We start from the raw sequence: 264,217 nt of genomic DNA on the forward strand, positions 1-264,217 counted from the left end.
CTGGCAGATTTAAAGTCTGGCTCAAGTCATTGGCCATCCACATGATCTCTACCTGGAAGCTGACAAAAAAATAAAAGAATTTCCCTTTTCTTTAAGTCCCTGATTTTTATGGTAAATTGCTCTAATCATGTCAAGTGATCAATAATAAAGAACAGGAATAGAAATTGTAAGTCATTTGACCAATAGTTATCTAAATTCTAATAGCCAGGTAGGCTACTCTAAAGCTTTGATATCTGTTGTCAGTTATATGTTCCTATGAGAACTAAGATCCTTTTTAATGCTAAGTGGACATTTAAGTGAAACAATGAGGAATTTTTGAGACATCAAGATATGATTCTCTATTATAAGTCTTAAATTCTGTTTTAAAGAAAGGAATGTGAGTCAACTAAATATATCAGAAGAAGGATGACCTATGGTCTATTTAGAAATATTTTATAGAGAAAAATTCATTTTTAGCTAAGGTTGGTTGAATCATTATTTTTATAATAGCAAAAGCTTAGAACTTTTTTATTTGTCAATTGCTTACTGTATACTCTCTTCTAAATTGATTATCAAATGTATATGCTACAAACCCAAGATAATTTGGCAATCTTTAGTGAATTTATTTTTAAATACAAAAGTTTTTTGTTAAGTGGTGTAATATCCTCCTAAGGGGGAATAATTACAGAGTTTTATTTTCTGCTGATGAAAATATGAGCTTGGATTTGATTAAAATGTTGTATTAGAAAGTTCTTTTCTCAGAAAGGAAGACCTCTACAAGCGGACTTCAAGCAGCCTCTAGAGATACAGAAGAATATCAGATGTCTCCAAAAGAAAGAAAAATTGAACCAGAAGTTTTTTATTGTTTACCTTCTCCATCTTACATATATTTGTTTGGGTTATTTAATCAAAGGTGACTGCTCCCTTTTGACCAGATTGGGAAATGAATCAGACCTATGGTTTGGAGTAGAAATGATAGGGTGAGACACGGTAACAAGATTTAACTATAATACCCCCAAATGGAAGAATGAAGACCCACAAATGATTTTTATAAAAGCAAAAAAAAGTATAGAAACACATTTCATATTAGAAAGAAAAAGGAGGGATGGAAAGAAATGAAATATTTTGTGTTTCCATAAAAGGAAGAAGGACCGAGTTAATCAGTAAAATACAGTGGAGATAAACTAATCCATATCACTTAACTGCATCCTGATTGAACAATACCAAGTAGACAAGTAGATGGGTGTGTAAGTCAAGACGATTAAGGCAGAAGTAGGGTGACTTGGGTTACTCGAGTTCATCACTCTGAGCATGCTTAATAAGCTTATGCATATTAACTTCTCCAGTCCAGGAGAAGCTTAAGAATCATTATAACAATATGTGACATATGTGGAGGCATGATTAGGGTGGAGGAACGTTTCAAGGAGTAACATTCAAGAGGTACACAGGGAAATTGGGAATGACTTGATCCCCAATGAGGGAGGGAAGTAGAGTTTGAGGGATGGGGGTAAAAGTTGCTAGTTTTCTACTTCTGTATATTTAAGTTCTAAGAAATAAAATTTCAGCATGGAGACATTATGTCTTATTTGGGATGAATTTTATGTTGGAATGTTTGAAATTTAAGAACTCCTACGGAACTATATGCAAATTATTTGCAAGTCATCTAAAGATGTTCTCATTGTTTTAAAGGATCCTGGAAGCAATGGTCTGTCTTTGATGACATAAGCCTTTCTTGCAGAAATTTATTAAATTTTTAAATTACTACATTCACCCTTGAGTCTTTGTTTTTCCTTTAAGATTTATTTAACAGTCTCATTGGAGTTTGTCATGGTAGGAGTATAGCACTGCTGATGGTGGTATGGCATTTTCCTGCAAGTGGCAATTGCATTGTCAGGCTCCTGTCATTCACTCCTTTTGCTCATTCAGGAAATCAATCTGCCTGCTCTGGGAAGGATGACTGTTGATTAGTTTCGATGACAAAACCTACCCCAGCTTTATGATGCTCCCTTTCACTGTGGCCACTCCAGAAAGATGCCTTCGGCTGCTTTCATGGATATTGACATGAAATGTTCTCATCTGCCCATTCTACTGCATACTTGGGGGAAACAAGTTTTAAGGGGTAGCCCTTAAATTCACTAATAGGTTTGAGAGCCCCTTGGTTACTTTCTATCTGGTTTAGCCTGTTTACCAAATAGTTTATTAGAGTGTGGCTACTGTGCATGCCTCTGTTTCTTGGAATCACAGGTGAAAGATAGGTGGCTCAGGTGGACATCAAAGTTGGAAAGCAGCCCTGAAAGGGCTCAGTAGCCTTTACATCAAAGGGACTGTTCTGCCTGGAACACACCTAACTCCATTTTTTTCCCCCAGGGTATATCACTTTAATTTGCATCTTGAGCTCCTTTTGCTCTTCAAAAAACATAATACTATTCCCCTCTTTGGGTTTTGGTAGATAAAATAGTTTTGTTATTCAATTTTTCTTTATGTTTGAAAGTGTTCCTCCTAGTCATTTATAAATTTGTTATTTGTTGGAATTTCTAAATATAACCAGTATGTGTTTTGGAGTATGAACCATAAGAATTTTTTTTCCAGGAGACAATCTGTATTCTTTTGATTGACACTCTGTTTTCTATGTTCTGAGCAGTTTTCTTGTATTATTTCATATTATAATATTCAGGTATTTTGTCGTCTTTATGCATTCTGTCTTTGAGATCAATGTTTTGTCTGCATGGAGATAATGCTTTTTTAAAAAATATTATTGCTTTTTTGCTTTTTTCCCCAGATTGTCTTATTTGTGTATTTGTACTCCCATTTGTCTCTGGATTCAAGTGTTTCTTGTCTTCCAATTATTTCTAGTGTGGGCCATAAATTCTGTTTTCACACTTATTTTTTAAACCATTTAGAGACATTCTGCTATGATTTCATAGTCTTTTGTGAATTTACAGAATTCTCTCTCATTAAATGTTGATTTATTTTCCTTATCTTGCAGTATTTATTCATAATTATTTATATGCTTTTAACTTGTATATGTATTTGTGTGTGTGTGTGTGTGTGTTTGTAGTTGACTTCTAATAACAAATATGAAGCTCTCAATTATATCAATGGTTACTGGTGCCAGCATTCTGAAGAGGAAGGATTCTCATACTTGAATTTCCATAACTTAGACAACACCAAGTCTTTAGGCATGAGTAATTTCCTTACTTGTTAGAGTTCTCTGTTGGATGGGGAAAAGAATGTGGAGAACAAATAATTTATATTTGCTTCAGGCTTCTCCTAGTATTTACTTTGCCCCTAGACTACTAAACACTATTACACATTTAGTCTACAGGGACATTCAATTAGAATAGTTATGTTAATAGGCTTGAGAAATTTTTAAAATTACCCTACAAACACAAGGCATGTCACATAAATCTTGGGAAAATGGGAAAATGGGTTTTGTAAATTAAAAATGCTTTAATCCTTATTCTATTTCCCCACAAACACATCTTCTGAAATTTGCTATTTCTATCAAAGGCACCTGCAGCATCCTTCTAGTCACTCAAAGTTCTTAAGTTTAAAGACTGCTATCCTGTCCAAGAGAAGTTTCACTCTTATACCACATGAGCTAAACCACTGTCAAATCTTGTCATTTTAACTTCCACCACTCTTACATCTTTCTCCTCTCTTACACACCACTTGAATTTAGGACCTTATCACCACTGGCTTAGACTATGTTGATAGTTCTTTGCCTGGCAAAATCTATCTCCTCCCCAAGTCATCCTTCCCAGAACTGCCAGATTGATTTCCTGAATGAGCAAATCTGAGTTTTTCCATTCTCCTATTTAGTGAACTTCAGTAATTTCCCAATAGTTTCAACATCAAAAGATTACACTCTGGTCCCACCCTGTCTCTTCAAACATTGAAAAAAGGAGAAAGAATGAAAAGCATTTATTAGGTACTTCTCCTGTGGCAATCATTATGTTAAGGACTAAGAGAAAAGTGAGTTTCTCCCCTCAAGGGAGACGATATATGAAAAAAGAAAATAGTTGCAGAATGGAGTAGTTGTTCATCAGCGGAGCGAAGTGTTCTTAGAGTGCATCCACAGGCCTTATAGCAGTACCTGAGGATCTGGATGGCATATTTACAGGGCAAAGTGACTCTCTCCCCCATCTCTTTCTTCCTTCTTTCCACCCCCATCCCTCTCTCCCTTCCACCTACCCTCCCTCTTCCTCTCCTTTCTCCATCTCTCCTTCTCCCTCTCTTCCTCCTTCCTTACCTTCCCTCTTCCTTCCCCACCTTTCTCTCTCCCCACTCCCCTCTCATTAAAAGTGAATTTCTGGCATAATTGACTCCAATTTGTTCTATATCAGTCATCTTACTGTATATTTCCCCTGCAGGTACTACAAGACCAGAGGTAATTGGTTTCCTCCTTTAATGAGTACAAAAGACTTAATTGGTAAAGGATTTCAGGGACCCTTTTGTCTCCTTCCCTCATCTAGCCAGACAAGATCAATTCCTATTGATTTAGTGAAACTATACCTAATAAGAACACATATCTTATTTGTCTCTTGTAGCTAATGATATACATTTTCCTTAAAAAACATACTATTTTTTCTTTAAATATGGCCATCTGGATTGTAGTGAGCCGCCATTTTATATACTTTATATACTTTAAAAATATTGCTTGCTTAATTTTGAATGACATTCATCATCAATGGTTGGTGACCTGAATGTAATAAAGCCTTGCTTTCTAATTCATTCTTTTATTGATATTAGCTAGTTGAATTAAGAAAAGTTCATGTAACTCACTCTCTCCATCCCTCCCAACTTCTCTCTCTCTCCAAAGCACAGTTCAAATACCATCTTTTGCATGAAACCTTTTCTAATCTCTCTGTCTCTTCCTTCCTCCAAATTCCTAGCAACTTTTTCCCCCTTGGCTATTTTTTATGTACTTCTATTTACATTCTCTCCTTCAGCTAGACTTACCTTTTTGAAGGGCTGGACCAATTTTTTTCATCTTTGTATTCCCAATATCCTGCATAGTGACTGGTACATAGTAGATGACTAATGTTTTTGAATGATTTAACATTTTTAGTCTTTTGATATACACACATATATACATATGTATAAAACTAACAATCATTTAAACAATATTATGATCCAGTGAATCTGAGTCACAGAATTATAATCTTAAGGGTTGAAAAATATCTCAGAAGTCACTGAGTCCAATTCATGCCTGAAATCCCTTCTATAACATATCCAAGAAGTGGTTAACATTTTTGTAAAAGATTATCTCTGATGCAGTGTTTATTACTTACTACAAAAGACTTTTCTACTTTTGGACAACTCTAAATTTTTTATGATTAAGCCAAATCATCCCTCCATTCCTACAGGTTGGGACAAAATTTAAGACCAAATTGAACAAGTCTATCCTATGACAGCTCTCAATTGCTACCCTGTCCTTTTAAGTCTTCTTCCAACTCAACATCCCCCATTTTCACCCAGTCCTCTTAAGTAGAATGGTCTCCAATCTCCTCCTCTTAATATACCACTCCTTGAGATAAAGTTTTTCTTTTCTTTTTTTCTAAAATATTTTATATTTCCCTAATTACATGTAAAGTTTTCAACATTCATTTTTTGTAAGACTGAGTAAAAAGTTTTCAACATTCATTTTTTGTAAGATTGAGTTCCACATTTTTTCTGCCTCCCTCTCCCCTCCCCCCTTCTCATGACAGCGACTAGCTATGTTTTTCTTTAAAAATTCTAGAGTTGGGGCAGTTAGGTGATGCAGTGGATAGAGCACTGGCTCTGGAGTCAGGAGTACCTGAGTTCAAATCTGACCTCAGCCACTTAATAATTACCTAGCCATGTGGCCTTGGGCAAGCCACTTAACCCCATTTGCTTTGCAAGAAAAACCCCCAACCCCCCCAAAAAACCCTAAAAAAATTCAAGAGTCATAGATAATTCTCCAGATCCAGTCTGAACAATAGAAAGCACAGCTTCATGCTTGCCTCCCTTCTCCTGGACACTATGTCTATGTTTTTTGGAATATCACTATGTTGATTCATATCAAGCTTGCAGTCCTCTCTACTGCTCATATACTCATCTCTTCCTTCCTATACTTACTGGTAAAACCAAGTATAGAATTTTGTAATTGACCCTTTGGATCATTGAGTGTGTGCCATCATAGAACTGACTTCAGTCAGGAAAACCCAGACTCAAGTACTGCCTTTACAATAGCTACTGGTCTGTGACCCTGGGCAAGTCACTTGACTAAATTTTTGTTAAAACTAAAACTACAAGTTGTAGAGGGAATTTCCTTATCTAGAGTTTTAGAATGAAATTATAGATACAGTTCCTGACAGAAGAGTTGGTGGAACAGCTATATTTGCCCTTCCTAGTTCTCACTACAAGCTGATATTTAAGTCTCCAAAGGAATCTTTGATAGTCGTTCCATTTTCCTAATTTGGCAGGATACAATTGTGAATTAGAGAAGATCACAAAAGCTTGCTATAACTTATAGAACTCCAATATGACCTCCCATTAGCTAGTGTTCTGGACAGGAAAGTGGATTGTGTACATTGTGTGCATTCTTCTCTGAGGGCAAGATGAGGGAAGTTGGCATTCATCAGCCAAGGTAAGTCCAACAAAATGGGACTAAACAAAAGAATGCAAAGCCACATGAACTGTGACATGTAAGTTTTTTATTTTGTGATAAAAATGTTTTCATATAAATCTCATAACTACTTTTGGAGTAAAACTTAAAAAAGTACAAACAAGGCATACATTTTCATGATAGTAATCAGGAAAATGCGGTCATTTTAACGGTTATGGGTTCTTCATACAACAGAGAGGTGATACCACCTTTAACAGAAGGAAACAAAGGAGACAGGGACAGAGGGACAACATTGTACCAAAAACTATCCATGGGGGATACAGATAATAGGGTATGCAAATGTGCCCCTCCCCACTGCTGGTTGCCATACATTCAATGTACTTCGGTTCTTAAGGCAAGAAAACATTATACCTTTGGTTCATTACTACAGAAAAAACAGAAATAAAGATCATGGATTGTACCTAAGCAGAGCAATTACTGATTATTTAATGCAGCAGCATGTGAAACCCACAGTCTCTTTCTATTCAAGTCCCTCAAAAATGTAGATCAGAATTGGCTGCTGCAAAATTTTTGCTCTTTGGGGCAGGAGGAAAGGAAGTTTGACTAGCAGAATTTAAAAATCACATGGTACTGATAATTGTACTCTGTAAAAAAAAATCAGTCTTCATAAAAAACAAAGCATAGAATAGTGGAGAAATAGTTTCCTCAATCTTCTCACATTGGTTATATATAGAAGGAATCCTTAAAAACTAAAAAGGTGTTAAAATTGATGGGAGGCAGTGTTCTCTTCACCAATGAGGGCTCCTTTTGCTTTCAAGTGCCAGCTAACCTTTACATTCTCCTTTCCAAAACTTTGAGCTCCAAATGTAGGGGCTCTCAAGGAAGGAGAAAAAAATAGGTTTATCTATTATCTATATTCTTTCAATGGGATTATAAAAATGCTGGTATTTTTGATGGCCGAAAGACAGTAGTGGACAGGAAAAATAGGTTCTTTATAACTCAAATGTAGGAGACTGCTATAAGTTTTCATTTAGACAATCATTTGGGAATGCTGTTAAAACATCTGAATCATTGCAAATAAAGTATAAATGTATACTGTTAAAGTAGGTAAATAATGATGTAATTATCAAGTTACCTCTGACATTGATTAAGCAGAATAAATCAAACAAACCAATCAAAAAGATATTCACTCTCTGAGAACTTTTCACTGGTGACTGAAAAAAAGAAAATTAGCTGGATATCTTCTTATTCTCACAAGGGTTTGTTTAGTCTCTCATGATTTCAAACAGAGTTAATGGAGTTCAGCATTTCTAAATATTTCTGAACACTTTAGGACTCTTCTGGCTGTCTGTTGCTAGGCATAGCCAGTCACCAAGGGACAGGTTTCCACAAAAAAAGCCCTATTAGATACTTCAGACTCCTGTGTAGTCCCAAAAATGTCTCCGGGCAAGAATAAGGACTGCAGTTATTGCCAAATGGATAATTAATTCACTCATGAACACTTACAAAGTAACCAGGAAGAATGAATTCTCCAGTCCCATTCTGGAAATGTCAAGATGACGGTTTAGCTTTACATACAGTATCAATCAATAATCAGCTAACTCTTCTAACCAGATGGAAGAACGACTCTCCAAATATCAGTCTTACATCTATGACTGAAAATCATGTTAATGACCTGGTGAAAAGCATGAATAGGGTATAAATATCTAGTTAATGCTTGAGGTTGGGTGGCTTGACCATTTATGACAAGAGTAAAGTTGGGATGAACCTAGAGAATTAAAAAAAAACCCATTGGGGGTGAAAAATCACAATTTGAAAGTCATGACAACAAATACCTTTGCTGCTTTTAGCACCCATGAAGGGAAGGTCCTTAAGACTAGATATTAGTTTTCTAAAAAAAAAGAATGTTCTATTTGTTCTAAACAGATATTAATTAATTTTGGATTCCCAAAAGGTAAAGAATAGCCATGACTCCAATGGGTTGTCTCTCAAAAGGTCAGCTGCAATGGTTCAATATGCTGCCATTAGGTTCATGTTAGAAATTTTTGAACTGGGTTGAGGACAAACCATTTTTTTCCAAAGAGGTGTAGAGAACTTACTAGGTGTATATAGATTAGAGCAACTATGTGTATGAAAAAAGGCTAGCATAAGGATCTGGACCTAGAGAGAAGACTATGAAGGGAGCACTACTAAGCTAAGGAGTATTGTCACTCCTCAAGGTGTTTCAACCTGGGATTTCTTCTTGGAGAGGTAAGCAGTAGAAAGAACCCAAAAGCCGTGAGTATCACAGAGTAATTTAATTTGAGGATGAAGGATATGATAGGTAGAAGAAGAGTCCTCCAACTTTAGCCACTGGCAGTGGATGAAGACCTTAGGAAATAATAATAGGGCCAAACACCTACTGAATACAGACATCCCAGAATGACAAGAGGTCATTTCTCCTCTTGCCTGTGTAATTCAATGTACCTATGTTGCCTTGGCCACTCTCTCCACTGAAGGTGGCTGACACTGGAAAGCAGATGGAAGAACAAGAGCAATTTTCATCACCCTTGCAGTAAAAACTGATCACCCCTCCATCTTCTCTCTGGTTAGGATACAATGAGTACAATGGAAATGAACATTTCTTGAAGAAACATACTTCAAAAAGTTGTGGTGAGAATCATGACCAAAATAAACCCTATGAGGTTCCTGGGGGCATTTGGAAATGGTTATGGGAAGAGAAGACTAAAATCACCTTTCTGGGCAGGAATGATTAAAAGCATTAAATACATACATAGAGTTCTATAACATATACAGATGTGGCTAGACCACAGATAAGACATGTGGGATGAGAACTACTGATAAGAAGGTGCAAAAACACAAGCACCAAATGAAGGGAAAGTAATTTCAAGGATAAGGAGAGGAAGACCTCAGTCCCCAAGAGAGGACTTTTTGATCTAATCAACAGAAGGGACAGGAACCCAGGGCTTCACACATATTTCAAGATTCCAGGCTGTGAAAAAGAAGAGATTGTAATCAGTAAACCTGGTGGGTTCCCAAAAAGGAAAGAACATCCATGACTCCAATGGACAATTCTGAGTTCCCGAATGGCTTGGGGGGCAAGGTGTGAGGAAGAAGCCACAACCTCAAAGAAAACTACACACCCCCCAACAGATAGGCAATGATGATTAATATCTTCCATTTAACATCTGAGAAGGGCAGAGAAAAACCCCTCTTGGTCCTGCTCTAGGAGTTCAATTTCAAAGTTTCTTCATTTCCATTCTGGATGACCTTCATTTTGTTCATCAGCAGCAATAACCACATGCCTGTCAGTCAGTTCAGTACTAGTGGTCACCCTCTTTCATGCATAGACCTGCATATTGGTGCGTGGTGGGGGCTCAGCCATGTGTGCCCCAGGCCCTCGCTGGCCTCCACCAGAACCCCCAGGAGTAGGGCTGGTGGTCACATCTGACCAGTCGGAGGCAGAGTGAGGGGAAGAACTAGACCACTGGTCAGGAGATTCTGGGGATGGTGTCAGATATGGGTGTTCACCCTGGAGGTGGCCACTGTGGCTGGGGGTTCGCTCAGCAGCAGTTGAGGAGGCATAGCTGTGCTGTGATGGGGGTGTGGGATACTTCCCCACAGAGCTTGGGAATGGGTGGTAGGATGGGAGGACAGTCTGAGCTGCCTGCCCATCCTGCTGGGGCATCATGCCGGTGGGAAATGCCACACTTGGTAATCGGGCCATATCAGGGATCTGGTACATGGTAGGTAAGGGGCCAGCAACAGCTGGAGGGCAATTGGGTTGTGGCTGGGTAGCCCCAGCTGTTTGGGCAATACTGCCTTTGGGGATCAGCTGGAAAGTCATAATGGGGGGCAGGGGCTCTCGGGAGGTGGCTATGTGCTTCCCATCAGGTTGCCCTGGTCGATTCTGTGGTGCCAGGACTGAGTGGGCACCCTCAGCAGGGGCCAGAACCATTCCAAACATCTCATTGTACTGGCTCTCATTAATCTCCATCCGACTCATCCAGTCAGCCGGGACGGCAACTGGGTGCAGCCTGCCGGAGTTCCCACCACTGCTACTGCCCGGTGGCACAAGGTGATGATGGGTCAGCAGCTGACTAACAGAGGGGAGTACTGTGCTAGCTCCATGGGTTAGAGGCTGCATCTCATGTAAGTTAGAGAAAGACACTGCATGCTGGGTGTGAACTGGTGCAGGTGGAGCAGCAGTGGCCAGCATCGGGTTGGGTGATGCTTGTAAGAGCCCAGGTGATGTGATCATGGGAGAAGATGTGGTATCAGAAACATAGGTGTGAGGGGATTCCAGAGAATCAACCGGAGAGAGGGTCACTGAGCTCTCAGACAGCTGGCCCTTGTCACTCAGAGACTTCTTCCTACGCCCACCCTTGGAATCTTTGGCCTCTTTGGCAAGGTTGGGTAGACTGGTGGGCACGGCACTTTTGGCATTGGGACGCCTGGGCTTCTTGCCCACAGGGGTGTGTTTCAGGTTGAGGAAAGATCTGTTGGGTCCACAGATGACGGGTGAGAGGGCTGAGGTCAGCATGGTGCCAGGGGGGCTGTGGGCCACATTGTACTCATTCAGGAGACGCACGATGTCATGATGCATGCGGTCACGGGCCACATCCCTGGGTAGTCGATCCATGTGGTCCGTGATGTCCCGGTTGGCAAAGTGATCCAATAGAATCTTGGCTGCTTCATAGCTCCCTTCTCGAGCAGCAAGGAAAAGAGGTGTCTCCTCCTGTCAAAAAAAAAAAAAGACACCCCCCCACAGGGAATGTAAGGATCCAAGAAGGAACATCTTGGTGATTCAGAACAAGAACAAAATTACTGCACCAATTAAGAACTAGAGAAGAACAAGCATGCAGATGACAGTCAAAGTCAGCAAGAATAAGGAAAGCATAAAGAAGGGAGGGGTATGAGGGACAAAGGGGAAAGAAGGAAAAAGGCCAAAGGAGAAAGTGAATGTGCAAAGAGCTGCCATACAGTCAGAGACTGGGAAAGGTCCCTGCCAAGAGGGATCAAGCTAGGAGAAAGAGGAGAAGAGTGAGACAAGGGAGGGTGACCAGCGGAAACACCCACGGAGCAGCTGCCTGGGCAACATGGCACCTTGGGCATGGGGGGGGGGGGGCCTTGGACAAGTTGGACACATCTGCTCCATTTTCCTACAGTTACAGACATTTGAAGGGGAGACAGAAGAGCCAAGTTTCACAACACTGAATGAAGCACAAGGAATGGGGTCTTGATGTCCTGAGCATCCCTAGAAGCCTCTCCATGGTCAGGGCCCAATCTGTACCTTGTTGTCCTGCATGTCCCTGTTGGCCCCATTTTTCAACAACACCAAAGTAGCCTCCACGTTGTTGACAGCAGCTGCCCAGTGGAGAGCAGATTTCCCTGCACATGGAAAAACAACCACTTCAGATGTAGGCAGAACCTGGGAAGCTTATGCCTCTGATCTGTCTAATGACCAGAGACCACCCTCCCAGTCCGAAAGGATACTGCTTTGCTTGGGAAGCATCAGTGACCTCTGGAAGATAGTGGGTCCCGCAGTGGGCTGAAGAATGTTCTGAGCTTGGGTAGAACTGACCCCACCACTACTGCCAACTGTTTCAGCCCAGTTCTGTTCGCAGTGATGGATGGGGGCTAGGCCAGGGCCACACAAGGGGCTGGTCAGTCCTTAGCCAACCATCAAGGTGCTGTTCTACAAGTAGCCTCATTCAGCCAGAGAGGCCATTAGAAGAATGATTTCTCCACCACAGCAGCGCCATCACCACCATCTACTAAGTTGGAGAGGGTTTGTGATCTGAATCAGTGGTGGAAAGACCCTCAGAAATAAAGTATGGCTCTAAGAAAAAGCACTAGACCTGCGAGGCAAGGGAGCTGGGTCTGAACCTCAGCTCTGATATTTCAAGTTTATGAGAGATGTCTAACTTCTCTATACAGAGTCCAATGTTCGAGCTTTCTGGAGAAAGAACAATTGTCATTGTTATTGTTATTACCTGTCTCCTCAGCAAATACTACTGAACTGCCTAAATGAGCTCTAGAACTACTCAAAAAATTTCAGCCTAACAATCTATACATAAAAAAATCAAGTGGATAAAGAATGCCTAATGTTCAGTCCATTAGGAAATGCAGTTGGCTCATAAATAAATAAATAAATACCATATGGACAATGAGTTGGATCCAGAATAAGAAAAGAGCAGGTGTAACTCCATTTGGGAAGTGTGAAGCATTTTTAGTGACCACCCCCTACCCCCAAATGAAAAAGAACCTCTCTTTGGAACATCAATATTCTTTCTAGATGCTAGATAGCTGTGAATCACAAAATCAAAATTGTGGATGGCGCAGATGGCAATGGAGCAATATGTGGCAGACATAAAAAGACTAGGGTGAGCACATTCCCAGTGAGACCTGTATGTGAGAAATGGCCCAAGTCATTCAGAAGCTGTATAATTGGAATAGGTGATGGGGTGGTCATGTTCTGAGAGAGAAGGACAAGTCAATTCCAGCATTTGCACTGGTAGTTATGGAACATAAAAAAGGCCTTGCAAGTTTTCCCCTGCCCTGGGTAATCCCCCTATGGAAGATTTATGGGAAGTCCCAGACACCAGAATCAGCCCCTGGGTGAGAGGCTGTGTCTGTGTCAGCTGCTTCCAGGAGAAGGAATTCCCCCATTGATAACTCCCTCAGAATATACTATGTCTTCTGAAGACATGTCATGAATCTATGAAAGCTCTCTTTACCAGACAGTTTCAATAGATTCAATCTATGACCACCTTAGCCTAACTGAGCCTTGGCATTCTCATTAAGGATAAGGCAGCAGCTTCCCCTCTCTCCCCATTGCATGTTACCATGGTCATCCACTGCATTAACATCTGCTTGGCAGTTGATCAGCTCAGCCACCATTCCTTCTACAGCCAGGCGGGCAGCTAAGATCAGGGGTGTTGTCCCATCATGCATCCGGGCATCCAGATCTGTCACCCGGTTACGGATTAAAATCTGGAAGGGATGAGGTCAAAGTCATCAGACAGAGGCAGAGTAATGAATGCAGACAGTGAATTGGCAGGATGGTATAGTGAGGAGTGACAGAGAGTATCTGTGGTCTTCCAAAAGACAAAGGCACAACTTCTCTGGGCTTGAAAGAGTTGGTCTATAACAGGGTCCCTAAGGTACCTCTGAGCTCTAATGATAACATGTAAGGTGCGATGGATAGAATATCAGGCTTGGAGTTTGGAAGATTCACCTTCCTGAGTTCAAATCTGGTCTCAGACACTTATTATGTGATCCTGGGCAAGTCACCTAACCTTGTTTGACTCGGTTTCCTTATCTGTCAAATGAGTGGGAGAAGAAAATGGCAAACCACATCAGTACCTCTGCCAAGAAAACCCCAAATGGGGTCATGAAGAGTCAGAAATGATAAAAAATGATTAACAAGCCTCTTTTTGGTCCAAGTATTCTTCTATAGAAAATGGAGAAAAATATCTGCTTCTTCCTCTCTCACAGAGACACTATATACACAGAATCTATTATACAGCTATTATACTGCATTTTACATACATTAAAGTATGAAGTATTATATTACTACATTAGTAATATATCTTATATATAGCGTTATACTATGACTGTAAGTACTATATATTATGAAGTATTCTTAGAATTACTCTGATTTTTTTTTCTCCCAGACTCTTTACCTGGAAGACACCTTGGGCATCTGCAGCCACTGCAGCATGAAGAGGACACCGCCCCATGTTGTCCTGGGCATTGGCATCTGCACCTGCATCAAGGAGACGCTTTGCAGCGTCTGCCCTGGAATATCGAGCTGCCAGGTGCAGAGCCATCTCCCCAGTCCGGTCGGTCTGCGCCTGAAGACTAGCACCCTGATAAACCAGGTCTGTAATGATGTTGGCTGAAGAGTCATCTGCTTCTTCGTCATCCTCACTCAAGTCAGAACTGCCTCCTCGGAGGGATGCTAACATCAGCGGCGTACAACCATCTGGGGGGGGGGGGGGGGAAGGTCAGAGATGCATTCTGAAGGAGAAGGAAGACTGTCCTCAAGCAGACTATGCTGCAGTGAGATGCTATTGGGACTGGATTCTACTTTGGGGGAAAAAAAGGTCCCTGGACCACTTCATGCTAAATCATTGGCATTGTTATAACATTTGCCTATTACATTTAAACTAGGGTGCTTTCTGGGGGAAATGGTGACAGAAATGTAAGTATTCACCCTTATTCAATCTGCAAGCTATTCTATGGGAAGTTCTAAAGTTGAAATTACTAATCAAAAGGATCCAGTCCAAGGGTATCAACATCCCTATCCAACTTCTAAATAATAATGGTAAGACAACCCATACACAGAATTAAAAAAAAGAAAATCAAACTCTGACAAATTATTTTCATAATTATCTAAACTCAACTAGACACTAGCTTCCTATTTCTTTGGGCTTAATTTACTTATCCTACTAAATTCTAAGATTATTAACTTCAGATCTTGGAATCTTATTCCTCCTCCTTTCCCTACCAGATTCACACTATTCTTCAGGAATGTCTTTTAAGATTCGGATTTTTTTTCTATCTAAATATGCTCTATTTGAAGTCATGGACCTCTGTCTCCTCTTCCCTTGATCACTGGGTATCAGCCCATTCTTTCACAGGCATTTTCCAGATACTGGAAACATCAGAAAAAGGGAGAGGATTGCTAAGAGGAACATGTCCTGGAGTCTATAGAACAAGAGACCTCATGACACCAACCTGGTCCCCTGACGTTCACATCCAGCGCATTCACCTCTTGCTCGGCTTGAGGTGGGGTGGGGGCTAGGGATGGCGTTCTCCGAATATCTGCAGCTTCAAGGTGCTGTTGGGTCCACTGGCGTCTATCTATTGGGTCATCTTCTTCCGAAAGTAGAGCTTGATCTTCAGCCTGGAGAGGAAGACATGATACACATTTCCAGTGAACGTAGGGTTTGGAATCCCCTAGGATTCCATTCAGCCTTGCTCCATATGTGCTTACAAGTTCCTCTTCTCCCCAAGTAATCACAACCCACCCGGCCTTCTCCTTCTTTGTGTCCTCAACTCAGGACACATAATATCCAAACTTCCTTAACATTTTAATGGAAGACTTGGAAAGTGAAGCTAGGATGGGACTAGTTATTTACCCAGCAGATTTTAACTTGTGGACAAAAGAGACGTGGGAACCAGGGATCCTGGCAGACTTTCTTTCTGAACAATGAGAACTGAGCTCTCCCACACTGCCTAGCCATGTGCTAGAAGACCCTTTTCTTCCCCCATCACCCACATCATATAACACCTGTAGGAGTGGGGCAGCCCAACAAGTCCAGGTAGGGAAGCTACGACTCCATGTCGAGGTTACCTTGCTTCTCTTTGCCTGGGGCGCGCCATCATCTGCCCAGTGATCACTGGTACTGGAGTCAATCAAGTTACTCTCTGAAACTTGGACTGACAGGCTCCTAATAGGACAAGATTTGGTGTTATTTTTAAAGAATGGGAAAAAAATAGAAGTGACATCACAGATTCATCTTTGGTGATTAAACGTACCCAGAGAGTGATTGTGGCTTCAGGACAACTCAGTCTGAATAGCCAAGTAAATGTGGTCTAGTGGGCAGAGCTTAAGACTTTATGTCTGAGTTAACAACATCTAGTTTGGGCACTGTGAAGAGTGAGGAGGTGAAATCTCTTACTTCAGTCCCACAGCATCTTGTCCAACTGGCTCCCGGCGCTTATGGTTGTTGGAATCCCGACGTAAGATGAATCCTTCTGGTAGCCAGAGAGAGCCATGCTTACGCTTGCGTTTTGCCATGATCACTCCCAGGAGGATGACCAAGAGGAGGAAGACAAAGGCCACAGCCAGCAGGTAGAGAAGTTGGGTTGGCTTGGTATCCAGAGACTCACCTGAAAGGCCAGCCGACCCAACAGATTAATTAGGATGCATTTCAATTGATCAACCATTCTGTCCTTGTCTTGAAAAGAATCAGAGGACTTCCTCCCCCTTTCCGTCTTCCCAAAGTATGCATATCCCCTTCTCCTCTGCAGTGATGAGCCTCCCCTCCCAACCCCATCCTGTTCCACCCCCCAAGTGCTCATGCCACTCACTCAAGACAGACACAAGGGGATAGGAGAGGGTGCCCTGGATGGCATGAGAGGCCAGAAAGGCTGCAGCAGCATCGGTGTTTTTGAAGCATTGGTCAGAAGCTTGGACACACTGGCGGTTATCGATTTCTAGGAATACTCGGGAGCTGCGAGATACAACCGACAAGATGAGAGGAGGGGTTAACCGAAGCTAAGTAATAGAGACCAGAGTCTGCCAGTTAAGACATCAGAAAGGGATGAAGAAGCCCTGTTTCTATGAGCCCATCACTATTCTATTCACTTCTGAGTATTGCTTTTGCAAAGAGCTCAGGCATCCCGACCCTCAGCTCCTAAGTCACCAGGCCCTGTGTGATGGAAGGCAGGAACCAGGACCAAAACTGGGAAAGCTTATCCTTAGCATCTCAGCCCTTCATCTCTTTGTCCTCAACAACTGCATCTTAATGTTACTAGAGTGCCCTTGTCCGAACTGTCCCATGATTAGATTCCCTTCTCCTTCCTCATTCCTTTACTATCCTGATTTCAGTTAATACTCATGAGAGACAAGCACTAGATAAACTAATTTTGATTAAGATGTGTGACTGAGCTACTCTTGGGCCATTTTCATGTTACTTAGAGAGGGTAATACTTAATAAATGATCTGTTTTGGATCTAACATTTACATGTTGTCAGCCTATTGACCAAATTAAATGAGTTTTGTTTAAAATTTGTACTTTGAGTGGATCTCTGGGTATATAGGTTATAATGGTGATAATGATGATGACAAATGATCTTAGATTCAGCAGTCAGCCTACCCTGCCACTTCTCTCTCTGGCTCATCAGGAAGGGATCTCCGGTGCAATGTTGACTTTCTATTCACTGGCATCTTCTCGCCATAATAGGGGAACACCATGAAGGCCCCCTGAGAGTCTCGTTTGATGCGCAGGTTGGTGTGAAGCAGGGTGCCCAGGGACCGCAGGAAGCTATGGACATCCTGGAGCAGCTGCTCAGGGGGCATCAGCACCACAATGACCAGGGTGCCCTCAGCAAGGTTCTCAGGCTGGTCAGTGGCACAGTCCAGTCCATCCCAGTCACACTCCTCATTGTTGCAACCTTGGTCACAGTGGTTGTCACTGAAGTGGTCAGCACAGTATTGGTCATACCTGGGGAGGAAGAGGGCAGGGAGGAGAGAGAAGATCAAGACTTAGTAGTAGACACAACCGTCTGTCTTTCCACCAAAATTACCATCAGTTCACTTACCCTTCTTGCAGGGCTAGCTTAAGTCCCATTTCTTCCTTTATAGGCTTTCCTATAAACTACTCTGCTTCCAGGTAACACTTCTTGTCCTCTACCAAGCTTCATGACTGAGCTGAGACCCTCATTTCAGCACTTAATGATAAACTTTTTTATATTACTATCAATATATTACTATATTAACTTTCTATATTACTACTACTATTTCTCCATGGGACCATAAGCCTAAAGTATTGACACTTTTTCATTGCCCTATCTTTAAGGTCCCTAAATCTGAGTTACCCACAGAGCAGATTCTCAATAAATACATGCTGAATGAAAGGAAGAATCAGTGAATGAATGGTGAGAACTCAACTCCCAGTTCCTAGTTCAGGGCTATGGATGAATTCTCAGTATTAAACTAAATCTTTTGTGAGTAAATAGTTTGTGTTACATGCCTTTAGCTACTTCCCCCTTAAAGGCAAACCAACTCTTGCTCATCCTTTGCATAATTTAAATCTTGAGAGACTACAGCTTCATTTCTAAATCTTATTCTCTTTCTCCAAAAGGTTTTGGGGCACATTAAAACAAAACAAACAAAATTGGGTGGGGGTCCCTAAAAAAACAGCTAGCTTGACTTTCCCCAGTTTTATTTCCATTGCTCTCTGATGGGATTAAAGTTATCTAAAAGTTAGAAGGGAGAATGAAAAAAAAATGAAGTTTGCAGAATTCCTCTGAACAATCAAGAGTCAGGTATCATTTCTTTCCCTAATAGCAGGACTAATATAGGCAACAAATTCTGGCCCCTGAACCAAGAAGATTTTGGAGATGCCAGGCCTAAGGTTGCCATCACTTGCCAGATGCAGTGGGGACAACCCTGTTTCTGGTATCGGGGGCCAAGTTATGTTCCTTAGAGCAAGGCATCCTGCCCCTCTGCAGAGCATGTCTCTCCCCTTGACAAGCTACCAGCTGCTCTAACTCTAAGCTAATGCTATTGCAAAAAATCAAATAAGATGTGGTTATCTGAGAAGCATTTTGAGAAGTATAATGTGATAGTTTCCCCCCTATGGCATTAAAGGGCTTCATTCTTTGCTGCCTAGTCACTAAGAGGACTAGAAGGAGATAAATATGATTAGATATTTAGAGTATTATTTAGTTAGTGATTAATATTTAATGTTAAGGAGCTAGCAGGACTTGGGTCTTTGTGCTTTCTACACCACAGATCCCTTGTGTGTCATCAGGGTGAGTTTTTTCCTAGTCCTGACTAGAACCTCCTGATAAATCTCAATAGGGGAAGCAGAAGTAGGTGAATGGGAAAGAGAGGAAGGGCAGGAGAGGGGATTACAGACCTTTCCATCCATTCTGTAGGCAGGTTAGCGTAGGAGGCCGCCTAGGAGCAGGGTTACATCACTTCCAAAATTATCTCTCCCAGGGTCAGGAGAGCAGCAAGTGAGAAGGCAGAGACAGGCAGAGGCAGAGAGAGAGAGGGGGTGGGTGTGCGGATGGATGAGCATCCCTGGGCCTCTGGCAGCGAGGGAGGGCGGCGTGATGGGGCATGGCCTACAAAGCAGAGGCAGCTTGGGCTGAAGCACCGGAGCGGTTAGGAGCAGAAGGGAGAGAGACCGGCATGTGTTAGTGACAGAGCGCCACGTGGCTTCCCGGGACCCCCACGGGCCCCTTACTTGCACGTCTTGCTGTTTCCCTGGCACTCGAAGTTGTCGAACAGACACTCGGCCGTGTTACACAACTCATCACACCGATGGTTGATGTAATCCCAGCAAGGGAGCGGGGAGCTGCAGTTGGCCCAGGGGTTCTCCACGGTCAGCGAACAGTCGCCCCCGTCCCACTGGCAGGCATGACTGTTGCAGTCTTTGTCACAGATGCCATCCCGCGCCTTGTCGATGCAGTGCCGGCTCAGGCAGGTGGGTGGGGGGCCATCGGTGGGGCCCGCTGAGAACTCACAGTGACTGCCCCAGAAAGATGGGGGGCACTGGCAGCTGTAAAAAGGTGGCTTCCTCTGAGCAGAACAGCTGCCACCATGCTGGCAAGGGCTGCTGGCACAGCCCATCTCACAATCCTCGGGCCGGGGGCAGAAGCAACGTGGCCCCAAGGTCGTAGGCACACACTGCTCCCCTTTCTTACACTTCATGTGGCCGCAGGTACTCTGGCATCTTGCCCCAGAGAATCCCTTTGGAGAGAAATGGAAGATAATAAGAGGGAAAGTCCAGCAGAGTCTACAGTTCTATCTCTGCAAGCCATCAGAAACCATGCTGACCTAGAAGAAGGTGAGCCTGTAGTTCTCAAGGGACATGAGGACAAAAACACTGAGCAACAGAAACTTTATAAGGAAAAATATCCTCCCAACTAGAATTTTGCCAAAGTAGAGATGGCCTAGGGAGGTAATGGGTTCCCTTTCTCTGGAGATTAAGAAGAGGTGCAAGGACTGACGACTTGTTAGAAATATTGACTAAAGAATATTTGTTCCAGGCATGGACAAGATCAGTTGGTCCTTCCAACCATGAAAGTCTAATCTGGCTTGAACCATCTGTGTGAGCTTGGATTCTGGGCCCTAGTTGATTCATCTATAGAATAAAGGGATTGGGCTAAATACTCATCTAAATAAAATAAAATGAAATATTTTTCTACAAAATAAACATTCAACTATAAATAAAGGCGTAGCCCAATGCCTTTATTTTATAGATGAATAAACTGGGGCCTAGAGCCCAAGCTCTCAAAATTGAGGGTCCCCTATAGGGACCCTCAAATTCCACTCCCCCTTAGATTGAGTTCAGACTCCCATTTCTAATTACCATGTGAATATGAAGGTATTATTAAGAAGAGAAAAAAATCACTCCAAGGAGTTCTGGGGCACTCAGCTTTCTCTTAAGAACTTCCCAATAGTCTTAACCATGTAAGTGTTACTCATGTTCCCAGTTTTTCGATGACTCAAGCTAAGATTCATTTGGGAGGTTTGACTTTGGTCTTTGAGTCCTCTGCCTTTAGCAGAGACAAAAAAAAAAATTCACTACAGCACAACACAAGTGCTAGAGGGAACTCATTTTATAGGGTCAGAAACTTGTCTAAATAAGGTTTAGATGATGTCATATGAGGAGAGTGGGTAGAAGAGCCAGGAGAACTGTAAGAAATACAGTACTTACCGGAGGACAGTGGCAGATGAAACCATTGGGGGTGTTGCTGGCAACAGCACAGACGCCTCCATTCTGACAAGGCATCTGGGGACAAACATCCAGGAAGGTCTCACAGTGTCGACCTGGAAGACAAAGAGTGTCTCACAGTGTTGGCCTGGAAGGCAAAAAGTGGGCTTTCGATGGGTACCTCCCAACTGCCCCAACATCTATTGGGAGAGGGTTGCAGACCCTAGTTACAGAATTGGGGAGGGGAGAGGAAGGGAAGAGAAGGAAGCTTTTATCCTCATGAAACTGTATAAAGAAGGAAAGAACACTCAGTCAGATACCAAAGAGTAATGGTTCAGGGGTTGGGGGATATGGTCAGGCAAGAGAGGAAGGAATGGTTCTCTCTGCCCAACAAAGAAAACAAATCATTAACTCTTGGGAGTAATTTAGTAAAACAGGGACTCTTTAGTAAATCACCTCTTCCTATATTGATTAATACCCCTACAGATCTAAAAGAGATCCTAAAAGAGGATGGGTTTAGATTAGAGGTCCCCAACTGGGCCATCATTTTTCTAAGAGAAATACAATTCCAGAATCTCAATTCAAATAACAGAGCTAAGATCACTTATTTTAGCCTATAACTGAATAAGAGGTCCCTATATAAGTGAACATTCTACTTCCACATGAAGACCCCTAGGGAAGTTCTTAATCTCTCCTTTGAACATCACTTCCATATCATCAATAACTTTTTGGACAGCTACACCTGGATATGTTACTGACACCTCAAAATAAAATGATCCCAAACTGAAATCATCAGCTTCTTAAAGGTTTCCCTATTTCTTTTAAAGATATTCCCTTCCTCCCAGTTACTCTGCCTCTCAATCTTAGTTGACTATTTTTAGTTCTTGTCTTCTCCACATTAAATCAGATGCTAAGTCTTATCAATTCTACCGACTCTAAGACAATTCTTATTATCTGCTCTCTTCTCTCCCCTAACACTGGGGCTACCTTAAGTCAGAACCTTAGCAACTGATGTTCATCTATGCTACTGCAAGTTGACTTTTTTGATTTATTTATTTAAAGCAATGGGGCTAAATGACTTGCCCAAGGTCACACAGCTAGGTAATTATCATGTGTCTGAGGCCAGATTTGAACTCAGGTCCTCCTGACTCCAGGACCAGTGCTCTATCCACTGCACCACCAAGTTGTCTGCAAGTTGACTTTTAGTTGGTCTCCTACCTACACCACTCACCTTAGCACACCTGTCAAGATAAACTTAGAATTTAAAAGCCTCAATAATCTAGTTCCAATTTACCTTTAGACACCATTCCTCACATATTGTCTTTAGCAAAATTGGGCCAGGAGCCATTTTTGATAGGGCTTTTATGAGTGACATTCCCACATGCTTGGAATGCACTCCAATCTCATCTCTGCTTGTCAAAAATCTTTCCCTTACTACAACAATTCTTAATCCACAAAGCTTTCCTTGACCCTGGTTTATCCTTGAAGCATTAGCTTCCTCTTCAATTACTCCTAAAGAGTTCTGTCTACATCCCTCCTACATCTTATCACACTGTACCTCTTACCACTCTTATCTGACTATGTGTTGTCTTTCCCTTAGCATATTATGGGCTTCTGAAAGGGAGAAACTTTCATTTTTCATCTTTGTACACATAGGGAAGACTCCATAAATGTTTCGTGGACTCGAGCAGATGATTCAATTCCATGAGACAAGATTGCCCTCTGCTGGCCTTCTTGACTGGTAGACCTCTGGCCATCAGTTAACACCTCTTGAATGGAGGTGGAAATTTTGGGGAAGGACATTCCAGGCATAGCAAAGGACAAAAAATTCCACAGAGGCAGGTGAAAATAGAGTAGGATTCCAGAATACCCATGACCTCTATTTGCCTGGAGCCCAGGTACATGGAGGGCAACAGTAGAAGATCAAACTGGAGACATAAGTGGAGATCCTTAAAAGTCACAAGAAACTAACCAGACTTCATTCAGTAGGCAATGGGAAGGCAGCGATGACTTCTATGTAGGAGAGGCTCTTTTATTAGATCTGTGCTTTTGAAGACATTCTAGCCAAATTGGAATGGAACAGAGGGAACAAGAAAAACATGGAGGAGGAAGAAACCAGCTAAAGAGCTTTTTGTTACAAATCCAGTGATCAATGAGAGAGAGAACTAGTGTAGGGGCAGTGAGAACAGAAAGGACAAGATAGATTGTACAAAAAGAATCTACAGAATTTAGCAGCAGTGGTCCAAAGGAGGCAAAAATTACTTCTGCGTTTCATAAAAGGACTATTAACAAGAAAAAAGAAAACAAGAGAAAAACAAACAGGTTTAAGGGACCAGATGGTGAATTCAATTTTAAAACATGTAGAATCTAGTAGTATAGAGATAACTAATGGGCAGTGGAAAATACAGTGTGGAACTGGGGAAGGTGATCTGGGCTTAGAGATGCTAATTACACTAACAATAATGTTAATATAATGGTTGACATTTATGTACTGCTATGGGATTTGCAAAGGGTTTTAGATCTATTATAACATTTGAGTCCTACAGGCATCATCTATATGTTACAGATGAGGAAACTCAAGTTCTGAGTAATTTAGGTGAAAGCTAAATAGCACATAGGTAGGAAGTATCAGAGCCTGGATTGGAAGCCAGGTCTCCCTGACTACATACCCCTGCCTCCTCCTTTAGCTTTAGAGGGTTATCTCTAAACAAAAGATCATTGAAAGTCACAAGAATGGATGAGATCAATTTAAATTTTAAAAAGAGAGAGAGAAAGAGAGAGAGAGAGAGAGAGAGAGAGAGAGAAAGAGAGAGAGAGAGAGACTGAGAGACTAGCATAAGGATCAGATACAGAACCTTGAGGAACATTTAAGGAATGAGAGTATCCAGGGAAGGAAGAGCTCCATGTCATGTAAGAAAAACCTTCCAAAACTCAGAAGTACCCCTAAATAAAAAGACACATCCATCCCTGAAAATCTTCTAGGCTAGATTTCTACTTGTCAGAGACACTATGAAGCTATTTCTATTCAGGTGTGGACTGGACTATATAATCTCTCAGTTTTCAAGAATCATTTCAAATGTTTTGCATGACATGTATAACCTATAATAAGCACATGTGTAATCTATATTAAACGGTTTACCTTCTCAATGGGAGGGGAAGGTGGGGGAGCAAAGGTGAGAACTCAGAAACCCCAAATTTAAAAAATGTTAAAGGCAAATGCTAAAAATTGTTTTTATGTGGAATTGGGGAAAAAATAAAAATATCAAATGATGGGAAAAAAAGAGAATCATTCAGTGTAATAGTGACAATGGAAGCCAGATTATGGGAGCTCAAAAGGGAGTGGCTAGGAAAGCAGTAAGTATACACTATCCTTACAAAAGGAACACTGGTAATGAAAGATGTGTGATGGCTGTTACAAAGTCTGTTGACCAAGTCACCTAAAGGGAAAAGGCCTACAAAGTCCACTTGGGTTCTGGGTTTGTCCCTCCCATAAAGTCTAGGCAGGAGGCCAGTTGTCTCTCTGGGAGGTAATTCCAAGTTGCCATTACTGCAGGCCCCCATTGAGCTCCATGGAATCAGGATATGTGAAGGGGAGAACCTCAGGGCCCCACTCACCAGTGAAGGTACTCCGGCAGATGCACGAGTAGTTATTGATGAGTTGGATGCAGTCCAGGCTGCCTTCAGGATTACATGGGTTGGAGAGGCACTCATTGATATCCCCTTCACAACGCTCACCAGCAAAGCCGGGGAGGCAACGGCAGGTGTAGCCCCCAATCTTATCCACACACTGCCCACCATTGAGGCAGTGGGGGCCTCCTGCATCTGGAACACAGTCATCAATGTTCTTTTCACATCGCGGACCTGGAAGAGAAAAAGAGGGAGGGTAAAACATAATCCGGAGTGACTAAACTGAGAGTTAAAGCTCTTTGGCCTTTTTCAGAGCTTACTGGATATCATAACTCAACCCCAGCTAGATCTTTTTAACTTCCTTAGTTGTGGCTAGCCATCACCACCTCATGGAAGAACTATTCTCATGGATCTATGAGCAAGCCCAAGCAGAGACAGGAGGAAAGGGAGAGGGAGAAGGGAAAAATGGAAAAAAGAATTTGAAAATTTCAAGAGTCCTTCAAGATCATCTAGGGTTAATGCCCCCCTCATTTACAAAGGAGGAAGATAAGGAGGTTCAGTGACTCACCTAATCAAGGGACCAGTGAATGGCAGGTCAGGGACAACACATTGTTCTTTCTTTTTTAAACCACAAGCAGGTCGAAGAACAGAGGGAGAAAAGACTGGAAAGAAAGAAGAAATAGGAAAGGGAAAAGAAAAGGAAAGACAAGAGAAGAGAATGGTAGTAGGGTATCCAACCTTACCTGAGGGGCTACCTAGAGGTGCCATATGTCTTCTTCCTCTAGGTTTAAACCCTCTGGAGTATGTCAGGAGCAATTAAAATCATTTCCACCATATGCCCAGCAGGCATTTTTTTGCGTTCTTAACTTTAAGTGGTTAAGTATAAGTAGCAAGCACACTTTTAGAAATTTAAATGGTGCAGAGAGGTGAATCACTTGGCCAAAATAAGTTGGAGGGAACAAGGGTTCAATTTCCCCGGATGCCAGTAGTTAAAGGCAGAACGAACATTCAGGCCTTAGTGAGAAAGGAAATCTAAAGGCCTGGTTTCTTCTAGTTTTGCTGTCATCATCATTCTCACTGCTAATCACTGTTGTCATACGTAAAAAGGTTAAAATAATGACACAGTCCATAGGACAGCCAAGGTTAAGAACATTTCACAAGGCAATAGCTCAGATAAGAGAATCCCTTCTTACAATGAACTAAAACCCATGGCCAAAGAAATACTGTCCCTTGGATTCTAGACCTACCTAGATCAAGCTGTCTCCCCCTTTTCAAATGTCATGATCCCAAGAAAAGCAAGAATGTGTTGATATAGTTAGAAGACAAATCTTTAGTAGTGTACATGAGACATGTACTTAGTTCCAGGCTATTCAACATTTTTATCATTGTTTTGGATTGAATACCCAAATATGTATATATATATATATATATATATATATATATATATATATATATATATACACACAAATACAGAAGATGCTTGTCAAATTTGCAGATGATGCAAAACTGAAAAGGAGAGTTTATATGCTGAGTGCCAGAGTCAGGATCCAGAAAAATGAAGACAGGACAATTCTCAAAGTATGGTTATGAGACCACCCAGAGGTCTCTTTCTTTCTCTGAGGTAAAAATTATTTTCATAACATTGATAAGATGCTTTTTATTTCTAGTATGGTGAATATGAATAGATATGCCAAGTAAAACAAAAGTTCTCTGGGGTCTTCAGTAAGAGTGTAAAGGAGTCCAGAGGTCAAAAAGTTTAAGAACCACTTGACTTGGAAAATCTGTCAATTCTAATAGAATGGTACTTGATAAAGATAAACAAAGCTCTACACTTGGGTTCAAAAATCAACTTCATAAGTGCAAAATGGCAGCGACATCATTAGCTAACAGCTAATTTTGATGAATTATAAACTCAGCCTAAGTTCACAGTGGGTTATGGCAGTCAGAAAAAGCAAATTCAACTCTAGTTTGCATGAAGGAAGGGGAAAGTCAACCCACTTCCCTCTGGTCTGGTCTGGTCAGAACACCTTCGGGGCATTTGTGGTTTGGTGAGGGAGAAGGACCCTAACACAGTGAACAGCATCCAGAAGATGAAGACTAGAACATCCAGAGGCTATACACACACACACACACACACACACACACACACACACACACACACACACACATATATTTGCCCTTTACTAAAGAGGTAAAATTAGGAGTAGTGAGTGTATGTTGAAAAGAAGTCATTTTAGGCTTAATATAAGGGGAAAAATTTCTTATCAACATCCTCACAATTAGAGGAACATAAAAGCGAGGTGACACGCCCCCTGAAGTTCCTCCTTCCAGTTTTCAAATAAAGGCCAGATGATCACTCATTGGGCACATTTCAGAGGGCTGTCTGTACAGACACAGGTCAGCCTGGATGGTCTCCAAAGTTTCTTCCAACCCAGAATCTTTGATTTACGGAAATATTTCAGGAGGCATCATGCCACCTCCCTTAAATTTCTCCTTTTCCCTCATTCTTCATTAGACACATAAATTGAGGCAGATCAGCACATGGATACACTTTAATCTGCTCCCTAAATCAAAAAGACATTTCTAAGAGGACAGTGAAAAATGTACCACTTCAGAGAGTTGAGAGGGGAGTACATAAAATTCTTCTTGATCAGTTTTTCCCTTGTCACCTAAGTTAAAAAAACTGCCTGCTTTCTTCTATTTCTTGTAATAATCTGATCAGAGCAAATATACTTAGGCTTTGTAAAAACATGCAGATTTCAAAATAACTCTCAAAATGAGTAATATTTGACCCAAGACAAAATGAATATATAGATAGGAAAGAAAACCATGAGCAGAGCATCCATAGAATCAACATCATTCCATTAATATTCATGCTTAGGTTCAAGCTAGCTATGTTATGGAATTTACAGAATTTTTTAAAATTTTCCATGTGATATTAAGTGAATTTAGGACAAGTACTTTTTCTCCTAATTCTTAACATCAGCTAAGAGCTCCCTAAGAGCTGAGAGAATAGGAAAGACCCTAATAGTGGGGTTTACTTTCCCTCTGGAAAGGTCCATTCTATGTCATACTTACCTTGAGTCCCTGGTGGGCAGGAACACTTGAAATGGTTCACCAGGTCAATGCAAGTACCTCCATTTTGGCATGGCTGGTATTGACATTCATCTACTTCATATTCACAGTTGACCCCTTGGTATCCTGGTAGACACTGCAAGCAGAGAGGGAAAAAAAATCACTCATGGGCTTTAGAAAGCAGATTAAGAGGACAGCTGAGAAATACTGTATACTTTCATCACTTCAGGAGTGTCAGACTTTCGTAATTTGTTTCCTAATTTGTTTAGGAATAGTCCAAGTCTCTGCTGGCATTTGATTACATCCTTGGAAAATGGATACATTAATGAAGGGATCAAGTACCTTAGTTGTAATCTGAATCAACTTAATCATTCAACAAGAATTTATGAAGGAGGACACAATAAATGTAGATAGGATTTTTCACAGAATTTGATTGAACAAGGGAGAAGAGACATTAAATTAAACCTAGTGGGGATGGTAGGACTTAGTTTTTTTGTTGTTGCTTTTTGGATCTTTTTGGTTGGCAGCAACCTGAGTATGTCTGTATGTAGCAGGAAAAAACCCAGAAGATAGAAGAATGTTTCTCTATTATGAAATATAAACTAAAAATAGGGTGTGAGGTGAGGAATAGACATTCTTTAGTGGAAATGGCTAGTAAAAGATGTCCCCAGATAAAGACCCAAGAAGACCCTATAGGTCTATGGAAATCCCCCAAAGATAGAGATTGAATTTAGAGTGAAATTGGGATCTAGGACCTTTTTGTCATTGGAAGTAACTTGGTAGAAAAAAGGATGCTTCTAGATACCAAAAAAGGAGCCTCCAGAAGTTAATCCAATTCAATAAGAAAGAAATATTTTATCTACTGTAGATCATCTTGATAAGGAATGGGAAAAAATACAGTTTAGATAAGACAGAATTCCTACCCTATTAAACCTTACAATTTGGTAATGAGTACTAATTCATGGGAAGTTGGAATAAATAAAACAAATTATCAATGTATTTGTCAAAAACAAAAATGCTAATTTCTAGCTTGAGTTTACACTTAAAAAAATCAACTCTTAAAGTTAAAAAAATCTTTGACTCTGATCAGAAGGCAATCCTTAAGAAAGCATGGTTAATGTCTTGCCCACCTCACATCTATATCCTCCAATATAATCTCTGCAAGTGGCTCCATGCTGGCAGGGATTGGAGGCACATTCATCCAACTGTTCCTCACAGTAGCTGCCCGTGTAGCCAAAGGGGCACTGGCAATGGTGAGTATTGCCAGCATCAATACAAGTTCCAGTGTGTTCACACAGGCGATCAACAGTCACATCTACGGACAGAGAAACAGAATTGCATCACAGAGTTGTGTATGACACAAGGCAAGGGAAGGCTCAGAAAACAGCAAATAATCAAAAGTAGCCTAGAAATTCCATTTTATTAACATTTTCAATTTCCACCTCATAGACCCATCTAATTTAATGCTGAAACCAGACCAAACAGGAAAACAGAAAAATTCATTCTCATTTCAAGTAAAGGAAATCCTAGGGTTCCTCCTCTAGAACCTGTTGTCAAAGATGATGTTTAAGGGATTCTTCTACAGGCACACATGGTTCTGGAAGCTTCAAATTATATGAGTAACATTTCCCTTCATCCTTGTGATTTGTTCATTCTCTGATGCCATTCCTTCTCCATCTCTACCACCATTATCTAGTTTCTCATTCTCCCATTCTCTTACTACTTCATATGTCATGTTTCCTGTACTGAGGACCCTTGTGAGGGTCAGCACCACCCACATGAGAAGCCAGGACTCACTTCTTCGGGATGCAGCCACCTCACAGGAGACATTGGGTACATCACAATAAGCCCCAGTCCAGCCGGATGGGCACAGACATTGAGACTCTGCTTTTCTCTGAATGCAGGTGCCTTTATTTTTACATGGTGACCGGCTACAAAGGTTCACAAGGGTCTGAAAGACATACCCACAAATATATATACACACATAAATAATCAAAAATCAAAAATAAGGGAAAGGAAGAAAGGTTAGATACCAGAATTCCACTAGAAATAAAATAGCAGCCAAATCTGGCCAAGAATTCTTTCATCTCAGACTCAATTTTGTCAGAAATTCCCACCCATTCTGTTCTGTCAGAAATGCTTCTCCCTTTCCTGGCTTCTGGGAGCTATTGGTCCATTGCAAAGGAAAAGAAAATGCTCAATAAAACCAGGCTGGTGCAAATATATTTTATGTGATAAATGTTGACTGCGGTGAGTTCTAGAAAAACAGGTTGGATGAGGACACTGATTTTTATCTATGGAATTTTGGCATTCTTATCTCTACTTGGAGGAAGAAAAGAAACAAAGTTGTACATGACCTGTATAATTTTTTAAAAATTCATTAAAAAATGAATTGGGCTTAAATTTTTTGCAATATCAATAACAGTAGCTATAACTTGGCACATCACAAAACCAGAGCTTGAAACCTTTGGTTTGGAATGCTTACGTTGCTTTGAACGTTCAGTATCATCGACTCTACCTCTATTCCTATGGAACTTTTTGACTTAATTCAAATTTATTTATAGAGATGGCTGCCTCTATGCTTAATATCTTTTCCAGTACTTCTGGTAAAGGAATACATCTTCTTACTACCTATTGTTCTTTAAGATTTTCAAGGAAAGATGGTGATACAGTCTCTTTTGATAACCTCTTCCAGCATATCATAAGCCAAATTCTTACTACAGAATATTAAAACCCATCAAAATGAAGAACCAGTTGTCTACCATCACTCTAATATCCTTCAGCTTTCTCTAAAGGTAAATAACCTTAATTCTCTCTTCAGTTTATCCTCACAGTTCCCTTTTCTGGTTAAATGGATGCATGTCAGTTCCCAGATTCCTTTCTGAGTCTTGATCTTTATTAAATCTTTATGGTTCCTTTTCCCCTGTTTCCACTGTACAACAAACCCTGTCATATTTTCTGGAGTATATATTAAGCTTATAGGAACTGGCAACCCTTGCAGTCAAACAGTTGCTCTCTGTGGAACTGATTTCAGAATCACCATCCGGGAGGAGGGTCCACATGCTCATAGGACCTTAGAGGTGCCAGACATAAGAGGGGGGACCTTAAAAGGGGCTGATTCAAGTATAGGCATTGAATAAGAATGGGGGGTGAGGATAGGGAGAAGAGGTTAGTTACCTGACAGTTTTTGCCTGTGTAACCCAATGGGCAGTTGCAGCGGTAGGTCCCCAGACCATCAATGCATGTCCCCTCATTCAGGCATGGGTGGGAGTTACACTCATTGATTTCATGAAGACAGAATGGACCAGTGAAACCCAGAGGGCACAGACATGAAAAAGAGTTTATTCCATCCACACATGTGCCTCCATTGAAGCAAGAACTAAGAGGGAACAGAAGAAAACCACCATCAAAATGGTAACCAAGGACACTGGATTCTGCTAAATTCACTGACTGAGAATCTGAAATCCAGAGTCCAAGTTGGATAAAACCCTGTGATTTGATGTCCTAAATACACCCAAACCTGTACTCCTTTTCATATATTTCAGGATCATTTCCTGTGCTCTCCAAACTCAATGGTAAATTAAAATGCATGGTGCCATTCATTTTGACCATTGAACAAAGACTTAGAAGATGGTGGGCTGACTTGAAAATCCCTAGTTCTCCAGGATTCAGTTCAGGCCTTCAGTAGCTTTTTACAGTTGTAGTTTTTTTTTTTATTTTAGCAAAATGAATACTTTTGAAAAGGGCTGGAATGAGAGCCCTGGATCTGACATTACTTTATTCATTTATCTCAAGAACTGAAGAGTTTGCAAAATTTGTGATAAATAGGGACACTTACAAGCCTACTGACACATGAGGGTTTTAAATGACTTTCCATCCAACTGTAGAACAAATGGAAAAGGAGCCAAGAGATGAGTAAAAAGCTAAGTACAAAGGTCAAAGACTCTTCTTGATTCCCAATGAATAATTATTATTACTTTTAAGATCCAGAAGGCTATATTTTCTAATTACACAAATGTCAGCAACTTTGGTGAAAGAATGAGAAATAGTAGCGAGACCAAGCAAATATCCAATTCTCTACCCCAGGAAACAGGGTTTGCACCAGCTTTCCCCCTTTCCCTTCTTTCTGTAGGGATGACCATTCCTAGGTGACTGTCCTTTACCTCTCAGTGCACTCATCAATGTTGTTCTCACAATGAGGGCCATCAAACCCAGCCTGGCACTTGCAGGTGTAACTGTTGACATAGTCAGAGCAGGTGCCTTCATTCTTGCACGGTTCACTCAAACATTCATTCATGTCTGTCTGACATCTATCTCCATTGAACCCCGGCAAACAAAGGCAGGAGAAGGTATTCACTCCATCTACACAGGAAGCACCATTCTGGCAGGGATCTAAAACAATGAACACAAGTATGTGAAAATTCTAAAGAACAGCATCCATGGGTCACTGGTATTAGTGAAGGATCCTCCTGCACACCTGAGTTACTTAAGAACCCAAGGGGAGCAGGGTCAAGGACTCCCATAAAAACAATATTAGGCACTGGAACTAGGATCAAAGACCCAGAGAGTAGCTCAGCTCTCTAAGCCCATGAGCCCTTCTCTCTCTGGATCTTGGCTTCACTGTATTTACTGGCAGGACTATCTTCAACCTTCCTCTTTTGATATACTGATGCTTGGACATCAGGGAAGATGCTAATTTTCTTAGCAAGGAAAAAAAAGCACTATTGGTTCCAGCCTGAACAGAAAGATATTCTTTGTTCCCTTTTGTTCCAAGGACATGGAGGACCTTGCTACTTTCTTCTCTAGGAGAAAGGCAAAGTAGACTGGCCAAAGTATGAGGGGAATGAAAAACAGAATAAAGGAAAGACTTTATACATACTGATTCATCAATAATCTTTACTAGGTACCTACAAGATACTGAAGATACAAAGAGGTAGAATAAAGTCATTATTCCAAAGGAACCTTTATCCAGGTGGAGACTGGATATATGAGCACATATTCAGATGGAACTACTATGTCACTAGGCTGCTGTGTGTGTATACAGATATGTATGTATTTATGTGTACAGATACATAGAGAATTATTATATGAATTAATATATATTGCCTCTATTTTACATATGGGAAAGAGAATGCATTCATCAAATCATTCTTTAACTCAACTTTGTCCTAGAGTTCTTTTGTCATTGTTATTAGAGAAACTACAAGCAAGTTGCCATCAGAGAACCAGCTCTGGCAGCTACAGCTGTTTTCCATGATATCCCTGGTACAGGACAGTAGGCAGTCCCTCCCCACTTTGGTCTACACGTTTTTCCTCCCCACTGTGGAACTGGTCAGCTGGTCCGCACTCACTAGCAAGGCAGTCATCAATGTCTTCTTCACAGTCCACACCAGTGAAGCCGGGGGGACACTTGCACAGGTAGCTGCCCTCAGTGTTATGGCAGACACCACGGTTCAAACACGGCTTGGAGACGCACTCATCAATGTCCACATTACACCGAGGTCCTGGAAGTACAGAAGGAGCAAGGCTTACAAACTTTGGGATTGATGGATACCCAGGTAAGAGCATCAAAGAGGGTCAGGCCAGGATTCCCTACAGGTGTATGCATCAATATATCACTTCAACCGCTAGGAGGCATCAGATGCATGGGTCACAGCAGACAAGATGCTGCCAATATCCACTTTAGCCTTGTGTTCAAAGGAGGGGAAAGGATGCTCCAAAACTGGAGGACCTCAGCAGATTACAAATTTAAATCAGCTTTTGTTTCCACTCTGTCTGACCAAGTGCTTACATAAATTAAATCCCATTAAGTGGGCTGTCCATCTCACCTTGCCAGCCAGGAGCACACAGACAGGTGTAACTCTCAAAATTTGCAGATTCCTGACAAATGGCAGCATTCTCACATGGGTTGGGACTGCATGGGGCCAGCACCATCTGACAGTTCTTGCCTGTGGGACCAGAGCACAGTGACCATGTGGAAATAAGCAGGACAGAAGAGTAGACATCTGCAACCACCAACTCTACCTAAACTTGAGGGGCACTATGGTGATGGCATCCCCGTAAAGATCTTTGTTAAACAAGGAGAACATCAATGATATTTCAACTGTGTGTGTGTGTGTGTGTGTGTGTGTGTGTGTGTGTGTGTTGGTTCCAGGAATCCTCCATTTAGTGACAGAAGTCAAACACTGAGGAAAAGGGTGAAGGAAGTGAGTAGGAGGTAATGATTTGGGGAAAAATAACTGCTGTACTTTTATAATACGCTATTATTTCAGAGTTCATTGGTTCTCACATAAATCCAAAGAAAGTGGAGCTCCCAATTTACTTAGTGAAAGCTTTATGGAATGTTGAGCATAAACATTCAATAAAAGCTTAGGAACAAAAAGTTTCCCTCTCTTGAGCAAGTTATTTGCTAAAATCAAGTCATAACCAACAGGCTAAATCTTGGCCAAATCTTGTGTTCTGATTGGGGAAAAAAAATGCCTTCCATGGATTTTAATTTTGACTGGGAAAAATAATAGCTTCCATAGATTTTGACAGAAATTTCCAGTGTGATGTCTCATTAGACTGGTGATGACTCAAGTGATCTAAGGGAAAAGCAGACTGCTCCATTACTAATCACAGTGAACCAGAGTCAATTAGAGCTGAATGTGACCATATGCTAGCACTGGGACTTTAATATGCTTGTGGTTTTGGTCAGATGTAATCCTTCTAGGTTCACATGCAGGATATAATTTTAATGTGGATCTTATCTACAGCCACAACATAAATATCTCTCTAGTATCTGAGCAATTCAGCAGCAAATTAAATGTTCTCAAAATCAGCTTCAGGCTTCAATTCAACTGAGTTTTATACATAGGCACATACACAATCATGTATATTTACTTTCCCTTCACTGCCAATACAGGCAGGTGAAAAGCACAATAGGGAAGCTGAATATAGACTTCTTCAACATAAAACCGAAGGAAATGGCAACTGACTGGAATACGGGGAGAAAGGGAAAGAGAAAGGTTTCAACAACCAAAAGATACAAGAAAGGAAGATGATGGTTCGGTTTGGACATGAGAGCACTTGAGAACAATCATGAAGAGTCAAATAACAAAAAGCATAAATTTGATTTTGAAAACATCTGGATACTGGATACAAACTATGCCATTATTTTAAGCTGTTGCCTTTGCAATTCCCTGGACTACAGTTTCTCTGCCTCTACGGTTTGGGAACAATGATATAAAATTTAACAGAGGGTGGTCCACATGTGCTCCTCCTTGCTGTAGGTCTTCAAGGGAAGGCAGGAAAACCATCTTGCTTGGGAATATTTGAGAAAAAAATGTCTCATTTAATGTGGATTATATTCTGTGAAACCCCTTCTAACTCCTTAGAGTTTGGAATTCTAAAATTACAAGGGCATGCAGGAGCCTCCCACATCACCAGAGCATAATGTTTTCTATAAATCTCCAGATTCAGCCACTGAACCCTAAAGGACACTTTGAGTTGCAATTCTCCACTATTTTGCCACAACTGAGAACATCCTTGATACTCAAATGTTGTAAATGACACGACAGACCCAAGTGACTTTTCTGTTTTAACAGAGACCTGCAGGTCACCTAAGGAACCTACCTGTATATGGAAGCAGACATTGACAAGTATAGCCACTTATGCCATCAGTGCAGGTGCCCTGATTAAGGCAAGGATTTGAAGCACATTCGTCAATGTTAACTTGGCAATTGTAACCTAGAGATGGGAGGAAATGAGGGAAAAAAAGCATGAATTTAGCATCTGCTTCATCACTGCCTCCAATGAATGACTCAAGGAAAATTCACCCAATAAATTAGCAATTACACTGGAAAGCCACTCTGGCTGCTAGAAAAGGTTCCCATTACATGTGATGAGAAACCACTATGGCTTAGAGGCAAGAAAGACTAACAAATAAGCCCTCAGAAATGGTCTAAAGATACCATTACCTATAGTAAACTTGAATCACTATGGAAAATCACAACTTCTGAATCACACAGAATCCAAGAGTTAGAGGAAACCTCATCAGATACCTAGTCCAATCCCCACCCTAAATGCTTGACTCTCAAAGCATCATGAAAATGAGTGATCAAACAGCACATGATTGAGACTCAGACAAAAGATCTTGGCTGTCTTCCTTGCTTGGTCACTGCCACTCAAACTCCCTATGCCTCAGTTTTCCCATCTGGAACAGAGATAAAAATATTGATACACTGTCTTCTGGATGGGGTTGTTGTGAGGTTGTTGTGAAAACAACAAAAACTTTGTAAACTGTAAAGTGCTATTTAAAAATGTGAGGTATTCCTGCCAACATAGTGTCACAGAAGTGAAGGTTATAAAAAGTATGTTATTAAATATATACCCATGCAAATATTAATATGTCTGATTTATGCCTCTTATCTCAGATTCAGCACTCTTCTGACACCCTCCTATATTCAAAAGTCATAATATTCATTGCTTTTCCAAAATGATGGTTCAAAATCCACCTCCAGAAAGGAAATAAGAAAAGAAGAAATTCTTTCTGAATTTTGAAGACTCTTGATTAAGGGGTCTGGGTGAGAAAGATTAACAGAAGATGAAGCAGCCTTATAGGATGGTAAGAAGAATGAGGTAAAAGATGAAGTCACAAAGACATCTGGATTTGGGGAGCATCTGAGCATCTAAGAGAGAGGGTCTTATTCAGCTGTGCAGAAGGCTTCAGCAAAGATCTCTCTCTCTGTCTCTCTCTCTCTCTCTCTGTCTCTCTCTCTCTCTCTCTCTCTCTCTCTCACACACACACACACACACACACACACACACACACACACAAGAACTCTTCACTTTTCAGATACAGTAGGGTCTTATAAAGTGAAAAAATGATGGAATTATCACACTTAAGGGGAACACCCCCAAACAGATGGACTCTGTTGCAGTTATCCGTGTCTTATTTTTTCTACTATACTATATATTTCCAGTAAATTTTGTCTTCCATATCTCTCTATCTTCCATATACAGATCGCACAGATAAGGATAAATAACTACTGATTAAATAAGTCAAGGAAAGAGGTACTTCTTAAAACCTGATTTTCAAATAATTGAGGATACTAGGTCAGTAAAATACTAGAAAGTCTTTCTCCTGGGTTTTTTCAAAAGAAAACTGGTGGCAGAAAACAGAACAATGGGGACCCAAGGGATAGTTATAAAGAACTCCAGAGTGGTTCCTTTCCTAGAAAGCAAATAGGTGATTAACTGAGAACATCAGAAAGTGAACAATGGTTCCATTGTAAGGGGATGGAGAGCACGAATCCCCTGCCCTCCATCGGCCAATGTGACTTTAAACACATTTGACCTCCACCTTGCTCTCACTGAATTGTCCCTGCAATCCACCGATAAACAAGCTATGTCTCAGGAGAACTAGTGAGTGAAATTGAAACTCTGTTCCAGGGGTCCTTCCACAAAACTGACTCCATACAACATTCCATCCCAAACTGGGCAGAAACGAGCCCTTTTGTTTCACCTTTAAAGCCCTGCTTGCAGTTACACCTGTATCCATTCACCAGGTTGTCACAGGTTCCTCCATTCTGGCAGGGGTTGGAGAGACATTCGTTTTTGTCCACTTCACAATTGGTGCCAACCCAGCCTGCTTCACAGAGGCACTTGTACCTGAAAGAAAACAGCACAATGCACTCGAGAAATTCCTGCTTTTGACTGTAAATTACTAATGGAACATAACCCTGAAAAGAAGGAAAAAATAGGCTCATTCAATCCCATTGGCTACAACCATAAAAACCCAAGTAAAATCCAATCACAGGGAACAGAGCTCTATGATTGTAGTGAGATTCTGTAGGGGACAAGAAACAAATGCATTATTCTGTTTTTTTCCCATTCAGAAGACATGCCCTGATGTGGGTATCCCTGACAATGATGTAATTCTTGGCATTCCCCATCCCCCAATTTGTTCAAGATGAAAATGGTTCAAATTGTGGAGTTTGGGTTGAAGAATCACCTCCATGGTTGGTGGATTTGCTGTGAATAATGAATTTACAGTAATAATAATGGGAAAATTTATTTTGATATTTAAAAAGAGCTAACTTCATTCCTGGTTTTTGCAAACCTGTCACTCTGCAGATACAACTAGGAAATACCTTTGACATTATTTCTTCCCTAGAGAAATGGACAGGTTCTATAATTGACATCAAACTTCACACCAAACTAACTTACCCATTGGCAACACCTGTACAGTTCCCATGGATGCAGGGGTTGCTGAGACATTCATTCACTTGGGAATAACAACTGGGGTGGTGAGGTCCTTCTGGGCAGATGCAACGGAAACCATTCACATCATTCATGCACGTTGCACCTTTGCGACATGGATTTGAGGCACACTCATCAATGTCAACATTGCATCTTTGTCCTAGGAAAAAGGGAATCAGTTCTTTATGTAGCTTTCCATATGCATGCATTTCATATGAAAATATTTAAGGAACTGGTGGTGGTCCCACCAATTTATGTTCAAAACTCCAGAATCCTCTTTGCCTTCACATTCTTCCTCATCTTTCACAACAAAGACATTGTCAAGTCCTGCTGATTCTGATATCACACATCTTAAATATGTCCTACTTACAAGGTTATCACCCCATTCCTTAATTTTATGACATTATAACTGGTATCTGTTTCTTAGTCTCTCTTCTTCACTCTTCACAGATATAAAATTAATCTTTCAAATGCACATCTGTGTTGCTCCAACCCAAAAATGTTCAGTAGTTCTCTATCATTCATATAATTAAATACCAACTCACTTAAGGCTCCACAAATGGGCACTAAGCCTCCTTTCTAACCACATCCTGTATTACTCCCCTTCATATACTCTGTGTTCTACTCAAACTAGAATACTAGTTATTCTTCAAACCCAACATGTTTTCTCCCACCTCCAACAATTGTTCCTCATGTGTACCCACATATATGAAATGCAATCCTTCCTCACCTGTCTCTCAGGATCATTCTCTGGCTCATTAAGTGCCACCTCCTTTGTACAGCATTCTTTGACCCAAATCTACTTCCACATCTGAAAGTATTCTCTTCAAATATTCTTAGAATGTTTTGCATCTTTTCTTTCCTTCACCATACTCTATCTTATGTTACACACATCCAAATATATGTGTTGAATCCTCCCCAACAGAAGGTAAACTCTCTGAAGACTATAATTATAATTTAGAGGGAAAGGAATAAAAAAAGTAACTAGGATGATGACTGGATTTGGAAATTAGGGAATTGATGACCTAAAGAAATTTCTGTAAAATTGTAGGAACAAAAATCAAAGTATGAGTGGTAAAGGGGAACTAATAAAGAATCAAAGGCATTGAATATGGGCTACTGCTTAAGTTTCATGGTTCCATCATAGACTTTTCAGAGCTGGGGTGGATTTCAGAAATCATAAGAGAAGAGAGTAAATTGAGGAAATCAAGTGAAGGAAGATTGGACAATTGTGTAAACAAAGAAGAAAAAAATGGAATAGGAGACTACTCAAGTCATGAGAAAGCAAAGAAAACTGATAATGTAAGATTCCCAAAGGAATGAGGAAGAGAAGATACCAAGAATATAAGCAGATGGATTAATCATGATGAATAAGAGGGGAGTCCGTTCCTCTAAGATGGGAGTGAAGAAAGAGACTACTTGGAGATACAGGAAGATTCTGAAATAAAGAGAAGTAAAGTTGAGGAAGTTAATATCAAATAGACTTTTTCTTGAGCAGTAAAAAGGAGATGAAGGCAGGGTGGAGGATATGTTCATTTGATGAGAATGAAAAATACTTACAATAGTGGCAGAATTGAAAGGAAGTCAACATCCAATTAAAACAATTCTCAATCTAACCCAGAAGAGATCAGTTGGAATGAATTTACAATATACTTCATTAACATGGTTTTATTACTTTTTCCAGCACTACAGAAAGTAGAAAGTTTATCTAGAGTTAATGCAAAAAAAAGCTAAAGAGATTCTGATTCTGAGTATGCAGACAAGTGAAGTCAGCATTGGGGTGATAGACTAGAAGAACTGGATAGAATCAATCAAGGGACTATAAAATGGCAATGTCATACTACACTAGAATAGTCAATTAAGTAATGGCAGGTAGATGAGACAGTAGGATAGGTAAGAATACAATTGTGGAGTTTTTAAGATCTGAAAGAGGTCAAAGAATTTTGAGTGATAACAAAGCCTATGGTGAAGAAATCTCAGGAGGCAGTTGAAAGGAACTTGATTTGAGATGGAGGTCACTGGAGATGGCATCAAAGAATGATGAGGCGAAGGCAATATAAGGATCATCAATTTGCTGTTCAAATCACTGAGATTTAATTTACTGCAATCATCCAGATGCTAAATCACTCAACCAACTAACATTTATCAAGCACCCTATGAACTTGATAATGGGAGAAAGACAAAAATGAAACAGTGCCTGTTCTTAAGGTGCTTATTGTAATCAAAGAAATGACCATCATGAGAGATGGACAACCATCTTGAAGGACAAAAAGAGGACTGTGAAATGGGTGGAAAAATTGTGGTTGTTATGGAATTATAGTGATGGGAACAAAAGTCAGAACCCTCTATAACTGTGGCCTAGTGAGAAAAAAGAAAGAATAGGAAGGAAGAAAAGAGGAATGAAAAGAAAAAGAGGTTGCTGTTGGAATACATTGATAAGAAGTATGAGCTGGAGCAAAGGTTTTATAAAAGGTATATTTTTGTTTCAAACCATGTTTGTATAATCCTTATTTCAGTTCATTTTTTCCCTTAGTGTGAATGTAAATTAATCCTTTTCTAATGATTTGGAAGGATCTTTAAAATCTCTCTCTCTCTCTCTCTCTCTCTCCCTCTCTCCCTCCCTCCCTCCCTCTCTCTGTCTTTACCCTCAATAAGCTCACATTCTCTTGGGAAACACAACCCTTGGATATAATACACACACACACACACACAAACAGACTCAATGGAAGATGCTCTCAGAAGGAAGGCACTAGGAGTGTAGGGAAGAAGGACCCAAGAGAAGTTGAGTCTTCAAGGAAGTCAGGAGTTAGAAGTGAGGAGGCATGAGGACAGTCTGTGAAGAGACAGAGAAAAGAAAAGTTGGGTGATAGAGAATAGTGAGAGGAGGAATTATTTTAAAATACTAGAAAGGTACAAAGGGGTTGGTTTATAAAGTTCTTTAAAAGTCAAACAACGGATTCATATGTGATACTACAAGTATTAGGGAACCACTAGAGTTTAATGAGTAGAACCGAGTGGGGTACCATGATCAGTCCCATGTTTCAGGACAATTACTTGGGTGATGGAGTGATGAATAGATTGGAGTGGGGAGAAGTTTGAGGCAGGGAGACTAACTATAATACAAGGCTGTTGCCTTAGTGATGAGACCCTGAACCAGGGAAGTGTCCATGAGGGAAGAGAATGGAACCTGTACAAGAGGAAGTGAAGATATGACAAAACCTAGCAAGAGGTTGGGTATGTGGAATTTGAAACGAGGAGAGGGTGACACCAAGATTGAGTCTGGGTGACTGGGAAGATGACACAGATAGGCCAAGTGAGAAAAATGGAGTGTTTTGGGGGGAAAGAAAATGAACTATGTTTTAGACATGCTGAGTTTGAAGTGCCTGGAAGACATGGGCAAGTAAATGGTAGCAAGTCCAGATATGAAAGAGTTTATAGATCTTAAGGAATACCACATTCCACAGAAACAAATATAAAACATTCTCTTTCCTTGTCTCTTTCAATATCAATCATGTAATGAGAACAAGAAATTATAATAAACAGAGACATACATTTAATATGGGGATATTAAAACATTTTTATCTCATCTAATTTTCTAAATCATTCACTACAAGTGAATCAGGATTATGTGAATAAAATAATACTATATTTAGTAATGCATAATATTGTAGTGGTAGCTATTTTACTTTTTTACAAATAGCATTTTCTAAGTAATTCTTTTTAAGTCTGTTTCCTTGGCCCATCCCTTATACATAATTCTTAAAGTTAGGAGACCCAGGTTTAAGTCCAGCTCCTGACCCCTGGCAAGATACTCCACATCTGGTCTGGTCTCCATTCCTTCATGTAAAATGAGAATGTCAGCTTAGGTGATATCTGATAACCCTCCTGGCTCTAGATTACATTAGATGATTCTAATCCTGGCTAGAGGATGCTCAGGAGATAATGGTCACTGGCCCAAAGCTATGAATTGCTGCTCTGGACTTGAGAACATCCCCAGGCAACAATTCAATCCTGGGTCAAAGGAAAGATTCTCTTATTCCTCCATTCTTTCGGGAGTTCTTTTGAATTGGTAGCTGGCTTCTCCTGTCTTCAGGCTTGAGTCATAAGGACTTCTGATGCTACTACAGTCTGCACTGAATCTTCTTTCATGCAGTTTATAGAACCTCACTTTATTTGTGAGGAATGACAAGAATGTGAAGAAATTAAGAAGGAAATGGACAGGTAGCACACTGGAGAAGGGACAAAGTGCCAGGGGCAAGGGACTAGAACAAGACGGTCAGAAAGGTCAAGACCACATTTTGCCAAATGTGGAAGCAAAATCAGAAATCAGATTGACTCTCAGTAAGCAATTCAACCCAATCTCTCCTTCCTAGTCCTCACTTTGGAGCCCCAGTGTCTAAGATGCTTGAATTACATTTAGAAAGGAGTTTAATAAATATTTACTGCTAACTTGCTGGAATCTGACTCCAGGTTAACCTTTTCAAAGGGTATTTAGCAAGGAGCTCTATGACCCAGGCAGAGTTCCTTCCCATTAGGAACTCATATTCTTGGAAAATGGGACCAGAACTACTTGGTTCATTACCATACACCTTGCAGGTAACTCCATAATTACTGATTAATGTATCAATTTTCAAAGGACCCAGAAAGCTTATCAAAGCAAAGAATCAAAGATGAAGCTGCCTACTTCCTGAGATTCAAAATGCAAAAGACATCAAGTTTTGGGCCTGGCTAATTATGTGACTAGGAATATTTGTCACAAGAGTTTTCTCTTCCTTTTGTTGCTGATGTTTAATTGGAAGACAATGGGAGGAAGCAGAAGGAAAAAAATTCCAAATAGGCAAAAACTAAAATTTAAAAATTTATTTCCCCTCTAAACAACTTTACTAACACATTGGCTCTCTTCAGAGAAGCTGTTTAATATTTCCTAATCACTTACACAATTAGAATGTATAATAGGTAGGTACAGAATATAGAATTTAATCTTTAAAAAAAAGTCTCTCTTAAACTGCTATTAAAATGGCAAAAAATAGAATAAGGGAAAAAACATCACACACTGCCAAGGTGGTGGGAATGCACCACAAGAGTCACTGTTATTTTAAACTTCCCAGACTAAGAGACAGAGAACGAATCCTAGACCCATACCCAAATCATAACATTCCACTTCCTGCTTGGTGTAAATTTTATACCACATCTTAAGTTTAGTTTAGAATATTCTCAACCTGCTTATTTCTCTTTTGCTTTTCTTGTCTGGTATAAGGTCAAAAAGAATCTTTGTTTTCTGCAAGAATTTTCTGAGAAAATTAGCCAGCCCTAGGCAAAGGCACTTCTTACATGAAACTTGTTACCTAGAAGAGTTTTCTGGCTTCTTAAACGGCTACTGGGAAGAGTTAGTTACCTCTTCAGCAACAAGGAGCTTTTGTCCAGTAGGAATTTTTTGTGTTTCATTGGTTATCAGTACGTCTGAAGTAGCACATTTCAGAGCAAGAATATTGTCTGGCTGACAAGCCACATATAGCCTTGGGGTTTGGCATGAAAGTTTCCATCGTACCTCTCATGTGAGGAAATGAAGAAAAGTTACTGTGACTCAATATGGGCAACAAATATCCTTCTCTAGTTCCCTGCAATCAAGGGGGGGAAAATAAGTCCCTGGCAGGAGGATTAGAAGCATTCCTTTGAAGCTGGCTCTGATCTGCCTTATGACATCATGGTTTAAAAGTCTAGGAAGGAAGTTTCTTTCAAAGGCTATATGGTACACCTATTACATAGCATCATCATGAAAAAACAGTTGTTGAATTCTTAAAAGTTGACATTTGGTACTTACTCATGCCCTATTCTAGAAAATTAAAACAGTGCACTATTTTCCTAATCAGGATGTGAAGGTTATTCTGTAGGCAGCTTAGGTTAATAACTTTGGGCCAGAAGGAAAAGAGAGAAAATGGATATCTTTTTATCCTCATAGGTTCACCAACCATGTCTTCTCTACAGTGTTCCAACAAGTTCACTAGTATGTTGGGAGAGGAACATAGTCTACTCATCTATCAACATCTAATAGGAGTTTATAGTCTGAAGAACTTGGGATAATCTCTGAGGTGGGAAGCTTTCTGCCATGTTTGCCAAACTGAGCTGTCTTTTCCCAAATCCTGACCTCATCCAACAACTCTTCAAAAAGAAGTACCAGGGCAGCTAGGTGATGCAGTGGATATAGCACTGGCCCTGGAGTCAGGAGGACCTGAGTTCAAATCCAGCCTCAGGCTGTGACCTTGGGCAAGTCACTTAACTCCATTGTCTTAAATTTAAAAAATAATTAAAAAGAAGTACCCAGGATAGGAGAAAAGAGTTGTGGCAGAGTATTTTGGGACACTGTTTTACCTCTGGTGTGTGTGTGTGTGTGTGTGTGTGTGTGTGTGTGTGTATACACACACACAGATATATGAATGAAAATACATATGTATGTGTATATAAATGCATGCATATATATGTATGTGCTTTATATTGCATGGTTATACAACATACATGTATGTATACATACTTGTGTGTATATACACACATATATCTACAATTCTCCTCTGTCTCTCTCCCTCCTTCACATGCTATTTGGCCTTGAGAATTATACTGACCATTTCCAAGTGACATCTCAAAACCTCATGTCATCTATTACAGGGAAGCGCTTTTTCTGGCCCAAGCCCAGGGCCCAACAGAAGGAGAAGTTAAGTTTTTTCCATCACTCTTCTTTTTTTTTTTTTAAGTTTTTTGCAAGGCAATGGGGTCAAGGCCACATGGCTAGGTAATTATTAAGTGTCTGAGACCGGATTTGAACTCAGGTACTCCCAACTCCAGGGCTGGTGCTCTATTCACTGCGCCACCTAGCCGTCCCTTCTCCATCACTCTTCTGAAGGTATTGAGCTGGGAAAAAAAAAGACCTTTAGAAGGAAATAGAATATTACCTGTGAATCCTGATAAACAGACACAACTGTAGCGATTAATCCCATCCATACAGATCCCATGGACACAGGGGTTACTTGCGCAGTCATCAAAATTAATTTCACAATTCACCCCTGCAAAGATAAGAGCAAAATACCTAAGTGGAGGCATTTCCTATCAGAGCCACAACAAGTTGAGGTCTCTGTGTGATAGTGATGCTGTTATGCCAAAGTAGACTAAAATCATCCAAGTCTGTTTTGGGTAGAATAAGAAGCCACAAACAGTTACAGGTCTCAGGTGGTATCTATGTAATTAATTTTTGATTGTTAATACATAAAAGTATGGCAACCAGGTTTCACCTAATGTCTCACTTATAAGCTGAGAAGAGAAGTTTCAGGGGCAAGACATCAATTGGTGAATTGTAATATAGTCCCACTAAAGCCAAGCTTACAATGCCCTTCTGCCATCCCTATCAGAGTCCTAGAAAGGCCTTCATTTCTTTTTTTCATTTAAGGCAATGGGGTTAAGTGGCTTACCCAAGGCCACCCAGCTAGGCTATTATTAAGTGTCTGAGGTCAGATTTGAACTCAGGTCCTCCTGACTCCAGGACCAGTGAGTGCTCCATTAACTATGTCACCCAGATGCCCCTTCATTTCTTTTTTTGAAAGACTTTCCCTCATTTTAATTCACTATGTTTAAAAAAAATTTAGTTAAAAACTATCTGCTACAGAATGAATGGTGCCAAGGGAAGGGAACAGAACCAAGAGAATATTGTCTGCATTAACAACAACACTATGAGTTGATCAACCCTGATGATGTAGTTCTTCTCAGGAGTTCAGAGAGTGCTCAGACAACCCTAGAAGACCAGCCATAGAGAAAACAAGAGAAAACAAAACAAAAAACCTAAAGCATCTGAATGAACACTACATTCACTTTAAAAATTTTTTCTCTTATGCTTTTCTTTCCTATTTCATGGATTTTTTCTTTTCCCTTAATCCTAATTCCTCATACAGAAAATGACTAATGTGTAAATATATCAGACATAAATATGTATGTACAATGTTCACCATACTGTTTGCTAATGAGGGGAAGGTGGAAAGAAATTATGAAACTTAAAAATATACATCTCCATATGTAGATGAATGTGGAAAAATTTTCACAACATGTAACTGGAAAAAATAAAATAAAATAAAATAACAACTGAAAAAACCTATCTGCTGTATGCAAAGTGCTATGTAGGCATTGAGGGAAAAACAAAACTAAATGAAAGCTCTCAAGAAACTTCCAATCTAGGCAGTTGATTACTCCTAGAATGTCAAAGTTAATGGGTTAACATCAAATAGGACTACAAATAGTCAGTCTTCTACAGGCATGGATGGCAAAGAAGCAAGGACAGATGAAGTGCTACATTTTACTTTTGAGTAAAGTTTTTTTTTTCATTTTAAAGTTATATAAAGCAATATATATATATATATATATATATGTATGTAAAGTTATGCATGTATAGATTTAAAATTATATATAGATACATGATTTTTTGAATTTCTGCATTGAAATATCCAGTAAGGTTAAAAATAAAAGAGAAACCAATTACACAAAATTATATAATTTGACATTAAACTGGTTTGCAGATTTTTAGCTAACTCATAACTTGTCCCAGAACTTATACTCAGCTATGGTCTAATTGCACAATGCCCATCCTATTCTTAATTGCCTATTAATCAAGATATAAGCTAAAAATAAAAAATTAAAGAAAAATAATTAACAGTATTGATCTCACTAATGTTGATCTTACTAATGTGACCCTTGGTATTTCAGGTAAAGGTCTTGGCTTCCCCATTCACTGTTAACTTTACTCTGTTACCTGCTGCCCTATTCTGTGTGTGTTCCAAAAGGCAGAAGAACAAAAAACAGGTAAAAGCTATACAGAGACAACCTTTATCTTGCTATAATGCAGTAATGCAAGCCATAAGCTCCAGCAGGATGAGGGAAGGGGCTATTTCATTTTTGTCTATCTCAAGAGCTGAAGTCTCTAATGAATTCTTTTAAACTTGAAAATCCCTTAGTATCCTCCCTTACCTGTTACACTCTGACGTTTCTTAAATTAAATTTTACTTATCTTCCCTTAAAATGTGCCACATATCCTCAGAGTAACTGGCCCCTCCTTTTTACTGTATTGCCCGAAAATGCAATCCTTATTTCTTGCCCTGTTCAGGGACAGGTTCTTACACCATCCCCTCAGGGCACCCACCTGATACCTCCTGGCATGATGGGATAATCCCAGGGAAAACAAAGTGCCTGCCAGCTAACTCTTCACCCAGTTTTAGAACATGCTGGATAAAGTGGGAGAGATAGCAAAGGCTGAGACAGCCCTTCCATTCTAAGGGCCTCCATTCAGTTGCTTGTAAATCTCTCAAATTTCTTTTGGGGCTGCAATTTCTCATGTCTGGGGACCAGCCCGGAAGCAAATTGCTTTTGGAAGGTTTCACAAAGATCCATTCAGCCCTTTTAGGGAGTTATCTAAACGTGGAGGGAGGGAGAAGCATTTTCAGCTGTGAAGGCATGGGGATGTTTTTTTGTATGCTTGAGTAATTCAAAAAGGACTTTGTTTCCAAACTTGGCATGTAAGAGGTCCTGGATGAAGACCAGGGCCTTTGACATGTTTGAAGAAATTGGTTTGGAAATAAAAAAAAAGTTGAAGGCATCTAACCAACCCTCCCCCTTCACCCCCTACATAGATCATTTTCTTCAAGTCCCGAATGTGTTTTCAATAAATCACCCGCTGTATTGGCAGGTACCCTTCTCACAGAGGCATACACTGGTTAATCTTTGTCTAATATATTTTTCTTTGATCTGAGAAATAGTACCTCTCTGTCCATGCACAGTCGGCATGGCAATAAATATCCATCAAGTAAGTAAAAGTGGAATTCAGAGAAGTCTGTGAAATGTTGCCAACCCAGAAAATAATCTCACAATTACCTACCATGAAGTAGCATGTTCTCATCACTAACAAACACAAATAGCCATTCACCTGGACTCAGTGAGTTTAACTAGAAAATGTGCAACTGGGATGGGGGTGGGAGTATGCATTGAAATCCCCAGATTTATGGTAGGACCCCTATAATCTGCCTTCACCTTCTGGAGTCCTAGACTTTTTCTCCCTAGGGATCTTCCCGATGACCAAGAATGGTCTAGAGGCAAAGTAGAGAGAGACACAAGGCTGAGTATGGAGAAAGAAATTATAAAAGAATTGTCAATCAGAAAACCAAAATGTCTATTCTTTTGAGAAGAGAAAGGAAAAGAAAAAGTATAGAGACTACCCAAACCCAACTGAGCTGCTGGATTTGAGGAAAAGAATTTCCTGTTTTTCTTGTATACACTCTTAACAAACCAAAAACCTTCATATCTAAACATAGAAAAATGATCAATTTCTAACCTCAGCTGGACAGGAGAAGTGTCTGCTTCCAAAAATATTTATAGATGTGGCTTTGGTTGGGTATTTCCCAGAATCACATCCTTAAAAAAAGTTGTTGCACCTATGCCAGGAAAATCTGAGCCTGTGGGTGAAATGTGGAGAAAGTCCCCAAAGCAAACAGAAACCAAGACTGTCTCACCTGATGTGCCAGGCTGGCAGTTGCATTGGTAGCCATTCACCAGGTCAATGCAACGTCCTTCATTCAAGCAAGGGCTGCTCAGACATTCATCGATCTGCTCACTGCAGATGGCCCCCATGTATCCGGCATTGCAGATGCAGGTGTAGGAATCAATGCCATCCTGGCACTGCCCATGATGACAAGGATCAGGGTCACAGTTGTCAATGTTCTCCTCACACAAGAGCCCAGTGAAACCTAAAGAGGCAAGATCACCAAGGGTCAAAGTCATCAGGAACTGCTCCTGAACAAAAATACAGCAGTACCTATTTCATATTCCTATTCTGTGAGTTTTCTAATGAAGAGACTCAGCAGAGAACAACCAAATCATACTGCTGTCCACCTCACTTAGGATATGCTTAAACACTGTGTTTAAATTAAATTTTTATAGCAAGTTTCAATAATTTCCATGGCACTTTTTATTACTGACTAATCTAATTTCAGAGTTATTCTATTTTTATTTTTGATGACATGACACTGGGCAATCGTTACTAATTAATATATAGTATGCTAATATAGGAACTCCTTATTGCCAACTCTAACCTACTTCCTATGTAGGGAAAAAGTCGGGTTGGCTCATTTGGGGTCAGAGGATAGTTAGTAACTATCCTTTCTCCATCACCTCATTCAATTAGTCACAAAAGTTCTGTCAGATCTATTTGTTTGTATGACTTTTATTTGCATTCTTCCTTTTCCAGGCCAGCTGACATTACCTCACCAAGTACCTGTGACCTCATATATAGAATATTTCGGTCTTCTAATGAGTCTCCCTATCATTAGTCTATTCCATCTCAAACCATCCTACCTTCCTCTCCCAGATAAATCTCCTAAAAATACCAGTTTTACCATGCCACTTTCCATACAAAAATCCTCAATTACACCATTATTTATAAGATGAAGTCCAAGTTCTTTACCTACTGTTCAAGGCCTCTCACCTATAAAATCTTGGCTCTAACTACTCCCCAAATAGAGTGAAACCTGTGCACTGTTCAGGTATTCTCAATGTTCTAATAAATCATATTCAGTCTCAATTCCCATTTTGTTTATGCAATTCCCCTTAGTGAGAATACTTTTCCATCTCCTCCAAATCCTTTCCCACCTAATTCTAATCCTTCAGCTTGAGTCTCCCCACCACAAAGCCTTTCCTAATTGACTTCATTTACCTCCCTGTTCTTGGAGCTACTACCTTCTGTAACAATTCCTTATCACTTCCTCAGGTGCTATGGCAAATTATTACTAAATTATTTCATGTATGTGTGTCCTAGCTTCCCAAACAAGACTGAACTCTTGGAACCAGGAACCACACTAATATCACATTTCTTCTACTTCTCCTGTAACACCTCACAGTGCTATGCATATAACCAGTGATGACCTGTTAAATTAACAAATGAATGAAATGGCTACCAGAATTAATAGGGTAGGGTCAATTGTTATATACCCTTGATATACACTCTTCTTCTCCTCCCTTTTAACATAAATTCACATTTTTATATTCTCCTCCAGTGAGTCTTGTCTATGGTTCCAAATATGAGGGTATCAGCTCCATATCTCCCTAACTGGAGTCTATAGAAGAAAGGGCTTATCTACGGTCACTGCATAATAAATAGTTAGTTGGATTGGAAATCCTAGATACAGTGCTCTCTGTTCTGACCTTTTTTTGTACTAATAGCAGTTCACTAGAATGTAAGGATCAGGATGCTCACAATGACTAGATTCTTTTGGAAGGGAATAATTTTTTTAATTAAAGAAGTGAGCCTACATGAATATAAAGAAAATACAACTTCCACTTTCTCGGGCAATCAGAAATCAAAGTGGAAATTTGTTTTCCCAAGTGATCTGGAAATGTTATCTTACAAACTTTAGGAGTTTGTAAGAAGAAGCAGGAATGATGGGTAGCTTGGATCAAAATTTATCCTTATTTGTACCAAAATTTATCCTTATTTGAGTACAGAGATTAAAGAGGAATTGTAACCATGGCCCCCAAAAAAGGCATATGCAAATAAATCTACTATGACTATTAACTAACAGTGCTTTAAAATTTGGAAAGCACTTCTCTCACATCATTACTGTGTGTTATCTAAATATTATCTCCATAGTCCAGGAACTCAGGTGAAATGATTTGCCTATAGTCCATAGGGTGTAATGATTCAGTTAGTAAGATCTTGTGAATTTAAAACTACATTCCTTTAAGCCAACTGTTTTAGTAGATCCCTGGACGCTAATAATACCTATTCACTTTTCTATAGAATGAAGCTGTTCTTCACACAACAGTTCATTCAGGGACTTGCGGTTCTTTATTCAACTACTTGCCTTGGGAAGACTAGGGAAAAAAATCTCCCAATCCAAAAGTTCCAATGGATTAAAAAACAACTCCTAAACTAAAACCCAGTCTTTTATACTGAGGAATAAATGAAATCAAACAGTAAGGTTGATTGAAAACTACTACTGCCAAAATCTAAAACTGAAGGATGTTGGCCAAGGGACTGCCACTCAGGAAAGTTGTTATCATAAAAGAGAAGGTAAATGGAAGCAAAAGAAGTGAAAAATTCCTTGAAGGGAAAGCAGTGGAAGAACATTCCTTCCCAAACTTGCTTTTTTTTGACCACTGGGTAACCCACCAGAAATACTTTGAAGTTTTGCTCAGGGATGTTTGCAAAGGGTACAAGAGAGAGACACAGAAGCAACAGAAGTTTCTCTACCTGTAGCACACTGGCATTCATATCCATTGGGATGGTCAATGCATTTTGCACCATTTAGACATGGAGTACTGGAGCAGTCATCGATGTCAATCTGGCAGACAGATCCGGTAAAACCTAAAAAAAACACAGGTGGTGACTGAAGGAAGCTCAAATGTAATTCAGAAGGTGACATACTTCTGATATCACCCTGGTTCTTTCTCTCATGCATGAACGCTAGAGAAGGTTGGGTTAATGTTTTGATCAGGAGAAGAACAAAACCAATTTGCACTGTCTAGAACTCTTCTGACCAAGGGATCACAGAAATGATTGGCTTAATAAACTAATTGGGGGGGGGGAGCAGAACACTTGTAGTTATTCTTGGATACTGTCACTGCGTATTATATGGCAGCCAACTCTGGGTAAACCAGATAGAGATTCAAGGGAGGAAAAACTCCACAAGGAACAATGATTGTTTCAGGTTCAATAAGCAACCATCCCTTGAAGAAACAATGGAATAAACCAAATCATTAGGTAAATGATGTGGCAAGAATTCATATCAGAGTTGGGGAAATAAGGAGGAAATGGACTTCTTAAGAATGATTGCTACATTTCCTGTCTTGGATCCACAGGTAAGAAAAGACTAAAGAATTGGTCTTCCATGAAACCACAAGAATATGAAGTAAGGGAAAATCAAATTATGAACAAGATTCAGTGAGAAGCATCTGTGAAAAGTGAGCTTCCTAAGACACATGGAAGATCAGTCTTTCTAGTCCAGGATCTTATGAATGAACTTAAAATTTCCATTTACAATGGATTTAGGAGATGAATGAGTTCCTGCACTGACTTTTCACCAACCTTCATATACAAACTTCTACCTTAAATTACTCATTTTAATGAGCTCCTGAGGTCCATCCCACATATACCTTCTTCTTCCTCTTAACTCTTTCCCTCCCTCTGATCAGCTGGCAATGAGCCTTAAGAGAAAATGAGGACAGGTGGTAAAGATACTCACCAGGAGGGCAGACACAATGGAAGCGGTTGACTTTATCTATACACTGTCCATTGTTCACACAAGGATTGCTCTGACACTCATTTATCTCCAATTCACAGTGCACACCTTTGAAACCTGATGACAAAAATGGACCAAGAAAAAGGCTCAAAAGGCAGTGGATTCCAGGTATCCAAGAACTCATGAGAAAGCACACCAACTTCAGCAGGTAGCTTCTATGGACAGGCAATGGTTATACAATGAGAAAAGGGATTCAGTCATCAAAATCTAGGGGAAAGGCATTCTAAACATTTGGGTAAATGAGATAAGAAGAAATAACCATAGCACTATGTGTGGCAATAACTGATCCTACCATCTCAGACTGAAGAACAGGTTGACCCTTGAAAAACCTAATCCAGATCCTTATAAGACTATTTCTTTCAACTATTTCTCACAATATCCTTAAGTAGATTGAAGGGAAAAGTTTATTAAAGTTCTTTTTGCATGTGTGCATGTGTGCGTGTGTGTGTGTGTGTGTGTGAGAGAGAGAGAGAGAGAGAGAGAGGGAACAAGCGTGCATGCATACACATGGAGTGTCTTCTGATTCTCTGGTAACTTCATTCATTGTCCTGCTGACTTAGATGATCTATACCCAGTATTTGAAATATGAAATTTTTCTGTAGAAGCCTAGGCTTTCTTTTCTTTTTCTTCTTCTTTTTTAAAAGTAAGGCAGTGACCAGCACCAAATCCCTTTGACAGTTTGCTAGCCTTCAACAGGATGTTAAAACTGAATGTTACGATGGATGATGATGAGGTCATTTGGGTGTGTCCTGTGCCCTCTCTGGACATTCATCAAATATCAGACCATGAAGCATCATCACCTAACATTCTGAGAACTGGTTCTGAGGCTGATGATCCCACACAAAAAGCAGGTCCAAACCAATGTTCTCTGACCAGAAGAGGTCAGAACAAGGCACTTCTCTGAATACATCTTTCTCTCTAGGGTGGTCCTGAATGTCTAATTAGGGCTTCCATGGAAGGGTGGGAGGGAGGGTGCCTCAGGGACTGATATACTCTGACTTACAATCCTTTCACAATCCATAAATTCAACAGCATAAGCCATCATCACAAGGTTTTTACTTTCCTCTGTGGGGACACAGGAAATAATTCTGGAAGAATTAGAATAAGATCAGAAAAAGACAATTGTACTTTGTGTTATGCAAAGCAGGAGTTCTTAACCCATTCTGTGTCACAGAATGAAACTAAGTCCTCATTTTCAGAATGATGCATTTAAATGCATAAACTTAGTGGGTAGGAGGAAAGCTGGGAGAGGGAGAGAATGTGAAAGTGAAAAGAAAAAATTGAATAAAAAATATAAATGCATATAATAAAATATATATCCATAGGATCACAAAAAATAGGTTATAGTGAAAAGTATTATTTTATATACATATGCAAATATAAAATAAAGATGAATAAATTTTAAAAAGCATATATATTATATGAAATTAAATTAAAATGCACAAATGTATATAAATAAAAGCATGCAAAATGTGTATCTGTACATATTTTATTTCATACATGTATACCCACATGAAATAAAAGTATGTAAATTTATATATATATGTATTATCTTGTTTTGCACATGTATAAACTGAAGAATATGTAATGCATATGTACTTCTTATATTTCCTGCATGAATGTGCATCTAATTACACACATGAACAAAATCATATAGAAATGTGTGCAGATATTTTGTTGTGTATGTACACATGTATTCATGCACAGGTGACAAATACATGTATAGATATATTTGTGTGTACATATACACACAGACCATTCATGAACCCTGATTGAAAGGGAATCAGATCAATATGACTTGGACAAATTATTCTTCTGCATCTACCATTCACCAATATAGGGGCCTCTTAATGCAGTAGAGACACTGACTTGGGTGTCCCCTGAGGCAGCAATGGACAGGATTTACCATCAAGGATAACAGGTACCCTGGTCCCCGAGTCACCAGGCACCCTCCTGGATGTGGCAGCTCATGTTTTTCCTGCTCCCTAGGGTTCCTGTCCAGACTCTTCCTTTACCTGGCATGCAAAGGCAAGTGAAGCCTCCAATCTTGTCCAAGCAGGTGGCATCATTCTGGCAAGGGTCTGAATGGCACTCATTGATGTCCATCTCACAGCGGGGGCCTGTGTAGCCCTTCAAGCACTCACAGTGGAAGGCACCTTCGGTGTTCACGCATTTTCCCGCATGTTCACATGGATTACTATTGGCTAAAATAGGAAGCCACATATCATAATGGGGCATGCTCTTCTCTGCTAGTGGGGAAGGAAAGGGATGGGACTAATGACTACAAGGCTAGTAGAGAAACCCTGAGCTCTTATGCAGTCCCTGCCAAAGATTTGTTGTTAGGAGCAAGGTCAGGGTCTTGAAGGTATGGTGACTCAGTTTCCCATTTGGCCTCTATAAAACCAGACAGGCCATCTTTGCACTGCTCAGTCATCCCCCATCCACATTGTCAGAGGGCTTACTCTTCCTCATCAGCAATGGGACCATATTTGCTCTGCTCACTATGAGCCTACGCCAAGCTCCCCACGAGATGTGGGCATAGTGTTCTTGAAGGAAAAAGATTTAATGCAAGTTTATAAGTCTGTGCTCATTTAACGTATGGCTATGCTTTATTTGGGTAATAATAATAAAAATAATAATAATAAAATAAATAATAAAGATAATGATAGCTAACATTCATATAGCAGACCAGTCACTGGGCTAAGCACCAGACTGATTTTCTCATGACATCAACCTTGTGCTGTGATTAACCCTGCTTTACAGGTAATGAAACCAACATGAGCAGGGGTTAATGACTTGCCCAAGGTCACACAGTCAGTAAATGTCTGAGGTGGGTTTGAACTCAGCTCTCTTTCACACTAACTCAGCAGAATGGTGCACTATGGCGCTTCCTAGCGGCTCCAAGTTGCATGTACTCACCCATGGCACATTCATCCACATCATCGGTGCAGGCCGCCCCCTTGTAGCCTTGTGGACAGGTACAGATATATTGTCCATTGAGGGGGTTGGTGTCACACAGCGCCCCCTTGTGGCATGGGTTGCTGATGCACGCATCATCCAGGTGACACAGAAGACCTGTCTCAGCAAGAGGAGGAATGGGAGATCATTGAGATGAAATATCAACAGGATCTAAGAGTTACAGGGGGTTTAGTCCAATTCATACCGGTCGAGGATGCTCGCTACAATGTTCTATAGAAGTGGCCATCCAACCTCTTCTAGAATACTTCCAAGGAGGGGAGACTCTGTTATGTTGTCCTAAAAACAACTCTAAATCTGTTTCTGCAACTTTTCGCTTTTCAGTTCTGATCCAAAGAACGACAAAGGCTAAAGCTAATTTTTTTGAACTACATTACAATCCTTCAAATCCTGGAAGATCACCATCATGACCCATAAGTCCTCTTTTCAGCAGGTTAAACATCCCTCGTTTTTTCAAACCAATAATCATAATATGGTATAATCTCGTATACCTTTAGCAACTCAGGTGCCCAGAGTTTTAGGCCCCTACCTCCCTCACCCCAAATCTTGGGCATTTAGCCATCTTTAAGGTAGTCCAAAGTCCATTACTGAAGAAAATCATTCCCTCCCTTACTAAAGAGAAGGTTCATTCAAACCTGGAGATCAGTAACACAACAGTCACGATGGCTGGTGTTGATAGGAAGGGGCACCTATATAAAATAAGCCTGGTTCTTCTTGGAGACTACTCTGAGGCCACCAGGAAAGAAACCAGAGCTTCTACAACATGGTCCTCATCTTCTGAACTCTTTAGCCTCAGAGGAACATGGACCTATGAACATGGAAGGAGAGCTTTCTCAAGGTCACTTCTCTGAAAAGGAAGACCTCAACCCTTTAACCCTTCTCTAAGGACTAGCACAAGAGAGCCTTAATTGAATCCTGGTCTCAAGCACAAGGGTCTTCCCTGTCCAAGGAGAGTAAAGCTATATAAATGGCATCTGGTTAAGTTTAAGCAGTTGCTTCAGAGCATCAGCATCTCTGGTCTGGGAGCCTGAGAGGTTCTGAAGAAGACATAACCAGATACCCAAGAGAGAACAGTCATCGGGGAACCGGATTTTCTGGTCTGCAGTTCTCTTATGGACCCATGAGTAAGACTCCTGTTGAAAAGTAGGAGGTGGGGCCTTGGGAAAAGCATTCATAATGAAATGTTTCACAACTGTTCTACCTTCCCAACTTTTTTCATTTGCTTCCTCCACATCTAAAAGCTATTCAATTAGCAGTGGTTTTAGTTACTTTAAATACTCCCGAATTCAACCTTTGCTGATTAGACTCTTCATATTTTCACTTGTTTTTGTTGGCAGAAGTTTAGTTTAATGAGAGCACTGATAAATAGATTTTATGTTGAGATCAAGTCCCTAAGTCCCTTTATCACTAATAATTATTGCTTTTATGCATAAAGAGTTTTTTAATCTTATAATTTCAGAGATGAAAAGATACTCAGTTGTCATCAGTTATTAGGCTTATTTCTCAGCAAGAGAAAATGAGGTACAAAAAGTCAAAACGAGTAGTGCTCAATCAATTCCAATTCAACCTAGACAAAACTTCCAAAGCTCTGACTCTCAGTACTTTGAATACAAAACCACCTTTTAAGAAGGAAAGTTTAGAATTAATCTACTCCTGAAAATGATATTACAAGCACTTTGGTATCATATAAGGTAGGCTAGGAAGACCTACCCACCCTCCTCCTAGACTCCCTATTCTTCTCACCTGCTTTTCCTTCTGGACACGTGCAGGAGAAGGAGGCCACACGGTCAATGCAGGTAGAGCCCGGGGTGCAGGCAGCAAAGGCACAGTCATCAATATTCTCACTGCAGTCATCGCCACTCCAGCCATTGACACAGACACACCCATAGCCGCCATTGTGATTGGTGCAGGTACCACCATTCTGACAAGCATTAGGTTGTAGCTGACATTCATCTACATCTTCTGTGCAAAACTGACCTAGTGGGGAAAGAGAACATCCAAATCAGGATGGTCAGTACCATGTTTAGTTAGAGGCTCTAGTCTTGTCCTCAACTTCATTCACAAGTCAAGTTAATCAATCAATAAACATTTATTAAACATAAAAAATTAAACTAATTGCAAAGAATACAAAGAGAGGCAAAAGATAGTCCCTGACCTCAAAGAACTCATAATCTAACAGAGACAGGGAGTTAATATGCAAATAACTATGCATGAACATGATTTACTCATTTAACAATATATGCACATATGTATTCACACCAGTATAAATGTTGTGTATGCACATACACAATATACTAATGTGTGTATCAGATATAAATTATTACGGTTTATACCAAAGAAGTCACAGAAAAACAGAAGCAGCTTCTATCCCTAGAAATTATGGACTCATGGGAATCTGACTGGATAAAAAAATAACGACAGTTGACAATGCAATATTTACATTAGCTCATCCAATCCTCACAACAAACCAAGTCATATGTTCTATGGGCATTATTATCCCCATTTTACAGATGAGGAAACTAATACTTGGCAACATTAAATGGCTAATGGGCAGGAATAGTCAGAGAATTCAGGACTAGAAAATGCCTGGGATCACAAATGTATGAATAACAAGAACATATTAAAGGATAATGAGAAGATGGAAAAAAAAGAAAACAAGGAAAGGAAATTTCTATATCAGAAAAAGTAGCAGTGAAAATTAAGGACAGCATGAAAAAGTCCTGGTCATTTTGAGTGTAGAAGAAGGAAAGGCAGAGTTTAGAGAGAAGTTTGACCTAAGTACATCCACTCCAAGGACAAAAAGGACAAAGGAAATCCATACAGTGGATGGTTGGCTTGAACCACAGTATGGTGGCAATCTAAAAATGTGTCAAGAATTACTATTGAGTGGGCTAAGAAACTGGAATAATATCTATTTTCCCCATGACCAGGACAAAGAAGATATGGTTTCATGAGGAAGTTAAGGAATTTTAAACAATAGAAAGAATACATCTGATAGCCAAAACACAAACTCTAAAGCTGATGGACGGTCTTCTTCATGTCAGATCTTTAAAAGACCAAGTCAGATCAATACCAGAGAGGAAGTTTTTTACTTCTAGGGTTCAGTTCAATAATTTGAATACAAGTAACAAAGAACAAATGTTTGTTGAATTAAATTAAAATTAAATCTTAAGTCATGACATTAAGTTGAACCTGAAGACATTAAAAGTCTATTTTTCCAAAGACTTGGAACCAAATCAAACAAATAAATATTGATATTAGAAAAGTATGAGGAAAAGCTCACTTAAAGTGAATCTACTTAAATTGGGGAACCAACATTTCAAATTGGTTTTTTAAAAGGACATTGTGGGGATTTTTAAAAAGAAAAGAAAATTATGAGTCTTATTTTATATTTACTAAAACTAAGGCTTATAATTCCAACCCTGTGCTAAAGAACAAAGAAAAAGTTTTTTGAGGGTATAATTTTCCCAATAATTCTGTGACAGAAAAACCATAATAAAGATGGTGACTGCTACAAAAATATTCAAATATTTAATAAATTTCTCCCAAAACTCCTGCCTCTGTTAACCTGATATTCAAAATCTTCTCTTTTGAGAAGAGACCAGAAAAGACTAACTGGCAATGGGTAAAGACAGTCTGTTACAAGCTAACTTTAAATGACAAGAACGTTTGAGTGGGTGCTAATTTTTAAGTGATCAGTTCATGAGTAAATATTTTTATATCATGAAGACTTTTGCTCCCTTACACAAAAATGCAGGGGTGCAATGTAGCATCCTGGATAGTCAGTCAGGAAGACCTAGGTTCAAGTCTCAGTTGTGACACGTACTGAGGTAACATTCCCTTGGAGAAGTCACCTAGGTTCTCATGTCCCCAAAGAACTCATTAAGTTATATTCTGCTTGACTGATCTGCATTGATATAGAGTTTCCTTAACTTGGAATTCCCTACCTTGATGAAAATACAATAGGAGTTGCTTAGAATTAACATCATTACTCCAGAGATGGATAATGAATATTCCAATAAAGAGGACTCCTTGAATTCCATTCCACTCCTAGTTTAGTCTGCTTAAACTCCACCATCCTCTCAAATCTTCCTCTTATTCTACTTTACAAACAGTGTCTGATGGGCAAAGACCACATTAGGAAAGCATGTGACCATTTCAACCCGGAAAGTATCATTCTGCAGCACAGACAGCACAAAATTTCAGTCAATAAAGACATTTTTGGAACACCCATGTTACCAATTATAGGTCAGACATGAATGACACAGGCTGAGAGAAGAGAGGGCTTTCTACAATAAATGTAGAAAGGGAGAGTAAGGCTAATCAGCAAACACAAGGGACCAGGACAAGCTCTTCAGGGCAAACAACCTTAAGTAACATATATCAACAAAGCTCTCCTAGCAGAAATGCTTGCTCAGACTGCCAACAGCTGTGTTTACTAGGATTCGTGGGAGATTTAGAAATGAAAATATGGCAGTGTATCTTGAGTGTAGAGTGGAAAGTTTCAACAGAAATAAGACTTTCATATTGTTGCTGACTCATTATTTTCAAGTTGCCTCATTAATTTAATTCAGTAAAGGTACTGAAGCAATTAGTATGCCATCTCCTTTTTGCTTAGATAAAGGATGATTGGAGGCATGGCTCAGGACATCATGAATATTTTTAAAAATATCTAAGCATTTTCCACTTGTTATGTTATCACTCTGATATCTCAGAGATATAATGAGGGTAAACAAGACAAATTTAAGAACAAGAATTTGAAGAAAAAAGAAGTCTAAATCTTAAGCTTTATCTTTCTGTTAGTTGAGTTTTCCATTAGTGCAATGGGGGAAAAAAAGAAGGAATTTAAATATTTATCCAGCACCCAAGGTTATTGATGGTGATGTGTGAATTATCTCAACTAATGTTATTTTTTATTCAAAAGTTTTTGATAATTTTCCTATATCATTTGCTGCACTATGGAATTCAGGCAGTTTTGAGGGAGATCCACTGTCCTTAAATTTTCCTCTGCACATTTTTCAAGATGTTACTCTAAATTCATGTCTGTTTTAATAGAATTGTTGTCTTTTTCTTCTCTGACTGAGACTTTTTCTCCATGTCGGTAATACATCTCAAATCTGTTCTTCTCTCTCCAATGGATTTTACTTTTTTGGGATGGTTATTTTTAATCACACATCCAATTCTTCTACTCTGTCAAGTGGATTTTCAAATTCTACACAGAATTAATTTTTGGTGCTTGGAACAACAAATTCTGATCTAATTTCATTCCCAATTTCTTTTATAAACTTTTTTTTTATCTTTTGAACAATTCTGGCCTCAAGAAACTTAAACACACATTAAAGAACAAAAATGGAAAATACAAGCAAATATCAAGAGTGATATGGTCGATAAGAAGAGGACACAATCAGTGTGGGGTGGTATAATTGGGTCTGGCTGGGTGAAGCTTAAGCTGAACTCTGCAGATGGGGAGCAAAGGGAAAGGAAGAGGACATTGCTACCTCATTAAGGATCTTGATGAAAGGCAAGGAGACAAGTATGTGAGAAAATTAATGATCATCCTGAATAGAATGGAGATCTTAGATGTATAAGAAGTAAGAGACAAGCCTGGGAACCCTTGAGTACCAAGATAGAAAGTATGGAAATGACTTGGTTTAATAGTAAGCATGAGACCTCAAATTAATTGAAAAAATACTCCATGTTTAAAAAGAATTACTAGGAAACTAGAAAGTAGTTTGGAAGAAATTAGGTGTGGATTAACACCCAGGCAGCTGGGTGGTGCAATATATTGAGCAATGGACCTGGAATCAGAAGACTAAGCTCAAAATCAGCCAGATACTTACTAGATATGTGGCCCTGGGCAGGTCACTTAGCCTCTATTTATCTTAGTTCCCTCAACCGTAAAATGAGGATAATAATAGTACCTACCTTTCAAGGTTATTGTGAGAAAATCAAAAGACAATGCTAATTCTCTTCCCTTTTTTACCTATATTATAGTCCCTCCAAGACTAAAAATAGATAGGCAACCTCAATATAGAAGTCACACCAGAAAAAAAATTGAAACAGAATGCTTTCATGTACCTTCCATAGACACAGCTAAGGGGGGAAGTTCTTAACTAAGTTAACGAGGGCTAAAGGTGATGACCAAAGAGAAAATGGATAATTTCAATTAAGTGAAACTGAAGAGCTGTTATACGAACAAAATCAATAGGACTCAGAATAAGACGAGAATATGGCAAGTAGGAGAAAAATCTTTGGAGTAAATATCTCTCTGATAAGGGTGATCAACCAAAATAAAAAGAGAACTAATACAAATATATAAGCCCAAAAATGAGGAGCACAGACTTTCTAGGTGTACTTGGGATTAAACTGTGTAAATCATAGATATGATTCTTCTGTGACCTGATGCTATTCAATATTTTAATCAAGGACGATAGAGATGACAAGCTTACGATAGTTATCAATGACAAAATGGTAGAAGGGGTAGACAAATACATTTTATGTGAGATGATGGGGTTAAGTCTTCGGAATGAGCATTTATACCTTATTAACTTGACAAACACTAAAAATCAGGGCTTGATTTGCTGTTTTATTGGTTATCTAGACTTAAAGTGAGAGAAAAATGTTAACAATAAAGGTTAAAATTAAAAGTAGGTCATGCTTTTTTGAAGAGTTGATGTTTAAACATTTACCAGCACATCTCTGTGTGAGACTGAATCAAAAAAAGGCCTCTATCTAGCAAGAACAAAATAACTATAGATAAATGTAAATATCTAAACGTAGGTTTTAAAAACATGGGGGGATGTGGTTGGATAGCAGTACACATTGTTGTTTCATCCTTCATTTTCAAAGAAGACCAATGACATCATGGATTAAAATCTCAAAGAGTTAAAGTGATGTGACTGTCAAAAAAAATCTAACTTGATCATGACTGCCAATTGAAAGAGATCTCAGCTGCTATTGAGACCAGGGAAACAATGAAATTTGTCCAAGGTCAAGGATGTCATCCCACAACACACAGCAGTAAGAGAAGCATGGTGACCACAGCAAAAGAAGTAATGTGTATGGGCAGACATATCATAAAACAACAGTCCATGACAATAGCTTCCAATATTCTTGGCCCACATATAAAATTCTTCTGAGAACCATGAACTATCCAATGTCAACTCATGAATTGCTTCCCAAGGTCGTTGGGCATTATGACTTGGAGTGGGGAAAGAGGGTAGGTAGATGGAGCTGCACACACATTTCCCCTGTGATACTCCCACTCAAACTAAATTGAGGCCCTCTTTGCCTTTCCTCTTAGGTTATCATTAGGATCTAGTTTTACCTAGAAATACGAAAGACTACCTTTTTAAAAAAAAAATTTATCAACTATTTGTCATCATTCATCAGAAGGGATAACAGAATCTTCCTGATTATTTCCCCCAGCTTCTGGATACTGAGCACAGACCACCTGAAAGAAGTGAGTGTGTTTTCAAAAGAGCTGGTATGTTACACATTCTCTCATTTTACATCCAACTTTTAACAGGATGAGGAAAAACAAAGGTTGTCCCAGGATGCCTGTCATTTAAAGCCTTCTGGTAAAAAAGGAGATTCCAGGTCTTGTGCTAAGACTCAGGTATAACAAGCCTCAGCCTGTACCACCTTAGTCGACACTTAGGTCTTGTTGGTGAACTCCCAAAATGTGTTGCATAAAGTCCAGTTTGTCAAGTTCTTGTGGGCATAAACTAGTAACTTGTTCTACTAGTAATTGTTTCACCTGCTGAAGGACCTCAGGCTCTTGCCAATCAACAGCTGGGCTATGGAATAGTTCTGTCTATTCAGCACTCTTTCCACTTACTATTCTGAAAAAGAAAAGGAAAATCCTACTTGCTTATAAATAAAAACTACATTTTCTGTGACCAACAAGTCTCAGTGAGCAATGGGGGAGAGCTTCATATCATCAAATCCTTGGATAAAAGTTTAAAAGGTTTAAAATCTTCCAAGATAATATATTACCTAGACTAGAGCATGGGACAATGCTAATTACACATTTTTGAATAACTAGAAAGTGAACAGCACTGTGGAAAGTTGATATCCTCATGGAGCTTACATTAGCAGTCAGAGACTGGACAACATACATGAAGAAAACAGATTTGAAGCAGAAGACTGGTACCGACTTCAGAGTGGTGGAGTTCAGAAAGAGTAGTCCCTGTAGCTGAAGTGGTCAGAGAATCAGAGGCTATTTGAGAAAGAACTCCAGTAACTGGGAGCTACTCACTGAGTAGCTTACTATCCCCCCCCCCAAGGCAAGCCATTTCACTTTGGGAAAGTTTCAATTTTGGAAATTGCTTTCTTTATATTATAAATCAAAATTAGCTTCTTTATAATTTGCAATTATTGGTTCTAGTATTTCTTCCAGGACCAATTCAACAAGCATTTCTTAAGCACCTTCCTCTAAGAAGCCTGTTTTACTGAAGGGAAAACAAAATATATACATATAAATACATGTATGTATATGTAGAAATATATAGACACATATGTATGTGCATATCTAAAAATGCCTGCCTGTGTATATATAGATGTGAATATGTACACCCATACACAAAGTTGAGCTAAAGTGGTATCAGGAGGGGTCTTGTGTAGAAAGAGATGGCCCTCAAGCTGAGGTCTGAAAAGAGTTAGGAATTTCTAAAGAAGGAAGTGAAGAGAAGCTGTATTCTAGGCACAGGAGACAGCTAGTATTGGGGGTAGAGAGGTAGGAAGAAATCCAAATTTTAAAAAAAGTATAGAAACAACAGCAACAAAGGAAAAGTAATCACTGGAAGATTTAATTTCAAAAGAATGGGAAAATACAGAACATTTTCAGGGAACACTGTCAGAAATTTAATATGGCTTGAATATAGAATATAAAATTCAATATTTAGAATATAGAATAGTGGGGGGGGGAACTCAGTGTAGCATCAGAAAACCTAAGTTCAAACCTGAGGTAAATCACTGAATTTCTCTAGTCCTCAGGTTCCATATTTATAAAAGGAGAGAGGGTTAGATTAGATTGCCTCTGGGATCTCCTACAATCTCTTGATCTCAACTCCTATGAATAGTATGAGAATGAAGGAACTGATGAATCATTGCTCTGCTCTCGATCTCTTCAAAAGCAGTGGATGTAAGCCAATGACAAATATCTTAAAGCTACCCGAAAGTACAAAGTCCAGCCAAATTAGGAAGGAGGTATTATCACCATCTGGAGAAAATAAACCCTGGAAAAGTGAAAGTGGGACTGCCCACCCATAATTCAAAAGTCAAAAGCCTTTCCTACATCAAGATTTCAAGGACCATTTCCAGAACACCACAACAAGATGCTAATTATTAAAGAGAATGCTTTCTTAATTAAAGAAAAAAAGTTAAGCAAGAACAACTGATGAAGAGGCTGTATCTGATGGATTATGGAACCTTCTGCATCTAAGTTTCTACTTCTTTAGCAAGAAGACTGGCTATTACAATTACTCAAGTTTAGTTTCCTTTTAGTGTTCATTTAGTTTAAATTGGGGTTGCCCTCTACAGACAATGGAATCTGAATACATATTAGGTTCATTTTTTAAAATTTCTTTTATATTTTTTTTCTTTTTCCATGGTTTTTTCCCCTTAGTTCTAATTCCTCTTTTACAACATGACTAATATGTTAATATAATAAACAAGATTAAACATGCACAATTTATAACAGATTGCTTACTTCCATGGGGTGGGGGGAGAAGAGGGTGTCTAAAAAACGTGGAATCATAAGCTTAGCAAATGAATGTTAAAAACTACCTGTGCATTTAATTGGAAATAAAGGAAGAGGGGGATGTCAAGAGAGAAAGAATTATAATTTCTTCTTCTTTCAGTATAGGATAGGGCCATGGAGATTTAATCAGATATAAGAAACAAACCATTGTCTTTTTTTTTAATTAAATATTTTCTCAGATCATTCATATCAAGATTTTGAAGACAAGATCCTAAGCTTATGTGTTGCAACTGTTTTGGGGATACTTTATAAGATTTTTGTTTTATTTTATATGATATTTTAGTGATCCTTTTTATTCTTCAAGAATTCTATCCTCTGAGATATTTTGTAAATTGATCACTGCATGTCTGTAAAATTGTATGATACACATCCTGAGGTAGCATCCACTGCAGGGGTTGTACTAAATTTGTTGAAGAGAAAAAATATCATTAGATTATTTCTGTCTTTTTATTTTCTTTCCAACTTCAAGCATAAAATGCTCTTGGGATTATCTAGCTTTCTTGGATCTCAAGTATTTGGTTTCCCCCTAGTTGCTTTTTGTGATGAAACACTTGGAAAGTTCCATTTAAAAAAAAAAAGGATCATCCTTGAATGCAACCACCACTCTGTGTGGCAATCAATCAACCGATTCATGGATAAAAGTTTATGAGCTCATATGGCCTTCTCATTATGGTGACTGTTTTGCATCACAAGGTGTTCTAAGTAATAATGAGAGAATTAATGACTTACATCATTTTCACATTTTTCAGAGTTCAAAGGATTTCAAATATTTATAATTAAAAGGGAATTTAAAATACTATTAATTCCACCACTCTCATTTTACAGTTGTAGAAACTGAGGTGAGAGGTGATGTGACTTGCAGTTAAAAGTATGGCAAATGGGAGCTGCTTTAATAATTTTAAGTATATTATTCCTGCCTTTATCTACCTTGCTAATTTAGTATATATTTTGACCTTTATAATTATCAGTCAATGATCTGGCTGCACACAGCTAATTCTGTGTGACTCCCACATCAGTAACTAGTCATTTCCTGCCTATTAACATACAAACAATTTCTCTTGTTGTGATGTTTGATGCTCACCACAATTAGGACTTTTATCCTGAACGATGTACAGGTATGAGGCTGAATATACTACTGACCTTTAGTCTCTTTCATTTCTTGATCCCTAAACCATATTTTGCAATGTATTAACCTCTTTTCTTTTTATTTTATATTATTACAATAATCGTGTTGTGAGTAAACATAACCCCCCCAAGAAGATGAGAAACCTCAAGAAAGCCTATTTTCTAATGAAGTTTTCATGACCCTCCCCCTTCTATAACCACAATTGCAGTGAAATAATTGTATATCAAGTTATACATTGACTTGCTTTGAAGCAAGATCTTTATTTAATTTCTCAACTTTTCACCCTATATTGTGAGTGCCTAAGTAACAATTATCAAAATACTCTTGGGGTGGCTAGGTGGAGCAGTTGATAAAGCACCAGCCCTGGAGTCAGGAGTACCTGGGTTCAAATCCAGTCTCAGATACTTAATAATTACCTAGCTGCATGGCCTTGGGCAAGCCACTTAACCCCATTTGCCTTGTAAAAACCTAAAAAAAACAAACAAACAAACAAAATACTCTGGACCTTGGTTTCCTTAACTATAAAATGAGGGGGTAGAATTAGATGAGCCCCTAAGGTTCCTTCCAGTTCTAAGACTAGGATACTATGATTATCATAAACTAAGTTCTTAGCTTGTGTTTACAATGAGCATAGTCTGATCAGTCACAAGGTACATGTTGACTAAAAGATCATATTTTTTTGGTCCTCTTTGAGAAAGAAGGACAACTAACCATGAGTACTATAAGTTGGGATAATCAAGAGTCCTATGAAATGCTTCTTATGGTCTTTGGCCATGCAACAGAACTCTTGAACTAGTCTTCCCTGACTCTTCTATTTCATTTATTCGATCCTCCAAAGGAAACATGATTATGCTATTCTTCAATTAAGTCTTTTTTCTTTATTTTTTCTTTACTCTTATTTGGTTTCCTAGTATCAATATGGAGGTGACTCAGTTCCTTTAGTACTCTATACCCTTGGTCACTGGACAAAGATTGCACAAGAAGAGAAGAATAAGAGTTAAATTCAATTAAAATTTATCAGAGTAAGTAATTCTTAATAGCTCCTACCCCTACCTCCTTTAACATTCTATTAATATCTCTACAGAAACAGGTTGGACAGGACTGGCAGCTATTTTGTATATTCACTAATTTCCAAGGCCAAAAAAGTTTACCTATTATTTCAATGATCTTGCTGGTGATGAGTCTTTAACTCAGCCAGGATGGTCTTCGAATAATAAACATTGTCTGTCATGGGGCCCATACTCCAAGCATTTCTATTTGTAGAACCTGCCAGGGGTTATGTTCTCCTAGCACAGTTTTTTTGAAAACTGAGGGTTCACCTGTATGCCACGATAATGAATCAGAGAAGGCTGATAAGAAACTAAAAAATTGGGATCCAGGAGGGCAATACATAAATCCATAGAACAGGCTTACAATCATGCTCTCATAATCAGCATGACAGAGTAGAAACTGAAATTTGAGACATTTCCTGTTCTCTCCATCCAGAATACAAATGAGGGTATTTTTGAGCTCCCAGAAAATAAAGACTTTCCACTCTGAACCAGAGGGAACAATCTCTATACAGTTTTCTTTTAAAAAAAAATAAATAAAAATTGAAAGCTGCGGTGGGAAAAGCCTCACATTACAGATCACCAGCTAAAAACTGGACAGAATCAGGGACACCTGGTTCAAAAAACCAAAATGTGCAAAAGTCCATGGCTCCAGACACAAAGAGCTCATGCACCAACCTTGGCAGTCACTGCCTTGATTTTTATGCCAAAAAAGAGTTCCTGAAATTAAAGCAACTGACAGCCATGGGGATTTTAACAAACTCCCTGGGCTCATCATTCTATAAATGAGAGCTGGGAGGAAAGTTCAATCAGTTCGATTTGACTCATATCCACCAAAGGTTGTCCACTGTTCACGTCTGCCCAGGGCCCCAAAGCACAATTTCAGAACCAAAGTGAAATTGTATTCATAGGTACAGAACAAAATAATAAATCACGCCTGCCCGACCAATGAACTCAGAAGCAGTTGAGGAGAGGGATTTGTGAGCAGAGTCTTAGGCTAACCTAAGTTTAAAAAACTAGAAGCCAAGCTCATCAAATAATACAACTTTCCTCTAAGGATTCCTGCTTTGAATTAAAGAAATTATTTTCTTAACTTTTCTTTAAATATGAATAGAAATTTTTTCATGCTTAACTTAAACAACCTGAAAGATGTTAAACATTGTAAATGGCCTGATCTCCATAGAATACTCCTAAAGAACCCCTTCAAAAATATTTTTCCAAGTGGTTCTCAAAGATGGTCTAAGGATTTCTCTGGCTAGAAAACATGTGGCATCCCTCTTCTACTCTCACTTTGGTCAGTATCCCTAAGTGAGTTTTCATTGTTTAAAAGAATGTCCACCCAGCTGACATATTTAAATATGATCTACTGGAGGGAAAGGGCAGCTAAGTGGCACAGTGAATACAGTTGGGTCTGAAATGTGGAAAACATCTTCCTGAGTTCAAAACTAGACTCAGATACTTACTAACTGTATGACCCTAGGCAAGTCCCTTAAGCCCTTTGACTCAGTTTCCTGATCTGTAAAATCAGTTGGAGAGAGAAATAGCAAATCATTCCAGTATCTTCCAAGAAAACCCTAAAAGAGGTCAATGAAGAGTCAGATACAATTGAAACAACACAACAATACTGTGGGCAGAATACTGTATTAGGCACTAGGAGAAAATATCAATTTAAAATGAGAGAATGCCCCTTTAATAGAGCTTGTAATCTAATACAGTGATACACCTATTCAAGTTCATATAATGAACAACTGACAAAATAATGGATAAGTAAATAAAGAATGAGCAAATAAGGAGGCATTTAGATTCTGAGAAAGGGAAGATCATCAGGCTTCATGGAGATGACAATATCTGGACAGGGCTTTAAGGCAACTGGCAACGAGAAGGGGAAGAAGCTATTCAAAGTATAGGGAATACTACTAGGAAATTTATCACAGTGGACAAGGAGGGGAAAGGAAGGAGGAAGGGGGGAAAAGAGATGAGGAAGGGGGAGGGAGGGAGGGAGGGAGGGAGGGAGAGAGAGAGAGAGAGAGAGAGAGAGAGAGAGAGAGAGAGAGAGAGAAAGCACGAGAGAGAACTAAAACTCAAACTATGTTCGGTTTATCACATCAAGGGACCTAAACTAAAGGCTCCAGATTCTTGACCAAAGTAATAAGAATACTTTCTGAAAATCAGAAAATGCTCTGCTACTTTCCCAGGTGGAAGTAGCAGCGCAACTCAGACCATTCCTTCATATATCCCTTTCCCTCCAGAGAGGAAAACTCATCATCTTAGCTGCCTGTAACCCCCAGAAAAAAAATGACTGGAAAATAGCAGTTACTGGAAATGAAATAGCTGGTGTGAAAAACAAAAATAACCTGTGAGCCTCCAGCCCAAGATGAAAGCACACAAAAGGCATTTTTTTAAATAAGTGATGTTTAACTAACTGAAGAGAGAAGAATGGTGGTTTGATGGGCTAGTAAGTTGGACACTGGAGGTACCATTGGCAGAATCAGGTGACAGACAAATGTTGGATAAAATCATCTTCATACCCCATCTCTCGCCCTAAAAGATATTCCCATATTTGAGAGAGGAAGGATTGTAAACACATAATAAATTCCCCACAATGTTCTGCACAGCCATTTTGGTAAAGTATGAGCTTGGGATAGACTGTTGTGGTCTAGGCCTTCCTAACAAATATAAGAGCAGGAAACTGGAATTAAAAAAAAGAGAGAAATTACAAAACTATTTAATCTCTACGGGCATCAGAGGCTTTAGTACCACACAGAACCATTCTCCTGTAGGGCATGGAGGAGATTAGGATATAATCAAATTCTTAACAAGTATCTTATGCTGCTCAATACCACAGAGAGATTATAAAACAACTATCAAACAAATTCCCTAATGATCACCAGTCACGTTGTTTCTCTTTTTCTTTTTTTTTTAAGCACAGGAGGAAACCATGACCCTATCAAATTGTTTTACGTGACATACATCACATTTAACATGGCACTAGCAACTCTTCTATCCTGGTTTGTATCCCTTCAGAACTTTCTTCCATACTTTTATGCATATTTTAAATATGTTTAAATTTTATATCTATATTTTAAATAAATTATTATTTTATTTTAAATTAAAAAATATTATTTTAAAAAATGTTTCACTGATTTTTTTTCTTTGCTTTCTCTCACCATCACTATTACTACCCTCCATTCAATACCATTCTTTCCACTCGCTATTCCCTGAAATAAAAGTCCTCCCCCTGTACCAAGCAAGTAGGGTCAAAACAATGTATCATATTGGCTGTGTCTGATGTATACTGCCTAACACCTTTCCACTAATTGGGGTGCATATGGTGGGGAAGGGGATGCAACAGGCTTCTGGAGTCCTGACTTATCAATACTGAAGTCCTTTGCAATATTGTTGATGTAGTTAAACTGCTTTCCTGCTTCCATTCACCATCATGAGCTATTTATTTTTAATTTAAAAAAATTTTGGCTTCTGAAAACCTACTGTGGCAAAGGCAACAGACTAGAATGGAGATAGTAGAACAATTTAGAAGCTGGTTCACAGACTGAGGACACCAGGAAGAATTCTAGGGGAAGTCCATCCCCAGGGAAGCCTGGTGAGAAAGTTTTTAAAAGGGTCAGATTTGGAAACTAAAAGCAGAAATGGATGTCTTTCCAGGAAAGCTACTAGGCAGTTTTTTAAAATAAGTTTTTTATTGATGTCTTCTTACTCTTACATCATAGTTATCCCCAGTATCCTCTCTACTAGGGAGTTTAAAATAATTAGATGGGGACAAGGACTTGGGGATTCTTCAGAGGAAAATAAAATTGTTACAGCTTGGATTTGACATTAGTCCTCTTTAGGGCAGAGGTGGAGGAGGAAGAAGAAAAGAAAGACATCACTATCATTGTTAATGTAGTTCTCTCTTTTTTCCTTCCTTGCCCTCCTCCTTCTTCTTCTTTCCTCTTTCAGTCTCTCATTCTATGCTTTTACTCTCTCCTCCCCTATCAGAAACATTTTTCTTCAATTTTTCATTTCTAACACATACATAATACTTTAATTATCATCTTTAAGAAGGCCTGGATCTTGATTGCCTAAGCTGAAATCAAAAGTTGAGGTTAAAAACATTCAACCTCCAAAAACGAATGAGCAGCTGGACAACCCTGACCCCCAACCCCCAAGACAACAGAAACAGAACAAGGTTCCCAATTAAGTCAATTCAGTTCATTCAAAAAAATACTCCCTGTGATGTCACTACGTAAAAGCCACAGTGGTGGTTGGTGCTACACAGGTCAGAAGCAAAAAGACTAATTCCTTACTTTGGGTGCTAATGATCCTCCAAAGGCTAGTATCACATGAGTGATATATCACCTCATCAAACACCTGTGAACTTCCCTTTACACAATTCAAGCATATAGATGACTAGGTGGTAGAATAACACAGAGAGAGCCAGACCAAAGTCAGGAAGACGAGTTCAAATGTGGCCTCAGACATTTACTAGTCCTGTGATCCTGGGCAAATCATTTAATTCTGTTTACCTTAGTTTCCTCATCTGTAAAGTGGGCCTAATAATAGTACCAAACCTCCAGGATTGTGGTAAGGATCAAAGAAGATATCATATTTCTAAAGTACTTTGCAAACTAGATAAATGCTAGCTTCTAGCAATTATTATCATGGAAAGATGTAAAATGGTACCTTCTCCACATTAAAAGAATTCATTCTATTTACCCCCAAACCCAACTCTCTTCTGAGCTTCTCTCTTTCTTTGGAGGGCACCATAATACTTCTAGCTTCTCAGGTCTGCAAACTCACCAGGATCCTCAAAACTCCTTACTCTGCTTCACTCTATATATCCAATCAAAGTGGCCAAAAATCTCTTTTCCAAAACGGATTACCTCCATCTCCCTTCCCCTTGCTTAAATATTAACTCAGGTCCTCACCCCTTCTTTTCCTGGTTTAATGCAATGAACTGCTATTTGGTCTCCCTATCTAAGTCTCTCCTATAATAGAATGTAAGCTACTTGAGGGCAAGAACTATTCCATATTTGATTTTAATCTTAGTATCCAGACCAGGGTCTAGAATACAGTCTAATAATGTTTGTTGATTGACAGACTGACTCTGAAATCCTACAAAAACTAACTCTTCATACAATGCATCCAGACAATTCAGATGTTATCTCATATCATTATCTAATTCATAAATGTTAAATGAGTATATATTTTATTTCCTGATTGAGACATGCTGTTAGAAGCTAGGAAACATGTCCCTAATATAATATTCTCTCTTGTCAACACCACCCATAGTGTTAAGTAAGTACTTGATTTAGCATCTGCTAAAAAATAATATTCAAAATATTTCACTGTAGCAGAGAACAAATCACCATCTTGAGTCTGGGGCATGGAAATGTATCTTATAGTAATGAATTGAGTAAGTAAGAATTGAGAGGGTTTCAGACAGACCACAAAGTAGCTTTTCAGTCACTCAAGGTAAATTGTTGAAGGTTATACATCAATCAGTAGCCTCATCATATTCTTAGTTCAATGGTCAATCCCCTTCTGGTCTCAGCATATATATGATACATTACTCTTACCTGTCCATTGTGGAGGACAGCGACAGTTGTAAGTATTCACCCCATCCACACAAACCCCTCCATTCTGACAGTTGTGGTTTGGACAGTCATCAATATTCCGCTCACAAGTGTTTCCTTCAAAACCTGAGGCAGTAACAAAAAAAAGAAAAAGGTCAATAAGTCACCTAGGGCAAAGGTGATCTGCCAAGGATTCTGATCCAGACTCCATCAGTCGGAAGGTTCTGCTCAGTTTCCACAACTGTAAAATAAGGGGACCCCTAAGATCTCTTTCAGCTCTAAGTCTGTACACAGCCCAAGAACCAGAAATTCCCCTTTCATGCACGCTTTCTTCTAAATAGCAAACATTACATCCTGTACCTAATATGATTCCCTCATTGTGACCCTTCCCCTCTAAAGGCTTCAAAGATTCATTGGAACATCCAGATTCCCATTTTACTTGCATAGGATAAAATCCTGATGAAGGTGAACTTTTCCTCTTGCCAGTGTTTTAAAAACATCTACCCACAAGTAAACAAGAAAGGGACTTGATTTTGAACTGCTAATATTCCTGCATGGGAAGATGATACTGATAACTTATATGAATTTTCTCATTTGTCAGGGCAGTTGGAAGGAGAAGATATAGACAGACAGACAGACAGACAGACAGATAGATAGATAGATAGATAGATAGAAACAAATAAACAAAGGGCACAGGGGCATTGAATTTGAAGGGATAATTCTATTTAAAAAATAAAGTTAAAGGATGAGAGAAGAATGCAATTGGAGAAAGGGAAAGGTACAACAGAATAGGTTATTTCACATAAGAGACAAGAAAAAGCTTTTGTAATGGAGTGGAAGAGGGGAAGCGAGGGGAAGAGAGGGAGTGAGTGAGACTTAGTCTAATTATAACTGCTACAGAGAGGGAATAACAATACACACTCAATTGGGAATAGAAATAGATATTACCGTAGAAGAAAAGGATTGGAGAAAGGGTGTGGGGGGGTAGGTGACAGAAGGGATGAAGAATTGTGGGAGGGGGTAGTTCAGATGCAAAACACTTTTGAACAGTTAGGGTGAAAAGTGATACAGAACAGAATAAATGGGGGTGGGAAGAATAGGATAGAGGGAAATATAGTTAGCAATACAATGAGGAAAATATTGAAACAAGTTTCTCAGATAAAGGCCTCATCTCTCAAACATAAAGAACTATCAAATCTATAAAAAAAAATAAGAGCCATTCCCCAATTGACAAATGATCAAAAGATATAAACAGTTTTCAAATGAGGTTATCAATGCTATTTAAATCATTTTTTAAAATGTCCTAACTCATTACTGATAGGAGAAATGTGGGTTGAAACAATTCTGAGGTACTACCTTTTATACCTTTTGGGTGGCTAATAGATCAGAAAGAGAAAATGACAAATGTTGGAGGGGATTTAGGAAAAGTGAGACATTAATGCCTTGTCAGAGGAATTGTGAAAGGATTCAGCAATTCTGTAGCACAATTTGGAACTATGAGCAAAAGGATATAAAATCATGCCCACCCTTTTGACCTAGAACTTCCACTACCTTGTCTATATTCCAGAAGAGATGAAAAATAGAGAAGGAAAAAGGTCTTTATGTATAAGGATAGTTATAGGAGCTCTTTTCTAGTGGCAGAGAGCTGGAGATTGAGGGGATGCCCACTATTTGGGGAATGACTGAAGAAACTGTGGCATGTGATTAAGATGAAATGCTATTCTGTTATAAGAAAGGATGAACAGGAAACTCTCAATAAAAAAAACTTATAAGAGCAAAAGCAATGAGAAATGTACTATATACAAAGTATATGGTATAGATAAGATGCTGCATGATCAGAATGATGTAGTTTTTCTCTGCTATGCCATGCTTTGACTCAAGAGAACTCTGAAGGATTTAAGATAACATTATCCATTTTAAAGACAAGAGTTGATGGTGTCTGAATACTGATTAGAAGCATACTTTTATTTTAACTTTATTTTTCCATGAGTTTTTTCTTTTTTGTGAGGGGTTATATTTACTTTTATAACATATTAGTGTGGCAATGTTTTTCATTAAATACACATTTTTAACCTATATCAAATAACTTGCTTTCTCAATGAAGGGGAGATGAGGCGGGACAAAGGGAGAGAATTTGGAACACTAAAAGTAAATGTTGAAACTTGTTTTTGCATGTAATGGTGGAAAATAAAATAAAATACAAAAAAGAAAGAAAACTACCTACCCACTAAATTCTTCTATCCCTCACATCAATCACATTGAGGTTGGGGAAAGGGAAGGAAGAAAAGGAGCTAAGAAAATAGAGCTATCATAATTATATTCTTTTTGATACTCAAGAAGGACATCATAGGGGCACCTAGGTGGCACAGTGGATAGAGTACTGGCCCTGGAGTCAGGAGTACCTGAGTTCAAATCCGGCCTCAGACACTTAATAATTACCTAGCTGTGTGGCCTTGGGCAAGCCATTTAACCCCACTGCCTTGCAAAAAAAAAAAAAAAAAAAAAGAATCATTATGTCCATTAAATATTCCAGCAATCAAATTTGCTCTTTTCTTTAGCACATCATATCCACCCTCCCTAAATAACTCATCTATTGATTCCTTCTAGTGTGGTTCCCTTTGGGAATTTGCTCCTTTCCTCATTATTTCTGGCAATCAAGATCATGATTCACCAACTTCCAAGGTAAAATTTACTATGGGTCAGTCATTATATTTGGCCTCTCAAGTCACTCCTTGCCCTTTTCTTCCTTCTCTATCTCCATCACAAGCTCTTCTTATGAGTTCTCTATCTATGCTACTCCACCCTAGGCCCAGCAAGTTTTTGGTGGGGGTTTTTTCCAACAGCAATCACCCAAAATAATGCTGGCCAGATAATTTGGGTGGAGATGAAAAGAAATCACTTTCTATGAAACTAAGTATTTAAATGAAACTGGATATTATGACTCAACAGAATTATTTTTCTTTAGGAACACTATAATGATGATATTAGTTATGACCAAGGTTACTGGATTGTTTTGGGGGGCTCCCATTTTTAATGATCTCATACATAACTGTATGTAATACTTGGTCACATTTATTCTATTCAAAGATATGAATGCCATAAAGGGGATCATAATCCTTTAGACAGATGAAAAGTCTCTTGTATTATTCCACATTTAATGGAAATCATTAGAATCATGGGTCTATTGACCTACCAGGAGTGGGACATTGAGTTTTATGGCATTTTTCCAGAAGGGACAATGGGTTTACCCAGCTCTGGTGTTTACACTAAGCTGGTCAATGATACATAGAACTGACTAACTACTACAGGGCTATTATCTGACTAACAGTGAGATGGGAACTCAAACTTGTGACTTTCATCAAACAATAAAAATAATACCAATAACAAGTGACCTATAGAGAGAGAGCTTTAGAGTTTGTAAAACATTTTCTCACAAGTATTCTAAACCATCAGTGGACTTAAGAGTCAGACAGAATCTGGGGTCAAATTCTACCTTTGTTATTTACTGCCTCTATGGACAATGGGCAATTCAAGTGACCACCTTGGGTCTTAATTTTCTCATCTGTAAAATAAAAGAATTGAACTAGATGTCTTCTGGGGCCCCTTTCAGCTCGATTAGAAAACTGCCTTTCTCCACTATATGATGGTTGCCTTAAGAAACTGAAAAATTTTAAATCCAAAGCAATATTCAATATAACTACTCAGATTTAATCTCACTTCTAGTAGGCTTAATCATAAATTTATCTACTCCTCTTTAAAATATATTAACTATACAAACATGTCCTAGAATCACAGAATGTAGATATGGAATCTTAGTAATCACTCAACTTGATTCCTCTTTTTTTTGGGGGGGGGTGGAGTTGGAATGGGAGGGAAGGGTCCAAATCTGTTACTTCATTTGGTGTATGGAAAGTCCCCCCCACTGGTAGAGACTGGTATCTCACAGATAATTTAGAATCTTAGAGAGTGGGCTGGGCCATTAGTTAAATGACAGAAAAAGGACCAGAACTAAGAGACTGTAAAACCTGCCCTCCTGTCCTCTAGGGCCATGTCACTTCACCTTTCCATATTTTACAAATGAGAGAAGTGATAAGTTTTTAGACATGAAGGTTAAAGGAATTGAGAAACAGCTGGGTGTGTCGGGTTCACTGGGAGGATTACATTGGCATGTTAACAGGGCCATATTAACTCAAGTCAATTTAAAAACCTTAAAAGGATAAATAAGAAGAAATGATTTAAGAAGTATAGTTCAAAATCCTATTGTCATAGCTCTATGGGCAAATTTGCTTATTGACTGATGATAGCAGAGGGAAGGAAGAAAGTTGTAGGGAAGGAGGAGACACTGTCCTGGACACATAATTCTAGAAATAAGCACATCCTTCTTAGAAGCCACCACACCTTCTTTTTGGAGTCTGGTGGGTGTGGACCTGTGGAATGAGTTAGAAGAGAGGCTACTCAGTTTGGTTTCCCTATAGGATCTGTTATTGGAAGAGCTGACAGAATACTAACAGGTTTTGAGTGAAAGTTCTCTAGATATAAGAAATCTACAATGAGAAAACTAGAGAAGCAGTACCAAAAAAAAAAAAGACTAATAAAGCCTAAATTACAGGTTCATGGGATACAGTCTTTCCAGTGGTTCACTCTTACTACTGCTTTTTCTTCTTACCATGTCCCTATCTACTAGGCCCACATTTTCAGAAATTCACAAGAGGGCGATGAAGGCAAAAGTAATCCTGGATTTAACTGGAAATGTATTTTCTCCCTAATTTTCAATTCCTTGTCCAGGATATTGAGAAATATCAGATAAGCAGGTCTTCCCTTCCAGGCCCAAGGGCCATTCCTCAATAGTACTGTGACCCCAAAGCCAGAGAGATTTGCCAAAGCAGGGTACCATGACCAAGGAGGCAGTCACCTGACTCAGACAATGTCAACAAACTAAAACCTACTAATAGCTTTCAATCCTAGCAGAAACAGAGCAGAACTAAAGCCACAACATGTTTTATTTTAATGATCAAGGAATAATAATCATCAGTCTGCTAAGTGCAAGAATAGTAAATTAAGGATAAAACTCAGTTGGGGGAAGGGTGGGGGAAGGTTCATCTGCCAGGTTCCTATTTAGAAGAATACATGAAAGAGAAGAGGAACGAAAGGGTGTGGGAGAAGGAGGGGAAAAACATACTGAAGACTATCCAATCCAACTGTCAATGCTCAAGACAGCCAATAGATTTAAAAACAGCCCAATGTTTTTTGATGACTTGTACTGCTTTATTAAAATACACTCCTACACATAAAACCACGCTCACCCAGCTCTCTCTCCAGCTGGCCCCAACCCAATAATATTTAGAGTTGATGATTTGATAATTTTCCTTACTGTTCTAACGATAAATCTTCTTTGGCTGGATGCCACTCCTCACTAAACAGACATATAGGCTTTTCTGCTAAGGAATTTATATAATGTTACCTCATAAAAAAAAAAACCTGAAATATTCATGAATGTCAATCAATGAAAAGAGATGAGCCTTTACCTGCTGGAGGAGATTTTATTTTCTGCCCCTTAAAGCTTTTTTCTATTCCCCTCTCCTTGGAGACTGCAGAGGTTATATTTTATGCTAAAGAAAGAATTTTTATAAACAGGCTTGATATCTCCTCCCCTCCCCTCTAGAAATATGTCTCTAATAAAGTCAGCATGGTACAGGGAATGGATTCTGAATTTTGAGCCAGAGGACTCATATTTAATTCTCACATCTGATGCTTACTGCCTATGTGACCCTGAACTGAGATAAAGGCAATTAACCCTCTGTGTTCCCCACATGTAAATGAAGGGATTGAGCTCTTTCAGCTCTAAAATCTAGGTGCTAAGTAATTCTGATCATGGAGGTCTTTAGTCTTAGCCAGAGAAGTTGCAGGAAGAAGCATTATCAATTCAGTTAGAATTAGCTTGTATATTCATATCATCAAAACAGAAGATGATAAACCCAGTGCTAGAAAAGACCTTCATATCAATCAATAGGCACGTATTAAATTGTTACTATTTTCTAGACACTGCTCTAAGAAGCCATTTCATGGAAAAAAAATCACAATTTGCAAGTAAGGAGATCTAGAAGGGAAAAGTTAATTTGGCCAAGGTGAGAGTTCATGGCAGAGTCCAGATTCAAAAAGGTCCTTTACTCAGGGCCTTTCCACTTCACATTGCTACCTCCCCAAGACTGTCTGGGACTGAATGGGCAACCTAGATAAGTCTATGGAGTGGGTCAGTAGGCAGGGAATCGAGTAGCCCTCAGCTACATGCTCACATGCACACATTCTGCCTTCTGATTACTCAGTTTCCCCACCTTTAAAAGTGTTAATTAGAACATAAAGAAGAGTATTTGTGAATGAGAAATTTGTGAATTTAAAAAGATGATTCTTTTTAAAAGTCAACTGAAGTCTACTACCTTAGGGAAAGATATGGTACTGAATAATTGTAGGGACTTATCAAAGTATTCCACCATCAGGAAGCCTTCCCTGATGAAGAATTATTTTCTATCCCCACCCATACTTATCTAGAGATATGAATTGTGAGCCCCAAAGCCTTAAAATTGTGCCAAAATCTATTAATTTCTCATCTTTTAGTTTGCAACCCAATGGGGCATCCTAGTTTAAAGTCATGATCTTCTATAAGATGGGGACCAGGTATATTTAATTTTTTCCCCCTTTTTCTTAAGTGCAGTGCCCAACGAGTGCCATTAGACAGTGGACACACTAAATGATAGAAGTATTTTATATTTCTTATAATAGTTCTTATAATAGTTCAAATCTAGTCTCAGATGTTTACTAGTTGTGGGACCTCTGCAAGTCACTTAACCTCAATTGCCTTGCCAAAAAAACAAATACAAGTATCTCCTTTGATCCATAGATTTTACAGTTGAAGAAACTGAGGCAAACAGAGGTGGAAGTCTACTTACTGCTCCACCTACTCCTACACCATCCATCTTCATGAGTAAGTCTATATTTCAGTCTCAGATTCACTATTTTTTTTAAAAAAACAAGACTGAGAATACTTGCATTATCAATCTCATAAGATAGTTATAAGGAACAATTGAGATATAGTCATTAAAGCTCCTTTATAATCACAAAGTACTACATACAATGTGTGATGATGATGATGATGATGATGATGATGATGATGATGATGAAGAATAGGCCAGGCAGCTTCTCTCTTGCTGAACACTAAGTGATTTCCTATTTTCTGGAGAATATATTATTCTGGTTTGATAGATCTCTTCCTGTACACACTCTCAGAAATCCCTAAGGTCCTTATCCTAACTGATGGATAACAATGCAGAGAATTTCAGAGAATAATCACTCTCTCCTAGCTTAAAAAAACTTCCTTTATTGACTTCTCTGACTTCCTCTTATTGTCTCACTGCCAAGTCAACCCCCTGGTTCTAGGCAACTGTTAAAAGGCATTTTCTACAAAGTGAGAATCTTTTCTCCCCTTCCCATCCCCCCAAAATTTATACAATGTCCTACCGACTCAGGCATTAGGGCCCTTTGGACTTCTGATATATCCAAATGCCAGAACATAATGGAAAAGTGAATATTTCACACTCAGATTATTTTTTTAACCCTTAAAATGTTAACAAAAGAGAAGTCTGAAGACGGATTTCTTTAAATGACTGTTTCCACAAGAGTGATGCCCACTGAAAGTTTATATGGGATTGTGGAAAGAAGGTTGGACCCAGGAAAATGGGGTTCAAATACAATCTCAGATGATGACTAGTTGGCTCATGTAGGTGCTTAATAAATCTTCATTGACTTAATGACTAATAAGGAAAAAGATCATTTGACCATGGGGTCAAGTAATTCAATCTTTCAAAGTCTCTATTTCTTTATTTATTGAAAAGAAGAGCCCATCTTGAAGGTTTATTGGGAGGAAATCACTTTGCATGTCTTAAGATGATTTATCAATGTGAGTTTACAAGACCACACATTTAGAGTATTAAAGGAGCACAAGCCCTAAACCTCAATTTACAGACAGGGAAAATTGAAATGTAGAGAGGCTAAGTGACTTGCCTAGTGACACAGCTAGTATGATATGAATCCTGATCTTTTTGATTCTGGTGACAATTTATTGTGCTACATTGCTTTTTATGAATAATAGTAATGTCATCATTAATTAATATGTTATTGTTCAATTGTTTTTCATTTGCATATGACTCTTTGTAATTCCATTGGGGTATCTTTTTGGAAAGAAACTGGTGTGGTTTACATTTCCTTTTCCAGCTCACTTGACAGATAAGGAAACAGGCAAAAAGGGCTAAATAACTTGCCTAGGGTCACATAGCTAAAAGTTATCTGAGGCCAAATTTTAATTCAGAAAGATGAGTCTTCTTGACTCCTCACTCTCTATCCACTGTGCCAACCAACTGTCCCTATTAATAGTGTGCAGCACACATTAATGAATAACATTTATTCAGAGCCTGGGGTGAACACATTCTTTGCCTTCTGAATGTAGGAAAATTGAGAATAAAAACAGATTAAACTCTAAAATAATAATACGTAATTATTAAGAAGGTTTTCGGCATATAAATCCATAATCATTAAGTTCAAGTTGAAATATATTATCAAAATCTGTGACTTTCAAATGAAAAAAAAATTCTTCCCCCTTTCTATTTACTTCTGAGAGTAAAGTGTATTCACAGAATCTAAGTACTTTCCACTCTATTAAAAGCAGGGGAGAGAACCTTTTTTTTTAGACTGTTTTGCTTACTTCACAGATTTTCCTCCCCTGCAGTTTTCTTTCTTTTGGTTTTTTTTTTTTTTTTGGTATTACTAAGACACTTGTATAAAAACAGGATTGTTGTTGCTTAGCAATTCATCTGTTCCAGCTGCTTATTCAACAGTCCCAGTTAAAATTCTCAGTTTTTTGACATTCTAATTACTCAAACAAGATTCTTCAAAGCTTATTTCTTCCTCCTTTCCAGTGGGACATGGAGGTCACCAACTTCCTTGCATACCTAACTGTAACTTCTTAAATCGTTAGGAGCAAGTAGGGTATGTATGCTGTCTCTGTATATAAATCTATAGTGAAAAGATCAACAGATTCTGTCAATAAACAAATGTATGTAATTTTCAATGCTGTCTTCAGATGTAACCTTAACTCTTTTCCCATGCCTGCCCCTTTCCCAGAGCTCTGTTCCCCAACTTTCCCTTTAAAAGATGCAATAAAAAATTTCCTAGTCACCCATCATCATAAATACTGACATGGTAAATTATCCTCTGTTGATTTATCTCCCATAAAGTGTCTATAAAAGTCATTCCCTCCCTCTCCCCTAAGCTCCCCCACCATCATAACTTCATCATTCATAATCTTTATACTTCCCTTTTTCCATGACAGAAAGGTTCCTTCATTGCTATGGGTTGAGCCTCACCCCAATCCCACCCTTGGCTGCCATCTCCCCACACCCAGGGGGCTCTAAGGATTCCTTACCTGGCAGGCAGTTGCATTCAAAAGTAAAGTCACCCGTCTGCCGGCAAGTCCCTCCATTCACACATGGTGAAGGAGCACACGGCACATAAGGACTGTCACAGTGCTGTCCAGTGAAACCTTGTGGGCACTGGCATTGGTAAGAGCCCGGCAAGTTGAGACATGTGCCACCATGCTGGCAGCGCCCGGGTGTGTCACATTCATTCAGGTCAGCGTCACATTTCTGTCCTGTGTAGCCTGCTGGGCAGTTGCAGGAGAACTGGTTTGCTATGGTGGTACACGTACTCCCATTTGCACATGGCTGAGATAAGCAGGCATCTATCCACTGGCAGTGCTTTCCTATGGGAAGGATAGTCACACTTAGCAACCTGACAAAAATGGTGTTCCTCTAGGCTACCATTCCCCAGCTCCATTCTCAATACCCAACCCACTTTTTTTAACTTACAAAGGATGCACCAAATTCCTAAACTAGCAGGTATCAAAAATACTTTTGGACAACCAGTCTATAACTAATAAGGAGCTGATGGCAAGACTTTTCTGATAGCATCCCCCAAGACCTCCTTGAATATATGTTCCAAAGAACCCAGGTCATATCAGCAGACTTATCAGAATAGATGAATAAAGAACATGAAGCCTCTCTCTGAGGGCAAGAAGGTAATATATATTGTAGGTTAACTTAGCAGGAACCCCAGAAGTTACAGCATCAGGTGAGGGTGTGGATTATGAAATAATGCAACCTTAGTTTGGTGTTCTTCAAAGATCTAGAATTTCACCAATGCCGGTACTCTTCTCCACTGAAGAAGTCTACAACCCCTATTAGGCCTCAGGAAACAGTTTTCATGAATTGCAAAAATTTTACTCCCTGGTGGTCATGATGGGATCCTTCAACCTTCCTATGATGGGGCTCTTCAACTTCCCATGAGAAGGCCCTTTAACCTTCCTATGATGGAGTCCTTCAACTTTCCCATGACAGGGCCCTTTAAATATAGCCTTCTTTCAACAGATCGCTAAGATTCCACAACCTACAGGAAGTCTTTTTGGATTTCCCAAAATGCAAGTGTCTTCCCTCTGTTGATCATCCCCAATTTATCATATATAAAGTTGATTCTCTATTGTCTCTCCCCCCGCCCCAGCCAGGAAATTGTGACTTGCTTAAGATCATAGATGGGTCTTTTCTTTTCTTTGTAGTTCCAGTATTTAGTACTGTAGCTATACCTAAGCACAAAGCAGGTACTTTAAAAATTATTTTTCCCTCTCTGTCTCTCTTCCTCTCCCTGTCTCTTTGTCTCTTTTTCCCCTCTTTCTATCTATCTCTATCTCTCTGCCTCTGTCTGTCTCTCTCTTCCCCTTTCATTCCCAATGAAAATCCTATTTAAGATCAGCAGGGTAGGTAATACTCCTATTTTATACATGGGGAAAACTGGAATTCATTGAGATTATAAGGCCAACAGAAGGTCACAGGGTTAGTCCAGTTCCTTTGTTTTTAAGTCCAATGCTCTCTGCATATCATCATAGTATTCTCAGGATGGTGACACATGTTGGCCAAGGTGTGTATATATACACACTATGCAGATACTTCCTTTTATTAGAAGAAGAAGTTCTGTGCTCTTTTTAAACACCCTCTGAGAAACAGCTTTATCAAGAAAGGTTTCCTCAAACCCTAAACAGGGCTTCAACTACAGGTTCTCCCCCTAGTTGGCTGAGGGAGATGGACAATCCTGGTTCTCTTGGCCAAGGGAAAGCATGGATCCCCTGTGGGTACTTCAGACTCACTTGAAAAAGAAAAGGAAAACCATAGTTGTGCCAAAAGAAAGGTAACTGATCTAGGTTCCGATACTCCCATCCTCTTTTCTTATAAAATCTTCTACTTCTTCTATTGGAAAGAACAAGGAATTGTCATTAGTGGCTAAGATATGGTAGAGCAGAAGGAAGGACAATTGTGCTCCTGGTCATTGGTTGATGAAAGGCAAACAGTTCAGACACATGCTCATCTCTGTCAAGTTCCTCTACCATCTCTACATCATTTCTCCCTCTTAAAAGGCCAAAGTAGAAGGAGGTGTGTGTCTGGCATAGGTGGAAGAAAATGTCCTACAATCCATCTACTCTAAAGAAGAAATACCAAGAACCATCAAGACCAATAAGAGCCTCCTATCAAGGTGGAGAAGGCACTGCCTTGAGTCCCAATCCCTACCTGTATGGCCCGGTGGGCAGATGCAATCATAGGTGTCTCGGCTACGCATCTGACAAGTCCCTCCATGCTGGCAGGGGCGAGAGACAAAGCAGAGGTGGGAGGTGGAATACTGGCAGTCCTCACCCGTGAAGCCTGGAGGGCACCGGCACATGGCCTTCCCCTGCATGGCCACAGCCACACAGGTTCCCCCATTCTGGCATCTGGTCCTTGCACAAGGATCTAGCTGCTGGCAGTACTCCCCCAGGAAGCCCTCTGGACACCTGCACAAAGGAAAGAGTCGTTCATCAAAACAACAAACTACAAGAAACCATTTTAACTGACAGCCCTTGGCTCACGCAACGCTGCACATCAATTTCCCTTAAATCTCATTTCTATAACAAAGAGCACAGTCCAAGCTTTAGCAAAGAAGTTTAAATGAAGCAGATGAAAACATCAATGTGGGAACATTTTGACCTCCCATCCTTTCTGCTGCCTGCTCCCAGGGTATTATACAGATCAGAGAGCTTAGAAGGGACTGGCTTATGACTGAATAATGTTCTCATAAGTCATCAAGTATAATGACCTAATTTTACGAATGAGGAAACTGAGGCTGAAAGGGCTTAATATCACAGAGATAAAGAAGTAGCAAAGCTGGATTGTAATCTAATTTCTCTCACTCCAAGTCCAACATTCTTTCCATGAAGTCAAGTTGCTTCAGATGTTTAAGCATCTTCTATTTCATGTCTCAAGGAAGAGAGGAGTAAACCCTTGGGATTAGAATGAACTGGCTGTCATCTAAAAGACAGCAGTTCTCAAATTAAATGCATAATCTTCTATCCTCAACATGGTTCAATCTCCCAAATCCTTCTCTTCATACCAATCACCCAGGTTGCAAATTTCGAAGTCATCTCTGACTTTTCTCTCCTAACCCTACTAACCTCCTCCATATAATATCACCCTCTAAATCCCACCAAGGGTCCCTTTTCTGGGTCTCCCTCATTCATTTTAATTGTAACTCAGCCATCTAGCTGTGCTGGGAAGGTGAACCAGAGCTCTTCAAAGATTTACCAGAAAATCAGAAGAACTGATCGGAAGATAAGTTCCTTTGAGAGCAGGGACTATTTCATTTCTGTCTTGGTATGCACAGGAACTAGAAGTGTCTGACAGACAGTAGATGTTTAATAAATGCTTACTTAAGGGCAGCTAGGTGGCACAGTGGATAAAGCACTGGTCCTGGAGTCAGGAGGATCTGAGTTCAAGTCCAGTCTCAGACACTTAATAATTGCCTCATTGTGTGACCTTGGGTAAGTCATTTAACCCCACTGACTTAAATAAATATTTTTTAAAAACTCTAAAAAAAAAATAAATGCTTACTGATATATAGTATGGACCCAATGAAAGTCAAGAATACAAATTCTGTCTTCATTTGATGAGCCCACTTAAGCTTAAGATCATCACCAGAAGACTGGTGATTGAATAATGGCATTCTTTAGTCACTAAATTCATGAAGTTGTCTCCTAAGATAGGGAAAAGTGGGTCTAGGAATCTGTTCTCACATGATCATAAACTAACATACATGTACACAAACACAAGCAATTTGTAGCTTTTGTAAAAGGACCAACATTACAGAAAAACATCTCAAACACTGGATGTTCATTGATCAGGGATGGAATCAAGGGGAATTAAGGGAAATTCTTGTTTGAATGTGAGCTGGATGGTCAGAGGTCTCTTTTAGCTCTGAATATATATGTACCAAGGAGCTAAGGAAGATACATTATAAATCTTCATATGGTCCCTATGTCTGGGATGGTTTATATTTGACTGTCTATATGAAATAAAAATTAATGGAGTCTATATATGATGTACTCCTCCTAACTATACATTGCAAGGACTGCAATATTTTTTTCCTTGGGGAGAAGGTATGCCTGTTAAAGAAAAGATATTTCTCAAAAGGCCATGATTACAAAACAGCTACTGAATTACAAGAGGCAAAGGCTTGTGAGAGGAAGGACAACCACAAGGAACAAGGAAACTGCAATGGCAGAATAAAAGAGTGAGAATTATGGAATGGGCTTAGATTCCTAGTCAACCATGGATGGATTCTGAGGTGAGTAGAAAAGAGAGAAAACATGCTAGTGAAGGCACTAGATAAGATACAATCTAATACATGTTTTTACTTACCCTACCCCAGTAGCTAGGCAGCTTAATGAATAGAGCACCGGCCTGGAGTTGGGAAGACTTGAATTCAAATTCTGCCCCAGACATTCACTTCTAGCTATGTGACTCTGGAGAAGTTACTAACCCTCTTTTGCCTTAATCCACTGGAAAATGAAATGATAAACCACTCCAGCAAACCTTTGCCAAGAAAATCCTATGGGCAGTTATAGTCCAAAGGATCATGAAGAATCAGATGTGGCTGAATAACAACAAATACCCTTTATTTCCCATCCCAGCTGCAGAGACTGTCCAAGCCTTGCCTATTGACAGCCCAAATTATTATAAGGATAAAAGATTGTGTTCTACAGGAATGTGGCTCATGTTCTCTTAATTTACTTTTCATTTCAAGTTCTGAATGAATAATAGGCTGTGTTCTGAAAACCATTTATAGGTTTTGGTCTGCTAGCAGACCTCAAAATAAATGACCATGCCATCTCGCTAAATAAGACCTAATCCCTACCTTCAAATAATTTACAATTCAGAAGGGAATAAGACAGGAATATAGGAAAAGCACAACACATAAAGAGAGCCCTGAGGAGGGAGAAGTTACTTCCAATTGGAGGACATTAGAGACTCGATAGAGAAGTAGCACATGAGTTCACCGTCATCAGAGGATCAGAAACCAGGCAAAGATTAAGAAAAATAAAGAAAAAAAATTATGAGAACAAGGGTAAAGAGGTGAAAAAGAAAAAGCCATTATTTGAGGTAGAGTGTACAGCCCAAAGGTGGAGGAGAAAGGACAAGAGAGAAAGGTATGATAGTCTGTTTATTCAGGACTTCACAGGCAACAGAGTTTAGATTTAATTCAGTAGGTAATATGAGCCACTGAAGGTTTTTAGGCAGGACAAATTGTGTGTGTGTGTGTGTGTGTGTGTGTGTGTGTGCATGTGTTTGACTGACAGTGATGTGTATAGTTAGGAAACTCTGGAAGTAGCAAAAAGTATTAAGTAGTCAAAGGAGATGTCATATATGAAGGAATAGAAAGGAAAAGACAAGTGGCAGAGATATTACTGGGATAGCCAAGAGAGCTGAAAAATAATTGAATAAGGGAGGGGTAAGGAAGAAATATCAGTTTTCTTGATTGGGAACATGGCAATATCACAAAACAAACTAGAAAAATTAGGCGTAAGGGCAAATCTGGGGTAATAATGTATTCAAATGTGGTATTTAGTAAGATGCCAATAAGGCATGGTGGTTTCCAGGAAGGAATTTGAATCTGGAGCTCAGGAGAAATGTGAAGGCTATTGATAGAGATCTAGGAACCAATCATCCATCACAAGATGATACAGTGGGAACAGGAGAGATCAACAAGGAAAAGAATGTGAAAAACAACACCAAGAACAGGTCAGTAAACCTATATTTTTGACGGAAAGAAGCCAACAAAACATGTAGAAAAGATATAGTCAGAGAGATAAACATATCACAATTTTGCTGTTGTTCAGCTGGGTCCAACTCTTCATGACCCCATGGACCACAGCATGCTAGGACCTTCTAGTCTTAACTAACTCTTGAAGTCTGGCCAATTTCATGCTCATTGTTTCCCTGACACTATCAATAAATCTCATTCTCTATCATTCCCTTTTCCTTTAGACTTCAATTTTCCCCAACATCATAGTCTTTTTCCTATGGGTACTGTTTTCTCATATTGGGCAAAGTATTTAACCTTCCATTGTGAAGACTGAGTTAACTTCATTGTTTTGACTGATTTGATCTTATCATCCAAGGGGCTCTCATAAGTTTCTTCCAGAATAATTCAAAAGTGTTGATTCTGCAACACTTAGTTTTTCTAATAGTCCAACCTCATTGCTACTAGAAAAACCATTTTGACTCTATTTAACTTTGTGGGTAAGGTGATATCTTTACTTTTTACTTTGCTGTCCAGAATTGCCACAGCTTTCTTCCCCAAGGTTCAGATTTGATCTTTTTGTATTTGTTGTTGTAAATGTGAGTTTAGGACTTTTGGTGAAGCTCTAGTTGCTCAGTCATTTCAGTGATGCCTATTCTTCATGATTCCACTTGGGGTTTTCTTGGCCAAGATAATGGAATAGTTTGTCACTTCTTTCACTGGTTCACTTCCATCTGAGGAAACCGAAGCAAACACAGTTAAGATGCCTGAGTCACATAGCTGGAAAGTGTCTGAATTTGAATTTGAACTCACAAAGATGTGTCTTCCTAACTCTAAATTCAACATTCTATCCACTGTGCCATCTAGCTGCCCCAAAGAAGACAATAAATAGCTTTAAGTGTTTTAGAGATTCCAAGAGCATAAAGAGGCTAAAAAGGTCACTGATTATGGTGATTAGGCCATTAAAAAAAGTTTCAAGGTGGTTAGAACTAAAAACAGGTTCCAATGAACAGAGGAGAAATTGAGCAGAAACACAGTAGTATACACTATTAGCCTGGGGTGTGATATCCAATTCAGTGAGCATACATGAGCTATTATGAACAAGACTTCATCTCTCTGAACCTAGGAGTAAGCTCTCAAAGAGGAGTAAGCTCTCAAAGACTACTTGATGCTCCCTAGGCTTCAGGAGAATGGTTCCTTCCTTCACCTTTATCTTCAATGGGACCTGAATGTAATTGTGACTAAATTACTTAACTAGGTCCATTTCCCAATCCCAGTCCCCCATCTTCTCCTGCTGTAGTCAAATGTCTCTTTCCTCTCTCCCTCTTGTCCCCATGGTCCTCTGAAATCCAATTTTCACCTCATAGAAACTATTGCTTGAGATCAGCAATAATTTCCTCTTTGAGAAAGTGAAGTTTTTAATCTTGCCTAAGTTCTCCATTATGTGTGAGATACCAATTATCACACCTTTCAAGACGTTCTTTTTACACCTGACTTCTGTGTCACTTCTACCTTTTCCATTGCCCTCTTTTGATGATTCAACTCAATTCTAAGCATTTTCACTGGCTGCCTCCCAAGCCTGGAACACTCTCCCTCCTCATCTCTGCTTCCTGGTTTCCTTCAAGTCTCAGCTAATACCCAATCTTCTGCAAGAAGCCTTTTCTAATCCTCCTTAATCTGAGTTCCTTTCTTCTGAGATCACCTCCAATTTATCCTGCATATATGTATTTGTTTGCAAGTTACTTCCCCCACTCAGTGCTGAATATATAGTACCCAAAACAGAGCAGGTGCTTAATTAATACTAGTTAATTGACTGCCTGGAATCCTTCTTAGTTTTAAAGAAAAATTCATAATTAAAGGAAATACTAAATTTCTGTTAAATATTGGTCAAAATAAAGAAGCAATTTTTTTTTCTATTTAAGTCACAGACCCCCTAAAATCTATCCATGAACTACTTGAGCATGTCTTAGCCTGGAAACTCAGGCTAAGAATCCCTATTTTTAGAAATGATCTGATCTCTCACCTTGTATAAAAATCCATTCTATAGGAATAAAATTCAACATAAATTAACCTTCCACATACAGATTTTTAGCAAAGCATTTGATAAATTCTCTCACATTGTTCTTCTGAAAAAGTTGGAAAGAGATGGACTATCCAATTAAAAATTCTGATCGATTTGTAAATGCCTGAATGTCCAGACCCAAAGAATATTTATTGATGATTCAATGTCAACTTAGCAGTAGGTCTCCAGTGGAATCCAAAAAGATTTGTGCTTGTGTCTATGCATTTTAACATTTTTTATTAGTACTATGGATAAAGACATAGCTAAATTTACTAACCAGATTAAGAGATTGACAACATACTGAGAGGAACAGTAAAGATCTAAAAATCAAAAACAAAAACAAAAAAACCCACATGGGCTATAACACTAAGTTGAATCTAATAAAAAGAAATGCCATGAAGAAAAATGTAAACCTCACACTTCAGATTTTCTTTAAAAAAAAAAGTACAACTTAACAAGTAGAGGATGTGGGAAGCCTGGTTAGTCAGCAGTCTGTCTAAAAAAGATCTGGGGATTTTGGTGGACTGCAAGGTCTATGAGTCAACAATAGGATACGGAAGCCAAAAAAGCTAATGCAATCTTGGATTGCATCAAAAGAAAATAATTTCAAGGACTAAAGAAGTGGCAATCACCCTGTCCTCAGCTCTGTTCTGACAAGGGAACCAATGATAAATTATAGTGAATCCAAAAGACAGCAACCAGGATGCCTCTTGTCTATGGTAAATGAAGATCAGCTGAAAGAATCTGAAGATGAAAAGGTTCTAGAGAGGCATCATGGCCAGTCTGGGATATTAGAGGGTTATCATGTGGAAGAGGAATTACAATTATTAACTTTGGTTGGAGGGAAGGGGAGGAAGGAGAAATAAGTGAAAGTTGCAAGGAAGCAAATTTATGCTTATTATCCTGAAGTTTCCTAATAATCCGAACTGATCAAAGGCAAAGGAGCTACCTAGGAAAATGGTGGCCAGGAAATCTTCTGGAGGTCTTAAAGGTTGAATGATTGTTTATTGAAAGATATAATGAGAAATTCCATTTAGGTCTAGTCTCACTCCAAATTTCTGTAGTTCATAAGGCACTGGTGACACAAAGATAAGATTGTCCCCAGTGCATGCATGCGCACGCACACACACACGCGCACACACACACACGCGCACACACAAACACACACAGTATAGAGTGATCAGAAAGAAGGAAGAGGAAACCAGACAAAGCTCAAGAGGAATATATAAGGGAAAGGAGAACACTCAGTAATTTTATGGAGAAAGTGGCTCTTCAGTTGAGTCAGGAAGGAATAAAAGGATTTCAAGAGAGAAGGAAATCTGGCCTCAGACAGTTAATAATTACCCAGCTGTGTGACCTTGGGCAAGTCACTTAACCCTACTGCCGAGAGAGAGAGAGAGAGAGAGAGAGAGAGAGAGAGAGAGAGAGAGAGAGAGAAGGATGAAGGGAGAAGGCTTCAGAGACAAAAAGGACAGAGAAAGATGATTATTATGGGACAGCTTGTGTTTCCATTTGGCTGGATTAAATTACATGAAGAGGGATGATGATGATGATGATGATGATGATGATGATGATGATGATGATGATGATGATGATAGCTAACATTTACCTAGTGCTTCCCAAGTAGCAGACATTGTTCTAAATATTTTATAATTATAACATTATTTGATATTCACAACAACTTTCGAGAGGTAGGTGCTATTACTGTCCCCATTTTACAGATGAGAAAACTGAGGTAAACGAGGGTGAATGCCCAGGATTTCACAGCTAATGAGGTGAGGACACATTTGAACTCAGGTCTTCCTAACTCTAGACCTGTTGTGAAGACTGAAAAAGTAATTTGGGGGAGGAAGTATATGCAAGGTAATGGGAGTTAATATTTTATCCTAGAGGCAAGAAGAAACTACAAAGTTTTGGTTTCTCTGTTTGTTTTCTTGTTTTCATTTTTAAAGATCAAATGCTGATCAAATGGGCATCAGAAATATTTTGGAAGATTTTCAAATATTTGACAAATATTGGCCTATCTCTCCTTAATCCTTTCTTCTCCCAGCCAAATATGCCTATTTTCTTTAGCTATTCCTCATTTGATGAATTATCCTGGATGGTCTCTTCTACTATACCAGAAGTACTATTCTCATTTGGCAATAATGTTTTTAGAACATGGTTCTAGTTATAATTTGACCAATGTAGAATATAGGGGGATTATGATATGGTCACCATATTTCTATTACTTGGCTTAAGTTTTAAAAAAAAGCTTTGGCTTTTTGCTTTAAAAATCAATAGCAGTGATAGATGAATTTACCTTGATTTTGTGGCCAATTAAAAACTCCAGTTACTTTTCATATGAAGTATTAGACATGTTTCTCCATCCTGTACTTGTGCAATGAATTTTTTAAAGTTACAAGATATGGCATGGCAGCATTGTGTAACAGACAGAAGATCAGTCATGGAGTCAGTAAGACCTCAAAGCCTTGCCTCTGACACATATTTGCCATACCCTTCTCTAAGTGTCCCAGATAACTCTCATAAGACTATGAGTCGTAGAACAACAGCCAAATCTACATTGGTAGCAGGTTTTTGCTCACTGGAAGAACCCCATACTCATGAAGCAAATGTCTGGCCAAACAACATTACAGAATGTGATTCATTCTTTTATCCAGCTACTTAATAAATGCCCTAAGAAGTATTAGTATGTATAATATACTCTGCTAAGATATTGGGGAGGCAGGACACAGGTCCTAATCTCAAGGAACTTCCATATGGGAGTGGTGATCAGAAGATACAGAGATAAATTTTGCTCTTGTTCAGTCATTTTTCAGCTATGTCAGACTCTATGTGACCCCAATTTGGGGTTTTCTTGGCAAAGATACTGGAGTGATTGTTTTGTCATTTCTTTCTCCAGTTCAATTGACAGTTGAGGAAACTGTGGCAAACAGGGTGAAGGGACTTCCTCAAGATCACACAGCTAGTAAGTGTCTGAGGCTAGATTTGAATTCAGATCCTCCTGCACTCTATTCACTTTACCACCTAGCTACCCTATACAGATAAATAGGCAACGGGAATATGAGAAATGCATAAGAATACAAAGTAATAGGTATTCAGATGAAGAAAGGCTTACTTTCAGCTGAGGTCTTTACAGTGGAGGCTGAGCAGAGCCTTGGAGATTGCTGACAGGTGGAAATAACAGGGAGGGCGTTCCAGAAACAGAAAACAATCTGACCCAGGGAACACAGGATGTTTTCAGGGAACAGTGGGAAGTCCAGCTTGGTTGGAACAGTGGAGTAAATGGTGGGAGGTTGGGGAGGAAGGGGATATGGTAGGTAATACAAGATGTCTGGAAAAAAGAGAAGCAGGGGTTGGCACCTTGGAGGTCCCAAAGACTAAGCTGAGAAGTCTGAGCTTTACTGAGAAAGGCACTAAAGGGTTCTGATCAATGGAGTATTGAACATGTAGATCAAGAGCATTATTCTCACAGAAGTGAGAAAGCTGGTTTGATAAAGCTGGGAGAGAGAGGTACAAGTAAAGAGGTAAGAAGACCTGAATGAAGACATTAACAATAGAAATGTAAAGGAGAGTAGAGGTACATAGGATATTGTGGAAGAAGACTTAAAAAGGTCTGGCAATCCATCAAACAATCAAAAATGACTCTCAGTTTGTAAGAATGGGCAATGGTGACACTATTGATAAAGGAAGCATTGTCAGGAAAGAATAAGTTTAAGTGGGGGTGATTTTCATCCTAGATATGATATGCTGATCTTGAAGTGGCAGTGGGACCTTATGGAAGAAACATTAGTAGGTTATTGGAACTATGTTTCTTAAAGGAGAGAACTGGAAACTTCTTACATAGAAGTGATAGTGTTAAAGGTAGAGAAGACTTCACACTAAGGGAAGATGTAATAAATTTTATTTCACTAGCACAGATTTCTAGACAATTTAGACAAATTTGCTTCTTGTCTATAAAACCAAAGGATACAAAGGGCAGTCCAAATACTTTATTGTACAGAGAATAGAATAACTTTAATGAGGTTGAGGGACTCATTCAACATTTGTCATGTGAATTTGTCTCACTATTCCTCCCTTCTTGCCACCCTTTGCATCTTCATCCAAATTGTTGACAAAAAAATTGATAACAAGACCAGCAAGGATAAAACCTTCCTACAGGCTGATAATGATTCATCAACCACCGTTCTCTTGGGATGGTTATCCAGCTGTGAATCTAACTAATTCTACTGTCTTACAGTTTTCTATCTTACTCAGAAGAATATCATGAAAGCCTTTGCTCCATACTTTAAATGAGGATACAATATGTCTACAGTATTGCCTAGATGTTACATGCAATTTCATTTGCTTATTTTGTTTACTATTTGCTGATGCATTTTGATTTTTACACAAGTCACTTCTTAATGCTCCTCCCCCTCCCCACATTGAACCTCCCCCTGTAACAAAGAAAAACAGCTAATAAACAAAACTGATAAAATGGCAGTCTGGTAGTAGCCTTCTTCTCTTGGCATCTACCAGAATATGCTTCAAAATCTGTTCACCAAGAATTGACCATGATAATTAATCTCAGTTCAGCTATAGTTTAGTGTTGTTTTCATCTAAGTCATGGTGGTCATTATGCTTATTTTTTGCCCTGCTTCCATGTACTATTTGCCTAAGTTTTCTGAATCCTTCCTATTTCTCATATCTTGAGGTATGATATACTATTCAATGCTAGTCACATACTTCAATGTGCCTACCCAATCATCTGGTTTCTTTCTCTCACAAAGGGTGGTACCATGAATAATACTCTACATTGCACTGTCCTTAAGGTCTGTATACAATTTCAAGACATGGAAGTCAGTATGTTGATTGACAAAATTCAGTGCTTTTTTGATTCTGTCACAAATGCCTCCCCGTATCTTCCATGGAGAATTAACTACATTATCCTCTGATTATTCAATTTCTAATCATCATTCAGGGTGAATATTATTTTTGTTCATTTGTATATTTTCTGTTTTCATAGTTTTTTGTGTCTCTTTCACATGTCTGTCCTGACTTCCCAACTGAGAGTAAAATTCCTTGATTCTCTAATGCATATTGTTAACTAACTTTTAATTGTATGGAGGTGCTTAACTGATTCCAAAACTGATGTTGCTTTCACAGAATGAAAGAAGCATCTTTCAAGGTCTGCCTTCTAAGCATCCTTCCAAGTGCCTTTCAATAACTTACTAATACTAGAGGTTATCCAGTCCAACCTCCCCATTTTAGGGGGGGGGGGGAACTGAGGCTGAGAGGGGCTAATGATATGCTTCAGATTAAATAGAAGAGCCAGGATTTCAATTCTGGTCCTTTGCTTTCAAATCCACCATGGTTTCCATTTTTTGCTCATATGACCTTGGCTTAGTAAAACAAATCAGTTGCAAGAAGCCAATGTGACCCTGAGGGCACAGCCAGCCTCCCAGCAGCTCCCAGTGATAGACACAATTACAAATATGAAGTCGGAGAGAATCTTGAGGTGAAAGAGACAATTCATGCCTTCTGGAGAGTATCCCTGGCCCACAGGGTTGGGAAACGGGGTAGCTCTGTTTCCTGGGAGTACCAAAGGATTCGGTGCCTGAAAATAAAAGGGTAGACGGCTCTGGGTTTTTTCCAAATAGTTACAGTTCAGTAATGCTCTGAAACAGGAGGCCAGACTCCACGGCACCTACACTTTCCTCCAAGCTCTGCCATTTGATTAAGAACATTTCTAGCCCGCCTTTAGAGAACTGCCCAGTCTTTAATACAAAAACAGCATGTGGGAAAGGTGCATATGAAAAACTCTCTGAAGAAAACTGAGTAAATCTAACAGCTGCCTGCCGTTCTCAATCTTGTATAGATTCGGCTCCCTCCTGGAGCGCATTCACCATTGATTTCTGTAACTCCTTCCAAGGCTTCTTTCTAGTCCACTCCAATCTCACCCCTGACTCTGGAACTTTGAAAGAAAATAAATCACGGGCAGGGCTAGGAAAGAAGAGGAATACATTTTTTTTTAAAGTAAGGGAGTGCTTTTTCATGAAGTAATTCCAGGAACTAATCTGAATACTTATCAGGCCTGATACATTTGGTTCCTTTCCTTGGGGTGGGGGGTGGGGGGGAGAAGAACAAGCAAAAACCTTATGTTCCTATCAGGAGAGTATCCAATTCTTTAACCTTACTGCTCAATACATGCACAAAAACACATTCTCTCATGCTCATACTCACATACACACACACACATACTCTCACCCATACACTCTCACATACACACACATATTCTCACACTCACATAAGCACACATTCTCTCATTCATACTCAGACACACACACACACATTCACCCATACACTTTCACATACACACACATATTCTCACACTCATACACTCTCACATATATACATATACATACCCACACACTCTCACATAGTTACACACATACAACTAGGAGCTCCTCCTACTAAAAAGTTTGCATCTCTTCCACTGGAATGAATACTCACTCAGTTCCCCTTAATGAAACTGAGGAGAAGCAGACCTCCACTCTATGACACCCCCAGAAGCCTGGATTAGTTCACATGTAGACACTTTACAGATTTCAGCAATGCTGGGATTTGAATATCAATTCCAATGGCTATAGGTCAGGATAAGTTTCCCTAGTAATGAAGGGCAGAAAGATTTGTTCTTTCAAGTTTCCTATGTGAATAGCCACTCGTCTAGAGAAAAACTCAGCACTGTGGCTGCCTGTGGCAGCTCCAAGATGACTGAAGGTTGAACAGGAAATAAGCCCCTCTTCCAAATAAAAGCCAGTGTTCTTTCTCGCCTGGTTTTTTCCACCCAGAGTTCTCTATCAGCGGGGTGAACACAAATCGCATCCCAGGGTTTTGTGAAGTTTCAGCTTTCTTTAGTCTAAGTCTGATCATTAAAAAACAAAACAAAACAGAACCTCATTGCATACACAAAAGAAAGGGGGGGGGTGCATGCTTTACCAAACAGCAATTTCAAAATCATGATTTTTAAAACACTATAGAGAATCTGGAACGGAGGGGAAAAAAATGTCTCATGTGGGCTGCGTCGGCCCTGCAGCTGCTCCTCATTAAAGCTTCTCCTTTACTCCCTCTGGGCTAGTTTCCAGCACAAAATTCTTTAGTCAGAACTCTGCTTTCAACCCACTTTCTTCTTCCCCTGGGCCTTGCCTCGCCACCCAATCTGCAGTGGCAGCCTGCCCTGATGTGAGCTTGAAGGGGGGAAGGCTGTCACTGAGGTGTGGAGGGACAGGGGCAGATAAACCCCAACATCCCCCCTCTCAAAAGAAAAAACCAACTAAGAGCATGCATGCACACGTGTGCGTGTGTGTGTGCGTCTGTGTTTGTGTGTCTTCTCTTCTCTTCACCCTAGAAACAAATATCTGGACATGGGCTATGTAGAAAAAAGGACCAGATTCTGCCAAGGAGATCCCTAGTCCTCTCCTCCTCACTATGCCTCACTAAGCCAGCTCATCACTCTGGAGGAAAATAAATGCTGCAAGTCACTGCCATCTTTACCCAATCATGATTCCCACTACATATGTAACTACCTAGAGGTTTTGTCCCAACTCCAGATGTCTTTGCTGATCAGCAACTCTCTTCCCTTTTTATTTGGGGGCCCTCCATAATCCGCACAACCCACTTTTCCTCTCATCTGCTTTGAACAGTTCTCTGCAAAAACTTTTAAGTGTTATGTCAAGGTCAGCTATTATTATTATTATTATCATCACTCTCCAACATTAAATCTCTTCTTCTTTTCTCCCCTCCCCCAACTATTCATCATCATTCTGTGTTAACTGTTATACTAAAAAACAAGCTTTGAAATAAAATACTATCAAGTTTATCAAGTCTAAAGCCTGGTAAGGAAAGAAAGAAAAAGGAAGAAGTTCATACATACTTCTTCTTGCCAAGAGAAAGAGTAGTGGGGGGGGGGGGGGGGGGAAGGAAATACCTCAACATGTCAGCAAGGGGGAAAAAAGTGAAGCAAAATGAAACAAAGGTTTGAGAGGAACCCAGAAATGAGAACTTGAAGGCTTGGGTCCCATCCCTTCCCAGGGGAAGGCATCCATCCCCCTGAGGCCCAGGACAGGGCTGTTTGGGTAAGAAACTTTTTGGTGCTTTGCTCAATTGAAAACAACAGTCAAAAGACACAAACACACGCTCCGAAAAATAGTCTTCTGACATCCAATAAACAAAGACAATTATACACTCCAGGCCAGCCATTTTTCTACTATGTAAATTCAGCTTCCTGAATCACGTTTCTGCTTTTTTTGCTGTTGCTATAGAAGTATTTCACAAAATGGTAATCTTGGTTCCCACATTAGCCTGAATGATTCCAAATTAAAATTTTCCCACAGGAAAATAAGTTTGAAGGGAATTGTGAGGCTGGGAATTATTCTCTAAAGCTCCACTTTACTCAGCTTGCATGTGTTTGGTGATTCCCCCCTCTTTTTTGAATCAAGCATTAAACTTAAACCAAATGCAATAAACCTAAATTAGAAATAAGCTGAAGTGCTATTTTAAGTAGTCTTAACATGATGAGTGAGTTCACAACATCACTCATCTGAAACTATTAAATCGGTAACCATTTCAATGGGAAAATGTGCTTTATTTGCACAGGACCTTGGGGGAAAAAAAAACCCTTTGTCATTTAGGTCACAGTCCAGGCTGAGTTATCAGGGCTCAAAAGGCAAACCGAGCCCCAGCATGGCCAGTCACCCTTTTGAAGGAATATACAAACACAACACAAAGTTGTTCTTATTGTTGCTGTGAGGTTCCTCTTGTCTTCTGGAACTGAATCAGTTGCCTGCCATATTTCAGGATAATGAATATACTTTTCAAAAAACATCTACTTGGGATTAAACAAGTGACTTTTTGGATGTGAGCTGTCCAGGACATGATAACAGTTGAAGGACAAACTATATGAATTTTGTTATTTACTTAAAGAGATATTCGTTTCAGAGATAAAGAGGGAAGCAATCCTTCCTAACTTTCTCACCTAGCCCCCAAAATCATTATCCAAAAGCATGGAAGTCATTACCCCACTGCATGTAATAAAATGGTTAAGTTGGATAGAAGTTAATTTCCCAAAACAATCTCCAGGTAATTAAGAGAACAATAAAAAAGCATCAAGGTAGGGGCAGCTGGGTGGCGCAGTGGATAAAGCTCTGGCCTTGGAGTCAGGAGTACCTGGGTTCAAATCCGGTCTCAGACACTTAATAATAATTACCTAGCTGTGTGGCCTTGAGCAAGCCACTTAACCCCATTTGCCTTGCAAAAACCTAAAAAAAAAAGCATCAAGGTTCACATTTGTCTTGCCTCTCTTACAATCCACCCTCACCCTGCCCCTTGAATGCAATCCCTTTCTCCTTTAGAAATATTGGCAAAATGACCTTCAGAATTTAGATTACTGAGTGGTTCAGATTGAATTATGTGCTTATAGCTCTGACCTTTCAGCTTCTTCCAAGACCATGGAAGTCAAATCTAACAACTCCAGAAGAAGCCCTCCAACAACTTAAGCTGTTCTGATGTAAATCCTCAGCTATTTTGGGGTCCCACAACTTCTGGAAACCATCGCTTGGCTGGGGTTTGCCATTTTCTTTTTTTTTTTTTTGAAAAGATTTTTTCAGTTCCAAACTAAATGTTACTCAAAGAATACCAAGTTAAACTTAATAGTGCAGATGAGCAGAGGGAAACTGCCTTTCCTTAATACCTATTTAATTTATAGAGTGAACTTTGGGCACCCTGGAAACTCAAAAAGGTGGAAAAGAAACATTCTGAGGGCTGGGAGTGATGAAATCATTCTAAAAAAAAGAAATTAAAGTAAGGGAAATGTGTAGAAAAGTCCTCTCTTCAAAGAAGCAGGATCCAGAGGGTAAAACCAAGTAAGGTATCTCCACATAAGCAACACAAAGACATCTTTCAAGGGAGAGCCAAAAAGATGGTGAAACAGCTAAACCTAGGGGAAACTTTCCCTTCCACACTAAGGACAACAATAAGGAATCTTCCACATCCAACACACATCTTCATTTTGTAAGAACTCTTCCTCTAAAGTAGATTAAAGTTAACTAGACTTCCCAGGTAGAAAATAATTCATCATCACTAATCCATGTATAACAAATCCAGTCTAGTCAAGAATAGAGAGTCATCAATAGAGACTTTGACCAGCTGCCGGGAGACAGACAAGATCAAACAAAATGAAAAACATTGAACAACAAACTACCTATTAGCCTGTGAATCACAAAAGTCATGTTTTATGTGGGAAAAGTATATTTAGGACCTACTATGATGGTTATACATCATTGGTTCTGGATATTCACTCTATGGATAAAAGACTAATTAAAACTCATCCATACTTTCCTCTTTATCTTACCTTAATTTTTTCTCCAAGGGAGTTCATTTCCTCTCAGAGATTTGACTATGCCCTCCTTCTTATTGACTTCCCAAATCTAAATCCTCATCTCTAAGCTCCAGGTCCAAGTCTTCATGGGACTTCAGGGAACTTCCTCTTCCAACCCTCATTTATCCTCCATATTTCTTGATATAAAGTTCCATCCATCCTTTCTGTACAACCCTTCTAGATTCACACCTCTAATCTTTTTTTTTTTTTTTGCAAGGCAATGGGGTTAAGTGGCTTGCCCAAGGCCACACAGCTAGGTAATTATCAAGTTTCTGAGACCAAATTTGAACTCAGGTACCCCTGACTCCAGGGCCAATGCTTTATCCATTGTACCACCTAGCCACCCCCAAACCTCTAATCTCATTGTCATCTACATACACCAAGACCTCCCTCACAATCCCATGACTGGATCATTCCAACAGGCACACAATTTGGCTTACTAACTGCAGTCTTTCCCCTCTAATCCATCCTGTATATCAGGGCCAGACTAATCTTAAAACACCAATCTCAATGTCACTCTTTGGCCCATGTGTAAGAAAGGAGCCCATCTGTAACAAATGAAGTGCCAAACCTTCCTTATCTTGGTATTCAAGGTTCTCCATTATCTAGCCCCACCTTAGCTATTCTACACTATTTCCAAACATAATTTATGATAATTTGACATTATGCTATATGGTCCCTGAAAGTTTTCACATTACTTGATTCAATCCTCCCAAGTTTCCTGAAGTGGAAATTATAAGTATTCTTACCAGTGTGTTTCCCAGAGAAACTGAAACTCATTTATATTTTGATTTTCTCATGATCACTCACAAAGCTAGAGTTAGAAGTAAACCCAGGTGTCTCCTGACTCCAAGTCTCACACTCAACACAGCCCTTTCTACTTACTCATTCTCATAACAGTGTGTCCTCTTCTCTGATTAAGCCAGTGTCAGTCACAGCTTCCATCCACAAGCATGCTAATGTCTGCCATTATTAGGGCTGCTTCCTCTACCCTGAAAGGTGTTCCCTTTTCTCTTTCTGCCAATCCTCTCAGACCACCTCACTGACTCAATAATACCAGATAAAGTGCTGTTGTCTCCTTATTATCCAAATCATTTATTCTGGAATTTAATTCTATTCCATTGAGACTTCATTGTCTACTGTCAAGCCAAATTCTCCATTTCATACATATATGGAATATCTTCCCAATGAGTTAATAATAAGCTCCTTATAAGAATGGACACCTTTTCTGCATCAGTATCTCCTATAGCATATTGTATAGAAGTAAGAATAAATTAAGATGGTAGACATAATTTTTTTCAAAAATAGCTGAAAGTGTTGTAAAATATGCAGTAGAATTACTGGCATTATTATAATTACCACAATTTAATGATATTCCATAGTGAGTCATTCAAATACTGGTATAGACATAATCCAAAAATAATACCAGCTCAGTTCCAGACCACCACAATAAAGTGAATATCACAATAAACTGAGTCACATGAATTTTTTGGTTTCCCAGTGTATATAAAAGTTATGTTTATACTTTACATAATAGCATTTACAATTACATAAATATTATACATAATAATATTATGTCTAAAAACTGCATATACTTTAATTAAAAAATATTTTTTTTTGCTTAAAAAAAGGCAAACCTGAGCCTTCAGCAAGTCAATCTTTTTGCTGATGGAGCATCTTGTCTCCAGCTATGGATTGATCAAGATAGTACAACTAAAGATTGGGGATGACTGTGGCAATTTCTTAAAATAAGACAATGAAGTTTGATGGGATTGACTCACATCCAAAGGTCATTGTAAGCTTATTATTTGGTCTAATTCCAATAGGGAACGGGAGTTCAAGGAGAGTGTGAGAGAGATGGGAGAACAGTCAGTTGTTGGTGCAGTCAGAACATATACAACATTTATCAATTAATTCACTATCTCATATAAGAACAATTCATGGCTCCTCAAAATAATTACATTGGTAACATCAAATATTACCAATGAGAGATCACCAAAAACAGATATAATGGTGAAAAAGTGTGAAATATTTCAAGAATTACTAAAACGTGACCTAGAGAACATGACGTGAGCACGTTATTGGAAAAATGGTTTCAATAGACTCATTTGTCTCAGAGTTGCCACAACCCTTCAATTTATATAAAAAAAAATACACTATCTGCCAAACATGGTAAAGCAAAATACAAAAATCCTAAGGTATGCCTGGATTAAAAAGATGGAGTTTTGTTTCAGGCTGAAAGCATTATGCAGTTTCCCAAATCCAATATATTTTATTTTCTTCCGTCATTCATTTCGAGCTCCAGCTCACATGTCCATCTGCAGTGTCTGTCCAAGATATTTGTATTGAATGAATATTTCAACAGACTGGCCATCCAACTGACTGTCATTGTCTAAGCATTTTTTTATCTATTTTTTTCTCCTGTATGGATTATAAGGAATCGAGATTGGGGTTTTTTTAAGTAATTTTTTTTTTGGTCTTTGTAAGACAAAGGGATAACACAGCTAGTGTCAGGTATCTGAAGTTGGATCTGAACTCAGGTCCTCCTGACCTCAGGATCAGTGCTCTATCCATTGAGCCACCCAGCTGCTCCTATTTTATTCTTTATTCATATTTGTAGAACTTAGAAGACAATTAATGCTTGTTAATTGTCAGTCTCATTTAGGAGACTCTGCAGTAATTCTTTTTTTTTTTTAAGTTTTTGCAAGGCAATGGGGTTAAGTGGCCTGCCCAAGGCCACACAGCTAGGTGATTCTGAGGCCAGATTTGAACTCAGGTACTCCTGACTCCAGGATTGGTGCTCTATCCACTGGGCCACCTAGCCGCCCCCTCTGCAGTAATTCTAAGGCTTGGTGCAAGTTGTATAAATTCACAAACATGAACATTAGCAGGAAACATTCTACTGGAACTCTACTGGATCATCTTCTATGAACATGTCTAATACACAAGCCTCACTTAAAAATGACTAATAATAGACTGTATTTATGACCAAAGACTGACAATGGTGAATTAACCAAATGACAATGGAGAGACATGGTGAGAATAAAAAGACTACAACCACCAACAATTGAAATGTATAAAAATAGAGGTTGAAAATGACATCAAGGAAATTTATGACTAGAAATGGGGATCTAATCCTATAATATGAACAAGATAAGAAATAGAGAGTATATACAGTTCACTGGAACCCATTTCATCTTAAGAAACCTAACACAGGATACTCAATACAACAGATATATGGAAGCACTATGGGAAAACAGAGGTCAATATGGCACAGGATGAGAAGGCATGGATAGGTTGGAAACTTTATTGCTCAAGTGAATATTGATATTGACGCAATCACAGATGCACGTATTACAATAGGCATCAAATACTTTCCCCATATAAAACACAACTTTTGTCATCTTTAAGTTAACAAGAAATCATTTGCCTCCAAGAGATCACTTTTATCTTGAGTTCAACATACAAGTCCAATACCAAATAAGCAACTTCATTGTCCAATATGAAAAAATCCTAAAATCTGCTATTTTGGAAGTGGCTGTAACAGAAACTTACCACTGCCCAGGAATGGCTGGAGGAGGAATAAGGACCTATTTTTGTTTTGATGTTGGTAACATCTGTTTCATTCATTTCCCTTACATGGATGAAAATACTGGCCGCAGACAGCTCTTCCAGAATATAAACAACTTCTTGAAAAGAAGTTTGGTACTTCAGGAAGCTGAATTATTACTCTGTGCCAGATATTATGCTAAGTACTGGAGATACAAAGAAAGGTAGAAACATGTTAAGGTTCCAGCCCACAAGGAGTTGATATTCCAGTGAGAGAAATAACATGCAGATAACTGAACATTATATCTCTCTATCCATCCATCTATCCAGCTACATATATAGGTGGGAGATAATTCCAGAGGGAGAGCAATATGGTGGAAGGAAAAGAAAGGGTCCTCACAAGAAAGGCCTCCAACAGAATGTGAGCCTTGAAGGAAACTAAAAAAGCCAAAAGCTACTGGGAACTGAGGAGGAAGAACATTCCAGACCTGGGAGACAGTTAGCATTGTGTTAGAGGATGAAGTGTTGTGTGGCAACAAGATGGTTCGCAGAAGGTGATAGGGAGTAAAATCTAAACAGACTGAAAAGGTAAGAAAGGGGCCAGTTTTAAATATAAGAACAAGGATTTTATATTTGATCCTAGTGTATTTAATAGGGAACCACTGAAGTTTAATGAGTTAGTAGGGGAGAGGAGGTGAAATGAAAAGGTTATACATATGCCTTAGGAAAATCACTTTGGCAGCTGGGTGGAGGGATTAAGGAAGGGAAAAGCCTGAAGACAAGGAGACAAAAATTAGAAGACTGATGTCCGCAGGCAAAGGGTTAACCCTCGGGAAAGAAATATATTCATATAAATCCTGAGATCGTTTGCATAAATATAATAACCAAATCTAGAGTCATCAAACCAAACAATATAGAGGGAAAAGAGAATAGAGCACAGGACAGAACCTTGGAAAATGCCCACCGTTAAGTGGAAGACCCTTAGATGATGGTCCAGCAAATGATGCTGAAAAGAGGTCAGATAGGAATGGAGAAAACTAGGAGAGAACACAGACATGAAAACCTAGAGGAAAAAGTATTAAAGAGGAACCAGTGATTAATACTGCCCAACTCTGCAGAAATGGCAAGGAGAAGGACTAAAAAAATACCATTAGATTTGGCAATTAAATCACTGACAACTTCAAGGAGAGCAACTGGCAAAGAATCTCTGATAATGAATGTGGTAGTGAAGAAGAAAGAGAAAGGAGAAGTAGCTGGTATTGACTGCTTTCTCAAGGAGTTTAAAACCAAGGAGGAGAGAACAGATAATCCCCAAGAGCAACGACAGTAAGACAAAACTATAATGCCAAGTGAAACAATATTGGAAGAGGTAATTATTTTATAGGACCAATATGATAAAGTCGGCAACTGGCCAAAAGTGACACGACAACAGGATTGTGCACCTTTACAAAGAGGTTTGGTTACATTATGTTATCAAAAGTACTACAAATAGAAGTAAATGGTTGGCAGAATCTTACACAAGGGATACATGGAAATAGATATCTATATTCCCATAAAGGACTAGCATTTTAAAAAATAATATAATTACCAAATTGTCCTCTTTCTGAAGGGATGCTACTAATAAAAATACAATTCAATTCACAGTTCTGCTGTGGGGAAAGGAGTTTGCAAATTTTAAAGCAGTACATAAATGTGAATTACCACAACTAAGGAGATTTATTCAAAGATGATCATGAAACCCAACTTATTCTACTAAGGCTTTATGGGCCAAAATCTAGTTATTCCCTTGCTCATCCTAAAAACCCATCCATTACTATCTTATATATAACATCATTACTAATCTGATTGAACTTTCTTGAACTGTATATTCATGCACATCAGAAGAACATTTTTAAATCCTAAGCAAGGACCATGACTTTCTTTAATAAGCATACTCAAGGATGTGCTTTCAGTTAGTGCTGTTGGTGATGACAACTTTCCAATTCCTTGGGGGCAAGGACTATGCCTTATACTTCATTTCTTATACTTCATTTGTTCCTGCACTTAAACACTATGCTACCAATAATCTTAAAATTACTACACTGAATGATAATTTACAACCCTTCCCAACCTAGAGGAGAAAGTATTAAAGAGGAACCAGTAATTGATACTGCCCAACTCTGCAGAAATGGCAAGGAGAAGGACTAAAAAAATACCATTAGATTTGGCAATTAAATCACTGATAACTTCAAGGAGAGCAATTGGCAAAGAATCTCTGATAATAAATTTGGTAGTGAAGAAGAAAGAGAAAGGAGAAGTAGCTGGTGTTGACTGCTTTCTCAAGGAGTTTAAAACCAAGGTGCCAACCTTAGGGGGCTCATAAGATATAAGAAGGTGAAAGTGGGGATGGATCAAGGAGGGAAGAAGAGAAAATGACAGAAGAGAAAGATGAAGATACTTGTAGCAGAAAAAAATATTATAAGGGATCTATCAACAAAATGGTCAAGAGAAGAACATACCTGTCCTCTTTCCCAATACCACCATCTAGCATGTAGAGTCTTTTTGTTACTATAAAATACAAAAATAGGAAACCAAAAACCCTTCCAAACTAGCAAAGGTTAACATTCATGATCCATGGTCCATGGCTACATTAAGAACTTGGCAAAAGAGTATCTAAGATAGCAGTATGGAACTAGAAGAATAAAAACTAAATAAATGCTAAATAAATACTCTTAGTTGAGTAATTGAAATAATTTATATTAACATAACGCCATTTTCCATTACTACTAAGATCCTTTCAATACAACAAATACATCTGTGTATTTCAATCATGTCACCAACTCACAAAATTATTATTCTTTTAATATTTATTTTTACAGTATTTAGGGGAATGAGGCCAGGGATTAATGAAGACAGAGAACAGCTTCCCCTAATTAGAGAGTTTGTTTGTCTGGGGTCCAATTATAATCTCTGATAGTCACTGTCTGCCTTTGGCTAGAAGGAAATGAGTCAGCTCTCATTAGTAATCAAGCTCTGTCCTCTTTTTCTTCTTAATTTCAAGACCACTGAATTTTAACAGTAGGAGGCAGAGTTAGGCACCACAAATATTCCATACAAACAGCACTAAGAAAAATCATCGCTAAAGTACTTTTCTCGGGATGAAAAGGATTCGGGGAAAGGACAGTTTGCCCAGTTAAAATAGATGGCTATATAACTAAGATGGGTAAGAGACATTTCAACACACAGAGGAAAAACTGGGTAGCATGCTGAATGGAAGAAAGCAGATTCAGAACAACATTTTCCCCCCCTTAAATAAAACAAAATAAGCTACAAATAGATATGTGACCTAAATATAAAATGAGAGAAATATGGAAAAAAATTACCTATTAGATTTATAAATAAGAGAAAAGTTCATGGCCAAACAAGAGATACAGAGAATCTCTGAAGGTAAAAATGGATAGTTTTGATTATATGGCTAAAAGAGAAGGGAAAAGAAATTGGGGGGGAGGGAGGAACCTTTGCAGCAAGTTTGTCTGATAATAGACTCATTTCCAAAAGATACAGGTATCCCAAAAGTTTTAGTGTTCTTTTAAACTATTAAAACTCTAACAGCTTATAAATAACAACTTTAATAAAATTTTAATAGCTTAAAAAGAAACTTTATAAGCCTAAAATTAAAAATGGTATTAAGACTTTTGGGACATCTTATATAAGAAATATATTTTAATTTATAAGAATTAGAGCCATTCCCCAATTGTTAAATAGTCTAAGCATATGAACAGACAGTTCTCAAGGGAAGAAACCCAGGTTATTTGTAGTTGTTTGAAAGGAAAATGTTCCAAATCCCTTCTAATTAAAGAAATACACATTTAAAAAAATTCCAGACTCTACTTCACACAAATTGACAAAAAAAAAAAAACCCTGACAAAAATGACAAATGCTGGTAGGGCTATGGGAAAACAGGCACACTGATGCACTATTGGTGAATCTGTGAATGGGGACAGTCATTGTAGAAAGAAACTTGGAATTGCACATAAGGAAAGTTGAAAGTTACTGAGAGTAAAAGTTCCTGAGAAGCATATTTAGGATTAATTTAAGGAAAAAATTCCTAAAAACTGATGCTAACTATATAGTATATGTACTTTGATCAAACAACAGTCAAAAGATATCAAAGAAATAGGAAAAGTCCTACATATACAAACATCTTTATAGCAGCTCTTTTCTGTAGTGGCAAAAATAGAAATTAAAGGAATGCCCATCAATTGATGAATGGTTGAATAAGTTATGATATATGAATGTGAGGCAATATTATTATGCTATGTAAGAACTGAGGAAGGAGATAATTTCGTGGAGAGATGGACTTATGTTTAACCAGTGCAGAGTAAAGAAAATGGAACCAGTGAAACAATTTATATTAAAACATTAACATAAAAATTAAATAATTTCGGGGTGGCTAGGTGGCGTAGTGGATAAAGCACCGGCCCTGGAGTCAGCAGTACCTGGGTTCAAATCCGGTCTCAGACACTTAATGATTACCTAGCTGTGTGGCCTTGGGCAAGCCACTTAACCCCATTTACCTTGCAAAAAACCTAAAAAAAAATTAAATAATTTTGAGGACTATACGAAATGAACAGGAGAAAATTTTATACACACATTAAAAAATAATTTATACAATAACCATAATCTTGTAAAAATTAAACAACTTTGAAATTTCTTGACCACTACAATGACATCCATGATTTCAAAGGATCAATAAAGAAATATATTTTCCACATACTGACAGAGAAAAGATAGATTTAGAATTTCAAATTAAACATGTGCATTTTAATATGTACATAATAAAACATATGTGTATTTATACATATATATGTATACATACATATATATATATATATATATGTATACAGTTGATTCAATATCTGGTGTGAGGGAGAGTAAGTCAAAGAATAACATTGACACACAGAACCAATGAGGGAATCTGTTTGGCTTGACTATACATATTTGTTATAAGGAATTTTCTTTTTGTTTTCCAATGACAAAGTGGGGAGTACAAAAGATATCAAATAAATTTTTGTTAATTATAAAAAAAATTTAAACAGAGAGGTTGGAGACAGAGCAGATGTGGAATGGTACACACACTTTCAAATGTGGTCAACTGTAATGTTGATGTTGTTTAATTATTTTGTTACCAGAAACCCCTGATAGAGGGAGGGCAATATGCAAATATTCGTTATGTAAAAGCAAAACACATAGCTAAAATATGGGGGGGGGGGGGGGATTAACAGAAAAATCCCAGCATTTAAGGAATGAGAGAAATCAAGCTAACAGAAGACATAACCCAGGCCAAGAACCACCTCACAGTCGAGGTCAAACTTTTGCACATGACCCAGGCAGACCTGATTTATTTTGGGTAGCTGAGGTTTTGAATGTACACCCTATCATCAGAGATGACAGTCATTAAGAAATATGAATCATTGGAGGGGGGAAGAGGTGGGTGAAAAGAATGTTTATTTGATCTAAGTCCTTGACATAACTAAATCTACCTTATATGATGTAGTACACAGGGCAAAAGAGTTACTTCCAATTTCTATCATTTACCCTCATGTAAAAACTGTTTCCTAATTTAATTTTTTATTCTGAACTTAAAACACCAAATAAGATGGGATTCCTATGAACACAGAGCAACAACCAAAAAAGGGCTTCATGAAACTGTAAATTTCTATTATTTACAGCTTAAAAGATCCTCAAGGGTGGAAAACCTATTCTTGCCTTTCTTTATATCCCCATAATTTAGTACAATGTTCAGTACATGGTAAATAAACATTTTACAAATGTTTGTTGGTGCTGAATATTTCAGATATGTTCAGATATCAAACTATCACATGGGATAAACCTAACATGTAACTTTGAAAGCTATCCTGTTTGTCTATGATGCATTCTGACCTCTATCTTATACATTCTGTGTATTTTTTAAATGATTTAATGATTCCCATTCTTTCCTTTTTTGACTACCCTAACCCTCCCTCCCTATCCTCCCATGTCCCTAAACAAAATAAGGAAAAAAATTCTTTTTTTTGTTTTTTTTTAAGGTTTTTGCAAGGCAAATGGGGTTAAGTGGCTTGCCCAAGGCCACACAGCTAGGTAATCATTAAGTGTCTGAGACCGGATTTCAACCCAGGGACTCCTGACTCCAAGGCCAGTACTTTATCCACTACGCCACCTAGCCGCCCCAGAAAAAAATTCTTAAAAAAAATATGCATGGTAAAAAGTTCTGCAAGTATTTTAGTTTTTTATTCTTTGAGAAATGTCACTCCCTAAGCGAAGGCAAGAGAGAAAAGCATTTCAGACATAGTCAGTAGAAAGGCACAGGAGGATCACTATGAGGAATAGCACTGGAGGGAAGAGAAGACTGCAAAAATAGAAAGAGGCCAGGTGGTCAATAAAGAACTTTAAAACACAAGAGGATTTTATAATTCATTCTGGAAATAATAGGGAGCCACTGGAATTGACAGAGCAGGGGAGTGGCATGGTCAGATCTGTGATTTCTGGAAGAAAATTCATTTGGGCAGCTAAATGGTGGATGAACTGTAACAAGGAGAAATTTGAAACAGAGAGATAAATTAGAAATCTATAGTAATTGTCCAGCTGTGAGGTTATAAGGGTCTGGACCAAGATGATAGAAGTGGCACAAAATAAGATCTCTTTCCCAATGAGTGTTTCTAGAATGTTTCCTTAAAAAAAAAAAAAAAAGGAATGTGGCATGAGCCACACTAATACAATACTGCTTATGTGAGAATCTACAACAGAAATAAATGCTCAAATGTTAATACCCAGCAGGACTAGAGGAAAAAGTAAAAACTATTTCCCAAACTTCCATATTTCTGTCTCTATCACCTACCATTTTCCCAGGTTCCCAAATTCCCAACTTAGGAATTTTCCTCAAATAATACCTCACACAACATATCAATCAGCTGCCAAACCTTCCTTCTCGCAGCTAACCCCTCCTCTGCTCACACAGCTATCTCTTTGATTGAGTTTCAGTCCCTCTCACCTCCATTACTGCAAAAGACTCTTAAGAGCTCTCCAGTTCCTTCCCACTCCAGTCCATCCTATATCATCTTGTATTTCCAAGGGAAGTCATCCTTCTCTGTACTCTGCCTTGTTCAGGCCATATCCAACATACCGTTTTCAAATTTGGGAGTGATATTTTAAGCTAGAGATCACCCCAAGAAGAGTGATGGCAAGAGTAAAGGGCCTTGAGATTATGCTACTTGAGAGGCAATTGGAAGAACTGGTGATGGTCATCCTGGAGAAGAAAGGAGAGATGATTGGTTGAAAGGCTATGTTATGGCAGAAAGACTATACTTTCTCTGCTTGCTATCGGAGGGAAAACCTCAGAGCAATACATAGGTGAAAGTTAATGAGAAGCATATTAGGATTAATCTAAGGAAAAATTTCCTAAAAACTGATGCTAACCAGAAGTGAAATGTATAAAGTTTTGGGTATTATCCCCACTCCTCCATTTCACCCCACTCAATGGACAGCTTTAAGTAAAGATTAGATCATCCATCATTAGGTATGTTGAAAAGGGAGCAGAATGAATGAGATAGCTTCTGAGATCCCCTTTTACTATGAAATTCTATGACAGTTCCAATAAGTCTGGAGTACAGGGGGCTGGCCATTTCACAATGAATTATTTTAACTGTTGCAACTAAACTAAGTCTAAGGTGTGAAAAGGTCCCAAAATAATAAAATCATGTATCTTCTAAAGTAAGGAAGTACATGTAAGTAAGCAGACATGAATGAGTTGCTTCACCAAATCTTTTGCCAACCATATGCTACCTCATTCATTTACCACTGTTTCTCAATATGAATCCATCTTTGACCAGGTTAACGTTCACAATACACTCCATATTTTTGCTCATGCTCCTCCTCAGACTGGGCTGACCTTCTTTCTCTTCTCTATCCAAATTCTATTCATGTTTCAAGGCCCAGTTAACGCTTGTCTCCTCTGATTATATAGTACACATTCAACCCTTCAATTATCTAGACTAAATTAGGGCTGCCTATTCCATGCGGAAAACTGGGAATGACTTGGGAGGGCAATGAAAATTGTCACGTGAAAAAAAAAGATGAGAATCACTCTTGAATGGTCTAAAGGGTAAAATGAAGACTAACAGGCAGAAGACAAGGAGCAGGTTTTAATTCAATAATCAAGAACAATTTGAGATTCCATAAAATGGGCTACCTCATAGAAGAGTCCCCTATCACCCAAAATGTTCACCTAGAAGTTGAAGGACCACCTGCCAAAGGTTGTTAAAAAAAAAAAAGATGCTCCCATTTGGGGATAGGTTAGATGAGTTGGCATCTGAAGTATTTTCCAGCTCTTGAGATTCTTGTTTCTATATTCCTAAACATTCTTTCTTGACATAAGTGTAGGGCAGTTTCAAGGCATGAAGGATAGAGCTAAGGAAACAAAACAAGGAAGGAAGCAGTGATGGGTTATAGAAACCAAGCAGCCACTGATGTAAATTATAGGATCTTAACTGGATAGAACCTCAGGATTCATTTTGTCTAATCCCTACTTGTAACATGAATCCTTTCTAAAACTTCTCCAACCAGTCTCCACTTGAAAACCCTTAGTACTGGGGAACTCCCTACATTTAAAGGAATTTCATTCTCTTTCAGATATTGCTCTAATTTTAATAAAAGAAGGTTTTCCTTCCGTTGCAAAGAAGTCGGTTATACTTGAACTTCACCTAAAGTCAGAAATTTGACATCAAGCAGAACAAAATTTCATCCCTCATCTAAACAACTCTTCAAACATTAAAAGATGGTTATCATGTCCTAACTCATCTCTCCCCTACAAGTCTTTACTTCTCCAAACTATCAACTCCTTCAACCAACTCCCAGAGTAAATGTTTCTAAATCTCCTCACCATCCTGATTACCCTCTATATGTACTATAATAAATGGAATAGTTTGGATAACACAGTTAAGTGTTGACTGAACCCAAGAGCTAAAGAGAAAAGAACAACTCTTTATGAAAAATCCCAATCTATACTGAGCCCAAGCTATTTCCCAAGTCACTGTTTTGAACAAGTCTCTATCAGTTCTTTGTTTTCCCTACTCCCCAAAATCAATTTTTAAAAATCTAAATAATTTGTATTATATATATATATATATATATATATATATATATATATATATATATATATATCTCAGATTATTCATTGTTAAGGAGAAGGGAGGGAATGGAGAGAGGAAAAAAATGTGGAACTCAAAATCTGACCAAAAAAATAAATGTTGAAAACTATATATGTAATAGGGGGAAAAATCCCTAATTAATTTAAAGTTGAAAACACAGGTGGTCCAGAATCATCGTGACCATCTAAATTTCAATACTGATCTTCTATGCCAAGTTATATTATCTTTCCTTTAAAGATGATCCATTCCAGAATTATTTTCCTTGCTTTAATGAATTTTTTTTAAATTCAAAGTCTAGGAGAACGATTGTTCTGGAAATTTTTTTTAAATCAATAAAATATACAAATTGGGAGGATAACGATTGTTATTATCAGCCTGGGAGTCAAACATCTATTTCTGGGAGAAAGACTGTAAAAGAGTAAGGTAATGTCCTTGATAAATAGTCTCCATTTTACAAACAGATGGGAGAAACTACAGAGGAAATTTAATTTCTCTCACACCAAAGTGAACAGCAGAATTTAACTTAGATTAAAAAGTCCACTCCAACATCTCAAGGTAACCATTTAGTCTCAGAGGTGATGCCGATCAAGCTGCAAAGACGATGCCAACCAAGTTGCAAAGGCTTCAAGTACTGCCCTGATAATAGATAGTGTCCACTGAGGATTAACCTTGTGAAGTATGGACAGATTTATCCTTGGTAAAAGGAAGATGCACTCTCGAGCTAGGGAATAAATTTTAAAAAAAATTTAATGGTCCTTAGTTCCAGGTGGCCCTATTTTCTCTCAATTGTGACAATGAAACAATAGAAGACAGGGAAATGTTAAGAAACAATGTTTACTTATTGAGTTTATAAGTAGCAATTTACTTGTTGGCACTCTAAATGTGTGATTATTGTCCAATAACCTTGAATGAGTAAAGAGATAAAATTTCTCAATTTCTCTTCACTCCTAAATCTAAAATACAGAATTTCTGAATTTAGAGAATTAGAGATCTACATTGGTGCCTAAACCTTCATTATTTACGACAGATCAAGCAAGTCCTGGTGGATAGAGTTGAACTGAATTCCATTTCTGTCATTTACTAGCTGGGTGATATTAAGCAAGTCATCTGTTTGTCTCAGTGTCCTAAACTGCAAAAAAAGTTCTGAGGCTCAAATGAGATTATATATACAAATATATGTGTTCACATGTGTGCACAGAATATACACACAACTGTGTATGTCAATACTTTGTGATATAAAAATCATAGCTATTATTATCTGTGGATATTTCCTCCACAATACTCATCATAGCCTCTCCATGCTTGTTTGTCCTGTGAGCTTCTTGCCTATTTTTTCCTATAAATCTTTCGGAGAGGATCTAGTCAAATACACTTGAAGTCCTTCTCCTACATCCTACATTAGCTCAGGGGAAAAATGGAGGTTGTCCATGAGAGGAAGCATGGCTTAGTAGAAAAAAGTCCTCCACTTAAGAGACAGAAAGACAGGTAGGCTCAAATCTTTCCTCAAACATTTACTAGGAGCATGACACTGAAGCTCTTTTATTCATGTTTTGTTATTTGTTTGGTTTTTTTTTTCCATCTAAGAAGTAGAGATGATAACCCCTGGAGCAGCGACCTCACAGGGTTATTGTAATGTCAAATAAGATGATAGGAATAACAAGCTTTGGAAGCACTCTCTCAAAGTGAGTTATTTATTATCTATTATTATCTCTCTCCGACTTTCCAGGTCACATCCTATGTGTCTTTCATCCCACCTCTTATAAGCAATGCATCATGCATCATTGGCAACCTGTTATAGCTGACCTGCCTACATGATAGATCTTTCTGCTCACCTTTTCTTGTAGTTATATGTCATTTTAATACTTCCAAGATTAGGTTATTCCATAAATCACAGTTCTAGAGTGGAAACCTCACAATACTGGCATTCAAGAGATGAATTTCATAGTAAATTATATTTAGTACTATAGAGTCTCTATGATTGATTTAAACATCACTGCATTAAAGAATGTGTGGTTAAAAATATATGCAAGCATACATGATTATCCTCAGCAACATACAGGTTTTTAAATTTTTATTTTAACCACACATTTTAAGTGTATTTAATTGGTGGACCATTTAAATGAAGTTAAAGGATCAATGTTTCCAGAAGCTCTTTTTTAAAGATAGACCCCTGTTTCCCATATTAACAAACTATTACTTGTTTTATGCACATGGAAACAATTAGTTGATTAGTGTGGCCTGGAAAGTAAAATATGTGTTTCCTGGCACCTAGGTAGTTGGAAAGATAACGTGAGTTATACCAAATTCAGCTGTGGTCATTCATGCTGCCAGAGCCAAAGAGGGAAAGTAAATAGTTTGAGGTTCTCATTAAGTTAGTCTGTTCTGCAGTAGATTTTTCCATCAGCAAACATCCTTTCTCTGCTTCCCCCCCCCCCAAATTCTGATATCCTTTTCACATTCTACTACAGTTAGCTTTTAAGAGAGACAAACTATCTTGGGAAAATGAAGGATGACCACAAGCCAGGCAAATGCAAAAGCCTGCTGCAGATGGGGCTAGGTACAATGGACTTGCATTAGATAAGCAACTTGGGTCTCATGGCCTTTCCTTTCTAAATGTTGCAATTGTATGTGAAGCACAGTCCTAACCACATTTCTGATGTGAAAAAACACATTTCATAAACTCTCTCAACTTGTTCTCTCCTTCTATTTCAGAGGGCCCTTTCTGAACTATGAAAATAAACCAACAGTATTTTAAAAAGGGTTGATATCATAAGAAGTTTTGATTTAGAGAAAAGGGAAAAGGGAAGGAAAAAAGAAAAGGAAAAAAGAAGGAAGGAGGTAAGGAGGAAAGGAAGGAAGGGAGAGAGGGGGGGAGAAAGGGAAAAAGGGAGACAAGAAAAAGGAAAAGAAGGAAGGGAAGACACAGAGAGAGAAAAAAAAGAAGAGCACCCCATACATTCTTGTCCTGTATATAAATAAAATTCATATTTTCTGTAGACCACAGCTAACAATAAATCACAAAAAGAGACCTGACTGCTTGGGAATATGGTGTTAATAGAAACAGTAAAATGGATGGAAAAGTGAAAAGGTCTAGATTAAAATCCTAGCTTTGCAGCCTTGTGCAAAGTTGTTTTACTTGAAGCCTCAGTTTTCTCATTTATCAAAAGGGAATCCTGGGAGGAGTTTTCCTGTAGTGGAAATCCCATGACTATCTCTGAATGCTCAGGATAAGACACACAGAGCTTCTTTTTAAAAGTGCAGAAGTTAATGTTCTGGTCATTACCTTCAGTTTTCCTATGAATTACGAGGTTCTTTGAAAGCATCATAACCATCCTCAGCAATGCAATCCAGTTGAGGACCACACCAGTGGAGCTACCTGGCAGAGGCATTGAAGGATAATAATGGGTAACTTCTATCCCAGACTTTGATCTGAGAACAAATACCAGTCACTGCTTTGGTCTGAAAACAATATTCCTGGATCTCAATAAACTGAGGAGTGTTAGATCAGCCCTCACTTCTGAAAATGCTTTTCAAAGGGAGAAAAAGTACCACCACCACCACTACCATTAGCAGTTACTGCATGCATGTTTCCTTAAGCAGGCAAGGCCAACAGAATGATTCTGGATGCCTCAACTTGCTAGGAGTTGGAGACAAATTAAGAAAAAATGAGAGCATAGCTTCGAACTTGCTAGGGCTGATTTTTAAAGAGACCTGAATCCTTCCAACTAACTCCTCCCCCCTGCCAAATTCTAAGGTAGCAAGCAAAATAGTTGTCTAAATGTTTAATTAATACTTACTGTAACTAGGAGATTAATATTAGGTCAAATTTAATATGGGGTAGAATTGCAATTTTTTTTATGTGTTGCATCTCCATTTTTATTGGGGCCCCTAGGATAATCAATGAGTACAGTTCTTTGATGCCCATTTTAAGAGACAATTTAAATGATAGAGTTTTATAGTTGTTCTAGGCTTTATTTTTATGGTGCTGTTGACCATATTTTTCTGCTAAATCCTTGGCCAGGAATACAAGCTCAGATTATATTTAACATTGATTCTATGAGAAAACTGGTTCTATTCTACAATATAATTTTCAGGAACACATGGTAAAAAGCAGGAAACTATAATAATGCCCAATTCTAAAGGGTGAAGCTTGACTTACCCTTCATTTTTTTTTCCCTTAATGGTTTGGTTATAGTCTCCACCTCCAATTTATAGTAGCACAGCACACATTAGTTTTCAAAGCTTTTCAGTCATGTGATTCTTGAAGGAATTATTTGTAGCATATATTAAAGTATATATATTAAGGCAGGGATTATTTATTCCCAATATGCAGATTATGGTATGGAGACTCAGATTTCTCCAAAATCATCAACAAGGTCAATAAGTGGTCCACCAACTTACTCTCCACTGGGGTCTTCAAAATGAGTCACTGTTATTTGAAAACAGAGTTCCATCGCCAAGTCAGAGATTTCTGAACCAAACCTTTGAAAATAAACATTCTACACCATCACAGAGATGGGGAGAATCACTGTGGACCAAACATATGGGGAAGAGAAGAAATGGTTATCCCTAACTCTTTCATGTGACTTTAGTCCAATCATTTTTCATCTCCAAATCTCAGTTTCCCCCCCCCTTCTGCAAAGTGAGGATGTTGGACTAGTTGATCTCTGGTTGTTCCCTTTCAGATCTAAATCTAGGATCTTATGAACTTTTTTTGGACCCCCAATTTCACCCTCCAAAAAACACATGAAAGGGGGAAAAATCTTTTCAAAAATAAACTTATTTAAAATTCACATTTTTAAAGTTCCCTGTCTCTCTCCCTACAAATCCACCCAAATTCAGTTACATTAAACTATAAATTTTGTGAAAACAGAGACTGAGGTTTGGGAGGAAGGTGTCTTTCTTTGTAACCCTGGTGTCTAGAACTATGGTGGTACCACAGTGGTGCTTAATAAATACTTGGTTGCATTATGATAAATTTAATCAAAGCAATGTCTTATGCATTTACATTTCAGAGAAAAAAGGCTTTATGAATTTGGGAGAGACAACTCCTACTGGAACAAGGTAGTTGTTTCTGCATAGTTGACATCTGCAGTCACAAGGGTTTTATTAAAACTTTTCAACAATACATTAGCCACAGTAGCTGGTAGCTGAAGTGTATACATGATCACACAGGTTTCCCCCAGCTTTATATCCCGGTCTACTGACACATTATCAGGATACAAAGACTCCTACTAAACAGTAAGGAAAAAAAAACAATTGAGAAGTTTATGAAATGAATATAAAAACCCTCCACTTATCCTCATCTGTCAGCATGATGTTATCAGGGACTTCTATAATTTCCATAAACAATCATTATATTTTAGCTGAATCAGTAGCATTATGTTCTTTGAAAGGAAAGTCTTTTTCAGATACCTGCTACTTTGCAGCTATTTTCTCTCAAATCCCACCCTCCACGCTAAAGATTTGGCTTCTCTTTCCAAAAATCCACATAGCAGTCTCTTAAAAACAGGCAGACTCTTACATGCCCAGGATGTCTGATAGAAATTTTGTCAGTCTGCCAAATGTTCTAATTTTTACTTACTACTATGTGCTTTGAGTGTGCCATTTCCATTATATTATTTACAAATGAGCTGAGTTCCACTATCTCCTTTACTTTCAGGAGGAAAAAAGGTCACTTTTTAAAAGATGCATTATTATACTATCTATTATCAATGCTGTTACATAAAAGTTCTTAATAATTCTGCATCAATATAACATTAGTTTTCTAAAAGCTCAAAAGATTTTATGTCCCAACTAAGTCTTATCTAGATCAAAGGGTTTAAAGCAGGAAGAAACCCCAGAGAGAGTAGAGGGAAGAAGAGACAGAAAACTCCCCAGTGTGGTCAAAACCAGATTAAAATGTAATTGGGGAATTTGACCAAAAAAAATACTACAATACCACATAGATAAATATGAATTTTTGGTTTTTGAAGCAAATTTATACGGGGACAAGCTTCTGCTTGAATCTGATACCACTGATTTAGACAAGGAAAGTGAAACCAAGAGAAATTAACCATTAGATCAAGACAACAGAAGAGTGGGATCAAGCCTATGAGTTTCAAATTCAGAACTCCTTTCCACTAAACCTTGCTACCTCTTAGGGACCCAAAAGAAAGAGTATCTTAAGCAGATTTAAAGCAAGACTACATAATAGTAGTCTGAAATTGTTTCAGGAACAACATATAGTTTCATAAAGGTTCAACAAAGCAGTACTGATAAATATAGAGCGGATAGAGATTGTCCCACAGTTGACAGAGGCACTTCCATTCATTTCCATCAGAGATGCTGACACAGATATCACTTGCAAACTCATTCAAAAAGTGATATGTCTACCTGTATCAGGCACCCATGCTAAGCTGAGTTCAAAAGAATCAAGCTCCTGGGAGACAATACTACTAATTATCCAAGACAAAGGAGTAGTTACTAAAAAATTAGGACATAAAGTTGGTAGTTCTGACAAAAAAAAAGTGTGAAATGTGACTGCCCTTCTTCTCTTTCTCTATCACTTGTTCTATTCTTGGTCAAATAAAAAGTATCCCATGTGTTTCTCTAAAGTAATTTAGCAGACCAACATTTTCAGATGGTGTTTAGTAAGTATACAATTTATAACTTTACCTTTTATTCTGATGTAAGCAATGCACAAGCATGATTTGCTATAACACCACCTTCAAGGAAATGTTCACATTTAGTTAGAGTTTAATTATTTTTCAGTCATGTCTGACTCTTCACAACTCTTTTTGGGGTTTTCTTGGCAAAGATAATGGAGATTTTGTCAATTCCTTCTCCAGTTCATTTGACAGATAAGGAAACTGAGGCAAACAGGACTAAGTGAGGTGCCCAAGATCAAACAGCCAGATCTGAACTCAAGTCCTTATTCCAGGGCCAACACTCTATCTTTTGTACTACCTAGCTGCTCTAGTTAAAAGACTATTTCCTATCTAAAAATGGCTTACTTTTCTAGCACTAAAAACTCCAGATCCAAGTGTCCAAGAAGACTGGGTTGAAAAATGGTTACAAATTCACTTACAATGGGCAATCAGCATTAGACCATAATTACAGATTAAAAAGTTAAGATGACCATAAATTAGCTTAACCCATCTCAATAGAATTTTTGTGAAACTCAAAATGGGATACCATATATGTAAAATACTTTGTAAATCTCAAAGTATTATGTGAATGCCAGTGGTCCCATTTATTATTTCATGTGTTTATCAAGTTATATAATAACTAGAAAAAATAGAAGGAATGCGCAAAGATCCCAGCAACTGGGGGAATAGCTTTTTAAAAATGTCACATATGGATATAATGGCAGATTACATGCCAATATAAAGACTGCAAAGAGCTACATGAAGATATAAATGATGAAATACAGAGAAAAGGAAGCAGAATCAGAATAATTTGCATAATGGATATCCCCATTAGTAAAACAAAAGGACTGGAATGGAGAATAATGCAAACTGGGATGGTTCTAGAGTCAAAAGATATGGGTTAAAATTTCAATTCTGATGTTTACCATCTAAGATTGTGTGTGTGTGTGTGTGTGTGTGTGTGTGTGTGTGTGTGAATGAAAGGAGTTGGATGGCCTCTGAGTTCCCTTCCAGGTCTAAATCTATGATCCTTTACTCTGATGCTTCTTCTAGCCTAAAAATCTATAACAATGTAAAAAAATTATAGTACATATTTATAACAATAACAGAATTTTTAAAATACATAAGGAAAAGAGATCAGAAGGAGACAAAGAAAAAAATGGACATTTCTGCTATCATTTTCATAAAGTTAATGTTTTCTTTAAAAATAAATTGAAAATAAACTTAGAATTTATAGTTTATAGATAATTATATTTCATTTTTCTTAACTGATGGAATGTTTGTTTTTGTTAATGGCTCCTAATTTTAGAATAAAAAATGTTAAACAGTTTTTAAAGAGATTTTGTTTTGGTTACTAGCAAAAGAAATTCCACATACCAAAACTTATTTTACCATTAATTTCCACTTACAAAATCGGAAATGTATTCCTGTGAGAGAAATTGATACCCAGGATATTATGGAAGTAGAGAAAACTTGGTGATCAGCATATGAAACCATAATGTCCCATTCAGGACTTCCAGAGTTAGTCATAAAACTGAGTTTGTAGCAATCATAGTTGTATTAAAGAAGAAACTGAGCATCCTGGGCTACTGATCTATATTCTAACCAGGTGTATGGAAAGAGGAAGGGAGGGAGAGAGGAAGAACACAGTCACGTGTGTTTGGATAATGAAAGAAAAGATTTCTTAACTGAGTTTCACAGTACCATAGGGTTTATTTAAACAGAGAACTAAAAGGACTGTTTAAGATGCACTTTAGAGACAGGCACATGATTGGTGGATCTGGCATAAGGATCTGATTTAGATGACAGGAAGGAAAAATCAGACCCAACTATAGAATCTGGAATCAAAGAGTATTACAGAATCACAAAATGAAAAGAGCTCTGGAGGTCTTGAGGTCCACTTTATCCAATAAAGAACAAGTATCTTCTCTTACACTTTGCTTGGAAAATAGTTAAGCAGTCTTTGCTTTCAGACATTCAGTGAGGGGAGACTCGCTACCTCCCAAGGTAGCCTCATTCCATCTTTGATTAGCTCTAATTGTTAGTGAGTTCTTCCTTACAGGAAGCCTGCCTTTACTTCTTTGTAACTTCTATCCATTGCTCCTGGAAGGTATACTTCATGGGGCCCAAATACGACAAATCTAATCCCTCTTTCAGGAGAAAACAATTTAAATATTTGAAGCCAGTTAATACTACTTACTACTACCTAAAAAAGCAAGGGGTTATTTAGTAAGCAAAGGAAAAAGACTATGATACTTTATAGTTCATTTCTCAAATTTTCTAAAAATATTTCCAACCCATCCCTCCCAAATAAAAATCTCTTTCTTTTGGTCAAAAAGAAAAAAATCCCTTACATCCTACTTTAAATATTGAAGAATGAAATAAATCTAACTCAGTGTTCTAAACCTTTGTGAAAAGATGAGAGAAAGCTGGAGTTGTAGTAGAAAGATGTAGAAACCTCATGTTATACTTACTCGCAGTATCCTGTACCATTGTGGTAGGTAATACATTTTCCTTCATTTACACAGGGCTTGAAAGCATCTCGACATTGTATGGCTTTAAAGAGAAAACACACAAAATATAAATTAGATGTGACATTAACCACTACCTTCATCTCTGACCCAGCCCAGGCCAGTCCTCAAATCTCAATCAGATCCAGAATTCCCATCATTGCCATGCTACCCAACAGACATCTAATAGAGGCAAAGTTTCAGCCTCCAATTCAAGAAATGGATTCTCTCCCAGTTGGTAATTTCTTTTTGGTCATGATTGGTGAAGTATTTCATTCCAGGACATGTTGGAAGAATTACACTATTTATTACACCACACTTCAGAGGAGGGCTCTGACAATCCATCAGTGAAGAGGAAGGGATAATTGGGAAGAAAAATTGTTATCTATGCCTTCAGAAAAACCACAGGTGGGTTTTTGGAGGCTTCGGAACCATTTATTCCAATCTGCCTCCAATTTATCTTTTCCCCTATTATATATATTTTCTAGATTACAACTAAGTAATCTTCCCAAAGTCAACCATTCCAAATCCTCTACATAATGACTGGCTCCATTCTGATTTCATACTACTTCCCTTCACTTATTCTTGTTGTTCAATCATTTGACCATGACAGACTCTGTGACACCAAGGGTACTGGAATGGTCTGTCATTTCCTTCTCCAGGGAATTAAGGCAAACTGAGTTAAGTGGTTTGCCCATAGTCATATAGCTAGTAAGTGCCTGAGGACATGAACCCAAGTTTCCCTGACTCTAGACCCAGTGCTCATTATCCATTATGGCACCACCCTTGCTTATTTTATGCATCAGTAAAACTATATTACTCTTCATGTCCTGGCATTGTCCATCTCTCTGGACTTTTCTCATTTATTCATCTATTCATTATTCACAGAATCAAAGATTTAGAGCTAGAAGGAATCTCACAGATCATCTAATTTATTTCAACTGCTTTGTTTTATACATGAAGCCCAGTAATGTTAATAAATTGTCCATATAAACAGGATTTGAATCCAGATTCTCTCATTCACAAGCCATTGCTTTGTTCATTCTATTGTCATGCCTACATACCCAACATCTGTGAAGCAATGGACAAGATGAATCTGATAAAATATATCTGAACTTTCTCCCTCATGTCTTTAATTTTGGAGAGTTTTAGGGGGATTAATGTTTTCTTAAAGGAAAAAATTCAGAGTGCTATACTCTAAGTCAATCTCTTCATCTTTCTTGTGTGTCATGGATCCCTTTGGCAGTCTAGTGAAGTCTAAGGCCCCTCCTCAGAATAATATTTAAAAATAAAATAGATTAAAAAGGGAAATAAGTATATTAAAGAATTCTTCAAATATTTAAAAAAAACAAGTTCACAGATCCCAGGTTTAAAATCTCCTGACCTAAGTGGATTAGCCACATTGAAGAAAAGAATGAGTTTCTTTCTAGTTCTGTGATTCAATAATAATAATAATAATAATAATAATAGCAATTATATAGCATGTCATGTCCATTATAGTACTGGAGTCTCAAAACTACTCTGAGAGGGAGACACCACAGGTAATATACTCCTTTTACATTTGAAGAAGCAGACACTGAGAGTGACTTTCCTAAGATCTCCTAGTTATACCTGTCAAAAAAGGAAATTAACCCAAGTGCAACCTGACTCAAAGGCCAGCAGATAAATAGAAGGCTCCTGGGCACCCAAACTTGTTTTGGTTTTGTTTCATTTTCACTAGATTGCCATAAAGCCAAAACAGGAAGAAGCAGTTTCATGAAATTCAAAAAGTACTGGATGTGGTTTCAAGTCCTGTCTGGGACAATAGTGACAGGGTCTTCAGGACACATTTAACTCCTCTTGGCCTTTCCTATTTGTAAGAGTTGATCGATGTTTCTTGTGAGGAAATCCTGTGCAAATTGCTACATGTTATATAAATTATTACTCCAGGATACTCAAATTACTGAGCATTACTAAGCTAAGCATCTACTCTGTAACCTACACTGAAACAATAATTCTACATTATTATAATTTTTATCAGATGAAATAACTGAGACCAAGAGAGGTAAGGTCACATGGCAAATTGGTAATGGAGTCAATATTTCATTCTAGTTCTCAATCATCCAGCTCCCTTTCCTAACACAGTTGTTAACAAGTCCACTAGGCTAAGAGTACGAGAATTCAAGTTCAGGAAGAGGGTCAGCTTACTGTCCATATCCCACTTCCCTGTAGAGCTCACATTCTCCCTCTTCCCACACTGATAAGCCCAATGCAACAACTATAATTAAAACAGTTAATGTCAGGTTATTTCCTCCATACCAAAGTTCTCAAACTGATTTCTTCATTCTCTTTGGACATTTTTATTAGTTTCAATGTGAACTTCCTGGCTTCTTCTATTTGCTTTTTTTTCTTTAAAAAAAAATCTTAGGAGGAAAGGAATGTATAGAACAATCCCAGACTCCATCCAAGTTCTTCCCTTTCTCTCTTGGCTGAGATATGACAGAGGGTCCATGGGAGTCAGGAAACAAGGGTTCTGTGTGATCATGGACAGTTGTCCTTACCTGGAAGGGACTTGTCCCCTTCCATTATAAAGTAAGAAGAGATTGGGTCTCTCAGATAATTTATAGTTCTAAAAAATCCATCATCTTTAACATAGGGTCCTCCTCATTAAACACAAAAGCTAATGCTATTTGGGTTCTAAAATCCAACTCATCCTTCTGTTCTGTTGTAAAGTTACAGCAATTCAATCAAACAGACATAGTTATAACGTCCTTTTCTCCCTAAGCCACCACATTTTTTCTGGACCAAGCTCCTGGTAACGGGCTACTCCTGGTAAAAACTGAAGCATTCACAGACATCCTCTGTCTGCTTACAACTAGACAGACTCATTGCCAGGTTGAGCCCTCCCCCCATGCAGAAATTGGTTGCTGAGCAAAAATTCTGTAGATGTACATAACAGGAGATCTGGTCCTGGGCACTTTTCCCTTTCCTCCTTGATGAATAAGGACAATTCAAAACCCTCTTGAGTGGAGAAATTATGGGAGCTTTATCCCATCTCCTACTCCAGACTTCCATGAACAGCATCCTATCTAGGCTAACCTGTGCTTGGAATGGCACCACCTCTTTCTCCCCCAACAAAAGAACTGAGTAGCAATTTCAAATGAAGAAGTCCAAGCAACTCTGTGAGTTCTCTTAGGTCAGGGGATTCTGGGAGACCACAGAAGCAGCAGCTGCCCTGTCTACAATGTTGTAGCAGCTGGAGAAAGTAAGGGAATAGTCAGCATCCCAGAGAAAAGATGATGCTTAGAATTCAGTTGGCATTTGATTTAACTATGCTTAATAAAGGTGAAAAGGTTAATTAGCAGAACTGCCAAACCAGGATGTCTTGATGAGGCATACTAACAGGCTTCTAGTAGTTATAAATCGAGTTTCTAATTCTGTTTAAATCATTCTGTTGATACACACCATGATTCTCTTATATTTATCATCTTTTTCTGTGTGGGAATGAAATTACCTATCCTATTACCCCATTTACAGGATGTACCAGAAACTCTTCTACTTTCCTTCCTTTTAAGAGAAACCCTAAACTAATACCAAAAGTACTATTACTGTAACTAGCAACTTTCCTCAGAAAATCTAGGTGAAGATAAGTGAAGAGTCAATAAATATGAGAATTAGGAAGTTTACTTCCTTTACTGAGAAGTCAGATTTCCCACAGATCTAAACACTGGGCAAACCACAATGGCAAGTAAAGAGCATGTATTGGCTCAGGTCGTCAGTCCCTGTGACTGCTATGCCAACAAACACTAAGAAAACCTCCCTGTGCAATATGTTGTATTAGGTGCTATAGATAGATAGAGAGATAGATAAAATACAAGTTCTACCTTCAATGGGTAGAGATAAAGCAAGATTACAATTCTTGATAAAACATTTTAGAAGATACAAAGCACATGAGGAAAATATAAGTCTGTGGAAGAACCAGGAAGGAAGAGAGCCAAGAGGAGAGAAAAGAAATTAGGGAAGATTTCTTGGAGAAGAACGTAATCCATTGAAATTAGTGGAAGAGATTGGAATAGCAGAATGTGGCACAGTGAATAAAGCACCAGCCCTGTATTTTCATTTTTGCCTGATATGCCTGCATTCAAATTCAGTGTTAAACACTTACTAGTTGTATGACCATGTTAAACTAGTTGTGTGAACTAAACAAACTTAACTCTGCCTCTTTATAAAAAAAAAGGGGGGGCAGAAGATAGCTCTAGAGGTAAAATTATATGATCTAAAGATAAGTAATGCCATGGAGGCAGGAAAGAGGAGCAAAAGTATATAAATCTGAGTACAAATTCAGATGGAAAAATGAATTAATTCCAGTCCATGGAGTAACTTGGATGCTAAACCAAAAAGAAAAGGCTTCCAAAAAAGCAGCCTGAATCATTGTTGAATGAAGTCTCAAGAAGCATGATCAAAATGGTGAATTAGGAATAATAATCAAAATTATTGCTATAGTTGATGTTCATATAGTCCTTTATGGTTTACAAATCATTTTTTACAGATTTTTATAGATGAGGAAACTTGAGGCAAGATGAGATTAAGTGACTAAACCAGAGTCACCCAGTATCTGGAGATGGAATCTGAATTCAGGCCTTCCTGAATACAAATTCATGAATATGTCTGTGTCTTTTAGGATAGGTTAGAGAGGAAAAAACTAGACCAAGCAGGGAGACAACTTAGGCAGCTACTCTTAAGTCTAAGCAAGAACAATCTGAATTAGGATAACACAGAGGGGAAGATGTGCAAATGACAGAGATTATTAGGGAAACAGAATAGACAAGACTTGAAAACTGTCTGATATGAGTGAGGGAAAGAGGAAGGGAAAAGTCAAAGATGATTCCATAAGCCCTGGAAACTGAGAGAACTGTGGAAGAATTTTAAAACCCACACGGAGGTATAGATGTGGTGAGGATCCTAGCAGGTGGAAAGATTTTATTTATTTCTCCAATTACAGGCTGCCTCTGGAAATAAGTGGTTTCAAAAAACAAATAAACAAAAAAACCCCACCAAAGTCTGTTTTTATTAAGTGATCTGACAGGTCCATTATAAGAAAAACTCACAGAAACAAACACATCAAAATCAATATCATTTTGCCAAGACAATCTAGAAACTGGCCTTATTTAGTCTAGCAAATGTTATGAACAAAAGGAGGAGAGCACATTAAGGTAATCATTAATTATCTGATCAATAGAATCATGCTACCTTGAACCCCTCTCTCTTTTAACATGTTTACTGAACCATTGGTGAGTTTTATTAAATCCCTACTAGTCACAGTACAAACCACTAGAAAGGGAATGTGCCACCCAAGTTGGAGAAGTGGTGTTTCTATTTATCATTAATCAACAATTATGACTCACAGGGACACTGGGATAGAAAATGTCAGTGCTTCCCTTCAAGAAACTTCAAGTCTACATTGTACATGTACAACCTATGTCAGATTACTCTCCCCTATGGGGAGGGGGAGGGAAGGGAATACATGAAAAAATGTTCTATTCAGAAACTTGAAAAAAGATGAATGGTGGAAACTAACTTTGCATATAATGGGGAAAATTATATAAAAAAGGGAAACTTCAAGTATAATAAGAGGTTAGGATAGAAACAAATCAATATTACTTGGAAGGTGATGGCAAAACCATAGGGAACAAAGATTCTACTGAGGAGGAGAAAGTGCTTACTACAGTCAGGATCAGTAAAACTTAATAGAGTAAGTGGCACCTGTGCTGAGCCTTGAAGGATGGAAACAGGAAGGGGGGGGGTGAGGTGAGGGGGAGCAAAGAAAAGAATATATTCCAACCTTGGGGACAATATACATGAAACATCAAAAAGAACAAAACCAAAGATGGGTAGTCACAGGATGCATATAAGAGGAAAAGTGTCTTCAGACCTGAGCATGGTACCCCAAGAGACAGTAGGTTCTTAATAACTGCCTAAATTGATTTTATTTGTTGAAATAGGCTAGAAGGTCTTATCAGAACCAGAGTGTGGTGATCTCAAATGCCAGACTAAAGGTTTTCTTAACTCCTTTATAACAGTCAAATCAAATGATAAACATTCTCCCAGTTTCTATTTCCCTTGACCTCTCTGAAGTTTTGGACACTGATGGTCCACTTTTTCTGGATTTCTTCTCTCTTGGCATCTATGGTACTACTCTCTCCTTGTTCTCTTCCTACTTGTATGGTCATTGTTTTTCAGTCTTCTGCAAGGTCTTCATTTTCCCTACTCTTAAGGAGGAAGTGGGGGGAGGGGGAAGTGTCTCCCAAAGATTCACTAAATCCTCTCCTTGATCATTTCCCATAGTTTCGATTATCATCTATAATCAAAGGAGTTTCAGATTTATATATATATATACAACCCAATCACTACCAACCACCTACTGAATATCTCCAATTAGATATTCCAATCAAAATTTCAGTCTCAACATGTCCAGAGTAAAATAACTGAACAGTTGAACAAAACTGGATCCAAGGATGAATAGTCTAGCATCTGATTCTGAATTAATTCATTTCTGCTACTGTTCATAAAGAAAATTAATATCATAACTATATGGAAGTAGGACTAGAAAAAATATTTTGATATTACATGTGATAAATGATTTCCTCAGTCTTAAAAATGCTGGGCCCCCCCCAATATAACAAAAGCATTTAAACATGTGAAGTAGATTGTTCTCTTATTTATATTTACAAACTAAAAATTACAATTCCAAATCTACCATAGCTACTACATTAATAGTTGATTATTCAGGAATATGCCAGACTCATGGGACACCAGTCATTAAGGGTGGGACAAGAACAACAATAATCCAACCCAGTGGCGTTACTTCTCTTCTGAACTCCCTTTCATGGCTTACAATAAAATCTAACCTCTCTCTCATTTCCTCTAGCATTTACAGATTATTTTTTAATTCTAGCTGTCTTCTGCTTCCCTTTCTCTAACCTCCAAATTAAAAATGTAAGTCCCTTTTTTAGAAAGAAACTGATTTGTCAATTTCATAAAACCACAAAATCAGGTTTTCATAATTGGAAGATAGCATTTCTTATCTCATCACTTTTGATTTACTATGCTAAGGCTTAAAAAGTGGTATTTGGTAAACATTTACTAATTAGAACCAGTCCTATGCACTATGGAATCTTCTTAAAAATGGTAAAGAACATGGAAGAAAGAGAATGATCATACTCCACTAATCCAGGCTATATTCATGTAAAACTGAGAGAACAATTTCCAGGTGTCCCCTTTGTCATACTCTTTCATGTAACATATATGAGATCCTTTCAGAATTACCACCTTTTTAAAACTATAAACCCAATCTCTATGAATCTCAAATTTCTTTTTGATTCCATCATCTCAACTGGCTTTCATTATCTCACATCTGGATTAATGAAAAAAAAATCTTCTAGCTGGCCTGACAGCTTTCAATGACCTCCCTCCCCCCCATCTATCTGCACACACTACTCTAATACTAATCTTCCATAAAAACCTCTTTCATCATATCCCTGCCTCCTACTTCTGACTGTCCAATCCAAACTCCTCTACTGGATGCTGAATACAACTAAATACAGAATTTAAATTTAAAAGAAACTTTAAAAGTCACTTATTCTAAGCCAGACCTCCAAAAGAATTCCCATAAAAGTAGATAGGTGGCCCAGCAGAGCACTGATCTTAGAGTCAGGGGGACAAAAGTTCAAATCCAGACTCAGACTCTTGACTCTCACTAGCTCTGTGACCTTGGACAAGTCACTTAACCCTGACTGCCTCACATCCAAGGCCATCCCCAGTCATTCTGATTCATATCTGGCCCCCAGACCCAGGAGGCTGGTGACTTAGTACAGCACTCCCTCATTCAAACCCAATTCATGTACTTTTCCCTGATGTCGTGGTTTTCTTTGAAAATGAAGTATAAACATTTAGTCAACAAGTGGTCATGGAGCATCTGCATACAGACATTCAATGAAGGGGGGGGAAAAACTTCTAACCAAGGCAGAACCTCCCCTTTTTGTATAGATCTCATTGTTTTACAAACTTCTCTCCTGATAATTAGCCTAAAACTGACTTCTCTTCTACAGACTAAATATTCCCAGTTCTTGGAAGTTTTCTCATAGAACATGGATTAGGGAAACAATCACACCCTCGTTCCTAGGAGTTATGCTCCAGGTAAATGCAGTCCAAAAACCCAAGAGCTTTTTGGCTATCACATGACTTAAATACACTAAAAAAACCCATCTTATATTTAGGAAGATGTTGTTTCTGAATCTAAGGGTAAGATTTTACACTATTAAATTTCATCTTAATAGAGTCAATGTATTAGCCTTCTGTACCTTTCAAACCATCTTTCCATCCTACCGGACACCAACATCTCATCAAGTCAGTATCTTCACTGTCAGTTAAATTCTTCTGCATCATTTTCTCTTTCATCCATTCTTTTGCTAATGTCTCTTTCCTTTGGCATCTCCTACCTAACCATCAGAACCCACCTCAATTTCCTTTCTTCCCTGAGTCTTTCTAATTCAACTTTCACTAACCCCTTTCTTTTGAACTCCTATGGTAACAATATACGTATTAATGCTACTCAGTCTATACTGATGTATGTATATTTTTCCTCCACATTTGCTAGTTTGATCTCCTAAACTAGATGACAAATTCCCTCAGGGTAGAGACTACATTTTATACTTCTGTATCCCTAGCATAGTGCTTTTTAATTAAAGACTTGCTGACTGACTGATACCTCAAGATGGGACTGAGAAAAGTAGAAAAGGGGCTGGTTTTCTACCATAAAGATTGGGATGATTGGGGTCACTGTAGAAAGCTTAAAAGCTTAGAAAAATGGAAGAGTCCTGAGAAAACTCAGGACAGAATATCAATAAAAGTAGCAGTTTCTATAACCTCACTAAGAGCTTAGCAATTTCCATGACAGATTGAACTAGACCTTCTGGACAAAAGAGGCACCAGAGATTGAGAAGGAGGAAAAAAGAAAGAAAGAAAGAAAGGGATGCAAGCTTGAAGACTTAACAATCAAATAACAACAAAGTAAAAATGAATGGCTTTGATTGTGTAAGACTCTCATTTGATCCTTTCCTTCCCCCCTCAAAATGCTTTCATGGTCCACCAACAAGGTTCCCTCTGCTCAACATCCATTATAAAAGTATTCCTGGAAGGAAACCACTGGACAAACAGCATGAACATTCTTCAGTATTCCTTCTCCTTAATTATAAATGTAGCTTAGGCAAGGTTATGATATTTTCTCAAACTTATCTTCTCTGTGAATTAAAAGATCCAGCAAATGATAGAATAAGCCTGTCCTTTATTTTAACCAATTCTTGAACCTCAGGAGAAAGCTACCTGAGGGACAAGAGCCAGTGAGCCAGACTTGATGGAATCTTCCTTAAATGTCTTGAGACATTTACCAGGTTGTTTTTGTTTGGGTCTTTTTCTTCCAGGGCTCTGAAAAATCGTGCCAGCCACACATCAAGTACTTAAAAGCTTCCCTTTGTTTTAGGGATTTCTAACATAGGTAATTAAGGCTACACTCTCATCAGGTTTAATCTGAACTGCCTTCACTGTGTTTCCCTTGTTGCATTAACATATAATCATTTTAAATTGGCAGGGTAAACTGCAGCTCTTCAATAACACTCCAGTATGGGGCTCTCACATGATTTTCCTGATCGCCTGCCCCCCACCATGTTTAAAATGTGACATCTGTTTGTGCTTACACCCCCAAGTGCTAAGAAGAAGTTGAGCCTGGAGTGGGTGACTGAATAAACCAAGACTAGCAATGGGTGGGTGGGTGGCCTTCCTAATTTCTTTTCAACGTTTATGCAAATCTCAGGTAGTTGTTGCCTTGGAGAGAGCTGGCAGAGGAGCTCATGGAGCTCATGCCTTGGGCTGTGACTGCTGCATGGGGGGGGGGGGGGGGGGGGGAGATGAGGTACACCAGGAGAGTGTAAGGACTTCTCTGAAAGGTTTTCTCAAATGCTTAATGACTGATTTGCCAGAGGTAGAACAGATTGGGCAAAGTGAGGAAAACTGAAGGAGGATTTAGTTGAATTATTTATAGGATTTTAATACAACTCAATACTGCAAGCATCCACTTTTTAAAAATTTTGCTACTTGAAGGCAATCACACATAAAACCTTGTATGTATATATGCATACACACATAGACAATATATATATGTACATATATATATATATATATATATATATATACACACACACACATACAAACATATATATTTCCTTCACAATCACACAATATACTGAAAAGATTTGGGGGAAGGACAGGATCAAATTATTTGTATTTCAAAGGGGAAGAAAAGTTGGGTTGTAATTTTCCAGCACAGGAAAGGAGAACATAACTGAAAGCTTCTATCTTAAAAATTTGCATGAATGAGATAGCCTTAAGGAGAATCTTGATCCCTACCGCATTCTGGTAATCATTCTAGTAAGCATTCTGGTAAGACTAGTTGAAAAGAGGCCAGAACAATTACATTTAAATAGTAAATTTTGAAACTACTAATAAAATCCCATTTGAATGCCAGCTTTACTCCCAGAACTCTTTTGTAAATAGTAGGATTCCCCCCCACACTTTAGAAAAGCATCATAAATGCTACCATTGCAATGGCCACCCACCTACACACACACACACACACACACACACACACACACACACTCTCTCTCTCACCCTCTTCTCTTCACTCTCTCTCAATGATCTCATCAGTTCCTATAGGTGTAATTATCACTTTTTTGTAGATGATTTTTAATCCTATATAGACAATCCTAAACTTTCCCCTGATCTCCATTCCTGCATCAACAACCGCCTATCTGACTGGTCCACCTGGATGTCTTATTGGCATCTCAAATTCAACCTCCCCAAACAGACCTCATTATCATCCCTGCCACCATGCTCCCCAGCTACAGGCTTTTCATTTTCTGTAGAGGGAAGCACCTTCTTTCTAGTCACACAAGAGTCATCCCGGTCTCTTCATCCTTTTCCTTCACTGGCCCCCAAGGTCATCCTATCAATTGCTTCTTTCTCCTCTTTTCCCCACAAGCAATATTACACTAAGCTAACTGATTTGTCTGCTTCTAGTCTCTCACCTCTCCAATTCATCCTCACCTAGCTCAGTACTCCTAAGACACAGCTCTTTCCACATCACTTCCCTACTCAAAAATTTTCAGGGGCTTTCTGTTGCCTCTGGGATAAAATACAAATTCCTCAGCCTAGCATTTGAAGACCTCCATAACCTGTTTACCACCTGCCTTTCTATTCTTATTTCATATTTTAGGACTCTATGTTCCAGCCAAATTGGCTATTTTCTAAACTCTACATTCTCTCTTCAATCTATGTATCTCTGAACAAACTTCCTCCCGTCCTTGAGATCCTCCTCACTGCTGCATTTTGGAATTCCTAGAGTTTTTTTTACACTGTTCAGCTCAGATTCTTCTAACTACCCTAAAACTTTTTTCATCCTTGACCCCCACAATTTTAGTGCACTTTCCCTTTCCAAATTTCCTTATACTGTATTTACCTGTGTACAAGCTGTATCCACCAAGAGAATCTAAATTCCTCAAAGAGGACCGTTTTATTACTCAGCACCAAGGGGTGGCTAGGTGGCGTAGTGGGTAAAGCACCGGCCTTGGAGTCAGGAGTACCTGGGTTCAAATCCGGTCTCAGACACTTAATAATTACCTAGCTGTGTGGCCTTGGGCAAGCCACTTAACCCCATTTGCCTTGCAAAAACCTAAAAATAATAATAATGATAAAAATAAATAATAAAATAAAATATTACTCAGCACCTAATAAAGTACTTGTCCTTAAAAAATATTTACTGAATTGAAAAGATGTATGTTGAAATGAAATTATTATTCACAATGATTGCTATAAATTTGCAAGCAAAGTACAAGTTCAAAAGACCTGTTGTATTAACCCAGGTTTAAATCCCACTTCTGGTTGGGGAAGTCACTTAACCTCCATTTCCTGATCTAACAAAAGAGGATGGTTACAGCAGATGCCTCAATCTAGACCCTTTCCAGTCCTATCTAGCTCTTTCTCTTCTCTATCATCAAAAGACAGATACAGAAGCTCAAGTCTGAGAGACAACTTTTGCTATTCTAATTGTCCTTTGATTGAAATACCTTTGTTGATTTGTCTTTAAGACTCAATTTACTAAAGTCAGATTCAAGAAATAATTTTTTAAAAATAAAATTCAAATACCAAAGTATCTAGTAGATACAAAAATTCTGCTCTGCAACAAGGAAGAAGTTACAATTTACAAAAGTCAAAGTCACAGACCTAGAAAGGATAAGAGGGAGTGGATGTGGCTCCCATTCACCTATAAACCCACCAGTGACAAAATTCAGCACAACTGGAGCAGAGAGGTACAAAAAATTGCTGTGTGAGATCAAAGGATCTCTTCCAATAGCATTGCTCCAAACGAAAATAAAATTCTCCTATCTCAAGGGAAACAGGCCATGGTTTTGCTTCAGCAGTGGAGAAAAAGCTTCCTGAGTGGTGCTAAAGCTTTAAGAATTATAGTTCTAAGGGCGGCTAGGTGGTGCAGTGGATAGAGCACCAGCCCTGGAGTCAGGAGTACCTGAGTTCAAATCTGGCTTCAGACACTTAATAATGACCTAGCTGTGAGGCCTTGGGCAAAGCCACTTAACCCTACCGCCTTGCCAAAAAAAAAAAAAAACAAAAAAACCTAAAACTAAAAAAGAAAAAGAAAAAAAAAAAAAAAAAGAATTGTAGTTCTCCCTGCCTTAAAAAAGTGACTGTGGCTTTAGGGTCAATTCCTCCAAGGAAAGACAGGTATATGAATGCAATTGCTATTGAATAATAACAGCTCACACTACATGTAGCTTTTTAAGGTTTGCTATCACTTTATCTATACAATCCACTGAACTACAAAAATGGAGAAGGTGCTAATATTATTCTAATTTTGCAGATGAGGAAGCTGAAGCAGAGAAATTTAGCGATGGGCTCAGAATCACATGGCTACTCAGTATCTGAAATGGGATTCAAACCCAGGGTTTTGGAACTCTTAATTCCAGTGTCTCAATTCACTTCACTGCTGACCACTCCATTAGCTGAGAAGTAGCATGATGAAATAGACAGAGAGCTAGCAAAGACCTGATTTCAAGTCTTACCTATGACACATCCTGGCTCTTTAGTTCTGGGCAATTCACTCTGCCTCTGAAGACTCTGACTAGTGGTGTTAAATTCAAATAGAAAGTGGGAACAGTAACATGTGCTTAAGGATGCCTGCAAGCACATATTGACTTAGAAAAACACATATTAACATTAGTTATGTGTTACTGCATTTTTATTTATTTTGTTAAAATACTTCCCAATTACATTTTAAACTGGTTTGGGAACACTAGGAGCCTTGTACATATTTGGCAGGTGAATCCTAAACAACTTTCCTCGACTAGAAATTGCAGAGAAGGTGACAACCTACATTGATAGAGGGAGTTTCCTCACTGAATTGTCCCTGAAACAATAAAATCACAAGTTCAATCCCTAATCCTAACCCTTGTCTGAGGCTGGGGAACCATGAAATCAATGGTTCTGAACAGGTTTGCCCAACCCTCAGTCCATGGGCTGCATGTGGCCTTCAAAGTTAATTCATGTGGCATTATTGCACTTTGTTATTATGCTCACTGGTAATATGAGTTACATTGTAGTCATAAATATTTAATTCCATTATGTGGTCCTTGACAAGACAATGTTGGATGATATGACCCAGAAGAGCCAAAAGGACCCATGATTAAAAAGGAAATAGGAATTCCAAACTAGTGATTGTCTCTAACTTCCACATCTCAAAGGCATGTAGAGAAAAGAGTGGAAAGGAAAACTTGAGAGTCATAATCACTATAAATGACTGGGGATGATTCCTTTGTCCTGAGATAGAAAGGGTTGGGTAATAAATATACACCTGAACTGGAGTCTCAGCTACCACCAGCACCACCACCAGCACCACCACCACCACCACCTGCCTATCTGTCATACTCATTCCACAAATATTTACCAAATACCTACTTACCACAAGCAATATAGAGTTCAAAAGGAAACAGTTTGTCAGCTCCTACCCTCAAGAAATTTATAATATGATAGGGAAAAGACCTGTACCCAAGTTACAATTATATGGGGCAGATGCATCAGATCCAGTGGAAAAGAGCTCTCCCTCTAGTTTTAGTTTCCTAATATGTATGAAGGGACTGGTCTAGATAACCTATGAGGTCTCCACTAGCTCTCAATCTGTGGGATCCCGGGAATAAGGAAGAGAGTTAGTTATCATAGTTCAAAGGGAAAGAGAAATCAATAACATAGAAGGGCATCTAGGAAAGTTGCAGGGAGGAAAGGGGATCTCAGATGAGAAAAGAGAATGAGATGCCAAGAAGCAGGAAGCCCAGGGGGTATATTTAGGAAAATATTCAGTAGTCCAGTTTGACTGGAGCATAGGGTATGTGAAGTTAAAAAGAAAGGTGGTAAGACTGGAAAGGCCAGTTATCCATCACAAAATATATGGTGAACAAGCACCAAAATGTCACTCATGTGAGTCAGAAGATCTATCAAACAAAGGGTCCCAAAGCATCCAGAATCTTAGGTTTCTCTATCTATATGCACCAGGAAAGCAAGCAGTTTAGAAAAACTGTAAAAATCCAAACAGACATTTGTTAAATGCTCACACTTCTAAAACATTCTAGTAGCTGGTAGTGATAGTTACATGTGGCACAATGTTTATGCCTACCCACATGGAGCTTACAGTCTAACATTGCAAAGTCCAACTCTGGAAATAAACTAAGAAAAATCTGGTCCTGGAAGCAGAAAGAATCTCAGAACAGAAGAGAAAAGTAGAAAGAGAACATCGAGTCTTTAAGCACTATTAAAGAAGATAAGATGCATGCAAGGAACGAATGAATGAAAAAATGAAGTACTAGGACAAGGTCTCTTGGAGCAATGGAAAAGTTGTAGTTTCATTTAAAATGTTGTTTTCACAGTCTACCTTCTCTTTATTTCAAAAAACAAAAAGATTCTACTACAATTTGAATTTCAACAGTCAACAGGAAAAATACACGTGTACTGATTATAAGAGACAGTTGCTTCTCTTCCCTCCCACCTGCCTCCCTCCATTTATCCAAATCACATTCTCCTTTGGTCATCAGTACACTCTAAGTTAGTGTGAATCCACCTACCCCCAACCCCCGGCTTTCCCTGAAGTTGCAAGTCTTCTTAGGAAAACAAGCCAGACATTCATCTGAATGTTGGTCCCAAGCACACCAGCAGATGCTTGCAATATGGTCTGCAAACTCGGATGTTGGCTCTGTTCCACCTGGCTCCTGCTGCCCACAGCAGGAATGAAAACTGGTATAAGTCAAAAGGCTGCTATGGCTAACTTCAGGCTTTCCCAATGTGTATCTTTAAACTCCACAAAACACTAACATCTCTCCCTTTGATACACGATCTGATCAACCCCCACCAAAAGAGAGGGCATTCAATGCTTGGGACCAACAATGGAAAGAGACTCTACTCCAATTCTGGGGCCAAAGAGCTGTCTGATCAAATTTTTTGGCCAAGGCATTTCCCTGCCTCCATTCTCAGGCTCAAGACTAAAGAAACATCCAATCAGGCAAAACTCTCCAAACATCGTCGTGGTTACAGGACTTCCTGGATAAGTGTTGTACCAGGATGTTGGCTAGCTTGGGTCCAATTCTTTTCCCCAGCTGATAACCAGTCTTAAGAGTCTCAGAGGATTGGGGGGGGGGGGGGGGGGGGGGGAAGAACAAGCAGACACACCCTACTGCCTCCCACCTCCACCTGCTTTGGTTCTACACTATTCCTGCTTGGCAGCCCAGGTGTGTTCCAGTATAGAGTCCCAGGACCTTTGGCAGCATCGAAGCTGCCTCCTCTCCACCTCAGCTCTGGCACAGCCCTCTGGAACTGGGCACAAGCAGGAACAGGCATAGCATTCCACTTTCCTTGGAGTGGAGGACAAATCAATCATTAGTTCCCCCAAAGGAGACCAAAAGGGAAAACATCCTGGGAGATGTGATTTTATTTCCAATGTCACAGCAGAAGAAAAAACTTTAATCCCTCTCATTTGTTGCCCCTTAAACTATTTTTCTAAGGGAAAAACTATTCCTCTTTGGGGACATGGGAGCAGCACCCAACTTGAAGAGCAGCGATTGACAAAGGGAGTTTAACCAGTTATGCCACTCCTGCCTCAGTTGGGAGTGTCCTTTCTCACAACCACCTCATTATGTTAACAGGGGATTAAATGCTCTGGTAAAACAGTATTAAAGCAAGTAACCCCAAAGTTCAAGTAAAGAGATGCTATAAAGGATTGAGTAAATGTGATTTACTAGTGTTGTGTGATTACATAAAACACCAGCCAAAACATCACTCATTTTGTTGTAAAAAAGTAAAAGCCAAGCATAAGATTTTTATTGGTTAAATATAAAAGTTCCAACACATGGCATCAGATTATTATAATATTTAATCAACAGAGATGAATGAAATATCCTTTTTTACATCTAGCACCTGATACCAGGGCTAAATTTTTAAGTAGGTGAAATTGAGAAACTGGGATTCACCAGCCTCCTCTTCAGGTACCCTCCTACCTTCGAAGGCATCCTTTGTCCTCAGGCTGCTCCTTGGCTTAACCTAAACAGGTCATTTATTTACACCCTCCCTCACCTAGTACTCCTGATTACCTATAGCACAAAAGTAGAATTGGGGCAGTCTGTGTCCAGGGACAGAGCAAAGACTATCAGCCCTTGTAGAGATTGTAATCGTGACCTTAGACTCTTAAGCACTATAAAATAATGAAATAAATTAACTGGCCAGACTAGCCAAAAATTAAAAAAATTAAAAAAAAAAACAAACTCAAAGCTCATGGCATTGTGAGCCTGGACAAATCATTTAACTTCTCAACTCTCTGAAATCATAAATTGCAGAAAAGGAATAGACTGAGCACTGGTAGAGGGAGATTTCTCCTGGAAGTTCCCAAAAACCAATGAAATCAGAGGCCTGGCCTTCATCCTTATGGCACAGGCACAGCTTTAAAAAAAGTCTAGATCCAACATGACTGAAAAATTCTACCATAACTCTCAGGGGTGTGGTCACATTTTTGAGTTGATCAGAATCAGAGAAGCTCAGATTTGGAAAGGACCTTGAAGGCCATCTAAGCCAACTCATACCTGAACAAAAATCCCCTCCAAGATAAACCCCTAGAGACAGCTTTGCTCAAATCTGTCACTTCCTCTCTCTCCACCTACGAGCTGTGAGCCTTGTGTACAGCTATTTTATTAGCAGGATACTTAAAGGCAGCCAAATTTCAAAGACACAGGGTCACCACAAAATTTTCCTCCCCAAATTTCCTACAGTCATGACATTGCCCATCAAATTCATCCCAACTCAGTTCCCACTGGAACAACCTGCACCCCAAAATACCAGAAGACCAAGACTAAGAAGCTCACTTTTAAGAGCCTGCCCCAAGTCCTGTGGAATCAAAGTTATTCATTTAAGTCACTGCTTTTGCAGAGAAAAGAAGGCAAATGCTCTTCCAAGTAAGAAAGAAAAAGTTGATGTTTTTCCCTGGTAACTCTCTTCACAAAACACTGAAAAGTCACAATATCTTCCCACTAGTAAGACAGAAAAAGAGAATTAGACAAGAATTATGGAAATGGACATTTGATCAGTGAAGAAGGCGGAACCCACCAATCCATGACAACTGTACCACTCAAAGTGGACAGCTATTCATTACTATTCATTTCCAGTGTATAATCCCCGAAACTTCTAACTTCAGCAATATGACCTACCACTTGTCTGAGCTCCAGACCCACACCTCATCATCTTCTCCTAAAAATCCTAACACCTCAACATTCCAAAAACTGGATTATTTCCCAGAAACCTGCTCTTCTCTTTAAAATGGCATTAATAAGCTCTCATTATTCCCTCTGCCTCATCTTTCATATTTAATCAATTACTAAATTCTGCCAATTACAGTTCCCAACTACAGTACATTTGTGTGTTCTCTATTCTTTTTTCCTCTCAGTACAAACTACCTAGAGTATTTTAAATATTCACGATTTAAATATCCAACTGGCCCTTCCTACTTCCAAACAGTCTCCCCTCCAATTCATGATTTATTCTCCTTCCAGATTAATCTTTTATGTCATGTGACAGGATGACAGATTTGCATCCAGAAGTGATCTTAATATCCATCTAGTCCATTTCCCTCATTTTACAGAGAAATTAACTGAGTCACTGAGAAGGAAGGCAACCTGCCTAAGGTCAAACATGGAGTAAATGCCAAAACAAGGAAGCCTAGGTCCTTAAACTCTCAATCATGCTACCAATCTTCAGGGGCTCCCTTAAAGCCTATTGAATAAAATTCAAATGCCACCTTATAAATAAAATCTTTAAAAATGACTGTTAAACTGAGACAGTACATTTTCCCCCTAAGATCTCATATAGCACTTTAATTGAATCTTTCCAATGCACCAATCATGAACCGTTTTCATGTCCTTCTTTGAATTATAATTAGCTGTGCCTTATCCCTTTATTAGGCTATAAGCTGGTGGTGCTGTGGATAAAATACTGGTCCTGGAGTCAGGAATATGAAATTCAAATTTGGCTTCAACTTATTAGTTGGGTGACCCTGGGCAAGTCTCTTAATTTCTGTTTGTTTTAATTTCCCCAAACTGTAAAATGGAAATAATAGTAGCACCTATGTCTCAGGGCTTTCATTGAGGATCAAATGAGGTAAGATTTGTAAAACATGGTTAGAATAATGCTTGGCCCATAATGAGGTCATATAAATGCTAATCTTTTTTTCTCCCCTCTAAGAGAATTCCATGAGAATAGGAATCATATCTTAGCTCAATTTTTTCCACAATCTGATGCTTTATGCTTAATTATTTGTTCAAATGAATCATCACCTGATCAAGTCATTTATAATTTATTTTTTGGATCAGAGATGATTTACTCAGAACAACACCACTTCTGTTTGTTATCTTGAAAGGAAATTAAACCACTGAAGGGGGAAAAATATATCTTCTGTTTCATAGAAATGGGTAACAGATAAGTCAGAGATTGCCATAAGAAGATATTTTCTTCAACTACTCTGGTTCAGAACGGGAGGGAAGCAGGCAAGAAAAGCAGAAAAAAAATCCCCTTCATCCAAGAAATGAACCAAAAGAGACAGCAACAGAAGACATTTCTCAAGCTTTCCCCAAATCCTCCAAATTCAGAGAAGTTGGCTCCCAGGATGGGGCCCATCTATGGTCAGTTTACCACAAAGCTGAGCTTCAAAGGACCCCAGAATCTATTCCTGCAAAGTCAAGGGTATCAAATGTCTCTGTTGCCTGGTATTCCTTGTTAAATAGACTGCAACACTACATTGTAAGCCCATCATAAATCATGTCCAAGACCACAGAAAAAATGCACCATGCATTTGACCAAGCATTTTTCTTTTTTCTATCTTTGCTATCTTCTTACAGTTTAAACAGAACCTCATCCTAAACGAAAATAAATTAAATTTGAGCTTTTAACTCTCCTAAAACAGAGTTATTATGACTAAAAGCCCAAGAAAAGAAACACCAATGAGACAAGAGATAAAAAAATTGTTTAACTCTGGAACAAAAAAAATTGAAACAAGCAAGAATGCACAAAGAATAATGACCCACCAAGGGGTCATTATATCAAATATAATCATTATTAAAATCATTATGACAAATATTGATTGCTGAACTTTGGAGATAGGAAAATCTAAGTTCAAATCCCGATTCTGAAAAAAGAGTAGGGACATAACCATGGTTCTTTTAACCTATGAGCCTCAGTTTCCTTATTAGTACTATGAGAAAAGTATCTGTAATGCTGTCCTTAAGAGATTATGAAACTCCAATGAGATCATGTATTTTAAACACTCTTCAAGCTTCACAGAATTACATGTGAATTGTTATCATCAGTAATAGTAATGGAATCCACAGTTATTTTTAACACTGATGTCATCAGCACTTCATGTTAAACAACAGTACAGTGCTACCTGCATAAGTACACATGAGAACGATTCTTATTTGGAAAGTGTTCTGAACCCTTAACAAGTATCTCATTTAAAGGGATGTCTCTATTGACTAATCAGCAATAGAGTGGAACAGTACTGGATTTGGAGTGAAAATGTCTTAGTTCAAATACTGTGTCTGCTATTTATTATCTGTGCAACCAAAGACAAATTATTTCTCCCCTTAAATTCAGTTTTCTAATCTATAAAATGAGGAAGCTAAACTACATCGGTGGTGTTGAGTTCAAATAGAAACCAAGGCCACTAAACCATACATAAGAATCCCTCCCCACAGCATATTGACTTAGAAAACCACATATTAACATTATCTATGATCTATCATATTTTTATTTATTTTGTTAAATATATCCCAATTATACTTTCATCCTATTCGGGCAGCCTCCAGTTTGACACCCAGACTTGGTGATATCTGCTATTTGTATAATGAGAATTTCATTCTTCCACACTGTTCTTTTTAAATTTCCATTTAAGTGCTCATCAATGTCAGATAATTTTATTATAAATTTATATTCATTTTAATCAATTTAAGCAAACATTTATCAAATGCCTATTGGCAAAAAAAAAGCAATGTGGGAATAAGACATTTTGGTTCTTGCCTTCATGGAGGGATCCTCTATGCCCAAAAGGTATTATCCCATCCTTGCCCTTCACTGAATCTCTCAGAATTCCCATCAAGACTTATCTCAACTTCTGAGCCATCTAGGGAGATTAGCTTCCTATGGTGGGTCCCCTTACTCTTTGAAATTTCTCAGTAGTAAGCTATTGCTGGTGGTGAACAAGGAAAGTATTGTGAGTGATTTTCCTGATCTTCTTTAGTTGTTAATGCCCTTTTCTTCCTCTTCAAATTACCACGTATATAAGCTGCATCCTTTTCTAAAAGAATGTAAGTTCCATAGGGCAGGACCTATTTTTTTCACTTTATACTCTTGTCCCCAACCCCTGCACATGATATGAACTTAATAAATGCTAATTGGGTTAGACTGGGTTCTAAAGAGAAACAGATTTGTTCTATTGATCCACAGGGCAGAACTAGAAGTAATGAAGAAAAGTAGAAAAATGGCAGTTTCACTCAATTCAAGGAAAAACTTTCTAATCCACTAGTCCTACCCCAAAGGAAATATAACAGCTTGGAAATAGAGGCATCCTCTTCTCTAGAGATCTCTCATCACAGACTGGATGACCACTTGTGGGGGGGGGGGGGATTTCTGCCTCTGAGATTCCATTCTTCCCTTGAGATTCTGTAATTCTACTGTCTTCAGCTCTCTGAAGGGTTGGAATCCTGTTTTCTATTTCTTTTCTAGTCCATCAAGGAGCCTAATTTAGTAATCTCAGTCACTGTGAAATAATTATCATGGTAACTCACAGTTTTACCCTTCATCATCCTTATCAGTTGTTTTTAGAGAAAGCTAACAGGAATAAGGGAATCCACCACAGAAAGTTCATCTACCTAAAACAAATCCACACTCTGGACTCTGGAACCAGAAATTCTGACAGAACAAAACTTCTAAAAATGAAGGAATTCATGAGAAAAATGAAAATGGAGCTTCTTAATGATTTTCATAAGCAAATTTTTCCTCCTCCCATTCAAGAGTACAGGTTTTATTCATCTTCAATCCATAAGACTATCCAGAACATCCAATAAACTTTGTTTTGTCAGCATTGGTCAATCGGTGATGACACACTCACCATATGGAAAACCTTGGTTCAGGTCCTTTAGTTTAGTCTATAGGATTGGTGGTTCAGTGAAAGAATTATTGCCTACCATATAGAAACCCTAGATTCTATTCCAATCCTATGCAACAACACATTTCAAGATACACCATAGTTTTAAAAAAAGGGGAAGGAAGCCTTGGATTGGAAGTCATAATATGTAAGTTCTGGTCCTTAACTTATCTCAGTTTCTTGATGTGTAAAATGAGTTAGATCATCATGTCCAAAAACTCATCATTTTGGAAGATGAAATCAATTCAGAAACTTGATCAGGGACAAGGGAGGGTGGACATTAGAGAGTTCCTCAGAGATCATCCACTATCCAACTAGGAAATTCTCATCCTTTCCCACCCATTTGCTTTCATGGGCTTCATCATCCCTGGATGATGTCTTACCTCCCAGAAGGACTAGACAGATCACTGAGCTGGGGTGAGGCATATTCTCCCTTGAAATAAAGAGACAAAAGCTCCCTGTCTCAGAGGAAGGACAGGAGTCAGCTGGAATGGAATGGGTCAAATAAGGAAAACTCATAAGGAACAATGTTATCTTCCTTACATGAATACAGGAAGACATTGGGAAGAGCAACTCCAGACTTTCTCTGCCAATGAAACCACCTCTCAGAGAGGATTACTCCTGTTCAGTCAATTCAGTTGAATCTAACTCTTTGTTAAGTCCTTTTAGGGTTTTCTTGGCAGAGATACTGCCATTTCCTTCTTGAGTTCTTTTTACAGATGAGGAAACTGAGGCAAACAAGGATTAGGTGACCTGCCCAAGGTCACATAGCTAGTTGCTTTTAAAAACACTGGGGTTAGGGGTGGCTAGGTGGCACAGTGGATAGAGCACCGGCCCTGGAGTCAGGCGTACCTGAGTTCAAATCCAGCCTCAGACACTTAATAATTACCTAGCTGTGTGGCTCTGGGCAAGCCACTTAACACCATTTGCCTTGCAAAAACCTTTAAAAAAAAAAAAGGAAAAAGAAAAAAAGAAACTACAGTTAGAACAGCACAAGAATAGTCTGGGTTGAAACCATCATGGAACATCAATGAGATGACATCATGAAGCAGCCAGTGGAAATGTTCCTAAAAATTGAATGTGGCACAGGAAGATGCCATCATGGACTTGGGAATGGTGACTCTTTCAAGAATAATGTGGATTTGGTTGGGGGGGGGGGGGGAGGTCAATGGAACCTAGCTGTAGGGTCTTACTCTCATTTGTGCTTGTTCCTAACAAGAAGGAAGTTGGTCTTGGGTATACAGTCAAGAGATTTTATTCTAAGTTTCTAGGTGAGGGCTTTAGATACAGAAAGCAAAAACAACCCCAAAATATAATCTGGATCCTTTACAACAACTGAAGCCTTGGAACATTCAAATAAAAAAAGCAATAATTTCTTTAAGGTTAACAAAGTGAAATGTGTGTATATAGATGTAGATGTAGATGTCTGTGTATGTTATGCATACATAAACACATAAAAAGCATCACATTTGAGTCTGAAAATAACCTTGTACAAGTATTATTATTCCTATTTTACAAATTAGGCTCAAAGACGATTTGTCCATACTCAAAGAGCCCTAAGTGTCAAAGGCAACATTTGAATCTGGGTCTTGCTGATTCCAAGTACTTATACCCAGCTAGGCCTTTGAGGTAACTTCCAAAAATAACTTGAAAAACATACCAGAGTGGGAGCCATATCAAGTTAGACAACCTTTGAATCTAAGACTCAGGGAAGGTTAGAGAAGATTCTCTGGAAACCCAGTTCATTCCAGACTATTCCAATTCAGATAATCTGAAAATAGCTCTGTTCTACTTCCCTCCCCCCCCCATCCCCAAGAATGGTCAGTCCAGGCTTAAGATGAAAACAGACCTTCCACAGCAATTACCAAACAAAAGAGGTCGGGGTGGGGTGACTTAAGTATGCTTAATAAACCACTGATGAATACCTGTTCTCTAGCACTCTGATATAATCCCAGAGATCTTCCTTAAACTCTGGAATCTCTCTCCAGAAAATGATCTGGTATACCTTATACAATACTTGACAGCAGGTGATTAGAGAGAACTGAGTCTGTTTTGGCAGCACACTTTACCCCTAAAGAAGCTAAGGACTGGGGTTGGGTAGGCAAGAGGGACAGAAAGTATACAAAAAAACTGTCACTATAAAATCAAGTCTGGTCACTGTACCAATTGGGAAATTCAACCAACCTTTTATTCACACAGTTGTTTTCAAATTTTGCAAGTGCTTTCTTCATATCATCTAAGAGAGGTGCATGACATCAGTCTCAGAAAGGTCAAGAGATAAGCCCAAGACCACAAAAATACTGAATCCAAGTGTTCTGATTTGGGAAGAAGTCAAAGTTTCTTCCAATATATCTGTCCTTTTGTTAGATACAAATTTCATCAAGATTCAAGAGAGCCCTCAAAGCAAAAATAAATTAAAAGGGTAAAAAAGTCTAACCACCTTTTTCCCCCTTTGAAAGGATTTCTTGAATAACTTCCAAATGTAAAAGAATGCTCTTTTTTTTCCTTAATAAGGGGGTAGGGGAGGGGGAGATTCCATATTTCTGGCAACAAATTCACCATCTAGCAGTGCATGGAATTTTAGAGTCAGAAGATCTGGCTGGGGTCCCTTCAGTTGGATCCTAGCTCTCTGAAGGATTGCAGTCAGCCATGTCACAGTGTCTGCAAAATAACCAAGCAAACTTCTCCAGCATTTTTCTCTCTGTACACTCAGGTGTCCTGAACAAATATTTGTGCCTGTAAATTGCTGTTTAAGATCTTTTCATTGGTTCCTCCATATAGTAATTAAAACAGTTTCCTTTCAAAAGCAAGTCATTGGTGATCATAGAGCACATCCATGACTTAAACTTGCAAACTGGAACATCTACTGCATATTCTCATGTACCAAGGCAACGGGAAATCACAAAAGCAAACGTTCCATTTGTCGGTAAAATAAGGCTAAGACTGTTAGTCACAATATTTTGGCCCTTCCTTTTTTTTCTGGCACAGATCACAGTTGGAAGCAAATAGCACTCAAGAGAGAAAAACTAATGAAAAACAAGAAGTGGATTGAAATCTTTCAAAAAACCCTCCCAAATGGGATGGTTTGAAGAGAAATTCCAGAGACAGTGGGGGTGTGCAATGATTCTATCAGGGATACGTTACCCTTTGCGATGTCATGGTCTTTTTCATGTGGCTGTACAAAAATAGCTGAGCCATTGTTTTGTTGATAATAAGCAGATGTTGAGGGGATGATTGCACTCTCTGCCTGTCTTCGGAGTAAAATATTGTGTAATGGGGTGTGTCAATCTATGTCACTCTGCAGATGGTTATTAAGCTGCAGATACTCTGATAGAGAGAAATGTTAAATCCTACACTTGGATTTAAAAAAAGAGTCAGCAGCACAAATTATGAATTGTCCTGATTTTTTTTTTAAGGGGGAAGGTTGCTGAATGGACTTTCCATGCTACAAATAAGTCTGTCTTTGGCTCCTGACAAAGCTCATGATGGGGGATCATTTACAAAATGAAGCCAAGATATCATCAGCTTTCCTTTTTTTTTTCAGGGTCACCTGACTGGTTCATGGGGGGGGGGGGGTGCTGTTGTTAGGTTACCTCAATTTTAGCCCAGGATTTCAAAAAAAGTTTCTCATGTGCTTATGTTGGAAAAGATGGGAGAGATACAAACCAGACATCATGTAATCAGGTGAATTTGGACCCATGAGGTTTAATTGTTAGTCACCTTAGGAGGGTCAGTCAATCAGTAACAAGTCTTTATTATATGCTTTCTATATTTAAATCTAGATCTAGATCTAGATCTATGTACTAAGCAAAAAATCCCAGACCTGGAGAAGTTCAAATTCGAACAGGGGAGAAAACATACAAATAATTATATACAGAAGAAATATTGTGAGCTGAGTCTTAAAGAAAGCTGGGGGGGGGGGGGGCTGGGTGGCACAGTAGATAGAACACCTGGAGTCAGGAGGACCCAAATTCAACTCCAACCTCAGATTTTTAATAATTAACTGGCTGTGTGACCATGGGCAAGTCACTTAATCCCACTGCCTTGCAAAAAATAAAAATAACAAAGGCAAACCACAGATATCTAGGAGTTGAGGAGGGAGAACATTCTAGGGACCCAGACAGGTAGAGGAAAACTAGAGTTGGGAGTCAGACTAATCAGTCAGAAGAATAGCAAGAAAATCAGTAGAGCTGTGAAATAGAAAGCATGAAAGGGAACAAGGTGAGAAATCTGTATTGATACAATAGGAAGAGACCAGATTGTAATGGGCTTTAAATGCCAGAGAATTTTATATATGATCCTGGAGATAATAGGGAGCCACCAAAGTCTATTGAGAGGAGTGGCACTTGAGCCTGTCTATCTGTCATCTCACTCTCATCCAACATGGTCTTTTGCTATATATGTGATCAAACTCAAACATTAAAATTTCATCAAGATTTTGACTTTTCAATGACCAAGACAAATTCCAGAATTTTGTTAGCATCTAATTCAAAATGAACAGAATCCATTCGTAATGATCAAGAGAACATGATTGGCATAGTAGTTCCAATCTAATCTATCCTAAAGGTTCTAATCTCAGAAGTCAATCTAGTTAATGGAATAAATATCCCAGTGCTGGGAGAGATAGAAAGGGAAGATGACTTGGTTACATGGGTGTGAGGGTTCCAAGTTGCTAGATCTGATACTATCTCCCTTTCTCTACCTCTCCCATTACAATGGGACATACTTGAAATTCCTTCAAGTTGCAACTTTATTCTAACTCATCATCTCTAATTCATCATCATCTACAACCTACAAAGATAATAACAAAGTGGTCCCAACACAGCAAGCAGTCGGGCTGATCTTGTTCCCCAGGTGGAGCAGAAGTCAAGCTGGGTCACCCAGGCAGGGGAACATCCCCCACTTGGCAATGACTTAGTATCTAACTGCAACACCCTTCAGCTAATTGGCCACTCCCTATGGCAAGTTGCTCCATGAGACAAAACTAAAAGTATGCCTGCTGAGCCTGGCTCCATGGCAAGAAGGCTGAGACCATGAATACTTCTCCTCTAAATGATTCAAGACTTTATGAATCTGTTCATTATTCCTTCCCATACCACCAACATTAACAGGATTAAGTTTTTGGCCATTTTTATATCAATTCTACACTGAAATGCCCCATAGGAACAGTTCCCACAGAACCTTTAACTGCATTTCCTCATTGATATGTCCTACAGCCACCATCATATTGCACTAATAATGTTCCCACTTATTTCCTCATTTTTATTAAAAGGGAAGAAATACTAAAATAAATTTATGGGTGGTTGAAAGTACAAGATAAACAAGGCAATCTGAACTAAGTTTGAACACCCTACATTTCAGGTTATAGTAAAAAAGGGGGGCGGGGAAATGAAGGAACAGATAATAATAAAAGTTGACATTTATCCGGCATTTCAAAATTAGAGGACATTTTTCATACATAGTTCATTCAATCAATACAATTACTTGAGGCTAATAGTATAGGTATTATTATCCCTATTTTAGAGATGAGAAAACAGGTCCAGAGAGATTAAGTCAAAAGACTCACTCACCCACAGTTACAGTGCTCAGAAAGTGTTGAAGAAAGGATTCAAACCTAAAGTTCTCCTAAAGCCCCAGTTAACTACTCTTTTCACTGAGAAGCACACCAAGGTTATTTCTGAGAATCCTCATAGGAACTTAAATATTACAAAAGCCTCCTACTAGCATTGAAGCTTTTCTTCCTATGGCAGGGGCCCTACCCACAGAAATCAGTCTTCAGCTATACCACCATGAATGAACCCAAAAAGGAAGTGACCTACTATGAAGCACCAATATCACCCCTGTGAACCTGAGACACATTTGACTCCACATCTGTCAATTGAGGTAAAACCGTGAAAGTTACCCACAAACAAAGCCAATTAAAGAAGAGGAGAAGACAGAGGTTGGATCTCAAGATCTATTCTGGTCAAAAGGGAGGTCAGCTTCACTCACTCTTTTTTCAGTCATCATTATTTCTTAAACCTGGGTTGGCTTGTCTTTGTAATGGAGACTAATTAATGGAAAAGAAACCTAGAGTCATCCATGGGAAAATGGCAGGCCAGAAAAGGTCAGAATATTCAGCCATCCCTGGCTCTCCCTTTTTACTAGCCTGTCAACTCTGTAAGGGTGGAGACTTTGAATCTCAGATGCTTAAGTAAATGTTTGTGAACTGGAATTATTAATCACAGCTTACATTTATACGATGATTTAAAGTCTAAAACCATCATACATTCATCATCTCTTTTGATCTTCACAGCCACCTTGTGAGGCAAGTAGTACAAGTATTACTGTCCTCATCTTACAAATGAGGAAACAAGCTCAGTAACTGACTTAATAAATAATAACAAAAGCTAGCATTTATATACAACTTTAAAGTTTGCAAAGTGCTTTACAAATATTACCACATTTTATCCTCAAAACAATTCTGGGAAGTAAGAGCTATTATTATCCCTATTTTATAGATGAAGAAACTGAGACAGAAGTGACATGACTTGCTCAGGGTGTCTGAAGCTGAACTGAACTCAGATTTTTTTTGAGTCTAGGTCCATTGCTCTATCTACCATTAGACCACCAGCTGCCCAGTATTATTAAATGGTGAGATAAAAATTCAAATCCAGATCTCCTGGCTCCAAGTTCAGATACCTATTGATACCATACCCAGCTTCACCTCATTCTCTGTCCTAGAAGAGACCAAGTATGATGGTAGCAGCAAGCCACAGATCTCAGGAAGAGGAGGGTAGGGCTGAGGAAGATAAAGGTTGTAAACTCTCAAGATGGGGAATACTTGGGGTTTTCCCTCATAAGTCACAACTGCATCTTAATCAACAATTCAAAAAAAACCTTCTGATTAAGTATTTGACAATATGCAAGGTATCATTCAAAGTATTGGGAATATGAAGATGAAAATGTTCTCAACTGCCCTCCCTCAAGAAGCTGACAATCAAATAAAAAAGACAGCATGGGCACAATTCAGTATGATACACTAGAGCCGTGGTGGGCAAAGGAGAGAGAGAACTGAAGAACTCAAGGAAAAAGGAATCCCTTTCAAATGGGGGGGGGGGGAGAAGGTTTCAGAAAAAGAATTTTGACAGGTAGATACAAGGAGAGAAGAGCCAGCAAATATTTCAAGAGGCAATGAAATACAGCATGAGATCAAGAAAGAGCTGATTATAAAATTTGGCTGAAAGACTGCAAGAAGAGGAATCTAATGAAAAGAGACTGGGAAAATAAACTGGAGTCAATTTAGAGAACCTGAAATACCAGGCTAAGGAAGTAGTATTTTATCACAAAAAACCAAAGGTCCAGGATTCATTCTGCTGCCTATTTTTGAATAGCTCATAAGCTATATATCATTGTGTGATTTTTTTCTTGCCTTTATAATAAAAGTTTTATTATTGTTCAAAATGTTTTTAAAACTTGCAAGGGCTACAAAAATAGGAGCAGGCCAATTTAGCCCTTGGGCCACAGTTTGATGACCCTCATATAGATCATAGAGAGCCACTTAGAGAATTTGTGCAGAGTAACAGTCAGTCTAGGGCAGCTAAGGTAGGAAAGTTGTTTAGGAAGCTGTAAGAGTAATCAAATACAAAAACTCATTTTTCCCCCCCTAACAAATAGATAAGTAGCTAACACAAGAAGCAATCAATGAGGTGGCCATGGTGTGGAAAGATAATGTTATTATCCCAATTCCTAATTGCCAGAGCCTCCAGTTAAACCCAAGCTTCTCCTGAATCTGGGTTCACCAGCTTTCCCCAATGCATAAAACTTGTGTGAAGCAACAGACAAATGAGAAAAAGAAAAGTCAGGTGAACTTTAGTGGTGAAATGGATGTGTGTGAGAGAGAAAGAAAATAACTAAGGTTCTAAGCCTTAGTTTTGAATCTTGATGGTGCCAGAAACTGTGGAAGGAAGGTGGGTTTTGAAGAGGAAAATGAGTTCATTTTGAGACATGGAGAGTTTGTGGGAGAGAGACAGTGATGAGTAGCATCTACAGAACCAAAGCTGAAGTCCTCTACACTGACAAATACTGATGTGGGACCCTCTAAAACTAGAAGTTGTCAATGCATATTCTTGGAAGGTTTTATCACCTGAAAGTTTCCTATACCAAAGGAACAATTCTATTCCTCAGCTCTGAGCTCAGGGTGAGAAGATCTTTAGTTTGAAGATGGAAAAAAAAAAAGATGAGAGGTTGGAGCTTAAATGACTGATGGGAACTGAATACACTGAGTTGTAAGTTATTTTCACAGAGACATGAAAATGAAAGAAATGAAGTTGGCCAAGAAATGATGGCAAAGAGAGATAGCATGTAAAGTGATGAAAAAAAGAAATAGAGAAAAGAATCCAGGGGAAAAAGAGGAGGAACCTATGCACAGGAAGAAGAGTTTAGCTCAACAAGGAAAGCCAAGAAGAAATTGAGAGCCGATACTCATACTAGCCAGCTTAGCACATAAATTGGACAGAAGTATATTAATTGGCCTCTACATCTTGAAATAGGACCCAGAAAGGAAAAGGAACCTGGGCTGGACTTTTATTAAGAGAACTGTCCCACACTTTCAACAATATTAAATTGTCATAAAATCTCATCTTTCTGATTGTTCTGGTGATGCTATGTGTAACTGTAGCTTGTATGAATCCTATGATTTCAGAAATATCAAAACTGTAAGCAACACAAAGGACAAATATGCATGATGAATAAAAGGTAGGTTGACCAATGATCGTTTGTGTTTAAGTAGTATAAAAGCCATCATCTGAGACACGTCCAGCTGAAAAAGATGTGAGAGTGAGAGGGAGGAATAGTAGATGACAGGTTGAGTGTGGATCTAGTGGACAGGAAAGAGGGACTGGAGGTCCTGGCTAGAACAAACCCCTATGGATGAATTATGAAAAGACATGGAAGAAGGAATCACACAAATAGCTCTCTCTTCTATTGAATTTATCATATACTTTAAAAGAAAAGCAAGTTCTTATAGAGTTTGTAGTTTCTTGTACAATTTTATTATGTGTGTGTATGTGTATATCACATATAGTATATGTAGTTGCAGTTCTATGTGTGTATAAGTATATATAATGTGAATCCATATATATTGTATGTGTGCATACACATATATGGAAATGTTTGTTTGACTGGTGTTTAAGTTCAGAATGAAAAAGAAAAAAGACATGGCCTAGAATGAGAAGGAAGGGAGGAATTGTGTAGGAGATAATATCAACAGAGTGATCACAGATCCATTTGAACACTGATATAAATGACAATCAATCATGGCAGAAGGCTAAAGGAGTGGTCCCATCCAAGAGTTTGATTAAAAAGGATGGAATTAAGGAAACTATTCCATCCAGATGGATTACCCCCCCACAAGAGGTCAAAGACAAAAAAAAAGGGGGCTCCTCATAAAGGAAGGAATGAAGAAGCATTAGTAAGCAAGTTATAAATGCAAAAGAGACAATCTTTACCCTCCAGGAGGCTACTTTCTAATGAGGGAGATGCACTTAAAAGGGAGTGGTGGCCAGGCTGAGGTCAACCAGCAGATGACTGGTGTCACTGGGAAATCGGATGAGGTGTCCTTTCCAAGAGCAAGGGTGGAAATGAGGACAGTGTAGCAAGTGGCAAAGGATGGATGGATGGAGGGTGTAAAGCCTCAGGCAAGGAGATATTGATCATATTGGAAGGATGCAGAAGCAGAAAGGCAGGAAAATATTCAGAGCAACACTATTTGTGGCAGTAAAGAAGTGAAAACGAAGCAGATGCCCATTGACTGGGAAGTAGTGAAGATAATAGGATATTATAGTACAGTTAAGAAAATGATGAATGAGGGGAGGCTAGGTGGCACAGTGGATAGAACACCGACCCTGGAGTCAGGAGTACCTGAGCTCAAATCCAGCCTCAGACACTTAATAATTACCTAGCTGTGTGGCCTTGGGCAAGCCACTTAACCCCATTGCCTTGCAAAAAGAAAAAAAACTAAAAAAAAATGATGAATGAAGAACTCAGAAAAGCACAGGGAAACTAATTTCAAGGCCAACTGAAACAAACCAAAGAGATAATACAAATGACGGAAGCTATGTAAGTGAATTTAACAGAAGGAAGCTAAACCAAAGGCAATCTAGTACAGGAGAAAGTATGGAGACTCTGGAACCAAAAGGTCCTGGGTTGGCATTCCAGGTCGGCAACTTATTCCGTGTGACCCTGGGCAAGTCATCTAAATCTGAGTCTCAATCTCCTAGTTTTTAAAATGGGGAATCTGGATTTTCACCACAGTTTCTGAGGTTGGGTGGGTGGTAGGGTTTAGAAGGCAGACTTCAAGGGGGCTGGGAGAGGGAACAGTAAAACAGATGCATAGCCCAATCCTCTTTCTAAAAGTTTAGCACTGAAAGGGGGTTGGGGGTGGGTGCAGAATATAATTTGAGATGACCTGGTCAAGAGAATGGGTTTCCACCCTCCTCCCCTTAAACTGAAGAGATCTAAGCATATCTACAGAGGGAAGGAGATAATAGGAGAATGAAAGAATGAGGATGAACTTCAAACTTTGAATTCAATCCTGTGTAAGCTGCTGTATAATATACAAAAATATAAGACCTGATCTTTGCCCCTCAGGCTTATGGAAATAAGATACATATAAATCACGATGTAAAACAGTTTTACAGAACACATATGTGACATAATAACATTACTAGTTTCACTTATTTAATATTTTAAATATCCTTGGATACTGTACCAAGTTTATAAGTAGGAAAAATGCAGCAGGAAAAGTTCAATTATGTTCATAATTGATGGCATGAGATCCACAGTCAGAACTACTGTGCCTTAGTAAATGAAGAAATTCAATATCATGCCAAGAAATAAGAAGCAAGTAATTAAAAATGAAAATAAGGTTCAATAAATGTTAACTGAGCTTTTAAAAAATGTGACAAGTTATTTTAAAAATGTTTATTATACATCAAAGTAAATTATTGAATATATAAAATGAATAAAATGTTACCATTTAATTTTTTGCAATTAACAAAACAGACCCAAATACATTAAAGAAAACAAAAAAGTGTGTAAAGTGAAGCTTCATCTATTGGTCACGTCTCTTGATGTATATTCTACATGGAACAGTTTTCTTCCTTTTAGAAATACTATAAAACTTTTTTGCATAAAAATGGTTTTCCAACCAAATTTTATTTCACATCTTTATTTTCCTGTTTCCACAGACACAAAGGCTACTGGAATCAAAACCAGTCCCTCTCCAGAATCCCAGCTACCACATAACTACAAGGTCACGGTCCGTCCTTCTGAGAGGCCTTTCTCTTTCAGGTACTTAGAAATGTTATTTTTCTCCTCTTTCAAGCTCACTTTAAATATGGTAATATAGCTGGCATGCTCCCAGATCCCTGAATTCCACCAGTCCTTGAGAGGGCATTCATTCTGCCTGAAATTTCTCAGAACCAGATACTTAAATCCCACAGTGGCCGAGCAGACGGCTATTCAGCTGGTCCCCAGGGCCCAGAAGCAATGCCACAATTTTCTAAACCACACATCCTTGAAGCCACTCTCCTGGATTGCAACATTAGTCAACAATATTTATCAAAGGATCACTATGTACAGGGAATGGGGGAAGGGGGTCAGAGAAAGGAGGGCACTAGAAGAGGAAAAAATGTTTTTATTAGGGTACCCAAAGGATGGGTGTATTTGGCCAGTTCCCTTAAAGGGCAAGTTAGTCTACTGGCCTGAAGGACAGGACAGGATCATAGGATGGCTAATGGAACTGACCAGCAAAGAGGTCAAAATGAAAGAATCAACACCCAGGCTTAGGCTTTGCCCTTGGGTAGGTTACAATGTAGTTTCAACTGTAAAATCTTCACACAAAAATTGTATTCATGAACAAATACGATTGTACTCACATTACCAAGTTTTGAATGGTCATGGGAGGGGCAGAGGGTGAAGGAGGAGAGTGTAGGGGGGAGGGATTTTGTGGCAGAGCTTAACTAGCTCTTTATTTGGGTATATGCTACCTAATGATTTGTCATTTTTATTACTTTTCCCAGCAAGTTTTCCATTCTAGTTGTGATTCATCAAGATATTATTAAATCTGCTTTGCATTCCCAGAGATTACATTATAAAATAGAGGAAGAATATAAATCCTAGGGGTATGCTCATTATCATGTGCTCAATTTAGGATTAAAATCCAGAGGAAAAATATAATTCTAAAAACACCATATGGAACTTATTCAAGTACTAAAATGCATTATGAAGTTATTCTCTTATGATTTTTCTTGTACTAAGACCTCTTGGTAAGGAAATTTCCCTCATTCATGCAAATTTCTAACATCTATTATAGGTTAAGATTTGGCTGTACAGATATTATGTGTTAAGGGAACAGGACCTGCACTCAGGTCTTCCTGACTTCAAGACTGGTCTTCTGCCCTTTCAACCCTTAAACCAAATAATAAACATTTAATAAGCATCTACCATGGGCCAAGTGGGCAACTAGGTAGCCCAATAGATAGAGTGCTAGGCCTGGAGTTGGGAAGATTCTTCTGAGATCCAATCCAGGCTCAGACACTTATGAACTGTGTAACCCTGGGCAAATCACTTTAACCCTGTTTGCCTCAGTTTCCTTATCTATCAAATGAACTGGAGAAGGAAATGGCCAACCAGTCCAGTGTCTTTTCCAAGAAAACTCCAAATCAGACACAACTGAAATGACTGAAAAATTGGGCTAGGCACCATGCTTAATGCCAGGAGAGCAAAGATCAAAATGGAATTGTCCTTACAACCCTATAAGGGGCGAAGTGAACACACAAGTATACACACACACATATGTATATATACCCCCCCACCCACACACACACAGAAGTCAGGGCTGGGGGGGGGGGATACAAATAGCTGGGAGAGTCACGAAAGGTCTCATATTAGAGATGGCCTTGGAACTGGACTTTAAAGAAAAAGAAGGATTTAAGGGGACAGAGGTGAGCAGGGTGAGTATTCCTGATCTTAGGGGCCACCTTGCAAAAACACAAAGATGGGACATGGAATGCTTTGAGGAAGGACAGGAAAAGCAATGTCACTTGACCATAGCATACTGAAGAGAGACTCATATAGAAAATTTTTTTTTCAAAATTCATTACACACAAGTACTATTCATCATGTTAACATCACATATTCTGCTTCTGGTTACAAGATAGACTGGTGTGATCAAAAAGACTCTAATCATCTTCAATTGTTACCTATAATACTGCACTAGTGTTGATGGTCTTTCTTTTCCCTTTAAAGATTAAAATTCACATAAAATACATATAGCTACAACTATTACAAGCAGAAAAAATAAGTAAAGGCTAAAATAGAATGCATTCCTTTAAAATTCAATGATCTAAAAGACAATTCTTAAAGTCTCATGATGGCTAACAGCATCCACAACTAGAGAAAGAATTATGGAATCTGAATGCAAACCAAAGTCTATTTTCACTGTTTAAAATTTGTTTTATATTATTTTCCTCCTCATGGTTGTTTTTTCCCTTTTGTTCTGATACTTCTTTCAGAACATGACTAGTATGGAATTAGTATGTCAAGGGGAAGGGAAAACGAAGAACTCAAAATCTTACAAAAAATAAATGTTGAAAACTATCTTTACTTGTCATTGAAAAAAAAAATTTTTTAATCCAATGATCTAACACAGCAATGAACGCCAAGAAGACAAGGCACCTCCCTGGGCAGATGGGAGCGGCCAGATACCAAGTCATCATGAAAGTTTCTATGAAGAACTCTGATACATAATTTGTTACTCAGAGGAGTAAAAAGTTCACTTAGTGCCGTAAGCATTCCCTTATTTTGTGTCTATCATCATTCATAGGTTCATCAGGGTTTATTTGAGAGTGGGCTGTATTTAATTATTACCACATGAATTACAAAGACTAGAACTCTCCAAAGCAGCAGCTTTTCCCCACTGAGTCCACCAGTCAAGACGAGCTGTTTCATCTCCACAATGTCTTTTAAAGTTTTCCAGTATTTCTCTTGCAAAGGAGAGATGAGCAAGAACAGATCACAAGAAGCAAAAAAGGGAAGCAAAAGAAACACACACACACACACACACACACACACACACACACACACACCTGCCACCACATAAGACAACAGGCTAAACAATGTGTTAGAACAGCATCAAGCACCAGTTAGGAAACCATCTACTTTTAACTAGACAAGACTTGGAACATAACAAAATTCCCCTTTTTAAGTGTCTCCTTCCCTCAACAAGATACACATATGTATGCATACCCACTTCATATAAATAAATATGCTAAAAGAAGGCAGGCAAGGTACTCTTAGCCAAAGGAACAGGTTCTGCAACCCCAATAGGCCCAACCTGTGTTTGTGCTGCAATGGGGCAGTCCTGGCATGATGTGAGCATAATGTATGCATGGATTTGAGAGTTGGGACTGTGCTGCCAACATCCTGCATGAGAACTAACTTGGAGACTAGTAACTGCCCTAGGCAGGCCTCCAAAGAAGGGCACAGTGTGACAAGCCGAGAGAAATGTTGGCCCCTTGTTATTTAGCCAGGAGATGAAGGGCAGTTTTCATAGCTGGAACAAAGAAATCAGAACAAAGAAATCTACCTGATGTTAAGGAGGAGCAAAGGAAGCCAAAAATGTCCTATCCTTCCACTTCTAAACCCCCACCAAAAAAACAAACAAACAAACAAAAAAACCTTACTCCGTCCCATCCAGTTAGAGCCTGAACTTCTGGGGAATTGGTAAAACAATGTTTTTGCCAGAACAAGCACAACATGGTGAAGGATGATGCTGGCAGTTATGAATAACTGATAGGGTAAAATCCCCATGCCAACTGGGGCAGAAACTCTGGGTGAGTCTATGATACTACTACCTCAATCCTTTCTAGGCAACAAAAAGGAACCTTCAGTCACTGACACAAGAAAATAAATCTAAGGGAGAACTTTTCTTTTAGCCCAGTCAAATTTTATCTTGGGTCAGGCTTGACCTTCAGGACTCAATAGAAGGACTACCATCCTTCTCACAGGACACTCATCAACATGATCACACATGCCAAGTAGCTCATATCCATACCCCCATCAGACAAAGAGCCTTCTTGTTTTCTCCAAATAATACCCTTGGGTATATTTAGATCCTTGACTTGTAAGGAGGATCTTCACAAGGAGATTTTAATACTAACACAGAAAAAAAGAAACTTCAAAGTATTCACTAAGGACCGGTGTGGAAGAAACCCTTGACATGCCTGGTGACATGCCTTCCAGCCTTGGGCCATGCTCCCTAAAAGGCTCTCACTTATGATCAGCCAAGTAGCTTTCCAAATGTGTGGATATATCACTGATGACTCCTGCAGTCTTGTCTATGTCCTCATTATCCCCACCTCCTCGAGAATGACCCTGTAACTATAAGCTCCTTGAGGACAGGGACCCTACCCAGTCAGTAATGGGTGAAAGACATCCATGAAGGATGACAAGGTTCCCTCCCATTCTAGTGGGTCATAAAAACCTTGCTGTCCTGGTAGTTAAGCTTTTCAAATGTCAAAGCCGACAGAAGGAAAGAAATCACATTAGAAGAAAAATGTTATGAAATCAGACTCATGCTTATACAGATAAATGAATAGGGTCATTCCTTTGTTCTTCTCCCTAATATGCATGGCTTTCTTAAGAACTCTTCTGAACAGCAGAGAGCATGACCCAGTGGAAAGAACATGGAACAAGTAGGTCCTGATCCCAGTTCTGCCATTAGCAAGCAAAGTCCCTTAATTCCCTCTCAGGTCTTGAGTTGGACCATCAGTAAAATGAAAGGATCAAGCTGGCTGATCTCTGAGGTTTCTTCTAGCTCTGCTTAGTCCATCCTCTATTCTGTCATCTGATCTCCTAACTTGTATTTCCTTGGGTAGCAGGAAGGAAAAGGAAGGAAGAGGGAGAGAGATTGCTTAGGAAACTCCCTACACTCAATGGGGCCTAGTGCTCAAATGACTCATTAAATCCAGAACCCTGGAAACATACTCCCAAGAGCATTCCTTCTTTTCCCTCCAAGGCACAACCATCAAGAAGGAAAGACCTCAGTCCCTTTCCAAAGATCTGAATGTTGCAGGTGCTCAGTTCAGAAGCATCCCCTACCTCGAGCCACCCTTGTACTTTCCTTCTTCAGAGAACTGTTCTTTCTTCTCATCAGACTACCTGGGGGGGGGGGGGGGAGAAGGGGAGAAGGAGGAAAAGGAGATGACTGCCACAAAACAAATAAGTGGTCACAGGTCTTAACAACACATAACATCTGCAAAGATAACTAAGTGCGGCTCATCCCGACCAAGAACGGAAAATAACATCCAACATCAAAAGGCTTTCAGGACTTCCTAATGACACCACAGTCTGAATAAATTTAGCAAATATTGATTAAGAGTCTACTATTTTTCAAGGCAACGGAGATAAAAATTCCAGAGACTAAAACAAAATCATCCCCTATCTACAAGCGGCTCACATTCTCTACCACAGGAAACAAGTATACATAAATAAATACAAAACAGACACAAAGTAACTCTTTGTACTAGGTCAGCACAATCAACCTGTGCAGCAAGTTTGAATTTGACTATAGGGCACAAAATTGAATGTGTGACTTTCCTCTAAAATAAAATAATTTTTAAAAATTTCTATCTTAATTCTGAGACAGCTAAATAGGCATCTTTTGGAGGGAAAAGTATTATGAGCCTAAAAAAAATAAATCTTTAAGCAATAACCAAAAGACACTACTCTTCCAGGGTAGATGAACTTTCCCCAATATTGACAACATAAGTATAAGGAGAGAGGGGAGAGGGGAGAGAAAAATCCAAACGTGGAAGGGATCTCAAGGCCAAGCTAGCCCCCCTGAATCTCTGGGCTTTGGAGCCTTGGATTCCCCAGCACACCACAAAGGGTTCTGAAGTGGGGAGTGAAGAGAACAAATTCTCTGAAAGGATGCCAAGACAAAGGGAAAAACAAAAACCTAAGCTGCTCTTTCTTCAAGAGAAAGGGTGGAGTAAGAGTTCTCCCAGAGGTGGGGTCAGTTTTCAGGTGCTCTCATCTCTACAGGTGAAAGCAACTTCCAGGCAAACCTGAGTCAACATCAGCCTCACCTGCAGGACATCCCAAGGGAGGGGAGGGCAGGGGAGGGGTGGAAGCCAAAGGTGCCAAGAGGCCACTGTGCCCACAGGAGGCTAATGATGTTCACTTAAATAAATAAGGCTTTTCCACTCTGCAAATCTCTTTGGAGCACCTCATCTCTGACTCCCACTGAACTAGGTGCTGTGTGTGGCCCAGGGCCTGCCTCTATCTTGCTGGGGAAATAAGACTTAGGACACCCTGCAAGCAAGAAACCCTACATTCTCTGTCCGCAGACTGTGAACTCCTGGAGGGCAGGAACTCTCTTTTGCCTCTTTTTGTATGCTTAGCATAGTGCCCCTTGGGCAGTATAGGCAGCAACTAAATGTTTATGGGACTGTCTGCCTTTCCCTTTTTAAGTCCCCTTTGGATTTGGTTTCAGGAAAAGATGGGAATTCATTTTGGACAAAGTATTTTTCACCCTAATGTACTTTTTTCTAATGTCTCAAAATATCATAGGAATTCAAGGTGAAAATCCTCTCCCTCTCCCCACCAAAAAAAATTTCCTTCAAAAGTTAACTGCACTGAGTTCAAATTCTGTCTCAGACAACTTGATACATACTAATTGCGTGACCTTGGGTAAATCACTTTAACCTCATTGCCTTACAAAAAATTTAAAAAAGAAAATTAACTGCAATTCATTTTATTTTCAAAACAGGAAAACACAAACCTTTTCCCAAAAAAGATCTAGAAGAAATTCACTTTTAACGTTATCTTTTGTACTAAAACTAAGAGTGACATTAAAATAAATCTGTTGCAACTTTTAGAAAATTTCACCTTGAATTCATTTTCCCTACTTGCCATTCAGGTCCTACCTACCCAGCTACCCTGTCATTCTGTCATGGCTTGTAATTTTGAATTATTGATAGCCTGTATGCCACTGAACCAGAATCACAGAGAATCTCATGTGATAGAAAAGAAAGGGCCTCAGAGGCCCAGAGCTAGTACATCAATTTGTACCTAAAATGGGACTCTCTTTTAAAACATCTTAACAACTCAAGGTCATTCAGTCTTAGCTCAATTACTTCCAAAAGGTAAGTAATTCCCAAAGCAATCACTTCTATTACTGGACAGCTCTAACTCATTAGGAAGTTTAGCCTTGTAATGTCCCTAAACCTATTTCTGTCATTTCCAGGCAATACTCACCTCTACCTTTCGAAGTGATCACTCTCTTTCAAATACTAGACAACTAGTATTCTCTTCTCCCAGTTACATATCCCTAGTTCCTTCCAATTCTTCGATGGCAAGATTTAAACACTTTCATCATTGTGATCACACTACTTGGGACTCACTGAAGTAGACCAACATCTTTTCTAAACTGGAAACTGAACAAGGTTGGCAAAGTTTTCTAGGATGGACACTGCCAAAGATGGTCACCTGAAAAACCCTTCTTGCTAAGTCCAGAGAAGCTCCTCACCAAAGAGTTGAGGATGGGAACGATGATTTTCAGTATGGCAGAGTAACTTGTAAAAAACATCTACTAAAGATATGAATGCACTCAGTTTGTAGGAGTAAGAAGAGGGTCTATAACAGTTTGCATCAGTAAGAAGACAGTCCATACCTATGAAATTACGGGTTCTTTGAAATAGTGAAGTAAGTCCCTGTCTCATCTTAAGTGTGAGAAAGAGACTAGATGTCTTAACAATCCTTAAGATACACTGGGGGAGGTTTGTCTAAGGAATGAGTTCCAAGAGAGCTTTTGCTAAAAAATGCAAATTATATAGTTTCAAAGAACATCATATTCGAAGGGTCAGAGGCAGCTCTAAAACTTCTAGACATATCCCGCCATATCCAGGCATCTCCTGAAGGTCCTAAATGGGGCTGTCACAAGCTAGGTGACAAAGTACCCCTTTCAGCAGTTGGAGAGGGAGAGGACAGAGGTCACCTCTTTAAAGCAAAACAGTCACTCAATAAACATTTATTAAATGCCACCATTCACTGTGCTAAGCACTTGGGGGGGGGTGTAAAAAAAAGGCAGAAGACAGATCCTATTCCCAAAGAGCTCACAGTCTAGTGGGGAGGGGTTGGAGGGGGGAAACTATATATAAGCTATATAGAGAATAAATTGTAAACAATCAACTCAGGGAAAGCAGGACAGCAGGGGGAAAATTATTGTCATTTCTGGAGACAAGTTAATCAGGAATGTCTCCCCCCACCCTCCCTATCTTGAATTTCAAAAAAAAAACAAAACACTGTAAAGGGGAAAAGGGGGGGAGGCAAAAAAAAAGATGTTCTTTTGTTTTATTGTGTCTTTTGTCATAGGATGCAAACAAATTAATAAGAACACAACATTTTCAAAAGTCATTATCTGAAAGACCAAAATAATCCAGAAGGCAAGTCTAGAAAAATTCACCAGATCAAGGCGAATTATGGAGAAGGCAGCAAGATCTCAAAGTACCTACCAAGAGCAGGGAAAGGAGATGGGGGATATGGGTGCAGCCAGGGAGGGCTGAGAGGAGAACCACAAGAATGGGGCTCAGAGGAGAACCACAAGAATGGGCTGACAGATCCCCGATGAAGTGTACTCAATGAAGTGTAAATTACATCCTGGCCACCAGCCCGACCATACAAGAGATTCAAAGGGTCAGAAGGGTGTGTTCTAATTGGTACCTTGGGAGAGTCCAAGTGATAGGAGAAGGTGATGTTCAGAAAAGAGTTCACAGTTAATAATTTGGTGTGATTGGGGGAGTCACTAAAAACAGGCTTCACCTTCCCTTGGAGCAGCCAAGTTGAACAGCAGAGAACATTTAGGATTCTATGTACCTAGGTAAGCTAGTCTAATGCAGAGAGTCTCCATTTGTAAAACAGTGATGCTAATAGAGGCCCCTTACGGAGCTAGAGACATCAGTGTTAGAGGATCCTGAAATGAGAAAGGGCAGGAAGAAATCCTATTTTCTTCTTGAGCATGATTTTGTGCTGTGTCTTTCAGCCTCATCCATGAGTTCTGCCCTACTGACTTTGCAAAGTTTTATTTACCATTTTTTTAATAACTAGGAAACCGAGGGTCAGAGAGATTAGCTAACTTGCCAAAATGAGTGACAACTACAACTCCCTAGACTCCTTCTGTCTTGCTAATTTTGCCACCTCCACCCACCCCAATCACACCTCACCTCCCTTTTTTCATTTAAAAGAGAAGAAAAGGAGCTAATCCACTGGCTGTTTCGTAATGCTTTTTGAGGAATGATAGAACCCCTGAAAGGTACGATGGAGGTTCCTCTGGGTCTATCTTAGAGTCACCTTGGATAGCCTGGGGCAGGTGCAGAAAAAGCCTAAATCCGTGTCTTTGGGTGAAAGGACAGCTCTAAAAGGGATCTTACCCTGTTCTATTTGCTGGCACTAAAAAAAAAAACAAAAATGTGCATTTTTACCATCCCCTGCCCTTAAAAATTGAGAACAGAGCAAAAAAAAACAAAAACACCCCAACTCAAAGCTGAGCAATTTTTCATTAAAAGTAAGAACAGTTCTCGTTTGTGGTTTCTGTAAGATTCTTCCTGGAAAAGGCAGTTTCATTATTTAGATTCCCCCCCCCCCCTTTTTTTTTAAGCAAAATGACCTTCAAATGCGTCCAAAGAAACTTTTTCTAAGGTTTTCAGAAGAGAAATCCAATGCAGGCAGTTGAAGGAAAGTGCAGACCCCTGGTCCAGGGGGTGGGGCGGGGTGGGGAGATGACTGAGGAGCCGCCTGGGCTGCCTCCAAGCTGCTGAGGATGGAACAAGGCACATGCCGGCTGGGGGTGGGGGGAAATGAACGTCGGGGCGCATAGATGAACGGGGCAGAGAGGAACAGGTGGCAGAGATGAAGGGGGGCAGAGAGGAACGGGAGGGTAGAGATGAAGGGGGCAGAGAGGAACGTGGGGGTGCAAGAGATGAACGAGGGGGCAGAGAGAAACTTGGGAGCAGAGAGGAACGGGGAGCAGAGAGGAACGGGAGAGTAGAGATGAGGAACGGGAGGGTAGAGATGAAGGGGGGCAGAGAGGAACGAGGGGGTGCAGAGATGAAGGGGGGCAGAGAGGAACGGGGGGGTGCAGAGATGAACGAGGGGGCAGAGATGAACGTGGGGGCAGAGAGGAACGTGGGGTGCAGAGATGAAGGGGGGCAGAGAGGAACGGGAGGCAGAGAGGAACGTGGGGGCAGAGAGGAACGTGGGGGCAGAGAGGAACGAGGACAGAGATGAAGGGGGACAGAGAGGAACGAGGGCAGAGATGAAGGGGGACAGAGAGGAACGGGGGGCAGATGAAGGGGGGCAGAGAGGAACGGGGGGCAGAGATGAAGGGGGACAGAGAGGAACGGGGGGTAGAGATGAAGGGGGGCAGAGAGGAACGTGGGGGTGCAGAGATGAAGGGGGCAGAGAGGAACGGGGGCAGAGAGGAACGTGGGGGCAGAGAGGAACGGGAGGCAGAGAGGAACGTGGGGGCAGAGAGGAACGAGGGCAGAGATGAAGGGGGGCAGAGAGGAACGTGGGGGTGCAGAGATGAAGGGGGGCAGAGAGGAACGGGGGCAGAGAGGAACGTGGGGGCAGAGAGGAACGGGGGGCAGAGAGGAACGTGGGGGCAGAGAGGAACGAGGACAGAGATGAAGGGGGGCAGAGAGGAACGGGGGGCAGAGATGAAGGGGGGCAGAGAGGAACGGGGGCAGAGAGGAACGTGGGGGCAGAGAGGAACGAGGACAGAGATGAAGGGGGACAGAGAGGAACGTGGGGTAGAGATGAAGGGGGACAGAGAGGAACGGGGGGTAGAGATGAAGGGGGGCAGAGAGGAACGTGGGGGCAGAGAGGAACGAGGACAGAGATGAAGGGGGGCAAAGAGGAACGTGGGGGTGCAGAGATGAAGGGGGGCAGAGAGGAACGAGGGCAGAGATGAAGGGGGGCAGAGAGGAACGTGGGGGTGCAGAGATGAACGAGGGGGCAGAGATGAAGGGCAGAGAGGAACGTGGGGGTCGGGGTCTCGGGGAGGCTGCGGCCTGTCCTGCCACCCTTGGGCACAGCCCCCCGGGCGGGGGAGGGGGCGCTGTCAGAGAGCCAAAGGCGCGGCCGGTCCCGCGGGGCGGACCGGGCGGGCCGGAGCCCCCCCCCCAGGCGCGACCCCCCCACGAGGCGCCCGGGGCTCCCGGGGAACTGGAACCCTTTGTTAGCCCGGCGCGGCCCAAGGTCAGCGGCGCGTGCGGCCCCGGGGCGGCCCCGGGGCCGGGGCCGGAGACTCACCTAGGGCGGGCGCGCCGCGGCTGAGCCAGAGCGCCAGCAGCAGGCAGAGCGGGGCCGGCCGCCCGCCCGGCATCTTCTCGGCCGCCGCCGCCGCCTCCTCCGCCGCCGGCCGAGCGGCTCCGCATGGGGCGGGGGGTCCCTGCGGGGCGCCCCCCACGGCCGGGCTCGGGCCGGCCTCCTCCGGGCCTCCTCCGGGCCCCGCCGGCTCAGCGCGGCGCCGCGCCCGCTCCCGCTCCCGCCCGCACCCGCGGCCGCCGCCGCCGCCCGGAGCTGGGCAGAAAGTTTGTGCCGCGCCGTCGGCGCCTCGTGTGTCCTTCCGCCTCGCCGCCTCCCCCGGGAAGCCCCGCCCCCGCCCCGCCCCTCCCCCCGCCGCCTTCGTCCCCCGGACTTTCCCGCACAAGAAGTTCCGGCCCGATTTCCCCGCGGAGGAATCTGCTGGGATCGGAGCGGCCTCTGCCCCGCCCCTCCCCCTCCCCAGCCCTCCCGGGCGCGGGTCGGGCCGGATTAACCCCGTCCGTGCTGGAGGGGCCCGAGGGGGCGCCCAGAAAGGGCTGGGGGGGGTGACCTTGGCAGAGACAGTGGGGAGAGACGGGGACTGCGCCGCGGCGGCCGATCACGGGGCCGCTCTGAACACGCGCTCCGTCCCCTCCGGCCTCAGTTTCCCCAAGCGGCTTCCCCACTTCCACCGCGTGACCTTGGACAACCTCAGGTGGTGGCAGTGAGTGTTTTTCAGGGATGGCTAAATCTTCCCGGCCCCATTTGGAGGGCTTGAGTTCGGATCCAGCCTCAGACACGGGCGGCTTACCAAGGCTGTGACTCGAGCAGGTCACTTCGCCCTGGCCGCCCCCCATCCAGGCCACGTCCAGGCGTGCGGACCCCTGTGTGACCTGGACCCGGATGAGTCCTGGGGAGAAACCGAGGCGCACTCAAATCCAAGCCGTGTGCTTGCTGTGGCATCACCTCCCCCACGTCCCGGTCACGTCCAAGGACGAGGTCCCTAGAGCCCTTTGCCCTTTTCTCCTCCAGCTCATTGTGCTGATGAGGAAACTGAGGCAAACAAGATAAAGTGACTTCGTGGCTCAGGCCATATTCGAATTCAGGTCTTCCTCCCTCTAGGCCTGAAGCTTTTATCCGTGTAGTTGCTGCACGCACCTCCTAGCCGCCCATATAAAAGGAGGAAGGCGGATCTTTAACATCTCTTCCAGATTAAACCGCTGTAATTCTAGATGAAAATAAAATGATGCCCTCACAGGTTCTTGCATCCCCAAACCCATGATTAAAGAGAAATTGTGGAAACGAGAAGCAGAGCAGGGTAGAGATAGCTCACACCATTCCTTAAACAAACCTGCATTGAGTGGTTCAGAGGACTGCGATGCTCATGAGCCCCTAGCAGAGGTGTGCTAGTAAATGTTTAACAAATAGCCCTCCAAAAAAAATTTAAATAAAAGGAATGTACTTTTGATATACCTTAAACTTAATCTGCACTACTAACATTTTCTCCATCACTTTTTTTTAAGGTTTTTGGTAAGGCAAACGGGGTTAAGTGGCTTGCCCAAGGCCACACAGCTAGGTCATTATTAAGTGTCCGAGATCGCATTTGAACCCAGGTCCTCCTGACTCCAAGGCCGCTGCTTCCTACACTAGGCCACCCAGCCGCCCCTACATCACTTTCTAAAGAATAGACAATCAACAAAGCAATAAATCAAGATATGTTTGATGATTGCTGATAAATCTGATAAATATCCAAGTTCTAGTACATTCCTGTCCCCCATTCCTCCAGAATTTACAATCTAGTTGCCAAGCCAGACGCATTGAAAATACCAAGTTTGAGAAGTACAAAATGAGGGAAGCAGTTGTTCTCAGAGAAAGGCAGAGTCACCTGGGCTGGGGCAATCAGGAGAACATAACCAGGAAGTGGGCTTTGATCTGGTCCTTCAAAATGGATAGGATCAGGAAAAAAGGAGGCATGTTCTAGGTAGGGGATATAGAAAATGTAAAGAGAAAACAAAAAGAGTCTGAACCTAGAAAAGTCATGAGGATAAGTCTGGAAAGGCAGACTGGAGCCAGATGATATATAGATTTGAATGTTAGTTGGAAATGTAGCCTCTTAACAATGGGAAGACTTTTGAGCCAAAAAGTAACACAAAAACACAGAGCAGTGTATAAATAGGACTTCAGAGATCCTCTGTCATTTCTTATTCTTTCTGAAGAAGAAACTGAGTCTCAGAGGGGTTCAATGATTTGCCCATCCATGGCCACACTAGTATATGGAAAAACAGACACATTTTGTCAAATATTTGAGTCTCTGTCATGTTCAGAGCACCTTCCTAGGTACTCAGAGAGAGATATTATTTTAGCAAAGATATGGTTATTACCCTCATGGAACTAACAGCCAACTGAGAAGACAGGAAATACAAGTTACTGTAATATAAAAATTATAGCATACATTTATATATTATTTTATAATTTAGAAGGCTTTGCCCCCAAAAGAATCCTATAAATTGCTTTGTTTTGTTGGGGGAGGGGTGAGTGCATTATGTATATGGGTGTGTGTGTGTGTGTGTGTGTGTGTGTGTGTGTGTGTGTGTGTGTGTAATTGGACTTATGATTTTTTTTGAGAACTCCAGATGTGGAAACAATACCTTCAAAATTATGGCATAATTCCCCACAACTAGTCTATATAATTTGTAACTTCAGAGACTTGACTGGGGGTTGGAGAAATTAATTGATGAATCTATGTCACAATCAAGGCTTGAACCCAGATCTTCCCAATTCCAAAGTGAGTCTCTAACCACTGAGCCTGGCCACAAACATCATTGCCCCATTTTGCAGATTTAGGAAACTAAGAACCGGGGAGAATATGTGATTTACCATGGTCACATAGCTGATGAGTGGCATAGCCAAGACTCAAATCCAGATCTAGCAGCTGAAAAAAAGCTAATACAATCCTGAAGTATATTAGTAGAAGCAGAACTACTAGCAACTAGGAAGTGATTGCCCCCTTGTATTCTGCCTTCATCAGATCTCTCTGGAGTCTTGTGTCTCTGGTCAATGGTTGACACTGAAAACACTGATAAATTAGAGAGTAACCAAAGAAGAGGAACCACAACCAGCATAATGAAGAGTCTTGCATCTGGGTTATATCAATTTTCATTGATGAAACTGGCCATACTTAGTATGGAAAAAAAAAAGATGAGTCAAAGCAGATAGGAAAGCTTCTTCACGTACTTGAAAAGCTTTTATCTGGAGAAAGGATTCCATTTGTTCTGTTTGCTCCTACAGGGTGGAAACTAAAAGGGTAGAAGTTTAAAAAAAAGAGGGGGGCCAATTTGACCTTGATGTCAAGAAAAATATCCTAACAATTAGAGCTATTCAAAAGTGTAATAGGATGTCTTAAGAAGGAATGAGTTCCCTTTCCTTGAAGGTCATGAAACAGGGTCTAAATAGTCACTTCCCAGGTATTTTCTAGTAGGGATTCTTTTCATGGCCAAGTGAACTAGAAAGTCACTAAAGGTCCTTTCCAAGTCTTACATTCCATGATCCTGTCCTTTGACTCCAGGCCCGAATTCCTTCCACTACCACAATACCTCACAATGCATCATCTGGAAAGTAAGATTAATCAACTGGTGATGTATACAATGGATTGGGAAGTATTTGACATAATCTTCCTGTGAGATAATGAATCCCTTAAAGGAGGATAATAGAAGTGGTAATGAAAAGGAACAGGTGGTTGTGAGAGAAGCTGTAACTAGCAATTTGAAGGATACACACTCAATGTCTTAATCTGTTTAGTTAGCATTAAGTCCTGGGAAAAACTGTCCATACATATTAATTCACTACAATCCATGGGCTTTCATTTTTATAAATTCACTTAAGTGAAATCTGGTTCTGGAAGACTGGTTGACTCTAACCTAGCTCCCCCCAAAGTGAATGATTAAACCAGGATGGCAATTCACTAATTTTATGCTGAAAAATAGAATTAGAAATTAGTCTAAACTACTTAATGTTGACTGCTCAGCACATGTGCTTCCTGATAAGAAAGTCTCTTAGTAAATCAAATTAGGCTCAGAAAATTGTTTAGTAGGTCCAGAATTCATAAAACCCCAAAGCCAGATTATTTTATTAAACACTTTATGAGGGGCAGCTAGGTTGCATAGTGGATAGAGCACCAGCCTGGAGTCAGGACCTGAGTTCAAATGTGACCTGAGACTAAATAATTACCTAGCTGTGTGACCTTAGGCAAGTCACTTAACCCCAAAGCCTTGCCAAAGCAAACAAACAAACAACAATAAAAAGCCAAATTATGATAGCTTGATATTTCCAGTCTCACTGGAAGGATATGTCTGTTAAACAGACTAAATACTTGTATAGGTTAGACAGCACTTTCCTGAATAATGCTGAAAACATATGGACAAATTTTATCTTTTGGTTCTTCTGCAAGACTCTATGCAGACCACCAGGAAAGCCAGGTGGCACAGTGGATAGAGTATTGGTCTTGTATTCAGGAGGACAGGAGTTGGAATCCAGCTCCAGACACTTGCCACCCATCACCTGCATGATCTTGGGCCATCTCTAGTTATCTTGTTCCAGATCTGGCCACTGAATCCAGATGGTTCTGGAAGAAAAAGTGAAGCTGGTGACTTAGCACAGCACCCCCTCACTCAGAGCCAATTCATATGCTTGCCATGGCATCACCTCCCTGATGCTGTGGTCTTCTTTGAGAACAAAGGACAAACATCCTCATACAGACCACCACTCTTCTGTTATAATAATATTACTCCAGATGTACAGTCACATTCATTATGCTTTAGTTTGGTGAGATCTGAGAAGACCACCTAACATTGCTGAGAATGCAATTCCAAGACAAAATCTTGGAAGCCATAGTTTACATCTCAAAGGGTAGTGTCTTTTTTTTTACCTTGTCCCCATATTTGAGGGTCAGACCCTATTTGTGACTTTTTATTGATTATAGTTATATGAACTTTTTGTGGTATATGTATGTATATTGGCCTTGTTTGGGAAATCATTCATAAATGTGCTTCATTTATGCATACATATGATATATATGATATGTATACATATTATATATATATAGGCATATAAATATAAATGATCAGAAATAAGATCTATGTGTAAGGTAGACCTCATTCTATCACCAGCAAAAATTAGCACATGAGAAGATATCATGAAAGATGTGTGAAAGGGGAAAAGGAAGTAGGTAGGTCATGTGCTAAATTTGAGAGTTAACAACTGGGTAGCTCCTATGTTGCCCTGGTACCCACAAACTAGTAAGAGTATCAGAGAAAGGACTTCAGGGTATTGGGTGGGTTCTCAACAAAAGATTTACAGTAAGAAATAAACAAGAATCACAGAATATAAGATATCCTGAAGAAGTTACACGAGATCTTTCCATTGATGAGATCCATCAAAGTGCTGAATATAACAATCTCAGAGATTATATTATATAAATCCTTAAAACGAGCTAATTGTCCATAATGAAACAGCTAGTAAATTCATAAATTTTATACTTCTCTTTACTGTCTACTTTATAGCTAATTATTGTTAGTTTAAGTAAGGCTTATGTGCATCAATTAATAATACAGCAAAAAAGAACTAATATAGAAATGACTTTTGCATGATAATACATGTTCGTGGATATCCTTTTGCTACCTTCTTAATGGGTAAAGGAGAAGCTCAGTAGGTAAAGGAATAAATGAATGAAATGAATAATGAATCAATGAATGAATCAATGAATAAAATAAATGAAAGTTAGAAAAGAAACATTTAAAAATTAGTATAAGCAAAAGAAATTGACCATCAGGTTGAGTTTAGAAAAGGAGTTAGTGGTAGAACTGGCATCCTGGTTGCTGATCAAAGGACATCACCTTCCACTCCAGTTCACTCCCAAGTTCCTTGCAGCTGCTTAGGTCCTTCTCTAACCTTGTATTTATTTTTAATTATCCTCTTTATATTTATCCATAGTGTCCCCAAAGTAGTAGTGCAGTGGTAAGCATTAATAGTTTAATTTATTAAATAATGAATTTATTTAGCTATTAGTATTCAACCTTTTTAGTGGGATGGTACTAGAGGAATCTGGGGAATAAGCTGACAAGCCAACCCTCCTGAATTCTCATCAAACATATCAATTCTCTAAGACACATGAGGAATGAAACTTGGAGAATTGGAGTCTAGTTATCAACCCCTATACAGCAAGGTCATAACCATGATGCTTTGTTGTCTTGATGGACATGAGGTATTGGATTACTAGGTTATGATAAAGTGGGGGGATGAAGTTTTAAACTTTAAATCTCTTGAAGATGTGCTAAGTGTTTTGGAATACTCTGTTTTGTATATGCTTCTGTGTAAATGTGTCTTCCTATTAGAGTTTAAACCCCTTAGGAATAGGGATTGTTTAGTTCTTTGCATTTATATCACTCCTGCCTAACACATAGATCATAGGATCATAAATTAAGAGTGGGGAGATATCTTAGAGGTCATTGAGTGCAAAACCTTCATTTTATAGATGAGAAAACTGAGGCCCAGAGAGGTTAAGCCCCTTGCCCAGGGTCACCCAAATAGTTTACATATGAGTCAGAAATCAGATCCAGGTCTTTCTGACTCCATATTCATTACTCTATTCACTCCATTATTCTGCCTCTTAATAAAATATTTTTTCATCGATTAAGACCCTAGTTGTCCGGATTGTCTCTGCCTTCTATAGAACATTCCTCACTGCATTGCAGTATTGCCACCCCGTTCCTGGGCGGAAGGTTGTAGTCTTTTTTATGAACATGTGGAAGAAAGATGGTTTTGTGGGTCCAGGCATCCATCACAAGAGCACAAAAGAGGAGGAGCAAATATTTCTTTTTGAAAAATTACAGTTTGCTCTAATCAAACAACAAGTCGACTTCGGTTTGTCCTAGTCCCAGAGGGGACTCACCAGCCCAAACAGAGCCCTGCTTCTAGCTGGTCATTTGTGGTGTGCCCTCACTCTGACAAAATCCCTGAAATCCTGGCAAAATTTATACATTCAGCCCTCGTGTCCTGTGGAGAATTGGCTTGTGTTCTCTGAATGTGAGGAAATGGAGTTTCTTCTAAGCTGAAATAGGCTGCCTTGGGAGGCAGGGAGCTACCCCCCTAATACCCCCCACCCCCAGGGAGGTCTTCCAGGAGAAACTGCAAAGGCAGTTCATGCTCAGATATAGAACTAGACCCCCTCCCCCTTTCTGGGGTACCTTCCAAAGCTGAGATGTAATGAATAAAAACTTGGAGGCCCCATTCTACGTACACGGATAGCAAAGGAAGGGGAAATTGCACATAACTCCAAGGTTTCTGGTTTAGAGAGAAACTGAGGCACTTATCCCCAATTTGGTAGGAGAGATGCCTCTTTTTCTTTTTTGACTCCCCCACACTGTACCATACACACTGTAATAAGCTTATAAAGTACCTTCTTTATCACAATCTTCCAAAGAATGGGGTATAAATATTATCTCCTTTTTACCCTAAGTCTCAATGGGTTAAGTGATTTGCTTGTGGTCAAATGAAGTTAGTAAGAGTTGGAGCCAGGATTCAAATCCAGATCTCCTGATTGATCTACCCCAAATTATCTCTTTCATACTTTCAAGTACTTATGTACACATATCCATAGAGGTGAGGAGGTTGATTCACAAATTGTCAGAGCAAGCTTGGTGTTTGGAAGGTTCTGAAGGCAAGTGCAGGAGAGAAGGGTATTAGAGAAGAAGTCTGTGTTGTGCTGACCTCATTTGTAAAGCCTGAACAGTCTACCAGCTCCATGTCAGGAAACTGAATCACTTCCATTTAAATCGTAGTAGGAATATTCTGAAGATCATCTGGCAAGATAAGGTACCAGAGGTGGCAGCTAAGTGGTGAAGTGGCTAGAGGAGGACTTTGGAATCAGGGGGACCTGAGTTCAAATCCAACATCAGACATTTAATACTTAGCTGTATGACCTTGGGCAAGTCACTTAATCTCATTGCTTTACAAAAACAAACAAACAAAAAGATAAGGTACCAGGGTCCTTTTTCAAGCTGAATTGCCAAGCAAATTCTACTGCAAAGGGAGCAAATTCAATGGACTGACCTCCTTGTTGGAATGCTCAACTTACATTTGCCTAAAAGACTATTTTATGGTTAATCACCACAAGGCAAGCTCTTGCTTGGTGGTCTCTCAAGGTTTCTATTAAGAATATTGGAATTGATTGTGAGACATGGGAGACACTAGTATAGGACCACTCAGAATGGTATGCCCACATCAGAAAAGGCACTGTGCTGAGTGAGCAAAGCACAATTGCAGTAGCTCAAAGAAATGGGAGGTGCACAAATTTAGAGATATCTCCACTCCAGATGTTCATGTGGATTATTTGTGCCCAACCTGTGGTAGAGCCTTCTGAACTCATATTGGTCTGATCAGTCACAATGGGAAACACTGTACCTTGACCCCAACAGAGTGATGTAATTTTTATCCTCTTCCAGAACAAAGGAAAGCAACCAATCAACCAGATAATCAATCTCTGAGTTTTTAATTGAGAAATCACTTTGTGAAATGCTTCAAAACAGGCTTAGTGGAAAGATACAAAATTCATGGGAAAATTCATATTGTTGCCTCTGGAGAATTTGCAGTATAATTTGAAATTGGAAACACAAGTCCGGGGGGATAAAGAGAGTCTCAATAGCTAACATTTATATTGTTCTTTAAGATTGGCAAAGCATTTTATAATTATTAGTCATTTGCTCTTCACAAATATCCTGGGAAGTAGTTATTAATGCTATTATTCTCATTTTATGGATGAGGAAATTGAGGCAGAGGGTAAATGATTTACCCAGAATCACACAGCCAATAAGTGTCTGAGGCTGAATTTGAATATAGATCTTCCTGGCTTCCAATCCAGCCCTCTACTGCAATAGGTAGTTAGTTGCCTTAGTATCAAGTAAAGAAAAACAATCTTCATCTGTCAAACTAAATAGTTGGATTAAATAATCTCTAAGGTCTTTTCCAACTCAAACACCTTATGAGTCTATGCTGTTTGAAGAAAGTATAAATTTGGATTATAATGTAAAAAGGAAACTGATGATTTTATTCCATCAATCCAAGTTCCTGTCTTTGAGCTTTGAGCTCCCCTTTTCCCTCCCCTGGCCACTGTTCTCAAACCTGACTTCTATCTCCTGTCTCCATGGTTTTACACAAACTATCTCCCATGCCTGGAATGCACTCCCCCCCCCCCCACATCCCTCTTCTAGATTCCTTCAAATGTCAGTTCATGTATTGCCTCATATGGGAAACTTCCGGATCTCCGTGGTTATTGGTTTCTTTTACCTCTTTAAATAGTTACATGGATACTTCTATTTTACATATTCTATCACTTCCTCCCTGGTTAACTGTTAAGTCCTTCAGATCAAGGATATCATTTGGTTTCTCTAGCTCTACCACCTTGAATAGTACTTTGCACATAGTAGGGGCTAAATAAAAGTTTGTTACTCACACCTATCATATGAATCAAGCTGAATAGCCTGACCACTCACTTTAGCCCCTAGACTTGGCTCCAACTTAGTTCAGTCTATTTCAGAAAAATTAAATTGCAGTCTCAAAAGATGAAAATTTACGATCTTGAAGCTACAAAAAAAAAAACCCAAAATAATGTGCCACACAGTCTAAAGAAAATTCACAAAAAATGTTCTGAGCATTGTTGAAATAAGTACACAGCCTCCCAAAATAACTGCTTTGAAATGGTAAAATTTATTGGGAAATGCAAGTACTGTATGTAGCTTATTTCTTAAGTCACAAATATTAAGCCCACAGTGTTAAGCGATCAAACGGTGGGATACAAGAATTAACAAAAAAAAAAAAAAGATTTTCAGAAGGAATACTCAAATGGATCTATAATTTTTTATTAATTCTGGAACTCTCTTTAGTAACACAGATGACAATTCATCCTTGCTTTCTCAGTCTGTTGTATGACTCTTCTCTGTGTTCTTTGCAAAGGCAGCCACAGTGGGTCCACCCAGCAGGTCAGAGACCTTCTCTGCTTTCATTTGACATGGGGAATATACCAGTGTGAGTGGTCCTGTTCACCACCTCGAGGTTCTCATTCTTAGGGTATGACTGCAGGCCTCCCCCCCCCTTCTTTCCTTTGATAGAAACAAGTTTTAGAAGTTACTGGGGATGGATTGGTAAACACAGGCTTGATGATCATCTAGGGCTAAGAGAGAAGAAAGGAATTGGAATGTGGTAAGACAAGGATGTTGAAGGGAGCCAGTTGAATATGACTGGAAAGAGGGATGTTTGTTGGGGGAGGGAGGGAAGGACAGCAAACATAGTTTGACTAGAGGGCAGAAGCTTAGCTGGAAATGAACAAAATGTTAACTAATTGAGGAGTATTGAGGTTAGCCTGCCCAACTGGAGGGGAAAGCGTGTGCAAAAAGTTGGTTGCTAAGATTGGCCTTCTCTCAAGTTTGTGACTAAATCCCAGCGTCTCCATTCAACTGAATGTTTTCACTGATCCCTATCATAAACCAGGGGGACTGGGGTAATGTCAAACAACAGGAATAGCATCTCAGGGCATGAAGTTCCAAAGAAGGAGGAAGAACACAGACTTGAATGTACACAGAAGCATTTTTTTAGGCTTGTCTTGGTAACCTCAGCGTTTTAGCACAGGACTTTATTTGTGGAAGCTGCTTAATAAATGCTCGTTGAATAGTTTGGTGACAAAAGCAGTTGAAGAATCATGCCCTTCAACAAATCAATCACTCTCTCTAGGCCTCAGTTTCTTTTTTCATAAAATTAGGAGAATGATCTAATGGAGCTCTTGGATTCCTTCCATTGTAAGATCTCTGATTCTTAGGTTTAATTATTAAACCAAATTAGACAATCATACTTCTAGGGAAGTTCAGAGGCCATTTACTCTGGTCCCTCATTTTATAAAGGAGGCTTAAGGTGTTTAAGTGATTTGTCCAAGGTCATAAAGGTAATAAACCCAAAAGATGAGATCTGAATCCTGGTTCTCGAATTCCAGAGGTGCTGTACCACTGCCTCCTGTTTCCTAACTCTGCTCCCTGAATCCCAACAAACTGACTCAAGGATAGGACTTTTAAATCAGGTAACATGATGACTTAAGAGAAGGCTTGATGAAGAGAATTGCAATATTTTCATCCAATATACTATTTTTTCCCAGGGTTGTTTTATACAAGCTAATGAAATAGGACTACAAATGCTAGGGAACATTTGCTAGAGCATTGGACCTAGGGTTAGGAAGACTCATCTTCCTGAGTTCAAATCCAGCCTAAGTCACTTACTAGATGAGTGACCCTGGGCAAGTCACTTTACCCCCTTTGCCTCAGTTTCCTCATCTGTCAAAGAATCTAGAGAAGGAAATGGCAAACTGTTCCAGAGTCTTTACCAAGAAAATCCCAAATGGGGTCATAAAGACTGGAACATGACTGAAAATGACTCAATACACAACACTCTGCTTTTAGGGATCTTAGTCAGTCAATCAACAAGTATTCATTAAACACCTACCACGTAACAGACCCTGTGCTAAGCGCTGAGATACAAAGAAAGGCAAAAGCAAATCCTCCCTCAAGGAACATACACAGTGTAATGAGCTGAGTCTTAAATGGTGGGAAGGAATTCAACAGAAAGGACTACGATGATATTTGTGTGATTAAGTATTACATGAGTAATGAAAGGAAAGAAATCTCTAGGCTAAGAGTTCTTCTTTCTCTATTGTTTGATGACTTCGATGACAGTGATAGTGATAGCTGACATCTTTCCAGTGCTGTATATGTATAGTCTCATTTGTTCTGTGATCAGTGATCCTTAATGATATGATTTGAACTCACAGAACTGAAAAATTGATTTGAATTATATTTCTAGTATACTTTTAAATATTCAGAGTGTACGAGTTATTTTAGGGTCTAAATCTAACAAAATCTCTGAAGTAAGACCTCTAATTCTGGGCTTATGCTAGGCAAAGATCCCTTTTTAAACAGTTTTGAAACACTTTAAATCTTCTAACTAAATTAGTGATGTTTCTTTGATTTCCCACCCCACCTTCTTTTTTATATTCCATGCAGTGACTGGGGATTGATGTGAAAGTCACTTAAAAGGTTTAGATGAGTTTTTGGAGGAACCCCCTGGGTGGGAAACCTGCAGATCCTGAGACCTACCACAGGAGGTAAAAAAATAAGTTTTCCCTAAATGGTAAATATCCTTCATCCTGTACAGGTCTGAACTAGGTCATAATTAAGCACTAGGGATATATTTATAAAGATTTAAGACATGTCCATTCTGTAGGCCTGGTGGGTTAGCCTGTCAGAGCAGAGCGGTATTGGGAGGCAGTCATAAAAGCCAAGAGCCAAAGGAGAATTTTATGAATTCCACATAAAGGCAATGGGAAGCATTGGAGTATTGACATTGTTGCCTAAGGAATGAAGAATGTATTAAAGCATGTTGTTATAAGGTAATCCAAGACAGCTGGTCAGAATGGCCATTGCTCTCTTTCTATGTGCCCCCTATTACCTCCATAGTAAAATAGCAACTGATCTTTCTGGCATTTAAAATTCCTCACAATCTGGCTCCCAGCTTATTATACATTACACTCCTTCAGGCATTCTAGAATCCAGGCAAAATGACCTTCATGCTGTCCTTCATCATACACAAGGTTCCATCTCTTATTTCTTTGCCACTGCACAGACTATCATCCTATTCCTGGCATATACACTGTCTCTTAACTTTCAAAGCTCAGCAAAAGCACCAGTTTCTACATGAAACCTTCCTTGATCCCCATTTACCCCAGATGCTAGAGCCTTTCTTTTCCCGTCCGCAAATTACTTGGAATTTTTTTTTTTTTCAAAAATCTTGTATGTCAGGGTGGCTAGGTGGCGCAGTGGATAAAGCACCAGCCCTGGAGTCTGGAGTACCTGGGTTCAAATCCAGTCTCAAACACTTAATAATTACCTAGCTGTGTGGCCTTGGGCAAGCCACTTAACCCCATTTGCCTTGCAAAAACCAACCTACAAAAAAAAATCTTGCATGTATTTATTCCCTTTCCCATTACAAACATTCATTGTCAAGCAAAACAAATTTCTACACTGAATATGTCAAAAAACAAAAAAGTCTTGGGGTTGGCTAGGTGGCAAAGTGGATAGAACACTGGCCCTGGAGTCAGGAGTACCTGAATTCAAATCAGTCTTCAGACACTTAATAATTACTTAGCTGTGTGGCCTTGGGCAAGCCACTTAACCCCATTTGCCTTGCAAAAAAAAAAAACAACTAAAAAAAAAGGTCTCCTTAAGGACTGAGTTCTTCACCTCTCTAATAGAAGGTGGGAAGCATGTTTCATCATGAGTCTTCTGGAATGTTGGTCATTATGCTGATTAGAATTCCTAAGTCTTTCAGAGTTACATATCTTTGCCATTCTCTTGTCATGGCATAGATTGTTCTCTTGTTTCTGCTCACTTCACTCTGTATCAGATTATCCAAGTCTACCCAGGTTTCTCTTATCTATCTATCCTCTTCATCATTTCTTATAGCACAATAATATTCCATCATATTTACATACTATAACTTTTTCAGCCATTCCCCAATTGATGGGTTCCTTTCATCTTTAAATTCAATTTTATGCAGATAGTAATAATCCAAAAATCTTTTTGTGATGCCCTGCAAGCTATTTGTGGGTCAAAGACATATGGTGCATCTCAGCTGCTCAGTGCTGATTAGTGAGAGTAATTAGTGAGAGGGATGTGATCCTAGAGAGAACTGAACACTTATAAAGTGTTTTTAACAAATCTTCATCAAGCAATGCAAAAGCCATTGACATTTCTTGCAAGTTGAAGTTAATCTATCCCTAGCTGAAGTTCCAACTAAAGAAAATGTTTTGAATTGCCATTAGACTCCTTTCATGCTGTAAAGCACCTGGTACTGATTCTAATCCAGCCAAGATTTACAAGGTGGGGGGTCCAATGCTCCTACAAAAGATCCCCAGGAATTCAAGGATGCCTCCATTGTCCATCTCTATAAAAGTAAAGGAAATAAATTGTCCTGTGACATCCACAGGGGTATTTCTCTCTTAGCCACTGCTGACAAGATTCTTGTCAGAATCCTTCTTAATATGCTGATCCTTCCCTTGAAAGATAGTTACCTACCTGAGAGCCAGTGTAGCTTCAGAAAGGATTGAGGAACAGTTGATACGGTACATTTGATACCTGATAACTCCAAGAAAAGTGGAGAAACAGGCAAGAGGTGTGTATATAATATTTGTAGATCTGACCAAGGTTTTTGATACCATCAACCATGAGGATTTATGGAAAATTGTATCAAAATGTGGTTGCCTGGAGAAGTTCATCACTATTGTAAGTGAATTTTATGACAACATGCTTGCCCAGTACTGCATAGTGGATGATACTCTCAAGATTTCCTAGTCACCAACAGGGTATGTCCTTGCTCTGTGCTTTTTATTTCTTTTCCTTTTTTTTTTTTTTAGGTTTTTACAAGGCAAATAGGGTTAAGTGGCTTGCCCAAGGCCACACAGCTAGGTAATTATTAAGTATATGAGGCCTGATTTGAACTCAGGTACTCCTGACTCCAGAGCTGGTGCTCTATCCACTGTGCCACCTAGCCACCCCTATTCTGTGCTTTTTAGCATGATTTTTTTCAGCCATATTATCAAATACCTTCGCTGAGAATGAACATAACATCAGGGTCGGCTACCACACTGTTGGTAATTTCTTCAACGTGAAAAGGCTACAAGCCAAGACCAAAGTGGAGGGAGTGTTGGTCCATGATCTTCTGTTTGCAGATGATTATGCATCAGTGTAACCTCTGAAGCTGAGATACAATAAAGGATGGATGGATTCTCTGCATTTTGCTCCTTTTGGCCTAACAGTTAATAGCAAACAATCACAAGTGTTCTAATAGCCAGCTTCATACCATCTATGTGTGGAACCATTGATTACAGCAAATGAAGTTTTAAATACTATGGATAAGTTCACTTACCTTGGTAGTATACTTTACATTGAGGTACATACTGATAATGAGGATGAGCTTGGTGGAGCCAAGATGGTGGCAGGAGAAGAATCTCTCCTAGGTACTCTCTCCAAAATATTTCAAAAACCCTAAAATTATGACTCTAACTAAATTTGTGAGAGAGAGAGAGAGAGAACCCACAGAAAGATGCAGTGAGGCAGTTCTCCAGCCCAGCCTGGAAAATAGTGGGAAAACTGTGTTCCACCAGGTTGGAGGGGTGGCATCACACTGGAGTGAAGGAACTTCAGCCTCCCAGGAACAGTCCAAGGGTGCCTGAGAGTGCTGGCTCCCAGCAGCAGAAGCACTTTCCTGACTTGCACCCCAGGGAGTACCAAGCACAACTTGGAAGATCAGCAGAGAGACCTATGCCAGGGTGAACTTGAAGCCCAGGTCCCCAGTGCAGCTGCGGCACTCAGGGTAGCCATGGCAGCCCAGATCCCAGGAAAAAAAGCAAGCCCATGGAACTGCCCAGCAGGAGCCTCCTGGAAGGTGTGCCCTGAGTGCTCAGCCCACTGAAGGTGAGGGAGTGGAGGGAGACTTCTGAGATCTGTCCTCTGTCCCTGGAACAGGATTGTGGGGCTTTGACCACATTCACTCTGGTCACAGTCTAGGCCCCACTATGGGGGGTGCACAGCCCCATGGCAGAGGGGTGAGCTTGTGGTCATTCACAGATCAGGAGAGCAGTCAGAGCCACTGAGGTGGGGGGGATATCCCAATAATACTGTAAAGCTCAGGAAGCACCCCAAAATCAGGCACAGGCTGGGGAAATGAGTAAACAAAAAAAAAAGCAACCTGACCATAAACAATTACTTTGGTCCCATGGAGAACCAAAATACTCAAATCTGAAGATGAGAAAGTACAAGCTTCTGTATCTAAAGACTCCAAGAAATATAGAGATTGGGCTCAACTATGATAGAGCTCAAAAAAGATTTTGAAAATCAAGTAAGGGAGATAGAAGAAAAATTGAGAAAAGAAATGAGAGAGATGTGGGAAAAACATGAAAATGAAGTCAGCAGCTTAGCTAAGGAGATACAAAAAAATGCTAAAGATAATGAGGTTGATACCTCTATTGCCAAAGCTCACTCAGTATTTTGGAGACTGAAAAAGAAAATTTGGGAGAGAAGACCTATTAGATTGATTACCAAAATGGAGATCTGTAGAGACATTGTCCTGATTTCATTGTCATGAGATCTGGACAGTCTACCAGTGTCACACCAGGAAACTGAATCTCCTCCAATTAAATAATCTTAGGAAGATTTTGAAGATCACCTGGCATGGTAAGACACTAGACATTGAGGTCCTTTCTAGAGCTAAACTGCCAAGGATTCAAACCTTACTACAGAAAGTACAACTCCAATGGGTTGATTACATTGCTCAAATGTCAAACATACTCTTGCCCCCTCCCCAATTTTTTGTTGAGAACTCACTCAGGGCAAGTGCTTTTGGGGGGTGGGGGTGTAAAAATACATAATACAGGAAAGGACACTGAAAATCTCTATTAAGAACCTTGAAATTGATTGTGTAGCATAGGAAGCACTGGCACTGTTCACAATGGCATGCCTTCATGTGGTACTGTGCTCTATAAGCAAAATAGAATTGAAGCAGCTCAAAGGAAATGTAAGATGTTTAGGATTAGAGTACCCTCTCCAGATGTCCACAGGAACAATTTGTCCCTGACCTGTGGTAGAGCATTCCAAACTCATATTAGTCTGATCAACCACAGTTGAACACACTGTAACTTGTCTCTCTCTAATATAGTGATGTCTTCTTCAACAACAAAGGATAAGAACCAACCAACCAACTTGTTACATAAAATTCCATCAATTTATGAGGAAAGCGAGAATCCCAAATACTCTTATCCTAAGATAGGTACTATCTAAGTTACCTCTAGGTACTATCTAAGATCCAGGTCTATTTTGAAACTATGGCCAAAAGCTATCACTGTGACCCAGTGATACCACTAGTAACCCATATCTATCAGAAAAAAAAGAAAGAGGAAAAGGACTCATATGCATAAAAATAGTTGTAAATGCTATAAAATATGTTGAAGGGGATGGTTTCAGAGAAACCTGGGAAGATATGTATGAACAGAGGAAGAGGAAGATGAGCAGAACCAGACCAATAATTTATATAGTCAACCAGCAAAAGAGAAACAATTTTGAAAGATTTAGGAAAGATTTAATTGGTCAATGCAACGGCCAACTGTGATTCCAGAGGACTCATGATGAAAGATACTCCCCACCTCTATTCAGGTAGAGAGCTATCAGAGTAAAGATTGAGATTTTTTTTTTTGACATGGCCAACATAGGAATTTGTTTTGCTTGACCATGTATATATACAACTAGAAATTTTTTTTTCTTTCTTTTTCAATGTTGGGGAGGAGGGAGGAAGAAAGAAAAGGTAGACTTTTGTTAATTGAGAAAAATAGAATTTAATTTTTTTTTAAATCCAAGCAGAGCTCATTCACAGAGTGCCAAAGGGAGAAATGTCTTGAAGAAAGATAGGGATGAAAATGACTTCTAAAATAGTCTGTAGAGGATTTCAGCCTGGGACTACAGTTTTAAAACTGGAAGAAACCTTAGAGATCACATTTGCTGCTAGACTCCTTTCCTTCATGCATAGGTCTGACCATAGGAGGATATGGTATAAGGAAATCCAGTCACAAATTAAATAACTTTCCAAGGTCATGCAATTAGCTTGTGGCAAAGCAGAGATTCACAAAAAGGTCTCAGTGGTCTTTTCACTATATCCCTGTGCATCACTGAGTAGAGTCGCTAAGGCAATGCTGAGGTTACAGGCAGACACCTTGGCAGAACTCCACTAACTTCTTATCATTTGTACAGAACAAACTGACCCATTCCAGTTCTTATCTTCAGTTGCATTCACCCAGCTTTCCCTATGCAGAGGCCAGTTTTGTTCCAAGTTAACCATGAAAGTCCCAGGACAACTGAAATGGAACCTCATTACTGGGTTGGAAACAAGGGCTTATTATACCCATTTTTGTATTTCCCCCCCCCACAAATTTCTATCACATTGCCTTGTACAGAAGACAGAATTTTGAAGTTAAAGGGAATCTCAGGGTCATTGATCCTCTACTTGGATGTCCAATTAGTGAGAAATCCACCATATCATAAAATTGCCTGTTTCATATTGTAAGGAATTGTTTTCCTTTTAGAAAACCTAAATTTGCCTCAATATGGTCCTTGTTCTATCCTATAGAATCTCAGGAACAAATATAAAGCCTTTTTCATTTGACAGTCCGACAAATAATTAAACATAGCTATCCTGCCCACTCTTCTCTTTCCCTTCCTCATCCCAAAGCTTCTCTTCTCTAGGTTAAACAGTTCATTCAGCCAGTCCTTATATGATTTGGATTTAAGACTCTTCACCATCCTGTTTCCACCCCCTCTAGACACTTCCCATTTTATAAATATCCTTCATTAACTATGGAGCCTGAAACAAAATACCCCGAATGATATCTGAATAGGCCAAAATGCAGTGGTGGTGCTATCACCTTATTATTGGAAGATCACCTTTTTGTACAGTCCAAGAACATTTTAGGTTTTATTTGACTAGGTGACTTTTCAAACATAACATATCATAGTATGTCCTCACACTGAGCATAGTCTATTAAAATGCCCAATCTTTTTTTCCAGAGAGCTGCTTTTTAATCATGCCTGCTACTTATGAAAAGCAATTCTAAAAAAATCCTCCCAATGCTCCCCCCTTGGATGCTTCTTCTGTTCTCCAGATTTTTAATGATCTCAATTTTCCCATCATCTGCTAATATGTTAATGTTACCCTACCTTTGTCTTGGGTACAATACAACATAAGACCAGGCAGAAGTTCTTTGGGTGCTCCAAGTTGAGAGCGAACTATTAGTGATTACTTTCTGGCATCTAGGTGGCACCATAGTGCATAGGAAGACCTGAGTGCGAATTCAACTTCAGACATTTACTAGTTAGGTCCTGGGCAAATCCCTTAACTAATGTCTGTCTCAGTTTACTCAACTGAAAAATGGGACTCATTTTACCCCTTCCTCCCAAGGCAATACTGAGGATCAAATGAGAACCAGTTCCTGGTACATAATAGGGTTTAAGAAATGTTTTTTTCCCTTACCCTACTTTCTGAGTCCTTTCATTCAACCAGTTCTGAATCTGTCTATTTCATCACATAACTCGCAGTTTTTCCAGAATGACATGAGTTAAATTCTAGGTTAACCCAATTTTATCTGTGAAATATCTATGATCTTCCCTGATCTGATTTCAATAAATAAGGAGGAAATAAGGAGACCATGTTTGCTCTTTTGTGTACATACCCTCCTCTTCCAGATGCTCACTAACCATTTAAAAAAATAATTTATTCTAAAATTTTGCCAGAAACCAAAGCCTGTCCTTGGCCAGTTCTCTACTTAGCTATTTTGAAAATCATTACAGTCTTTGTCTTCTCCAATCTTACAACTTTTCAGAGGAATTGCCCTCCCTTGATATCTACAGTAATTCAAATCTCATGTTGATGGTTCAGTCATCATGCCTGGGAAATCATTCAATACATGAAGATGGAGTTCATCTGGACCAGGTGACTTGCATAAGATACTATGTTTATCTTATCAACCATTTTTATTTTTTCCTTCCTAAGTAATACAAAGATCATTTTCCTTGGCATAAATTTTTTTTCCTATTTCTTCCTCCTTCCTTTTGTTAGTTATCCAATTAGTTTAATTAGTATCCAATTTAGTTAATTAGTACAATCTTTCTCAAGCAACAGACTTACTTCCTTTTCTATCTTCTTTCCCACAATTTACCTTTTTAAATACCCTTCAGATTGTCCTTTGTTTTCTTTCCTCAATAACCTCAGCTCATTCTAAGCTTTCCTCATTTTGGCATGACTGTGATATTTTTAGATGTTCAACCTTTATTATCTATTTTGAATTCCATTTTCTTTTAAAAGTCTACTTTTGATGATGAACTCTCTTAGCTATCCTCTTTGGTCTTGTCCATTCTTTGTTCCCTTCAGACTACACCCATATTTCCGCCTCATCGGATGAGCTTAGACTTATATTTGTTTGGATTAATAGATAAGTCTGAATAAGAGTGCTAGGCCTGAAGATGGGCAATCCTACAGGGTCATGGGACGAATGAAATTTGGTCATCTGAAGATGTATTTGAGGGCCTACTCTCCACAAGAATGTGAGGGTTATTTATAAGCAATTCTAACTTGGGCTTCCTTATACATCTGATCACCAGAGTCCCTCAGTAATTTGATGAACTCCCTAATCATCTTGATGACATTACAGTATGTTAACCCTTGTTTAGAAGCATCATTAAAGAAGCATCATCCTAATGACCTTATGGATTCTTTTATACTTTGTGTTTTATTTATTTATTTACAGATTCCTAGGAATTCTTTGTGTCTTCTTGCTTTTTCTATTGGGGGTGGTTGTAGGGGAATTGTCCCCTACAAAATTTTCATTTTGCTACTTTGATTGTTCATATTGGGAATTGGGTCTCTGCTATTCATATTCGACAAAATCTAAATGTGAGCAATGTCCAGTCTTTAATTTTGATAATTTTCCTGGAGTAAATTTCAGCGTGAGGAAAGGCAAACTAAAAGGAGGACATGACCCATTTGGCCAGTCCCCAGTCTCAAGGTATGTGAACTAGGAGGCTATAAGTCACAGATTATGCATCAATTTGTGCTTTCAGCAGTATGATAGATATGAAATTTTTCATTCAGAAAATTTTAAAACTCCTGAGGTAGGCAATAGAAAAAAAAATTATGATTGCTAAAATATAAGATTGCTATAAAATTCTCTCCTCCAGTAAATGTTTGTAGAATATACTTGAAATGAGGGGCGGCTAGGTGGCGCAGTGAATAGAGCACTGGCCTTGGAGTCAGGAGTACCTGGGTTCAAATCCAACTTCAGACACTTAATAATTACCTAGCTGTGTGGCCTTGGTCAAGCTACTTAACCCCATTGCCTTGAAAAATCTAAAAAAGAAAGAATATACTTGAAATGAAGGTAGTCTGTAATGAACTTAATTAATAAACAAAAATACTGCACTCTGGGACAGCTAGGTGATGCAGTGGATAGAGCACTGGCCTTGGAGTCAGAAGGACCTGAGTTCAAATTCAACCTCAGACGGACATAGCTGACATAGCTGTCTGAACTTTGGCAAGTCTCTTAACCCCATTGCCTTGCCAAAAAAAAAAAAGTGCACTCTTAAGATAAGGAGAAAAATGAACTCTAATATTAATATATTCACTTAAGCTATGCATGACCTTTGCAACTATCTATTACTAACTCTTGGACTGGAGGAAGAGTGGGTAGATACAGATTTTTTTTTTAATTTGATGATGTAAGATAAGGAATGACCTGTATGCGTCAGTCTGACTTCTCTATACAAGAATACCATAAAACCACAACTGTGTAATTATCAAACCACAATATTACTGGACTATTATTCATAATGCTTCAGTTAGTAGGCTGGTTATGCAATGCTGACTATTTGTGTGATGTCAGACTGTAATGCAGTCAAGAAATTGTTCAATTATTTCTATTTATTATTTTAATTTTAACCAGGAAATTCTTGAGAAGTGTAGCCCAGGCATGTAGAAAGTTTCCTTCTTCAAAGGACCAACATTTTCTGCCACATATAGACTCATCATGTCTCTAAGTATCTTAAAACTGAGAAAAGGAAACCTCTCCCTATTTACACCTAATTCAAAATGATAACTAACAACCTATGTGGGTGTGTTTTTCCTCAATTAAAAGAAGGGAAAAGAAGTCTCTCTGTTTAAAAGTGAGCATCAAATGTCTCCACCCAAATAAATAAATCTTTAGGAGATAATTAATAGCTGACAACAGGTATTTATAATGGAGGCATATATGTCCTTAACTATGGGGTTTGCTTCTGAGAACACTCTAATTAAAAAGGGAAAGAGTAATTTTATAGGAAAGTACAAATCAGGGCTGTGTGCCTCTGCTAATGTGGTGCAAAGACCGAGCGACCATAATTGTTGGGTTTGGAAGCAGCATCTTTTGCTGAGCATAATAACCTTGTAAGTCTGTAAACAAGCTAAAAGTATAGAAGCTAAAAGTATACCCTTGGATTATGAGATAGGATGTGAAATTTGGAATTAAGTAAGCAAGTGACGCTTTCCACTGAATTGTGCAGATGCTAAATTATTCTCATCTTAATTATTCTGATTTTTGCGAAGAATACTGTAACATAATTGGTCTGGGTTATTTCTGGCCTGTTGACTTGGTCCAGATCACTGAACCAGTAACTTCACTTTCTCATCTTTTACACCCTAATCTCCTCCCCTCTAATGAAAGATAGTGATGGAGTGAGAAAGTAAGGACGAAGTTGATATTATTAAGAGACATGATGTTTCCCACGTCATGATCTGCATCTATGTCAAGAAAGTGGCCCTCATTTCAGACAGTCCCCACCCATCATATCCTCCTTTGCTCACTGCCCTGGAGTGGTTGAACAGGTAGCCAAACAGGCTCAACACAACTGTCTTTAATTAAACATCATGAGTTGGGGTTCTTGCCTCTACTTGTCATCTTCATCACCATCACCATCAACATCTTCATATTTATCATCTTCATCTTCAAACTGAATTTATTAGAGGAGAAGCCTCGTAAGGTATGTTATTGGCTCTGACAAATTAATAAAGGGTAGGACTATAGAGAACATAGACTTGTTTACCATAGCTTGGGACAATGGTTCCGGGGGGGGGGGGGGGGGGAGCAGCCTCTACACTCAGAAATAGCAAATTTAGGACAAAGAAACAATAGTATTGCTTTAAACAGTGGGTAGTCACCATATGGAACTTATTACTCCAAGAGGCTAAAAATGTAAATGAGTTCAAGAAGGGTTTAGCTAAATTCAGGGATAATGGATCCATAACAGGTTATTAAGTAAAGCCAGGAATTTGTTGGTGGTAGAGGAGGAGTTAAGGCTGAAGTCACTGAGGGCAGCCATGCTCTTCCACAGTCTATCTTTTGGGACTATATGGAATATTATGTGGTTCTTACCCATTGTGACAATTCTGATAATACGATGCCTATTTTTTCTATTTTTATTTATGGCTGTATTTGAGTGCTGTGCAAAGAATTATATAGACAGTATTCATCCTCCAATAGTAAGAGAATTGTTACAAGGGAATGTATGTGGGGTTGGTTAGAGAGCATGGTTAATGAAGGGTAGGATGCAAAGAACAGGATGGGTGTGCCTAGGAAGAGAGTAGTAGGGAGAGGTAGGTGGTAGGTGGTTTGTAAAGAGTGTGTTTAAATAGGAATGGCTTGTTGTTCAGCTTCTTCATGATCCTATTTGGAGTTTTCTTGACAAAGATACTGGAGTCATCTGCCATTTCCTTCTCCAGTTCATTTTACAGATGAAGAAACTGAGGCAAAGAGTTATGTGACTTGCCCAGGATCACATAGTAAGTCCAGATTTGAATTCAGACCCCCTTCACTTCAAGTCTTGCACTCTATCCACTGTACCACCAATCCTGCCTCAATAACTATCTATTGGACATCTTTAATTGGTTATTTTGTGGAACTCACTGTGTCACCCCAAATATCTCTTTCTTTCTAATTTACCTGTTGAAGGCATCTCCAGTCTTCCATTCACTAGAATGCAAGGTCAGAAATCATCCTTCACCCTTCCCACTTCCTCACCTCTCCTTCCTGATTAGTAGCTAAGTATTGTTACTTCTACCTCCTCAATGGCTCTGTTTCCTTCTCACACCTAGTCTCACCATATTAGTTCAGGCCTTCATCACCTCCCACCATTACAATAGCCTCCTAATTGGTCTCTCAGCCTCCAACCTCTCTTCTCCAGTCTATCCTCCACCCAGTTGCCAAACTGATATTATTCCTAAAGCAAAAATCTAATGATGTTTCTCTCCTGCTCAAAAGTCTTCAGTAGCTCCCTAATTGTCTCTATAATTGTTTGTTTTTTAAAGCCCTCCGTGATCTAGGTCCTACTTCCCCTTCCAGGCTTAGTGTAGATTATTCCCCCTCACACCTTCTACCATTCCTAGTCAAATTGGTCTCCTGGTCATAACCCATAAACAACATTCTACCTACCCTTCTCATCACTTTGCCTATGCCTTTCTACACAGATTATCTCTCATGCCTATACTGTACCTCTGCTTCATAGAATCCCAAGCTACTTCCGAAGCTCAGTTGAATGACCACCTCTTCCAGGAAGTCTATCCTGATTCCCTTTTAATTGGCAGATGCCACCTCAGACCCTAGGCTGAGCTCCTCCCTACAAGTAGAAGCTATCCTCTTCTTATATACTTGGAGTCCCTTCACCACTTCTCTCTGCTTCTCCAGAAACTTACCCTTTCTTCAATGTTCTTCTCAGGGCCCACCTACTCCATGAAACCCTCCATGAAAACTCCTCTAGTCTTCACAGTTTACCAAGCCCTTTCCAGAATTCTCTCATATGATTTATACTTATTCATTTTGTCCCTTCTCTCCTTGTTCTAGGCTACAGCTCTTATCACACCAATGCAATAAGAAGATTCTTAAGGGAAGCTTTTGCATCCTACCCTTCTCTATTCCATCTTCCCTCTCTTTAAACAGTCATTAACTGTACTAGATAATGGCTTAATACATACCCATTGAATTGAATGAGATTGGTTTAAGGAAAAAGAAGATTCCCGGTGGGAGCTGGGAGTGGGTAGTTTAATGAAGAAGTATATGGGGAGGATTTGGAGCCAGTGGGTTAATGGGCAGAATTTTTAAAATCTCATTTCCTTATCACCTGACTTTCCATCCAGGGTGTTTCCTCACAGGTCTTTCTTTGATGACACAGTGGTGTGTCAGCTCTGGGGGCCACTGGCTCACCCAGCTGTCTTCTTTGCTCGAGGCAGCATACCAACCAAAGGTTAGATCTGGGGTCAGGTAGCAACTTCTGTGGGGCTGAGCAGAGAACAACCATTTCTTTATCTTCTGCCAGACACAACATTGTCTGCTCCTTTTTTCCTGTTCCTATTCCACAGCTGAAGGACCTTGAAAGGTTTTTCTGACACTAGGGAAGAAACCTCATTCCTCTTGCTCTGAATTCTTTTCCCCTTTATCTCTGCTCTTTATTTAACTGAATATTGCATATTTTGAGTTCTGCAATATTCAGATGCCACAAGGACAAACTTGGAATAGATTTCTTTGTGACCAGATTGTATTCCCATCATCTTTCATAAGGGCACAATTGCATTAAGTTTAGGAATCGTCTTTATTCAAACTCAAAACTTTTGGAACATTTAACCTTATATAACTTAGTGGAGAGAATACTAAATTTGGAATCTGGAAGATCTGGAATTAAATCTTAGTATGCTATTTACCAGATGTGACCTTGGGCAAGTCACTCTCAGACTCCATTTCCTTATCTGTAAAATGGGAATGATGATATTTGCAGTTACTTGCAGATACTTGCAGTTACTACCTCTCTGAGGCCATCTCTAGTCATCCAGATCCAAATCTTGCCCCTGAACCCAGATGGCTCCTGAGAAGAAAGTGAAACCAGTGATTTTAAACAGCCCCCCTCACCCCTTTATTGAAATCCAATTTATTTGCAAGTCATGATATCTCCTTCCTGGTGTCAAGGTCCACCTGGAAAACAGGACGAACAGCAAGAACCTACCTCAATGGGACTGGTGTGGCTCACATGTGATCATATGTTTAAGAGGGGTGTCTCATACTCCCCAGTCCGATGAATGTAAGGAACAAGATGTCTTATGCCTTTATCAAAATTGCAGAATTCATCAATCAAAGGTATAATCTAGGTGAACAATTCTTAGACACTTCTATTGAATCCAAAATAGTTTTCCGCTGAATGAAAGCAGATGATGAGTCACAAAAACATCTTATGTGGTTGACTAGAAGCAGTCACCTCCCGTGGGGCTTGGAAAAATCAATAATCCCGTTGGGAAGCCTTGCATTCCAAAAGCAGGCCAACCTAGCAGGAGAGCTATTTCAGCCAAGACCCTGAGGGGGAATCATCTGGAGAGAGAAGAGAGACTGTCTCCTCCACCCTCCACCCCCTCTTGACCAGAGGATGACCTTGCAAATTTTGGAAGACTGGGAGTTTGGATTCAGTGGAAGAGTCCTGGGAATAGCAGTGGCTGACAGCAGGGTCTATACTGGGAGCCAAAGGCAAACTAGACATAGCAAAGGAAAGAACTCCACAAGGGCACTGACCCTCAGAGTCTAGCAAAGAACCGTACTAAGGGGGAAGGAATGTCATGAGGACTTCATAAAGCAAGAAAATCACTTTCAGTCATCAGAAGCTATGAGCTACCTCTTTGCCACATGTCTTCTTTAATCTTAAATTGACTTTCCTTGGGGTTGCGGATCAGTTTGTCCCAGCTGTTCTTACTATACTACCACAATAAATATAGTTTGGTCATTTTTCGGTCTTGTCCAACTCTTTGTGACCCCATTTGAGGTTTTCTTGGCAAATATCCTACAGCGGTTTGCTATTTTCTTCTCTAGCTCATTTTACAGATGAGGAAACTGAGGCAAACAGGGTTAAGTGACTTGCCCAGGGTCAGAGCTAGTAAGTATCTTATGACAGATTTGAATTCAGGAAAATGAGTCTTCTTGACTCCAGACCCAGCACTCTGTCCATTTGCTGACCTTCCTCAGTATTTATTAGTATATCTAAAAAGCTAACCAGCTCTGGCCGTCTCATTGATAAATAGTGGGGAGTTCATCAGATGAGCACCAGTAGAAACTACCTTCTATTCTCTCAGGGTTGTCCTTAGAACCATGAAGGGACAATTGAATAGTCTTTAGTCTTTCTACCCTCCCAATGGAAATGAGAGTCAAAAATGTTGGGAGTTGAGAGCCCAGAGAGGTTTTCCAAACATGGAAAGAGTCTACAAATTTTAAAGGTTGTTCTCTCTCTCTCTCTCTCTCTCTCTCTCTCTCTCTCTCTCTCTCTCTCTCTCTCTCTCTCTCTCTCTCTTATTATGTTCTCTCTAGCTTAAGTAGGTTCATATATTATAATCCCAAAGTACCCAAATGAATCTATAATTTCATCAATTCAGGAAATTTGTAGATTACAATTCATTCTTGTCTGTCTCATATGACACCCATTAAATTGGATCAAATTCTCCCTTCATAATATTACAATGAACATGGAGAAGAGTCTTCCACTAAAGTCTTATTTTGATATTTTATCATAATGTGGAAGGAACCCTAGGTTCTTTTTTATTTTTTCTTCAGTCATTCAGCCAGCATTTATAAAGCAAGTAGAATGTGTCTTTGCTAAATGCTGAAACTTCAAAGACAAAAGGAGGAGAAAGCTTTTCCTTTATAGAGCTTTTATTCTAATAAAAACCCCCAAATTTCTCTTATATATCCAGCTTCTGCACAGACCACAGAATCATAGAATAATGGAGTTATAAAGGATCCTGGAAGGCCCCTAATCCACCTCCAACCTGAAATGAGAATTCTTTCTATCACAATCTAAAGACATACTCATCCAAGTTTTCTTGAGGGCCTCTGGTGTTGGAGAATTTGATATTTAATAAGATAGTTGATTCCATCTTTTATGAATAATTCTTAACATTGGAATTTTTTCTTTACATTGAAATTAAATCTGATTTTTTTTACTGAGTATTCTCCTCTAAGACCAAACAGAATAAGTATGATCCTTACTCTATATAATTGACCTTTCAACATTTGAAGAGAATTATTATGAATCCTGTAAGTCTTTTCCTTTCCGGGCCAAACATCCTCAGTTCTGTCAATCAAATCTTCTGCGCTACATTGAGTTCCCTCATCCTCCTCCGCTAATGTGCTATTGCACATGTCTCTTCTAAAATATGGAACACAGAGAAGAAATGGAAATACTATATTCTGTCTCTTGTTTCCTAATCACTTAAAATTTCTTCCTTTGTAATACTACTTCACTCTTCAAAAGTGGATACAGAATGTTCAGGACTACTTCATTTTGATGTATCATTTATTTGGTTTTTTGGGGGGTTTTGTCAGTTTTGGGTTTTTGCAAGGCAATGAATGGGATTAAGTGACTTACCCACAGTCACACAGCTAGTTAATTATTAAGTGTCTAAGGCTGGATTTGTCTGTCCTCCTTTGTATTTGTAATTGCATTTTGAAACACTGCAAAATATATTGAAAGGAAACCTTGTCTTCTTCATTAGATTGTAAGCTCCTTGTGGCAGGGACCATCTCTTTCTTATTTCTATCCTCAGCACTTACTTGGCACTTGTAAATGTTTATTAAATTGAATCAAATTTGAAGAGTTATACAAAAGCTTAATATTCTATGTGGGGAGGTTCTGAGTTTGAAAAATAGTAGGAGTTACCTCAGAATGATTTTATTTTAGGAAGCTTTGGAGACTGAACTGTCCTTATAAGAAAAAAAAATCTGTAAGAACTTACCAAGAAATCATTATCTCTTCTTTGCTTTAGTTTGCAAACTGGAACAGATTCAACTTTATCAGTTTCCTTGATGTGTGGTTCATCTGTACTTCAACTTTTTCCACATTACCTAGTCTAGGAACCTGGCCATGGAACCAAGCTATCCATCACTGTCTTGGTTGGGGAAAGCTGAAAGAATATGCCTTAGGTTATGCCAGTCTGGATATGGGTCCAGGCTGGGATGGCAGGTTGTCTGGGTTAAGCAATCCAAGTATAAAATAAAAGTTGGTGGCAAGTGGAAGAGTTAATTGTTTATAGAATGAGCAGGAACAAGGGCAAATAGGCAGTACTGGGGATAGTTAAAGAAACTTTAGGCATAGTCCAGTGACCTGAAAACCTGCCTTCCAGAAGGTCTGAAGCCTTTGATCTTTAAAACACTAGGCTTAACCCTTTTAATGAAACTCTTTAGTTGTTCTAGGGGTCTTACCATATACACTATGTTTCATCCCTACTGTGTTAGGTTACCGTCTTCACAGGATAGTTATGGGAGCTGTCCCAAAATGGGGTAATCTATCTTGAGACTTGGAGGATCCCCTCATTACAGGTGTTCAAGAAAGAAGCCAGATGCAACACCACTTGTTGAATATGTCATGATGGAGTTTCCATTCATGTATCAACTAGTTCTTTTGAACGCTCACATTCTTAAATTCTGAAATGATATCTTAAGACTGTAAGGGACCTCAGGTCCAATTCTCTCATTTTACAGATGAGGAAACTGAGACCCAGTAAAGTTACCCAAGATCATACATCTCAGAATTGTTGTAGCTGATGAGATGATAATTTAAAGCACTTAGCACAGTGCCTGCCTATAAAGGAAGGGGTATATAAATGTTAGCTAATATTGTTATTATCTTTCTTATTATCTCTTTCCCTGGACCAAGATAGATCATCACAGTTATAAAGCATTTGGCTTTATTTTTAGTATTTTAATCATTAATCATTTAATCAAATTAAATTTATTATAATCATTATGCATATTATTTCCTGGTTCTGTTTATTTCACTCCATATCACTTCAATACAAGTCTTCCCATGTTTCTCCAGTTGTCTCAGATTTATTATTTCTTATAGCACAGCAATATTACATTACATTACATTTTTTGGCAACTCCCCAATAAATGGACACCTACTTTCTTTTTTGCTAATTGCTATCATACACTTACATAAAAGTGTTATTGTGAATATTTTTTAAAATTTATTTTATTTTCAATTTATGGAACAAAACAATAATTTCTATAACACAGTACAATAAAAAAGATGATTGCACATGAAACTACAAAGCTATCATGGATAACTTGCTATTCCCTCCAAATATACAACAAAGTTATCATGTAAATTTCTTTTTTCTCCTTTTCTTCTTCCCTCCTCCAGATATATGGGGTCTTTCAGAGCTCAATATCCTTAGGGTATAAGTAATAGGATCCCTTGGTCAAAGGGTATGGTGATCTCACTTGCTTTTTTTCACATTATTCAAGTTGTGATCATTAAAGGAAGCCAGACAGAAATGATCCTCAGGGTCACAGTCTTTCATGTCTGATAAATACTATAGAACCATGCCCCAGAAAGTCTTAGGGCAGTCACACATGCATCAAAACCTTGTTCTTTGGTTGATCTGAAGGCCAGGATCACAAATGTAATCCTTTCAGTAACTGAGTAGCAGCTGATGAAAGTTTCTACAAAGTTTGAAAACTGACTAGAGCAATGTACCATGAGAAGATGGTGTTTATGTTGAATTTTAATTTTAAATGACAATGCTGAATTTTGATTTTAAATTAACATTTACAATTTTTGAATAATTAATCTTTCAAATGCATTTTTTTATGAGTGTGAAGCAATTATACTTGTGAAGTTATTAAAGTTGTATTTTGGAGACATCCTGTCTTTATATTGTTGCCTCCAGCAGATCCAGGAACTCAAAATTTTGTGAACTCTATTCACTTTATTGACATCGATTAGGAGGTGAGATTTAGTATAGACAGTGTCTCAAGCCCAAATAGAAATAAGACCACTAAACTGTACATAAAGATCCCTATGAGCAGCATCCTGATTTATTTTATATCTAATATTATTTATATTTTATTGTATTTTTATTTTGATAAATATTTCCCAATTACATTTTAATCTGGTTCAGGCTTCATTCAAGAAACTTGTGGGCTACCCCATGTTTGCCACCTCTGGTATGGACCAAGAATGAAGATAGCATTTAAATGTCTCATGGGCAGCTAGGTGATGCAATGGATAGGATTCTGGACCTGGAATCAGAAAGACTGATCCTGGACCAGTCATTTTACCCTCTTTATCTCCATTTTCTCATCTGTAAAATGAGCTGGAGAAGGATATGGCAAACCACTCTAGTATTTTTGTCAAGAAAACCCCAAATGGGGTCATGAAGAGTCTAATGTGACTGAAACAACTGAACAATAACAAAATGTGTGATGAAAGAGGAGAAAAACTTTTATTAATCGGATCTTGAAGGTTATTAAGTTGATCTCTTGAGGAGAGGAAGTAGCCCAATACAATGGTTAACCATCTTTTCTAGTTTTTTTAGTTTAGTTTATTTTTGCAAGGCAATAGGGTTAAGTGGCTTGCCGAAGGCCACATAGCTAGGTAATTATTAAGTGTCTGAGGCCAGATTTGAACTCAGGTACTCCTGACACCATGGCTGGTGCTCTATCCACTGTGCCACCTAGCTGCCCCCTGACCATCTTTTCTGAATGTGTGAGACGTACAATGTAGCTTAGACTTTTTTTCACAGGGGTTTTCTTAGAGTTGAACAATTATCAATATTCTCTTTGCAGGTGATTTTTCCCTAGTTCAGAAGAGTTTGCTGGACATCCTGAATGACCTGTAACTCTTTTAGGTTACTTTGTCCATCAATCATGGATGTCCATATATGAAAAGCAGAAGGAAAGAATGATCAGAGTTGGAACCCATAATAACAAAAAAGGGGATATTTAGGATGAAGTTGAAGATTGTGTTATTGTTTATAAAGTTGACACACTGGTGGTTATTCGAGGTGTTGGTATGGATAGCTTCCAGGACAGAATCATCTGGAACGGGGCCAGGGGAATTGGAGGGTAGCCACATGGATGTGTCCCATACAGCTGGCCTAAGTAACAGGCTACCAGAATATTGGCATGGAAAAAGAGAAAGGGAATAGAGAGAGGCATAGGTTGTTTGTATGGGAAGTTTCTACTCTGTCCCAAAGCTTCAATAAGCTCAGTGACTTGAGCCACAGGAGCAATGAACTTTACTTATGTTTCATCCTTTCAAGCTTGAAACCAGACCTTGAATTCCACCACTGTTACAGAATGAGTGAAGGAGAGTGAGGTAAGACTCTGGGTGGACCTAGCAAGGGCAGTTGGAAGATTGAAATTGTTTGGGAATTGCCCCAGTTTTGTTGATGTTATTTGTCATTTTTCTTTATTGTTTTTTATTTGAATAAGCCTTGTATCTTCCTAGGCATCTACTCAACTTCTCACCTGGGGAAGACTTTCAGAGGATCACTTTTGTGTCTTTTCTCCAGTTAAATTGTATGTATCTTGTACACAATCAATTGAGAAGTTTGGGGCTGCAGGAATGGGACATAGGCTCCTGGGACATAGGCTCATAGATGTAAGAAAGCTTAGATGGCACTTCATTCAATATTTCTTTCTTTAAGATGAGGAAACAGAGACCCAGAGAGATTAAGTGATTTGTCAGTGACTTGCCCAAGTAATGACAGAATCAGAATTTGAACATAGCTCCTGACTCCAAATTTAACTTTCTTTCTGGAGGTATTCCATCTCCAAGGTCTTCCTAATTAGATTATCAGTCTGGGGCCTCCAATTCATATACTGCTCCTGTTAATCCTTTCTTGTCATGTTCATAGTCTTCCTTGCCCAAGGAACCAAGATTTTACAATAATGTGCTCTACTCCTGCTCCCCCCAGATGGAGGGACTTGGGGGAACTGGATTCAATGGGTTTGTGTCACAAAATTAAAATATACTGCTGCATATTTTCAAGTTCCTTCTAAACCATCATCTCTTTCTTAGAGATCAGAGGACTATAAAAATAGGTCAGAGTTCAAACACTGCATCAATCAGTCAAACATTTATTGTTATCATCTTGTTCAGTGTTTTAATCAAGTCTGACTTTTGCTGACCCCACTTAAGGTTTTCTTGGCAGAGTAACTGGAGGGGCCTGCCATTTCCTTCTCTAGCTCATTTTACAGATGAGGAAACTGAGGCAAGCAGGATGAAGTGACTTGGGTAGGATCACACAGATATTAAGTATCTGAGTTATATATGAACTCAGATCTTCCTGAGTCCAGGCCTGGTGCTCTATCCACTGTACCACTTAATCCCCCCTCAACATTTATTAAGTGCCTACTACATACCTAAATTCTGGGTATAAAAAAGCATAAAGAAGACACTAGCATGGTTGCCTGGAAGAATTGGGGGTGCCTCTGACAGAAATTGAGAAGTTTGGTAATGGGTTTCACATATAGGGTAAAGATGAGTTCTTTTTGTTACAGGCTGAATTTCAGATGCTTGTGGAACATCCAGTTTGAGATGTTCAGTAATAAGCTGGGAATGCAAGTCTCTATCAGAAAACAGTTATTCCCTTTTGTGTATTCTTTATCATTGCCTCCTTGATTCTTAAAGGTGAGCTCCGTGGGAATCCCATTAGGTGCTGCTCAAAGATTCTTTTTGTTTGACCATCCATCCATTTGGGGGTGGGGTGGGGTGGGGAGGAGAGCAGGAGTAGAGCACATCTTGATTCCTTGGCCAAGAAAGAAGATGAGCAAGAGGAGAAAGCATTAACAAGAGCAGGATATGAACTGGGGGCCCCAGACTGATAATCTAATTAGGAAGCCATGGAGATGGAATGCTTCCAAAAAGAAAGGAATGAAGGGCAGCAGTGGGGGGAGGGCTGCTATGGCAGAATGTCATGAAATTGTTCTTCCTTGTTGAATCATCCTCATGACATAAATGATGATGAATCATTCTGAGGAGCATTCAGTCAGTGACAGAGTCCAAGAGAACTTTGGGCCACAGTAAGACTTTCAAATCTTTTAACCAGTAAAATGGTGGACTGGACTTCTTCCCCAGGCCCTACTAATACTCAAAAAAAAAAAAAAAACCAACCACCAAAAAAAAAATATGTATTTTGTACAGACTATTAATAGCTGATTCCAGAGAACCAAATAAGAAAACACTAATAAGGTAAAATTATGAATTATTACTGGATAATCCTGTCTTTAAAGTGATTATTCAGCACCTCTTCGTTCTAGCTTCCCACGATCCCAGTAAAGAATAAATAAGCCAACACAAATCAACCAATGGGCTAGCATTTAGAACACATACTGACATCCTCACCTACTGCAGAGATTGCTAATATACTTTACACCTGGAAAGTTGAGAAGGAGAAGAAAGAAACAAGGTGCCTTCTGCCTGTAAAAGAGATATTTAATTTTTAGAGTATATATGTTTTTATCTCTCTGCTCCCTTCCATAACCCTAATCCTAATTCTCCCTCTAACTTTAACCCTGCAAAAAGTGGCAGACATTGACTCAGATCATGAAGGAAAGGAAAAGACAAGAGTCAAGGGACATGGGGCTATCATCAGTAGCTAAAGCAGGTCTGAAGGAGGGGAACTAGGGGCAAGTCCTATCTCTCCCCTTGAGGCAGTGACTCAGGTCAGTGAAGTCATCCAATAAGGTGGAGGCTGAGGCATCTTTGCTGTTCAGTTCAGTGTCCACCATAAAGAAAAAGGTGAGAAAGTGAAAAACAGGGAAATATGGGGGTGGGGGGAGACTGAAATACCAGAGTTCAGAAGAAAGAAACCTCAGTAAAAATCTAGAGCACAAATACATAAATCAGTATATTGAATTCTAAAACTAGAAGAAAGAATGACTACTAAACCTTCAAAGAGATTACAAAGTTCTCAATCAATATTAAAAGACAAAGCAAAGTTTACCATTATCTGATTAAACATAGAATCCTATGGAATCCCAAAGAAGCATAGAACAAGAAGAAGAAATTTCAGAATATTTCAAAAGAGAAATACAATTTACAAGAGAAAAATGAGAATGCTCAAATGTCAAAATTTGTAGTGCCCAAAGATTTTTTTTAAATAGTAGATTGGGGGGAAAAACCCCTGAATATATGGTGGAGAGTTTTTCTAAAGAAGCAAAAAAAGGGTAACAGGTTTTGAATTTGAAAATAATGAAGTAGAAGAAAATTTGGAAGAAGAGAAGCAAACAATAATGATGTTCAAGTAAAACCACTACATGAAAATATATCTATAGAAGCTGAAACCATTGACCTTGAAGACAGGGCAATATAGGCAACTTAAGGACACTGTTTTCCAAGAACATGATAAACTAAAGTTTGAAAAATAAGACAGGAAGTGAAACAAGAAAATTTCCTAGAACTTCTGAGTGTAGAAAACAAAGTACCAATTGAAAGAATTGTTAGATTAACACATGGGGGGGAATATCTTTATTTCAATTGTGATCTAAAATAATAATAATAATAACATATTTATCTAATGTGTTAAGCATTTTACAAATATTTCATTTGATCTTCACAACACTGGGAGGTAGGTACAATTGTTATCACCATTTTACCCTTGAGGAAACTGAAATAAGCAGAGGTTAAATGATTTGCCCAAGTTTATATAGTGTTCAAAGTGTAGATGCTGAATTTGAACTCAGGTCTTCATGACTCCAAGGCCAGCTCTCTAGTCACTATACCATCTAGTTACTTCAATAGGTAATGCCTGGAGGTGTATCTTCAAATTACTTCTACAGGCTCTTTTTCAGGCACAATTTTTACATCTGTTAATGGACTGTCAAACATCCTTCTATGTGGCAACTCACAGTTTGCCAAATGGTGGGTATTGTAGTACCATCCAATGTAACCATATAACATGAAATAATTGATAATGGATGAAAGATAAGAATCAAAAATATTTGACTCTTGTTATTTTGGTTTGGTTTTCTTTGGTTTAGGAAAGACAGATTCAAAAAAATAATGGGGAATTGAAATCCAAGTTAGGTGAGAATTAGGTAAAAGGGCATCTAATTGTTCATAGTGAGTTCAAGACTTTAGACCTGAAAACCTAAACCTCTGAAAGGAGTGACAATTGTGATTACTGAACTATCTTTAATTTCTGAGAATCACTTAATGGAAAAGGTGTCACAGAACTGGAAAAGGACAAAGGTTGTCTTGATTTTCATGAAAGTCAAGAGGGAAGAGTCTGCAATCCATTGTTTATTAAACTTGACTTGAATTCCTAGAAAAAAATTCTAAAATGAATTGTTAAAGGAAAGGTTTTATGAACATAAGGTACCAGAGTTCAATAAGCAGGAACACAGCTTCATCAGGAATAGGTCATGGCATATTATCCATTTTCCCTTTTAAAAATGGTTGCTATATCAGAGGAATGATTTAGATATAGTATATCTGGATTTTAGGAAAACGTTTGATGAAATCTTTCAAGGAATCCTACTAGACAAAAAACTTTGCCTTGGAAGGAAGTCCATAATGGAAGTCTTTGAGGATCTAGTCTTAACCTTGTGCTAGTTAGTATTTTTCTTAATCTCTTATATGAGACAAAATTTGGAAAGAGAGCCAAATTATTAGATGATGTAGTCATAACTTCAAAAGATTTTGACTGACTAGAATAATGGAACAGATCTGATGCAAGGAGATCAATGTAAAGTATCAGATATGGACTAAAGACCAACCAAGCGTATGCAAAATGGGGAGATATGGTTAGATAACAGTTTGTGTGAAAAGGATCTGAAGCATTTGCTGATGGCAAACTCAATACAAAAGTGGGGAAGTAGGGACTAGGATTTTATTCAGCACCTAAGACACTGTGCTTTATAAATATCATCTTGATATTAAATAGTCTGATAATGCAACAAAATCTTATGCAATCTCCCTTATGCTTCAAGAAAGGCAGTGTCCAGCGTAAGAGAGGCAACATTCCTTCTGTATTCTATCATGGTCTGGAGAAACACTTTCCATATGTCTCTGCAATTTCAACCCATCACATTCAAAGAGAATAAATATATTCTAACTCTTCAAATACTGAAAATCATTATATGGCTTTCTCAAGTCTTCTTTTCTCTAGGTTAAACAAATATTACTAATTCTTTCAACCAACCATTTCATCATATTAATCTCTTTCATTCTGACACATTACAATTTGTCAATGGTCTTACTAAAATGGGGCACCCAAAACTGAACACACCATTCCAAATAGCATCTGACCAAAGTCATACAGAGGTAAATGACGGAGCCAGCATTCTATGATAGAGAATGGTATCGTTCCTCTAGCATATGTCCATTCATTAATCACTGTACATCTAGGAACTGACAGTTAAATTAATATTTCTAGACAGTCTAGAAGAACCCACTGTCCCCTAAGCACGGTTTGTTCAGTCATTTTCCAGTCCCTGACCACTCATTTTATTTTCATAACTTTGGTACCATGACTGTGTTGGAATATAGAGATGTGTTCTCCCTTTGACTTCCTTGGGGGGGTGGTGTTACATTTTGGGCTCCATTTTTTTTTTGCCCAGGTTAGAAGTGGGTTAATTTATTGAATTGAGAATATGGGGGGTTCCTCCTATATGGAAAACATTCTATTCTGAGAATTCAAAAAGACATGGAAACATGTCTCTGAGACTTATTGAAGGGCCTATTGAACCAGAGGTATGTTAGCAAATGTTAAATGGGTAAAATGTATTTAGAACACTTTTAAGTTTAATAGTATTATTTTCTCCATTGTTTTCTAAAGTCTGAAGGATCATCAAAATAAAAATCAAGCCTTGATGTGCAGCATTGGCCAATTTCCAGAGCATAACTTCTCACACTGAAAATTTAACAACCAGCTCCAACTGATAAAGTCTGGCTCCAACACAGCCTTGTAAATGAGCAAACTGAAAGATAGGGGGAAATCCCTTAACATTACATACTCTGAGCAAAGACCTTATCAATAATTTGGTTTCAACTTTTATCTCTAGTTGCAGACATTGATTTTATCCAGAGAAGCCAGTTCTGGCATTAAAGTTGGGGAGAGGTAGAAGAAGAGAAAAGTTGTTTCTGCAGTTTCCAAGGGAAATTCCCTATGTCAAGGCAGGGAGTCCCCTGCTTTCCCACTTATAGCCTTAAAGAGTTGTCTAAAGCAGTGAGAGGTTGTGACTAGTCTACGGTCATCCAGTCACTATGTATTGGAGGACCTGAATTTATGTGGAACTGACAGTTTTCTGACCCTTATGCCATGCTGACTCTCCCCTTTTTGTCATTCAGATTGCAAAATCAGATTTTTTTATCTTACAGTAACACCACTGTAAGAAAAAAATAAATATCTGTGCATGTATGTATGAATATATAAATCTGGATTTGTGATCTCTTTCAAACTAAGATAGGTGTTTTGAAGTGTAAGGAATTCCAGATTTAGAGTAAGAAGATTGAGTTGAGAATCCCAACTTTTGCAATTCCTAACTATGCTCACTTGATCTATTTGGTTCTCTATGTTTTTATCTATAAAGCTAAAATAATAAAACTTCTATGACCTACTAGCTGATTTTTGTTTTTGATTGTATGTGTATCTCAAAAGAGATAAAGTATATGAACTATCTTGTCAACCTCCAAGGGTTAAACAAGTTCTGACTAATAGTACGATTCTTTTGCTACAATCCAGATCCAAGGCTTCACTCTGGTATGATGATCAACTCCGATCCCTGAAGGTCTCTACCCACCTGTCCAAACATCTTCCTCTTGTCACTTGCTGGGACCCTCCCAGATTACCTGATTTTTTGCTCTTGACCATCCAAGATCTAATCCATTCTGTCTTTCACCAAATTCTGATAGTCATGGGCAGTTGGAGAGCTATTTTAAGACAAGGAATCCTGCCCAGAACCTCTTAAATTGTATCATCTAAGAGATCAGATAACCTTAAGTCCAGTCCTACCAGGAGTTTCCAGATTTAGGGTGTGAACAACACTGAATCCTGCACAATCATTATGCAAAATAGGCTTTATTCTCTCTTAGGCTATGAGTTTTTCAATGACTTATAGATCTCGTAGCCCCTTAATTCAGTCAAGTAATTTGATTTACTGAATATTAGAAAAAAATATAGGTTCAAACAATAATTTGCTTTCAAGAAAAAAATCTATTATTATTATTAAGGAGAGAGGTTAGTTTATAGGTATTTTGTGGGGATGTATTAATTTCCTTTTAAAATTTCATTATAGGAAAGGACATGGTCAAGTAGGGCAAGGTTGCTACTACCACATTAAATTTTCATTTTATCAGACTGCAATCAGAATACAGATTGAGACTTACGGTTATTTTGTTTTGTTTTATTTTTGGCATGGCCAATGGAAAATTTGTTTTGCTTAACTAAATGTTTTTATTTTTCTTGCTTTCTAAAAAAGTGAGCAGGGGGAAGGAGAAGAAGAGAATTTGGACCTGAAGGTAAAATAAAATTAAGTTTTAAGAGCGATGGAGAAAATGACAATAATGTAGCTTAAACTTAAAAGTGTCAAAAAAGTTTAAAATATATTTAAAGGAACAAGCTACATACATGCAATAATTCATGATTTCATGTACCATTTTCATTTTCTAGACTTCTTTGTATGTGGAAATGTTCATTTTGATGCTTTTTTAGTTCATAATATTTTTTAAATGATTCACTTTGGAATTATTGATTCTTTTTGTCTTTATTGATATGTAATAGAAATGTAGAGTCTAATTTGAATTGAAAGAATAGAAAAGAGACAGGAAAGTAATTTATGTCACAGAGAACTCAAGAAATTTGAAGGAAGTATATATTGTGTAATCTCTGCATCTTTCTCTATATTTCATGTTTGACTATGTGGACATTGTCGTCATTGGGGAGGCCTTCTGTTTTACTCACATTTTTGAAGGCTTATCATGGGAAAGAGGAATTAGACTTATTCTCCATGCAAACAAACCCTCTAAGATTCAAAGACATAAGTTATGGAGAGGTGGATTTCAGCTAAATTTAAGAAAGATTCCTAGAGCAGTCTAAAATTCCTTTAACATGGGACATTTTCATCTAACTCACTTTCTGGGCTGGTTTATTCACCCACTTTGGATGGGTGAATGCTTCCTTTTTGTACTGGCAGGTCTAGGTTCCCAGAGAAGAACTAACATTATGTAATTTCAACTCAAATTCTGTGAAGATGTTGGGGAGAGAGCACATTCCTTCTGTTGACCAGGTAGGTCATGTGCCCCAATTTGAAGACCTCTTATTTATACACAATTACCATGATACTATGTTCTCTTAAACCTAAAATATTTGCCTGATAAGGTAAAAGCAAGAATTACAATACCTCTATAACTCAAGAAATAACAAATTCATCAATAATCAAAACATTGTAGTCCACACTTAACCTTGGTCACTCTCCCCCAACCATCCACATATTATTTGTGTGGGAAAGTGAGCATGGGCTTAAAAAAAACTTAGTAGGAAGTTCATGAATAAGAGAAAACCCATGTATTTCAACTTTTACTAAATGACAAAATCCTTAAAAGATAAAAAAAGACCAAAAAAAACCCCTCTTTCCTTGACCATTCTGGTGGTCAAAGAAATTCAACTACCAGATCATCTCCCTTTTCCCCTTTATTGTTGAACTTTTTTAAAAAGTTGTTTATACCTAATATTCCTATGTCCTCAAAACTCATTCTTGCCATAGCCTCTTATAGTACCTAACCATTTTCTCTCATGGCTTTTGTTTATTCCTTTTCCTTTTTCTGATCCACAAAAAATGATTATTTTCCAAAGTTCTGTTCTTTACCACTTCTCTCTACAAATTCTACTCTATGTCAATCTTTTTTACTCTTATGGCTTCAACTACCACCTCCATGCAGAAATTTTGCTATAACATGTATGTGTTCCTATAAGTATAGGGACTATACTATGCAAAACTACAAAATTAAAACTTCAGAGTTATGAAGGAACTGGAATTAGGTACATAATACTTAAAAACGGCATCAGAGGGCGGCTAGGTGGCGCAATAGATAGAGCACCGGCCCTGGAGTCAGGAGTACCTGGGTTCAAATCCAGTCTCAGACACTTAATAACTATCTAGCCATGTGGCCTTGGGCAAGCCACTTCACCCCATTGCCTTGCAAAAACTAAAACAACAACAAAAAAAAAACTGTATCAGAGACACATTTAAAAAAAACATAGGAACCTAACAAAAATGGTATTTTTATGCATGTTGAATGGTTAAGAAATAAGAGGCAGCTAGGTAATACAGTAGTAGATAGAGCACCAGCACTGGAGTCAGGAGGACCTGAGTTCAAATGTGACCTCAAACATTTGATACTTACTGTGTGACTTTAGGCAAGTCACTTAACCCCATTGCCCCACAAAACCAAACCAAAAAATGCATAAATAAAACAGTAAATAGTGATGATATTTAGGCCTTAGGTTGTTGCTCAACCTCTATTTGATTCCCACAGAGACTAGAGCTGGCAAAGTCAAATCACAGCCTTGTCCATACTTCCAGGCCAAAGTCTCAGCTGTGGTAGAAGGGGAGGGGGAGGTGTAGAGACGGTCCAGCAAGATATAATAATTTTATTTTGAAATTTGGAGTTTGGTGGTTATAAAAGTGAGTGTTGAAAGGGTTGTAGCCAGTAAGTTATTTGGTATAGTTTTTTGCATTTCTTTATTTTTTTCTTTCAGATGCAATTTAGTATAAGCAACACAAAATTTGAGTTATAGTCAAATTATTTCCTACTATATCAAACTAGTTGGAACAAATTCACATTTTCAAGACAAGCATTAGAGCAGAACTGACTCTCCAGCTCTGACCTTTCTCCCAGATTTGAGATTCACATCTCTACCTGCCTGCAGGACATCTCCACTTGAATGTTCTCTCAAAGCCTTAAATTCATCCCATCCATAAATGAGTTTATACTTTCCGCCTAAATGATTCTTCCTTGTGACTTTATGCCAGAGGCATTTAATTCATGAAGTCTCTCATATTTCAAATGGCTTGGTGAAGGCTTCATTTCTTCCTTCTCCCTTTCCATATCCAGTTATACTCTAAATCCTGTGGATTATTCCTCCATAATATTTCTTGCCCTCTCATTTTTAGGTCCACTTCTAGGAAACTAGTGTAGAGGTTCATTTAGACATGCATAAATCCTTATAGTGGCCTGCTCCAACTCACCCTTAGTACTATTACCAGAAACGAAGATATCTGGAAATATATGATCATGCCAATCTCTTTGCCTCGAGTAAAGTTGTCTGGCATTCAAGGCTCTCCATCATCTGTCCTTACTCTCTATTCCAGTCTTATATCATATTACTCCTCCCCACATCTTCTAAGCTCCAGCAAACCAAACCATTGTCTTTTTCTCAGACAGGCAATGGTTCACACTATTCCCCATGACCAGATCATTCTTCTTTTCCCACTAAATTCCTACATAAAAAGCTTAACTGAGATGATGCTTTCCTCCATGAAGCCTTCTTTGATCCCTTCAGTTGGCAGCAATTCTTCCCACTTTGAATTCTCCCCATACACAAGATTATGCTCTACTAGAAGTGATTTCTTTTTTTTTAGGTTTCTGCAAGGCAAAAGGGGTTAAGTGGCTTGCCCAAGGCCACACAGCTGGGTCATTATTAAGTGTCTGAGACCAGATTTAAACTCAGGTACTCCTGACTCCAGGGCCAGTGCTCTATTTACTGTACCACCTAGCCACTCCTTAGAGGGAATGATTTCTGAAGGCATCTTTGATGACTAGAGTAGAAAATTAACGCAAGATAGAAGATCTTCAGGGGAGATGTCTTTGAACTGGAAGGACTTTTATTGCCTGTCTCATCAGATCCCATAAATAACCATTAACTTTCTTTTCCCATAAGCAGGGTTATCCTTTCCCCAGCCTATGACTTATCCTGAATATCATAATTGATCTTTTTCAATTAATGCCCATGTCTATATTCTGAATCCCTCTCATTCTCATTTCCATGATCAGCCTTGCCAAAGGACAGATTGAAATGGAACCCATGTTTCAAGTCTGGATAGTGATGGAATAACCCCAGGGGTACAAAGGACACAGAGCCTAGTGGTGGGTCCCAGTGTCGCTTGCGGGGAGGCAAACTGTGAGGTGACTTGACTCCAGCAGCTGCTACTTCTCCAAAGTCAGTCAGCAACAGAGACAGAGGAGGTGTCCATGGCGACCTTCTTGCCTCAGTGAGTGTGGGAACTCTGGGCTTCCCAGGGTGAGGGGGTGGGAATGTAAACAACGTGGGCTACTGCAGCTAGACATCTTAGCCTGGGCAGCCTTGCCATCCCTCCCACCCAAACCCAGGAGGAAACACAAGACGAGATGATCCATTCACAGATATAGAGGAGCCCAAGGAAAAAGAAGGATAGCTGCCTCTGGGCTGGGGGAACCCTTCCCTTCCCAGTTCCTTTCTTATTGTCTCTAAATAAAGACAGCTCCCTTTTATTAAGCCTTTTATATACTCTTGGATCATCTGCAAAGGGGAAGCAGGATTGATTATGAAGAGGATAAAATCAGATGTATGTTATTTCGGTGGAAACTCTCCTTTCCATTCCATACTGAAGGTTTAACAGAGACAACTCATCCCCCCACCCCTATTAATTATCAGTATATAGTGTCATTTCAAAACTTCTTCCTAACAAAGAATACTAACTCTGGACAAGAGATGTTCTGGGAGTTGGGTTATTGCTTAACCTCCTTCTGAAAAGGGTTTTTGTATATCTGTGTATCAAATTAAATTACATATACTATATAATTATATATGTAATATACATGTTATATTAAATATATAAAATTAGCAAATTTATTTTGTAATCTATTATAATCATATTAATAATAATAACTAACAGTTATATGGGTCAACTAGGCCCAGTGGACGAGCATCAGATAGATATTAAGGAAGATCTATGCTCCAATCCAGCCTCATACACTTACTAATTGTGTGACTCTGGGAAAGTCATTTAACCCTGTTTTCCTCAGTTTCCTAATCTGTCAAATGAGATAGAGAAAGAAAAGACAAACTACTCCAGTATCCAGTATCCAAAGGGGGCTATGAAGAGCAGGACACAACAGAATATTATGTCATTTGATGTTTACAACAAACCTGTGAGGTAGGTGCTATTATTTTCATCCTCATTTTACAGTTGAGGAAACTGAGGCAAACAGCGGTTAAGTGACTTGCCCAGGATCACACAGCTAGTAAATATGTGGAGTTGCATTTGAACACAGAGCTTTCGGACTCCAGGCTTGGTGCTCTGTCCATCAGACCATGATCACTTTTTGTTGTTGTTGTTGTTAAATGACTTGCCCAAATAACACAGCAAGTAAGCCTTAAGTGTCTGAGGTCGCATTTGAACTCAGTTCCTCCTAACTCCAGGGCCAGGGTTCTCTTCACTGTGCCACCTAGCTGTCCCATTTTTTTTTAGTTTTTGCAAGGCAATGGGTTAAGTGCCTTGCCCACAGCCACACAGCTAGATAATTATTAAGTGTCTGAGGCCAAATTTGAACTCAGGTACTCCTGACTCCAGGGCCGGTGCTCTATCCACTGTGCCACCTAGACACTCCTCCCATTTTCATTTTGATAGTTTTCTTGCTTTGTACCATATCTTTTTTCCATTATTAATAACTTTTTGTTTCCTCCTCTCATTCGCAAATATTTTCCTGCCTTCTCACCATTTCCCCTTCACCCCTTCCCTGTGCTCCCTACCTCCCGACATAAACCAACTAGAACTAGTAAACCCCAAATAAGAGTGGGATTGGTAGTATGGGTTTCCTGCCCCCCTACCCACCTCTCTCTGATGCTCCCTTTCCTTCTCCTTTGGCATCCCTTAAACCTTTTGCATCACCCATGGAGCCAGTACCTTTGTGTTGCCCTAGAACTCTTTAGATTCCTGACACCACCTGAATCTGCCATTGTTGGTGTTGTTTCAGATAATGGATCTATCATTTCCTAGCTTCTTATTCAAAGTAATTACCTGATAGACCAATAGCCCTACATTATTAACACCCAATGATTCTAATCTGAATTATTAGAGGATTCCTGAAGCTGCAGTGACTTTCTTCTCTGCAGAATTTTTAATGGTAGAAATTCAGGCACTGACATACCCTTAGCAATATTCCTGCTACCAACTTTTACTCACATATACCACTATGATTCCATCTTTTCTTCCTGCCTTAACTAGAGAGTAAGGGAAAATAGTCAAGCTTTATCTTCAGTCACTCACTAAAGCGGCTAAGCCAAGGTGAAGTTAGCCATTATGAAAAGAATCAAGGGGAGTAGAAATGAGATATCCAGAGCTCTGGAGTTTTCAAGGACAGAGAAAAGTCATTGTGAGAACAGAGATCTCTTAGACACCAAGATCCTTTAATAAGACCATGTTATAAATGGCTCATAATTAAAAAAAAATCTGGAGTGATTAAATGGCTTTTCTTAATTAACTTTTCTGCAAAAAAGGTCTATGTCCCCTAGCAAGAAAAACCCGAATTGTGACAATGTCCAGTTTTATATACAATCTGAAAGACTTTCTTCTCCCCTCCAAGCCAGACATTGGTCTGAATCGTCAGGGTTACAATCAATATGATGAGCCTCAATAGTCATAGGGGGGAGTGTATAGTAATATATATGGACCTCATTAAGCAAGCTCACTTGCAGAGGTCAGAAACCCTAGGTCATCCTAGGACTATTGGGAGCAGACCTGGTCTAATCTCAGGTCTGGTCAGGTTGGAAGTTTGATGATTGCTTGGGGTCAATTTCTTTGTCTCCCCTTTTGTCTTACTCTCATATACCTGTCACAATCATCACAGACAGACCCCAGTCTTTGTAAAGTATATCTTAGACAGCCTCCTCCCTGAGGAAACCAAACACCCTATATTCCTCACAACATTAATGCCTTTGACTGATTCATAGCACAAGGTGAAGGGGAGGAGAGACTGGAAGCAAGATCTGAGAAGAAAAAACTGGAAATCGAGTTCTCAATTGAGTTGGACCTCAATTATTTATATAAGGTTGGATGCTGTAAGTGGAAAAATATTTGAGAACTGTTTTACTGCTTAGATTCTATTTGGGTTTTCACTAAAACTATTAAAACTATTAATATCTAGGGGCAGCTAAGTGGCGCAGTGGATAGAGTACCAGCCCTGGAGTCAGGAGTACCTGAGTTCAAATCCAGTGTCAGATACTTAATAATTACCTAGCTATGTGGCCTTGGGCAAGCCACTTAGCCCCACTGCCTTACAAAAAAAGTATTAATATCTAGAAGAAGGTGTGATTAATTTATTTCTTTTGCAAGTTTGAATAAAAACTAGATTGCAAATATATTTCCCCAATTGGCTGATTCCATTATGTCTTGCTCATAGTTGGAAGAGTTCAGTGAAATAGAGTTTGAGGGAAGAGTTTTCCTAGTAGGAAGGAAACTTAAGAGTTATTTTTGATTAGATAATTCTACAATGCCCACATTCCTTTAGACTAAGGAGACAAGCAGCTATCATTTAGACAGGCCATAGGCAATGATGGCAAGTTGCTTACTCACTAAGAATTGGAGATCTTGGCCCTCTTTTTGGAGCTCTGGCCCATTACCAGCTTGGTTCCTATTGTGATTTGGAGTGGCATCAGAACTCCAAGAAGGTAATTATGGATGGTCTAGTGGATCCCTCTGACTCCTTCTTTCATTCACCTTGAATCACCATAAGCTTACCTTGAATGTCGAGTGGATTGCTTGCTTGCTTTTTTTTTTTAACCATATGCCTATGATATCTTACTTTTTCTTGGTTATTGTGAAACTTGTGATCTAAAAAGTAACTTTCCAGAGGAAATCCTTAAAAAAAGTATTCATTTCCTTATCTCCATTCTATGGATGATCTAAGACACTTTTGAGGCTTAGACATAGGCTTTAGTAAAATGTCCACTAAAAGGAAAAGGTTTGAATAGGAAGAGAAAAGGGATTCTCTGAAACTGGGGGAAGAAGGGGAAGGGTCAAATGAGGACTTTTTTTGGGTTGAGCAAGGTTCACAAGTGGCTGGGAATGAACTAAGGAATAAGAAAGGCCTGAAGATAAGAGAAAGAAAGGAATAGTATAAGAACCCTAGCATTAGAGAAAGAGATCCTGGCAATCTGGTCTTTATGGTCTGTACTGACGTAGCTTCTAGACAGAAGGGACCTTAGAACTATAGGATAAAGGAGACAATTTCATTTTTTTAAAGAGGTAGATAAAAGGAGTGAGCAAATGAGAGATTTTAGCGTGACACTGAGGTCACAAGTCTGCATGATTAGAAGGATGGTGGTCCCCTTGACAGAATCAGAGAAGTTCAGAAGAGGATGATTTTGAAGGAAAGATAATGGATTTTGTTTCAGACACAATGTGCTTATCTAGTTTGAAACATCCAGTTGATAATTGGAGATGTGGACGTGGAACTCAGGAGAGTCTAAGGCTGAATCTGGGAGTTATCCACAAAAAAGATGGTAATTAAGCCCCCTGGGACTGAAGATGAGAGAATATAGACAGAGAATAAAGCCTAGGATAAAGTCTTGGTTCATACTCCCAGTTAAGGGGCATGATATGGGTGATAAATCAGCACAAGAGATTGTAAAGGAATTGTCATATAGGAAGGAGGAGAACCAGGAAAGAGAAGAATCTTGGAAGTCAAAAGAGAAGAGAATATCCAAGAAAGAATGGATAGCAAAAATTGTAAAGAGATTACATGCAATGAGAACTAAGAAACAGCAACCTTAATAGAAATTTAGAGACAGGTTATAACCTCAAATAGTTCATAACCTTATAATCAGAAGGCAGATTGCAAGGGGTTGAGAAGTAAGTGGGAGCTGAGAAAATGTGGGCAATGAGTTTAGAGGAGACTTTCTAGGAATTTGGCTGTGGAAGGGAGAAAACTATTGATTCTAGCTTGAGGGGGTGTTGAGGTCAAATGAGAGTTTTGGTTTTGTTTTTTTTTTAAGATGAAGGAAAATTAAGCAAGATTTAAATAAAGCAGGGAATAAACTAATGGGTAAGGAAGGACTGAAGATAAGAAAAAAAGGAAATGATTGAGTGGGGTACTGTTATGCTTCAACAAGATGGTGTTGTAATAATGGTGAGAAGTGGGGAGGAAGTTTAGCTTCAGGCTACCTTCACACTTTAATTTAACTGATAGTACTGTGAATTCAAGATGGTGGTCCAAAAACCAGTAGAGGAAATGAGCCACATCAATATTGACATTCTTGTTATGAAACTAAAATACCAAAATAAATTGTAGCTAACAGAAAAGATAGCTAACAAGGTTTCCCTGGAGAAGCAAATAATTATGTAAATACAAGATATACAGACAAAGTAAATGATAGGTAATATTAGAAAGAAGGCACTTGGGGTCTGAGGGTGGGGAGAGGGAAGTTATCTTTTCCCCACCTTGGTTTTTGAAGGCAGCTCAAAGTAGTCCTACTTTCTTGAAGATGCAAAGAAAAGAGATTGTTCTCCCTTTTTTATGTATAATCCCAATGTTCCTTCAACTGTGCAGCGGGTTAAGAAGATGTTCCATCATCACAATACATTTCTGAATCATCATGCTAGAAACCAGCTCCTCCCAAGTTTCCATATGGTTACTTGGACTAAACCAGGGTGGAGAATATCTCTGTATCCTCAAAGGACAGTACCACATTACCCCACCCCTATCCCATAAAAATAAAACTAAAGAAGGACATGGAACACAACAGATTTCTCAATATTTCTACAATGTTGTTGATGACAATAGGAAGACCACATTTGGACTCTAAAGTACCAGCATTCGAATGCTATATACAAGGAAGTCAAAATACCACTTAAGAAGATGAATAACTGACCAAATTCAAACAGCAGATATCCAGGCAGGAAGGAAAAATAATTTCAGAGTACATCAGAGATCAGTTTCAAGGTACCTCAAAATGAGAAAAATTTCAAAAGGATGGAAAATATTCTATTTTTTAAGACTTGTTAGAAATTTAAAAAACCCTATATGTCTCTCTTGTCATCCATATAATATTGTTAGGACATTGGTTTCTTAAAATATTGAGGTTATCTTTGAATATAATGAGAAGGGAATAGATAAACTTTTGTGGTTCTCTCTAGAGGACTGTACCTATAATTTCATAATTGCCTGAGAAATACAAAGAAGAAAAATCCCAATGTATTGTTTGTTGACAAAAAAAGAATTTGATTCAGTAGACTAAAATAAAATTTCAAAGGATCTTCTCCTCCTTCCTTCCACTGAGATGTTCAGGTCATTAAAAAGTTTTTGATGGGCACAGCCACAGAAATAACTCTTTAGTGATGATATAGCAATATGTAAAACAGGGGCAGCCAGTTGACTCGTGGACAGAGATCTGGGTCTGTAGTCAGGCCGACCTGAGTTTAAATCTTACATCAGATCCTTATTAGCTGTGGAACCCTGGGCAAGTCATTCAACCCTATTGCCACAGTTTGCTCATCTATCAAATGAGCTGGAGAAGGAAATGGCAAACCATTTTGCCAAGAAAATCTCAAAAGAGGGTCACTGAGGAATAGCAACAACACCACCAGGGAGGCATATGATTGCTATTTGTCACTGATATGGAAAATGCATGTACAGAGTTAAAATGAAAGAAACATCCTTTAGAGAAGTGAAGCTCCCAGAATTCATCCCCAAGTCATAGCTGTGAAAGATATCTAATCTTATTTTCTTCAGTTTGTTTATGAAGAGATCTTTCAGTCAGAACACATATCCTTTATATCTTACTTTTATCTTATAGTTCGTGATGTATGATGATGATCTAAATTTATGTCATTATGCTTTTCTGTCTTCCCATCAATCCTTGCCCAGATAATTTATGTTTTTGAGTTTACAGAAGGTTTATTCAGTTTTTCTGATTCTTCCTTGTCTAATGTGTTCCATGAAACTACTTTTCTATTTTATAATCACTACAAAGTGATTTTGATGGGGTATGTTTTCTAATATGATTTGACAATTAGAAATGCTATAGGGGAGAACTCACTCTCTACAATTCTTGTCTATGATTTTTCATAAATCTTCAATAAAGAATCAGTTCCATGTGCCAGAGCCTTTTCTCAGATCCTTTCACTGTATTTTAAAAAATATGGCTGGGGTGGCTAGGTGGCACAGTGGATAAAGCACTGGCCCTGGAGTCAGGTATACTTGGGTTCAAATCCAGTCTCAGACACTTAATAATTATCTAGCTGTGTGGCCTTGGGCAAGCCACTTAACCCCATTTGCCTTGCAAAAACCTAAAAAAAAATATTGCTAATTTCTTTTGTTTTTCCATCACATTCTTCTCCATTTCCCCTATCCAATAAGTCAATCTTTGTAACAACGATTTTTAAAAACCAGACATTCAGCAATACCAACCAACATATTAACTGTGGCCATGCAACATGAACAGCATATGCACTATTACTTACTCATAGTTCCCCATCTCTCCAATGAAATCAGGTATAGATCTTTTTCAGGGGTCAATCTTGTTCATTTTAATTGCACAATGTTTAGTTATATTATTTTCATTTACATTATAATACCAATGTGTGTTTGATACATGTTACATATGTTTTAATATTTAATATAATAGCATTTGTTACATTTGACAAATGAATTCTGTTTTACATGATAGCACATGTAGAACCCCTATTGAATTGTTTATCTTCTCTATGAGGGGCAAAGGGAAGGAGAGAAGAAGAGAATTTAGAATTCAAAATTTTTTAAAAAAATGTTAAAACATTTTACATTTAATTGGAAAAACTAAAATATTTTTTAAAAAAATCTTTGTTGCAAAGGAAAGTTTTAATGAGAAAGGGAAGGGAAAGGGTTTGGGTCTGAATAGTAGAGTGAATAATAATAATAATAATAATAATAATGAATTGCTATAATGACTTTCCTTCATATAACAACTTTTAATTTTGGAGACTGTTTTACCTATATTATTTAGGCCTCACAGCCCTGTGAGTAGGTACCAAAGCTATAATTAACTCCATGGTATAGACTAAAAAATTGATAACTCAGCTAATAAGCAACTGAGGCAGAATTTGAACCAGATCTTGCTACCATCAAGTCTAGTCCAATATGCCCTACTAATGAGATTAAGAATCCTTCCAAGTACTTTGACTTTGTGTATGTATTTACAGTATGGCTAGATAAGGGTATACACACAATAATGATAATGTAGTTAGTGCTCATAGAGCATTTTCGACTTGCAAAGCACTTTTTTTAGGCAATCAGGGTTAAGTGACTTGCCCAGGATCCAATAGCTGGTGAATAGCTGAGGGCAGATTTGAACCCAGGTGTCCCAAAGCTCTCTCCACTGTGCCACCCACCTGCCCTACAAAGCACTTTACAATTATTCTCTCATTTGATCCTCACAACAACCCTGGGGGGTAGGTTACTTACTATCCCCATTTGACAGAAGAGGAAATGAAGGCAAATAGCCATCACCTAACTCTCTAGCAAATATATATATATATACATATATATACACATATTTATAATATATATCCATGTGTATGCATATAAACATATACCACATGTATACATATTTACATATATAAATATGGATACATATATTCAGGTCATTTCATTTATTATGCATCTGTGATGTGCAGAAAACTGTTAGCTGCTAAGAATATAAAAACAAAACTCAAATAATCCCCGCCCTCAAGGAGTTTATGTTTTATGGAGAAGGGAAGAGTACAATATGAATGCAGAGAAAAGTTATGTGTGTCTATATGTATAGAAATATATATGTCCACATAGATGAACACAGAGGTTTTGTGTGTGTGTGTGTGTGTGTGTGTGTGTGTGTGTGTGTGTGTGTGTGTGTGTGTGTGTTTGATTTCAAGAGAGAAATATGGTTTGGGCTAAGCCTTGTGTAGGAGGGAATCTGCTCCCAACATATGGGAACTATTTCACGCAAAACCAGAGAGACAAAAGATAGAATGTCATATAGGCAAATGGCTAGCTGACTAGCTTGACTGGAAGGGAAAGACTTTAAAAGAGAAAAATATGAACTAAGACTTATAAGAGTGGATTAGATGGTGATAAATGGAGATCTGGAAGAGGCTTAGGGACAGTCTAGTTCGGCCCAGAAAAATTAAGAAACTAGTCCATTTTCATCTCCTTTACTATAATAATAATGTTTTTTCAAAATCTTTGTTATCTATGTCTCCTACATAGTTGGAGACAAATTGTGGAGAGTTTTTTCAAGCCATTTTGAGGAAATGATATTTTATCCCAGAGGCAACGTGAAGCTCTGGGTGATTGTTAAATTGGAGAGGTAGGAGGGGGAGAGTGTCACGGTCTGATGTGTACTTTAGAAAGATGAATTTGGCAGCTGCTGAGGATGGATTATAGAATGAACAGCCTGGAGACAGAGAATGTAACTATTCCACTTTATTCTTTTAAAATCACCCCCTTTGATATGATTTTCCTGAACTTTTCTTCTTAAGATGATTGACAAGAAATCAGCTTTTTTCTCAAGTTGATGGAGATGGAATGAATCTATCTCAGGGCCCATGAGTTGATCCAAAGGGCAGTTGACCAGCAAGGCCTTGAGCAAAGGCCCAGCCCAACTTTGTTGCCCTTCCTCAGTTTCACCCGGGATGTAGAGCCTTTGTCCTCCCAGGCTGGGGCGAAGCCCGGCTGCCCGTCCTGGGGGTTTGGCCTCATTCCAGGACATGCTGCCTCTGTGAAAATTCCCCTTGTGGTTTTGTTCACATCTGCTGTTTTTCACTTCTCTTTCTAAGCATGGGCTTTAATCCTGTTGCTGCTGCAGACGAGGGACCCCATGATCCCCTGAAGGAATGTGTGGTAAATTCAGCAACAGGTGAAAAATGTACATTGGATACTCTGGTATGGGGTGGTCTCCTTGCTGGAGTGATGAGCCCAAGGAACTTGGGGCCAGGACCTGCAATTTAGACCCTGCTCACCTGCTAGCTCTCTGACAGAATTGGACGGGGTGAGATGACTTCATCCCTCTAGGCTTCAGTTTCTGCCCCTATAAAATGAGGACTGAATCAGATAACCTCAAAAGTGTTCTTGACCTCTGAAGTTCTCTGATTCTAGAATCTTAATGGTGACTTCCAAAAAAGAAACAGTGTGGTCTAACCATTCAGTGACCTAAGTACTTCCTGATGGAATTTAGTGGACAGTTACTGCTAGTTCCTTCCCTCAAAGACTACCTTCCTTTTATGCACACACAGATGCCTTCATGTGTCATGTTATGTTATATGCAGCCCACATGTGAACATACACAATTGTTTTCATATTATCTCTCCACTGGAATGTGAGCTCACCATACATGTATATACATGCAAATTTTATTTGTATAAACCTAGAGACTTTTGGGGGGGGAGGAGGTTGCAAGGTGATGGGGTTAAGTGACTTGCCCAAGGTCACATGTCAGATCTGAACTCAGGTCCTCCTGACTTCAGGGCTTGTATAGACCCCAGGCTTTGGAGTCAAAAGGACTCCAATCTAGCCTCAGACATTTACTAGCTGTCTGACTTTGGGGAAGTCATGTCATCCTGATTGCCTTGCATCAGGAATGGTCCTGATTCATGTCTGGCCACTGGACCCAGATGGTCCTGATTCATATCTGGCCACTGGACCCAGATGGTTCTGGAGGAGAAAGTGAGGATGATGACTTAGCACAGCCCCCCTCACTCAAATCCAATTCATGTGCTTGTCATGGCATCACCTCCCTGATGTCATGGTCTTCTTTGAAAATGAAGGACAAACATTATTATTACATAAACATGCATATATGCATATGTTATGTGTAGCTATTTGCATGTCACTGCCCCTTAGAATATTAGTTCCAGATATATGCACACATGTGTTTCCTGCATGTCTACCCATATTGTTTACATATAGAAATTGGGCTCATGAATAGAGTTTTCCCTTTACTAGTATCATAGAACCAGGTACATAATTAATGTTTGCTGACTAACGGACTGTTTGAACACAGTCGGATGGGAGTCAGCAGAGTGACAAACAACCTCAGTATAGTCTGGGGCTGCAACAAGGTAGGCTTAGAGTCTAGGAAGAGGGAGATGGTGGTCCCACTGTCCTCTATCCTGGCCAAACCAGATCAGGAGCACTGTTTTCTGTTCTGAGAGGCACATTTTAGGGAGGATATTGATAAATCCAGAGGAGAGCAAACAGCATGGATGACAGACATCCATCAACTGTCCCTGAACAGTAATCCTCTCTATAACTAAGCCTTGTATCAGCTTCCAGGACCAGGAGGGGTTTGAGGGTCCTTGGACAATTGAGGGTGGGGTGCATGAGGCCACTGAGCTACTTCGGATGGTAAAGTGGTAAAGGGGGCTACAGTGTCACTGATGACTAATCTGATCAAATCACCAGTTTTGCCAAGACTTGATCCTGGTGCCTGCCTCAAAACTAGCACCCCCCCACCCTTCAGCCTTTATCTCAACTCCCAACAGAAGACCTCACCTCCCATTCTATGGAGAACATTGAGGTCATCTTGTATGAGCTCCCTAATCTCCTTTCCACCCTTCTCAAAACACTTCTGTCTCAAAAATATTCATAGCTGTTCTGTTTGTGGTGGCAAAGAATTGGAAATTGAGTGAATGTCCATCAATTGGGGAATGGCTGAACAAACTGTGGTATATGTATGTGATGGAACACTATTGATCTATTAGGAACCAAGAGAGATGGAAATTCAGAGAAGCATGGAAGGATTTGTATGAACTGACACTGAGCAAGATGAGCAGAACCAGAAGAACATTGTACACCATAACGGCAACATGGGGGTGATGATCAACCTAAATGGACTTTGCTCATTCCATCAAAGACCAAAGACTATTACCTTTAATTTTTAAAAATTTATCTTATTATATAATTTTTCTATCTCAAATTTTATTTTTTCCTTTAGGATATGATTTTTTTTCTCTCAACACATTCAATTTTGATCACTGTATAGCATGGAAACAATGTAAAGACTATCAGACTGCCTTCTGGGGGGTAGGGTGGGGGAGAGAAGCAAGATTAAGGGGAAAATTGTAAAATTCAATAAAAAAATTAAAAAACTTCATTAATAACAAAACCCACTTCTATCTCTCTCCCCATCTTCTCTGTCCCTCTAGTCTTACTTCTCCTTTAGATCAGGGCTATTTCTTCCACCTACCCCACAGACCCACCTTCCATCTTCTGGAGGGCTTCCTTCCACAAACTGTCCCTTCCCCCTCTTCCATCTCAATCCATCCCTTTCCACTGACTCCTTCCCTTCTACCTACAAACATGCTTACCCTTCCCTCCTCATTCCTAAAAATACTTTCCTCTGACCCTGTTCCCTCACCTTGTTATCGTTCCATCTCTGTCCTCCCTTTTATTGATTAATGTCTTGAGAAACATTAACTCCCTTTTTTTAAACCTATTGCATTCGGCCTTTGTCCCCTCCTTGCTATTCAACCTGAATTTGAACAATAATAATCCATAATCTTATAATGCTCTAAGTGTGACAAAGCACTTTAATGAATTAGCCCTGGTTGGGCACTGGGTAGTGGATTATCCTATTTTGCAGCTGAGGAAACAGAGGTACAGATTAGCTTCAGCCCTTCCCATACACTTTGCTAATTACCTAATCCAATCTCTTTTTCCCCCCAGTTTTCATTCCTCTTGAACTCACTGAAGTACGTGCTAAAGTTGACCAGCTGCCCTGGAAGGGCAGTTAGGTAGCACAAAGGATAGAATGATGATCCTGAAGTCAGGAAGATCTAAGTTCAAATCTTGCCTCAGACTTTAGTAGTTGTGTGACCTTGGGCAAGTCACTTAACCCAGGGCAAGTCACTTAACCTTGATTGCCTCCCATCTCCAGTCATCCAGATTCATAGCTGTTCACTGGACCAGATGACTCCGAAGCCTTCCCCCCACCATTCAAATCCACTTCACTTGCATGTTATGGCATCACTCTTTGATGTCATGGTCTCTTCAGGAATGAAGGACACTCCTGGAACAGACTGAACTCTCTTCCTTTGGTGTCCAAGACCTTCAGTTCTCCTGATTAGCCAGTTCCTTGGATTCATCCTTCACTATTTCTGTTACTAATTGAAAAGTAATGACTGAGAAAGATTAATAACAACCACAATGATAACATTCACCGTTTGTATAGCTCTTTAAGGTTTACAAAGCACTTAACATGAGTGGCTGCATTTGGTCTTCACAGTAACCCTTTGAGGCAAGGGCTGTGTAATTTGCCTGAATTTGTATCCACCACCCCCCACCCCCTCCCTGTAGTTTGTAAATACTTAAAAATGCTGAACTTTAATCTCTCTCTCTTTCTCCCTCTCTCTCTCTCTCTTTCCCTCTCTCTCTCTCACTTTCTCTGTCTGTCTCTTTCTCTCTCTGTCTCTCTCCTTTTTTCCCTTTTTCTCTGCCTCCCTTTTCCTTCCTCTCTCTTTCCTTCCTTTCTGTCCCTGTCTCTATCTCTCTGTCTCTCTCTCTTGTATTCTTCTTTTCCTCTCCCAATCCTCCCCTTTCTTTCTCCCCTCTTCCCCCCTTTTTCTCTCCCCCCTGCTCCTCTCTTCCTCTCCTCTTTTCCCTTTTTTCTCTTCCCCTCCCTTGTTTATCTCTCCCCAAATTTGTATTCTCAGTATATCCTTTTCATGCTTCTCTACTGCATTTATCATGTTATATTTTGTATTCCAGCTATTTACTTTTCTCTCCTATGAAATTGAAAGGCTCTTGAGGTCAGAGACAATTTCTGATTCCTCTCTCAGAGGATAGTACAATGCCTTATGCACAGTAACTTCTTTATTAGCATTCATTACAGGCTAATGTTTGTCAAGTGGATCCAAGATGATGGTAAAGTTTGGGGCAGTAAATAGGAAGGGAAGATAAAAAACAGAAAACCCTTCACATACAAACTTAAAAAAAGAAAAGAAAAATGGAAGTTGGTCAGAGATACAAATACAGGCTTTGGAAATAGGAGTTTGCCCATCTAAATCTACCTGCAAGGCTGACTTCTGGCCTCCAATACTTCTATTTTGGGATAGTGATCTTTTAAAAAAATTTTTGGCAAGGTAATAGGGTTAAGTAATTTGCCCAAGGTCACACAATTAGGAAATTTTTAAGTGTCTGAGGCTAGATTTGAACTCAGATCCTCCTGATTCCAATGCTGCTGTTCTATCCACTGTGCCACCTAGCTGCCCTAGGGATAGGGATCTTAATCACTTCTGTTAAGATCATAAGACCACCCCCCCTTCCTCCTGTACTTCTCTTGAAAGTCCATTATGTGGCCACAAAATAGGTCCTATTCTGGATCACACTTTGATAGACAGAGACTGATCCCTCTCTAACCATAATCACTTCTGAAGCTCTTTGGTATACTTGCCTTACCCCGACATTTCCCTCTGCCTAGGACTTATCAAAACTTATATGATTTGTGTTCTGTCCCCCTCTGGATCATTGCTAATTTGCAGTTGATGAAGCAATCTGTACTTCTCAAGTGACTGTGAAATTATTAGGGTAACTTGGTATTTATGTTTGAAAGTTTAGGATGCACAAAACTAATTATTTCTCTTTTGGATTTGGCCTGCAATTAGTGTATACTGACACCAGGTGAGCATGGCACCATGACTGTGGTGATATAACCCTAACACCTAACTGCACAAACATATTTAAATAGGAGCATTTAGTATAGTTTTTAAAAAATAGAATCTTGTATTAAAATATCTAACAAAGGGGCGGCTAGGTGGCACAGTGGATAGAGCACTGGCCCTGGAGTCAGGAGTACCTGAGTTCAAATCTGATCTCAGAAACTTAATAATTACCTAGCTGTGTGGCCTTGGGCAAGTCACTTAACCCCATTTGCCTTGCAAAATCCTAAAAAAAAATCCAACAAAAAAAGAAATGTTTGATTTAAGTATGATATACACATATAAGAAAATGTAAAGGTATAAACAGTTAATTATAATTGTAAACAAGTTATTTAATAAACTTACTATGTGATCCAAATTATGCTAAGCACTGGTGATACAAAAAAAAGAGGTGAAAGACAGTCCCTGTCTTCAAGGAGCTTACAATCTAATGGGAGAGATAAGCAAACAAATCCGTACAAACTTCATGCAAGATACATAGAAAATAACTAGCAAAGAAAGGCACTATGATTAAGAGAGGGTGGGAAAGACTTCCTGCGGAAGGTGGAATTTGAGAACTGAGAAAAGTTCATTGGACTTGGCAGTTAGGAGAGCATGGTGACTTTGAAAAGTTTCAGTGGAATGATGAGGTCAGAAACGAGATTATAATGAGTTAAGTGAAAAGAGATGGTCTACTCAAGGAGTTTAGCCACAAAGGACAGAAACTGTAGGATGATGGTTAGGTAGGAAGGGTCAAGTGAGTTTTACGGACTACTAGAAGTCAAAAGTCCCTTTGATAGTTTGCCTTGAATTTTTATGTTGGTTTGTGGCTTTGGGGGAAAGAGGAATGGATCATTGCTTTGGGTATAGGTAGCCTATTTCCTTAATGTAGGCAAGTACAGTGGATAGGATGTTCAAAAAAAAATCTTTATAGCTGTTTTTTTTAGAATGGTAAAGAATTAGAAACTGAAGAAATTTCCATCAATGGGCTGAAGAAATTATGGCATATAAGTGTGATAGAAGAGTATTTTATTGTAAGACATGATGAAAGGAATAGGTAACCTCATGTTCCAGAAACCTGGAAAAACTTGTGTGATCTGTTGTAAAGTGAAGTAAGCAAAACCAGGAGGACAATCTGTACTGTGACAATATTGTAAAAACAAAGTTGAAAGAATAACTTAGGAACTCTGATCAGCAAAATGATCAATTAGGATCTCATAAGGACTCATAACAAAACACCCAAAATATCTCCCTGTTAGAAGAATGAAGGATTCAGATTGTGAATAATTGTTTTTTATGGACACAGCCAATGCAGAAATGTGTATTGTTTGGCTATGCATTTTTGTAACGTGGATTTGGTTTGGTTTGGTTTCTGTTCTCATCTTGGAAGAGGAACGGGCTGGAGGGAGAGAAGGCAGATTTTTTTTTTTTTTTTTTTGCTGATTGAAAAAAATTAAATTTAAAAAAGAGTCCACACTTTTGTGGGACTGAAGCAGTTCCTCCCACCCCCACTTCTAAGGAGTCCAGATCATGCCTGTTTGTTTGTCCAGGCAGAGGGGAAGGGAATGAATACATGAATAAGCATTTATTAAACATGTGCTATATGTCAAATAGGGTAGCTAGTGGATAGAGCACCATGTCTGGAGTCAGGGAGATCTGAGTTCAATTTTAACCTCAGACACTTACTAGCTATGTGACCCTGGGGAAGTCACTTAACCCTGTTTACCACAATTTTCTTACCTGGCAAATGAACTGGAGAAGAAAATGGCAAACCTCTCTAGAATCTTTGCCAAGAAACCTCAAAGGGGGTTGCTAAGAGTTAGACACAATTAAAATGATTGAGCTAACTGCTGGACCATCACAAATAGTATTAAAAACAAAGATAATATGCCCTTAAGGGTTTACTTTCTAATAGAAGAATGGTGGCTAAGAGAGGGGCACTTTTGTCCAGAAAGCTAAAGGTCTGGAGAGTGAAATCATTGAGGATAGATCGACAAATCTCCTCCAGTAATAATGTCAGAGTTCGTTTAATTATGGTTCCTGATTCCAGACCTGCAGAACTGGGGAACCAGAGAGGAGATAAGGAGAAAGTGAGAAAAGTGGCTAGAGAGGAGTGAATGGAGCATTGCTGGATCTTTCTGGACATAGGGTCCAGACTAGTGGGATTAGTTAATGGAATTCTGAACCAATCCAACCATTTCAGAGAGCAATCTGGAATTATGCCTATAGAGTTATTAAACGACTTGTATCTTTTGACCCAGCAGTATCACTACTTGGTCTATTTCCAAAAATGATAAGGGGAAAAGGGAAAGAACCTATATATTCTTGTATGTAATATTGTATATTGTATACAATAACAGCAATATTGATTTTAGAATGACTTTTGAGGGAATAAGTATTTTGTCTATTATAAATACCCAAACTAACTAAAAAGGACATATGAAGAAAGACGCTATCTGCACCCCAAGAAAGAACTGATAAATTGATGTATAGAATAATTTTATACTTATATATGTATATACATATTTTTATATATGTATAAATACATGTCTGTGTATTATGTTCATGATAGTTATCAGGGGAGGGAGAAGGGAGGAGGAAAGAAAAAAGGGGAAAAAATTTCTATGATAATTTTGTTGAAAGGAAAAGCAAGTTGTGAACAGTAGATTTCCAATTTCCTATGAAATCATCTTTTTTATTATACTATGTTTTGGAAATGCCATAAATTAAAATGAAATGAAATGTTCTTCTATAATTAAAAGAATACCTGAAGAGATCATCACCAATCAGAAGAGAAGTCCCCAGGATAGAAGTTCCTCTAGGGCTTGGTGTCTGGTGAGGAAGGTGTCAGGAGAGGAGGGTAGAGGAGGAAGTAACAGAAGATGCTATTAGCCTTATAGCTATAGGAATCCAATGGAGTCACTGAATGAACTATATTTTAACATTTAAAGGAGCTTTTCACTGCTGGGCTTTAGCACTGCTTTCACTCCCTTCTACCAAAGTGGCTTCTCTCCTTTGGACTCTTGCAAATGGGCTAACTAGTTTCAGGCTTGGGGGAACTTGGGCTCCAATGAGAAGAGGGGATGGGCAAATTTCCTTTCTTCATGTTCTTTAGCTTGTTAACCCCTCACTAGGTTGCCATGGTGAAAAATATACTCATAAATTAGATTTTGGCTCATGACACGTCTTTACTTCCAAAACTGTATAATAAAAAAGTACTTAGTGTACAACAAAAATCAGATCAGGGTAAATATCTATTTCCTACATGCTAAAGGTATCAAAAGATTTATAGCATTCATGGACAGAACAAGAAAGTTATGACCATTTTTATAATCTTTCTGATTATAGGGGCGGCTAGGTAGTGCAGTGGATAGAGAACCAGCCCTGGAGTCAGGAGTACCTGAGTTCAAATCAGACCTCAGACACTTAATAATAACCTAGCTGTGTGGCCTTGGGCAAGCCACTTAGCCCCATTGCCTTGTAAAAAAAACCCTAAAAAACCCCCAATCTTTCTGATTATAACAATAAAAAATAGTTGATGCGATTACTGATTAAGCAATTGACATTTCTCTTCAGTCATGATCTATTTTCCCACAGTGGATGACCTCTGGCAAAAATGACCATATGAGTGTATATAATTTATACAGAAAGTGTGATGCCATAAGCAAATTAAGAGAGAATGGATTATTTTATCTGTTAGATTTGTGGATAAGGGAAGAATTTAGGACACAAAAAAGATATAAAGAGCTTTTTAAAATGTTAAACAAATAATTTTGATTATATAAAATTAAAAAATTTTTGCATGGGGGTGGCTAGGTGGCACAGTGGATAGAGCACTGGCCCTGGAGGCAGGAGTACCTGAGTTCAAATCCGGCCTGAGACACTTAATAATTACCTAGCTGTGTGGCCTTGGGCAAGCCACTTAACCCTGTTTGCCTTGCAAAAAAAAAATCTAAAAAAAAAATTTGTTTTGCATGAACAAAGCTACAAACCAAAATTATAAGGAAAGCAGGACAACTGGTGGGGAGCAAGAGGACAGGGGGAATTTTGCACCAAGTTCTCTGATAAAAGCCTCAGTTCTCAAATATATAGAGAACTAAGTCAAATTTATAAAAAAAAATATGAGACACTCTGCAGTCGATAATTGGTCAAATAATATGAACAGGCAATTTTCAGACAAGAAATCAAAGCTATCTTTATTCATATAAAAGATGACAATCACTATTGATCAGAGAAATGCAACTTAAAACAATATTACCTCACAACTATCAGAGTGGTTACTATGACAAAAAGGGAAAATGTTGGATGTTGGAGGGGCGGTGGGCAAACTGGAATATGTGTGTTATTGGTGGAATTATGACTGATCAACCTTTCTGCAAAACAATTTGAAACTATGAACAAAGGGCTATAAAACTCTGCATACCTTTGATTCAAAAATACCACTTCTAGGTCTAGATCCCAAAAAATATGCACAAAAAGGGAAAAGGACCTATTTGTACAAAAATATTTAAAACAGCTCTTTTTGTGTTGGCTAAAAATTAGAAATCAAAGAGATGCTATCAATTGTGGAATGGTTAAACAAGTTGTGGTCCATGATTGTAAGTGGAATGATTTCAGAAAAAAACATGGAAAAACATACATGAACTGATGTTTAGAGAAGTGAATAGGACAAGGAGAATATTGTCCCCAGTAACAGTAACATTGTTTGCTGAGGAACTGTGAATGACAGATATTTTCAGCAATACAATGATCTGACATAATCCTAAAGGATTAATGAAGAAACATACTGTCTGCCTCCGAGAAAGAACTGTTATGGATGTAATACAAACTGAAGCATGTTATTTGTCATGTTCTGTCTTTCATTTTTCTTTTATTCTAGTCTTCTCATATGAAATGACGAATGTGGAAATATTTTACATAATTGCAAAAAAAAAATGACATTTTGGGTCATTCTTCATGTAGTTGCTTTATCCAAAGAATTTTAAAAATCGCTTCCAGGGACTCTTCCCCAGGCCTTCAGTCCATTCCTTCCAAAAGGATCCAGGACCTCTGGACTTCTTGATTTCACAAGGCTGTATGCAAGTCTGATATTCTTTCCCTTAAGATCAGGAAAAAACAAAGACAAAAACAGCCCCCAACTCAGGCTCAGGTTTGAATTAGATTCAAGTGGCAGCTGTGCTTGAAAGTAAGGCAAGTCACTCATCACCCCACTCCTCTTGGGAAACTTCTTGAAACAGTCTTGACAAGATTCAGACCCAGAAGGGGAAGTGCTGAGGGTGGAGTCAAGGAACCCCAAAGCTCTCTTTTCTCTCAAAGGGAAGTAGCTGGGCAACTCTGCAGCCAATTCCAGAGATGGTCTCTGTAGACTTACCCAATCCCCATCAAACCTTCCCCCCAACCCCACCACCTCCCTTACAGTATCGTTAGAAAGCTTTCACCATTTCATAAGATGAAAGATATGTTTGGTTGGGGCATTTAAGGAAAAGCAAGGGCAGTTTTTCTATTGCTGGTGGGTTAAGATTAGATAAAAACCCTTTCACCTTTGGGCAGAATCGGCTCAGTGCCAAAGGAACTACCCAGAGGAAGCCTTTTGGTGCACAAGTGCAACTTCAATGGAGGAGGAGGGGAGAGGAGAGCATGGCTCACCCTTCCCACATCTGTCCTATAGAGGCCTTTTTGTGTCCTCCACTAGTGGACGGAGCCAGAGAAGGTGTTTTGTATCTTCTCCATCCCCAGTCATCTGTGATCATGCCTGGGACTTGCTTCAGAAAAATGGATACATTTCTCTGGGTGGAAGAGTCTCAGGGAACTCCAGTGATCCATATAAAAGCCTTGGCTACCTAAATGTAAAGCTGATTGATCTAAATAGTCCTGAGCCTCTAGGGGCATTTTTGAAAGCCCTCAAAGTTACTAGGAATGTCTACTATTTCCTCTGACTTTCATTTTATGAGAGAGAGAGACAGAGACAGAGACAGAGACAGAGACAGAGACAGAGACAGAGACAGAAAAGAGACAAAGACAGAGAGAGAGAGAGAGAGAGAGAGAGAGAGAGAGAGACATATAGAGTCAGAGAAACAGAGACTGTAGTATTTTTCTGTCAGTAGTATGAACTTGTGACTGGTTTTTCCCATTGACAAGTTTCCCTGCCAGTTTGCCATTTGTCATAGTCAGAGAGTATCTACCAAGGGAAAACAGCTGCATGGAAAGAAGTAGATGGTAGTGTGTGGAGTATACAGCTGCCAATTATTTTGTAGTTGTAATTAAGGAGAACCATGTCATTGTCTTAGTGCTGGTGAAGGAGGAACTCTAATCAGGAGAAAGTAGCCCCTGGGTTTGGTGAGGGAAGCAACAGGGTTGGCTTGCATTTAGATCAGAAGGTTTGAATCCATCTAGAGATCCAGAGTGCCCAGTAGACAATGCTGAGTGTGAGAAGAGGGGAAGAGGGACTCAGGATCAGAGACAATAGGGTTGAAATAACAGGGCATTGAGACCACAATAGAGTTTTACATATAAGAGAGATTGGCTCTCCCCATCCATGATTTCAGCCCCAAGAGATTTTGGGCAGATTCTGGGACCTAATACCCTGTTATAACAATCATATCCCAAGTTCTGTAAATACTTCTGACCTTCTTTATCTGGGAATTTTCTTTTCTATGCAGAGAGAGACATAAAGAATCTGTGAGCACCAACTGGATTCTAAATAATTGAATGGAATATTTCTGAGTTCCCTTAAGTTTCTTTGCAGAAGAAAGACAGAGAGACAGAGAGAGAGAGAGAGAGAGAGAGAGAGAGAGAGAGAGAGAGAGAGAGAGAAATTTAAACCATATTTAACTAGGTTTTAGAATAGAGATTTTAAACTCTTTTTATGGAGATCAAATGTGTAAAGGTGGGAATTTCAGACACCACAAGTTGGAGGAAATGTTTTTGATCAGGAAGGCCTTGGAGCTGCACTCTTGCCACAAACCTAATCTAAGGATAGGGTTGACCCTGTTCTGCATTCCAATTCATTTTAACATTTTTTTTTAGCATTTATGGAGTGCTAGGGATAGGAGATGTGAAAACAGAAATAAACTAGGCTTTGTCTTCTGGGGGTTTATTCTTCTGAGGAAAGAATGAGGGAATATCTAGTTGTTTTAACTTAAAGGGAGTAACAACTCTACTATGGTCATGTGGCAGAGGATAGAGAGCAACACCCACTCTCTATACTTGGATAATCCCTTCATCTTGGTGTACCTCTTACAAGGATGTGTCCCTGCTCCCAGGCTTTTTAGCATGATATGTTCAGTCATATTATCAAATGCCTTCACTGAGGATGAACTCAGCATCAAGGTTATTTCTCTGTATAGCCAGTAAATTCTTCAACTTGAAAAGGCTGCAAGCCAAGACCAAAGTGGAGGAAGTATTGGTGCATGATCTTCTGTTTGTAGGTGACTGTGCACTCAGCACAGCCTCTGAAACTGAGATTCAACAGAATATTGATCCATTCTCTACTGCTTCTGCTAATTTTAGTTTAACCATTAACATCAAGAAAACTCAGATGCTCTATCAATCAGCACCACACCATCCATATGTCAAAGCATCGGTTACAGCAAATGGAGAAGTTTTGAGTATTGTGGACAAGTACGCTTATCTTGGCAGTATCCTTTCCACGGAGGTACACATTGATACTGAGATTGACACACGATTTTTGACAGAACAAGCTCAGTTCTTGGGAGACTCTGAAAGAAAGAGGCATTAGACTAATTACCAAACTGAAGGTCTACAGAGTCATTGTGCTGACCTCATTGATGTATGCTTGTAAAACCTGGACAGTCTACCAGCACTGTTGTCAGGACACTGGGTTGTTTCCATTTAAATTGTCTTAGGAAGATTCTGAAGATCACCTGGCAGGAGAAGTTAACAGACACTGAGGACTTTTCTTGAGCTAAACTGCCAGCATTTCAACATTACTATTGAGAGCACAACTATGATGGGTTGACCAAGTTGTTAGAATGTTTATCCTCCATGTACCAGAAAGACTATTTTTTGGAGAACTCACACAGAGCAAGCTCCCACAGGGGATCAGAAGAATTGATTCTGGGATACCTTGAATGTCTCTCTTAAAAATTTTAGAATTGATTGTGCTGCATGAGAGACCCTGGTACAGGACCACCCAACATGGCATCCCTCTAATGAGGAAGGCAGAATTGAAGAAGCTCAAAGGAAACATAAGTACCCCAGGTGTTTATGTGAACTGTTTGTGCCCAACCTATGGTAGGACATTCCAAGCTCATATAGGTTTGATCAGCCATAGTCAGACACATTGTACCTTGTTTCTAACATTGTGATGTCATTTTGGTTTTCTACAATCAGAAAGGACAGGAAACACCAATGGGCCTTCAAACCTCAAGCTAGGTTTTCAATATTCTGCTGCTTCTGATTGTGCTCGAGGAAATCTTAGGAAGCTTGTCCTTTGTGTACACAGCTTGCCTCCCAACATCTTAAATTCAGTGATATTAGTTACAAACATATCCTGGTGGTTCCCTAGGGTATGGTTCTGTTGTGTATATGACAAAGAGCATTTGTTCCTCAGTGCCTTCTTGCTCTGGAAGATTCCCTCTTCTCCACCAATCCTATTATTCTCATTGATGATTTCCTCTTGGAATGTCCATTTTGAAGAAATGCTCAGGCCAGTCAGGCTCCCAATCAGGCTCATGATTCTCAGAACTTTGCCACTATGCCCCTGGAAAGAATCTTTTCCTGTTCCCTTCTTCTCCTGTGACTTTGGAAAATTTCCTTAACCTCCATGGACTTCAGATTTCTGATGTGTAAAATGAGGGTATTGGGCCAGTTGGCTTCTGAGGTCCTTTATAAGTCCTAAACCTATGATTTTATGCACTCATTACTCACAGATCAAATGGGAGTTTAAATATAAAATCATTTATAAACCATCCAGCACTGTCACTGGCTTGATGATGATAATGATGATGATCAACCCATTATAGAAGAAAGGGACTTTGAACTCATTTAGTTCAACTGCTGATTTCATATAGTACCCCTTCCAGGTTCACTCTCCCAATCTGTACTAATAGGTTGGATCTCAGAGGGCAGTGGACTATTTTTCCTCCCAGATCAGACTTAATTGGTTTATAGAGAGGGTATTTACTAAGAAGATGTAGAGATCCAGGTGAAGTGGATAGCATACCTGAAATCATTTTCTTGAATTCAAATCTGACCTCAGACACTTACTAGCTGTGTGAGCCAGGCAAGTCACTTAACCCTGTTTGCCTCAGTTTCCTCATCTGTTAAATGAGTTGGAGAAGGAAATGGTAAACCACTCCAGTATCTTTGCCAAGAAAACTCCAAATGGGATCACAGAGAGTTGGACATGACTCAAAGGAAAGAACAATAAATAGAAAAGGCTACACATACATTCCAAATCAGAGGTATACTCCCCTCAAATATACACTGGAAAGAGTAGATTCAGATTGAAAACACAAAAGTGGTGAGGCATGCATATAGAAAATACATGCAACAGAGGGGTCATTTATAGTTACTAATCATGGGGATTCCTTTTGTCCCTTTGAAAAATCTTTATGAAGTTCCCCTTAGGTGTAACCCTTGACTGAGCTCAAAGGCTCTGCTGTGCCTTTCTGGAACCTTTAGCCTATTCCTCTCTGTACTCTGAGGGCACATGATCCCTAAAAGCTGCCTTTACTTGGTGTATCTAGGATGGATTTTATGCTCTCATTAATCACTGATATCCCAGGAATACTGCTCCTCATGATGGTGGAGGAAGAGAGAGAGAGAGAGAGAGAGAGAGAGAGAGAGAGAGAGAGAGAGAGAGAGAGAGAGAGAGAGAACAAAGACAGGGAGTGAAACAGAGAAACTTTCTTTCTCCCCCAGCTATCTCCCCACTCCCCCCACTCCCCACCAAAGCAAGTGCCCCATTTGGAGCACTTAAGTGCTAGAACTGATCACCATTTGACTTATGGGCTCTGAACTCTCTTGATGTACTTCTATGTTGCCCAAAGATGTATCAGATTCTTTCAGTCAATCACAAAATATTTTAAGTGGTATCCTCTATCTTTATCCAATGATCAAAACACTTTATTCTCTTAATTCATGGTTTGTTCACATCTGGATGACACTAATAATAGATTCAATTGGGATATCTGGGACTTCTGTGATTGGGTTGGGAGTGGAAATTGAGCTTTATATTTACAAATGGAGAAATTGAGGTCCACCAGATGACTTGTCTGGGGTACACTGTGTTGGTTAGTGGCAAAGCTAAGATTTGAACTGCAGTCTTTTAGTCTATTACTCTGTCTACTGTGCCATGCTGCCTCCTAGAAATGGAATTTTGTGATGGTAATGCCAATGATTTTGCTGTCATAATCCCCCCACTTATGGTTTTCTTGGCAAAGCTATTAGAGTGATTTGCCTTTTCCTTTTGATTTTACAGCTGATGAAACTGAGGCAAACAGGGTCAAGTGACTTGGCCAAGGTCACACATTAGCAAGCAGATGAGGCTGGAGTCAGGCTCTGACTCTTGGCCCAGCAGTCTATCCAGTAAGCCACCTAGTTATGCTGATGCTAATGATGAAGGTCTAGTATCCTGTTGGAAGCCATAAGTTATCATTCATGGCTCATGAAGTTGGGTTTCCAATAGTCTACATAAAATCTATATAAAGGCAAAAACTACATTTAAATCAGACTCCTCCCCAGCAAGGACGCCACAGTAGTTAGGTCGCCACACAGTTGGGTTATGGGGAGGAGGGGAGGGGAAGAGAATTCCAAAGTCATCAGGCTTCTGGTCTCAAAACCGTACTGCCAAATGAGGAAGCAGAAAGAACAATGGACTGAAGCATGTAGGGGCCCTTTCTCTCACCCCAGCAGCCGCTCACTTGCGCCTTGCCCTTGGGGGAGTCCCTGGAGAGCTCCAGGCTCCGGTTGCCTCTTCTGTGAAATGCTGGGGGTGGACAAGCGCGTCCCTTCCCAGGTCTAAGACTCAATACTGTGATTCAGAACTATTCAGCCGGATGAAGGCAAAGGAAGGAAAGAGGGGAGCAGGGCAGGGCTCCCTCTGGGGAGTGAGGAGAGGCCCGGGCCGAGGTCTCCGGGTGCGCAGGACTTGGGGAACCAAAACAGATCCAGGGAAGAGGCCGAGGGGAGGAGCCCGGCCGCAGCCTCCTCTGCCGGCACTGGCCCAGGAGGAAGCGTCCCATTTAAGGTTCTGCCCGGCAGCTCGCGGTTGGAGCATCTTGGAGGCAACCAGGCTCGGCCAGCTGCGATCGGGAGCTGCCCCGGCCGAGGCGGAGGGGTGCGCCGGGGCTCCGGCCTGGCGGGGGCCCAGCGGCTGCTGACCCGCGCTTCGGGGAGTGGGGCCACGGCCGCTGGCGCCGGCCCCCTGCCCTCCCCTCCCCTCCCCACCCCAGCCGAGGCCAGCGTGAAAAGAGGCTCCGGGAGCTTTCCGGAGCGCAGGAAGGAGCAGTCCGGAGTCCCGGGCCACGGATGGCACCGGAGGAGGCAGTTCCCCGGAGGACTAAGACTTGGTGTTTTCTTTCTTAAAAAAAACCGCCCCCACCTTTCCTAGTCCCCGAAGTGTCCCTTTTCATGCAAGTTCAAAGTGTCTGCTTACGCCCATGTTCCTAAGGGGAGGTGAGCATGCCCGGCACACCTGGGACGGTAAGCGCCGCTCATCGGGAAAATCTGCTCCAGGATGCCTAGGCTGTGCCTGGGCTGCCCATCCAGGGGGCAGGTCAGCGTATGATCCGCATTCTGGCTCACACTTACAGGGCACTTCAAGGACAGCAGAGCACTTTCTGATTATTCTAGATCACTTTTAAGGTTGTTGAAGATCTGCAGAGAACTTGCAGATTTTTCTAGATCACTTTATATGAAACTTCGGGGTCTGCCGAGCACTTTCAGATTATTCTAGATCACGTTTATGAGGCAGTTTAAGGTTTGCAGAGCACTTTCATTTTCTAGATCACTTTATAGGGCACTTCAAGGTTTGTCGAGTACTTCCAGATTATTCTAGGATGCATTTATATGGCACTTTAAAGTTCAAGTAAGGTCGATATTACTCTAGTTCACATTTATATGGCACCTTAAAATTTGCAAAAAACCCTTCCATATTATTCCAGTGTATGTGTATATGGCACTTCGAGATTCCCAAAGCACGCTCATATTCTGGTTCACATTTATCTGGCATCTTAACATTTGCACAGCACTCTCATATTATTCTAGTGCACTTTTACATGGCACTGTAGAGTTTGCAAAGCACTTTACATCGTCCCTCATTTCTGCTTTACAACACTAGCATGAAGATATTCTTATTCTCCTTTTACAGAAGAGAAAACTGAGGGACATACATTAAATGAGTGAGATCACACAGCTAAGAAGTGTCTGATTTATGTGATTTGAACCCAGATCTTCCTGCTCTAAATCAGGAACCCTAATATACCATCTGGAAGACTCTAATTTGAGAAGACCTTTTTAAGGGGGAAAGTTAAAAAAAAAAACCCATAATTTCCTAAACTGGTGCAGGTAGGCCCAAATGGACTGAATAGAGGCAAGAACAGTTTACAGTCTGAAAGGGAGACAAAAGACTAGCACAGCATGGCCACAATGTCTCTGAATCCAGGAATTGTGATTACTGAGGAAGTAAAAAGTATCCACCACTGAAATCTAAGAAACTCCCAGGAGAGATAGATGGTCCTGGACCCTCAGCATTTATCTAAGTATGGCAGGAAGCATGAACTCATAAGTGACTGAGTCCTTTTCTCACTATGCTGAAGAATCCAAGGAATTAAAGGGGATTTAGTTATAACTACTTCCTTGTATATATGTATATATACATATATGTATATATATTTGTGTATGAATCCAAAGAATGCTTTTTTTTCCCCTACTTGGCTCCTTTTCTGTGATTTCCATTGTCTTGTAATGCTTTTTCTATTTTATATGACTAGAATTGGAAGAGAGCTCAAGCCATGAGCCGCTCAATTAGTTCTCCAAACTAAACCAGGTTGAAAAGGGATGAGGTTACTACATTTAAGGGGAGTCTAGAGTCCTGAGGATCTAGCCACAAAGCTTAGATTTGAAGTTACCATGACTGTACCATTCTACAAGGTCTCTTCTGTCTTCCCCTCTGACCACCTTCCAACTACTGTCCTAAGTCCTTTTCTATCATCTGCTCCTTCTCAGACAGCCCCACTTGTTCATCCTCTCCACCAAGTTATAATCTGGCAGGTTGCCAAGCATCATGGGCTACATATTCTAACGAATTTTTATCAGAGTGATGTTCACAAGCTTCCTGGGAAATGAAATCTTTAGGTTATGCTTCTATCTCAATCTGAACAATCACCATTTAATTGTTTTGGGGACAGGGGAAGCAGCTATCTCTCTAGTTCCTTTACCTAGGTCACTTCCTTATTTAGGTCTTTGAACACCCAAAGTCTTTCAAAATCCTAAGTATGAAGACAGAGAGCTAATCAACAAGAGTACAGCAGACGTTGGAGCTCAATGTGCAGCAGGATAGACTATCATTCTCCTTTTTTACATTCAGCAAAGGAAGAGAACCAAGAGCCGCAGTCCCCAATCTGGGGGCTACAGAGGAGTTACAGTAAGGTATATGCAAACTCATAGAGATACTAGCTATTTTAAGAAATAATTCACTATAACAAATATTGTTGTTATTTGTCCTTCTTTGTCAGAGAAGACCATGAGATCAGGGATGTGATGTCATGACATGCATGTGAATTGGATTTGAGTGACTCACCTGAGGTCTGTCAGCTAATTCATTCTAAAATAGGAGTGAGAACCCTAGACCCCAGTTTTTTGGACTCCTCCTTCAGAACATTTTCTACTCCATTACTTTTTCCATTTAAAATTTAGCAAACATGTATGTACCTATATACCACAATGCATTTATTATAGCCATTTTCCCCTCAGCACAGCAATTTCTGAAGACCCTGAAAGGAGAAGGGAGTAAGCATAGGATCTATTATATATATTTAAAAATCTCTGGGGATTAGATATTATTATTATTATTACCCCCATTTTGTAGTTGAGGAAACTGAGGCAGAGTTTAAATGATTTACCCAGCATCACAAAGCTTGTGACTGAGGCTAGATTTGAGGTCAGGTCTTTCTGACTAAAGGTCCAGGGCTTTTTATATTTTTCCACCATTTGCCTTCTTGCCACCAAAGTTCTTTGCACTAAATCAGAAATGGATGTGATTTTATCAGTAGAAAGCAATAAAGATACATTAATATCTGCTTTGCCCTGTGTCCTAAAGACCATGGAATCTTTCCATCTGACTTGCAGCTTAAATCTCTTTTATGTATTATTTCACAAAGACTATAATCTGGTAGAGAAGAAAACATAGCTAAAACACATGATTGGTACACTAGAGACAGGTACATGGTGCTACTTGAAAGTCAGCAGGGGAAAGGTCATTTGTTTTGTTTGGTTTTTTTTGCAAGGCAGTAGGGTTAAGTGACTTGTCCAAGGCCACTCAGCTAGGTAATTAAGTGTCTGAGGGGGCACATTTGAACTCAGGTCCGCCTGAATCTAGGGCTGGGGCTCTATCCACTGAGCACCTAGCTGCCCCAGAAAGGTCATTTCTAGCTGGAGAAAATCCAGAAGATTTCCTGGAGGAAGAGGTATTTTAGCTGGGTCTGAAGAAAATGGGTAGGATCTCCTAAAAAGGAGAGAGAAAATGAGGACATTTAAGTTTTTAAGACATGGAGGTGATGGGGCAGCTACGTGGTGCAGTGGATAAAGCACCGGCCCTGGAGTCAGGAGTACCTGGGTTCAAATCCAGTCTCAGACACTTAATAATTACCTAGCTGTGTGGCCTTGGGCAAGCCACTTAACCCCATTTGCCTTGCAAAAACCTAAAAAAAGAAAAAGGAAAAAAAACCATGGAGGTGAGAAAGTATGGGGGGAATAATCTATGTACAAGGGACAGTAAGTATTTAGTATTATTTGTCCAAGACAGAGGGTGAGGAGACAAATAGTATGAATTAGGCTGGTCATATTTTGGAGAATCTAGTAAGCTGGGCTAGGGAGCATGAATTTTATTTAGTTAGGCAGGAGCCATTATTGGTTTTTGAGGAGAGGAGTGTCGCAATCAGATGTGTGCATGGAAAGCTATTCATTTAACTTCCCCTTTAATCCCTGGACCAAAGGCTTTCATTTTAACAGCTCCAGAATTTGTTTTCCCCACAAAACACCATTGCTAGGTGGGCCAGGAGATAGAGTGTAAGATATATGCAATGTACCATTCTACATGGTCTCTTCTGTCTTCCCCTTTGACTACTTTCCAAGAGCTGTCCTAAGTCCTCAAATCTGGTCTCAATCTCTTACTAGCTGTGTGATTCTGGGCAAGCCACTTAATCACTATTTGCCTCAGTTTTCTCATCTGGAAAATGAGTTGGAGAAGGAAAGACCCAAAAGGGGTGATGAAGAGTTGGATATGACTGAAAAACAACTGAACAACAACAAATCACTGAGTAATATGGTGGACAGAACTGGACAGAGTATGGAAGTCTCTAGTTCATGTCCTCACTCTCTTAGCTAGGTAATTGTGGGCAAGGCATTTAATTTCTTAGATTCCCCAGACTACTGAAAGTATAAACTACAGGTCCAGTTGCCAATCACCATTGTTAAAGTGAGTCTCCACCCATGAAAGTGCAGATTTGGACAAAACTATGTGTATAATAAAGGTTGTAGTGAAGGAAAAACAAGACAGTATATGGAAAGTAGACTTGCCAGTTATTATTATGGTCTTCTCCTTCCTTCTGTTTCTTTCTGGAGAAAGGAAGAGTAAAAGTGGAGTAAGGTTAAGGTTGGATGAGAGAGAGAATTATTCTAGCACTTTTTATTTTCCTCTCCTAAGCCTTGAGAAAGGATTGACTCAGTGGAGAAAGAGTAGCTAGAGAGTTTTTTCCCTTCTCCCAAAAAGCTTACAAGACTCACAGTCTAATGATTACATCCCATAAAAACTTAAGTACAGGGCCCTATTTTCAAAATTTCCAGCACAAGGAGTTAAGGGATTTGATTTGTGTATTTGTTTTCTTTTTAATCATTCCCTTTTCAAAGGATATGAACAGAGCGTTTTCAAATGAAGAAACTGCAGCTTAATTGTGTAATCATATAAAAAATGCTCCAAATCATTACTGATTAGAGAAATGCAAATTAAAATAACTGAGATATCTCCTTATACCTATTAGATTAGCTAAGATGACAAAAAGGGAAGATAATCAATATTGAAGAGGTTGTGGGGGACTGGTATATTAATACATTATTAGTGGAGATGTGAATGGATCCAACCATTCTGGAGAGCAATATGGAACTATGCCCAAAGAGCAATAAAACATTCACTCCCTTTGACCCAGCAATTTCAATTCTAGGTTTATATCCAGAAGAAATCCTAAAAAATGGGGAAAGTCCCATATGTTCATAGTAGCTCTTTTTTGTAGTGGCAAAGAATTGGAAATTGAGGGGATGTCCATCAATTGGGGAATGGTTGAATAGGTTATGGTATATGAATGTTATGGAATACTACTTTCTATAAGAAACCATGAATGGATGGACTCTAGAGAAGCATGAAATGAATTATAGGAACTGATGCTGAGCAAAGGGAGCAGAATGAAGAGAACATTGTACACATTAACAACAGCACTGTGAGTTGATCAATGCTGATGGATGCGTGTCCTCTCAGCAGTTCAGAGAGGTAGGACAACCCTAGGAGACCTGCTATCCCCATCCAGAGGAAGAAAAACAACACAAAACCAAAAACCCTGCATAATCTGAATGAACACTACATTTACTTTTTAAAATTTTCTCTTGTTTTTCTTTCCTATCTCATGCTTTTCTTTCTTTTCCCTTAATCCTAATTCCTCACACTAAAAATGACTAATCTGTAAATATGTTAAACACAAATGTATATGCACAATATTCACCTGACTATTCACCATTGAGTGGAGGAGGGTGGGAAGGGAGGGTGGAAGGAAAATATGTAACTTAAAAATATGCATATGCATGTGGATGCATTTTGAAAAACTTTTATAACATGTAATTGGAAAAATAAATTAATTGAAAAAATAAAAATAAATCATTCCCTTTACACTCAAATTACTTCCCTTTCAATCAGGGATGTGTTGGTGCCAACTTCAACTGAGTGGAAAGAGATGATTGTTAAATTTCCAGTGTGATCATTTACACTTTGGAAATCTCAAGTGCTACAAATTAGGGTTTGATTTATTGAGTTTTTTAATCTGGTCCTAAGAAAACAATGGACAAAATATTAATAATTAAGATTCAATTTAAAAATGCATCATGCATGCATTGCCCCCTCCCAGCCAGTTAAACATTTACCAGTACACCACTTTTTCCAATTCTCTTTATCATACAATTTTCTTTACTTAATTCTCCTGTCCATAAATTCACCCTTCTTGCCCTTCTTCTAAGCAATATGATACTAAGCATGTCACTTGCTCTATTTTTATGTGTAAAATGAAAATAATAATCACAATAATAATACCCACCACCAAATCCATGTCTCAATCAGTTAAGTCACAAGCCTTTATTATTAAACATGTGCTATGTTCGAAGTTAAGAGCTAGAGATACAAAAACAGAAGTGAATTAATCTCTGTGTTCAAGAAACATTCTAGCAGAGGAGACAATGTGCAGATATATAGATATATGCAGATGATAGACAAAGCTGGAAGGAAAGACTTTAGCATCTGGCTTCCAGAAAAGGCCCCAGTGCTAAAGATGCTGTCTGAGTTTAGTCTTGAAGGAAAGTAATTTGGACAAGAGGAAGGGAGAACATTCCAGGTACAGACACCTAAGCAAAGTCTTGCAGAGGGAGAAAGATTGAGCCCAGTGTATGAAGAACAGCAAACAGACTGATACAGGTAGAGGATAGCTAGCTAGCTAGCTAGATATATGGATAGTAGGTAGGAAAAGGAAAAATATGGAAGAAGACTTGAAAGATGGAATGGGGTCAGGTCATAAAGGGCTTTAAATGCCAAAAAGACAAGTTTATGTTTGATCTCAGAGGAAATAGGGAGCTACTTGAGATTACTGCCTGGGGAAGGAGGGGAATGGAAGGTGTAACCTCATCAGTCCATCACTTTGGTAGCCTTGTAGAGAGACTAGACAAGAAAACAAATGAGGAATATATATATACATATATATATATATATATATATATACACACACCCACACATACACACACCCACACACCCACACAAATATATTGCTTCACATCATTTAATGGGAGCTACAGTATCATCCTAAATCTTATCAGAGAAATTATATTGACATTTCCTCACACTTTGAAATCACACAAGCCCATTGCCAGGACTTCATGTATTTTAATAAGAACACATTTAGTCAATTGTGAAAGTGGAATTGCTTTTTCTTGAGGATAAAAGCAAATTCCAAAGGCCCTGTCACACTTATGGAAATAAGATGGGATTCATGCCCCTGTTTATTTTGCTATTCCCAGGGCATGGCCAGGATACAAACCCTCCAGTGCAACTGTACCCTCTCTGGGGTCACCCATCCATCCCAGCAAACAGAACATGGAAAAAAGAAAGAAGCAATTTCTTAGTAAACTCCTATTTTTCCCCAGGCAGAAGCTATAAATGTAATTTATCTGCAGAGTACCTAGTCTACAATAAATTCCCCTCCTAAAATCTGAAGCTTTAATGAGATGTGTTAGCCCTGAACCCTGTGGGAATTTCAGAATAACAGAACACTGCTGTACAGCAAAACCTTTTATTCCCCTTTCTTCAGCTCATTCTCTCCCCCCTCTTCCACCCCCCCCCCCCCAGCAGCTGCTACAAACCTTCTTTTCTCTCCTCAAACCTGATCCTCCCTTCTTCCTCTTGGGAAGAAAACTTGCCTCCTACTTTTCTGACAAGATTGAGGTCCCTCTCTGAACTTCTCTCCTCTGCCCTTCTTAACTTTCCAGTGGTTTACCCATCCTCCCTTCTTTCTTCCCATCTCAGAGAACCCTCCTCCTCCTGCCCCCCCAACCAAATTAACCTCTACCCTCTTTACCCTAGAACCCTCCTCCTCTTTCCTCAGTGACCTTGCTCCATCAATCATGTCCTCTCTCTCATTCATGCATGTTCAACATCCCTGGAGGGAAAAGCAGTGGATTTGTATTCCATAGATTTGCATTTGAATCCTGGCTCTGTGTCCTTGGGTAAATCATTTAAACTCTCTGGGCTTCTGTATCCTAATTTGAAAAACGACAGGATGGGCCTAGATCAAGAATTTTAATCTTCTTGAAGTCTGGTAAAGTGTGGCAAGAATAATGTTCTTAGATGCATACAGTAAAATAATAGAATTAAAACAAATTGTACTGAAATCTAGTTAATTAGATAGGTAGAGAGACAGAAAGATAGGTATCTAGACAGAGATAGATATAGATAGACAGAAAAATAGGTAGAGAAATGATAGATAGAAAGACAAACTGATAGATATAAATAGATATAGATATTTAAAAAATTGTTTTTCTGTCCCAGATTAAGAACCCCTGACTTTCTCAAAATTCAGATATTTCCCACGTCTAAGAACTGTAATTCCTTGCTCTCCTTTTCTTTATCCATAAGCATGCTAAATTCTTGTCTATATTAGGAGACAAGAAATCAAACAATAACATCAATAACCACCACTACCTTCCAGGTGGTGGTATGCTTTTTAATAATTGGTTTGGGGTATGAGGTGGAAAGAGAAATCTACATAGGACACACTTTACAGCACCATCTACATCATTAACATTTTTGTTATCACTTTCTTAAACCCACACAACCAATAAAACAATAAATCAAGTTATGATTTGTAGTTTTTTTCTGATTTTTGAAGTGTAAATTCCCATACTGAAATTTTACTGGTCAGCTGGTTTGATCTGGCTCCAGCATAGCCCTACTTTCATGGGTGATATCACCAAGTCTAGCTAGGGTCCTTTCTCTTGTCTCTCTAAGGTGAAATGTGTGAGTAGCTCTAATGAGAAATTTGGAGTACACATTACGGGTCTGTGTGTACAAAATAAATTAAGCCTTTGTTTGGCACTGTCCCCATCCAGCCAAGCAACCAAGAAAATACAGGAAGATATCTAGAGATCAATCGTAAGGTGAAAAGAGCAGATAAACTGAATTAGAGAATTAGGGTTTTATTTGTGAATTAGACTCATTACTTCTAGGTGGTTTCTTTGCTTGTTTTCAATGTTTACTGCCAGTTAAATAAATTAAGCCTTCTCCTCACTCTGAGGAGAGAAAGTTCAGTGGTCAGGGAAGAAAATCAGTCTGGAGAGATCTAATTATTTATTGGGATGGCTACTTGTGAAATGGCTTCTGTTTTCTTCTGTCAGAATCCGAAGGTGGCAGGAATGTATTTACCTCTAAATAAAGGCAGCCAAGCAGATTGTGTCCTGCTATTGTCTCAAGAATCACAAACCTACTCTGAATAAGCTAAGGCTTGATCTGGAGCTCCCCAACATCTGAGAACAGGTGTGGCCAACAGACAGTCTGTGGGAATCTGAGCAAATCACTACAAAGTCCAAAGATTATGGATCTTGTTGCAAGACTGGGGGGGAGGGAGGGGAAAACTCTGATCATAGATTTGCAACTGGAAATAACCTTAAAGGTCATCTTGTTTAACTCTCACTGAAGGCAAGGAAAAATTTTCAGAGGCTTACAGAGACTATGTTTGTGCTTCTGTCACTATTAAGTAATGACTAAATATGCCTGAGTGTAAGATGTCCTCTGTCCTAGAGGAGAACATGATGGTTGCAATTCATCTGGAGGAATGCAGCTATATTCTCAAAGATCTGAGAGAGAATAGTGTTTCTTAAATGAAGGAAATAAAGGGGAAGGAGACACCAGTAGGCTGGAAGGTAGAAAAATGTGATGCATTGAAGAAAATGAATTCAAAGAATTCTTCAAAAAATTGCCTCAGTTTATCTTTTTGCTAAATTTCACTGATGGAATGCAAACATTTAGCAATCGTCAAATATTTGTAGCTAAATGATAAGTATGAGGGTCTTCTTGAAGTTGCTGTTATTCAGTATTTCCAGTCATGTCTGATTCTTTTCAACCCATTTTGGAGTTTTCTTGGCAAAGATACTGGAGTGGTTTGCTCTTTCCTTCTCCAGCTCTTTTGACAGCTGAGGAAGTGAGGCAAACAGGGTTAAGTGACTTGCCTAGAGTCACACAGCAAGTTTGAGTTAGATTTGAACTGATGAAGAAGAGTCTTCCTGATTCTAAGACCTATATTCTATCCACTTTACTACCCAGGTGTCCCTGTAAAGGAGGGAGGTGTATGATCTCTGGAGGAAGCACCTTTTTCTGTGCCAAGGAATGAGGATAGATCCACAGGTGTCATCTTGTCATTCAGTAATGACTAAAAGAAAAAAAAAATATTAGATCTCATGTTGAAGGATACCAAGTCAGTCATCTGTGAACCTGAAATACAAGGAAAAGATATATTTTCCTGAGGCATAAAGCTGGGAAATGATGGAAGACTTCAGATAATCACTACCCACTTTTTGTGATCCATTTGCATGTAAGGAATATTTTTGAAAAATAATAAATTAGAAAACTTTATTGGTCCAAAAAGTAAAAATAAAAATAAAAAAATGCCTTTAGGAGTACAGGTGGTGTTTTTATCACTATTAATGAATTTCAGTAGAAAATTTGGAAGGGAAAGGCAGATTTGGGAAATGGACAGCTGGTTAAGAAGATGGAGGCTGAGAACAGTATTTAGGTTTCTGAACTATGGTTTAAATTAAATAAATGATGGATTCTTGGTAAGGGATGCAGTGCCCCTAATAAGGACTTATAAAATAAATCTTTGCTTGAATTTTTTTTCATTTTACATTGAAAAGGGAGGGAGGAAATAACTCACAATGAACTATTGTATCTGGTAAAGAGAGAGGACAAGTAAGATACTAAAAAGAATAACAGAAGACAGGATGAACTCCTATGTCTCACCTGGTGGTGCTTTAGTGCGATTGGACTCAATTACTCAAAGAGTAACTGCCATAGGACATTACTGTCACAATGTCACTGGTTCTCTTGAGAACAAAGGACACATCAGCAACAACAATAATAACAAACTATCCTTCAAGGAAGCCTGGTTTGTTACTCAAAAAAGTTTAGTCTATTATCTCTAAATTTCTTAATCTCATGAGAGAAGAATTAGGGGATGAGGTGATTGCTAGCTACCCTGGCCAAATTTCCAACCAATCATCTTGCTCCCTATGCCTCAGTTTTATAACTAATCATGTTGTCCCCAATCCTATGATGTCATCTACCTAGTTCCGTTCTTCCCAAAATCAGTAAAAGAGGAATTGTCTTTTGCTTGTGGTCTTTGGCATAAATGGAGGAAGCCATTGATCCCCTATATTGATAGGCAGCATGATCCTGTTAATTAATGTTATCTCCTTTGCCTCAGTTTACTTTTTTGTTAAATTTCATTGGCACCATTCAATCAGTTAAACATTTATTTAGTATTTACTAAGTGTCAAGAACTGACTCAGCATTGAGAACATAAGGCCAGATAAAGTAGGAGACATGTCATCAACTAGTACACATAAGACATATTTTACAGAATATATTGAAGGTAAGCTAAAAAAAGAAGATACTAGCTGTAGGGGAAGGAATAGCTAGGTGGCCCAGTGGATACAGTTCTGGGCAGGAGTCAGGAAAACCCGAATTCCAATGCAACCTCAGACACTATTCAGTTGTGTCTGAGTCATTTAGCCCTATTTGTCTCAGTTTGCTCATCTGTAAAATAAGCTGGAGAAGGAGATGGCAAACCACTCTTGCCAAGAAAACAAAGAATTGAACATGATGGAAACAACTAAATGATAGCAACAATAAAATAGACTGATGAAGACTGAATAGAAGGGAGTAAAGTAAAAAGGCTGGAAAGGTAGGAAGGGGTCAGACTGTGAAAGGCTTTAAATGCCAAACAGAAGATTTGATATTTGACCTTGAGAAAGCCACTGGAGGTTACTGAGAATTTGGGTGTTTTAGGATAAACACCTTTGCAGAAAGATTGTAGAGAGACTTGAGGCAGCACATAAGCCATTCATGCTTGCCCATCCTGTGTTGTTCCTATCTGGATCCCTCAGTTCATGGCAGCTCTGTTCTGTGGGCTAATGACTATATGTTTCCTCCTCATATCACCAATAAGTCCATGAGCGATCCTCTCATCCTATGATGTGTCCATCTTCTCTCTCAATACCCTTTTCCCTCATGATATAATTTACCCAGGTTGCTCTTCGTGTTTCCTTTTTATTTGTTGCTGCCTGCTTACACCTCCCCTGGGTCTTACCTTTGTCCCCTGAGTGATACTTTTTTTTAGTTGGGGAGAGGTATCAGAGCGTGGATCTGTAATTTCATTGGTATAGGGAGGGGACTCTGTCTTCTAATCCAAAAAGGCTACAATTCTCCAATTTAGAACCTTAGAGAGCTACCCAGACCAGAGGGAAGATAGGAGACTTGGCCCCAGTCATAGCTAGCAAGTATAATATATCCATGTTATATGATAACCATTTTTGATTCTTTCATGATTAATATGTTTCATGACTCAGAGCCACAAAAGACTAGGAGATCAATGATATTAAAAATATAGTTTTGTTTCTGGAAGAATTTGTGGATTAATGAAGGAGTTTTGCAATTTCCCAAAGGCAGTCCAATCTATTTTTTTTCCTATTTAATTATGGATTCAACTTTTTGTCCATTTGTACTGTCTATCCAAGATGAAGAAACTGATGACCAAACTCTATAGCTCCTCCATGTAATTGCATGCTATAATAGGGACAATGGGTGTTCCTTATCTGCTTGAATTTTCCTCTTTTGAATAGTGACAGATTTCTTTCTGGAGCTCTGAGTGTTCTGGAGATTGATGTAGTTAACACCATCTATAGACAGGGGCAGCAAGAATACCTCAACATCAATGTAACATCAGCTATCACTACTACTCCTACCACTACTACTACCACCACTACTACCACTACCACTGGTTGGTTCTAGTCCATTATTGAAGAAGATCAAAATGATATCACTACATTTAAGACAAACTACAGTGTGTCCAATTGTGGCTGATCAGACCAATACGACCTCAGAATGCTCTACCCCAGGTAGGGTACAAATGGTCCATGTGAACACCTGGGGTAGGTACTCTAAATTTATGGATGTCACATTTCCTTTGAGCTGCTTCAATTCTGCCCTCCTCATAGAGCATAACACCCTCACTGATGATGGCATGCCATGTTGGGTGGTCCTGTTCCAGGGGTCTCCCATGCTGGATAATCAATTCTAAAATTCTTCAATGAGGCCTTCAGGATGTCTCAGTGTTGCTTCTCCTGACCTTGTGGGCACTTGCCCTGTGTCAGTTCTCCATAAAATAATTTTTTGGTGTGTTCATCTGGCATTCTAACAATGTGTCCAACCCATTGTAGTTGCTCTCTCTATAGTAATGTTGGAATGCTAGGTAGTTTAGCTTGAGAAAGGACCTCAATGTCTGGATCTTCTGCCAGGTGATCTTCAGAATTTTCCTAAAACAATTTAAATGGGAAAGTGATTCAGTTTCCTGACAATGCTGCTGGTAGACTGTCCAGGTTTCACAGGCATATAGCAATGAGGTCAGCACAATGCCTCTGTAGACCTTCAGTTTGGTAGTCAAATACCTCTTCTCTCCCATTCTTTCTTTTGCAGTCTCTCAAATACTGAGCTAGCTCTGGCAATGTGAGTGTCAACCTCATTGTCAATGTGTACCTTCTTGGAAAAGATACTGCCAAGGTTAGTGAATTTGTCAACAGTACTCAAAACTTTTTCATTTGCTACAATAGGTGATTTCACATATGGATAGTGTGGTGCTGGTTGCTGGAGCATCTGTGTTTTCTTGGTGTTCATTGTTAAACCAAAATGAGCACAAGCAGCAAAGAATGGATCCATCCTTTGTGGCATCTCAGCTTCAGAGGCTACATTGTGGCACAATCATCTGCAAACAAAAGATCATGCACCACCACTCCCTCCACTTTGGTCTTGGCTTGTAGCCTTTTCAAGTTGAAGAATTTGCCATCAGTGTGGTAGCTGACCTTGAGGTCATGTTCATCCTCAGTTGGATAACATGGCTGAAAACATCATGCTAAAATGTATGGGAGCAAGGACACATACTTGTTTTACTCCATTGGTGACTGGGAAATCTGGAGAGCATCATCCACTATCCAGAACCCAAGCAAACATGCCATCATGCTTGATGGGAAACCAAATTTTAATATAATTTTCCATAAGCCCTCATGATTGATGGTATCAAAGACCTTGGTTAGATATACAAATGTTATATACAGACCTTTGTTTTGTTCCTGGCATTTTTCCTGAAGTTGTCAGGCAGCAAACACTATATCTACTGTTCCTTGAACCTTTTCTCAGGGAGGTGCCCATCTTCCAGATGAAAGATCAGTCTATTAAGAAGGACTCTGACAAGAATCTTACCAGCAATGACTAAGATAGAAATACCCCTGTGATTGTGACAAAATCATCTATTTCCTTTGCCTTTATTGAGACGGACAATGGAGGCATCCTTAAATTCTTGGGGGATAACCTCTTCATGCTAGTTTTTGGATGAGCAATGGACCCCTCCCCCATGTAGTACATGGAATAGAATCAGCACCAGGTACTTTGCCACTTGAAAAGAGCCTAATGGCATTCAAAACCTCTTCTTCAGTTGGAACTTCTTCTAGAGAATGATTGACTTCAATTTGAGGTAAACAGTCAATGACTTCTGCATTGATTGATGATGATCTGTTAAGAACACTATGGAAGTATTCAGCCCATCTCGCTAGGATCATGTCCCTTTCATTAATCAATGTGGATCCATCAGCACTGAGTAGTTGAGAAGCACCATATGACTTCATTTGTCAGGGCATCATAAAAGCATTTTGGTTTGTTATTTTCTGCATAAAATTGAATTTCATCTGCCTTCTTACTGAACCAAGAGTCCTGTATCTCCCTAAGTTTCACACTTTACCTTTTTTTAGGTTTTGCAAGGCAAATGGGGTTAAGTGACTTGCTCAAGGCCACACAGCTAGGTGATTATTAAGTGTCTGAGGCCAGATTTGAACTCAGGTACTCCTGACTCCAAGGCTGATGCTCTATCCACTGCACCACTTGTACTGTACTTTTGATGGAATTAAATGCTGCTTTTTAGAAATGGATGAACTATCCTGCTGGTAAACCCTATGGAGGTCTCATTTTTTCATTTAGCAGCTTCTGCATTTCCCTATCATTTTCATCAAATCAGTCTTGGTGTTTGCAAGTGTTCTGCCCAGATAAGCAAATTCAGAGCTGTACACCAGATCTCTGAAAGCTGCCCACTTTTTTGCTTTCTGCATTTGCCAATTGTGTGCTGGCTCAGTTTTCCCTACAAGTTAGCAACAAATTGTTCCCTCCCAGAGAGACACTCTAATCTCTTGACATTAATTATTCTAGTCTTCATTTTTGGGCTGCCACTTTGGTTGAATGTGAACATATAGCTTAGAGAAGATGAGTCTGTGATCAGTCCAGCACTCAGCACCATATATTGCCTTTGTCACTCTCATATTCTATCTGTCTCTCTTCCTTATAATCACATAGTCTAATGGCCAATGTTTGTTATGAGGGTACATCCAGGAATTTTCATTTCGAATAGGTAAATGCAAGACAGTGCTTGTGATGAGAAGATCATGAAATGCACAAGTCTTCACTAGTAAGATTGTAACAATTGACCATTGCTGTTGCTGTTTCCAACTCCATTCCTCCCAAGGACTCCATGCCATAGTAGTGTAAGCCTACTCTAGGAATAAAATCACTCAGAATTATTAGCTTTATGATAAGGGTCTGATAATCTGAACCCACTCTAGCATTAAAGTCACCCAGAATTATAAGCTTGTCCTCTTTTAGTATATTGATAAGGGTTTTCAGATCTTAATAAAAATTTTTTCCTTTCTTTTTTTTTTTAAGGTTTTTGCAAGGCAGTGGGGTTAAGTGGCTTGCCCAAGGCCACACTGCTAGGTAATTATTAAGTGTCTGAGGCCGAATTTGAACTCAGGTACTCCTGACTCCAGGGCTGGTGCTCTATCCACTGTGCCACCTAGCTGCCCCATAAAATTTTTCTTTAACTTCATTAGTGTTCATCATGGTGGGAACATAGGCACTGATGAGGGTGGCATGGTGTTTTCCTGGAAATAACAATCTCATTGTCATGAGCCTGTCATTCACTCCTTTTGGTAGGCATTTAGGAATGTTGATTAGATTAATTTTGATTACAAAATCTACCCACAGCTTCATGGCATTCCCCTTCACTGTGGACACTCCAGAAAAACATGTGTCCAGCTCCAACTTCAGTAAACTGGCCTTCATTTGTCAGTCTTGTTTCACTCAAGGATGCTATTTGGATATGATGCCCACTGAGTTCTCATACAGCAAGAACTGTTTGTCTTTCAGATCTATTAGATCTTATGCTGTCTATGAATTTGCACATGTTCCATGCTCCAATGGTGAATGGAAACTTCTTTGATGAAGTTTTTGTAGATTTTTTTTGTGTCTTGACTGCATTGTGGGATTCCTGCCTGCCTTGGCAATCAGTCCAGGTTTGGGTAAGCAGACAATTTTTAGGGCACCCTTTCTAACACCTTCCTTGCACCAGGAGGTGAGCAGTGTGATCCTTAAAAGGGCTGCTCAGTCATCCAAGGGGCTGCCAAATCTCACTGCTACTTTCAGTGGGGAAACGACCATATGGCCAGGGTCACCTGTGTGCAGGGTTGTAATTGCTTCTCCCACTGTTTCCACACCTGCTGCTACATCACCTGCCTGTAGCCACAGGACTTTAAGGAATGGTTATGAATGATGTCTTTTGTTGCATGGGTAAATTGGATTTAAGTGAGGCAGAGTTGCATGAAGTTATCCACCTCATTCTCTCTTCCAAAATCATAATGATCCAACATAGCAAGACAGAGTCAAAACAACTGGTGATGGCTTTAGATGCAGTAGATGACTTTAGTGTCTTTGGTGTCTAACCAAGCTCTAAGTGCTCCACAGTATCTGCTTCAGCTGGCTTCAAGGCCATTGGAATGAATTTTTTCTCTTCCGTCCATTCAACCAGTGGAAGACTTCACATGCTTGGGGTAGACACCCCCACTACTTACCAATGACCTTGAGACTCCCTCGGTTACATTCAGCCTGCCTTCCAAAATGGTTTATGGGGGTTCAACAGCTGTGCATGCTATAGCTTCTTGGAGCCACAGATGAGAGTTAGGTGGCTCAGGTGGACATCAAAGATGGAAAACAGCCCTCACAAGGTACAAGTATTCCTTGAACACCCTATACCCCATCAATACCACTACCACCACCACCATCAATACTACTACTACTACTACTACTACTACTACTACTACTACTACTACTACTATTACTATCACCACCACTACCACCATTTTTTTCTATTACTGCCATTGTTGCTGTTGCTGTTGCTACTGCTATTGCTACTACTGCTACTAAAATAGCAATCCTAGATATTCTAGAATAATCCTAGAAAGTCATGAAAGAGAATAAAGAAAAGAAAACTAGGGGGACTGGACCAAGTGTACCTAGAACTCTGTGCTGAAGACAATACAATTAGGAAGACTTTCAGGAATAGAGTCCTACATGAAGGCAAATCAAATGCCAACATCATGGGGGGGGAAATCTTAAATCCTGTTAATACCAAACAAGAATAGACAAAATGAAGCATCAGTAATCCCTGAGTTGCCTATTTTTCATATACATAAAATTATGAGAATACTTTATATGTATACTACAAGGTTTCACCAAAAACATCCTTGATGAGTATATTAGGAGAGAATAATTGGGAGTTCTCAAGCAATATTTCACAGCATACTACATCTTGAAGTGGTAAACCACTGCAAATTGACTGACAATTGATGCAGAGAACATGAGATTCCACTATGTTTATTCTTTGTTTATTTAAAAAAAGTATTTAATATGGTAGAGTAAAATGTTACCAAAATGACCATCTGTCTGTGAGGGAGTCACTAATTCATACCTGAAAACTATTCAAGATTCCTTGAAAGATATAACCACAGGAAATAATCTATGATTTGAACTTGTCTTCCTGACTCTAGGCCTGGAAATCTATTTTCTGCGTCACCTTGTTATCCACTATAGAGTTCAAATCTGATGGTTCTGCTGTTCATGATATCTAAAAAAAATTTGTTATAAAAATATTTGTAGATCTTTTACATTTTCCTTTTGATTGTTTTCCTCTTTCAGTTTTCTCTTGGGGATGACTTTCTTCGGTTGAGTCTCATATTCATGTTCTTTAAATTGGTTTTATCCTCCAGTATTACTTTCTGTTTTGTGAGGCAATATTGTTCATAATCTTCCATCATCATTGTCCATAAGATTTTACATAAGAGTTTATTTTTTAAAATAATATTCCCCTTAATCTCCATCTTTCTCTGGTTGGCAAGTAACTCAGAAGTTTGCTGATTAAGCAATATGGTATAGTGGGAAAAGCTCTTGAGTCAAATGCCCTAGATTCAAATCCTATTTCTGATGCTTATTTTCTATATGATCTTGGCAACTCAATTTACTTGGGCCTCAATTTCTTTATATGTAAAAAAAAAGAGAATTTAGGACCAGAGGACCACTGAGTTCCATTTAGTGCTAGAACCACCATTACTACAAAAGTAGAAGGGGGATGTTCAAAGGACTAAGGGGAATTTTGTATCTAACTTTATTTCATGCATCATGGCCAAAGGCAAATGGCCAGTCCATTGAGGAGGAGTAGCATCATACACACCTAGATTAGTCCTTGGAAAGAGGGCTCAGTTTGTTGCTGGGACCATCCTCAAAATCTGTCATAAGATGTGCCCCTTTGCATATTCTTTGAGAACTCAAAGTCACTTCTATGCTATTAAAAGATACCAAAAGTAGGATTTTATGGAAGGGGATGGAATTCTTGAAATGAAAATGGCTCTGGAAGGATAAATATATTATTCAAAAGGGGAAAATACATAGACATGGCAATGAAATAATACCATTATATGTTAATGCACCGTAGTTATATTAGGGAATACAGTTATAGTAGGAAATACGGGAAAATATGGTGGGAAGCATGAAAATGAAATCAATCCATTGAAAGTCATTTATTCATTGTCTATCATGAATCATGCAAGATGCTACAAAGAAAAATAAAACAAAATAATTACTAAGCAAAATAGCGATGATCAGAGTTCTGTCAATAGAAAATAGTTGACATAAATTAGTGATTTGCAAAAATGTTTTACTTAGTCCATCTCATTTGATCTTCACAACAACCTCAGGAGGTGGTAAGTCAAGAACACTTTTCTGCTTTTAGTCTACATTAAAAGAGGCATCATATTCAAGAATAAACTCCCACTGACCTCTGATCACACTGTGTTCAGTGTTGAGCATCCTAGATATTACCAGATATTAATAAACCTTAAAGGGCTTCAGGTCTAAGGAACTGAAGATATTTATGTGGAAGAAGAAAAGATCCAGGGGGACCAGGATTGCTGTCTTCAAGATTCTGAAGAGTCATCATCTAGAGGAGGGATTAGATTTGTCATTATCCACCCAAGATAGAACAGCATAATTAGAGATTGCAGAGGGGCAGATTTAGACTTGTTATCTGGAAAAATTTCCTAATCATCAAAAGTATCTAAATGCAGTAGAATGTCTCAGTAAGTCAGTTAATCAATAAGTATTTATTAAGAATCTACTATGGCACTGGGCTAAGCCCTAGGGACACAAAAAGAAGCTTCTGCCTCCAAAGAGTTTACAATCTAATGGGAGAGACAATAAGTAAATAAATATATACAAACTATACATACCTAAAATCCCACCTTCCACAGGAAACCTTGCCTAATCCCTCTTAACTCTAGGACTTTCCCCTTTGTTAACTATTTCCTATCTAATATATATACATACATATATATATATATATATATATATATATACATATGCATTTGTGTATGTGTATGTACACAGTATCCTATATCCTACACATCATATTTGAAGAAGTCTTAAAAGAAAACAACCCAGATCTATATATAGCTTGACAGTTTTCTTTTAAGATTTCTTCAAATATGATGTGTAAGCTCTTTTTTGGGGGGTGTCACATATTCAATGAATCCAGTGGCCTTTTTTTTCTTCCTCAATTTGTTTTTTCCAGGTTGGTTGTTCTTGTTATTGATATCTTGCATTTATTATATTTTTCATAAATATTGGATCCTTTCAAAAAAAAGATATATGGCCACTTGTGAAGAATGTGTTAAGAATCACAATTATTAACACTTTGGTCTCAGGACTTCTTTATATTCTTAAAAATTATTGAGGACTCCAAAGAGCTTTTGTTTAAGTGTTTTCTATCTGTTGATATTTGCCATATTAGAATTTAAAAATATTTATCAATTTATTTAAAATTATAGTAAATATATAACATGTTAGAGTAAATAATATTTTAATGAAAAATAACTATTTTCCAAAACAAAGAATATTCTGTGAAAAAAGTCATTGTTTTATTTATTTTTGTAAATCATTAATATCTGGTTGAATGGATGACAACTGTTTTTGCTTTCAATCTGTAGAATATGTTGTTTTGACTGAAATATATGAAGGCTATTTGGCCTCACAAAGATATTGAGTTATGAGTGGGATGAATATTTTAATTGGCAAATAACTTAATTTTATGATAGACATAGATTTGACCCAAGTGGGACCTTAAAAGGGCAACATGCTTTAAGAATTGATGCTTTCACATACAGCTGTCTAGCTCACCATTGAGACCCCTTCCGTTTTTTAAAGTCTGTGATTTTCTGAGATTTCTTTAGGCATATCCCTATTTTCTAGATGAGGGAATAGAGGCTGATGATCAAATAGCTAGTAAGAAGTAGATGTGGCATTGAGCTCAGACATTCTTGACTCCAAATTCAGTTCTCTTTCCACTATACATGAGTTACTCATATGTGAAAGGGTAAGGGTAGAAATCCCCACCTCAATTAAAAGCAACATAAAAAGCCCAGATTGACTGAATCAATCAACCAAAAGGTAATAACTAGTTGAAAACAAGATCTGGGAAGAGTGAGTGCTTTAATCATTAGATGAGAGCAGGTGACACTACACACAAAATATGTGGTTGGCTGAAGAAAATCTGCCATGTCCTGTAAGGCTGTAGATAAGACAGTCAGCCAGTTTGCAATTCCACATTCCAACAGGAGGCCAAGCAATTAGTAGAATGGTTCTTGCCAAGTCCCTGAGAGAGAATTGTTTGTAGCATGGGGCAAGAATTTGTATCTCCTCCCCACTCCTATTTAAGCTTAAGAGATCCACCAGAACAGCCCCACTAACAACAGGAACCTATAGCAGTAAACATGGTAACTGAGAGACAAGACAAATAAGACATACCAAGGAAAGGCAGTTTCAGGTCTCTAAGAGCCACCAACCCTTGGAATCTAGCAGAGTTGCATCTGAAGGGAATTTCATTAAGATTTCACAAAAGGAGAAAAGGACATCCAATAACCAGGAGCTGTGACTTACCTCTTTTACACATTTGCTCTCTAGACAAGTTCCTCATCATTATTATACTTTAAGTTTGTGGCCACAGATCCTATGTGTATTTGTGGGCTAGTGTACTATAAATTTGGGGGGATTATTTTGTACCAACTATTCTTACTATACCACATCAGTAAGTAAATCTGTCTAAAAGCTGTTTGAGGCTATTGGTTGATAATCCATGGAGAGCACATTGGATGGAAACTCATGATTGATGGTAACAGAAAAATGTATGTTTACAAATTCGGGATCCTGAGGGGAGAAGTAGTTTGTTATCCTATGAGGACCTGGCCAATCAATGGGAGAGAATTGAGAAATGAGTCCAAAGTATTAGCTACACCAGAAATCACTTGGACAGAAGAAGGAATTCAAGACACAAATCACAGATTTGCCATGGAAGCACAATATTATAATTATGGAAGATTTCAATTCTCCATAGATTTGCTCTATTTTCTGTTTTCTCACTCTCTTGCTCTATTTTTGTGTCTGTCTTATTCCTTCTCTTTCTCTCTTGTCTTTGACTCAGTCTATTTATGGTCTATCTGGATTTCTTTCTGTGTGTCTCTGTCTCTGTCTGTCTTTCTTTCTTTCCTCTAATAAATATGATCAGGCTGGGTGAGATGGGGAAACTCAGTCTCAAAAAAAAATTAACTTCAAAAGTATAAGATGGAGTGTCATGGGAAACAACAGTTCCTATTAAAAATATGAGGGGGGGGTTAGCAGGCTACAAGCTCAGTAGTGTGATATAGCAGTCCAAAAAACCAATGCTATCATTAGCAGCATTGAGGAGACTTAGTGACCAAAACAGGGAAGATTATATTATACTCCAGTCAGATCACAGTCAGGGTACTATTTCTAGTTTTAGGTACCACGTTTTAGAAAGTATATTGATAAGCTGGTCATCCAGAAGAGGATGACCAGGGTGGTCAATGATCTGGAGAACATGGTATGAAGTTTGGCTTAAAAAACAAACTGGGGATGTTTTAAGCTGGAGAAGACTTGGGGAGCATGACAGCAAGTCTTCAGGATATTTGAAGGGCCACTAAGTAGAATAGGCTTCATTTTTGTACAAACTTCCTAACAATTTTGGAGTTGCCCAAAAGGGGAGTGGACTGTGCCAGAAGGTAGTGAGCTCCTTGGTACAAGAGATCTTCAAGCAGCTGAACAAGACAGTAGAGGGGATTTTTTTTTTACAAATATGGTTTGGACTAGATGACTTAGTTATCATAAATGCATTGCAGAATCATAGCTAAAGAGTGAGAAGAGTTTTTAGAAGTCAAGTCTTATAAGATCAGGAAACGGAGGACTCAGGATGTTAAATGATTTGCTCAGGGACACACTGTTGTAAATGTCTGAGGGAGATTCTAGCTCAGATTGCTCTGACTTCAAGTCCAGTGCTCTGTCCACTCTATCACACTGATTCTTTTCAAGTCCCTTCTAACTCTGAGAGTCTGGTGTGATCTTTTCATGCATTGCTCTGATCACATCACTCTTCTACTCAAAAGTCCTCAAGGGCTCCCCATTGCCAATAGGATATAAACTCGAGTTTCTGTTTCTGGAAGACCTTTATAATCTGTGTATGACTTATTTTTCCACCCAATCTCATGCCCTTTCTCATTCCCCAAGACTCATAGGGTCAGAAGGAAAGGGGGACAAAAGTCTTACTTCCTAGTCCTGATTCCTTTGACATCTATCTTTTTTTCTTTTGAGGACCATGTGAAATTCATTTGTACTCTCTATCTAGCTAGTTAAGTTCAAATCATGCCTCAGATATTTATGAGTAGTGGAACCCTGAGGAAGTCACCTGTCTTCACTCAACCTCAGTTTCCTCATCTATAAAGTAAGGATAATAATATATCTACCTAACAAAAATTGTTGAGGTAGTCAAATAAGATTATATTTGATTTTACAAACCTTAGAGCACTATATAAATGTTAGCAACTAAGTGACATAATGGACAAAACACTGGACCTGGAGACAGGAAGACCCGTTCAAATTGGGCCTCGGAGTGGATAGAGCACTGGCTTTGGAGTCTGAAGGATGGGAGTTTGAAACCAGGCTCAGACAATGCCTTGGGCAAGTCATTTAATCTTGATTGCTTTGCATCCAAGGTCATGTGATTGTCTTGATTCATATCTGGTCACTGGTCCCAAATGGCTCTTGAGGAGAAAGTGAGGATCATGACTTACTACAGCCCCCTTCACTCAAATCCAATTCCTGTGCTTGACATGGTATCACCTCCCTGATGTTATGGTCTTCTTTGAGAATGAAAGACAAATAACAACAAAGTAGGGATAAGAATGCACCAACTTCCCAGGGCAGTTGTTATTACTGTTAGTCATTGCCTTCATGATTATTTGGATTTTTGCAAGGCAATGGGGATAAGTGACTTGTCCGAGGTCACACAGCTAAGTAAGTATTAAGTATCTGAGGTCAGATTTGAACTCCTGTCCTCCCGACTCCAGGGTTGGTGTTCTAGCAACTCCTAACTTCTTTTTTGACTTGAGTTTCAGGATTGATGCCTTCCTCTTGACCCTGACCCTACTATCATTCTTGGAGACTTTAACATTAAAATTCTCTGATGACTTCATTCACAATTCTTCAACCTCTTGAATTTTAAGAACCTCTTTCTTGTCTCCATGTAAGCCTCCCACTAAAATCATCACACTTAAGCTCTTCCTGTTGTCATTGATTCATTTCAATCGTATCCAACTCTTCATGACTTCATTCGAGGTTTTCTTGATAGATATACTGGAATAATTTGTCATTTCCTTCTCTGGGCCATTTTACATATGAGGGAAGTAGGGTTAAGTGACTTGCTCTGGGTCTGAGGCTGGATTTGAACTCAGGAAGGGGAGTCTTCCTGACTCCACGTCTGGTGCTCTACACACTATGGCATTCCCTAGTTGCCCTATTTAAGCTCTTGACGCCTCTTCTTGTATGTATTACTGCTAAACTATGAAGTTCTATTCCCTGACCATATCTCCTCCTCCCCTTCCTCTCACACTCATTCACCCATGATAAACCTACTTCCTCTCTCATGACTTTCTAATCCTTGACCAGTTCCTATTTTTCTAGTCCATCTTTTCCATTCTGGGTTCACTTGCTTCAGTACACAACCTTGGCCTCATAAGTTGTCTCCTCAATGATTTATTAGCTATTACACTAGCATTCTTTGCCCCACCCTAGGCCTTCTACCTTTCCTGATCTGAGAATCCTTATTTCCTAAGTAACCCTGCTATCTGACTTCCCTCTTCCTGTTCCATTACTTCTGAGCATTTCTGAGTTGGGCAGGGGAATCACAAAATCAAATGGATTTCACCATTCCAACCTGATTCCTATTTGTGTGTCACATCACTTCAGCTAAGTCCTTTGTACTGGTGATCAAAACTATAACTGTATTGACTAGTCTCCCTTTCTACAAAGTGATGATTCTAAACTTTGTCTTCTCTCCTTTTGCCACCAATCCCACTTACAACCTTCCACCCTTACAGCAGAAGATCCAACTTTCAATTTCACTAAGAAGATTAAGGGCATCCTCCCAGTGACTTAAGCAATGATTTGAAATGTCTGGCATATATGCATTGTGGTTGTTAAGAGTGCTGGGTTTGGGTCTGAATTCTGGCTTTGCCTCTCAGTACCTGTGTGCTCTAGGTTGGGTCCCTTCAGTTTTTTGGTTCTCATTTTTCTCATCTGTAAAATGAAGGGCATGGACCAGATGATCAATAAAGTCTCTTCCAGCTCTTAGCCTATGAAGTATAATCTGTCTGACATGAGTGTTCAGATCATCCTTAATTATTATACCAGACTTTCTTGGCCGCATCATCCTTTTTCTCCTCCCCTTAAATTGTACTTCTATTAATAAAGGCTAAATTTCCCACCCATTCCTTCCAGTGTCACTCCCTCTTGAGGCCTTCAAGACTTGAGAATCCAGCTCTCACTCCTTATCTCATGCATCTTTAATTTCTCCCTTTCCATCTACTTACAAACATGCTCAGGTTTCCCCATTTTGAAAAGATTTTCCCTTGACCTTCCTACCCTATGTAGATACCATTTCCCCAATCTTTTATTACCCTTCATTGCAAAATTTCTATAAAAAAATTGTCAGTCCTCAACTCCCATGTCTTCACTTCATCCCTACCCATTTTCTCTGAAACTTCTTAAAATTGGGCTTCTATCTCTACCATCTCTACCATGCTCTATCTAAGGTCATCAAAGTGACCTTATTGCTAAATCCAGTGGTCCTTTTTTACAGATCTGCAACTTGATCTTTCCTCAGCTGTAGAACACCACCTCTGACTGATAATCTTTCTTCCCTTGGTTTCAAAGACAAATGCTAATCCTGTTTAACTACTACCACTTTGGGCATTTCTTCTCTACCACTTTGTTGATTCTTCATCATCTTCCAAACTTCCTAATGTGGGTATTTTCAACGAATCTTATACTTCTCTTCTTTAGTAATATTATTTGTTCCCATGGTTTTAATTACCACCTCTATGCAGATGACTCCTAAATATACATTTCCAGTCCTGCCATCTCTTCTGAGAATTATCTGTCTAGCAGACATCAAGCATCAGGGCAGACCAGATAGGAATCTGGGTTTGGAGACAGGAAGGCCTGATAGGTTCATTTTCCACCTCAAACATTTGCCAGTAGTATGACCTTGGGCAATCTACTTAACCTCTCTGTTCCCAGTTCTATAAAATTAGGGAGTTGGACTCGAATCCTAAAATTCCTTCTAGCACTTAATCTATAATCCTAAAACCTACATTTTCTACTGGCTGCTCAGTCAAAAGGTTCAAGACTTTGTTCCTATTATCCCCCTCCACTCCCACCCCCAACATCAGTCTTACTTCTCCTTTTCCAGATTGATCAGTGGCTCTACCATCTACTAATCTTATTTCTCATATTCAAAGTTTGCTATTCTCTTTGGTTCTTCCTTCTCTCTTTCCTTTCAATCATAAAAATTTATTCAAGTAAGAGGTGCTATGGAGTCTATCTTTGAAAGGGAGTTTGCATCTATCTTCTCTTTTCCATTCCTACTCCTATCTCCTAGAAGAGGCTTTCATGACTTAGGTAAATACAAGGAGAGAATGAGTACCCCTGCATGATGGTGAGTAACTTGTTCCTGTTCCTCAAATATATGCTCTAAATGTGATGTGAAGGCCTCCCTCCATACCCCACATTCTTTTAAAGGAATTCTAAACATTGGCAGAGCAATAAGAGGGAAGTATTAGGAGGACATGGAGGGGGATGTTCACCCCTTGCAGATAATCATTTATTCTGTCTATGCATCAGGTCTTTAAAGTTTGGATCTATCTTATATTCAACTCATGTGCATCCTCCATATAACATTCACAGTTGTTATTCCTATGATTAACATCTGATGAACTTTCTTTTACAGTCCTTTTTCAATTCTCCTTTCACTAACTAGAAGATTTTGGAAATACTCTCCCATTGTTACTTCTATATTTGCCCTATGACTGCTGGGATATTTTGCCACCCCAAAGGGAGATGTCTTTACTTTTTAGTTCCTCTCTTACTTACTCTTTCTCCCTGAGGCTGCCATCTTGGGATAGTACCAAATTATGTACGTGGTCTAGGAAGGTCAATGTTGGGTGGAGAACAGACTATGTTGGCGACTTATTAAACCCTGTGGCTTCTTCACCCTCCATAAGGTTGCTCATAAGGGTGCAGTTTGGGTCACATTGGGTACTCAGCAGCTTTGTGGTGGGTATGGCTTTGTGTTTCCTCCCCCTTGCTTTCGGTTTAGCTCTTTCCTGTTAAGCAACGAGCAGTTCTACCTAACCGCAGGCCCAGCCAAGGCACAGTTGCGTGCGAACTGGATCTATGAAGAGGGCAGATACAGGGCACTAGGGGAGAAGGGATTGATGCTGAAGCAGCTTACTTGGATAAGAAAAAACAGCAATGAAAACTCAGCCAGGAATCTGGAGCCAAGAGCCAATTCAGTCTGTTTTACAGAGACCCAAAGGAAAAGGAGAAAAAACAAAGTTGAAACACCAGGATTAATAATAAGCACAAAGGCCTTCCAGTTCATGTTTCAAATCAATTCCAATTTGCATTCAGCCGTGATAAAACTTGGTGTCCATTGGTCCTTGTTTAAATCAATGATGGTTCAACTTTTCCCTGGGAATTAGCATTTGAGTTACTTTTTCCAAGGCAATAGATGGTATTTGCAAAGGGAATAGTTTGGGTTCAAGAAAGAATTCAAAATTAATGAGTCAAGTTCAATTCTGGTTCAAGAAAAATAAAAATGGTATTGGGGGTATGTGGAGTTCAGACTGATTTCAAGCCGGAGGGCCAAGATTACACAGGACTGAAAGCAGGGGAGGGACTTTAAAGACTTTACAGATAGATGACTGACGTCCAAAGAAACCAGACCATTTGCCCATGGTAGTCACAACACATAGAAACTGAAGTTATTCTCCAAGCCCCAGCCAATGAGCGGTGATGTCAAGCCAGGCAGGTCTGAGAGGTGAGTGGCCCCTGGTTATGGCAAGTCAGTGCCACAGCTAGAACAGGAACCTGCCTTCTCTTCTTGTTCCCCTCCAGACCACAGCTCTCAGCTGGCACAGAAAGACTGCCCTCCTGGCTCCTCTGCAGGGGTGTTGGGCTCCCTTCACAGTGCCAAACACATGATGCAATTTACAGAACAGGAAGAAGCCTTTAGCTGAAATGGGAAGAGAACTCTGCCTCTGACTCAAGAAAAACATAGAGTGGGGCTTTTTTTTTGGTTGGTTTTATTTTGTGTGTGTGTGTGTGTATTTTTGTATTGTTTTTTGTTTTTTAAGAAAAGAAAACTCCAGAAAGGAATTGGTATATTTTTTTAAAGGAGGGTAGGAGGGGACTTAAGGAATGTAAGCTGAAAGTAACCTCCCCATCCCAACTTAGAAAAAGGGAAAATAGCAATCTGGGAAAGAAAGACATAGGGATTTCTGGAATTGTTACTTTGAGACATCTGAAGAAGACTAGAGGAAAGGAGAAAAGAAATAACTGTATGTCCCTCTTTGGTTTGTCTCATTTCTGTTCTCCTCTTAAGGCAATGATTCTTAACTTGGGGTCCATAGGTCACCAAGGAGTCCATGGAGAGATTTCCAGGGATCCTTGAATTTGGATGAGAAAAAAAATACATTTTTATTTTCAATAACCTCTTTCTGAAATTTAGCATTTCCTTTGAGTATTTTAAAGCATTATTATGAGAGAAGGTCCTTGGACTTCACTAGACTGTCAAAGGGATCTCTATCCTTGAGGCAACTAGGTGGCCCAGTGGACAGAGTACTGACCCTGGAGTCAGGAGGACCTGAATTCAAAACCAATCTCAGACACTAGATACTCACTAGCGATGTGACCTTGGACAAGTCACTTGATTCCACTGCCTTCCAAAAACCAAAAAAAAACAAACAAACAAAAAGAATCCTCAACAGTTAGGTACCCAACCCTCAATTGTCTTGGTGATAATTAAGCTTTGTGCTGAGGATCTCAGAGAAAGGAATAAAAACCTAGAAGATTATTTTCATTTTGGGGGATTTGTTTTTTATTTCATTTAATTCTTAGTATTTTATTTTTCCCCAATTACACATAAAAAATTTTCTAACATTTTTTTAAATTTTGAGTTTCTAATTCTCTCTTATCCCCCCTCATTAGAAAGCAAGTAATACGATATAGGTTATACATGTGTAGTCATGCAAAACCTATTTCTATATTAGTCACACTGAAAGAAAACACAGACAAAAAAAGCAAACTAAAAAAAAGAAGTAAAACAAAGTATGTTAGAAGCACATTTTCAAACAGGACAGGGTCAATAAAAAGAATGACTCTTCACTTTCTGTAAATACTCAGGTTTTCTTCTAGCAAGTAGCTGACATAGTAAGGAGAGTTAGTTTATGA

The 264,217-nt window shown here is 39.1% G+C and overlaps 1 protein-coding gene across 2 annotated transcripts; it reads right to left on the reverse strand.

Moving 5' to 3' along the window:
* Positions 1 to 6,639: 6,639 nt before the first annotated feature.
* NOTCH2 (notch receptor 2) lies at positions 6,640 to 166,705 on the reverse strand. Of its 2 annotated transcripts, none has more exons than XM_074188582.1 (34): positions 166,518 to 166,705; positions 122,300 to 122,381; positions 84,569 to 84,705; positions 82,258 to 82,593; positions 72,789 to 72,911; positions 57,018 to 57,251; positions 55,218 to 55,373; positions 54,314 to 54,502; positions 52,242 to 52,355; positions 51,251 to 51,364; positions 48,516 to 48,749; positions 44,925 to 45,035; positions 37,948 to 38,140; positions 37,244 to 37,389; positions 35,353 to 35,466; positions 33,567 to 33,686; positions 33,090 to 33,242; positions 31,902 to 32,130; positions 30,916 to 31,117; positions 29,536 to 29,689; positions 28,869 to 29,053; positions 27,742 to 27,874; positions 24,652 to 24,897; positions 21,040 to 21,152; positions 19,564 to 20,069; positions 17,464 to 17,811; positions 16,676 to 16,818; positions 16,264 to 16,474; positions 15,936 to 16,032; positions 15,317 to 15,485; positions 14,260 to 14,561; positions 13,420 to 13,567; positions 11,865 to 11,962; positions 6,640 to 11,309 (listed from the first exon to the last, which is right to left on the reverse strand). In XM_074188582.1, the coding sequence occupies exons 1-34, from the start codon at positions 166,588 to 166,590 to the stop codon at positions 9,912 to 9,914; spliced, it is 7,311 nt and encodes a 2,436-aa protein (XP_074044683.1). In that variant the 5' UTR covers positions 166,591 to 166,705; the 3' UTR covers positions 6,640 to 9,911. The 2 variants fall into 2 exon arrangements, with proteins under 2 accessions (XP_074044683.1, XP_074044682.1); XM_074188581.1 differs by having other exon boundaries at positions 84,446 to 84,705.
* Positions 166,706 to 264,217: the final 97,512 nt, after the last annotated feature.

The sequence above is a fragment of the Macrotis lagotis genome, chromosome 5 (assembly GCF_037893015.1).
Source record: "Macrotis lagotis isolate mMagLag1 chromosome 5, bilby.v1.9.chrom.fasta, whole genome shotgun sequence".
Taxonomy (NCBI): Eukaryota; Metazoa; Chordata; class Mammalia; order Peramelemorphia; family Peramelidae; genus Macrotis; species Macrotis lagotis.

Coding starts and splice junctions, on each gene's coding strand:
- NOTCH2 (XM_074188581.1), bottom strand. CDS start 166,590: ATGCCGGGCGGGCGGCCGGCCCCGCTCTGCCTGCTGCTGGCGCTCTGG. Junction 84,706..122,299: donor AATGGTACAGGATACTGCGA/GTAAGTATAACA, acceptor TCCTTTGTGCAG/GTGTCCAGAGGGCTTCCTGG. Junction 37,390..37,947: donor TGTACAGGTGTTGCCAATGG/GTAAGTTAGTTT, acceptor GTTTTCTTTCAG/GTACAAGTGCCTCTGTGAAG.